The 281,948-nt window shown below is 43.9% G+C and overlaps 2 protein-coding genes across 6 annotated transcripts; one reads left to right on the top strand and one right to left on the bottom strand.

Annotated features, from left to right (window-relative positions):
- Positions 1-89,886: 89,886 nt before the first annotated feature.
- Positions 89,887-118,882, top strand: ENO4 (enolase 4). 2 transcript variants are annotated; one of them, XM_026494217.4, is made up of 14 exons: positions 89,887-92,452; positions 98,146-98,274; positions 99,035-99,225; positions 101,789-101,937; positions 103,802-103,971; positions 104,066-104,197; positions 105,756-105,809; positions 107,009-107,065; positions 109,273-109,440; positions 111,998-112,123; positions 113,408-113,603; positions 115,185-115,252; positions 115,781-115,898; positions 118,138-118,882. In XM_026494217.4, the coding sequence occupies exons 1-14, from the start codon at positions 92,288-92,290 to the stop codon at positions 118,290-118,292; spliced, it is 1,878 nt and encodes a 625-aa protein (XP_026350002.3). In that variant the 5' UTR covers positions 89,887-92,287; the 3' UTR covers positions 118,293-118,882. The 2 variants fall into 2 exon arrangements, with proteins under 2 accessions (XP_026350002.3, XP_057164243.1); XM_057308260.1 differs by having other exon boundaries at positions 92,024-94,748.
- A 2,566-nt stretch (positions 118,883-121,448) lies between these two features.
- Positions 121,449-217,594, bottom strand: SHTN1 (shootin 1). 4 transcript variants are annotated; one of them, XM_026494221.4, is made up of 17 exons: positions 217,304-217,594; positions 203,441-203,493; positions 192,920-192,980; positions 186,040-186,134; positions 180,595-180,763; positions 178,408-178,505; positions 176,020-176,101; positions 172,787-172,881; positions 167,623-167,769; positions 164,543-164,696; positions 162,330-162,429; positions 156,971-157,053; positions 150,647-150,756; positions 147,417-147,470; positions 141,813-141,933; positions 137,578-137,770; positions 121,449-123,227 (listed from the first exon to the last, which is right to left on the bottom strand). In XM_026494221.4, exons 1-17 carry the CDS (start codon positions 217,359-217,361, stop codon positions 123,005-123,007), a joined length of 1,896 nt encoding a protein of 631 aa, XP_026350006.1. In that variant the 5' UTR covers positions 217,362-217,594; the 3' UTR covers positions 121,449-123,004. The 4 variants fall into 4 exon arrangements, with proteins under 4 accessions (XP_026350006.1, XP_057164241.1, XP_044238117.1 ...); XM_057308258.1 differs by lacking the exons at positions 186,040-186,134; positions 217,304-217,594; XM_044382182.3 differs by lacking the exons at positions 192,920-192,980; positions 203,441-203,493; positions 217,304-217,594 and adding an exon at positions 190,318-192,619.
- Between the last annotated feature and the right edge of the window lie 64,354 nt (positions 217,595-281,948).

Below are 281,948 nucleotides of genomic sequence, written 5' to 3'. Positions count from 1 at the left end.
GCCACCCAGCCACACACCTGAGCAGCGGCTCTCACTCCATTCTCTGTGTGCGTCTGAGTTTGCTCAACCTCCAAGTCAAGTGTTGCCCAGCTGACCATGGACATTTCCACCCCATCCTCACTGCCACCATCCTCGTCCTCATCCCCATCATGTCTCACTGCCTACGTGTCTGCAGGGCCACCTCACCGTCTCGGGCTCCTGTCCTACCCCTCAGGTGCCCTGCCCACCCACCTCTCAGCTCCCTCTCCTCCCGCCCCTCATGACTTCTATCAATCTCTTGCACCCACCCCTGCCTCTCGGATGCTGGCATTTCAAACCCCTTAAAATGTGTTTGATGTTTGAACCACTTCACCCCTCATCCCGCCACCACCAGCAACGTGGAGAACTCAGCATGGAACTCCCAACTCCAGGGAGCCTTCCCTGCGCCCCCATCCTGTCCCGGGTGCCCCTCCTGCCGAGCTCCTAATGGCACCCTGTCCCTCTCCATCAGGCTCCTGACCTCCCGCACCAAGACATCAGTCTGGCAGCCTGTCAGAACCAGCAGGAACCCCTCAGACCCCACCCTCCCACCACCTATGGTGGAAAGGCCTGAGGGCCATCTGCCCTCTCAGCTGACACACAGCCACAGTGACAGGAGGCCACATGAGGATGATGGGGGATGACATGTGGGCCCCGTGCTGTGGGCAGAGAGCAGAAAACAGTCTCGATTTTCAGGGAGCATGAAAGGCAGTGCACCCTCTGCCTGGGGTTTGTCCTCAGGGCTTTAATCATCCCACTCATTAGAGGCCGCCCTGGTGAGCACACACTTGGCCAGCCAGGTGCTCACTACTGCTTGCGGCGGTCCTCCTGTTTTCCAGCAGAGCAGATGGAAGCACACAAAGGTGGGGGCACCTGCCCAGGCTTCCTCAGGCCACAAACAGCCTGGCCTGTCTCCTGTCGCTCGACAGGGGGAAGGGCTCCCCCTGTCCTCCCCCGATGCCTATGATCTCGTCACTCCTCTGCTACCAGGTCCTACGTGAGTTGGCCTCCTGATGCCTCTTGACTCTAGCTCCTTCCACTCTCCCATCCCTCACGCCAACACGCTCACGCCCCCCCTGTGAACATGCCCAATCTCGTCCCACCTCAGGGCCTCTGCTCCAGGGGGTGGCCCTGCTTGGGACACAGTCCCCAAGACACGCACATGGCTTGCATCCTCACTCACTTCGGGAAATGCCACCCTCCCAGATGGTTCACTAAGACTGCGGTCTCATGCCCACTGGGAAGAGAGCTCCATGAGAGTAGGATCTTGGACTATGCTGCTTACCTCTGTATCCCCAGGCGTAGAACAGTGCCCAGTACATGGCAGGCGCCCAATAAATGTTTCATGGTGGGTGGACTGGCTCCATCAGTGAAACAGGAGCACAACGGGCTTCATCCAGCTGGGAAGACCAAGCGCCACAGGGACTTCACACGGACCCCTGGGGGCTCTCACAGCCGTTGCAGAGCACGACCGTACTTGTGGGAGGTCACGCTGCAGCAAATCCCCTCCAGCCCCCCTCCAAACTCCTCCACACAGTGTTCCCTGTCGACTCCCTTCAGCAACCTCCATATGATCTCTTCTCCACCTTCTGGGCCAGAGCGGCCCAGGCTGTGGTCTGTGGGGGTGGGCCACGGGAATGTCCCCATCTCCACTCATACCACTTGCAGTCGGTCTCAGCTGGCCACTTGAGTCCCCAAAAGGGGCCCAGCCCAGAGCCAAGTCACCACCTTCTGGTAACCTCATGCCAGTCCCTCCAGCCATATGGGCCCATCCTCAGGTCCCCAAAGAACTGAGTAAATCTCTCTCCTCCTCCAGGTCTCAGCTCAGATGTCACTTCTTCCAGAAAACCACCTGGCCCTCCAAGACAGCATGAGGCCCCCACTCTGTCCTCTGTGCCTGACTCCCCATGCGCTCCTATCATAGCACTATCACAGCTCTGGGTCACTATTATTATTAACCCATTATATAGATGACAAAATCGAGGCCCAGAAAGGTGCAGCTGAGAAGCTGCAGAGCTGAGACTAGAACTCAGGTCTTTCCAACGTCAGGTGGCCCATCTCCCCCTCCAGCTGCCAGGGTCAGCCATGTCCACAACTGTAGCCCCCAGACTGTGGCATAGTACCTGGGACAGACAGTTAAATACTAAAAAGGGAAACAGCCCCTCAGCCTCAGGCCCTCGCCTGACTCATCCTCTCTGGGGTCCTCTTCTCCCTCCAGCCCACAGACACCTCCCTGCAACAGCCCCCCCTTATTCTTCATCCCCCACACAAAGGTACACCTCCCTCCCTTCCCAAAAGATCTAGCACTGAGGGTGCTGAGCCTGGGGGTGCAATGAGACAGGGACGGAGCAAGTAGAGTGAAGAGTGTGGGGTCACATGGAGTCAGCCAGACCAAGGTTCAAATCCGAGCTGAGTCATTCCCTGCCCCCACCCCTCTGGGTCTGTTTCTTCATCTGTAAAAGGGGTTGATAATCGTAGGCAGGATAATTATGGGAGATAATATATGTAAAACACTCGGCATAGGGCCAGGCTACATAGGTAAACAGATAAATAGGACTTATTATTTAACTTGCAAATTGGGACCACAAAATGCCTATTCCTTGTATATTATAAATTACAGAATGGATCTAGGCAAAAAATTGGGGGTGGTAAAAGACACATGGAAAATATGGGGGTGAGTGACTTTTTAAAAAATGTTTACCCAAAAAATTTCTTTTAATTCTGAGAAACACTGATTTTAATCCAAATCTGAGCATTTACGTAGAAAGCTTTCAGTAAAAGCTGCTTTGGACTTTATGCCACCAGAATTTTGTCTATAAACTGAATATCATAAAAGTGACTCCTTTATAACTGGACCAAGATTCAGATGAGCTAAGGCAACATGAAACTTAAGGGAGGGGCACCTGGGCGGTTCCGTCGGTTGAGCGACCGACTTTTGGTTTCGACTCAGGTCATGATCCTGGGATCGAGCCCCACGTTGGGCTCCATGCAGAGCGAGGAGTCGGCTTGAGGATTTCTCTCCCCCCTCTCTGCCCCTCTCCCCACACATGCGTGCACACTCATGCACACGTGAGTGCTGTCTCTCTCTCTCTCTCTCTCAAATAAATAAATCTTAAAAAAAAAAAAAACTTAAGGGAAAGCTCGAACAATAGGTCAAGATCCTTGACTTCTGACCTTTAGTACCTCTTAAAAATCCAAACTCAGAGCTGAATCGTGGCGTCCAGTTTATACATCCTCTTCCCTTGGATTTCCACCCCGTCTGGTGTGACTCAGCCTCTCCGTTAACATTCCAAAGCACACTTCACATATACAACAGGGTTGCCGCATGAGTCTTCCAGGAGAAACATTTGAGTTCCACAGAAGATTATTTCTCAAAATATCACCATCACTCAGGCCTGCGATGTAAACTTGAGAACTGTCTGCTCAGGTAAGGAAGGGTCATCCAAATATTTTCCGTAAGTATTTCAAACAGCAGAGCAAACGTCTGCGGCCACTCTCTCAGCAGTATTCTCAGCACTGCTCAAAGTCTGGCTCTGCAAGCTCCTGGTTCATAGACGGGATGTTCTGGAAGCCACGTATGAAGGAGGACATGCAAAGTGAGATGAGAGACGAGGCTGAGAGAGGGAAAACGGGAATGATCACATGGCCAGGAGAGCCGTCACAAGGGCTGCAACGAACTAGATTGTTAGAGCCAAAAGGTTTTGAGTTACAGAAAAAAAATTACTTGTTGCATTTCTGCAGCTCATAGCCCAGGGCCGGGCTCACAGCAGGTGCTCCAGATATGCTTGTGAAGAAATGAATGAGTGGTCATGTAAATAAATAATGGAGTGGCAACTGGAGCTCAGAGAAGTTAAATCTCGTGCTCAAAGTCACATGATTACCAACATCCTGATTCTCAGCTCCGTTGGGCCCTCAGTGTCCCCCCTCCAAAAGGCCCAGCAGGAGGCTAACTGCCATTGATTGCTGATGACTGCCGGAGACACCAGAGCCAGGAAGGCACTAAGGCCCTTTCTAGCTCTTCGGAAGGGAATGCGGTGATGCGCAGCAAGTCAGCCCCCTGCATAGAGTGTGGGCGGAGGCATCCATGCCATGATGCTGACCTCCAGGATCCCTCCTCTCCAACTTTCTGGAATTCTATACCAGGCAAAGAGAGCATTCTGCACTGTGCAAAGATAAATCTGAGCAGACCCAGCCACCTGCAGTCTCAAATGCCAGGAAAAGCCCTTGAAAAATCCAATCTCCCCTATCTCAGTGCTGCCTGGTCACCTGTCTGTCTGGATGGTTCTACCCTGTCCAGGTACCTAGAGCTGCCTCTCTGGATGGTTCTACCCCATCATGGGAACATCTGCACATCCCATGTAGATGTGAGAGGCTGCCGTGCCCTCCTGGCCTGCACAGTTGTGTGTCTTCTTCCTGGTGGCAGGTCTATGGTCACAGGATTTGTGTGGAGAAGAGAGGAAGGCAGCACTAAGCTAAGGGAAAGGAGATCTGTCTTAAGGTATCACCAGGTTCCTAAGCTCAGCCTCGTGAGAGCTTGTCTCTGGGCCTCACCCATAAAGTGAAGAGGGACCATTAAGTCTTGGCTAAGAGCCATAAAAAGATGTCCTGGAGCTCTGGAAGCCATAGACTAAGGAAGAACAATTGGATAAGGACCTTAATCATGAGATTCATTCACTCCTTCCACAGATGTGTATGAGGTTTTCCTATGTACCAGGCACTATGTTCTAAGTTTGGAGGAAGCCAAACAGCCAAAATTTGTACTCTTGGTCAGCAAGACTCTGCCTTTATTCTGGGGAAAGGGTGCCCCCCGCCGTATAGTTCCAGGCTCTCAACACCCTACAGCCCAGCTGAGGGCCCTTAGAACTGAGACTAAGAATCAAACTTAAAAGTCTCCATTGGTTAACAACTAAACAAAATGGTGGCTTTCCTATGGGTGCACTGGGCAGAAGAAGCCAGGCCATGTCAGGAAGTAGGCTGTGAATGGCGGGGCAAGGGTGGGCTCTAGCATCAGGCAGGGTGCCCTGGGCAAGTTAACCAATCTCCTCAGAACCCCTGCCTCTCCCTGTAGAGAGGACAGTGATGTTACCCTCCCCACAGCGTAGTACGATCTGTGGAGACAGTGCCACAGGGCTCAGAGCGACCCAGGCGGCAGCTGGGGCTGACACAAGCCCAGCCACTGCACCCAGGCCGGCCGGCCCACCTGTAACTCCCCCTAGTCCCGGCCTCAGAGGTCTGCCATCCTCACTCCTTTCCCACAAGATCCTAGATCCATTTGTTTGCGGTGGATTTCCATTCTGGACAGTGCTCCAGGCCGTCTGGGCACAAAGCAAAGTCATCTTGACCAAAGTGAGAGGATGGGGAAGTGGAGGGTCTTCAAGGACTTTGGGATTCCGGAAGAAGAAATAGCCTGTGGCTATAAAATATCTTCAAAATCCTGTCTTCTCCCCATCTCCCTTTGACTTTTACTTTGCTTTGCCCTTTTTCCTCATTAACAAATGTGTGATGAGCCTCACTTCTCTCCAGGGACACCACCATCACGCTAGCACAGACCATCCCCCTTCCTCTCTCATCAGCATCCCCAGGCCTCCAGCCGCTACTCTTGCGCCCCCTTCAGTTCAGCCTGAGAGATTCCCCAGGAAGTTGGTCAAGATCCACTTTTCCTCTGTTCATATTCCCTCCAAATATTTCCTACTGGAACTAAGATCAACCCAAACTTGTTTCCCAGGCCTATGAGGCCCTGCAGGATGTAGCCCCATTCACCCTGCTAGCTTCATCCCAGCCACACCTGTCTTTCATCCCCCTACTCCTGGGCCTCCATGAACCCATATGACACACTTAGAATTAGATCAAGGAGTCCCTTCCTCAAGACACTTTACTTCCAACCCCTGGGAAACCAGCATAATATCCTGATAAGTCAGGATAACACACTCATTTTATCTTCCAGAAAATGGAGGTTAAAAAACATGCAGGTCCACAATGTCTAAGATATCCCCCAGGATTGAACAGTTCACAACCTGACCAACTGTACCCAGTAACTTGACACTACTCTATCCTCTCTGATTCTTGAGTAGGTCCAGCACTTCCTGCCTCACCTTCTGCTGACTTCTGTCCCCACCTCTGCCCCTGCTTAATATCATCCAACTGACTCACCTTAAAGGTCTACACCCTGTAGAGGCCCTCTCTGGCCCCACGTGTTGTTCCATGTTGCATCATGCCACCCCATTTCTCCATGACACAAACATACTTTAAAGCCATTTATCTTATTTGTTTATTCTGAGCCTTTCCCACTAGGCTGTGCCCTCACTGTGGGTGGTAGCAATAATGAATATATTGTAAGTACTTGCTGTGTGTTGGACATTGCTCTGGGCGCTTTATTTCTATTGTCCCATTTGACCTTCACAGTAATGCAGAGGAAGGATCGCTGTCCCCATTTTACAGATAAGGAAACTGAGGCCCGCCATAACGACACAAGGAGTAAGTGGCAGGGTCAGAATTTGCACCTGGGCAGTGTGGTCTCAGGAGAATGTCCCGGTCTATCCTGCATGCCGTGGAGAGCTGTGCAGGACTACGTCCTGATGCCTAGCCCGGCACCCGGCATGTAGCAGGGCCTCAAGAAATGTGTCAAATGAATGAACAAATCATCCAACTGGAAGACAGAATTACAGTTTACAGAGCACCCTCACATCTCTTCTCTCACTTGACTCATAAAGTACTTGGAGGGAAGTGTCACTATTTCCGACTTTTTTAAGATGAGAACATTGAAGGCCCAGTGAGATCACAAGCAGCCTTGGCCTGAGGTCGTAATTCTAAGCAGCTGCTTTAAGCCATCCATTTCTTTCAAATCTACTATTTAATTTAAAATTTTTAAGTCCATTCTGCATTCTATCCCATGATATATCTGCATTTGTATTTTTTTCCACTACGTTCCCTATGCTGTACCTTTCACCCTCGTGCCTCACTCATTCCGTAACTAGAAGCCGGGACCTCCCGTCCGCCTCCCCTATTTTGTCCAACCCCTCATCCCTATATGTGTCTGTCTTCTAAGCAGAACTAACGTCTTAGATATCTAGTACTTGTGTTTAAAACACCCATCTCCTTGTGGCAAGTTTCAAGCATCCACAAAAGTAGAAAGGAATGATATAATGAATCCCCAGGTACCCAACATCCAAGTTACCAAATTTTAAAAATCCAACTCACTGAGTGACATGGGCTATCCCAGGAAGCCATCCCAGTAGCTGTCATTCACAGTTTATGCGTCAATATGCTTATTTGATTTCCATAGCCTTCCCCTTGAAGCACAAATATTGGCCTAGATTTTAGATGTGGACATTGAAGGTTAAGGTCAAGTCATTGCCAGAAGCCTTGGAGCTAGAAGGAGCAGAGCCAGGAGTCACTCAGAGCCGGGCACGATTCCCATGCGGAGGTGAAGAGCTGCTCTAAAGGAAGTGGGTCCACCCCCTCTCTCTTTTACAACCAAAGTTTGCATTAAAATCACACCATTTCCAAAAACACCCCACTCCAAATCAGCCAAGACAGCTGGTCATCCACTCAGCCTCTCCATCATTTTTTCTTATTCATTCTCCTGTTCCAGCAGACACCTGCAAGCCCCTCGCTGTGCTAGTGTGCTGAGATACAAAGTCTAGCCAGACGGGGACCCAGCCTTCAGGAGCTCCCGGCCTCAGTGGAAAGGAGAGAAGCAGATAGGCATAACCAAAATTTGAGGCAGACCTTGACCAGTAACTGGGCATGGAAAATTTATAAGGAAAAGGCTCTGGGCCTCACCTACCCTGTATCTCCTCCATCAGAAAGCAAGGCCCTGGAGGGCAGGGGAAGGGGAGTAAAAGGGTTAAGGGGCATGAGTTTGGGAGTTGGTTATCCCTGGGTTTGATTCCTAACTGCATCCCTTCTAGCTCGATAGCCTTGGGTAAGTCACCGACCTTCTCAGATTCACTTGTAAAAGAGGGTTGATAAAACCCCATATACCAGAGCCACTGGAGCATTATACAGATAATGTGCTTCACCCAGTTTCTTCAACAACGGAAACTTTCCATCAGTGTTGGTCAGTACGATCAGTTATTACTCATACCCCGTTCTCAGTAAGGAGTCTGGCTTGCTTGAATGAGGCATGAGCTTTAGAAGAGAGTACACATTTCCCAATAGACTCTTTTTCTTAATCAGCCTCTCCTCTGTAAATCTGGAAAATAAACAAGTTAAAAGTAAAACTTATCAGCCTTCCCTACTCAGCCAACCAAGGGACGTGGGCCACATGTGAGAAGGGCGATTTGGTGGTCAGGGGAGCGGGGACAAAGGCGCCCTGTTGTCTCCCAGCCCCGCGCTGGCACGCTGGAACACATTCCATGATCCTGCAGGACAAACCCACGTGCAGCACGGCTGGGGCAGCAGAACAAAAGCTCCAGACGTGAGGCTCATCCGGCCCCTCTCCAGGACCTCCTCCTAGGTTGCAAAGAACCGACAAGGCCCCGGGCCACCGGGCACGTGGTGTGCGCTTTGATAACAGTGACAATCGCCATGTCAGTAGTGGGACAAGCAGCCGACCTGGTCTCAGACCCCTATCTCCAAGACCAGGCTCTGCCAGGCTTTCGCTGTGTGGTCTCAGGCAGCTCACCAAGCCTCTCTGATGCCCAGTCTCCTACAATGCAAATCACACTTACTCCTCTTGCCTCACCCTGCCTGTCACAGACCCGGAGTGGAATCCCAGCTTTGCCACTTCTGAGTCTACGGTGTTAATTACCCTCAGCCTTGTTTTTCTCATCTGCTGAATGGGACTATCACCACACCCACCTCCCAGTGCCACCTGGAAGAGGAAATGAGGCAGTGTGTGGAGAATGCCTGGCGGAGACGCTGCCATGTAAGTGCTCAGTGACGGAGGACGGGTGTCCCCCCCGCCCAGCTACAAATGACAGCGACACCGACTTCAGTCACCAGCAGCAGCAGCCCCCTTCTGTGTTTGCTTATTTTATGCCAGACACTACACCAAGGATGGGGCTCCTCTACTTCATTTCCCCTTCCCAAGAGAGCGGCCCAATGTGCAGGCCAGGGGCAGCCAGCTCCGGCCACCAGCCAGCCTCTCCCTCCCCGGGGCTCTGTTGCATGCAGTCTGATCACCAGCGCTCCACCAGCGCTCCGCAGCCACGGAGCAGCCCCCAGCCGCCCCACCAAAGGCCTTCCCTTGCTGGCAGGGAGGCGGGAGGGGAGACGAGGAAGAAGCCTCCCCCCATGACAAGACTGCACCTGGACAGGCTGCACCCGGAAAATGGGAGGAACTACGTTCCCCTGAAACCTCTGGCTTGCTCTGAGGACGGGAGTACTAAGGTCCGGGTCAGGGTAAGAGGGTGTTATTCATTGTGCCCTCCCAAGAGGTGGTGACTGTCCTGATTTCCTATTTTTTCTAGTGTCCTGATAAAGTGCTAAGGTTGGAGCAAGGGAAGAATTTTTTTTTTAAATAATCAAAATATTGAACTTAATAAAGTTAAGTGTCTGGTTTTTGTTTTGTTTTGTTTTGTTTTGTTTTCAGAAACGAAGCAAATTGAGGATAAGACAGAAAATAGATAAGGGGCGCCTGGGTGGCTCCGTCGGTTAAGCATCTGCCTTTGGCTCAGGTCATGATCCTGGGGTCCTGGGATGGAGCCCTGCATGGGGCCCCCTGTTCAGCAGGGAGTCTGCTTCTCCCTCTCCCGCTGCCCCCCGCCCCGCTGTGCTGTCTCTCTCATAAATAAATAAATAAATAAATAAATAAATAAAACCTTTAAAAAAAAAAGGAAAATAGAAGAGGTAATAGGTTGTATTACATGTGATCTAACAGGCGTGGGTGTGGGTGTGGGTGTGTGTGAGCACACGTGTGTGTTTCTCAAAGTCCAGAGCTAAATACACAACTGTCACAAAGAGATATCTCCACAAAGAAAACAGTTAAACAAGCACATGAAAAATTATCATTCTCACCAGTAATTTATTTATGTGCGTGTATATAATTAAACACTGAGAAAACACGGCATCAATTATAAAACAATGAAACGATAGTATCTAATGATGATGAGATTGTGTTACAGCTTATCCTTTCACGCACATAGATAATGCTGTCATTAACTGAGTTTCACACTTCAGAAAAGCACATGTAACGTTAAAAGCACTTTGATCAATTAATCCTTCTCTTAGAAATCTATTCTGGGTCAAAAGAAAACAACTATATTTATGCATGTGCGTTTCAGTGTTATTTCATGCAAAGCATACAACTGAATAGAATTACAAATTTAAATGGGAAGGTGGTATAGCAACATGGGAAAATGTCAAAATATAATATTAAGTAAAAAAAAAAAAAGCAGAAAAAGTCCACAGACTACTGATTATAATCGCTAAAATTACACCTGCATGTGGATAGATACTGACATGCAGAAGAATTGAACGGTTGTGCTGAGACAGAGGGATAACGAGGGGGCCTTTGGTCCTTTCCAGATTCCCTTTAATGATTTATCATATTTTTCTTTCTCGCTCTTTCTCTAAACTCTGCCTGCAGACTGCGCCTTACTTCCCAGGAAGGGCGGGGAGCTGCACCCTGCCTCAGCCTCCACTCCCACTCTGGCCATTTGATTTGGTTTCTAAATTGTGTTGCTGTTTCTTGAAACTGCAGCTCTCAAAACAAACCAGGGGTGTGCGTGTGAGATCAGAAGGCAAACAAGCTCCAGCAAACACATTCAGCTCTGTGCGGGGGCCAAGGAATTTCACATTTGGACACGAAATGTCAGATCCCACAAAAGTCCTTCTCAGGTCCCACGAGTGAGCTCAGAATGTCTGCCCTTCCCCAAGCTTACTTGCCAGGGCACCCCTGGACACCAGCCAGTGCGGATGGGGCTTACCCTACCCCACCCCAAGGCTGCGGCCACCCTTCAGCACCGCCTGGGTCACGTGCCCCTTTGGGAATCCGGTAAGCACTCAGACTTTGCACGCCATTTTAAGGAATTCATAGATCTACGTGGTGAGAATTTGTTCATTCATTTACTCATGTGCACGAAGACAAGCACGCGTTAAGGGCCTATTATGTACCAGGCCAGGAGGGTAAATATAAGAATGGGAAAACATGGGGGTGCCTGGGTGGCTCAGTCGTTAAGCGTCTGCCTTCAGCTCAGGGCATGATCCCGGGGTCCTGGGATCGAGCCCCGCATCAGGCTCCTCCCCTGGGAGCCTGCTTCTTCCTCTCCCACTCCCCCTGCTTGTGTTCCCTCTTTCACTGGCTGTCTCTATCACTGTCAAATAAATAAATAAAATCTTTAAAAAAAAAAAAAAAGGATGGGAAAACATGGCTCCTACCCTGGAGGAGAAACAGCATGGTGTCTAGAGGTAGACGCGAAACAAGAAAATACACTTTCCAATACGCTGTGGCTGGGCTGGTCCAGGTGTAAGTTGTGCCACTATCGAAAGCGACTCTGTGCTGAGCACTTACTAGATGACAGGCCTACCTCATGGACCTCTCCACGGACTCTACAGTTCCTATGGATTCTTGTGTTATGTCTAATTCACTTCCTCTTAACAACCCTAGAAAAAGGTATGAGCCTTATCCTGCTTAAACATCAGGACTCTGAGGCACAAGAAAATTTCAATAACTTTTTCAAGGCTGGTCAGCAAGGAAGTTTGAGACCTGTGACCCCCACCAGAGTCAGGCTGGTAACCAGGCAGCCTCTGTCAAGGTGTGGCTTGCTTAGCCTGGGGCAGAAGGGGCTTCACAGCAAATGGGACAGGCCCACGGGACTCCTCAGACTCTCCCTGTGAATGGCGCCCATGGGATTCTGAATGATGCCTGGACTCCCAGAGCTGAGCTAATTGCAGGGGTCTCCCTGGGAAAAGCAGACCTCATGTGGGCTGGTGCTCCAGGTTCTGAGCGACAGGGTGGAGGGTCGGGCCCCAGACGGGGAACTGCTCCCTTTGAGCCTGCTGAGAGCACCTGTGTGGGCAACCAGGCTGTTCTCCCCGGACCACCTGACCTCCCTCTAAACACCCCTCCCCTTAAACAGCCAAAGACGCCAGGAAGGCTCTCCAGAGTTAGCTCACCCAGTCCACACACACCGGGTGGGGTTGGACAAATACAAAGTCCCATTCAGAGACAGGATGCGTTTTAGGCCGAAGCCAGGAAGGAAGCAAGGCAGGGCTCGATTTCTTGCTGCACGGCGGTGGGCGCTTCTTGTTACCTCAGTGTTTTCATCAGTAAAATGGGGATAATAACTACCTACCTTAGAGGAGTGTTATGAACGTTAAATGAGATAATACTTGCACACAGAACAAGTGACTGGCACATAGTAAGTGCCAATAAATGTCAGGTACTATTGATTATAGACTGAGTACTTACAGTAACATATGCACATATCACAATAAATGCAAATCACATCAATCTACTTCTCTGTTTCTCTATAATAGCGATACATGCATTTAAAAGACCAGAAGGAAAGACATTAACTCTGTAGTAGTGGTAATCCCTCTATAATAAGCTTATGAGTGATTTTTATTTTTTATTATACCACTCCAACACAGATTTTCGATAGATACTATATATTTTTTTATAATTAGAATAAAATCAATATATGAATCTTTAAAATTGAATCAACAGAAGTGGGATAGGTCAGAAACAGGAGTTTAAACAGAGGGGTCAGGCCAGAAAGGCACATCTTAATGTCAGGTGCCTGATCCCATTCAAGGAAGGGGGGTACCTTGATTTGTAGACTTTGGTCTCCTTGGAAACCTCTCAGTCATCCAAATCAGCACCCCAGGTCCCATCTTCTGAGAATGCTGCTAACTCTCCCCACCTGTGCCCCATACTTGGTTCCCTTCTCTGCACGTGTCCAGGCCTCCTCGAGGCCATGCCTCATGACTTCAGTTGCTAGTTATGGCCCACCAATGTGCCAGCCTCGGGGTTGGCTACTTTACTGGGTGGTCTCTTAGTTCAGGCCTACAGAGAGCAGGTGACTTGCCCAGGACCACCCAGCCAGGAGGAGGCCTGGCCGGAATTCAAACACACATCTTCTCACTTCAAGTTCACGGCTGATCTTACTAGACAGCTCATGACCCAGAGAAAACAGGGGTCACAGGAATATGCTCAGGGGCCAGGTTAGAATTTTCTGGTTAGAATTCTTGCCTGTGGATAATTTGGGTGTTAACTGTGTGTAATTATGTTTGTATGTACTTGTGTATGTGTGTGTGTGTGTGTGTGTGTGTGTGTTAGAGACAGAGAGAGAATGTATTTAGAAAATGTTTTTCAAAGACTCTAAGAATAAGTAGCAACACATGGAGCTTGCTCAGGTTTTTCAAAGTATCAGAAAAACTGAATTTAAAGTTAAAAAAAATTAAGAGAATGTATTTCAATGCACAGAAAATAGAAAAATCTAACCCCATGGAGTACTTCAGGATGGAAGCCCAGGCTGATGGGTCCTTGTTCCTGAAGTTCAAGGTCAGAGGAACTTTAGAGGTGATCCTGTTGAATCTTCTGTTCCCTGCAGAAAACCCATCTGCTGCACCCCAGACAGCCATCTCATTTGAATGCCTCCCGGGACGGGAGCTCACTACCTGAAGATCCCACAACCGCCCCCCCCCCCAACTCGGAGTGATGTCAGCAAGCTCTTCCTCTCATAGTTGAAACATCTTCCCCATTATGACACCTTTTGGTCTGAGTTCTAACCTCTGGAATAATAGGGAATAAGTCTGCCCTCCTATCCCAGAGTTTCTGTATCAGGACACCTCCAGCTGCAAACAACAAAAAACCTTGACTCAATAACAAGCAATTAGGAGGGGGCTCTGTCTCCACCTTTGCGGCCTGCCCAGTTACACTGCAGCTTGATGACCTCGGGGCAGGGGGCAGCAAGATGGCCACTGCAGTTCCATGTGTCCTGTTTAGCCACTGAGGGGCAGAGGGAAAAGACAGTAAGTCTTCCTGCGGGTCTTTCTTCTTTCCCATCCAGCCTCTGCTCACTTCTCATTGGACAGAACTGGGCCACACGGCCACTCGGAAGTCTGAACCGATCCTGCACAAGGATCTTCACTGGATTAAATGGAGTTGGGTTGACTCCTGAGCTGGGGACAGCCTCCTTCCATGAGTAGGAGCAAAATCAGGGCTCTTTCCAAAAGGGATAAGGTGGAAATCGATATTGGGTCAAAAGCAGTGGCTTCAACAGCACCCAGAGCTCAGTTTGCAGAGTAGCAGACGTGGCCCGAGGTGGATTCGGTGATTTGTGCCTGCCCAGGGTCCACTCCCCTTCTGCTGCGGCAGACCTCCTTCTGCTCCGAGGAATTACCTCTCCCTGGACCCTCCATTCAAGAGCCTATGCTTTCCAGGTCCTGCTTGATCACCTCCCTTGATTCTGCGAGCTGCCCTATATCCTTCTACTCCTTCCTGGTTTTTTTAAAATAGCTTCAATAGCCAGGCCCAGTCTCTGTTGCTTGCAGGCACAGTTCTAACCAGCCCCTAAGATTCAAAGGCACTGAGAGCTCCAGGGTCCACTCCCCTGGGCCGGCAGCAGCCCAGGATCGGACTCTGGAATTCAGAACCTAGAATCTGGAGAATCTGGATTAGAATCTAAGAATCTAAGCAATCCTCCGACTGGCTATGGGATTTTGTGCAAGTCACTCAACATCTCTGGTCCGTCAGACCCTGACATCTCTACGATCCTAGCAAGAATCGGCAAAGAAACAAACAACAATAAAAACCAGAACAACAACCAAACACACACACACACAAACCCCACACACGAATGGGCCCGTCCAACTCGAGAAATAATGCAGTCAGAAGTCCCAATAATCAGCCACAAATCACCATCTCTTTGCTCAGTTGATCACCAAATTTCACATCACACGACCTTTCCGCACCTCATTTTTCTCATTTGTAAAATGGGGATATAAATAGCATTGCATAGGGGACTGTGGATTATAATGTAGAATAATAATGGTAAAAATAGTTGCTACCCGGTTTAATGCCACCAAATGCAAGGAATCCGTATTCCCAATATCTGCTGAAAACATTTGCTTATTTATAGTAACTAAAAACAAAAAGAAAAAAGAAAAGTGTAAGCCTGTGTAGTCTTCCTCCCCTCTCCCTGCTTCTAAAAGGGTACTACTTGGGGCACCCGGGTGGCTCAGTCGGTTAAGCAACCAACTCTTGATTTCGCTCAGGTCATGCTCTCGTGGTGGTGGGATCAGATCCCAGGTCCGGCTCCACACTCAGTCCAGAGTCTGCCTGAGATTCTCTCCCCCTCTCCCTCCAGCTCTCTCTCTCTCTAATAAATAAATGAATAAATAAATAAATAAATAAATAAATAAATAAATAAATAATTTTTAAAAAATAAAAGGGTGCTTCTCTGTGCATCCTTGGCACTTGGGTTTCTATGATATTAATGGAGAGAAGATAAAACACATATGCACTCACAACTGGTAAGCCAGAAGCTAGCTGATGTACATGGGAAACTCTCACCAGAGTTTAAAAAAGAAGAGGAAAGGGGCGCCTGGGTAGCGCAGTCGTTAAGCATCTACCTTCGGCTCAGGGCGTGATCCCGGCGTTCCGGGATCGAGTCCCACATCGGGCTCCTCCACTGGGAGCCTGCTTCTTCCTCTCCCACTCCCCTGCTGTGTTCCCTCTCTCGCTGGCTATCTCTCTGTCACATAAATAAATAAAATTAAAAAAAAAAAAAAAGAAGAAGAGGAAAGGAAAAAAGGAAGACAGCTTTGACCTAAAAGTTGAAGGTGGAAGGGAAAAAAAGAACAGATGCGAAGAAGAAAGTTTGCAAATCTGGAAAGAGCGGAGAGATGTTGGGGGCGGCTGCCATGAATATGGGAAGATGAGAATGTGGGGAGGCAGGCAATGACAAGGGAAAAAAAAGGAGTTTTAAAGTTTTGCTGAATGTCATGAATGTCCCCGTTTGCATTTCCTAGGAGACAGCAGGAAAGTTTTAATTTGCTTTCAATTATTTGAGGATGTTGCACCGATGTTTCTCTGACCACCGTGGCAGCCCAGTTTTTTATGGTACATGCAAATATTCACTGAGCTCCTCGTGTGCACCAGGCACTGCGCTAGGCTCCGAATACACCTGGCCCTTGCCCCCACAGACTGTGCAGAAAGCACTTGGCCTGCCCCATCCCGGTGGTCGCCGGACCCCAAAGACGTCCACAAGCACTCCTCCCCAGCCCCTGGCACCGCCTCAGATGGGGCCCTGGCCATGTTGTTCCAGATGACTCTGTCAGGTGGTATCCTTGCCCCTAGTCCCAGCCCCCCACACCCAACCCAGTCTCTACACCGCTGCCAAAATGATTTTTCCAAAATGCAAATCATGATCGTGGCTCGCTCCCATTTGAAACCCCTCAACCTTGACTTCCTCCTCACCCTGTATTTCTTTATACTTTTTTTTAAAAGATTTTATTTATTTATTTGACAGAGATAGAGACAGCCAGCGAGAGAGGGAACACAAGCAGGGGGAGTGGGAGAGGAAGAAGCAGGCTCATAGCGGAGGAGCCCGATGCGGGGCTCGATCCCATAACGCCGGGATCACGCCCTGAGCCGAAGGCAGACACTAAACCACTGAGCCACCCAGGTGCCCCTCTTCATACTTTATTTTTAAGATTTTTTTTATTTATTTGAGAGAGATCAAGAGCGAGAGAAATCAGAGGGAGAAACAGACTCGCTGCTGAGCAGAGAGCCCGACGCTGGGCTCAGATCCAAGGACCCCAGGATCGTGACCTGAGCCGAAGGCCGACAGTTAACCGATTGAGCTACTCAGGTGCCACCCACCCCCACTCTTTATAGGATGAAGTCGTAAGGCCCAGCTCTCAGGAAAGACCCTTGCGATCTGGGTCTGGCCTAACCCCTGAGCCTCACATCTGCCCCACGCCCCCGCCCCCAGCCTCTGCATGTCACATTCCCACATTTTTACACTGCCAGGAAAACTCACCATGGCCCTCTTTTCCACTTTTCCTCTTTCACACTCAGCTGGACCTCCCTCCTCTTCCCTGGGAATCATTCACCTCGCCCCCATCTCACACAAAGCTAACCCCTCACTCCCTCGGACATTGCTCTCTTTATACTCAGCAGTGATTTATGTCCACCTGCTCCTGGTACCCAGCTGCCACCGCGCTGGGGACAATACTGCATATGGCCAGCTCTAGCACAGCTCCAGGCACAGGAGAGATGCACACAGGAGGTGCCTTGCTGGTGGTGACGGAGATGACGAAGGACAGAAAAATACGTCCTGCTGTTGGGAGGGGGTGGCACCTGGTAATTCAACTTGAACTTGGGCGCGGTGGAAACTTGCTGCTTTGAATGAATCTGTGTTTTCTATCTCCTGGCACACGTGGGCCAGGAGACGTCAGTGACTTTTTAGCTAATATCTTAAAATTAAAAAATTTCAAATGACACCCATGAAATATGATTGCTTTCAAACAACAACAGCAAAAGAACAATAAAGAGGAATATTGAACTTGGGGGGGTGGTGGACGCTGTGCCCAGAGATAACTACTGCAGGCATTCTGACAGTGAGTGGTCTCTGTGTCACTGTGATTCATTACATCTGTCTGTATCATGTCATACGATCCAGTCTCTCCAAGCCCACAGGGCCCCAGCTTCCAAGAAGCTGGGCAGAACTGGCCCCAGAAGGGTGGGGCCGGGGGACCCTCTATTTGAGGCTTTGGTCTGGTCAAAGACATAGCTGGCCCTGGTCCCAATTTGGGGCCATCTCCAGGCAGATACAAAAGGGCCATTTTTCTCTCCCTCGTGTACAAAGTGTGCTCCAGACTGGGAGTTTTTCTGGGTTATGAGATTCAATTCCGTGGAAAAAGATCATCTGAGGTTGCCCAAGAAAGTCATATTTAAAGATGGCATAGACTGAAGCTTTATTTTTGTCCAAAATAGTCATGAATTATGAAAGCCACTGGCTGGAACCCGGAGGAACAGCAGGCTTTTGTGGACAAAGAAAAAGCGTGGGTGAGATTACGACGCTGATGGGACTGCTGAAGAGACTGAAAGGACCATTGAGTTATGGGAGGGGCCCAGCAATGAGCCTCTCTTGCTTCCTTGCGTCCTCCACTGGGGTCTTGGCACAAGGAAATCTGTGACTGCAGGATACGAGGGAGTTAATGTTTGGATTTGCCCAATGCCAAGATTGAGTCTCACAGGACCCGCTAGAGGTCCTCTGTGATGGCTGCCGAACGGGTGGTGGGTTCCTTTATAACCCACTTTGGGGGAAAGTCCACCCACTGGTACCACCGTGTGGTAGCCATAGCTGTATATGACTTTACAATCAGACCCAGCAATTTTACATCTAGGAATCTACCTACAAATGGGAAGCAGCAATGCAAAAGGTGGGATTATTTGTAACTGCAAAATATTAGCAACAGCATGAATGGTCACTCATAAACTAGTTGGATATAAACTATAGTATATCCATTTGATGAAATTCTATGGAGCCACAGAAATGAATGAAGAAACTCCCTGTGAATTAACATGGAGCGATTTCCAGGATATATATTATTAAGGAAAACAAGCAAATTACAAAAGCCCATAAAATGTATTCTACATTTTCTGCAAAATAAGGGGAAATATACATATATACATATATATATATATATATATATATATATATATATATATATATACACGCTTAGCTTTGCAAAAGGAGGCACGGGAACAATAAATCAGAAGCTAATAAAAATGGGCAGGCGTGGTGAAGGGGATGGGGATAGCCGTTCTGTACATAATTTCAGTTTGGAGTGCTTCATATATCCAAAAATAAAGTTAAGTCCAAGGGATTTTTTAAAAGCGAACCCTAAATTTGACATAAAGAAAAGCAAATAAACCTTACCCTGCATCATATGAGTGGTAGGTACAAGGTAAGTTAACAAAGAAAATCACTAATTCAGGTAATTCGGGGCACAGTATTATGACCATATATCCTTATTTTTTTTAAGATTTATTTATTTATTTGAGAGAAAGCACACCCAGAGGGAGAGGGAGAAGCAGACTACCCACTGAGCAGGGAGCCCAATGTGGGACTCAATCCCAGGACTCTGGGATCATGACCTGAGCGGAAGGCAGACGCTTAACCGACTGAGCCACCCAGGTGCCCCATGACCATGTATCTTTAATATGACACTTCCTCACAGTAAAACGAACTGCAAAGGCCTCTTGAACTGAATTTTGTAGGTTTGTGGCTGGTAGAGGTCTATGTGGCATAATTCTGAAGATATGTTTTTTGTGTACTGAAGGGTAGAACAAATGAGCAAATATTTGATGTTGTAGACCATGGTTTGCTGTGGAGAGGCAGACACGAACACAGAACGGGCGGCGGAAAATTGTACGTTACTGGATTTGAATGAGACAGATCAGTGCATATCTTGGGTTTAAAAAACATGGAGTTCCTAGTTTACTTTACAGGAAAGGCCTAGAAGCAATGGCCCTCTGGTACCAATGAGCCGCCAAGAGCCCAGCTCTTGGTTTCTAAATACCATTCCCCACTGAAAGGAACCTGGGCTTCCAGTTTGCTTGGGACTGTCCTGGTTTAAAAATCTGAAAGTCTTGCATTCCAGGAACTCCTTCTGTACCGGGTAAGCCAGGCTGGTTGGTCACTCGCCTGGGAACAAAGAGGCTCCTGGCCAGGGGAGGGGCCAGAACATGCACGCAGGTTGACATCACCCCCTTCCAGAAAGTTCCACCAGGCACCGCTGCCCAGGCCCCAACATCTGACAGCCTGTGAGAAAGATGCTTTGTGCCTGCCCACACCTTCAGACAAGGATGCCCCCACCCCAAGGGCCCCTCGCCATGACCGTCTGGTCCTCTCTCAGAGGCATTCACGAGGAAGCACAAAGTTTCCCCAGTGATCTTAAATGCCTAAAAATGGCGTAACAAATGAACCCAGATGGTCATTTCCTCCCCGTGATTCAATCAGCCTGGCCTGACTCAGGGGAATCTCCTTGTTTTAATCATGTTTCTCTTCAAAATCACTCCCAGCAAGCTAGGAGCAAGGGATGCCATTCACGAATATTTGGTTCCAATTATCTCTCACCTCGTCCACCCTTGTCATTTAATAAACAATTCTGTTGAGCGGCTTCCTTTAGAGAATATGCCAGAGACTTAAGAAAAGGCTCACACTGGCGCATGAGGGCCCCCAGGGACACGCTGGCTTTGCAACTACAAGTCATCCCCAGAAAGCTCCAGCAGGCTAACAGCCACAACCCTGTCCCGGTGGGGAGTGGGGAACTGCAGTGTCCCCCCCCGGGGGGGGGGTGGAAGGAGGGGACACCGACCCCGAGGTCTGCCCTCTACTCATGACCCTGAGGTGGGCTAGAGTTGAGGAGAGGAGAGCCGAGGCCCCCACCTGGGTCTTAGCTGGTCCTGATTTGTCTGCTCTATCCTGTTTCCTTCTCTCCTTATCAACCTGGAGGCAACACTGGCCCAGAGACACAGGCTCTGGAAGGAGGCAGGAGAGAGACCAGCAGAGGACAGGGGCCTGGCACTGAGCGGCCCACACAGGCTGGAAGGGGCTGCCGGGAGACGGCAGATGCACTGTCTCCCCTCCTTCGGTCCAGACTTCATGTCTGGCCCCCACCCCCCTTTGTCTTCTTCCCCTGTCAGTGATGGCAGAGCGATGGTGGGGTCCCCCAAGACAGGGCAGACGGGAGGAGCTGCTGCTCCCCCAACACCCTTCACCCACTAGGGCTCCGGCTGAGCCTCAGGCTCAGGTCTGTTAAGGAAGGAAGGAGCCCTTGTCCCTCGGTGCTCGTCCCCACGGCTCCTCCACCCCTGCCCTGTGCAGCCTCTCAGCTCTGTGTTTTCCCAATTGCACTGCCTTCAAGAGGGAGTGACGACCTCTTCTCATCCCTTGCACCCCCAGTATCTCACATGCGGGGCTACAAAAGCAGCCCGTGGAAACAGGTCGGCTGTTCCTCCAAAAGTCAAACCTAGAATTATCCACTGAACCAGCAATCCCACTCCTCCACAGTAGATCCAGGGGAAGGAAAAATCTCTCTCACACAATAGCAGCACACGAGCGTTCACAGCAGCGCTGCTCACAACAGGCCAAAGGCGGAAACACCCCAAACCCCCTCAATGATGAGCGGATAAGTAAGATCTAGTTGATCCACATGGTGGAAAGTAATTCAGCGATGAAAAGGAATCAAGTTCTGACAGTGCTACAACATGGAGGAACCTTGCAAACACCATGCTAAGTAAGGGAAGCCAGACACCAAAGGACAATACTGTATGATCCCATTGATAGGAAATGTCCACAGCAGGCGAATCCCCAGAGACCGGAAGCAGCTCGGCACGTGCCCAGGCGCTGGGGGAGGGGACAGGACGGACTGCTAATGGGATGGGGTTTCTCTTTAGGGTGATGGAAATCTGAAATCAGTGGTCACGGTTGCACAACCATATACTAAATCCCCACTGAATTGCATATTTTATGTTGGTGAATTTTATGTTCTGTTAATTATATCTCAATTTAAAAAAAAAGTCTGCTAAGGTCACCCTGACTTTGACCCCAACACAGCTCCATATTCCGGGCAAGCTTGTTCTTTGTTGGGGAAGATTTTCAGGGCAGATTTGGGGGCAATGAGGGCCTGATATCCAGCACAGCACATATAAATCAGACGTTCAACATCTCTGTCCTTGGAAGTCCCCCAGCCCGGTCACCAGCAGGGTCTCCTCTCGCCACACCAGGCCTCCTCTTCCTCCAGCCACCAGCCTTCCTGCTGGATCCGAAGGCCTCCTCTTGGCAATCATAGAAGCCCCAGGTGTGGCCTTGGTGGTGGTCGCTTCTTAAAGAAGGCCTTTTCTTCCCTTCCTGCTACAGTGCTATCAGAAAGGAGGAGGCTTAGAGAAAGTCAAATCACCCACCTACCAAGGGGGCCAGTGGGTGGGGGCTCCAACATAGACAGAATGAGGCTGTTGGTAAGATCTGTCCCTCCCGATGCACTTGGCTCAGGGCGGCTGCACGATCAATCCCCCCATCGAAGTCCAGGACTGAGGAGCTCTTCATGGCTTTGAAACATGCTAATTAGGTTTAAGCAATCGAGGTCAATAAATTAGAGGAAAACAGCTATTGATTGTGTTATCAGCTCTCCTGGAGACGCACAAAGCGCCGGAGACAGTAGGGAGAAAAATGAACAAAACAGCTCAGAAGAGCATCTACTCTTCAGAGGTTCTGTTTCCTTCGTAAATGTTTCAATTTTTCTTTAAGGAGCATGATGCTGGGGAAAAACATCTTAATGAGTGCAGGCCTCAGCTCCTGGGCTCGGGATTCATTCTACCCCAAGTACCCTCCCGACAGCACCGCTCTCCAGAAGAAAGCTCCAGGGGCCGGGGGCTACAGAGGCCCGGAGTCATGCAGCCCATTCCCCAGCTCCGGAGAAGCTTGGAGCTCAGACCTCGGCTCGGATCTCCTGCGGGTCACATTCAGAGAGAGGTGACCAAGCAGGGAGGGTCTGCTGCTTTATTAAGCGTGGCCTCAGTGCGAGGCACTCAATACACTGGATCTCAGTCTGTCCTCAAAAGAGCCCGAGGAAAGACGTGTGGTGTAAGCCCATTTCGTGGATGAGGACACCAAGACTCAGAGAGGTCGGTGACTTGTCGTGGTCACACAGCTGCCAAAAACCAGAGCAAAGAACCGTGGCTCTCACATAATTATCAAGAGTTTCGCTTAGGTGGACCCCTGCGCGCCCCTCCTGGAGAAGTTCAAAGCCAGTCTGCAGATGAAAGGCTCCCTGCAGAACTGTCAAGAGAGGCAGAAGGGGCAGCCATGGGGAGGTCCCTGTCCTGTCCAGAAGCCACCCACCCTCGTGTGTCTGGAACAGCCAGGTCTCCTGGGGACAGTGCTTGGCGGGACCAATTAAATGCTTTCCTTGGGTCTGTGCATTTGTAAAGGATTCAGAATGGCTCAAAGTAAGTGGGATGGCTCAAAGCCAGGAGGCATATGGGTGTGTTGGGGGTGGGGGGACGCTAGGGGGAGGCTGAGAGCCTGACTGGAGCCACCTAGGAGAAAGCAGGTGGCAGAGAGACACCAGACCCCAACATAGCCCAACCCAGAAGCCACGGCTAAAATGTCAGAGGGTTCCATGTTCCTAAAGGCCCTCTGGCTGCCTGGTCTCCCGAGGCTCTCTGCTCTCTGCTCCTCCCTGCTCCCCAGGCTCCTCACCACCCCCACCCAGCAGCCCTCTGTCCTTGAGAACAAGGAGCACTTCTCAGGGCACCAAACTTCTCTGAATTTGCTTAAAACATAAAAGTTTCAACCACCTAAAAGCTTTCTCTAAAGATGTCTTTGGGTTGCTCACGAATCTCTCTGGGGCAGGAGGAGGGGGGAGATTTTTAAGTTTAAAGGGGAGAACTACCTCTCGTTGCCGTGGCCTCTGCGTGTGCTGGGACGGGGGGCAGCAGACAGCAGGCTCGGGCCTTCTCAGATGCATTCAAGGTGCCTCAGTGTGCAAACCCAGAGGCTGCAGCTCCTGGCAATGGGGGTGCAGGCAGAATGTATGGAGACGCAGACAGGGGCTGTCCGGGCTGGGGACCATTTAGACCTGCCCCATTTCTATGGTATAGGGCCACTGATGTTGCCCCCACAGAGAGCCTGCTTGCCCTGCTGACATACTCTCAATAGAATCACATTCACGGAGAGAATAGAACCAGGAGGCTCACTCAGAGCTCCTGTTCTCGGCTCCCATCAGCAGGAGGGAGGCCAAGCAGTGGGGAGGGGAGGACGGAAGCCTTGACAGCCATTTGGGACAAAGGCCAAAACGGAAACCCAGGGGTGAGCCCAGCAGTGATGTCAGTGTCAAGCCTGGTGGGAGCAAGCCTCCTCCAGGAGCTGAAATGGGAACTGAGAGAGGAAAAGGGTTTTAAGCTGTGCAAGAGTTCAGGGCAGCGCCCAGGTCTGAATCATTTCCTGGGCCTGGACAAAGGGGCCCCCGAGGATGTTTCTGGAATGAATAAATCCAAAGGGATGGGATTGTAATTGCACAATCCCATTAAGGGGAGTCCCAGGCTGCCTGCATGTTTTATGGGGCTCTCGGGAAGGAGCAGGAGAGGCAGGCCAGTGCTTTCTCCCTGCTGTGGCTGGAGATTTCTCTGCAGGTCAAGGGAACTTGCCACAAGGGCTCCAGGCTCCAGGTCAGGAGGGCTGCCTCTGGGAGGGGACGATGGGGAAGGGATGTGGCCCCTGAGGGGCCTGGGGACTGAAATCCAGAGGTGGGAGGTCTGGAGGGGGGTGACTGTCCCCTGGAGCTCGCTGACACCAGCTCTAGACAGACAGCTGTTCCCAGACACAGCCACACCTAACCACCCCCCGTAGCTCCTGTCTCCCACACGTGCCAGGCTAGCTAGGCTCCATGAACTTGGTGACGGGTCATGTGGGACAGGGTGGTGCCCAGATGGGGCCGGGATCTGGGCTTGGGCAAATGGGGAGCACAGGATGGAGTTGGGAAGGGGGACAGTGAGGACGATGGTGGTTCTACCTTGGGACAGGCTGGCTCGGGGTGTCTCTGAGATGTCCAAGGGCAGGTGTCCAGACAAGTGTCTCTGGGGACCATCGGCATGGGGTGGGGGGGCAGGGAGCGACTGAGCAGCCTGTGAGTGCGTGAGCTTGCCCTGGAGCGGGCGTACAGGAGGAGAGGGGAGGAGGGTCCAGGATGCTCCCAGGGCCATGACATTTAAGTGGTGGCAGAAGAAGGGGCCCTCAGAGTGCACCCCCCTTGCTCCGGGGCCAGGGAATAGGACCAGGGGACCCACAGGGCCATCGATGCTGGCAGAGTAGGCAGACCGGCATTGATGGAGAAGCACCTGCACGGTAGGCCCAGACCCGGTGCTTTGTCCACCAGCGGGCATGTTTGCGGGACACTTGTTTCCGCTCTTTTGCAGATGCTGGAACTGAGACACACAGAAGTTAAATGACAGCTAGAAGGCAGGCGAGCAGATGGGGCCTGCTACGGACTGAATGCTCTCGTCTCTGCGGAATCCTTCTGGAAGCCCTCATCCCCGCTGGGATAAGATGAGCTGGTGGCGCCTTTGGGAGGTGAGTAGGTCATGAGGGTGGGGCCCTCCTGTGGGACCAGGGCCCCTACAGAAAGAGACAGGAGGGAGCTTGCTTCCTCTGCCTGCTCCCTGTCCCCTCCACGTGACAACATAAGAAGAAGGAGGCCATCTGCAAGCCAGAAGGGCTTCTCACCCAAACCCCACTCTGCTGGCACCCTGATCTCAGACTTCCAGCCTCCAGGACACTGAGAAATAGATGTCTGCTGCTTAATCCCCCAGGCTGCGGTATCTGTGTTACAGCAGCCCCAGCTGACTGAAATGGGGCCAGAGGCCGTCGAGAGCCCTGGCTAGAGGAGGAGAGTGGGCCAACCCCCCAAATACTTGCAGCCCCAGAAGCTTCTGCCAGCTCCGTGAGGAGTGAGCCAGCCTCCGCTGGGCCTCCTTCCTTCTGCTCTTCTTCCTCAGCCAAGCAGCCAGAGGTCCCAGCAAGGCAACAGCAGGCCCACGTGGGCCCAGAGGTTTCCCTGTCTCCCCTCGAGAGGCCCCGGCTGAGGTCACTCAGGGGGGCAGAGCAGGGTTACAGAAGCAGGCCCCGCACGCCAACAGCAAGCCATGGTTTACCCTTCGAGACGGCAGCTCGGGCTGGGCCCCCAGGCAGCACCACCCCGCAGGCGGGCGAAGTGTGGGAGGCCTGGGTCAGAGTCCCCCTAGTCGGCGTGAGCAGAGGGTCTCGAAAGAGAGTGAAGGGTAGCATGACCAAGCTGCTGTTCCGCTTCCCTCTGTCACCTCTAAACCTCACCCTCACATGACGTCCCTGCCCCTACTTGTCATAAGGAAGTAAACAAACCAACCAACCACTTAACCACCTCCTCGTGCCCTGGCCAACCTGCTGAGGCCTCAGGACAGGTGTCTCCGCTGACCGTCGCCAATCACAGTCTGAGAAACTCTTCCTCACTGACCAGCTCCACTCAGCTAACAATTGTTAAGCTCTGGCTGGGCCCCAAAAGGGCAAAGCTGCAAGACAGGCCCCCCCAGAGAGTTCAAAGTACGTGGATGATGATGATGATGGTGACAATGACGGTGACGGTGGTCATTATCACGGTGAAGGAGCAGAGCACTAGGTGCTGGCAGGACCTAATGCAAATTCTGCCCCTGCCACCATTCGGCAGAGTGACATCACTTACCCTCTCCGACCTTCACCATCATTAGCTATGCCACGTGCGGGGAGGGGTCATATTCACCACAGAACATGCTCTGAGGATCCCAGAGGACACTGGCCCGAGATCTAGGTCAGTGGTTCTCAAAATGTGGTCCCCAGACCAGCCACACAAACATCATTTGGGAACATACTAGGAATGCAAATTCTCAGGCCCCACCACAGACCTATTGAACCAGAAACCCCGGGCGAGGCTCAGCAACTGTGCTCTCGCAGGCTCTTGCCGCAGCCTGACAGCCCCCGGACACAGGTCCGTCAATGGTACGTTTCGGTCTCTCTGAAGACTGGCCCTGCTAGGAATGACCTGCCCTCTGAAGCAGCGGCTGGGGGCCCAGCTCTCCCTCTTCGCAGGAGAGCAGGCGTGCTGAGGAGGTCTGTGTGCCCTTAGTCCGTGCCCCCAGAAAACCTGGGTCCACCATCTACTGAGCCCCCTCCTAGGTCTCTAGCCTCATCCATGCGGCCACCGGACTGATTCCACCCTGCAGCTCCTCCTCTCCGGCCCCCAGGCCCCTGCAGGCCCCACTTCCGCCTCCTGCTTCCCCTGGGGCTGGTGCTCTGTGTTGGGGTGCCCAAGACGCAGGTCCCACCGCTGCCCTGCCATTCCACCTCCTTCTGTCAGGGGTATCAGGTCACCATCGCCCCTCCACCAGCTTTCCACCACTGACCCCTCCAGACACGACCTCTGAAGCACCCCACTGCCTTGGGGAACCCCAGCATTCTTTTCTCCCTCCCTCCCATCCTACGGCCTGACTTCATTAGTGTCCTCTGGAAACCTGGCACAGGCCCCCCCAAGGGGCAGGGCCAGAAGCCCATACCAGGGACTGTTGTCATCTGTGGTGCCTTCATTGTGACCCTGAACGTGCGAGTCCTTCCTACCGGCTTCTCCAGAACCCTCACACCTGCAAAGGGGCATTATGACCCCATTTTACAGATAAGTGACTGAGGCTCAGGAAGGGAAGCAACGTGCGCAGGGGAGGCCTGGGGTTTGAGCTCCTCCTTGTCTGACTCTGAGAGGGAGTCTTAATGGCTGCAATCAGCCAATATATCTTCCAGAAATGGGATATCTAATATTGAGTCTGAAGTTGTTTTCTTGTCTGTTCTGTATTAGCTCATCCCTTCCTCCAAACCTTCAGGACAAGAGCGCTCCTCCCAGTAGCCTGGTGACACGCTTTCAGAGCGCCTAATGTGAGCCGACAGGAGAAGGATGTCCCCTCCCTCCTACCACCATTGTTCCAGGGATCCTCGGGGCTGTTGGGGTGACGCCTGACTTCCCTCAGTGTTTGGGACAGCGCTGGGCCATTTCATCTGTACGTTAAGGGAACAGCTGAGCCCAGAAGCCTGAGCACTTGGAGATGCCAGGGCTTCAGAAGAAACAGGGAGATTTCAAGATTCAGTGACCGAACGGCCTGGTCTGACCCTGCAGCCCGTGTGGCCTCTCTGTGGCATCTTGTGTCAGTAACTTCTCAGGGTGGCTGAACCCTCCCCTAGAGCACGAGGGCTCCTGTGGTCTCCTCGCAAGGCCCAGAACAAAGCCAGGTCCTGGGATACGCGCTCCTTTGTAATGACTCCACCCAGGACTAAACTGGGGCACGGATGCCATGAAGGAAGGAACGTGGTCCTAGGGTGGTGATGGGGACAGGCTTCGGGTGCACCTGCTGTCCTTTGGGTCCTCTATGGCCCCCAGGTAAGTGACCCATCCCGCTCATCTCTGCTCTGATGAAATGAGTGTCCCACCTGGCCTGGGAGTGCTTCCCTGCACCCTCTCAGCTAAGCCGGGACTGTGCCTTTGCTCCCGCTGCCCTGGTCTCTGTCCTCAGCCCACTCCACCCCCTGGTCTTTGCTTGTCCCCACCCTCCCACCCCCCTCGTCTCTCAGCACCTCTGTGCACCTTCACCTCTGGAAACACCAGGAACACCTGCGGCTTCTGTCGGAGACGCGGGGCTCCGTGCGTGCACACCTGGGAGTGCCACCTCGGGTCCATCTACTTGGACTCCTCCCTTCCCGGGACCACCCCCCGCCCCCAGCCTCTGGGTTTCTCTCAGAGGTTCCCCAGCTCTTGGCCACTTCCATCATCAGGCTGCTCTCTCATCACCTTCCAATCTCTCCCAGGCAGGGCGGAGTGCTTTCTCCTTCGCTTTCCTGTCTGCTGGCAACTTCGCTTATGCTGACTTCTATTTATGGCTTATAGTAAAGCTCTGTGATCAAAGTCGGTGGTACTGACGCTTCCTACTTAGAGGGAGGCTTCGGAATTTAGAAAGTCTTTTTTATCTTTTAACAAAGCCCAGCTTTGTAGACCATTGTTTTGCCAAGGAGGCAAAACAAAATAAGTTGAATTCGATTGTCATAGCTGAGCAACGAATTTATTATTCTAGCAGAAACCCACCCATTGTCTGAAGCACTCAAACCCATGGATTCAAGGGATGCCACAGAGCATCAGGATTGAAAGGCAATTAAAAATACATCAGTTTTATTTTTTAGAATGTTATCTCCATTGGATGCTAAAAACTACAAGCTGGTACAACATGGACTTAATGTAATCTTATTAGTTAGAATAATAAATGCTACTTAGGAATATATATATATATATATATATATATATATATTTTTTTTTTTTTTTTTTTTTTTAGAGAGACCTTTAAGAGTGTGATGTGAGTCTGGCGGGGGCGCAATGCCTCATATACATTGCTTAATGCCTGCAGTAGGAACCTGGACGGGGTTCAAGAATGGGAGATATGGACAACTTGGACTCAGTTCAAGTTTGCTTTTAATTTGATTTACTCCCGAAGCACCCAAGAAGCAACGGACAGGGTAAATCAGAGCCAAGAAAGCCTCTGGGCAGACCGTGGCTCAGTGTATCCCTCTGGGCTGCACTCAGACTCCCACGTGGCAGGAGACACCTGCCAGTCTGCAACAGCAGGGGCAGAGCCCCAGCCTCGCTCCCTGCCTCTCAGCCTCAGCCCCACCTGCTTGTTACACAGATGCTGGGTGGCCCTGGGAGCTCTCCCCACATCTGGGCCTGCATGCGCTCTCTTCCATTTATGCCCTCCCGGGAACATTCCACGGGCAGCTCAGGAGTGGCCTGCCATGCTGGCGAGTGGCCAAAAAAATCTAAATAGTAATAAGGGAGATCGTTGAAAAGAATGTATTTTAGAATAATTTTTGTCTTTCTTTTCTAAACCCTGCATTTTGCGAGCGGGCCTCCTCAGGTGGACAGAGCCTCAGTGCGGCCGCCTGCCCCTTCCTCCTGCTTCCTTCCCCATCGCATCCCTCCACCCTCACGCCCATTCCACTTGCAGCAGGAGGGTGCGCACTCAGAGGTGTGCTGGTAAAGGCCTGGCAACGGCTCTCTCATGGCTGACAAGTGCAGCGTCTGCAGATGCCCGCGGTGTAAACACTCCTACCGTGGCCGATGGTAGGCTACCAAGGCGATGTCACCGGCAGCGGAGCTGGGAAGAGACGTACCCTGTTAGGTCCCATTTCCAGCATATAGAAACAGTAAACATAAGTAACCTCCGGCACAGTGATAAGAGTAAAGCGATTAGAAAGGGCTAGTTTGTCATTGCCTTTGTTCTAAAGATAATTTAATTCATTGTGATATTCAATCTTTTCATTTTCGATAATGGCTGTGTCTAACAACTGGCTCACAGAATGCCAGAAAATTCCATGTTCAGCTCTCAGCACCTGCTACAGGCCAGCTCCAGCACATCCCCGGGCATGTCCTGCTGGGCCCCAGCAGGTTGCAAAGGGGAAGGGCATGCCCCGACACTAGACACAAGATGGTTGCTTGACATTTCCGAACAATATAGCCTTTAAATAGGCACCTGATTTTGCTGATTCATAGTTAGTTTTGTCTTCTACAAGCCCAAGCCCGCTTCATCTCATGCATGCCATTAATTCACCAGAGGACAACTGGGCATTGACTCGTCACAGTGAAACCTCAAGGTGGCGCTCTAACAGCAGGCCTTCAATGGTGCAGAGAAGGAGCTAGGTCTTCAAAGGAGGCCCAACGCCCTCAAGAAACCAGTCAAAAGGAGCTGCCCTCTGACTGAAGCTTTTTGTTGTCCTGTTCATCCACGGACAAGAGGATTCTCCCTTCTTGCCCATAATGCCCATAACCCAAGCCTGGCTCCATCGTCCACCTGCCCTTGGGTCACAAAGGCAGTTCCCCCCTTTCAAGTTAAACAACAAACTATACTTCTTAAAATTCTCAAACCAACAACCATCACTCCTGGTACCTGGTTTCAAAGCCATCCCAAGGCCTCATGCAGCTGTGGCTTCTCTTTGCAACATGGCAAACTATCAGGTCACAGGTGCACGTCTGGGGAGATTGCCCAGCTGCAGTTGTAAACTGCCCATGTGGAGGGCCCAGCGTGATTGAGATCTGAAGCCTATCTGGGCGCCCAAAGCAAGCGCAAGAACATGAGGGCCGAAGAGACAAACTCCCGCAGAAGAGCCCGGCAAGGCGGGGCCTCGGGGGCGTCTGGAGGAAGGGACGGAATCTCCTGCCCTGGCAGGGATGGGGAGGGTGGGCGCCTCCGGGCCACGGCCCCCTCCCTCGGAGAGGATGACATTCCTGCTCCAGGGACCTCAGGCGTAGGCATGTGGGCATGTGACTCTCTCTGCCCAGTGAGTTGTGAGAGGAAGTGATACTCAGGGCCAAGATGCCCATGTTCTTGCCTCCCTTGCCAGGAGACCGGGAAGGTTCCAGGCAGAGGCTGCGCTGTCAGCCTTGGTCCCCAAGTGAAGACAGTCTGGAGCAGAGCTGCACCCAGCCCATGACAGAATCAGAAAGTTGTGGGTTCCCAAAACTTTACTTCATCTGCCCTGATCGACACATGGGCAGATAGGAGTGTGAGCAAAGTTCCAGAAGCTGGAGAGTGCAGGGTACGTGTGGGGAGGAGCACAGAGCCCAGTGTGGATGGGGAAGAGGGTGGGGAGCACATGGCCAGGGAGGAGGTGAAAGCAAGGAGAGATGGGGCCGGGAAGGTGGGGCAGGGATGGATTCAGAAGGGCTCTGAGCATTGTGTTCTCCTAGCTCCCCTCCCCCATCTACACGCACCGGCTTAGGTGACTACAATGGCCGGAGGACACAGACGGTGCCAGCCCGTCTCTGGAGGAGCTCAGAGTCTACTGACAGGAGGCACGCCATTAACTAGAGAAGGCCAGCGCCCAGCACAAGCCGTTCTAGCACTAACTCATTCTCACCCAAAGGGTAGGGATCTGCGACATCTGCGTCATCTCCAGGGCCTGCCCAGCTCGGGGCACCTGGGAAGAGGAGGACTTCCCTGCACGTCTGCAAAGCACCATCACCTACTCCGTGTCCCCCAGCCTCCACACACAGCGCGTGCTGAGAACACAAGGCTTAGCGGCTTCCCTTGGGAAGAAGGATGCTGGCTCCAGGCGCCCATTCTCGATCTCCTGTGTCTCAGGGACCCTTTGGTCATCTGGGGAAACCTATGGATCCCTCCTCAGAATCATGGTTTTCTAATTCATTAAAATAAATCACACAGGATTACAAAAGACCCTAGTTATTCACCAGGATTATCAAAATCCTTCTAAAAACATGTGATAGAGTAACATATGTGCTCCTTTGTTAACACATAAAATATCAAAGATCGAGGAGAGATTTATAACTGCAATCTTGAAGTAGAGATTTTAAAATATCTACCAAAAAAGTGATGTGATGTGAGAGGTTCTGTGAGGTTTCTGAGGGACAAGCCGTAGGCACTGCCCCTCTGTTTGGTTTGCTGCCTACCTTCCTAATCAAAGGAAATGCCGAATTTCACCTAGCGGTTACTGAAAATAAGGAACATACATTTTTTCCCATCCCAAGTTCACTGACCCTTTGCCTCCTAGCCCCAGTAAGGACTCCTGCTCTGGGCTGCCCTATGTGACTCACCCTCTCGCTACCCGCTCAGTGCCTCAATGTCCCTATCAACTGTTACTAGGAACGCGGCTGTCAGCCCTGAGCGATTACGCATGCGCATGAGCAGATGCTCTTCCGGCTCTCTCAGGAGTTCCGCCTCCCCTGGGCAAAGATGCTCGTCACTATGAAATGCCTCAATAAAGGCTGACAGAGGTGGTGGCAGGAACCAGGGGGCTGTGGGTCCAAGGTGAGGGCAAGCGTACAGGCTTTCCTGCAGTCTGTGCCTTATTCTCAGAAAGTCCCTTTCTCTGCCCATCCGAGGTGATTGCGCAATTGTAGCTAAAAGGATCAAATTCAAAGCACTCAGCCTCTTTCTCTTCCACCCCCTCCAGTTTTAAATCAATCTCTCAGCTGTCAGCCACCCGGGGAGCCTCAGCGGCTGCACCAGGCTCTGCTTTCCCAGGAGCCTCTTGGCCACCTGACCCGGGGCTGCTCATGGGTCCTGAGGTCCTTGGGTCCAGTCATCAAATCTAAGCAAAACAGTAAGGATTTGGGGGCACCTGGGTGGTGCAGTCAGTTGAGCAACTGACTCTTGGTTTCAGCTCAGGTCATGATGTCTGGGGCAGGGGATCGAGCCCCGTGTGGGGCTCTGCGCTCAGTGCAGAGTCTGCTCGGGATTCTCTCCCCCTCTCCCTCTCTCTCCCTCTCTGACCCCTCCTCACTCACATTCACTCTTGCTCACTCTCAGATAAATAAACGACATCTTTAAAAAAACAGTAAGGATTTCTTAAAACAAGACTCAAAACATGCAAAGCATAAAAGAATGTGAATATCCTACTATGTTCAAATTAGAACACAACAGTCATCAAAAGACGTCGTAAAGAGGGAAGAGGAGAGCCTCAGATCAGGAGATGATGTTCATGACACCTGTAATGGACAAAGGCCTGACTGGTGTCCAGGATGAATAAAATGCCCACAAATCAATTTTAAAGAGAATTCATTAAAAAAAGAGAGAGAGAAAGACAGTGATAGGCATGTCACAGAAGAGGCCACACAAACAGCAGCGAGACGTCGGTAGACGCCCCAGCTCAGCTGTGACCAGGAAAATGCAAAGTGAGGCCATGAGAAGATGCCGCTGTAGGCTGGCAAACATTTAGAAATGTGAGGCCCCCAAGGGCTGCTGAAGACGAGGGTGAACGCTGCTGGGTGCCTTTACGCACAACCGGCAAAGAGGGTAGTGATTGGTTTGACCGCTTTGGGGCGAAATTCGGCAATCTCTAACAAGTTGGAGATCTGGGAAAGCAGAGAGCAGCACTGGTCACCATGGCTCAAACTCAGGAAAAAGAACAAGACATCCTTTGACTGGAGAATGGATACATGAATTGTGGTTTAGTCACGCAGTGGGTGTCATCTAGCTATGCAAAGGAAAGAACCACGGAAACGTAAAACCAAGCAAAGAAAAACCAAGCAAAACTCAACGTATTCAGGTAAGGCTCACATATATGCATATCATATCATCATGCATATCACGTAGTAAAAAAAAAAAAAAAACCAAGGGACTGAATCACACAGCATTCAGGCTGGGGGCTGCGTGGGGGCGGGAGGGGGAGGGTCACAGATGCTTGCATGAGGAGCATTGCGGCATCAATAAATGTGGCACCGTCCAATGTGCAGCTGACCGGCCTCCTGCTCCCATGGCCCCACCCCAACCCATCCTCTCCCACCAGCCAGCATGCACCTTGTGCAATATAAATTGGAGCTCATCATTCCCCGGATTAAAACCTCCAGTGGTGTCCACCATATAATCTTAAGGTGGAATAAAGCAAGGTATGGAATAAGGTACACCAGCATCTGTGGTTTTTAAAGTTACATGATATGCAGATATGTTTTTGCTTCTACAACCATAAGATCTCTCTGGGAAGACACATAAGGACCTGGTTACAGTGGTGGCCTCTTGGGGAAGCAGGTGGCTGAGTGGGGCGAAGACTGGCCATACACTCGCCAACCCCGCTTCCGCTTCCTGGGCACACAGGAAGTGCCCATTTCCCAGCTTCCCTGTGGTAACTCGAGGGCGTGGGACTAGCTCTGGCTAGAAGTAATGCCCATCTTTTCCAAGCCAGGCCCCTCTACAAGATCCTCTGCTCCCTCTCGCCCTCCCATAAAGCTGGAAGTGAAGCGCTCTGGGACAGTGGAACCACACAAGAAAAGGAGACGGATGGATCCCTGATCATTGCTCGGAGTGGGGCCCTGGGGAGAGAGGGCGGGGGGGGGGGGCGGGGGAACCCAGACTCTGTCATGAGCAAGACACACCTGCAGTACGTCATGTCACTGTGACTTGGGAGTGTTTCTTATGGCAGTTAATAGGAGCCACCTTGACTGGCAGGAGGGTGAGGGCTAAGTTCTTCACTGTCTACCCTTCTACGTGTTTTAAGTTTACTAATATTTGCAGCATTATATATTCAAAAATGCAGTTGAAAGAAAATAACCCTCCAGTGGCTGGCTCCCCAGCAGGCCCCAGGTCATCTTCTTGCTGGTCTTAAACACTCCTGGCTTATCCCCCAACTCAGGGCCCTGTCTCCTGTCCCCACAGCCTCTCGAGCATGTCACCTGCTCTTCACCTGGCTGGCTCTGTGTCAGCTCTGACTGGCTTCTACGGATGGTCACCCTATTTCCTTGCTCTGCAGATCATCATGGCCTGGTATCTCTCTTATTTATTGGTTTCTTGCCTTCTTCTTCCTACTAGAGTGTAGGCTTCATTACAGCAATAATGTCATCTGTCTTGTTCAGTCCTATATGCAGACAATCTAGAGAGGCGCCTAGACACTGTAGCTGCTTAAGAGCTTGTAAGGTGAATGAATGAGTGAATGAATGAATGAACGTCTAATGGATATGTTTGGGAAGTCAAGTTTGGCTTGTGGTTGGTACTCGGAGATTGTCTGCCCAGCACCCCCTTCGCAAGAATTGCCCCTACTCCTCCCTCCGCACCGTTACTCTTGGAGTTACCATGTCCTGGAAACAAGGCTGGTGCCTAACGTCCCTGCTGATTGGCTGAGGAGGGGGTCCTTGATCGAGCTGGGCCAAAGCGCTCCTTCCTGGAGATCTTGAGTTGAGATGAGATGAGCAGATATCAACACAGGCAGACTCTCTCTGGGTGGGACTAAACCTGTCATGCTAACATGGGGCAGTCCGTGGGGCCCCAAGATACTGAACACAAGCCTGCAAAGGGGAAGGGGAAGGAGCAGCTCCCAGGGAGGCCAGAGAGGGAGCCCAGGAGGTCCCTGTCCTGCTGGCCCTGGGCCCAGCCGCAGGGTCCCCCCCCCCGGCCCCCCGTGGATGTTGTAGACCCCCTGAGTCCTAATTACAAGGTCTCCTTTGCTCACACTGACTGGTGATGACTTCCTGCTACCCATAATCAGGAGCACTGGCGAGTACAAGGCCCCGGACGCTGAGTTCCAGAGGAGACATTTCCTGGCCTTAGGGAGAAGGGTCCTGAAAACCCTGACATGGGGTCTCTGGGTTGGCTCTGGGGCTTGATTTCCCTCAGTGAGCTAGGAGACTCACTATCCCTCGCATCCTACCTCCTATCACTGCAACGTCAATGCCTGGGGTAGGGGTCTGGGTGACTTCTGGAACAAGGGCAGTGACCAATGCCCTGTCAGGGTCCTGCTGGGGGAGGAACCAGGATGGCCCAGGCCGAGACCCGCCTGCAGAGGGGGCAGGCCCAGGTGCACGGAGCAGCCGTGGGTACTGGGGCATCCCCGTGGCCGAAGAAACAGCCCTGCCTCACTCTGCCCTCTGTTCCAGGATTGCTGCCCCTCCCCCCTCCCCCCACTGGCCTCCCTGTGCCTCCTCTCCTGCAATGCTTATATCAGCAGGTGCCCACCCCCACCATCACTCACTCCCCAGCCTAGGTGATGCATGGTGCTCTGCTGTCTGCCTACATCCTGCCCTCTCTCCCTCTCCTTCCCGCTACATACACACACACACACACACACACACAAGTCCACCTACCCACCGAGCGTTCTCAACCCCTCCCTCCATAGCCACAGTCCTAACCACCCTCCAGCCTAAGCCAGGCACATGTGACCCAACTTTCCCTTACCCCCTGAGCCCTGCTGCCCTAACACTCCAGAATCAGCTCTTTCTCTTTCCCATTTCCCTGCCTGGACCCCCACAGGGCAAATGGTCTAACAGCACATCCCTGCCCTGAAACCCATTGGCTCAGTCATGTGGCTTATCTCTCCTTCCTCACTTCTCCCCTAAAACCCAGGCCCCAAACTACTGGCAACTCCCCGAGGTGTCCACACCTTCCTGGCTGTTACCTCCTGGGCAGGTGACGAGCTCGCCCACTCCCTTGGCACCTCCCCACATGGTCATTGCCAGCTCGGCTCATCCCTCTCCCCAGGGAGACCCCGGCCACGCATCTCCTCAGTCTGTGCTCCAGCTGAATTCGATGTATCCTCCCCAGCAACGTGTCACCCCCACCCCCACGGCCCCTGCCACATGCCATCAGAGTCGTCTGCCACTTCATGCTATGAATCCCTGCAGAGGTTCCCGAAGCTCCCGCAGAGGCGGGCAGCAGGGAAGCCCCACCAGGCGCATCTGGATTATTCTGCAGGTTCACAGACGGGATTTTGGAGCAGAGGCTCCTAGCAGATCTCAGCAGGTGGGGCACAAGCGTTAGGTCTGGGTGGGGCTCCAGGGAGAGTACCCAAGGCCGGGGCCCAGTGGGGGAGGCTGGGAAGAACAATTTTCTGGGCCTGTCCTCAATCTGGGGCTCACGGTCCCAGGAGGCCGGAGGAGGCGCTCCAAAGGGTCTGCGATTGCTTAAATCGAGACCAATATGTGTGCACATTTTTCTGGATAGAGATCCAGTGATTTTATTGCAATCAAAAGATCGGTGATTCAAGAAAAGTCTAAATCACTGTTCTCAAAGAAAAATGTCCATCTTCCTTTACAATTAAAAAGAATGTACATTTAAATCAATGAGCTATTTTCCACATATTACAGTGGCTTTCATCCCCACCTGCCCATTAGAATCTGCTGGGGAAATTTTTTAAGTGCCAAGGCCAGTCCCCTTCCTCCTATAGCCCCCTGACACTACCCCCGCAACACGCACACACACAAAACCGTCACATTCTGATTTAATCGGTCTGGGATACAGCATATGGCCCAGGCATTGGCATTTGTAGAACGCTCCCCAGGTAATCCCGACCTCGGTCAGGACTGAGAACCAGTGACCTGTCAAACTGACAACGAGGACTCACGCTGGGATTGTATCCATGCACCGGTGGGACTGTCTACCGGTTCACCAATATGGCAACGAATACGAAAGCTTCACATACCTGGACCCTCGGACCAACCATTCCACTTCTGAGGATGTGGTCTAGGTAGATGGTACGCCTGTGCTTCAAGCTGTGCCTGTGGAGTAGTCACCGCCCTATGCTCCTGCGAGCAAGACACCGGAAGAGCTCAAAGGGCCCTCAGTCGGGATGCTTAAATCAGCCATGGTGCATCCACACAACAGAACAGTCCGAAGCCAGTCAAGAAAGTCCCTGGGCAGGTGCTCTCTGAACTGGTGTGGAATTCCCATGGCTAGTAAATGCAAACCAGGAGCCAAGTGGACGGTGTGGTTTTCTAACAAATCCCTGCACATCTGTATTTGCATATGCACCCAGAATCTCTGGGGGGAGACAGATGGCTAAAACCTCTTAGCCTTGATTGCCTGAGGGGAGAAAACTGGGAAGCGAGGACAGGAGGAGGGGAGACCTGCTTTTCATCAGCTTCTCCTTTTGTATTATTTGAATTTTTGTCATGAATAGGCATCGCTTCCTCAAAAAAAAATTTAAGGAGGTGCAAGAGAGGAGGAGGGAGGAGAAGACCAGGCAGCCACTTGGCACAGGACCTGGTCAGAACGTGGCTGGGTGGGTGGGACACTGCCAGAGTACCATATCAGCACCACAAGGTGGAAGTGGGGGTGGGGTAGGGGGGGTGGGGGGCGCCCTATATTCCATCCCCTGTGGCTCAGGTCAGCCCTGGAGGCAGAAGCCGGCTGGGCGGAGAATGGATGGGTAGGTGCAGTGACCTGCCTGAGGGTGGGTAGGAGGGCGGGGGGGGGGGGGGCGGCTTGAAGAGGGCGGGGCTGCATAGCGATCCATTCCTCCTGCCACCTCCACGCAAACCCATTGAAGGAAAAATATGTGTCACGGCTCAAACTGGAAGCCACAGGACCTACATCTCATCTCTACTCTGGCCGCGCAGAGATGACATCCCGCAAAATTCTAGACCCTGGGCGAGCAGCGGGAGGCGGCCATGCGCACAATGTCCTGCCAACACTGCCCTCTTGTGGTACAGTCCGTGAACTGCGCTCGGGTCCACAATCGCGCCAGGCTTGTGCGTTTTCAACTGGAGAAGGAAAAACGTGCAATTTAATTCTCAAGTGGAAAGAAGTACTCCATAAGAAAAGCACAGCTCCAAACGCAAAATATTTTAAGTGTAGCGCATGAACCAGCTCCCAATTAACTCTTCTTCTCCAAATATAAAATAGCTTGCTTTTCCCCAAAAATATACATTCAGCTTCCAAATAATAATCATGAAAAGCACTAAAGAGAAGAAACACCTACAATCACTAGGTTGTGATCAATAACTCCTGTTAGCATTTTAGCGAGCATCCCGCCAGATTCTATAAATATATGTGCACAGAGATATATATAAATTTACGTCAATGGGACCATGCAACACGTACTATTTTGCAGCCTGATGATTTTTCTCTCCATGTTACACTGAGGAAATCTGCATAATAAATACATGCTACATCATCATTTTAATGTTTTAAATTGTAAAAGGTATACTTGTGAAAATACACCTTTGAGTAACACAAATGGAACATATATATAGGAAAATATCCATTAATACCATACCAAGTCAATTATGGCATATCCATACTATGCAGCTATTAATCTAAGGTACTGATACGGCTAAATGTCAAAGATATATCACATAATGAAACAAATTACATTGCACAATATTTATAAAATTATCCTATTTTTGCTTTAAAAGAATCTGTATATATTTATACATGTAAAGAATATATATGGATATGCCTGTATTTGAGAAGAAAATGTTTCTTGAGGGACACCCAAGAAACCCTCTTGGGAAATATGATTGGGAAAACAAAAGAGATGTGAAATCGTTACCTTTCACTTTTTCTCTTCTGGATTGTAGGATTTGTAAAAATACTATCAGCTTGAAGATATGATTTCAAAGCCTGAATGCAACATGGCTTAATTAAATGCTCTCCCACTGGTGAGCACTCAGGTTGTTCACAGTTGCCCTACTAGGAACCACCTGCACATGAACTGTTTCTCGTGCATCTATCTGGTTATCTCTCTGGGTCACGTCCTGGCTGTGGAATTGCCAGGTTAGTTTCTAAGTGTGTGCGCTCCATGATACTGACTATTAACACATCACAGGGTGAATGTGATGGGACTGCTCTCCACCGACTGGGTTCTTGAAGTGCTAATGCCTGCTTCTAGGTGGCAGGGCAGGGCCTCTGTCATGCTCTGTATCTCGAGAGGCTCTATTTCACCAGACTACAGGTGAGGTTCACTGGATCTTTATACCCAGACGGCCCTCTTGATGTCTTGAATCCATTTGTCACTGCACCTCCATGCCTGTTGCCTTTGCTCCTCTCAGCCTATTCTCCCCACAGCAGCCAGGGTGAGCCTTTCCCCTCAGACCCTGCTCATACCCTGCCAGGGGCTTCACTGCACTCTGCAAATCAACCCAACGTCCTTACTATGACCCCTGCGGCCCTGCATGATATGACCCTCGTGACCTTCCCAACCTCATGTCTTCCTCCTCTTCCTGCCCTCACTCTGCTCAAGCCATACTGGCAAGCTTGCTGGTCCTGACATTCCAACCACATGCCAGCCCCAGGGCCTTTGCACATGCTGTCCCCTCTGCCTGGAATACTGATCCTCAAATAGCCACAAGCCTCTTTACCACCCTTCATGCCTGTCTCGGCTCAAATATTGCCTCCTCAGAGAAGCCCTCCCGACCACCCTGCCTTAAAAGGCACCTCTCCCTTTCCTGACACGGTCTCTTTAGCCAGTTTTCTTTTATTTCCCAGCCCCGAGGTTGTATTAGCTCTCTCCATGCTCATGTGCCTCTGGTGTTCCTCCCTAAGTTACAAGCGCCACGAGAGCAGGAGGCTTGCCTGTGCCACGTCCCCAGCACCCAGCACAGGGCTTCACGTGTGTAGCGTTCGATAAGGACGTGGTGTTTGGAAGAATAAGAAACTGGTAACACGGGGATGTCCAAAGCTTGAACAGCCTCAACATGCCATTTCTCTCAACTGCTCCAGAATGAAGTCGGGTGTGTTTAAATCATCTTTTTCCGTCTCTAAGGAGGGTTATCAGGAAAATCTGACAGAACCTTTTTAGCGCAACAATTTGGGAGAAAAATTGCAAATGGGTTATTATCCAGGGACAAAATACCTTTCCTCCAAACCAGAGCAGCACATCTACCCCACGTACTTGCTCCTTTAGAGAAAAACAGAAAGGTTAATATCGCCCCGTCAGAGGAAAGGAGCCAATTAGCACAACCGCGATTCAGGAGAAGAATAGAGGTTAATTGCTTGGAGTCCACATGTCTCAAATGCCTAATGCTATATCATTATTTTTTAGCTACATATTATTCATTTCATACACTTAAGTATTCCACCTTATTACTAATTAGTAATTCCTTATCCTTAAATTTTACCCAATTCAGGCTGTCATCATAGGGCCCTCCTCAGCCCCCGTTTTCCCCAAGATGTAACAAAATTGTGGAGAAAATGTTGGCACCTCCTATTCATCACCTCCCGCCCCAGCCCCCACCAGCGTTCCCTTGGCTCGCCTTCCCTTCCCTGGGCGCGCACCTCTTCTCATCCCTGCCTGCCCATCTCCTGTCTCAGCAAACAGGCTTCACTCCTACCCCAGTGCTCTGCCACATCTCCCACGTCCCAGGCACTGCTCTAAGCTGACTAGCTGGGCAAAAGATGCTAATTCTGCCCACTCAGGTGACCTGGTTCTTTCCAAAAGACCCACGACTTGGCACATTGGACATGTTGACTCAACAGATCAGTATTTCCTGGGAATGTAATAATGATAGCAACAACAATAATAATGATGGTTGTAAATACTTCTTGAATATTTTTCTGTCTCAGGCACCATGCTGATGGATTCTAGAGGCAGGATTTTAATCCACATGAAGCTATGTACATCCATGTCTATCAGGCATCTAAGCAAATGATTGGAGCCACCCAACTCAGCTCCAGTTCTGCCCCTCCTCAGTGTGGAACACCCACGGGGATGTCATTTTCTCTCTGTTTTTTCTTCTGTCACATGCATTGTTTGAATCTGCTGCTCTCCTGCTCACTGTCCTATCTCAAGAGGCTCCCAGGTGCCTGGAAAATCTTCAGAGCACCTCTCCCTTGGACTGGTCTCCTTGGGATTGAAACCATGCTCCTCCTATGTGCATGCCATAGGGACCCGGGGGAGAATAGGGCAGATGCAGAACAAGCCAGAATCCCAGCCCTAACTTGGACGTGCTGGATGGCAGAAAGTCTGCTCTAGGAAATGACACTTTTCAGGGTTGTTCCTGGAAGCAGAGCAATGTGATGTGGACACCTGTGTTTCTCTTCCTCTGCACGGGGTAAAGATGCCCCTGATCAAATGAGCTGAGGAGTAGTACTTCATTTTCTGGAATTGATGGTCATAGACTAGAAGTCATTATGCTTACTAAAAGACAAGCTTGGGGATGTGGGAAAGAAACAAATAATTACAAAGAAAAAACAAACAGATGTGAAAAAGAATCAAATAGCACTTCTAGAACTGAAAATTATAATAATTAAAGCTAATACCTCCTGGATAAGAGAATCAGTAATTAGACCAGAAGAAATTATCCATCCAGAATACAGGTCCTAGGAAATGATCTTTCAAAGGACAAGAACTGGAAAATATAAAAGGAAGTTAAGAGACCCAGAGCGTAGAATGAGAAGTTCTATAAAGAAAAGGGAAGCAATATAAGAAGAGACAAGGGCTGAGAACCTTCCAGAACTGATGAAAGCTACTAGCCCCTGGATTCAAAAAGCCCAGTAAATCCAAAGCAAGAACAATGAAGAGAAATCCATGCCCTGACACATCGTGGTGAAACTGCTAAATACCAAAGACAAAGGGAAGATGTTAAATGAAGTCAGAAAGAAAAGACAGAAGGCTTTCAACACAATAGACTGACAACTGACTTCTTATCAACAAGAATGGATATTAGAAGAATGGAATGATACGTTCAATGTGCTGAGAGAAAAATAACTACCCACCTAGAGTTCCGTGCCCACTGAAATTTTGTTTCAAGAACAAGGTGAAATATAGACATTTCCAAACCTGCAAAACAGAAACAAAAACAAAACAAAAAACCTAGAATTTGCCTCCAGGAAACTCAGTAAAGGAAACACTAAAGGATGAATTTCAGACAGTAGGAAAGTAATTCCAGTTTGAAGATCTAAGATGTAAGCAGAAATGAAACGTGCAGTAAATGAAACAAGCATTGCCTGTATTAAACTATGATAATGTCTTGTGGAGTTAAAAACAAATAGAATTAAAACACACCACAGGAACAGTATGCAAATCAGGAGAGGGGAGAATGAAATTAGTGTTCTGAGATCCCTGTATTATGTGGAGGGAAGGTAAAGGTATTTATTTATCTTCAGATTTTGATAAAATTAAGTGGTCACATTGTTAACTTCTAGGGTAACTGCTAAACTGATGGAAACGAAGTAGGCAACTTCCAGCCTAATGGAGGCAAAAATGACATAAGAAAAAAATAAATAAATCCAAAAGGTAACAAGAAAAAGAAAAAAAAATTGAAAGCATGAGATGAGATGGTAGGCACTAATTCTAATTTATCAGTGATGACAATAAATGTAAAGGGACTAAACGCTCCAGGTAAAAGATAAAGATTTTCGGATAAAATTTTTAAAAATCCAATTATTTGCTGTTTATAAAAATCACAACAAAAACTCCAGTCTATAAAAAGCTGGGAAGTAAAAGAGCAGGAAAAGAGATCCAAGGTGAGCAAACAGAACTTTAATAAAAGGGACTAAGTATTAGACCCCAAAGCATGTCTTAATAAACGTCAAAGGATTGAAAACATACAAGTCATGTTCTCTGATCATAATTTGTAAACTGGAAATCAATAATAAAAAGATAAGTATTTTTTAAATCCAGGTGTTTGGAATGAAAAAGCATACTTTTAAACTTTTTTTTTAAAGACTTATTTATTTATTTGAGAGAGAGAGAGAGAGCACAAGCAGGGGGAAAGGAAGAAGCAGACTCCCCGATGAGCTTCGAGCCCAATGCAGGGCTCAATCCCAGGACCTGGAGATCATGACCTGAGCCGAAGGCAGACGCTTAACCATCTGAGCCACCCAGGCGCCCATAGAAAAAGCATACTTTTCAATAACCCTTTGGTCAAAGAAGAACTGATAATCAGAATTTAGAAAATATTTAGAAGTGAACAATAAAGAAAATAGTCCAGTCAAAACGTATGGAACACAGCTAATGCAGTAGAGAGAAATGGAGAGCCTTAATTGTTTATATTTTTTTCAATAAAAAAGAAGAAAGGCTGAAGATTCATGAGCAAAGCATCTGTCTCAGAAAGTGGATAAAGAAAAGCAGTTAAACCCAAACATTCTTAAAGCAGGTCCCTATGGAGCACAGTTCACTCTCAAACGCAAAAATGCAAAATGGCCTTCTTCCACCCTGGAGGGACCCCTCCATTTCTAAGGTAGTATTTCCCCAAACGTGCCTGGCTGTCTGCTGGTGGCACAGAAGATGATTTTTGAAGATACCTGGGAAAATAGTTATTTCAATAGATTTTAAAAATCTCCTACTTAAGACAGGTAATGTAGTTTTCCATTTATAGTAGGAAAATCAGATTTCTTTTAAAAATGTATGTATTTAGTAAGAGGATGAAATTCCAAGGAAAATATTCTTACAATAATAATACAGTATTCTTTGCCCCCCCCAAAAAACCCACCTCATTCTTAAAATGGGAATAATGACAGCTCCTGCATTACCGCACTGTCATGAGGATTAAATGTTATACACAATATAAAATAATACTTCAGGAATTCACACAACACTTTTAAAGCTTCTGAATGGTCCTTTGTATTTAATAAGAACTCAATAAATGTTAGTTACCATGATAATACCTATTATTTATTACTTGAGTGGTTAAAATTTGAGAAACAGGGGCACCTGGGTGCCTTGGTCGGTTAAGCACCCGACTCTTCATCTCAGCTCAGGTCTTGATCTCCGGGTCATGAGTTCAAGGCCTGCATTGGAGCCTACTTAAAAAAAAACATTTTAAGAAACAGTAATCCAACTTAAATCTCCAAAAATAAACTTTAGATCAATGACAGGGCAAATGTACACGCAAAGAAGGCTGGTCTTTGCAGGGCTCCCTGCCCCCTTCTGTACCCCCTTCTCCCCCACAGAGCCTACTGCTCTGAGACCCTGGGCCCCCCGCTGGTCCGGCCCCAGGATTTGGGCCTGCTCCTGACTCAGCATCCCCATCAAAACCAAGTCGGCCCCAAATGATGACATTCGTACCACAGAGCCCCACATAGGGTTGATGGGACTTAGAATATTACTGCTTCCACAAAATCTTTGTTTCAAAAGGTGAAGGAAGAGAAACCTCATGGAGACAGGACAGAGATTTGGGGGTGAGCCACTCCTCCAGGGGACACCTTCAGCCCAGCCGAGCCTCTGCTTGGAGCAGAGAGCACAGTCCCAGAGCTGATTTATGACTTGACAGGAGTGTTATCTTTGGGTGTCTGAGGGCTTTTCACACCAGGAGAACTACTTCTCTTCTGTCCTTCTCAAATTCTGACTGTATCATACCCCTTCCCCTTCAAAGGTGAAGATTAGCAGAGCTGCTTGGGGGCTTGGCTTCTCCCCTGCAATGATTTTACTTTCCCTGATGGTTCTTGCTCCTTGGAGCCTATTCTTGAGATCCTGGAAACCTCACAGGACAGAAACCCACCCGGACGGCTGGTGGCTCTCATTTCCCACACACAGGAGCGGGCTGGTAGCACTAACTTTCTGTAGCCGCTAGGGGGAGCTCCAGCTTTCTCTTTGGAACCCCAGAGCTCAGCGGCTGGGTCGTCCTTGTGCTTTGAAAAGCTGTGGCCTATGGGACACTAAAAACACACAGGGGATACGTTTGTGTAAATCCCATCTGCTTCTCCTTCTTGGTTGGTGCACAGGACTGGCAGCGCCTTGCTGAGAACTGCTTCTTCATTTGGACCCCTGAGGCTGTGAGTCACAGGGCTCGATCCCTGGGGCGTTAGTCTGTGTGGGGTGGTAGAAGGATCCACGGGGCCAGGAGTCAGAGCTTGGGTTCGCCTTGGGGGGGGAAATCTGTCAGTTCCCTCTAAGGACTGGATGCTGGGAGACACTTCCCAGAGGCCCAGAGGGGACAGCTGGCTTTAGCCAGGAAGGAGCCCAGAGAGGACGACGCTCCCAGCAGAGGGCACAGTTTGGGCAAAAACACAAAGGTGGCAGCTTTGAGTAGTTTCGATGTTTCTGGAGGACGGGATGGCAGAGGTAGGGGCTGGGTCCTGCAGGGCCTTCTAAGCCAGGCTGAGGAGTCTGGCTCTCACACTGTGATGGTGGATATTCCTGGGCTTTCAGCAGGGAAATGACGTGAAAGGGCCGTTCTTCTGCAGGGTAGAGGGCAGAGGGCTGGGGCAGGGGCAGGGAGGCAAGGAATGAGGCAGGAAGCCCGGGCAGGAGGCCACTGCAGACCTCTGAAAGTTCAGCTAAGATCACACAGCAAGAGTGTGACCACCCTTCCCAGTTTTCCTGGGACTGAGGGGGTTCCCAGGACTCCTGACTTGCCATTTTAAAACCAGGGCAGTCCCAGGCACACAGAGATCGCTTGGCCACCCACACAGCCACTTGCCACTAACCAGCTGTGTCTCTCCCTTAAGCTCTCATATAAATTTTCTCACCTATAATCACAGTCCAGAGCAGTGACTCTTAAATAACTTTTACTAACACGGCACCATCTTTAAACAAAAGCTTACGCAGAACTTCAGTGTAGAAAACACAGAAAGGCAAGACCCTGGAGTGGGGGATGGGCATGGGGAGGTGGGTCGGGGACCGGGCCCTGACTCCCCTCTGCAGACCACAGCACCTGACAGCTACTGACCTCCACATCAGAGGGCCCTGCTCAGCTTTACAACTACGCTCATTTGTTGAACTGAAAGCCCAACAGGACTGAAATCAAGGTTTTGACTCCACTGCAGACGACACTGAAGGTTAAAATTTAAGCCCACTCCAGAATTGGCCAGCCTCTCTGAATCAGATTGAAATCCACATCATTTCCCTGGTTAGTGTCCTGCAATAAAAGCCAATCCACCTATGAACTGACCTTGACCCAAACGGTCATTTCCTTCTGCTTGAGCTCCTGACGCTATACAGCCCTGGCAGACCTGTCCACGGCCACTCTCTCCAGCCTGGGCCACTGGCACGGAACGGGGCAGACAGGGCCAGCGGGCGGGATGCCCACTCCCTGCTGGCACCGGCTGAGCCTCAGGCCACCGTTGGGGACCTGACTTCCCCTCCCACAGCCTGGGCAAGACCCGCACCTCTCACCCAAGCTCTGCCTTCTAACCCACACTCACCTGCCCCACCCCCACCCCAGCATGTCTAGGATGTTTTACTGTCTGGGGTTTGGAGGCATCTGCCACTCCTGGCTGTGGACTTGATTGGGTTTGCCCTGACCCCCAGCTCCAGGCCACTGGCCATCTCTGATCCTTGACTGGCTGTCATTCTTGCTCACGGAACCACAAGTGCAGATCTTAGCAAGGCTGTGACATCCTCTGGTTGCCTTCCAACCTGCTCTGGGTTATCCTCTGAAAACAGGGGCCTCTGTCCCTTCATCTACTAGACGGCATCTTTGGGACCCAGTTTGTGAACTGGACACTGCTTTTGGAAACAGCTTCCCACATAGGAGATAGTTTCCCATGTAGTGCTGGAGGACCTGAGCAAGCACACGTGTGCGCGCGCACACACACACACACACACACACACACACCACACACACACACCACACACACACACACACACCACACACACAACACACACCACACACACAACACACCACACACACACAACACACACACACACCACACACACCACACACACACAACACACACCACACACACACCACACACACCACACACACACACACCACACACAACACACACACACACCACACACACCACACACACAACACACACACAACACACACACAACACACACAACACACAACACACACACAACACACACACACACAACACATACACAACACACATGGTCTATCCTCTGTTCTTCAAGGACGAGAGGCAGCTTTGGAGGTCATATGAAGCCTCACAGCCTTCAGAAATCTCAGAATGTGCCCTCCTGCCCTCCAAAGGTGGCCCTTCTGAGCCCACACCAGAGCGATGATCACTTTGCTTGTCTGTCTGTCCTCTAGACTGCAAACCGCCCAAGGGCAAAGACTGATCTGTTCCCTCTGCCTCCAAGTGCGGGACAGGGAGGAAGCGCTCAGCATGGGTTTAATAAAGGACTCGTTTCTTTTCATTCAGAGAGATTTAAGGAAAACTTATGGGCTGGGTACTGTTCCAGGTGTCCGAATACAGCAGTGAACAGAATGGACAAAAATCTCTCCCTACGATGTTTTGTTGGGGGACCTGGCTGGCTCAGTCGGTGGAGTGTGCAACTCTTGAACTTGGGGTTGTGAGTTCAAGCCCCATGTTGGGTATAGAGGTTACTTAAAAATAAAAATTAAAAAAAAAATCTTTCCCTGAATAGCACATATATACCTTATGGCCACATGGATAAGTGGGTGGGTGAAGGTTTTTTGTTACTGTGGTTTTGTTTGGTTTGTTCCCCCACCCCCCAGGGTATCCATTAGGAAACCCGCTTCCTCCTACACTAATTCCATCTTTCCTTCCTAATACCCACAATGGAAGAGATGAAATAGAAACCCACTTCTCCTGGAAAATGAAAGCAGGGAAGCTGATACCCGTGGGCGGCCGGATTTGTGCTAATAGAACGTTCCAGGGAAAAGCTGTGGATGGTACTGGCTCCATACTCGCCGAGTTGGTTTTGAAGGGAACCAAAGCTCTGTGTGGAGGCTCCAGCCCTCCCATTTTCCCACCCCCGGCTCTGAGAGCTGACGACCCCCACCCCAGGCCTGCTCCATCAAGGGGCAGCTAGCAGAGACTGAAGAACAAGGCCACCATCACAAAAGGAGTAGACTGGGTGAGTTCTGCAATCCCGTCCAGCTCCTAAGCTCCTGCTGTGTCCCCCGAGCCGGGGTCCTGGCTCAGCAGGAAACCCTGGTGCGTAGTCCTGGGAGCGGAGACCAACTTTTAGTGGAGAGGGAGCTCCCAGCACTGCCTAGCTCTGCAACAACCCCTCCAGCACGTCTGGCTGCCCAGAGCATTGCTCACTCTGCCTTCTTCTCATGTGAATGCCAGCCAATACCAAGAAACTAAAAAATGGCTTGTGCCTCACCTCCAGGGTTGATTTCTTAGCTGGAAAGGACGAGGTAATTCACAGCGGTAATTTACACGGCACACGTACCTCGCCTCCTGGTCCGGGCCATCCCGGGCTAAGTGATGCCATCACCTCACAGGTCACACATCCGCACCATTACCTTCTCCATTCGAATAATAGCCCTCGTGAAGCCCCCGTATGAATGCACAAAGCAAGAGTGCCATCAAAACACGCAGCCTTGAAAAATTCTTGTTTCAACTGCGATGGTAGGGACAGCAGGGGGGCGGGACAGAGCAGAGACACTTCAAAAATCACATTTCCTTGCCCTGGGACACTGCCCACCTGCAATTTGCTCTCACTCTCTTTTTGTCCGTTTCAGAGAAATATGAATCACAGTTAAATTCTACCAAATAAACAAGTCATGTTTTAAAGTTCTGTAAAACCTACAATTTTAGAGAGGCCTGATGTGGCTGACACTAAATTGATTTCAACACATCCTATTTCCGGTCTAATGCTGGGTTCCTTTCATCAAGAACAAATGCACTCATAATGGCCTGATTCTAAGTGAATGGACTCGGTATAAACACATAGGAAGCACCGGCACTCACATTAATCTTCTTCCTTTTTTAAGTAAAATGAGACGGCGTGTTTTACTTCTCCGAGATTAATTTCCCCTAAAGTTTTCACACACACTCATCGGAGGCTTGCAAGTCTGAATAATCACGCTGCCGACTGAAAACCCACTCGGGGGTTTTCATGACAACAAGCAACAGAAAACTGATGCTTGCTGGGGTCAGGCGGCTGTCCGGGGGGTTAGAGCCCCGGTCTCAAGGGGGTGTTCAAGGGAAAGCCGGGGGGGGGGCGGGGAAGCAGATTCCTAGCATCTACCCGCTTCACACTGAAAATTGACAACCTGCTCACACTGGATCTATATTCCAACATTCCCACCGTCATAGTAACTCAGAAGGATGCAATGACCACAAAAATAAATTGCACAGAGGAAAACAGGTTATTTCTTATAAACAAAACTAGTATGTATGAAGTTTAAAAGTTCTGTGGCAAAACCAAACCTCCATGTGTGATGACATTTCATGGGACTATTTACTAAAAGGAAAAAGAAGTGTGCACGCAAACACACAGGTGAGATCCAAGTAGGACTTAGTTGTGCACCGGTGTCGATTTCCTGGCTCTGACAGCTATCCTGTGGTTACGGAAGAGGCTATCTTATCTTTGGAGGAAGCCGGGTAAAGAATACACTGGTTACACCAAGGTTGTGTAGGGCCAATGCTTGTACTACATCTGCAATTTCTGTGTGCATCTAAAATTATTCCAAAACGAAAAGTTAAGAGAAACATGAGGGCTGGGTAGAGTGGAAACAGGCATGTTCGCCACACTGGTGAGGCTATAAACTGGCACAGCCCTTCAGGAGAAAAACCTGGCAGTATCCATCATGATCTAAAGAACACTAACCCAGCAATCCCACTTCTAGGGATCCAGCTTACAAAACTACTTGCAGACATGCATCTAGAATGCTCTTTGCAGCATTTTTGTAATGGAAAAAAATGGAAACCGAGTAAATCCCTGTGAGTAGGGAAATAGTAAGTCAATGCGAATGCCTGTTCCACGGAATACTGTGCCGTCATAAAAAGAATAAGGCAGCTCAGCACAAAGAGGTCTGAGATGCGATGCTAACCACGAAGTGTGGCCACAAAATAATCTGGATGCTCACCTAAAATCTTATTTATCGGTACACACTTCATGTGGTTTTGTAAGTGCGGGAACTCTCTGCAACTATACCACCCCAAATGGTTCATGGTGATTGCTTTGGCGATGGGAAGTTCTTTAGTAGGCATGATAAAAGGTGAATACGTTCCAGTGAGGATGTGGTGCTTTTAGAGTTAGGACAAGAACAATAGGAACACAAAAGAAGGGGCACCTGGGTGGCTTAGTCGGTTGAGCATCAGACCCTTGATTTCAGCTCAGGTCATGATCTCAGGGTTATGAGGTCCAGCCCCATGTGGGGCTCCACACTCAGTATGGAGTCTGCTTGAGATTCTCTCCCTCTCCCTCCCCAAATGCCCCTCTTCCTGCCCGTGTGCTCCTGCATTCTCTCACTCTAAAATAAGTAAAATCTTAAAAAATAAAAGAAGGAATGGAGGGAGGGAGGGAGGGAGGGAGGGAGGGAGGGAGGGAGGGAGGAAGAAAGAAAGAAAGAAAGAAAGAAAGAAAGAAAGAAAGAAAGAAAGAAAGAAAGAAAGAGAAAGAAAATGGAGGCACAAGAGAACAAGGAAGGCCACTGGCAGAGTGTAAAGACCCAACTTGGGACCAGGACACACTGACTCATAAAGCCACAAGAAGGCGGCTTAGCCCACATGGCCATGGGCACTGGAGGCAGGCTTCCTTCATCATTAATCACTGGCTCCTCCCTGTGAGAGAATCAAACATCCCATCTGTAGCCACGGGCTACGCAGACCTTCCCCTGGAGAAGCATCCTTCCCTGTTCCACTGTTAGACTTGAACACACGACTTGCTTCAGCAAGGAAATGTGAGCTGATGACACGTGCAAAGTCTGAGCGGAAGTTTCAAAGCTGTCGTGTGGTTCCGCCAGCTCTGTTGCTCTTTTCCTTCTGTGTGTTCCTGACAGCGGCTGTCCCCTCGGGCTGGGTCCCAGAATGAACACACGGTGCAGAGCCACAGCCAACCGGCAACCACCACGTAACAGGAGGGAGAAACCATAGTGCAGCAAGCCGCTGAGATGTGGGGATGTTTGTTACGCAGCCTTACCCCATGAGAGCTAACGCATGAGCAAAGAGCACCCCCAAGAAGGTATTTATTGAGGGCACACTGTGTGAAGAACCTATACTCGAGTTAAGGGGCCACAGGGTGGGCACAGAGAACGTGAGATGCACGCACACTACAGGGGAGCAGAATATGCACCCCCAAATATGCCACTTTGCATGGGAATTATTTTGAGCTGGAGGCAAATGAGAATCACCAGGCACAGAACAACACCTTCTCGGAGTTTCCCTTTTCTGACTAAGTGCAGAGACTTCTGAAAAACAGGACTGCCATAAATCCCGCCATCAGTTTCCCCTTATATCTACCTTCCCACGGTTTGCTGCCCTTGGAAATCTAATAACCTTTTCCTTTGTCTTGTCACTTCTTTGCTAATTAATTACTCTTCGCTGAAATGCTATCTAAACCCAAGTCTCACCACCATAAACTGATTTTTTTTTTTCTCTTGTTACCTGTCTCTTGTTGGTCTAATTTAACAAAGCCCCAGTCTCAGAACCTAAAAGGGTAGAAGGAAGAAAAAAAATTTTTTCTTCCCCTACAATGTCATGTACTTGGGGAGATGACACTCACACACACAACCACACATATACACTTGCCTGGAGCTCACAGAGCAGTGCAACGTCCTGTGAAAAGCCTGGCACTGAGGACAGAGGAGGAAGGAGGAAGACAGCACAGGCCGAGCCTCACGTACGCCCTTCCATGTCTGTATCTAAGGCCCATAAGCACTAAACGAGCTGAATCAGGGCATTCTACTAAAATACAAAAACAATCACCACCAGTTTAATCACCCTTCCCTTTAAACCAAAGCTTCCAAGAAAATACCCACCACCTAGAGATCCCGAACTTTTTGTTACAAGGATATGTGCTCTCCATAGCGTGGAAGAGCCGTTCTCCGATGACACATTCTGTGTCTCTTGGAAATGATCGGAGCGTGAACTGTACTTCCAGAAGCCAGCTCTTTCTCTTTTGAACAAGGCCCACCTTTGTGCAAAATGCATTCTCTTAAAGGAGACAAAGGGATGTGAACCAGACGAGGGGTATAAATACCAAGTTCCCTTTGCCTCTTCGTTTGCTGGGTTACCATGGTTCATTCATAATCTATTTCACACAAATAGGCCACTTGTAATTTTCTCCTCTACATCTAGAAATTTCTGTTTAAAATCTTCCCCCCACTCCTTTTGGAAAATGACACAAGTGAGCCATTATAGGTCCCTTGGTAAAAAAATTCAAACCCGTAAGTACGTCGAGCAAAATGTGAAAGTCACCCTTTACCACGCTCCTCCACCCTCTCGCCAGCAACTCCCACCTGCTCTTGCCACTGCCTCATGGTCTGTCTGCCTCCACAGGGAGGGACAGATGCGTTCATATGGAGCCTTGTTTCCCTCCCTTCCTCCTTCCTCTCTTTCCCCTTCCCTCCAGCAATGGGAAGCATGCACTTTTCTTTTAGACCACTCCGTATTCTTATTTTCTCCTTCTAGTCATTTCTAGGATCCACTTCCTGAAATTTGGATTTATTTGCTTGTCTGTTGTTTTCGGCTACTGTGGACGCTAAACTCATGAAACACCCCATGTGTTGAGTTCTGCCGGCAATACCAAAGGTAAGGGGGACTGAGGTGGGTTTGCCAGGAAGTTATTCACGTTAGCCTTGGGCAAAGGCGGTACCAGATTTCTCCATCCTGTGATTTGAGGAGTTGGGTCTTGGGTGAGCAGAACAATGGGTATTCTGTAGGCCCTGTGTTTCCAGAAGGGGCTGGAAGGCCTTCATCCTGCACTGGATCAGCCCTCTCTGAGCCCCTGGGATTCCCAGCCGACTTCACCATGGTCTCACTACCCTCACACCCACCCCCACGCTTCCCAGTCCCCTCCCTACACCCCCAGGCCCACCCACCCCTGCCTGGACCCGGAGCAAGATCCCTCCGCTGAGGCATCAGGCGAATTTGTGGGAAAAAATGTGCCTGTGTGTTTCTATGCAACAAAATCAAGTGTATGTGTAGGTGTTCTGTGTTTTTACAAACTCTCCTCCTTGGTTGTTATAAGATTAAAACAATTTTCTCCCTCAGTAAATGCTTCCCTTCAAACCACTGGAAGCACATAATTCACCAGCCCATTTGCGGCTTCTATTTTCTTGGAGCTGAGAGGAAATCATGATTGTGGGGCCTGTTTCCTTCTAAGAGGCCAGGGTTGAGCAAGTGATGGACTAGAAGAAGTAATGTTTCGATGACATCTCTGATCAATGTTTCATTTATTTTGAAGTTCAAAAAAGATAGGTGAGCATCTTAAGTCCTTTGGGAAGGCAGGGATAGTGGCTTTTGAGGTAAATTACTCTTTTATCCTCAGTAAATTTAATAGGCACTTTCATTAAAACTACAGGAAATTTTAAGGTAGTTCTAGTCCTATTTTAAAACTAAAGCTGAGGATTTTTTTTTTTTTTTAAATGCCTGGATCATGTTTGCTGCTGAGAAATCTAAACATTTCAGAGATGTGGCACATTTTATTTTCCTTACCCATTTATGGGAAATTCACGTGCCCCAGCGGACACAGAAACATTACTTAAAATCACAACAGATTTCGAGGAAAAACATACACAAAAGGAGAAAATTAAAAAGCTTGCCTGGCTGATGCTGGGGGGGGGAGGCGGATACCAACTTGCATTTGTCCTTAAAAAAATAAATTCACCTGCCACTGATCAGCGATGCCAGTTTGCTACCGTGCTATTGAAAACGCATTCCTGCTGACTGTAAACTCTCCATTTACGGGACTGTTTACATAATTACACAGTGAAACATTGCAATCTTTTGGATTTAATACATGTTTTAACAAGCCCTTCAACTACAGTGTAGGCTTCTATAATCAAATCAAGTCTTTTCAATTAAAACACAATTAGGAAAGGTGTCATGGTGTCACTGTTACACTTGGCTGCATGAAAAGATTCAAGAACTGCTTGGCTGGAAACCTGAGCTAACCCAACATGCCTGAGCTTAAATGCCATGTCAGGCTACCAGGCAGGGCACCTGCGGGCCTTGCGTCCTGTGTGAGACACACAGACCATCCTCCTTGGCCATTGCTTTGGGAGGGACAGAAGGCTACAGATGGAAACCCCCAGGGGCCTGGAAAGGTTGAAGATGTCTGTGGCTCTGAGCTTGACCCCAGGTGCCAGCAAGCACGTCACAGACCAGCAGTGGTGGGCGCAAGGTTCCCCGGGAGGGATCCACGTCGCCCTGACATTAGTTCGCAGCATATGGGATTCTAGAGGTAGAAATCTTTCCGACATGGCTTAATCTCACCGCTTCATTTTACAGACACAGAACAGGGGCTCACAGAGAATACGTGATTTGACAAAGACCATACCGTTTAACCGACTCATTCTGTGAAATGAAGTACAATGCGCACCCCCTCTCCTGAGGGTCCCCGACCTGAAGATCATTATCTAGTTGGAGCAGACACGCAGAGGAGCGCTGGCTCACCGAGCTCAGGGAGGCCTTCAGGACGAACGGCTCGGTTCCTTCTCACAGCTCAGTAACGAAAGTCAGACGTGGAAGGCTGGAATAGTGGGCTGAACAGCAGACTCCAAAAAAGACATGTCCACATAAAACCCCTGAACCCCGTGACTGTTCTATTGGGGAGAAGGGTCTTTGTGGATGTAATTAAGGATCTCGAGCTAAGGTCATCCTGGATTATCTAGGTGGGTCCTAAATCGAGGGACAAGCGTCCTTACAAGAGGCACCTAGAGGAGACACACAGAGAAGATGCTGTGAAGGCGGACGTAGAGACCATGGTGACGCAGATGGGAGCCAAAGAACAGCTGGAGCCACGGGAAGCCAGGAGAGGCAAGCAAGCATTCTTCCCCGGAGGCCCCAGGGGCACGGCAGCCCTGCCTCTGCCTTGATTTTGACCTTCTGGCCGCAGAACTGTGAGAGAACAAATTTCTGGTGCCTCAGGCCCCCCAGGACATGGCAATTTGTTACAGCAGCCGCAGAAACCTAATACAGCTGGCAAAATACTGAGGAGGCTGTTACACTCTGAAGGCTCGTGTGCCCTGAAAATCCCCATGTTGAAGCCCTCGTCCCCAGTGTGAAGGTATGGGGAGGCAGGGCTTTGGGGGGGTTAGGCTTGGATGAGGCCAGGAGGGTGGAGCCCCCGTGGTGGCACTGGTGCTCTTCTAAGACGACGAAGATGCCAGAGCTCTCTCCACCATGTGAGGACGCATGAGGAGTCAGCCGTCGGTCACCCCCAAGAGGGCTCTCTCGCCAGAACCTGGCCAGACCGGCACCCTGATTTCTGACTTCCAGCCTCCAGTGCTGTGAGAAATAGGTTTCCGTTGTTGGTAAACCACTACTCAGCTTATGACAGTTAGGTATCGTCCAAGTGAAGCCAGAGGCTGACCAAACATACGACATCAAAGGGCTCCTTTGGCTCCTGGCTGCCTTAGCCAGTGCACGGACTGGAGGGAAGGAGGGAGGGGGACAAGAGAGGTGAGACAGGAATCTCTGGTTCCCTCCTGGGGTCACCGTGAGCGGGCTGTGCCTCTCAACCCCACGGTCACAGCTCCTCTCAGGGTGGCCCTCCCCACGGGACTGTCTGCTTCTAGGTCCACGTACTGGCTCCCTCCCCTCACCCCTACAGATGTTGGACCCTACCAGCCCTGCTGCCAGTAGCCTCAGTCCTACCTCAACTCTGCAAACAGTCCCTTTAGCAAAACATCTTCAAGCATAACATCTTCAAAACATAATCAAGCTGAGCTGGCCGTGCGTATGTTGCCAAGACCCTGGGTAACATGGTTTGAAGCAATGAGACTTCTAGGTCCTCGGACGGCACATTTTCTCCTAGTAGATCAGTGCCTTGTCGCCATCTCTCTACGACATAGGGGTGGGGCACGTGACCACGCCACTCGGCCCAAGAGGAAGGTGAGGCTCACAGAGGGAGCTGAACTTTCAACGGTTACAGGTTGGGAGCAGAGCAAGGATCACAATGCAGCCTGTCAGCCCCACTTCCAGCTCCTTCCTACACTAAGCTGTAGGTCTGGGCTGGCAGATCTCTGATCCTCAGGCTGCCAGTGCCTCCTCGGTCACAGCCATGGCCACCGCAGACACCACTAGTCAATCATGACACTCTTTCAGACTCACACCAGCCTTTGTCCTGGGATCTTTCCCAGCACAGCATTCTGGAAGGCCCTAAGACCTGTCAGAATTGGTGGGCAAGTGTGCCCTTCTGCTACAGCCAACAGGTATACCTCTGGCCTTAAGGAGCTGGGAAGGGGGGGGGGGGGCGGCCAGGAAATTAAAGAGGATTTTTAGGAAGGTTCGATGCAAGCTAGGCCATGTAACATGCCCCCCGCTCCGTTAATCACCCTTAGCCACCTTCTGTAAAAACTCACATAACCACAATCCTTTTGAAGTCTGATATATGTATTTTGGGATGTAACATGGTAGCAGGCTGAGTTCCACGCAGAGCATGGTCATGACCCCATGAGCACACAGGAAGCACTAGCGAGTTCTTCAGTCAAGAGACCCGTGGGACGTCAACACAGCATTGCCCTCAAACTACCTACTTCCAGAAGCTCTTTTTGCACCGTTCAGCTGACCAATGTCCAGCAGATACCCTGTTCCACAGACTCCATCCTGGTGTAGTTACGACAAGACCCACAATTATCCTGCCATCTTCCTTTATTTTAATCATGGTTTCCAAGTGCCTCCTTTGGAGGACAGATGGCCTTTCAAGTTCAGGTGGTCCTTGACTTTCACACGTTCGGGCAGCTCACTCTCCTGTGCAACACTCTTACAGATCCCCATCAACACCCTCCCCTGTCCTGCTCAGACTTCCCAGGAGCAACAAAGTTCTAGAAGCAGTGGCACCACCTTCCAGGCAACAGCTGAGTAGGGTTCCCCCGTCGGAGAGGTGAGGCAGGTCAAGAGGGACAGTTAATTTGGGGGAGAAGAAACCAACACACACCACTGCTGGGGCTACTCCTAATTGTAACTCTCTGCTAATGGGGTTCCATTTCCCACCTTTGCACAAGGGAGGCACCTCTCCCCCTCATTGTAACTCTCTGCTAATGGGGTTCCATTTCCCACCTTTGCACAAGGGAGGCACCTCTCCCCCTCATTGTAACTCTCTGCTAATGGGGTTCCATTTCCCACCTTTGCACAAGGGAGGCACCTCTCCCCCTCATTAAGGGAAAGCGCTGGTGTCAGATACCCCTGGATTCAAAGCAAAACCTGCCCCTTTCTGGCTTGAGTTTGGTCAACTTTCTAAATTTCCCTAAGGCTCAGTTTCCTCGTTTATAAAAGTTGAGACAAAATTATCCTTTGTGCTCTCAGGGTCGAGAGGAGGATCAAATGGAAGAGTCCAGTGAAGTAAAGAGCCGGCTGCCCGGCTCCCAGTAAGTGCCCACAACGACGGTGAGGAGGACGTTTCTAGCAGCACTCTTCAGCCACGCAGGGGCTGCCTGCAGAAGCAGCGTCTCACTTCTGGGGTTCGGGGAGTCCTGGTTCCCTTCCTTGCTGCACCCACACTCCGAACTGCTCTTGGCTCTCTGGTGCCCCTCCAGGCTGCCCCTGCCACTGCGTCTGCTCCAGAGGGGCCCTCCAGGCTAAAAGCGGCCCAGTAAAGAGTGGTGTAGACACTCTCCCAGACTGATGCTTCTCTTGGGCACAAACAGAACTGGGAGAACATGGAAAGGGGAGACCTTCAAAGGAGATGGCGGGCAGTCCCCTAAACGCATCACGGCAAGACCCTTAGAGTCTAACTGCAGAGGATCCCTGGGTAGGGAAGCAGCTGGTTGGTGGAAGGCTGTGTGGACGAGAGAAGGAAGCAACCCCAGACCCCTGAGTGTGAACTCTGAGCCACGCTTAACAAACCAACCCTCCTGCCGGGTAAAGGCAGATCTCCAGGCCCTGAGATGTGTCCAGGGTGTCACAAGGGGTTTTTTCTTTTGTTCTTTGCCCCCCTACTTTGGACTCTCGCTTCCCTGATTAATTGTGATTCTCTAGCTTTACCCTCCGGGGTGGGGATTAAATGCTGAGCTGGCAGGAAGCGCTCTTGAAACCCCGCAAGCACTGCATTTGCAGGCCTTGTTCCCAGGGGACCTGCTCGGCCCTTCGCCCAGGCCCCCCGCACTTCCATTCAACAGACCTTTTGCCATCACAGACATTATCAACCCCATCCGTAGGTGCTAATCCCTCCTGATTGGAAGAGGAGTTTGTCCCTTTCCTTGCTTTCTACCACCTCCCTCCCCTTTTATGCTTGAAGGTAAAGTTATGTTTCAAAATATCTCTTGCATCTAAATATACTGTTTTAGGGGCGCCTGGGTGACTCAGTTGTTTAAGCATCTGCCTTTGGCTCAGGCCATGATCTCAGGGTCCTGGGATCAAGCCCCACGTTGGGCTCCCTACCCAGCAGAGGTCTGTTTCTCCCTCTCTCTCTGTCCCTCCCCCACTGCTCGTGCTCACTCTCCACTCTCTCGGTCTTTAAATACACACACACACACACACACACACAGTATAAGCATAGCACTTTCATATTCATTTACTCAATTAGGAAAAATTGAAAATGAGTGCCTCAGGGGACCTGCAGATAGTCATATTCACTAGTTCCCAAAGTATAGTTCCATGGCCAGCAACATCAACACTACCTGGGAACTCATTAGAAATGCAAAATTTCTGGCCCCACGCCAGACCTATGGAGGCTCTGGGGGTGAGGCCAGCAATCTGTTTTCACAGGCCTTCCCAATGATTCTTATGCATGTTCAAGTTTGAGAACCACTGTACTAATCAAATTTCCTATACAGCTGTTCCCTATCTAACAGATCAGAAAAGTTAGACCTAGAGTAATTTGGTCAATGTCATTCACTTATTCATTCCACAAATACTCAACACTGTGCTAGGGAATTAGGGACATATTAACGGAAAAGACAAATGTGGCCCTGCCTCCATGGAACTTATTTCTACACAGAAAAAACAAAGACGAGAATCGCAGATTGAAGTTAGTGCCATGAGGAAAACAAACATGAAGACAGGACTGAAATGAACCGGGGCAGAGCTGCCTGGGATGAGGTGGTCAGGGAAGGCTTCCTGGAGGAGGTGACGTTCGAGTTGGATCTAAAGGATGAACAGGAGCTGGCCATGTGAACCAGAGAAGGCAGAGGCCACAGCTTATGCAAAAATGCTTTGGAGTGAGAAAGCACTTGTCCTCTTCCAGAAACAGAAACGCTGGTATGGCTACAGCTTGGTGAGTGAGGAGAGTGGCTGAAGCAGAGAGAGAGAATGAGAGACAGACAGAAAAGAGAGAGAGAAGACAGACAGGGAGGGAGGTTGAGGCGATGTGGGCCTCAGCAGGCCTACACCCTATACCCCTAAGACTCAGGCCAGGGCTCCTGGCCCTCAGGTCACCTCTGAAGGGTTCCTTCCACTACCTGCACTCCTGCTCCGCCTGCCAGAGGGGCCTCCTGCTGGAATCACCTCGCCCAGCCTCTGCTTGCATCCTCCCGTCCTAGGAAGCTCTCGCCCTCCCTCATACCTGAAGCAAGGTAGCTTCTCCAGCTCTGGAAGGTTCTAACGGGTCTTTCATTATACTGAGTCCGATCCTGAGTCCTCTTTCCTTCAGGTATTGAAAGAAGTGGTCAAGTGCCCTCCCCGGCCCTCACTGTCTCTCCGTCCAGACTGCACATCTTTGTATCCATTACGTGGCGGTGCGGCAGCTCGGGGATCAAACCGCCGGCATGAAGTCTGGCTCTGCCGCTGAAGCATGACCTCTGGGCCTCAGTTTCTTCCTATGCAAACTAGGCACAGCAGGAACAACCCCTACTGAGGAGGTGTGTTGTGATGTTTCAAAGGTGTAACGCCCATGGAAAATTCCATAGGCATTCCGTGAGGGCTAGCCACTGCTGGAGCTACTCGTGGGGCCTGCCTTCCATCCGCTGGACCACCCTGCTATCCCTCTCTAGATGGTACCATCCAGGAGTGGTCACTCTACGTGGCCAGGCCAGAATGCAGTGGGTCTGTTCCTCCCAATCCGGCATTTGCCTTCTGGAATAAAAACTGTCTGGTGGGAGCCAGAGCAGGCTTGTCACTATAAGAACAGGAAAAGTGGCCCTTTGCCCTGAGCTCCTGCACCTGTGACATAAGCACACTGCGTATATTTGCCCCCAGCCTGACGTTCACACTGTCAGGAAAATGGATGCATCTAGAAGGGAGCAGCTTCCACTTCTGTGTACAAGGGGGTGGCTCGCGGCAGACCATCTGCCACGGACAGCAGCACGAGAGACGAGGTCACAGATGAACCCACAGCATGAAGGCACGACGGAGGTGCAGAACCGGCCAGGGCTGGAGGGCAGCGGTTTATGCAGTCCACTTTGGAACCTAAGTACACGGATTCCTACCCAATTTGTTAATGAGCAGTTTTACCTCCTTTCAGACTTTGGACATCACTGTGAACCCGGCAGCCCATGACTTGGCCATCCTTTCCCAACCAGGGTTACCTGCAAATCTGGCCAGAGAGGTGCGTCTCCTCTGCTTCTGATACAAAATGCAAAAATAAAACAAACAAACAAAAGCCAGCAAACAATAACCCAAGGAAGGGGCTGGGAGATTAGCATCATTTTACACAAATGGAGCAGACTGGCCAAGGTAACACGGACAGGTGAGGACACTGCCATTGGCCCTGGGACTCACCCCAGGCGTCTGCCCACAGTGGCCAGCTGCAAATTCTCACTTTTCGGCATGTTCTTCCTGCTGCTTGTCGTCTCCTGTGGATGATGCTTAAACCACAAAGCTTTCATGCTGCAAGGCCTGCGTCCCTAGCAGCGCGTCTAGCAGACAAAATAGTTACCCCGAAGGATTCGTGTTTCCATTCTGGCTCTCTGCTCCCACGCCCCCATGATGAAGGAGTGGTGCCATTTATGTTAACGAACATTTATTGAGCACTTACTGTGTACCAGACACTGGGCTCTTTACACATATTAATCTCCTAAAGATCCCCTCTGGTGTATATTTAGTGTTTCTTCATTTTATGAAACAGGAAAACGGAGCTTAGAGAACAGGTCACTTGCAGAGTTGTGAGGGGCATATGAAAAACCTGACTGCCACCTGACGGCATGGCCCTCCTGCTTAACGCCGTTGGTTTCCCCGTCGGAAGCCGCGTGCAGCTCCAAGCATCTCCGCTTCCTGAAACACCTGTAGCATCTGGGCCCTGACAGAGGAACGAGTGACGGACTTCACAAATCCCCCACGTCAGTGGAAGAATGTTGGCCACATGCCAAGGCCAAAAGATGCTCCAAATGACAGTCTGATCCATGCACTCTAGACCTTTCTCAGGACCCAGCCCGGCTTCATAGCGCCCAAGCCATTTCACCGAAGGAGCCAGTGGACCCGGTGCTTTATGCTTCCGGCTCCTGACTTAGAAGCATGCGGCTGATGGGACACGAAGCGACTGGAGGAGGAAGAGGGGCCCTCTTGCTGGCCTGTGACAGCTCTGACATCTAATTCAAATGGCCTGTGTGGCCGTGGGCTCCAGGAAAATCTGCTGTTCACCGCAGTCATGTTTTTTAAATGGAGGTTTTCCTTCTTTTCAGGGTGACAGGAGTCTTTCTAAAGAGAAATGCCAAGTTTAAGGTCACCTTAAATCCTCAACAGTGTGTTTGGAACACGGCTTAAGAGATTCCCTTTGATGCTAAAAGTTATCAAATGCTTCCAACTACCCATTTGCTCAGCTATTTTACTGTGACTGAGTTTATTTTCCTAATGGGAAAGCAATCCTTGGGCTGTTTTAAAATAATTCCCAAATTGGTCAACGAGGGAGAAAAGCCCAGTCACCTGAAGAAAACAGAACTGAAATATTATTTCAGCCATTCAAGTGACGACACGGATGTTTCACATCCTTCCTCCCTTTCATCGACCGTACTGCTGAATGTTGAAAATGAGATCTCTCATTTGCCGGAATCATCTGGATTGCTAACCATATTGCTAAACCGTATTCTGGAGTCAGGCAAGATTTGATAATTATTAGAGGCTATTCCTTCCCCCATCCCCCATTCCCCATCCCAATTTTTTTTTTTTAATAACAAATGGAAAAACCCTACCGGTCATCTTTGTCTAGGGATCTGGAATTGGCATGTCCACTGCTGGTGGCTTTTGATTTTCCCCAGCTCTCTAGAAGGTTCTGAGATCTAATTTTTTCTATCAGAGGCTTCGTCTGTAGTGAATGAACCCCGACCACAAAGCCGGCTTGCTTAAAACAATGGAGTTACCGAGACAATAGGAAAGAAGGTGCTGGCTTCGTGGGCTCAGCACTAACCCCCCACGCAGCCATCTGTGGTGATCTTAGCTGAGCCACTCCGGATGCTGTCAAGTTCAGGGACAGGTCGCTCAGCTATTCACTCCTTCCACGGCTCCGGCAGAGGAAATCCAGTGCAGGCTAAGGCACCCTCTACCTATACATAATATTCTGTTTAAGGTTTCCCTGTGCTCCACCACTCCTCGCGATACGCCAGGCTGCTGACAGGATGAAGAGAAGGGAAGACTCAAGACCATTGTTTAAATATTTCAGGCTCGTTTTCCCTATGTCCCTCCCCGCTCCAAATACTTCTGCCCCAAAAATGTGGGTCATTCAAGATAATCTGCAGCATATGAAGAGGGTGTGAGATCATCTCACTGCTCTCCGAGAGGGAGTTGAAAGCAACAGCATGGATTTGGTGGCCTGGCTCAGACACCTGGCAGCACTCCCGGGTGTCACATAGCAGCCAATGAGGCACTGATTCCTGCAGACCCGACCTCCACAGTGACTCTCCAGCTTCCTCGTCCTCTGCAGTGACATCAGCCCCATCGGGTCTCCATGCTCACCGCCCCCACCCAACCCCCGACTTGTCCCTGCCACACACTGCCAATGGGTTTCTCCAAGTAGGAACAAACCCGATCACATCAGTCCTCTCCCTAAGAGCTTGGATGGTTCTCCCTAAGCCACAGAATAAAGTCTGAACTCCTTGCCCTGGCGTGAGAGCTCCATCCGTGGAGAACCCACGAGCCTTCCTGTCCCTCTTGGCTCCTTGAAGGTTCTGCCTCAGCCCAGCGAGCCCCACCCCTCAGGGGAAGCCCACGTCGCCCACGCATTTTCCCCATTCTGCTCAGCTGCTCCACGCCGAGCATAATCACAATGACATTGGGAAGAGGGACACAGGTGCATCTCCACACACTGCCCCCACGAAGGCCAGGGCCACAGCACATCCCCACAACACATGGACAGACTGGCCTGATGTCCCCAAGGGAAAATGTACCTGTCAGCAAGGAGAAGTGGTAGAACGAGGGACGTGGCAGGACGTGATCCACAAATCGTGGGTCCGTACATACAGTCAGTGAGTGTGAAGAGCAAAATTGGTCTCGATGAGGTAGAAATTTAAAACAAAGGAAAATAACAAATGCCTCATGGTGGACAGATATCCTCTCCATCACACCCCAGTGTGCCCCCGGGAGCAGCAGTCACACCTGCTGGCAGGCCCCCCTGGGGTGCACATTGCTGGGTCTGTTAACCCTGCACCACCCCTCACTGCCCGCTGGCCCTTGCTTCCTGTCTCTAGGCCTCCCCGGAGCTCACAGCTGCCTGGGTACTTTGGCTCCATTCTCTCTTGGAAAGAACAGAAAGGGCCCCCCTGACCTGGGGACCACTGACTTTTTCTCTTCCTCACAGACAGCCCCACCTGGGGCAGCCCAGGCCCTGTGTCCTAGGAGTCTATATTCCACCCACAGTGGTTATTTACTGATTCCAAACCTACATTTTCCCAGCTCCCAAAGTCTGCTTTTGCCGTCCTTTCTACCCTAAATACCCTTAAACCACTCTGCAACTCCCATGCCCCTCTTATCTACATGGCTCCACTTCTCAGATTTCCTGGATCTACCCACCCCCTACCCCAACAAACAGGAAAGAAGTGATCCCCATTATACGTTACCCAGGATGGGCAGGAACTGTCTGGAGAACAGTGACAATAGGGGGACGTCAATATATTAAATATTATATGTACTGGAAATGCACCTTAGGAGGAGATCTGTATGTAATCCTATGTATTTAGAAATAATTTATGTTTTTAATGGTAGAGATAGGTTGTAATGAATCAGCTGCATTAAAATTAGACAAATATATCTTAATCAGCAAAATACAGCAAAACCAAGGAAAAACAATGCATTTTCTGCATTTTGACAAACATCTTGGTCAGCAGGACACTGGCTGACACAGGAATATCAGAGGAAGAGACTCATTTTGCCATTTGAGGGACCATGATAGAGGTGGGAGGTGGAGTTGGGGATTAGTGCAGAGGACAGTCATTGTGGTCACCTGGGGGGGGGACTCAGGTCGCACCCAGCCTACGCGAGGACTGAGGAGTGGTGCCTGCCTGTTGTTTCTGCCCCTGGTGTGGCCACAAGGACTGCAAACACATGTCAGCCCTCAGTCCTCCTCAGACATGACCCATCCGCACTGCTCAACACAGCAGACCATGCCCTCTTTCTAGAAATACCTTCTTCATTTGACTTCAGGACACCTGGTTTCCCTCCTTCATCAATGGAGCAGCACCCCAGACTTCTTCACTGGCTCTCTCTCATCTCTGTGAGCTTTAAATGTGGGGGTGACCCAGGCTCGAGTCCACAGACAACTCTTTTCCATCAATGCTCTCTCCTCAGGGGATCTCGTGGTGCTGACTCCCACGCTGACATTTCCAGCCTGAGCTCAGCCACCTCCACCTGCAAGTCTCACAGGGAGCTCTAGTCAACAGGCCCCAAACCAAATGCCTCCCCTCCTCCTCCCAGAGCCTGCCCTTCGCCAGCCGTCAGCACCTCAGTAACTGGTGACTGCATCCTTCCATGTGCTTAGACCAAAAGTGCCAGCGTTGTTCTTGCCTTCCCTTTGCCACATCCCCCATCCAGTCTCCAGAAATGCTGGGGCCTTCCCTCCAGCCTCTGTCTGTGTCTCCCCACTGCCACCCCTGTTACCCCAAGCTGAACTGGCACTGACTCTGTATCTTGTAATAGTTCCTTAACAGGCCTCCCTGCCTCTCCTCTGCGCCCCCCCCCACCTCCAGTCCCCACCAAAGTGTACTCACAGCATGGCCTCTGGGACCCTTCAAACATGCCACTCCCTCACTCAAGCCCCTGGCTTCCCATCTCAGAGGAGAAGCTGGCCATCCTACAAGGCTCCAACTTGGCCTCATCCCCCAGCTATGTGGCCTCCTTGCCGGACCTCTAACACACAGGCAACTCCTACCTCAGGGCTTCTGCACCAGCCGTTCCTCTGCCCAGGATGCTCCTCCCTCAGATACCACATGGCTTGATCACACACACACACACACACATGCACGCACACGCGCGCGCACACACGCACACAACCCTCCAGGTAGCTGCTCAAATGTCACCTTCTCAGTGAGACCTCCCTGGACTTCTTACTTTAAATTCTAACCCCATGTCCACCCCATCCTTCCCTCTCCCCAATTCAGCTTTAGTCCTTCCCTTTATCATCTGACACAGTTCTTAAGATTTGTATATACCCACACACACGTACGAACACACTCTAGAGTGTAAGCTCCATAAGGACAAGAATTTTTATGTTTTATTCATGGCTGTCTCCTAATGTCCAGAACAGCACTTGTCACAGAATGGATGATACATGAACATTTGTTGACTGGTTTGTGGTTCCATATGGATTCACTTGAGTCACTTGACATCTCGACTGCATGGGAGGAAGCCCTGGGACCCAGGGGATGGGATGGCAAGTCCATCTACGCCAGTACCCACTGTGGGCATCACAGTGCTGGGCTCACCTGGAAACCTTTGCTGTGCCTCTCACATCTCAGGATCCTCAGAGCCTACCATGGGGCCTAAAGCAAGATGAGTTGACAGATGCTTGTTGAACTAATGAAATCCAGATAATTCAGGCCAAAAAGGAAACTGAATTAAATAAGATACTATGATACCACAGATGTGGTTCAAAAGACTCCTTTTCCTGCGCTGCTCACCCTCTGATGAGCAACCACATCACGTGTGTGTGGCAGTATTTCACTCTGGGCACAGTTAGCTGAACACCTGAATTTACCTGAGGACTTGGGAGTCTCTGAGTAGCTTCCCACATTCACACTGTTCCCGTCATTGTCCACATAGGAACCTTCTCCACAGTGAGTGGAGGGGGCACAGAATAGATCATCATAAGCCGTGGGTTCTGGACTTCCCTCCACATTTACCAGCCTTATGCATGACTTTAACCCCTGTGAACCTGTGTTTCATCTGAGGTTAATTCTCTTATCATAAGAGGATAACTGGCTAGTGAGTTTGGTGCACCAGATCCAGAAGTGACTTGTTAAAGGAGATTTATGGTTTACAAACATATAGAAAACAAGAATCACCAGGACCCACTACAGGTCAACAGAGAAAAAGCTCTATCAGATAAATCTTGTTTCTTTCTTTGACAGGATTACCAGACTGGTAGAGATGAAGTTGATCAAGGATTTAGGAATTCAGTAGGGCGTGTGATAAATTTGATGGGGTTACCATATGGATTGGATGCAAGGACTACTGAATTGGGTGGCTTAGGGACTGGCTGGATACTGTTATTGGGGGTCTGAAATTCAGTGATCTCAGAGAGAGGTTCTGAACTCAGACCTCAAGCCTCTGTCCTTGGCAAAGTCCTGCTGAACATTTTTATCATTGGCCTGAATGAAAACTTTAAAGAGGATATGTTCACTGCATTTGGGGATAGGCTGAAGGACAAATATATCATGGCCAGGGTCAGAATCAGTGTCCAAATCAATCTCACAGACTACACACAATGGGTTGAATCTAAAAATATGAAATGGAAAAGCCAGTGTGCTAGCTTTGTCTCCTTAGGGCTACCTGTCCAGGTGTAGAGGGAGGGAAATATGGCACAGCAGCAGAAGACTTGAACAAGTATGATGGGGTTCTGTTGACACGAGTCAAAGGTGTGATGCTGCTATGCAGACCACCCCCCCACCTTGGCCCCTCCCACAGAAAGCTAACTTTATCTTGGGTTATATTCATGGAATCAAATCCACAAGTGCAAGGTGCATCCCACTGTGCACATCCCAGTGGTTTTCAGGATGATATTTTAAAAGGGATGTGAAATGAACAACCCAAAAATGAAATTAAGAAGACAATTACATCTACAATACCATAAAAAACAACAAAATATTTAGGAATAAACTTAACAGAAGAAGTGTAAAACTTATACTCTGAAAACGAAAACACTGTTGAAAGAAATTAAAGAAGACCTAAGTAAATGGGAAGACATCCTACGTACATGGATCAGTAGACTTACTATTATTGGCATGGCAAAACTCCCCAAATTGATCTATAGTTTGAGCACAATCTATAAAAATCCCAACCGGCTTCTTTACAGAAATTGACATGCTGATCCTAAATCCATATGGAAATGCAAGGGATCCAGGATAGCCAAAACAATCTTGACAAATGAAAACGAGGTTGGAAGACTCATACTCTGTAATTTCAAAATTTGCTACAGAGCTTCAATAATTAAGACAGTGTGGTACTGGATAAGGACAGACAGATAGATCAATGGAACAGACTTGTAAGTACGGAAATACACCCTCACATTTATAATCAGTTGATTTTTGATAAGGATGCTAAGACGATTTGGTAGGAGAAAGGAATAGCATTTTTTAAAAATGGTGCTAGGACAACTGGATATCATACAAAACAGTGAGCTGACCTCTTCATCACACCATATTCAAAACTGAATTCAAAAGAGATGAAAGACCTAAATGTAAGAGCTAAAACTATGAGACTCTTGTCAAAGAAATAAAAGAAGAATAAAAATAGACATAAATCTCTCTGACCTTAGACTAAGCAATGGTTTCTTAGATATGACACCAAAAGGACAAACAAAAGAAGAAAAAAATAGATAAATTTGGCTCAATCAAAATTTAAAACTTCTGTGCTTCAAAGGACACTACAAAGAAGTGAAAAGGCAATATACAGAATGGGAGAAAAAGACTTGAAAATTATGTATCTGATGAGGGAGTATGTGTATCTAGAGTATGTATCTAGAATATATAAAGAACTCTTACAAGCAAATAATAAAAAGATACAACTCAAATTAAAAATGGGCGAAAGATCTGAATAGACACTTCTCCAAAGACGATACAGAAATGTCCAACAGGCCAACATCTACAGGCATCAGTGAGAAGCAAATTAAAACTCAATGATATATCACTTCACACCCACGAGGATGACGCTAATCAAAAAGACAGATAAATACCCTACGATCCAGCAATTGCATACTAGTTATTTACCCAAAGGATACAAAAGTACTAATTCAAAGGGGCACATGCACCCCAATGTTTATTACAGCATTACCTATAATAGCCAAATCATGGAAACAGCCCAAGGATCCACCAACTGATGAATGGATAAAGCAGGTGTGATATAAATAGTCAATGGAATATTACTTAGCCATAAAAAAGAGTGAAATCTTGCCATTGGCACTGACAGGGATGGAGCTAGAGAGTATTACGCTAAGTGACATAAGTCAGCCAGAGAAAGACAGATATCATATGATTTCACTCATATGTGGAATTTAAGAAACAAAACAAATGAGCAAAGGGGGAAAAAGAGAGAGAGACAAACCAAGAAACCGACTCTTATAGAGAACAAATTGGTGGTTACCAGAGGGGAGCTGGGTGGGTGGGGGATGAGTTAAGTAGGTGATGGGTTGGGGGCACCTGGGTGGCTCAGTTGGTTAAGCGTCTGACTCTTGATTTTGGCTCAGGTCATGATCTCAGGGTCGTGAGATCGAGCCCCGTGTCAGGCTCCCCACTGGGCATGGCCTGCTTAAGAGTCTCTCTCTCTCTCCCTCTGCCCCTCCCTGCCCTGCTCATGCTCTCTCTTGCTCTTTCTCTCTCATAAATAAATAAACAAACAAATAAATAGGTGACGGGGATTAAGGAAGGCACTTGTTGTGAGGAGCACTGGGTGTTGTATGGAAGTGCTGAACCATATATTTTATACCTGAAACTAATTTAGCACCGTATGGTAACTAACTGGAATTTGAGTAAAAACTTTTTTAAAAACCCACAGATAATAACAAGCGTTGGTGAGGATGTGGAGAAATCCGACCCCTCACACACTGCTGGTTAGAATGTAAAATGGTGCGGCCACTTTGGAAAACAGTCTGGAAGTTCCTCAAAAAGTGAGGCACAGAGTTACCACGTGACCCAGCAAGTCCGCTCCTAGGTACCTACTCAGGAGAAGTGAAAACACGCGTCCACGCAACTACGTGTACAGCATTATTCCTAAGAGCCGGTACACGGAAACAGCCGCAACGCCCATCCCCTGACTAATGAATACACAAAATGTGATATCTCCACACACTGGAATATTATTCGACAATGAAAAGAAGTGAAGTACTGATACAGGCTACAAGAAGGACCAACCGTAAAACCACGGCGCCAGAACAGAAGAAGCCGTCACAAGAGACCACGTGCCCTACGACAGCATTTACGTGAAATGCTGTAAGAGGCGACTCCCTAGTGAGGAAAAGCAATGAGTGGTTTCCGAGGGCTGGGGTTTTGGGGGGAAATGGAGAGTGAGTGTAATCAGTAAAACCTGTAATCAGTACAGGGTTTTCTTTTGGGGCGATGAAAGCATCCTAAAGTTGATTTGTGATGGCTGCACACCTCAGCGATACACTAAGAGTCACTGGATTATACACTTTCCATGAGTGAAATGCATGGTATGTGAATTATAGCTCAAAAACATCGTAAGAAGAGAGGGAGGGGCACCAATAAACTGGGTCTCAAAATGACAAAAAGCTATAAAATCACATCCTAGGAGGAAAAGCTAAAGAGACTGGAAATAAAACAGAAAAACTCTGGAGAAGAAGCCGTCTTCAAATATTTGAAAGGCTCGCACGTGGAAAGGGAATTAGATGACCATGTGGCCTTGAAGCAGACTCCGGTCCTCCGTCAGGAGGGCTCATCCCCTGCCCACACCGCATAACGCCCACACACCTTTCACAGCTCAGCTTAACTCTTTCCCCAGGGACGCTCTTTGGGACTCCTTCCCCCCATCTTTGCTGTGCACTCTCCTAGAATCAGAATGCGCCTATGTAACGACATATTTATTTCGTCATTGGGTTATAATCTGAGGACCTCGCTAAATGACTAGCTCCATGAAGGGATCCTGTTGGCTTCCATGCACTATTGTCTCCCTGGAACTTGCCAAGGTTCCTGGCATATCGGAGGTGGTTAATAAGTATTGGTTGGATGAAAAGATGAATAAATCCTGTTAGAAATTACAAACAGATAGTATAGGAAAGAACTTTCTGGAATCAGAGCTGCCAACAGGTGCTCTGAGTTGTGCTGAGTGCCCTTGCACCACCCTCCATTTGGAACTGTTCAAGCATATGGGAGCAAAGGTGTCACTGCTCCATGATACCTCTGTGTCATGATTAAAGTACCAAAGAGATGGTCAGATGGGATTTCTTTCCCTTCTGTTCTAAAATCTCATAAACAGTTCATATACTCCAGAAAAATTCTAAAAGGCAGGTAAGAAAAGTAAGTAAATCAAATCACCCATAATCTCCCTACCAAGTGATGGCCGCAGTTAACACAGTACAGTTGACCCTTGAACAACACAGTAGTTAGGGGTGCTGACCCCCTGCACAGTGGGAAATCCCCATACAACTTCTGACTCTCCCAAAACTTAACTACTAATAGCCTACTGCTGACCAGAAGCCTTAGCAATCATAGAAACAGTCAATTAACACGTTTTGTATGTTATAGGTATTATAGACTGTATTCTTACCGTAAAATAAGCTACAGAAAATGTCACTAAGCAAATCACAAGGGAAAATACACTTACAGTACTGTACTACATGTCTCAAAAATAAATCTGCACATAAGTAGACCTGCACAGTTCAAACCCAGGGGGTTCAAGGGTCCACTACTTGTAAATCCTACTGGACCGTGGCTGTGTAGCATTTCATTGTGTGGACAAATACGACTTTAATTAGTATGGGATTATATCAATCCTTGTACATTCCATAATGTTCAATCACAGCTCTTAGCTCATATGTATTGAATGTTTAATTAGTGCCAGGCACTGTGCTAAACATTTCATATGCGCTGGATTCTCCCAAAACCCAATGAGGTGGATACTATTATTCACATTTCATACTAGAGACGGGGAAACTGGGGCTTAGGGAGATCACCTAACTTTGTCACGATCATAGACTGGCGAGTGGCAGAGCCAAATTCAGACGCCAGTAATCTGACCTTAGACTCTAGAGAAGGTCCCACTGGCGTTTGCTGAATGAATCATGGAATGAATCCACAAGCAAATGAATGTGTGCTCAACTGCCCACACCAGGAAGAATTAAGCTTCTCTTGGTTCTCATCTTACAAACGCTCTAAATCTTGTACCCCATCTCTTCTTGGGTTACTCTAACTTAAGGCTAAACATGGGGTCCAACTCCCACCAGCTAGGGGAGCCTCCTTCTTGGATGAACCCCTCTCTCCATGGTCTCCGCGGCCCAGGCTTCAGTCACCTGCAGAACCCCTGCAGGCAGAGCCCCCGCTGGGCCACTGCCAGCCACCTGCCGCCCAGTACACACCGAAGCCGATGGGCGCCCGCGGCCGCTGGGACGCTGCCGTGTCCGCTCGTCCGCTTCGAAGCTGTGGTGCCACGTCCCCCTGGTACAGGCGCTGCCGGTGCTGGTGCCACCGCCACCGCCAGTGCTGGTGCCACCGCCACCGTGCAAGTGCCACCAACACTGCCAGCGCCGGGCTCACCGCCTCTGCTGCCGCTGCTGCCACATCACCGGAACTATGGGGGGGGGCAGGCATGGGGGCTGGGGCTTTCGGTCACCGTCGGTCCTCGGCAGATGAGGGACAGACTGAGCACCAAGACATCGGGAAGCCTTCAGAGTCACCCTCTCCTCCAAACGAAGCTTTGCGGGAACTGTCTCTCAGGGTCTCCTGGGAGAGGGCTTCTTCCCTCACGCCAACAGAGAGTTCGAGAAAACCCAACCCACCCTCCCCAGACACCTCTAAATACCAGGGGTGGGGAGCAGGGCAGCCCCAGCCGGGACCCGCCTCCCAACAGCCGCCCACCCCCCTGCTTGCGGCGACCACACACTTGGGTCCCACCACTGTGGTAGCTGACAGACGCGGGGTGGCCTCTCACCCAAAAGCCCGCAAGACCTCACGGTCCGCATGTGTGCACCCACCTTCGGCCTTGGCCCTATCTTCCCTTCAGTCCTGTTTCGCAAATATACCACCCTTATTATTTCATCACAGGTATGCCTCCAAGTCCCCGTGGGAATAAGGCAGGAAGTTAGAAAAGTAAGAGGGGGTCCCAGGAAGAGCGACAATGAGAACGGATACACGCACATTTGGAAAAAGGGAAGCCCGTTTCCAACGCTGGTGTGTTTCCTTGCGGATTTTTTTCCTGAAGAGCAGGAATTCTTCAAACGAGCAGAAATTCTTGGCCAAATGACTTGGGAGTTCCAGGTGAAAGGCAGGGCTCTCTCGGGAAGCCTTCTGAACAGGAATTTCAGAATTACCGACTGTTCACTCCCTGCTTTTTGTAGACGGACATTGAGAACACTGCTGGGCACGCTGATCCCCAGCGAGGTTGGCATTCAGGGGTCTCCACCCTTCCTGACCCTCCAGTCTTCAGCCCAGCACTCCTTCCTTAAAGAGTACCCAGACTCTCACACCCTGGGTCGGCCGTACCAGACAAATTCATGTTAAGGCTTTAATGCCCTCTCTCTAGCCTTCCCAGTCAGAAGAGTCACAGAACCCCAAAGGCAGGGCCACCCACCTAACTTACAGGACCCAGTACACAATGAAAATGCAGGAGCCCCCGTTTGAGTTATTAAGGATTTCACAATGGCAGCATCAGAGCATTAAAACAAGCACAGGGCCCAGGCAACTATAGGGGTCCCGTGCCCAAGATGGCCCTGACTGCCCAAAGGAACTTTATACCAAGGACACCCCCAGAGGCATAGTTTAGAAAAATCATTTTTACATATAACCGCAAAGCCCTATTTTTAAAGAGAAAACACTAAAAATTGGCAGTTATTTTTAAAAATTTTTAAAAACTTCAGACACACCATTGTTGCCCAAGTGCCGTTGATTCAGCTCTGCTATTTGCACTCCTTTGGTAAAAAAGCCGGAGAGACTGTCTTAACTTTCACCCTGTTTCCCTCCAAGGCTCTATACCCTGAAATCACTTTGCATATCAAGAGAGAAGCTTGGAGCGAGTAACTAGACCATCAGTGCCATAGCAAAGCCACAGCCAGAAAGGGTCAGATCCCCATGTACCTAAGGGGTTCTCAAAGGATGGACGAGATCTAGCAACGCCAAGAGGAAGGGTTCCAGAAAGGGAGCAAAGGAGCAGAGAAGAGAAGCAAAGGGCATGACTGGTCAGTGGCAAGAAGAGGGCCATAGGACAGCAGGGAGAGCTCACCCAGCACCACTGAACTACTTTAGAAAATCAGTAAGAACCTGACAGCTTGTAAAGTTTTAGAATCTGATTTTAAAACTGAGATTTCATGCTCATGCAGGGTAAAAATAAATGTGACGAATGGGCACCTGTCTATAAAGGACACACGACTTGTTTCCCTCTGTAAGCAAGCAATAGCATGAGTACAGCATCCATGAAAGAGTTTTTTTGCCCTTGAACTGGCTATTACTGAATCTTTAGCCAACTCTCCAGATCTCATGGGTGCTTCTTAGCTCTAACAGAGCTTTTTGGTTTTGTGCTAAGGCTCCTGTCCGTGCTGGGTCTTAGTCTTGCCCTTTGTATAACGCACAGCACCTTACAGGACAGAAGGAGACCCATGCTCACCGTCACTAATGAGCTCGGGGCTCAAGACAAGTGTTTGGACAAAGTAGGACTCCTCTCTATACCTGAGACGATGCATAGCGAAGAAAACCTCAAAAACGCCCTTCTATCCAGACATCTGCCTCCTCTGATAACCATCGGGCTTAAGTATAACAGGACACCCAGAGCAGAACGTGGAGAGCTTCAAGGTCTGGCTTTAGGAGTCTCTGCCAAGGTACACGCTGTCTCACCCACGCTACAAGGTAACTGGTTTAACACAGACTACAAACGCACCATCCAAAGTCAAAGAGATGGGAATGCATGTATATTCCTCCCAACTGAGACTGCTTCTCTTACCCCCTGCCTCTTACTCTATTTATTTATTTATTTATTTATTTATTTATTTATTTATTTATACACACACACACACACACATAGAGATACTTATATATATATATTTATATCTATGTTTATATCTATCTTTATGTATCTACACCTGCATAAACATACATGTATCTTATGTATATCACTATATGTGTATGTACCTATAGTGTGCATATATGTGTGTATACAAAAGACACATATAAAGAGAATAAGAAAGGCAGGGGGAGAGAATGTGTGTGTATACCCTCCCCCCTCCACACACACACACGTATGTAGTACAATTCAATTCCACTCAATTTCATTAAATTCAATCCACATTTAGAGTCTCTGCCATGTGCTGGCCCCACACGAGGCACTAGACACAGATTACAGAGAGTGTCAGCAGCCCCCACGAGCTCGCCATCTAGAGGGAGACACACTGAACCCAAACACCAGCATGGCAGCCACTTACAAGGAGAGGCAGCGTGGCTTGGTGGTTTAGATCGAGGGTGGTTACGACGTGTGCTTGAATCGCGCTGGCTGGGCTCGGGTCCCACTCCAGCACTTTCAAGCTGTGTGACCTTCAACTTGCAGCTTGAGCCACGGCCTCCTCATCAGTGCAATGAGCATCTGCAGCAGCACCTTCTCCACGGGGCGGTGAGGACTGAATGCTGTAACCGGTGAAAGCACGGATGCCGGCACATAGAAGGCATGCAGTAAAAGGGAGCTTTTATTATTACAATTATTCTTCTTATTGAGAAGACTGTGAGGCGGTGTGGGGGGAGGGTGCAAAAGAAAGAAAGGTCAGTCTAACTTGGGGGTGTCAGGAGAAGCTTTGGGGAGGAGGTGGTATAAGGAACAGGTGTTTGTCAGGAGAACAATAGAGAGGGGAGGCATTCCAAGGATAAAAAAAGAGCTTGTTCAAAGGCCCTGAGGCATGCAACATCCTGGCAGGTCCTGAGAACTACCAGCAGATCAGCACAGCAGATTTAAGAGTTCAAGGTCACAGAGAAGCCAGAATCAGATCTGAAAGGGCCACCGGAAAGCCTCAAACAAGGGAATGATGAAACCAGATTCGCTTTCAGAAGGGTTTAGGTAATATCCAACTGAACATAATTTCGCCACTGTGAGGACCAGTTATCACAAGCACCACCAGAATATATTAAGGCCACAAGACAGAAGACTTACTGGCATGTCTATGTTCTTTCCTCTATTCATAAGTCTTCAAAAGTTTTTGTTGCTTTGTTTCAGTTGTAGTAAATGCTGGCTTACTTTTCCATGCTGGTTTCATCGCTGCGAGAATGTTTTTCTTTATCACTAACATCTTACCGAATGATTTTTAAATATTCATCCTCCTAACCACAAGGAGGGTCTTCAGTGGCCACTTCTTAGCATTTGTTAAGAGCCAGACACTAACTCGTCTGCCCTCAAAGTCTGCAGACAGCCATCACGGGTGGCAGGTCGGGTCTGGGAGATGGAGGCAGATGTGGGAGGCAGAGCGACGAGGGGGGATCTGTACTGGAACTAGAAGCAAAATCACACCCTAGGATAAAAGCAAGATGAGTGAACCAGGAAGGTCACTGCAGGAGAAGAAAATGAACATGTGCCAAGCACCAGAGGGATGGACGAGAAAGCAAAGTGGACCTGTAAAGGGCATTCGATGACCAAGGAGGTCCCTGGAGGGTAAAACTGGAGACGGGCAACTGAACTGTCTGGATGTGTCTAGATTCATTTGCTCACATATCATTCATGAGGTTGGCCTATGAGTCGATTCTATTAATTCTCTTTGTTCACGTCTGTCCTGGGTCTGGAGAGAATAGCGTGCCGCTCCAGAGCCACGTGGTCTCCAACCAGGAAGGACTCAGGGCCACAGGGAGAGGATTCACTGCGAGCGGGCCCCTGATACGGACCAGGAATTGGCCTCAGCGGGCCTACAGAGGCTGTCTCCTTGAATCTTCCTTCCATGCTGTTGGGAAAATCAGCAGATGGGAACAGTCTCCTTTCTGGCCCCAATTTTCATTGCTCCGTACCTGAGATAACAGAGGCAGCAGGCGGGACAGAGAGCTGAAAACTGCCAGTTTCAGGTGCCTATCACTGTAGGCTCCCTCCTCCTCCCCAGAACTGACCTCTTTGGGTCTGGTCTTCAGATTTTCATAAAATGAACACAGCTTTTTTCTGATTCACTTTTTTCCCCTTGGATTTAACAAGCAGGGCCCCCAAATGCTCATGCATTAATCCTGCCATTCCCTGTCAGCCAGACCACTAACACGCGCGGTGCATGTGTGTTTGCGTGTGCTCCGGTGTGGGGATGCCCAATTCAGGACGAACGGGGAGTGCTGTCACCCCCACAGGACCCGCCAGTGTGTCAAAGCCGAATTCTGCACTCAAATGTCCTCTCAGTGCCACGGGAGTGCCTCTTGGTGCTGTGGCTGTCGCAGCCTGGGGCTCCCGAGCACTTAACAACTTAAGTTGTTTAAAAAAAAAAAAAAGGTAAAAAAAGCAAAATAAAAATGAAATAATCGTATCAACCTCTCATGTGGCACTCCAGCTTAGCGTGTATTTTGTGGTCAACTCAGAAGCTCAAAGAGCACTGCAGGAACAACTAAAGAAAGGGTGAAAAATAACAGGATCTCTATCAATTGCTCTTTGTTTCCCAGACAAAAATTTCTCTCTTGAAAAATCAAATCAGCAAGAACTCATTTGTTGAACATCTACTATGTGACAGGTACTCGACATCCAGTCGCACATGACAGGATTTCTGTTTCACTATTGTCTCCCCTTTAAAACATTCAAAGCATTGATCAGGATGTTTTAGCTGTTTTCTCTTCAGGCAGTTTTCTTATGGTGACTGTCTTTCGAAGCTTCATACTGACGGTTACACAGAGCTTTCTGGGTCTTTTTTGGTCTGTTTTGTTTTCTGCCTACTATTGTTCTTTTTACCTAAAACTTTCCTTTTCTCTTCCTACTTTCTGATTTTAGGGAGGGAAAAAAAAAATCTAGCATCTGGGGTCTGAGACCACTTGAAATGTCTGGGCCGGGGATTGCTAATGACCTCCCAGAGATAACCCAAACTGCTGATTTAGCAAAGCCCATTCTTGACCTTGACACAAGACAAGACAGGCAGAGGGAGAGGACTTGCCAGGCAGCAGTGAAAGAAGACGGATCATGGAAGCGCTCAGATCTCCCCAGGCCCCCTCCCCCATTCAGCAAACACCTGGCTGAGTTGGAAAACATGACCGGTCCAACCTTCCTATTGGCACCAATTGAAGCTGTCAGCTCTCGGCTTGTCACCAGTTGCACTGGGAGGCCCCGGGCAGCCACAAGAGCCCTAATTAGGCAGAAATGACACTTCTACAGCTGACCTGCCAGGACCTTTGGCAAACCATTTAACATCATTAGTTAACATTTTTAAAAAGTGTGAATGTAAATGAACAGCCAGTGGCTTTCAATGGAGTTTGTCGGTGGCATCCCCCCCTCCGCCCCCGCCCCCCAGCTCACTCTTTCTCTTTTTACATGAATAGTCCGCTTGTTTCCTCCCGAATTGGAGGGAGGCGCTGGGGAAGAAGGAAGAAGAGGACCAGTCCTCTGTGGGGAGAGACATGTTAAAGCATAAACAAGCTCGGAGGACCATCTCTTCCTGTCTCAGGATAGGCCTGGACACACACACAAGCCCCCAGAGCCAGGGGAGCAGGGCAGGGGGGGGACAGGAGTGCACCCAGCCAGGCCCCGCTCCAGGAGCTGTGCTTGTGAGTGTAGATGTTGGCTGTCGCCCATTCCAGGCTTCGAGTAGGTGGGAAACAATTTCACTTCCCGACTCAAGGGTGCTTCTGAAATACTCTTTCTCTCGTACCTCTTACCGCTCGTTAGCACTCTGGACAAGCAGATGTTCGGCAGTGAGGTAGCAAATATCTTGTGTGTGCTTCAGGCTAACCGTACCAGCTAGAAATGAACCTCGTCCCTCTCCAAAGGAATGAAATCTGGGGGGTATAACGACTTCCGACGCCAGTTTGGTACTTACACAAATTCATTCCTTTCCTACCTGAAGCTGGTATTTCCCACCTGGAATCACACTTCATTTTGCTCTTTGCTGCACACCCACAGAGTCCGTACATGCCAACACTCTCCATCTGTAGGAAGGGGGAAAAGAGTGTCACTGTGAAAATGTCACTTTGTCTGTCTGCTCCTGCACTGCTCTCAAAGCGTGTGTTCATGCTGGGTGGCAGCTAGAAGAGACGGCACAGGGTAGAAGGGAGGCAAAGGTAAAGGGGTAAAGGCCGGTAGCAGAGGGGCCAGGTTCCTGGAGGGCCTTTGCACTTACCACCCACTGGCTGTGTTGGCCCTGGGCAAGGTGCTTTGCCCTGAGTCTCAGATGTGTTCATCTGTACAACAGAGATCATGCCTACTACTCCCGGTGAGAAAAAGAATAGATGGACATATCATGAGAACCCGAAGGCCCCATGTAAAGGTAAGGATTTCCAGACCTTTTAGAGCTGCCAACATGGAGGCGCGACGCCATGTTCTCAGCTTAGTGAAACTCTGTCCTCTTGCTTCTCAAGGCAGGCTGGATAAAGCCACACCACCAGTGTGTACCACCAGTACATCCCAGGTCCCTCCCTGTCCCCTCTGCCCCACCTCCACTCCAGCTTATTCTCCAAAGGGCTGTAAGGACCACAAAGACAAGCGCATGGGTCCCAGACAAACTCCTAATACCCATGGTCCCATCAGCTCTTTAGCCTCTCTGCTGGATCCTAAGCAGTGCAAGAGGGGAAGCCCATTTGTCTATCTCTGGATTTCCAGAAGGCGCGAGGACGCCGTAGATGCCCCGTGAAGGTTCACTGCGTCAAAACGCAGTGCAACTTCCAGACCTGTGCGGAGGGTGGTCGGAACCTGTGCTGTCCGAAGGCAGCCCAGATCCCGAACTGGGAGAGCTTGACTTGTCCCTGAATTTAAAAAGGAGTCAAATCAAGCCGGTGGTGGCGTGGGGTGGCCAACGCCTGCTAGGTAGCCGTAAGAGAGAGAAGCAAAAGAAAACAATCTTAGTTTGGGGCAGAAAGAGGGAGAAAATACTGGAAAACGTCCTTAATAACAGTAAATGGGAAAGGGAGAGAAGAGGTCCTCGTGATGGAGTATTTAGTGCTTTTAAGCTAAATACCTCAGCATATTAAGCAAATAGAGAAAAGCCAGCTAGAAGATGTCAGCAAATTGAGCCGAACAGCGCTCAGAAAGCTCAGAAAGCCGATAGGAGGTGTCTGGGTTTGACCCCTTTTCCCATCACATGCCTGGTCCGCGCCCGCGTGTTTAGTGTTGCTTCTCCTCTCCAGCTGCGGGGCTTATTGAAAAGCTCTTGCTCCCTGCCTGGTTTTGGCACATTTTCTGCAGGTGCCTCCTACTGTGGCCACAATGGGCTGCGAGGGAGGTTTAGACCTGTCAACAGCTCCGGGGGCGGGGGCGGCGGTGGAGGGAGCGCAGCCATTGTCTTAAAGGGCCCGTGACATTGTGCGCGCCGCGGAGCCTGCCGCACCGGCACCTGCTAATGAGATGAATCTTTTCTCCCGCTCGCTCTTTCTCTCTTTAATGATTTAACTTGATCGCTTTGGCTCCTTTCTGGACAGCGAATTGCTCCGTTGATAATATAAAGTAATTGCCTGTAAAACATTGCTCCGCAACAACCACTCCCTTCCCTGGCTGAAAATGTCACAGCAATTGAAAAGCTCTTAGCCCAGTTCAAGAACGAGGTTGCTCGGGAGAAGGGTCTTTGCATATGTCTCCGAGGGCAGCAAGTTCTTGGTGTGTCTCGTTGATTTTTAAGACAGAGACATCTCCCTCCTGTAGCACAGTGGGAGTTTGGGTGCGACTGTGGACAACTAACCAGAGGAAAAACTCCCCTCAGCGCTAGAATTCGAGAGAGTTCGTTCAGGGAAAGGCATGCCTTTCTTCCTCACCATACCGTTCTTTTCTCAGAAGCCCCGAATTGATGGCTACATGGGTCAAGTGGGATTTAGGAGAGCGTCTTCGTTCTCATCATATAAAAATATCTTTGTCTAGGAGGGAGCGGGGGCCTTGGTTTTGCAAAGTGGAATCCATGCTCTAATTGTTTCAGATTTGCTGATTTTGTTCAGACCTGTCACTTGGCGGCAGCAGTGACACACTGTGGGAACGGGGACCACACACTTGCGTTTCATAAATACTTTATTAGTCACTGCCACGCCAACGTGGGGAGTAATTCACCTGGAGAAAAATCACTTTGTCGTAGGCATGAACCCGCCAGCAAGATAAACAGTGGTTAGTGACGGTTTCATTTTCCACTGACAGGTGAAAGCCTAAGTCTGTATCTGAATAAGAGAGAGAAACTTTTTTTTCAGTTTAATTGGTGAGAAGCACCGCTTGCTAAATGAGAGGCTGCCGCGTTACTAATTCGGGAACAAAGCCTCAGGTGAATCACCTTCCAACCGGATGAGCCATGAATATTTTTTGTCGCTGATGAAGTAAGGGCAGTAGACATGCTTATTACGGCACTTTATAAAAAGGCCAAAACAGCTGCCTGATTACTTGACAAACTAGAGAGAATGCAGCTACCAAAAGGCCATTTAAAATTCTAAATCTGAAGAAAGCCACAGAACTTTTTACAGCTAACCCTCTGAGAGGCCCCAGTACAAGTCCCACAATTGTGAACACGTGCGGCACTTTTTTCTCAGAATTTAGGGATTTTGGACTTCAGATTTTTAAATCTTGTAATATCGTCAGAATATGCCTGATATTCAGTCACAGCAATTATACATATTATACCAAAATAACTACACACCATGAAAGGTATTTTTCCTTTCCCATAATGAAGAGAATTTTAAAAAATCTTTAATTTAAACCCATTAAATAAATTGATTCCTGAAGAGAAGAACTATGTTGACAGCTTTTCGCCAGCAACTAGAGGTTTTTCTATTCGCTTGTGTGTGTGTGTGTGTGTGTGTGTGTGTGTAAAATGAGGGCATGGAACGAAATGACCCAGAAGTTCTGCCTGGCCTATGATTTTCTTATCTATAAAGACGATTCCTATCATGGAAACAAGCAGTAAACATGACCACACAGTTATTTCTAACAGCTCTGTCTACCAGACAGGTGCTCAAGACAGAGTAAGAAATGGGTTACGTCCCTGCCGCCACAGCCACAGCGAGGAGAGCCTGGACTGCTCGGGAGAGGATCCCAAACCCCCTTCCCAAAGATGGCCCAGGAAGCAGGAATGTGGGGAAGGGGGCCCCCTCGGCGGGGGGCAGGGGAGGGTGGCGGCCTGCTGCTGGCGCTCAGGCTCCTGTCCTCCGCATGAACTCCCAGAGCCAGACGGGGTGGATGGTGTGAACACCGCGTCACCACATTTCTGGAGGGGGGAAACAGAACGTGTGAAGAGGACAAAAACAAGTCGAACAAGCACACAGTCAGTGGAACGAACGAACGTCAAAGCTGACAGCAGCCCCAGGACTGGTTTCACTTTTGCGTCCTCTTTTTCATGTATCTGCACACGATGTAAGAGGTCTGAATAATTCCAAAGTTCAAAGACAACAAAATGGGGATTCACGTCTCATTGCCCACGTGGATCCTTGCAGCGCATCGGAAACCACCTGACTGCACAAGGTAGAAATGAACCTTGGGTTACGTGCGTTTGAACTTCGCACCAAATAGGGTTTGTCAAGATGTTGGGCATGTTTAAAAAGAAAAGAATGTATTTTAAAATGCTGCATCATTCCTGCGTCTGGGTGAAATGTTCACACCAGCGATGAGAGTTATACCCCAGGGTATAACTGTTATATGTGTTATATATATGTGACTGTTCTGTAGGGTAAAAGCTAACATTCTTCATAATCAGATCTGTACGTTTACTTATGTTGTGAGAGCCACAGACATTTCAGCCTGAGCCCCTTTATTTATTTAGTGTTTGCATTTGCTACTGCCAGGTATCCCCTGAAAGCCAACACACAGAAATGTTAAGATCCTTTATACTCAAATAAAAAGTTCACATCAAGCAGACTGAATAGTACCTATTGAAATGTTTGTATTCCAGATACAAGGTGCACTTACTTTCCAGTTAGAAAATGGAACACGGAACCACTGGCTAAGGGAAGAAAGCGATTTTGCTATGTCCTCCCTTGGTGAAACGTAGGGCTCATTCTAAATCAACACCGTACCTGCAGGGTTCGTGAGGATGTCAGACAACACGGAACTATGTAAGCACAGACTTCAAACCCCCCCCCTTCCCCCGAGGAGTTCGGTTCTACTTTGTTTCTTACAATTTCCTTAGAATTACATGCTGCCAAGTTTCCTTTTCTCCCAAAAGTCAGTAAGCACTAAGTAGCCAAAGAAACGTTACCAAACTGTTTCTCTCCAGTTTGTGCGATCAGGATCACAGCCCCTTTCCTCTGATCCAAGCCTTCCAGAGTTCAGCTTATTTTAAAACATCCAATTGAGACAGGTGCACTTGAGTAACCGACACAAGTATGACCGACCCAAAGGACTAGCTGTAGACACCAGCCATTAAGAACCTGACATTTTTACCTACGTATCTTGTGAAAAAAATAGATGCGATAGGCTGGCACGAGGTATATATCCTGGAGTCTAAATTTGGAGAGCGAGGGGTGTTGCTCATAAACACAGTAAGCCCAGGGGCTGATCCTCACGCGGCCGCTGAGCCTGCACCCCAGAAGGTACAGGGGCATGTGCGTGACATTGACCCACCAGCGAGGGTCAAATGCTGTGCCAAGTAACACTGCATTTGTTTCTTAGCATTAGGGCTTGGAAAGAGTGTGAAGAGTTCAAGGCATGCCCCTAGTAAGTTAGAGTCAAACCCAGACAACACACACAAGGGAAGGTAAAAATGGTTATTTTTAGTAAAAAACAAAACAACAACAACAGAAACAACACATGGTGATTCCTTCAGTTCTCACAGAACAAATAATACTTGGATATAAAGTCTATTGCAAATACAAATGAAAAGATCTTTAAATCTTCAATGCCTCATTTTGATTGCATTTCCTGCTTTTGCAGATTTAGGATTGTCTCAAGAAAAGACAACTATTTTCCAACAATAGATTTATAAGAAATGTACAAAAATTATTTACTGAACAGATGTTTTTCTTGCAACAGTTCTTGACGAATTCAAAATGCCTGGACTTTCAGGAAAGTAATAAATAATGAGACATAGGACGACAAACATTCTAAAGCTTATAAACTGATACCCACACGCCTCAGTTATTTCAAATATCATACTTTAAAATAAGAGTTGTTTTTGTTCTTACTCTACAAAACAGTCTTTGATTCTTGCTCTATAAAATACAGTCTTTGAAACTGTATTCTCAAAATCAGCACATAAGCCTTACTTTCCCTTTGCACACTGTCAGCTTGGCTCTTGAGGAAAAAGAAGGCATTTAATGATTAGACAGCCAAAGTTTAGGTCAGATCCACAAGTTAATAAAAATTCCAACAAGTGTTGGCATGGAGTAATTTTACGGCCAAAAGAAATTTCTTACTAGTTCTCTCAAACAGGAACTCTACTTTTAATCCTGTAGAAGTAGAAAAATTCTTTAGAACGCACAGATACTTCACATTAACTGAGACACTCTTTGCTATGAAATTCTCTGTCTCGTGAGTTCGTTACCCGGTCTTCTCTACTTTCAAATTCCCATCAAGGTTCTAAGGCTAGAGTGCAAATATTTGGCCATGAACTTTGGGAACGAGGGTTACCTAGAACGGCTCAGGGATATTTTAAATCACCTGTTGTTCATAAATCAACTCAAATTTTTACAACAGTCTAACAGTAGCTGTTGGGCAAAGACAGCTCCTTCTGGGAGTTTGGCCAGTTCCGACCCACAAGGGCGGTGGCAGAGAATGGATCCTTGGTGACCCACGTTGCTTCCTTTGGCTGTATCTCTATGCACACCAAAGAAGAAGAGACCAGGGCAGGCACCCAGATACTTCTTTTCCAACCTCACTTTGCCTCAATTTTTTATTTCAAGTGAAAGTGCCCTTACACAAAATCATCCTAATACCCATCACTCCTTATTCCTGTCTGAGCAGGACTGTGTGAGATTTTCTCGTACTTTCCTTTTCCTCCCTACCTCCAAACTGTAGCATTTAAAGATGGTTATGCTGACTGCAGCCCAAACAGAAGACAGTCATCATTAAAAACATATTAAAATTATTTCCTTTCATCCTATCTCTCTCCTTAAATATTAATGGAAACATTATTTTTTTGAGAAACTAATTCTGATCATTACTGCTTTTATTTCTATAATATCCACCTAAGGTTTTGAATGCACAATCACAAAATATAAGTGGTATTTAATTAAAAACAGGATCTACTGTCCCTTGTTAACATACAATTCCATGTACTTTTTAATTACACAGATATTTAATCCAACACATTAGATTGGCATTAGAGATTCATTCACAAATGTCACCTTAAATAATTCTGGAAGTATATAGGGCTCCAATGATAATTATATATGATTGTCATATATAAAAGTTATACAATTAAATCAAATCAATAAAGTTTGCCTAAAATGATTTTGCTAAAAATTCCTGGGAATTTACTCCCCAAAATTATACCCCCAAAAGAAATAATTCTCATCTGCATCTATGACTAAATTTTTTTTTTAATTCAAGAAGCAAAAATTCTCAAACATCTTAAACAGGACCCCAAAAAAAGGGCAAATCAAGGAAGAAAAAGAAAACAAGTATGACTCTACATTTTGCCAACAACAAATGTCAAAAGTCAAGTCCTAAATTTTTTACAACTGAATTTTCTAAATTCCCCAAATAATGTTTGACAGTTTAACATTACCATAAGATTCATGACCAGGCCCGCAGAAATCATCAGTTATAAAGGCATACAGTGTTTTGATTTTGCTAATAAGAAATAGATAATTCCTCTTAAGCAGATTAACTTAAAGTACATTTTCAGGGAGGCTAAAATCCCCTTCAATCAAGATCTTAAGTTTAATTACAAAAGTCAATTTATGGGCTCTCATTCAAGTGCAACAACAAAATAGGTGGCCACAGGGGCTAGGAAACTAACCAAACCAACGGCTGCAGCAGTTACAGAGAAAACATTTTCAGCCACAACTTGACAAAACATCTAACTGGTCCTCTTAACTGGGAATTCTCCTCTCTTTCTTCTTTGCTGCCCCCTATGTCGGAAAGACGTTTAACATTTTCTTCATTCGCAATGAATGCAATTACTTTATTTACTTTGCTGCTTTTATATTAAGAAGTACAAACTAGAAAACCTGGCCTCTGTAGGATATTTTATATGTATTCATTTTGCTTTATTAGCCCCATAATTAGGTCACAGAAATACTCTTTAAGTTGTATCTACTTCTACAAAGTTAGAAAAGTATCTATTTAAATATGGCAAAATAGCTTGCTTTAAAGAATTTCTTTTGCCTGATATTTCCTCCTTTCTTTTCACTGTCTAAACTCACTGGATAATTGTCCTACTTCCTGTTTTCATTCTGCATATATAGAAATTGTGTGTCTGTGTCCTGAAAAATACTAATTAAACTGCCAGCAATAGCATCTCCAACAGTATCTTTTGGTCTTCAGTGTCAAAGCCCTCTGAACAAATGACCGGAAGGCTAGATCTAAGACGGCCTTTGACAGGATGCCAGCTTTGAACACTCATATTACGACCACGGCTTCAGCTTTCTGCTTTATTTGGGAAATGAGAGCTATAACACATCAACTCTATAATTTTGAGCAAATGGTAAAGGTTAAAACAAAAGTGATAGATTACTAGGAGGTCTGATTATCTCAAAAGGTCACTAATATTGTTTTAAAAGGAAGGGCGTTCCCCTTATCATTTAATTTAATTCCACCTGAATTCCTGTACAAAGCTAAATAAATGTTTTCAGACCAACACAGCAAAACTCTAAAAATGTTATTTTCCTTCTCCTTAACTTCTTTGGTAATAACGACATCCTTTACTATATGTTGGGATAGTGGGAAGAAGTTTCCATGGATTTTCAAATTTTATCTCATAGCAATCCCATGAAATTGAAAATATTAGGTGATGAGCAAATGGGCTCAGAGAGGTCAAGCAATGTGTACAAGGTCATACAGCTGGGAACTGGAAGAACCAGGGCTTGAAACCAAGTGGTCTGGTTCCAAGCCCAACACTTCTAGGCCTTCTTGGCCATACGCACTATCACGTCATTCCTGGGTGAAGCCTTACCCATTCTCTTTCTGACATGATTCATGAAGAAATCTCTTACAGCAGAGATTCTCAATCTTGGCTGCACATTAATATTACATATTAAAAAAAAATACCTCTGTGTGGGCCCCACCCCTGGAGAGTCCAATTTAATAGGTCTGTGGTAGGGCCCAGGTATCAGCATTTTTTAATACTACAGCAGTGATAGATAACCCTCCTCTTCATGGTGCTTAAATTCTAACAGGGCTTCGATTCTACCAGAACCTAGTAGAATCCCCAAGAGATTCTGATGTTCAGCCCAGACTGAGAACCAGTGATCCAGAGATCAACACAATTTACCCAGGCTCCTTTCTCCGAGCCCTCCACGTGAGCAACTCATTTGGCTTCTTCCAGAAAGGATGGCCAAGACCCTACCAGTTGCTCACATGAGACAGTGGGATCTGACTACAAGACTTCTAGATCTGAGAGGCAGAGCAGCACAATGGTGGGGGAAACGCATAGGGCACTGGAGTCCACTGGGCCTGGGTTCAAATTCCCTCTCCACCATTTGCTAACTGTGTTGCCTCGGGCCAAACGCTTACCTTTTGTGGTTGTTTTGCAGATTCGACAGGATGGTCTAAGGAAAACCCCAGGCAGATAAAAAGTTCTCCATCAATGGTAGTTGCTGCCCTGGTTTTTGTTGTTATTTCTAGCACAGGGGTAATGACTACTGCTGGGAGACATTGGTAATGAAAAAAAAATCAAATTACAAAAAACGTTTTATTATTAGTCAAATCATTCCTACTCTTATTACTTAGCATTTAATTTACAGCTCTTTATATTGTAATTAGCTTGGCAATCCTATTTCTCATTCATGACAACTGGGTGAGGAGGGGTAACATTATCAATCCCATTTTCTAGATGGGGAAAAGGCAACATTCCCATCTATTCTGTCTCCAGTTTCTATGATTCTATGATTAAAGGCACCTGCAATCAAGTTCATTAGTTCCCTATGAAAAATGATATTCAACACAGATGGCAAATGCAGGCGAGAATTAACAAGCACTTGATAGCAACCCCAAAATAACATCTAAACAATCACTTCTGAACATTAAAGTCATGGTAAACAGGTTCCAATTTATATAAGGGTGTTGGAAAGGATTAAGGGAAAATGAACAAATATATTTTTCTTTATCCTCATTCATTTAGGAAATGCCTGACATGGTTTAGAAATCCTTTTTGAAATGCAGACTGAAGAATGATTAATTTCCTCCACGAAGGGTCCTCATTTAGCAGATAGGGCTGGTCTAATACATCCTGATGTTTTATCTTGAATCAGAGCTACAAAACAGTAGAGGTCTAGGATGGGGAGACCTGGCTCCATGGTTCTCAGTCGAGCTCCCTGAAAAGCCTGCACACTGTGGACAAGGGGCTCACCATTCCAAACGTCCACCAAACACACACCCGACACTGGAGAGCAGTTTGCCTATAAACGTATTCTTTGTTGTATGTATGGAGTTTACATGAATGAGATACAATTGCTCCAGACATACTACTGAATTCATACTCACTGCAGATAACCACTATTATATGGTGGGGGGGGGGGTCCCTCAATTTTTTGTTGTTAAAAAGGAGTCTTCATATTCAAAAAGCTTAGGAAACTACTGCTCTAGTCCAGCCACTCATTTCTTTGATGAGGTCTAGATCTGGTGGATAACTGGGACTCCAATCTGTCGTCTAATTCTCAAATGACCCTTGTCCCACACCGTACATCCCTTCCACTGTGGGCACCCCATCCAAGGGAAGTCAACAGTCATGGCTGTGTCCTCTATCTAAAGGAGGAGAGTACAGAATGCCTGGGTGGCTCAGTCAGTTAAAGGAGGAGAGTACAGTCCTTCCATCCCTCCCTGGATATCTTCCAGAACCTTCCTTTTCTCCTGAGCCTTTCCTTTGCCTTTCCTTCCCTTCTTTTCCTTCCCCTCAACTCCCCTGTTTATACCTTTAGGGTTAGCAGCATTCAAACCCTTTCAAGCACTGATGTTCTGTGAGTGCCCCTGGACATTCAGTCTCAGTATGAAATGGAAATAGTCACCAAGATACTAAAACACGGAATGTGAGAAGTATGTATACAGTTGGCATGCACGTGAATATATTTTACAGCTAAAACCCCAGTGCTTCTAATATCTACAGAAAATAAGAAAATTGAAATATTCATGAATAGTCATTTTATTTCATCTGGATCTGTCAACACTAATAGGATGTTAATAAACCCCTAGCATACCAACTTTTCAAAATGCTTTCACATCTCTTAATGCAGTTTATTGTCCTGATGGCTCACGGGGATGTAAGTGCTAGGATTGAGGGCCACGAGAACTAAGTGCCATGAAGAGAAGAAATGTTACCTATTTTATTCACTGCTGTTCTGTTTTCCCAGTGCCCAGAACAGCTTCTGGCACATGGTAGACATTCAATAAATATTTGTTATTGAGTGAATGACAGAAGTAAACAGGGAGGGTGGTTTTAACTATTTATTTAGCCTACATATAGTTTTATTTTTAAGAAGATGGGATGATTCTATGAGGGAACAACTGTGTACCTAATGATCTCTTTTCAGTCTTTAATTCTCCTTTAACTTCGGTCTTTAATGTGATTTAATATTCTTCCTTCAAATATTTTAATGTAATTGTTCAAAGTTAAACAAGTAGTACATTCATTTTAGGAAAATCAGAATACTACTAATATAGAAAAAGAAAATTAAAATTCCCAATGATCTCATTACCTAAGGACAACACAATGAATATGCTCAAGTATATTCTTTCCGATTTTATTCTATGCATATGTACACACGCATATCTGACACACAAAACTCTCTGCCTTAGACTTCAGGACTTGGACTGTTTTCTTTTTTCCCCAAACCCTTTTTTGCTTATTGCCTATGATAGCACCTTACCCTCCTCCTATGTCCTAAATATATTCCTTCCTCAATATTTAGGTCCTTGCTTCAAGAGGATTTTTTTTCCCTTTTCCCTCCAGAGGATTCATCTATTCTTATTTCCACTTTAAGTTCCACGTGGATGGGTGATCACTGTATCATCAGTCCTCCCTTTTCTCTGAGATACCAGTGCTCCACATATTCCACACATCTAAAACCAAATGCATCATGTTCCTTCCATCAAAACCACATCACTCACTCATCTATCCCATTTCTATCAACCGTGAAAGAACGCTACAGGCCATCCTCAATGGCATCATCCTTGCTCCCTCAACCCCACATCCAATCACTCACAGTGATTTCCATCCTTCTTCCTAATTAACTCTGTCCTCCATCTCTTGCCATTGCTACCAGCGTGGTTCAGGCCCTTACATCAACCTGATTTTCTACCTGTGTCTCCTGCTTTCTGCACAACTAAACACCCACCAAGCCGCCACTGCTGCCAGGTAACTTCCTAAAACACCACTTCCATCTTGCCCAACCTACTTTTCCATCCTGACGTCTCATTATTACTGAAAACAAATCCTTTGCTCCAGTGAGCCTGGTGTATTCATTATTCACTCAACTCCAAATCATTTCCAGTTAAGTATTTATTCAGCATTCATTATGTGTAAAATCCATCCATTCCTTCAACATATATTTACTGAGCAATGATTCTGTAAGGTAATATATTGGGGACACAATGGTGAACAAGACAGACCAAGTCTCTGTCCTCATGGAACCTAGAGGCCAGTGGGTTATAGATGGGAGACTCCCAGACGTAGTGGCCCCTGCCCAGGGCACTTGCAACCTTCCATTCAAGTGTCAAATGAGTCAAGACATCCCTGAAGGCTGAGCTTTGTGGCCCAGGCTGCAAGCGGGGAAGGAGTTCTGAAGAATGGGCTCAGTGAGGACAGTTGGTGTGGAACACGGCTTCTCTGCAGATGTGGGACTCAGCCCTGCATTGAAGGATGGACGTCCCAGAGAAGGGGGTGCCTTCCATCCACGGCGATAGGAGGAAAGGCACACACGTGGAATGGACACAGCACCAGCACCAGCACTGGCTTATTCTGTATAAAGGTTCATTCAACACCCGGCAGAGCACATGCTCTGTCCCTGAGGGCATGGACCCTGAGGGGTATGTGAAGGGGACTCAGACTGCGCTCCTACCACCGAGGAATTTCCAGCCAGCAAGACCCATGATGATCTGTCACATCCCAGAAAGTGACATGTTCCATCAGAGATGAGGACACAACACTGAGGGAGTTCAGAAGGAGGTACATGTCTGGGTTCCTATAACAGTATTTATTGAATCACATATTGTTACACATCTGCATGCATCTATTGAAAATAACTATCCTGTTGAGTGTTTTCTCATTCACTTTCTCATTTTATCCTAAGTGACTTGTGAAGCAGGCAGAGTAGATTGGATTGCTTTCCAGATGAGCAAAATACAGCACAGATGTCTTAAGTGATCTGTTTAAGCCAGGAACACAAACAGGCAAGAGTAGAACACTGTCCATCCCGGCCCATTCCTGCAGAAGTATCTAGAGCAGAGGGCACAAGAAGCGCTGTAATTGCGCATGCCACCTGGCAGGGGTAATGAAGCCAAGTAGGCAGCTGGATTTAAAAGGGCAGGACTGAGGCAGCCTCTTAAGGTACAAGAGAAGGGATATGACCCAATGAAGTCTTACATTCCCGCTTTTCCTTCTCAGGTCTTGCCTGTATCATTCGCCACCCTAGGCCTGTCCAAGCCATAACCATTCGGCTTTCACCCCGAATTTTTTTGGGCCACACTGGTTTTTCCCTCCCACTGATCTCCCGCGATGGGGGTGGGGGTCGCGTAGACGGTTCTCTCCTGCACACCACAGCGTGCCCAGCCAGCACACTGATAGGCTCAGGGCCAAGGGCTAAAGAGGGGCGAATGAATGAATTCCTGGTACCTCCACGGTCCAGTGAGGGTACACAGTCCCCAAGAGTGGGCCGGCACTGGACGCCCTAGCCACCCGGAGGAGCTCACCGACCGCGAGCAACGAGGGGTTGGGGGGGGAGGGGCAAGATGGCCCGGGGCGTGGGGACCACTACGCGCCACGGGAGGCTCCGGTCCCTCCCCGGAGGTTGGAGCTAACGCTCCCACGCTTCCGCAGAAAGCATTTCCTGAGAGCGTGAACTCTATCCCCATGAGGGAAATTGTCCGGGAAAGTGGTGGAAATGACGCTGGCAGGGCCAAAGTGTCAGGAGTAAGGGAGCCCAAGCCCCCGGCCCAACCCCTCAGCGAGAGGAGAGAAGAGGGCGGAGGAGCCCTGCGCAGCTCCAGCCACGGCTAGAACCCAAGCTGGAAACCTCGCGAGATCTGGGTGTCGGGATCTCGTTGTGTTGCCTAGTGACCGGCAGGACGCTCGCAGGCCCCCAAGCTAACCCCAGCTGTAGCCTTAAATCTCCTACCATGGGAGAAGGCGGCGGCGGCCGTAGCTGTGGGACCACTAGGGAGCTGCAGAGGCTGAAGCAGCAGGCGATGGAGTACTACCGGGAGAACGACGTCCCGCGCAGGCTGGAAGAGCTGCTCAACTCCACCTTCTACCTCCAGCCTGCCGACGTCTACGGGCACCTGGTAGGGACCTGGGACAAACACCCTCTTCCCTCCAGCCCCTCTCCCCCCGCCCCACGCTGCGGCAACGCCATGCGCCTGCGCCGCAGAGTCGCGCACGCGCGCCGCCGCCGCGGGCTCGGGATCCGTGGTATTGCGGGGAGGCGACCCCGAAGGAAGAACCGGTGCGGAAATCTGCTGGAGGAATCTCGAGAGAGAAAGCGGTGGACAGGAAGCGGCTAAAGGAAAGCAGGGTCTAGGCGCGTTCGTGGCCAAGGCGACAGCTCGGGGCCGGGCAGGCTTCCTCGCTACCTCTGAGCCTGTCCGCCCGGTTGCTGGTTCTTTTTAAATACAGACCTGAATAGCCCGTAGCTCAGCTTACCAACCTGCAGCAGTGGCCTCCGTTTGACCACGGATGAGCGTCCTGGCATTGGCCTCAGCTTGGCCTCAGCCTACCCTAGGGGCCTCATGCCCATTCCGCTCTCATTGCTTCCAAGTCTCACTTTCAAGCCTATGCTCTCCTTGCAATGTGCACCCTTCTCTTCCTGGATGCCCGTCCCCACCCGGCCAGCTGCTACCCAAACTCCAAATTCACATCAGTCTTGCCCATTTCGCCTGAACTGATTGTCCCCCAGTGTTCTTAAATCATTTCCTGCACGTAATGAGACCCTCCCGAGGCTTGTGAGCTTCGTGGAGAGCAGGGGCCTTTTCCTACCACCTGCCTAGCTCCTGTGCTCAGCACGAGGTCAGGAACATACCTTAGCTTTAAGCAATGAGCAGTTGAAACAAACAAGCGTGCTCTCATTTCCAGATCCGTTAAGTACTAGCCGACACCTTCCTTCTGAAAGGCGGTGTGGTTGGGACAGCAGAGTATATAAACGCAGTGAAGAAGCATGTGTGTTTACCAGGTTCAAAACCAAGCCTTGTTGCGATAGTTGATTAGGACGATGTTGCATGAGTGTTTATTTTCCTCAGTCATGGCCTAGAAGTGAAAGTTGTATGTTGGGGGCGGGGGGTAGAGAGGGATGTGCTGAGTTCCCAGTGCTATGTGATTTACGTTATTTCACTTAATCTTTAGGACCCCTGGGAGGTAAAAATTATGATTTCCGTTTTACAAATAAGGAAACTGTGGCCCAGGGAAATTAGATGATTTTCCCAAGGGACACAGTGGATAACAGTGACAGATTGAACCAGGTCTGTGTCCCTCGTACCTAGCAGATTGCGTGGGATATTGTGGCCACTCAAGCACTTATTTGTGGAAGAAATGAACGAATGTGACTCTGAATTCCATTCTCTTTCCACTGTCTCTTGCTAGAGGAATTCTTGGAAGTTAACTAGTCTAACTTCTTCGTTTCGCAAAGACACCAAGACCTTGTCTCACAGCTACCTAGTGCAAAAGTTAAGACTAGAAACTTGGACTCTGGTTCCTCAGTGTAATGTTCTTCCCAGTCTGCTAGGCAGCCAGGACTTTGGTTTGTACAGCTCTGTGGGAGCTTATACCTTGGTTAGGGACAAAAACCACCGTTACATAAAGTAACTGGAATAACAGGGAAGGTGATACAGGATTCTGTGTTAGACGGAGGGACAGATCACTGTATGCCTATCAAAGGAATTCAGGGATAAGGAAGATTGTAGGTGGTAGCATCTAAGAGTTTTGGCTTGGACTTTGAAGGATGTTCAGGAATTGGACTGGCAAAAAGACAATGTCCTTTTCATTGTCACTGGCTGAGTTTTGGCTGTGTTTTCATTTAGTTTCTCCCTCTCTCGAATCCAACCCAAATCGTGCTGCCAGGGCAGCGTTCCTAGTCCTAAATCTGACCGTCATTCTTTTGCTCAGAAACCACCTGTGGCTCCTTATTATTCCCTAAAGCGTGAAGTTCCTCACTTCCCTCCCCTTGGCTTATCGTATTTCCTCTACCCAAAGTATCTGCCCTTGAATTCTCCCCCTTGTCTGCGCAGTGAAATACTACATTTTCTCCAATGTTCAGCTCAAATGCCATTTCTTCGCTGCTTCTGTTGCATGCTAGAGGAACTGAAGTAACGAGAAAGATCCTTGGGGGCAATAGCAATACGATTTAGTCCCACATCATAGAACTTATGGTTGAAAGAGTTTGAGATTGGGAGTCAGGCAGATCTGATTCGATTCTTAACCCTGCCACTTAGTAGCTGTAACGGACTCTGACATCGATGTTCCCCCAATGAACCATACCACCAGTGTGACTGGTCTTATGTAAATCTCTCCTACACTGACTTGGGACTTGACCTCATGACTTACTTTGATCAAGAGCACCTCGCCAAGCATGATGCAGACAAAGGCATGGTAAGTGCTCCCATATTGAGGTTTGTACTATTGGAATGTTCCCTCTTGGGAACCAGTCATCATGTTGCCAGGAAGTCCAATTACCCTACTGGAGAGAGAGATCAAGGTAGGGAGGCTCTGGCAGATATAACACCTCCAGGAAATCCTGTGAGAAAGACATGCCTGGCGGAGACAGTAAGACATATGAGTTAAGTCATCCTGGATGCCCTGGACCCAGTCAAGTCTCCAGATCACAGAGTATGACTCGGGAGACCCCAGGCAAGACCAGGGAAAAGAATTACCCAGTGGAGCCCAGGCCAGATTGTAGAATCATGAGTGAATAAATGGCTTCAGCCACTAATTTTTGGCGTAGTCTGTTACTAAGCAGTGAATAATTAAAACATTGGTTATTTTACCCTGTACAATTTTTCCGGAACTAAGTTTGCTCGTCTGTGGAATGGAGATGATACAATTTACCTTACAGGGTTGTTTTGAGAATTTTATGACGTAATGTATACAAAGTTCCCAGGGATGTGTCTGACACATTATTTTATACAAGATTTAATTTACGGAATCTCAAATATGCCAGGCACTGTACTGTGTGATACAGTGACAAGCAAGACACTCCTTCAAGGCACACATTAAACACTTAAAAAAATGTTAGTTCCTTTCTCTTCCTAACATAATATTGTACATTGTGGATACTCGTTGCTAGTTATTTCAAATTCACTATAATACACGACATATAAGCTAAATAATATTTTTCGCTCCTGATTCCATCTAAATTCTTTGAGGCACTTACTCTGTAACATACAAACCATCATCCTTAAAATATATGGATAGCTTGGGGCGCCTCGGTGGCTCCGGGGTTGAGCCTCTGACTCTTGATTTCAGCTAGGGTCATGATCTCAGGGTGCTGGGATAGAGCCCAGTCTGGGGGCTCTGTGCTCAGCGGGATGTCTGCTTCCCCTCTCCCTCTGCCCCTCCCCCTACCCCCCCCACACTCTCTCTAAAATAAATAAATAAAATCTTAAATCTATCTATCTATCTAGATATATAGAGAGATAAGATAGATATATAGATCTAGATATATATAGATCTAGATAGATAGATAGATAGATAGATAGATAGATAGATAGATAGATAGATGATAGAGATGGATGGCTTGAAAATTGACTTTCGCTTCAGTTGTGCTGGGGCACTACCTGTGAGCAGATGGTAGTAGATGACCTGTTATGTAGGTTGAGGTCACTGGATTTTGAACGCAAAGATGAGAAGCCTGGTCTGCAATGAATGCAGATAAAGAGCCCAATACCATCTGGCGATGAGGTCGAGGAGGGTGTGCCTTCACCTTCCCTTCCTCCTCCTCGCCCCACTCCTGCTCCTCTGTGTAGAAACGCCATCTTGAATCTTTTTACTCAGGCTTTTTGAGTGGGCTTTCAGCTTCAGCTTCATTCTTTTCCCTCTCTTTCTTGGATTACTTCCAAATGGCTTCTGCTTTTCCACATCAATGAAACTGCTATTACCAAGGTCCGACAACCCTCTTTGAACACGTTCTGTGCGTGAACTGCTGCCAAGTGAAATACAGCCTCGCAGAAGCCTTCACCATTAAAATATCAGATGCCTTCTGGGGAGGAATAAAAACTGGCCCCCAGAAGGTTTCCAAAGTTTGCATCCCAGGCTTCTAGACACTAGCTGACTTCCGCGTCTTGGACAGCAGGATGGGTTAGGGCCTGCTTCAAAGTGACATGGGGTCTCTAAGAAACGTATGTGAAAACATTCCCAAGCGTGTCATGTTCGATGCATGGTTTGCTTCCAAATAGGAGTCTCTTCGGAGAAACTAAGTAATAATTTTCAAACAGCTATGCTTCTCCATTGGGTAGCTGGAATCATTAAGTCAAAGGTCTTTGTTTCAAAGTAAATTAATACGGCTAAGACTCCAGTCCTGAGTTATTTTTGTTTGTTTGTTTGTTTCTCCCTTAAATTCGTATGTACTACAAATTTCACTCTGAGGCACCGTCACCAAAACAGAAATGGGAGACAACTTGGCAGATGGAAGATTATCTGCTTCTGGAGTAGCCGAAGATAGTGTGGGCCTCAGAGTCCTGACTTATAAAAATGGGGAGCATAACCACATTCCTCGTGCTTATTTTTCTTCCGAAAATGCTATGAATTTGAAAGTAGACTTCATGTCCTTCTCCCTTTCTCCCATCGATTGATAGCCATTAACATGGATTCTGCAGTCAGCCTGCCGAGAGGAGAATCCCGCTCAGCCAGTTATTTTGCAATCTTGGGCAAAATATTTCATCTCTCTATACTGTTTCCTCATTTGTAGAGTGGAGATTTTAAAAATGCTACTGATCCCCTAGGGTTGTTATTAGGAATAAATAATGTGGGTAATGCACTTAAAACAGTGACCAATATAATGATATATTCTTTTAAAAAAACTATACATATTTAATTTATAAAAATAAAAAATAGAAATAAAAAAATTTATTAAAAATTATTTAAAATGTATTAAAACTTTAATAAATAAAATATATAAATAAAATAAATAATACATTATAAATGATATATAATATATAAATGAAATATATTAAAAATAAATAAAAATTAAAAATTTATTAAAATTATAATTAAATAAATTAATTTATAAAAATAAAAAAAACGTTTTATATTTTGTTAGATACTATTCTGTAAAATGGAGAAGTTTATTTGACTTCTAAAATTATTTCGAGGGTTTGTGTCATTTAAAACTAAGTAAATCTGGGGCTCCTGGGTGGCACAGCAGTTAAGCGTCTGCCTTCGGCTCAGGGCGTGATCCTGGCGTTGCAGGATCAAGCCCCACATCAGGCTCTTCCGCTATGAGCCTGCTTATTCCTCTCCCACTCCCCCTGCTTGTGTTCCCTCTCTTGCTGGCTGTCTCTATCTCTGTCGAATAAATAAATAAAATCTTTAAAAAAATAAATAAATAAAAATAAGTAAATATATAAGAATAAAAGACTTTTGTTTTCCTTTTTTAAAACTTCGTTCAAATATTGTTTCATTTTGCTTGTAAATAAACTCATGTTTGATAATATTAAAAAGAAAGAGACGCATGTGAGTTTCTGCTGAGAATTCAAAAGACGACAGACTGTTTCATATCCTGGAGACCCCGCATCAGGTTTATCCAAATCTCAGCATGTGGGGGGGGGCAGTTCCCACAGAGTTGCTACCCTACCCCCCACCTTCCCCCCACCCTCCCCCCGCCCCCTCCCCCCACACCACTCCCCCTGCCTCCTCCTCCCCCCCTACTCTCCCCCCCTCCTTGAAGAGGACGGGGTGGGGGGGTTAGTAAAAAACTAAAGTAAATGTGAATGACCTTTTAAAGATAAATTAGTCATGGTATTGTAACTTTTGTTTTCTTTGTGTGTTGAAGGCAAACTGCTTTTCTAAACTTGCAAAGCCTCCCACCATATGCAAAGTAGTGGGGAAAAATGTATTGGATGGACTGGGGCTTCCAACCCTGCAAGTGGAAATATTCTGCACCATTCAAAATTTTCCCAAGGTATGAAACAGCTTAAATGTGTTCTTCACTGTGTCCTGGCTCCATTGCATTTATTAGCATCTATTGTCTAAATTGTAGAGAGTGAATGTTTTGAAATTCAGCCTTTGGAAATACGCACGTACACACGAGTTGTAACAGGTGGTCATGTACATAAAGCATGAACCCTACAAGCAAGCGTTGTGGCTTTATTACGTTTAAGTGCAGTATTGGTACAGACATGACAAGCTCGCCTGAAGATGATCCAAGATAGAGAAATGGGGCAAAAATAGTTTTAAAACTCTGACCTAATTAATGTGATGAGTTCTATAAATCCATAGGTATGTTCATAGATTCATGTTTATATATAGATTTACATAGATTTGATCTATGTAAAGGAAAAATTCATTTTCATAGTTGTAATAATTCACTTTAATTGCTACATATTTGTTAGAAATAGTTTTGCTACCGTCTCTGGGAGGCAAATAATTATGATTAAATCTGTATTCTTTTAGCTATTTATTGGAGCGGTAGTGATAAAAATGAAGTAATGTAAGATTTTTATAAGTGTATTTTAACAAGGTAATAATTTTAAATGTTCCCTGAAGCTGGGTTCCATACAGTTTCAACAGTTATAAAAATATCTCAAAGAAAATTATATATTCTCATTTTCCCTTTGAAATTGGTGATAAAATATCGTGCACATTAAAAGCTGGATACATTCGGTTTCTTCCTTTCTGTAAGAAGGAGGGGAAAATGGAGAACACGTTTATATTCTTTCCAGAACATATGTTCGGTGGTGATCCCGACGCACTTTGAAGTCCAGGAGAGCGCCTCGCCCGAGCTGGCGGCCGCCGAGCAAGCGGAGAGGGGCGACGCGGTCAGCACCGCCGTGCGCTGGGTCAACGACAGCATCACCGAGGAGCTGCGGGGCGTGGCGCCCTCCGACCAGGCCGCGGTGGACCGGGCGCTCAGGTAGGTCCGCCACGCGCAGATGAACGTGTCCAGCACAAACAGTACCTCTTTTCTTTTTATTTCACCTGCCAGGAAAACAGATCTGTCCTGTCCAGAAGGTACCGCCAGGACGCTGAGTAAGGAGCCTATGCGACAACAGCGAAATGCTCTCTTCTGAAAACCTTGTTTTTAAAATTTTCCTGTGCGAGGGGACCTTAGGCCTCTCCGCCTCTTTTCCGTGCGTAGGATTCGGTAAAAGCTTCAGTAGAAAGTTTCTCAGGAAAAGCATGACGTTAGGAATCCTGATGTTGCCCTTTCTGCCCCCTCAGCTCCTATGCCGCGTTTTCGGGCTTCCTACTCTTTCACGGAGTCCCAGTGGGTGATGCTTATGGTCAGTCCTCCGCCCACGCACAGGCCTTCCGTGCTAGAAAGTGACTCTCACACGTGGAAACCAAGGACGTGATTGCTGGGGCTGTGTCGGGTGTCGCGCAAGCCCGACGCCGCAGGCCTCTTGGCCAGACAAAGGTCAGCTGGGCTCTGTCTCTGAGCTCCGTCACCTGCTTCATTAGACAGAACCCCATATTTTAGTTTGCTTCAGAGTCGGGTCGTAACCTTTATCAAAACATTTCTTCATATTGTTTTTGGTTTTCTGTTTTGTTTTGTTTTTCCTTCTCATCTGCTGCGGTCATATTCCTGATTTTATTTCCTAAGGTCGTTTCTCGCAGACCTTCTGTTCTATTACATTCCTTTCCTCCTGGAATTTTTCTTCCTTAAACCTGCCGTCTGGACTGGTTTCTCTCTAGCCTACGATAGAGGTGTTTAATTGTCTTCCTACTTCCTCAGTCCCTCAATCTTCCTCTTTCTTGACTTGCTGGATTCCATTCTTTAATTTTTAAAATTTTTTTTCTTTAAATTCCACTTAGTTAACATATATGTATTATTAGTTTCAGGGATAGAATTTAGTGATTCATCAGGTGCACATAACACCCAGTGCTCATCACATCATGTGCCCTCCTTAATGCCCATCACCCAGTTACCCCATCCCCCAACCCACCTGCCCTCCAGCAACCCTCAGTTTGTTCTCTAGAGTCAAGAGTCTCTTATGGTTTGCCTCCCTATTTTCATCTTATTTTATTTTTCCTTCCCTCCCCCTATGTTTATCTGTTTTGTTTCTAAAATTCCATGTGAGTGAAATCATATGGTGTTTGTCTTTCTCTGGCTCACTTATTTCACTTAGCATAATGCCCTCTAGTTCCATCCATGTTGTAGAAAATGGCAAGATTTCATTCTTTTTGATGGCCGAGTAATATTCCATTGTATATATATACCATATTTTCTTCATGCATTCATCTGTCGATGCACTACTGGGCTCTTTCCAGGGTACAGGTACCCTTCAAATCACTATGCTTGTATCCTTTGGGTAAATACCTGGTAGTGCAATTGCTGGGTCGTAGGGCAGCTCTATTTTTAACTTTTTGAGGAACCTCCACACTGTTTTCCAGAGTGGCTGCACCAATTTGCAATCCCACCAACAGTGTTTAAGAGGGTTCCCCTTTCTCATCCTCGCCAGCATCTCGTTTCCTGAGTTGTTTGCTTTAGCCATTCTGACTGGTGTGAGGTGGTATCTCATTGTGGTTTTGATTTGTATTTCCCTGATGCCAAGTGATGTTGAGCATTTTTTCATGTGTCTGCTGGCCATTTGTTTGTCTTCTTTGGAGAAATGTCTGTTCATGTCTTCTGCCTGTTTCTTGATTGGATTATTTGTGCTTTGGGTGTTGTTTGAGAAGTTCTTTATAGATTTTGGATACTAGCCCTTTATCTGATAAGTCATTTGCAAATATCTTCTTCCGTTCTGTAGGTTGCCTTTTAGTTTTGTTGACTGTTTCCTTTGCTGTGCAAAAGCTTTTTATCTTGATGAAGTCCCAGTAGTTCATTTTTGCCTTTGTTTCCCCTGCCTTTGGGGACGTGTCTAGCAAGGAGTTGCTGTGGCCAAGGTCAGAGTTGCTGCCTGTGTTCTCCTCTAGGATTTGGATGGATTCCTGGACTCCTGTCTCACATGTACGTCTTTCATCCAGTTTGAGTTTATTTTTGTGTGTACCTTTTGGGACTTCTCAAAGTTGTTGTTTTTTGTTTTTTTTAACTATTCATTTTAAGGCTTCCTCCCCACCAAAAAAAGAAAAAAAGAAAATTAATTCCTGCCCATTATACTATATATTTCACTGTTCTTGACCCATTTTTCTTTTGATGGTCATTTATTCAAAAAGAAAATCCAGCAGCCCTTAATCAAATTGTATATTCAAATTTTATTTTAAATATATAAACAAATAGGCTCAAATAATTAAAGTAAAAACCAAGCACCTAAAATCTTTACACATGTATTTCCAGGCCAAAATTAATTTCAGCTCTTGAACACGGTTTTGTAACAGCATCATTATTTTGGGGCCTTAGAATGTGAAGCTGATTTGTTTTTAAGTAGCTAAAAAAGCAGAATTAATTGTTGAAACATCTTGAAGGAGGTCAGCACTGAAACTGACCAAAATTATGAGTGATAGTCACTGTAAAGCCATATCTTCTTGCCGTGAAGGACATTCTTTGAAAATAAAGTACAAGAAGACAAAGAGAGGAGAGAACTGGAAAAGAGCCTGCAAGACCCGGCAGTGACCGTCGCTTCACCTCTCCCGCCACCACCACCTCCTCCTCCACCCCCAGCCAAAAAAAAAGGACAAAAGCAAGGTCAGTGGCTCGTCTGCAGAACCTTTGATAACTAGCGTGTGAGGAAGAAAGGCTGAAGCTCGGACTTTCTTTCCAGTTAGTCTTTTTGCCGCAGACCTAAGTTAGGCTCCCTCCAGGTACCACCCACACTCCTGGCTGCTTCCTTGCTTGACGCTGCCATGTTGGGCAGGCAGGGGTTTTCCCCATCTCACCCTCCCTGCTGTTTGTGAGGAAAAACTATTTCTTACCCAGAGGTGAACACTTACCAAGCAACGTGCACTGAACAGTGGCAATGCTGGGGACAGGGAAAAGGAAAGTGGCATGGGGGACCTTAACTGCCCCCCAACATATCCATTAGCTCCTCAAAAGCCACTGCATATTTTAAAGATTAGCGATATCCTTTGATATGAATAACCGGCATTTTCTCAGTCCTGTTAATAACATATTAATAAAAGTTTTCTTGGGGTGCCTGGGTGGCTCAGTCAGTTAAGCATCTATCTTCAGCTCAGGTCATGATCTCAGGGTCCTGGGATCAAGCCCCACATCCAACTCCTGCTTCTCCCTCTGCCCCTCCCCCCTGCTCATGCACTCTCTCTCTGTCTCTCACTCACTTCCTCTCTCTCAAATAAATAAAATCTTCAAAAAAAAAAGTTTTCTTTGGAAAACTTTGCTATTTTAAAGCAAATAATCAGTTATCATAGCCCGTTGTTCCATGCTTTCCAACATACTGTGAACTTCAGCTCCTCCAGTACGTTAATTCTGCAGTTGCTGCTGCTAGTATTGTAAATACAGTTTTATGTCTTTCCAGCATGCCCCTGAGGGCATGAATCATGTCTCATTCAATTTAGTACCACCAGTGCCTAGCATGATGCCAAGCACAAAGGAAACACCCAACAAATGTGGGTTCCCTTGAAAAAGAAAGGACCCAGAACCAGGAGGGGATCAAAGAGACCATGGAGACATGGTTTCTTATTTCCTAGATTCAGATGCTGAGGCCCAGAGAGCGAAGGAGAGTCTCCTGAGGCAAAAGAGTCATGTAAGACCAATCTCTCTGGATGGTGGGATGGCCACTGCTGAATTATCGGTGGAGATCCACAGAGGGCGCTCATTTGGTGGTCGTTGTTGACTGACAGAACTTGGAGCATATGAGAAGGGACGAAGTAGGAGGGGATAGTAATTTGCTAAACCTTTACTATGTGTTATGGGGTTACGAGCCTTCTTCCACGCATCTTACCTACCTGACCCGGGCCAGCAGCTGGGGGCAGGGCAGGAAGGTCACTAGCCATTTACAGTGGGCGGTGTGGCACCTGAGTGGGCTGGTGGCTGGGAACCAATGACAGTGAAAGAAGGGTGAGGCTGAGGGTGGACGGCTGGATCTGGAAGCCATTTCTAATACAACGAGGCATCTGTTTGGGGCTGGCCAGCAAGGTAACTAGTTAGATACACACGCACGAAAAGACGTGTTCAACAGATGGCTGGATACCCAGGAGCTATGGTGGGTGTAGAATTCAAAGACTGTCCAGATCTTTATTCACTTTCTGTTGGATATTGGGCAAGTCTTTTGACCTCTCTAAGCCCTAGTTTACTTCTATGTGAATGTGGGATAACGGTAACCGCCCTATACAATTGTCTAAGGAGTTAATATTGAATGTCTGGAAATTTCTTAGAGTGGCCAAATCCATGGCTACGGATGATTCGAACATTCGGGAGTCATAAGTGAAGTCACACAGAAACTTCTTGGGGGTTGAGGTGGAGAGCATATTCTCCCCAGCCTCAGTTTCCCCCCTTTCTTTATGCTGGGCCTTCACATCTGTAAGCAAAAACATAGTTTTATCAGAGTTAAACGTTCTCAAAAGGAATCTCTTATCCCTGTTTTTCCCTCCAGGGAGGAATGATACTTTTACAGAGAAAGCCATTGTGCCTCCAGAGCCTGTTGAACCTGTGCTGAACGGCAGCATGGCCATAGGGGCCGTGTCCCTCGCTGTGGCCAAAAGCAGCGCCGTCCTGGGCAGTAGCCCCCTCTACTTAAACATTTCGTTACTGAAGCACCATCAGGTCAGAATCCGTTGTGTGCCATGACGAGGATCCGTGAGTGTCTCAATCCCAATGAACCGTGTCTCTTGTTTCTCCCTGCTTTTCCCTCCTCCAGGAACAGCCCACAAAGCTAACCATACCTTTGCCAATGGTGTCTCTGATCAGCTGTGGGAAGTCATCGCCTGGGAAGCTGAATTTAATGAAAGAAGTGATGTGTATACCCCACCCTGGATTAACAGCTAAACAGGTACCTTCTATTATCACACACTACTTTTCCTTTTCTTTTTGGGGGGTAAGACTTTATTTATTTAGAGAGAGAGTATGAGCAAGGGGAGGGGGAGAGGGAGAGACTCTCAAGCAGCCTCCCAGCTGAGCATGGAGCCTGATGCGGGGCTCGACCCCAGGACCCTGAGGTCATGACCTGACCCACAACCAAGAGTCGGACACTCAACTGACTGAGCCACCCAGGTGCCCCTCACACTCTTTTTTCTAAAAAAAAAAAAACAAACATACTCCATCATCCACGAGTCTTAATGTAGGTCCCCAAGGCTTATGACACCAAGGGAGGGAGAATTAAATATAAAATGAAAAAAAAATATTTTAGGAAATCAGAGAAGTGGGAAAAAAGCAAGACCTCAAGCACAAGGGTACATTTAAGCCACCTTCGATCTCTAGTTCCCTTCAGCACTGACTCATGCCAGTGACTCACCAAGGAGCCCTGGGCGAGCAACTTGGCAGCCTTGATAGTGCTGGAAGGTTGTTACCTGGGGGAATCGCGGCATCTTTACTTACTGGCCGAGGCACTGTGGCGGCAGCAAGAGGAAGCTGAATCTTTCCTAGCGGCCAATTCTGTTCAGTAAGGGCTCTAGGGCCCACCAGACTGCCTGACACGAAAGAGAGGTTCAGTGCATGTTTCTAGAAGGAAGGACTCCTAAGGTGCATCTTTATACTTAATGGTGTGCTGGTGTCTATATTGTTCTTCACTGGCCTGAATGAGCCCATATGGCTCTTTAAATCTTCATGAAATATTCTACCAATTAGGCATTAGGAAGAACTTACGCTCATGTTCTATAGCAGATGTTTTCAGAAAAAAGTACAGGAAGTTCCATGCCCCGTCGTAATACATTGAGTGATGTTTGTTATCTAAGCTGGTGAAAATTGTTATAAATCTCAAGGTAATTTCTTCATCATAAAGCATTCTTTTCTAAAGAGAATAGCCATTCCCTCACGATGTACCGATCGTGGAACACTAGGAATTCATAGCTGGCTCACCATCCGTCAGATCAGGTTCAGACCCTCGCACCAGGATCTTTCCTGCAGGTAGGACCTGTCGTGCTATTTGGAGACCAGAATAGTTGGCATGCCATCCTTTGTCTTTGCATGAAGATCCCACAATCATTATAACAGACTTCTCTCTTTTCTAAGTGGCAGCGGCTTTATACCAATTCAGATACTATCATGCAGAATCCCTTGGTGACCTATGACATGTCTTGCAAAAGGGTTGGTCAAGAGACTATGAAAGAGAATGAATCTGCCTTGATTCAACCAACGGAGCCAGTCAGTTCTGAACGGTGAAGAAAGGATACTGAGAAGAGCCTCATTCATATCCAACCAAATAAAAATTGAGGGCTGAGGACTAACATTTAATCCTCTGATTTTGTAGACCACATCTAGTCTACTAACCAGGATACCTTATCGGGGACCCAACAAATATTCAGTTAGAAATAGCCAATGTGAGCTGCAAGTTTTTATATTTAAAGTTTCTAGACTACAGTTGTGGAAGATCACGGTTATTATACTTACAGGGCGTGGAGATGCTTCTGGAAATTCAGAAACATATTAACAAAACAATTGAAACGGTATGTAAAGAGAATCTGTGGTATCTAAGTGCTGATACCGATATCTGCCAGTATACAAATTATACTTCATTATGAAATTGACTCGCTATTGTTATTGATATGTAAAATGTGTTCATTTAGCTTAGGTGTTTCATACAAGCCAAGCACACACATTCCCTCATTGGCCATGGATCCAGTTTCTAATGGCACTTAATCTTATCAGCTGGCTCTATGCTGAGATCATCCCTTAGGATTTGCAAAGAAAGGATGTGGCGCCTAGGATGTGCGAGGCAGTTTAGCGTAATAGTTAAGGTACAGACTCTGGTGTCTGCTTAGAATCCCGACGTTGGCAAACAGGAGCCTTTGGCCAGGCAGCCCTCAAGGGGGGAGCCACAGAGGCAGGACGATGACAGGCAGCTGGCTGTATGCAGGAGTCCCTGGTTGTGCCTGTGTTTGTCTCGTTCACCACTGTGCGTCTCCTGCCTCGCACATCGATTTGCTTCCCGAGCGTGGTATTCTTACCAGGGGAGAGAAAGTTCAGCTGACTACAGTGCAAAGAAGCAGAATAACCGTATTTGCATGTACTCGAGTGTGAGCCCTGCTGATTCTTGACAAACATGCCCCAGTTTACAGAGCCAGGAAATGCTGGGTATTAAAATGCTTCCTTTAAAGGCTGAATCCTTGCTGTCAACATCCCACATTGTGGCCATTAAAAATGACCAATCATTTTTGGAAAGTATCTCTGCTTTTCATCTCAAAAGATATTACACATACCAGACTCATCAGATTGAATGACCTTCGGCTGTTTCCAAAAGTCAAATCCATCCTGCAGAGAAAGTGGTTGTACCTTAACAGCGTTCGGAACAATATTCAAAACAATGTGAAAGCAGACGGCACAGTGGGCAAGGACGGCCGTCGTAGGCGTGAACGATACTTTGTTTACAGGAGTAGAAATGCATTTATATGAACGAGACAGAATAGAAGGTTGAACTAAAGGGAACACGTACCTGAGTTTGAGAAACAGCTCAGAGTTCTTCAAGATCCGGAGGGGCTGGTTTGATCCCCACGTGTGTGTGGCCCGGGGGAGGGGGGAGCGGGATTCACAGTGTGACTGGTCAGGCCCCAGAGCAGTGGACAGGCCCCAGGACCTGAAGCTGTCCTCGCTGCCACAGGCATGTCTGAAAATGGCAAGTGATTCCTCTCTCTCTTCTGTCCCTCAGCCCCCTCCTCCAAAAACAGAGACCAAAAAAGGGCATAATGGAAGCAAAAGAGGTCAGGTAAGTTTATGTATTTCTTGGCGACACTTCAATATGACACAGTTCACTGATACACACCCTGCCCGTTCCAACCCCAGTCACAGTGCTCCGGGCCCAGGGCTAACGCACACGGCAGCTACACAGCGATACTCCTGCGGGAGCGCTGAGCCCGACCACCCCGGAGCTGGAACGTCATTCCGCCCCACCTCTCTGGCCACAGGCTGCCGGGCCAGCGGTTGTCTCTCCAGCGGACATCTCGGCGTGAAGAAGCATCTATGAATCCAATATAGCCGATTATAGTTGAAACTTGATAGGTGAAGCGTTGGGGAAGGTGAATCTCGGATAACCAGCTGAAAGGCATATAGAATGTTGTCGATTTTAATCCTACCCCTACCAAGTAAGAGAGAAACAAAAGGCCCCAAATGATGGCCATTTCTTTCTCCGGGTCCTGGAAAGGCACCAACGCACAGTTTCAGGTGAACCATTGAGGGAGCTCAGATTTTGTCGGTAGCCTCTTTTTTTTTTTTTTTTTAAGATTTTATTTTATTTATTTGATAGAGACAGCCAGCGAGAGAGGGAACACAAGCAGGGGGAGTGGGAGAGGAAGAAGCAGGCTCCTAGTGGAGGAGCCTGATGTGGGGCTCGATCCCAGAACGCTGGGATCACACCCTGCGCTGAAGGCAGACGCTTAACGACTGCACCACCGAGGCGCCCCTGTCGGTAGCCTCAAACACGTCTTGTCCAAATTGGCCGGGGCGGCTGCAAAAAGCCCCAGGCAGCCATCTCCACCTGATCAGGCAACGGCTTTGGTGCCCGTGGGTGTTCTGGCCGATCCCCTCTTAGATGCCTGAACTTTCAATAATACAGTTGGAGGACCCAGGAAGATTCCTGGAGACGATGCACGTGGTGATGGGGCTAGTCAAGATGAAAAGTTAAATTCCTCCTCCGCACTGGGAGAGAGAAGAGAAGTGTGTGAGAAAATACCCCAGAAAGTTAAGTGCCTGATCGTCGTATCTGTTGGGACGAGCACACCACTCTAACGTTAGACCCCGCAAGAGAGCCAGGGCATGATGACCAAGAAACCAAGGGTCAGCACGGTCCGCCTCATTCCAGAAGGTTGTACTGTGTGTTCTGAGAAACTGAGACCGAGATCGGCCCCTTCCCGGGATCAGCTTTCCCACTTTTTTTTTTTCCTGTTAGAAACAGGTTAAATGGTAGATTCTACAGAGGCAGCCTTACCAGTTACTTACCCCTCTGTAAAATGGGATAATACTAGTACCTGCTTCAGCGGGCTGATGTAAGGAGGAAATGTATTTATGGAAACATTTAGAACAGTAGCTGGCATTTAATAAGCTCTAAATAAGCGATGCTTTTCTAGTCTAGAAACCTCTAACAAAACGCCTCAGTTGATACCCAGCAATTTCCCCACCTGTTCCTTTGTCAAAAAAAGGTTCCTGTCCCTGACATTAAGAATGTCAGACGGTTCGTATAATTAACTAGTACGATCAGCAGAGAAATGGAATATTTCTACTAGGTTCGTGTTTGCCCTCGAGTTTGGCGTGCACGCACGCGCACACCCTTCAGAATCACCGATACCGCTTCAAATGTGCTATAATTCATAGTGGCAACTTGTGAGGAGGGCACGTCAGGGCTGACCTCACGTCAGAAACACATGGCTGCCTTTCCCGGGGCTGCTTGGGGTCCCAAACCTTCTTCCGCTGAAATCCATCCACAGTGCTGCATTGTTTTAGCAGAAATCTATCCTTTTTCAAATAAAACCTTTCCTGAAGAAGGGTTCCATGTTCACACTTATATTCTTCAAAAGGAAAATGGTACACGGGAAAGAGCAGGTTTGGAAGTGGACGGAGGAGGACAGAGGTGGGGACAGGCCAGACAGCCGTTTACAAGGACAGCCTGGAGATTCGCCTGTGTACAATGGGAGAGCTGATCACGGGGTTATACAGGCACACCAAAGAGAGAAAAGTGTGTTCCCAGGTCAAGCCTGAAACCTTGGGTGTAAGAAAATTACTGCAGACACTTCGGTCAATCCTATGCCCAAAGGTCATGCAGAAATGGGTGACACCTGGGCATAAGGTTAATGCGGACTTCGAGGACCACGGGTTTGGAGAGCTGTGTCTGGTTATCCGTGGTGCCTCGGTTATAACCGGGAAGCTCCAAGAACCTTACTGCTCTGTATTTATATGCGTCATTTGCTTTCGGTCTTACAGCAGCCCGTCACTGGCAAGATGTCCCATCTCGGCTGTCTGACCGTTAATTACGACGCCATAGAGCAGCCGCTGCTCCTCATACAAGGCATCTGTGCGAACCTGGGTCTGGACGTGGGGACCAACCTGCATCTAGCCATCAACTGTGCTGCACATGAGCTCATGGACTACGTAAGTTTCTGCTCCGGACACTTGCTTTTTTGTTGGGTCCCATTATTTTTAAATGAGAAATCGAAAGAAGCACGTATCTGAATACTTTTCAAACAGATCCTATTGCTTTTGTTAATATCGTGTGCAAGTTCCAAATATAAATGGAGAAAGCCACGTTAGCTAATGACCAGAGAATAACATAACCATATAATTTTTAAAAATTAATGGAAAAATGTCAAAATAATTACATATAGGAATTCTGTACAAAGATTACTAAAATGGGTTGCTTACATCGCAATTACGAGAGCTATTTAAAAATAACAAACTGGTATGTTCTGTGGAGTTCACTCATTTGGTAGGTAGATGCCGGATTCGTCAAGCATGGAAAATGGATCTGTTGTAATTATAACTTGGTAAGCCCTTCTGGCCAAGTAAGTGGTTCTGAGTTTCTTCTGTGACTCCCTTTTTTTTTTTTTTTTAAGATTTTATTTATTTGACAGAGAGAGACAGCCAGCAAGAGAGGGAACACAAGCAGGGGGAGTGGGAGAGGAAGAAGCAGGCTCCCAGTGGACGAGCCTGATGTGGGGCTCGATCCCAGAACGCCGGGATCACGCCATGAGCCGAAGGCAGACGCTTAAGGACTGAGCCACCCAGGCGCCCCAGACTGTGACTCACTTTTTAAATATAAAAATATTTCCAAGTTGTCCACATTTATGGAGAATATATTTTTATCCAATGAGGCCCATCCACAGGGTTATCCTCAGTTAGGAGGACAGAGCTTTAGGGATGAAACCTCACCGGGAGACCACACCACGTGGGGGCAATTATTTAAAAAAGAATGGAAAACGGGTTCCTTTGTTAAAGCTGCAGTCCTCAGTCCTCAGGGTAGCAGAGCAGCAGTTAACCTTTCAACTTGGGAAGCTGACATGTTAGGAAAACTGATACAATTTATCTGTCTTCTACACATAACTTCCCTTTTCCCAATACACAAGCCCGGAGTCCGTGTTGTATACAGTGCCCAGTGTGCTGACATACGTTTGTGGTGACTTGGTAATTAATGTCAAATTCAGGGGACGCGGCCCAAGAGAATTCCGCTTTAATTTGCAATTCTTTTAACTCCAAAGGAAAACTTGAACAGCATCTAAGAACCCTAAGTTTCAGCTGACTTCTAAGTCCTTTTAACTTTCCTTAAAGATACTCAGCGCACGAAGGCATGTTTAATGTAATTTCCCATTCTCCACATAATGATTGGTTCCTAGACATACTATTACGAAAAATAATTGCATGTTTTCATCAGCAATGTATACCGAGAACTATGAATATACGGACTGCTGGTGCTAGCTGGAATGGGGGTTTTTGCTTATATTCAGTGAAATGTATTAGCTTGATATCAGCTAATTCTTACAATGTTAATTCAAAGTCATTAGCATTTCTTTACTGACAAGATAGGACTTTTAAGGTTTTGCAGTAAAGAAACTAAAAGTTCTGGCTGCTTTTTAATCTGAAAAAAAGTATAAAATCCTTTCACAGTTATGGACTTTGGAACGTGCTCAACTCCAGTGGAATCCAGTCCATGGGCGGCCACAGCAGGAGGGCGTTAGCGAACCAGTCGTCCGGTTCCCTCCTGCCTCCTTCCCGGTACCTGAATAGCCCAGGGGCCGTCCCAGAACACAGACTTGGAAATCCGTGCTAGGTTTTACAGAGAGACGACTCTAGATCCTTTCGCCCTGTTTACTCCCATTCTTGATGACTCAGGGGCTTTCCAGACTTCAGATGAACGGCGTTGAACTAGATAGAACTCCTTCAGGACCATATGGTCGGTAGTAGAGCTCGCTGCCCGAGAAGGAGATGCCTTCACAGAGTCACCGGACATTTCACAGTGGCTGTTGTCCAAAGCCTCGCCCTGCTTTCAAATTTTAGGACATTCACGGCACGGCAGAGCCGCTGTTTGTTTGCTGTGAGTGGAAAGACGGGGGTTCTGCTGAGTGCGAGGCTGTGCACTGCTGTCCTGTTTTATAAACTCACAGCCTCGCCCGTGGGCCCACGCAGCTGGGTAGCTAGCAGCGCGTCACCAGCCTCAGTAAGAAGTGATTCCCGGGGCGCCTGGGTGGCTCAGTCGTCAGGCGTCTGCCTTCGGCTCAGGGTGTGATCCCAGGGCCCTGGGATTGAGCCCCACATCAGGCTCCTCTGCTGGGAGCCTGCTTCTTCCTCTCCCACTCCCCCTGCCTGTGTTGCCTCTCTCGCTGGCTGTCTCTCTCTGTCAAATAAATAAATAAAATCTTAAAAACAAAAAAAAGTGATTCCCCTCCTACTGGGTACCTGGTCTTTGGTGCCAAAGGCTTCATCTGAAGGCCATGGGGAGAGCTCCATGGGGCATGAAGAGGAATGGTGACTTGATTTCCCCAGGCTAATATGTCACAGATATTTAAAGTACGCAGATTTCTCACAGCGATATGGCCCGAAAAGAACGTTTACGATCTTTCATAGGCAGTGAATAAACGCGAATGGGAATCCCACCTTTCGCCTTTGAGGAATTCCTCATTTATCTCTATTGTGTTACTGTCCTTGCACTTGCCAGAGTAGAGGGAAGTATGAGGTGATGCTGGGAACACACAGAAACGCAGCCGAGCTGGTCGACCTGTACGTGGATCTGGTCAACAGGTTCCCTTCGATTATCGCCTTGATCGATCCTTTCAGGAAGGAGGTAACGGGATCCACCTTGCATTTTATAACAACACAGCGAAATCTCGTGCCTCCGGCCTGGTGGCTCAAATGCTGCGCTTTGGCTGGGCCGGGCTGCTGTGCGTCCGTGCGGGTGAGAGGAGGCGCGCACGGAGCCAACGCGGAGCCCGAGCACAACGGCCTGGGAGCGGGCCTGGGTGCGGAACGGACCAGCTTTTCCCGAGCACTGGGGGGGGGGGGGGGATACCCGTGTTTCCACAAGCGACCCAGTCACGGCCCGCGAGCCCCCGTCCCATAGCCGAGCTAAGGGCTCCCAGACCCAGGACCCCGGCTGGGCCCATGTGCGTGACCTGCAGCCACTTGCCGCACACGCAGGAAAGTCACAAAGGCTTCAGATTGCGAGGTTTTTCCCCCTACTCAAGCTGTGGCATCCCAGGAGGGTTCGTGTCCCGCAGGAAGCCACCGCCCTCCCTCACGCTCTGAAACTCCAAAACTTAAATTCTTGATGGTATGAATTGGGGAAAACCGTTAGATACACTGAACAGATCCCTCTCTGAGATCAGGCACGGATTTCAATGTGGGGCACGAGAAGAGGCCTGCCTCGCGCTCGGGGTCCCAGGGCCTCGCTCAGCCACCAGTCCTGTCACCGCCTGTGCCACAGCCCAGCGCTCACGGAGCCACGACCGAGCGCTTCATCCCGTGGCCCCGGCTTCCCGGGCTTGTCCTGGGGCTCTGGCCTCGGCTGGTTTTTCTGTGGCAAGATGGCCCGGGTTTGGGCTGTTCTGGTGAGACAGGTCGGAATCTGGGACCGTGGCTCGGGAGACTTTGTGGATCATCAGTTAGAAATAGTTAGTATTTCATTTCATGTGATGGTCTCACCAGTAAAAGCAAGGGTGTGGAGAAGGAGAGCCTAAAGCCCTCGCAGGCTCCGTTCCTTCCGCTGTCTGTTCGTCAGAAATCACAGTGGAATCTTCTGGCCGGCCGGTCGTTAGCAGCGTTATACAATACAGTCGGTAGGGACGGCTTGGATTCAAAGGACTCCAGAATCAATGTGGAGCATTTAATGTGCTAAACATTTTATCCACCAGATCTTTAAGCTCAAATTCAATCACTTGAAGTTTCTGTTCCACGAAGCTGGTGAATTTGTGTGGCTGTGGTTCAGGCATCATTCAGCCGCAGAAACAACAGAAAACTGTTTTGTGGGTCTCAGAAAGGTGTTTAACTCAGCTTAGGGGCTGTAGGATTCCTATTGTTTTGTGATCATGCTTAATACATTATAATGACCGATTCTTAAATATTCACCCAGGACTCCGAACAGTGGGACAGCATCTGTAAGGCTCTTGGTTCCAGGTGTCACATCATTGCAGGAGCTGCGTCCAAAAGCATTTCCAAACTTCTAGAGGGTGGCGACATCAGCACCCCCAAATCCAGCGGGCTGATCATCAAACACACCAACCAAACCACGATGTCTGACCTGGTGGAAATAACCAATCTTCTCGACAGTGAGTCACAGTATAGGTCTGCAAGACTCGCAAGGAACTTAACTTGGTTACACAAGGGGCCAAAAAGATGCATTTTGTCAGTTAATAAAAAGCAGGGCGTGAGTCTTGGAAGGAAAACAAATTTCCAACCGTCTGTGAGAGCTCTGGTGCTGGGAGACGGTTTGCAGCTAGCTTACCGATCGACTTCCCAGTGCTCCCCCAACAGTCCCAGTCCAAGACGCCCCCCCCTTAGGGAGGGGTGCCACACAGGTGTGGCTGAGGACAGTGCCCTGTCAGCTTCACACCACCGGACAGTGATCCCACTCGCCCCCACTGATGTTTTAAAAATTCCTCACAAGTTTCAAACTCTTCACGACCGTGAGGTCCGTGAACACGCTTTGCCCTGTACCATTTACTTGGCTAACTAGTCCTGATCCTTCACATCTTTCCTTAAAGGAAACCTTTTCAAGTATATGCGACTTTCCCGGCTTCCTCCACCCCCGCTGCTTGCTCTCAACTTCCCTCATAGTTTTCTATACTTTCTCTTTGTAGTATTGGCCACAATTACGTGTACGATTATTTAATGTCCAGTATCCCCCCCCCACTAGACTTTAAAGTCCCATGAGTTCACAGGAGTCTTGTTCAGTGCCTGAAACAGGAGCGGGTCCCAGGAACTAGGCAGAACCCTTGTCTAAGATCTGGAGCAAGACTCAGAGCCAGACGGGCAGCCAGCGGCCTGGGCTCGTGCCGGAGAATGGCATGGAGTTCCCATAGTCCCTTGTCCTGTAGATGGCTCAGGCTAGGGCCCAGGCAGGGCTGCCCGGTAGGTGGCAGATGGGAGGCCCCAGTCATGGCCTTTCCTCCAGGGCCCAGCAGCCATGCTGTCATTCGCTTTGCTACTATAGCTCCTGCCTTGAAGACACCAAACACCGTCTCAGGAGGAAGCCCCCTGGCTTGCAGTGTTCGTCGACCTGGCAGATTTCAAGGGGTTCTGAGATCCTCAAACTTAGATTAAGTACCATCAACACTGCTCTTCTAATAAGTTAACATTCAGACAGATTCCTTTGAATAAAATTCTACACGATGAATTGTGAAATCCAATAAGGCCTATCAGCTCCCTAGACGATGCCCTTGCACTTACTGTAGATTTTGTCTCAAAGAGGCACGCTTTTCCACACTGAACATGGACAAAGCGGAATCGTGTCTTACAGCTGTGGTCTTGGAAAACAAGTCAGCCTAATTCGAGCATTTTTTCCCCTTTAGTGGTCACAAAGGTCTAGCTTACAATTTATGGCATCTTAAATTTGATGAAAGGTGGCATTCATGTAATATTCAGCACCCAAGCTGCTGGAAAAAGAGAAACAGATAAAACCGGGGTAATGGAAATACAAATGTTTAGGTCAGAATTCTCTGGCGGTCAGATCGTTGACTGTTCACAGGGAAGTTTTAAATCTCGGCAAATTTTAAATTTTCATTCGAGGCTCATACATACCACACACATATATACACATACATACGTATGTCTGTCTGTGTGTGTGCGCGCGCCCTTATGCTCATTGTTTCTATGCCATCTAAACCTGAAAAAAATTCCTCTGCTCACAGGTAAGAAGCACATCACCGTCTTCGGAAGTACAGAAGGCGAGTCGTCTGATGACAGCCTGGTCGATTTGGTAAGTACTGAAAGCCGGTCAATTGCACAATTGCCAAAACACTGCTTTTATCACGAATTGGTATTTCAGAGAAATGCAATCTTTGGCGGAGAAAGTCATGTAACCTTTTATGAAATAGACTTGCTTCCTCCCAGACAGCTACCTTTTGCAAAGAGCTAATCTTTGAACTTTTAAAAAGAAGAAAAATTGAAGTCCTGGGAAAATGATGAGCGCACTTAAATGGCTGGGGTGTGCACCTGCAATCTTACCGCCTAAAATGAAGCGAGAAAGGCCAGAATGTTCTTAGATAAAATCAGCACGCTCACATGACTAGTAAAGCATCTGGCGTGCAGTCACGCTGTTTACCTTTTGCCGCTCTGTTTGTAAGCAGGTCACTTACCGACGTAAACATAAAATACAAAGTTACGAGAGAAAAACCCACACAGCACAGCGTCAGGGCCCTTTCTCCCTAAAGAATTGTTTGTATTTTAGCAAAACGTGACTTCTCGTTTAAAATCAATTTCATCCCCCCACCCCCACCCCCCAAAGGCCGTCGGACTCGGCGTCCGGTTTATCAAGCTGGGAGGTCTGTCTCGCGGCGAGCGGGTGATTAAGTACAACCGCCTTCTTACGATAGAGGAAGAACTTGTCCGGAACGGAACACTGGGTACGTGCTGCTTTCTGCTCTGTTTTCACTTAGCCATGAATAAGAGAACAAAGATTGCAAGGAGGGGAGCAGGAGGCCCTCGGCAGGAGGGCAGGGGACTCCAAAGTCTGTAAGCGCGTGCTGACAAAACTAGGGTGCCATTGGCCACAATGCGCATTGTGTTCTTAATGGATCATCTGTTTACCTGGATGTTTCAAACTCTCGCCCTTCTTCTCGATGAATAAGCTGCGTGGTGCTTTTCAATAGGATTAATTGATTGGCATCTCCAAGCCTACCTTTTTGTGATGGTCCAAATCCTAGCTAAGGTCTCTCTGCACAGCCCCTGAAAAGTTAAAGGCAGATGTTTTCCTGACGATTCTCGGAAACAACTCCTTTTACTCAAGACAAGTAGGCAGCACGTTAAGTTGCATGTCATATGTTGGAAAGGCTGTGCCCTCGAGAGAAACGAGCCAGTCGTTTAGGAAGTCAAACCTCTGCAGATTTGCGTGCATAGAAGGCACCGCGTACTGGCTAACTGGAGAGAAACACCCCGAAGACGCATTTTTACCTTCATGTTACTGTGATGGCCAAAAGCAGGTGCAGAGCCCACAGAGATATTTAAAGAGACCAAGTTATTGTCTTTGTAATTCTGAAAATATTTTGCATTTTAGGATAGAATAAATGAATCACTGTGCTGGGGGGAAAAAGTATGTATTTATTTAAGTAGTATTGACAAAATATGAAATTTTCTTGGATGCTATACATGGAATCTATTAAATGATACATGTATTAGGGCCTGTACTGTAGAGTAGACCAGTTACTGTATATGACAGCAAGGACGCGGTCCTATGCTGCGCCTCAGTACAAGCATTGAAAAAATAAAGGAGCCAACAGAAATTGTAATTAGGAATTTGTCATGCTTAACATATGTAATGACCTTGAAACACACACTAAGCTTCATAGAAAATAAAAATACAATGGGGAGACTGTTTCTAAGTAAAGGCAATCAGAAGTTAGTATGTGACACAGGGCTTGTTCTTTCAAATAGGTAAAATCATATTATTCCTACATATGACCTAGTTATTTATTTATTTAATGTCATCCTGACTTGTGGAAGCCTTAAGTTCCTAAATGGCCCATCACATTTCCAGTCAGACTTCACCACAAGAGAAACAGCTGCTTCCGGGCATCAGAAAGGATAGTGAGCAGAGGCCCAGTCCCTCCCTCAGGGCCAGGGCCAAGCCCTGGGCGTTCTAGACCAGATTAACAGATTACAGGCATGCCTCATGTTATTGCACTTTGCTTTACGCACTTCTCAGAGACTGCATTTTTTACAGACAGGTCTGTGGCAACCCTGCATCGAGCAAGTCACAGGGCGCCATTTTCCCAACAGCATTTGCTCACTCCACGTCTCTTCTTGTTTTAGTCATTCTTGCAAAATTGCAAACTTTTTCATTTGTTATGATGATCGGTGATCAGTGATTGATTTGCTGAGAGCTCAGATGATGGTTAGCATTTTTGAGCAGTAAAGTATTTTTATTTAAGGTAGGCACATTGGTTTTTTAGATTTAACACTATTTATTGCACACTTCACAGACTACTGCATAGTGTGAACATTACCTTTATATGCATTGGGAAACCAAAAAACCCACATGACTTGCTTTATTGCGGTGGTCCACAGCCTCTGAGGTGTGCCTGTAATGAGAATTTCTCTGTCATTGGTCTGTGGTCAATACACCTTATTGACAGTGCTCGATAAATGGGAAGGGGACCAAGAACCAGAAAGACAGATCTCCCGACTGAGCGAAGGAGGAAATCCTGTAAAAGCTCAGCTATTAGCTGAGCACCGTCAGCGCCACTGCCCACGTGGACCCGACTGGAACAAAGTGAGCGGTCGTCCGCGCGGGACCGCTTAGCTGGCGATGGTTTGTACTCACGTGGAGGACTGGCCTCTCCTCTAGTTCATTCTCTTCCTCTGTTCCTCTTCCGCTAAGCCTCTGCCCAACGGCCACTGCACACCAAATGTTCCAGAAGGACACCGTGCACACTGAGCAAAACAAGTGTATTGCACAGTTAACGTCTGTCTGAGCAAAGTCAGGCCCAGTTCTGAATGGTTCCAGGACCTTTTCTAATGGCGAGGGGACCGAGGGGACCCCTCTGGGCAGTTCTGAAGATGGGTCTCCTTTACCTCATGGAACAAAGAACATCAAACTGGGCACCACTGGATGCGACACTAAACTTTATTGTTGTTATTGAATAGGTTTCAACGAAGAACACACATTTTTCCCCTTGAACGACGAAGCTGAAGAGGGGACCAAGGCACCCGAGACTGCGGCCACCATGGCTGGTGAGCTACCCGAGCTCCCGGAGCCCATCTTCCCCACAGAAGGGATGGGGGCATTGGCCAAGGCATGAGCGTCTTCCGGATGGGGCTGTGGACACCCTGGCTTTCGGCTGCGCCGCTAGCATGAGACCTGCAGAGCCCAAGTGTGTCTTCACGTTGGCTTTGCTCTCAAACATCCCTACCCAGCGAGCCCTTTTTATTCTTGTGATTTCACTGTTTGGTGACACCAATGCGTAGTCTTTCTGCCCGAAATCACACCTGTAAGCTGTGTCTTCCAGACACCCCGTTTCCATGGGGATTTCATTTGTGTACCAGCTCTCCTGTCCACGCGGGGGGCCACGACCTAGTAAAAGAGTCCAGTCCCTGTGCTGCTGAGCACACACTCGGTACAGCTGATGTGTCAGCGTCATAAAGCACAGGCTCATTTTTGTCGCCAGCCTCGTGCAGGAAGAAGTATGAAAGCTTCACCGTTTCCGTAATAGCCAAACAGCTTCTTACTTCCTTACCCTTAATGCCTCTTCCCGGATTCCCTCCTCTTCCTAAATGTTCATCTTTATTATATTACTTATATGCTTGCGGACCTCCTAAGATCCTTTTTGGGAAAAAGAATCCGTATACATGACTAAACCCATCAGTAAATAAATACATATTATTAAGGTAATTAACTGCTCAATTATTTATGCAACAGTATCTAATAGGGGACTAAAAATGATCTATCATACAGGCCTCTCTTGTAACCCAGAATCAGGGTTATAGCAGAAAAGTGCCAGAAATAAATTTATTTAAACACATACCTATAGACATAATGTCCTACTGCTTTATATAATTTAGATTCTCTGTTAAAAGTGAGCATTTGCTTTCCTCCAAAATTATAAAAATTGTTCTATACTGACCTGTGGAAGAGTTGGCTATGTTTAGATTTCTGATATATTCTGTAAGTTTTTACTAAGCACACTGAGAACTTTTCCTTTTGAAGTGTATCCATAGGGAAACTTAATGGCCTCATGGTACAGGTAGGGCCTTACGCTCAAAGCAATGATTTAAAATTGGCTCAGTGGCACATTCTCTCAGAGCCCGGAGCTGGAGGACTGGTTGGGAGCTAAGTTGGGAGAACCATGTCTCAGTTTGTGGCTGTGACTGCCCGTCCTGGTGCTTAGCAACACAGAATGGGGTACGAAAACTGGAAGGAGAATACGTTTTACTCATGTTTGCTTTTTTTTTAAGAGAGAGAAAGAGAGAGAGAGTGGGGGGAGGGGAAGGAGAGGGAGAGACAGAATCTCAAGCAGGCTCCACGCATAGCGAGGAGTCCAACATGGGGCTCGATCTCACAACCCTGAGATCATGACCTGAGCCAAAATCAAGAGTTGGATGCTTACCTGACTAAGCCACCCAGGTGCCCCTGGAAAATTCATTTTAAAGGCAGGCGGGATATGACTGGGTGTTCACGTAACCTTTGCACATGCCCCTCCCCCCCCCCCCCCCCACGGAATATGGGAGACCATCAGAGAGTCTGCCCTGGAACTAGAACACAAATTATAATTAAATGAATGGAACCAGAGCAAAAATATACAAACTAAGTCAATAACAAAATTAACCAAAGAGGCCATTTATTACCTCAACCAGGTCAGAGCTTTCATTTCCACCTTTTCCTCACTCGAGGACTGGGGTCACCAATGGAGAGGTAACATTCTAACTTCTGGAAGTGATGAACAGTTTCTACTTCTATCTTCTCTCTCCCTCTCCATACATGTTAATATGTCATTGGAATAAACCATGTAATATACACTATATAGAAGTTATCTATAAAAGAAGTAAAAGAGACGAGTCATAGCCCATGTAAATCAATGACGGTGGGACTGGGGAAAGTTAGTGCCAGGAAGAAACTTCCAGACCAATCCAATCTGTTAAATAAAGGCTGCTTGATGATCCTTCTAGGTCAGTGATGATGATGGATAGCAGTCCCCTCTCCACAACTTACTGCCAGAGAAGCTGACGTCATTCCATGATGAAACAATTCAACACACACAGAAAAATCATCCAGGGTTCCGTAATATGACTAGCATTTATCTAACCTACAACCTAACGATGGTCTGGAAAGATCACGAATGATCATTTGTACCTATACTGTTCCAATTCCAACACATCGCTTGTTAACAAAGAAGACAGGGAAAGAGGAGTTGCGGTGAGGGTTGTTCTGCCACAACACCTGTCCTTTTCACTCTGGCCAAACCAGGCTGGGTGGGTCCAGCCCCGCTGACTCCTGCTGAGCATTATTTCCACAGGACCAACAGCTGTTGAAACTACGGCGGGGGGGGGGGGATGCGGTGGAGGAGTTTGGGACTAGCCCAGGTACAAAAGGGTGTTCTAATTTTAATTAAGTTCTTATCCTTTTGGAAAAGAAGGGAGACATCTTTAATAGCAAGAGCACAAAGTACGTCTATCCCTTTGCTTCACTCTGGCAATAAGAACGCAACAATATTAGTTCCAAACTCTGCAGCAGACGAGACAGAATTCCTATTCCAAAACAAAAGACTAAATGAAATTTTTAGAGCAAACAAAAATATAAAGATGGCAGTCCCTTCCAACTTTCTAAAATAGTATATAAGTAGGTCATTTATCATTTCTTTATGCAAATAGCTAAGAAGGTGCCCCGAAGATACGAGCCCTAGTGTTCCCGTGTCTTCCCGTCCTGGACTGTTCGCTGACAATGGCACCCCAGCAGGGGCAAAGCCCCGTCAACACCGATGTGAAAAGGAACACGGTAGGTAGAACAAGGGGAGCAAAATCCCGTGTCAAATACCTTTCTGTCGAACTATTGTTCGGGGCTTTGTGCTCGCCACGAAGTAGGAAAGCAACTTGGAAAAGACAAGAACATTTTCAAAGACCAGGTACTAACTGTCGCCTGGCCCAGCGAACACACCTCACCGAGTGGCTACCTCCTCACCCTGGAAACGACGGGGTTTCCTAAGCGCATCGCCCTGGTGACGTGTGGGATGAGATACGGAATGACGAGTCCGCGTGTCTCTATATCCCTAAGTGTACGGGAAACACGCAGCCAGCAGAGCCAGGAAGGACAGCGTGAGGAGACACGGGGTAAAATTCCTCAGAATAACCCACCGTGCAGATTACTCACAACGACTAAAGTTATCGACTCTTGGGCAATCTTCTTACGAAAGCATGACCGGTTTGGGGAACTCAGGCAAAACTCTCAATAACCACAGTGGACCTTTCGTGGGAAACTGTCGGTGCTTTTTAATAAGTGTGGTGAGGAGAGTTCAAATCACAGCATCACAGGACTTTTGAAGAGTTAATGCAGTCTGCGGTTAGTTATCATATAGCGGTCTTATTCAATTAGGAAAATTACAGTTGGAAAACATTACATTTTAATTCCCCATGAGTAAACCGAGAAGTAACTGTAAAATCATCACCGGAAGAACGTGGAAACAGTCAAGCATAACAAACGTACAGAAGGATAATTATCTCCAAATTTAGGAAGTACATTGATTTACCTGCCTACCCGCCTCTTCGAGCCTACGCTTAGCACACGTGCAAAAATAAAACACAACTACTGCTATTATTACTATCATTTTCTTTTGCCCTTAGGTGAGAAACACCTGACGGCTACATGCTGAGCCACGCTAACAAAACTAAACCTTTCACTTTCTTTAATAGTAAAATTACCGTTGCTGAATCATTGTCATAAAAAATGCATTCAAGTACATTACCACTTATTTTAAATAAACACCAATTTGGAAACAATCAACTTGGAAAAAGCTGTATAAGTTTTTTTTTTTTTAATCCCTGATTACATTTCTATTTATTCACTGTGGTAGACTGAAACATTGTATTTGTAGAGACTAACTACCACTTAATTTCTTTAAAACACACACACACACACACACACACACACAACAAACCTGTGTAATGCAGAACAGCAGTGAAGCAAGACAATTGTGTGCTTGTCACTTCTCGTCACTGTACAGAAGAATCGTGCTAAGCCACGGTACTGGTGCCACTCGGTACGGGAGAACACACAACGAGCTCCGAGCACAGAGCACACGGTTTCCTAAGGTGATACTCTATGAAATCCAAGGCTGGGACGTTCCCTCCATTCTGCATTCAGGCCACCAGGCCAGTCCCACCGGAGTCCTTGGGAGTCTCTGGACCCAGTCAATGGTGCATATTCCCCGGCCCACAGATGACGATGCGTGCAATTAGCCTGGACTCCGGGAGTGCCGGTTGGATGCCTGCAGCGCCCGAATTTGCAGCTCCTCTCAGTATATCCTAGAGAGTAATCTGTGCGCCATTGCCTCGCAATTTCCACGCTGCTGCAGTTTCTCTCTCCAAAAACGATCAGACCTAAAACAGAAGCCGCTTTGGCAGGGAGGGGGTTTTAAATCACCTTAAGTTGGTCAGTTCTGTTTATCCACTTATCTACAGGGCTGCAAACTTTCAGCATTACATTTGATGAGTGGTATGCACGTTACCTAAAAAGACAGACATCCGAATTTTCTGTAACCTTCTAAAAGAAGTCACGCTTAATACAGTAATTCGAGAAAACATCTTATCCCTAGGAAGAAAAACAAAAGCTACACAGGATGTGTATTTCGCTGAACTTACTTATGTTTATAGGTAAATTACTCTCAAAAGTGACACCAGAAAAGAACCTGCATTCTGAGTACAGTGACAAGAACAGAACGTCTACGCGCGTGCCCAGCCACCAGAACTGGTCGCGTACTCGTCGGAAAGGGCTCGGACACCTGTCAGCCTTCCGGTGTACCGATCAGCAGTGGGAGCTGTCTGCGTCGCTCATCTTTTCATTGCCGTCGTCTTTGTGTTCTGGTTTAATTTCATCTTTGTCACCCTTGGGTTGAGTTGACTCTTGTTCAGTGACTTGGTCTTTGGTTTGGGGTTCGTGTGTGGAAACAGGGTCTAAAACTACAACGGGTCCGGCTTGTTGCTCACGGCCAAAGCTCTCGCTCCCGCATCCAGCGTTACTGAGAGGCCTGGAGGAAGAACAGTTACACAAAACAATAAAAAGCAGAGAGAGAAAATATTTGGCTTTCATATTCCTGGATTCAGACCAATAAAAAAAAAAAAACCCAAATGCTCTAAGTCTAATTAACATGCACAAAGTGGTCTTTGAGGTGCCAGCCATTAAAAGAAAAAGGAGCTATTAGATGACATTAGGAGCACGAGCCCAGAAGAAAGGCGGCGGAAAAAGTCAGAGCAATTAACTACGGAAGTGTTAAAAAGCCAAAGGCACCTACCTGCTTAATTACACTCTTCTCCAGCAGCGCGAAGCTCCCGGGCCGCGCGGGCCTCCCCACCGCCTGCCGCCCAGACTCCCGTCCCACCGTCGCTTAGCCAGAAGGAGCCATCTCACCCCCACCTCCACCCCTTCGTGTCCCTGGGGACACCTGGTGGCCGACTAGCTCTGAGGAGGCCGCACCGCTGGGGGAAGTGAGCCACCCGCGTCCCGGATGGACAGCTGAGCGTCTCACCCGCTCCTGCCATTCCTGACATTCGGGACATCTGGTCAGACCCGGGGAGGAGGAGGGAGGAGCGAGGGCAGATGGAAGAATCCAGAGAATAAGCTAAAACGCTAAGTGACCATAAACTTTTTCTAAAAAGGAGAATCGTTTCTTGAGAAATTTCTTAAGGAATTTCAGGAGCAGTTTCTTTCTCCACAGACACCTCCTCTCTTCCCTTCTGTTCTGATGCGAGAAGCTACTGCCTCTCGAGGTACGTCAGTGACCTGTTTCCTTGTAAAACACAGAGGTGTCCATGTGTTCTCTTGCCACGTGTCAGGAAATTCTGTTGGCACCTACTCCTCTCAGGCTTCATGGTCACAGGCCACCTGAAGGTACTGGGCTGCTGACCTGGGGCCTGAAGGTTGAGGGGTGTGCAGGAGGCAGGCCAGGGGCTCTTCAGATGCATCTGCTCGTCTTGGCAGATGCTAAGATGTTAAGCACGAACCAGCATACCCCTGTCCCACCTCTGGACATCAGGACGTGTCCTGGCGAGCCCACAGCTCGACCCACCCCTTGCAGGAGTTGACACTACTGTTCCCTGAGCCCCAGAGCAGTCCAGAACCGCCAGTCAGACACTCCCTTGTCACCTGCTCCTTCTCCCTTGTTGGACTCACCACAGTCATGGAGTACCATGTAATTAGCTGTTCAACGTCTGTCTCTTCAAATAAAACGTGAGCATCCACGAAACAGGGACCGTTCAGCTTTGTTCACACTTCCACCCCGGCACCTCGCACGGGTCCACTTGTGGCGTAAATGAGTGAATACTAATGAAGTGTGAGAGGCTCAGAAACCCAGGCTTTGGTGTGAATAGGTCTGGAGGTCTCTCTTTTACAACAAAAACAGAACAAATAACACTCAACTACTACGAAAAAGCAGCCTGCATGACCCAGCCACAGGTACCAAAACCTCAAACCCCACGACCAGGGTCTTCTCACTTTCTGACCAGCACTCTGAAATCTGTCCAAAAGCGTGGAGACCACTCGCTCTGGCTGCCCGGTTATCCTGTCACTTGTTGGTGATGAGCAGGTCACGAATGCACAGCTGTCTTCTGTGGCAGTGGTGAGAGCACCGGGATGGCCGGGAGCCTGAGAGGGAGGCAGACTGGGCAGCACCCCTGTCACTAGAAAACACCAGGACACTTTCCATCAACCTTGACCAAAGACCCACTTCTCAAGCCGTCTGTTGCCATGCTTTGGGAATCAACAGGGGAGGCGGTTTCCCCGAGGTACCTGGCTTGACCTTCCCGGACCCGGGCAACACCTGGAAGACAGGGTCCACTAGGGCAGAGAAGCAGAACCACGGTGAGAGAGACACGGGCTCTACGATCAGAATTAGACATCAGGCAAGGGAGGGAGCCAGTCAGGGAGTCTAGGGAGATCAGAATTAGACATCAGGCAAGGGAGGGAGCCAGTCAAGGAGTCTAGGGAAGTCGGAGGCTGGGCCTAAAGTCCGCAGTTCTGGCAAGAACAGGAAGATGGGCGAAGAGCAGCAAGGGATTGAAGACAAACCAGAAGTGCATCTGTCCTTCCCAGTCTCCAGCCCCCATGACGCAGACAACCCGCAGGACCACTGGAGACTTCCACAGGGAACTGCACATGTGCCTGGTCAAAAATTTGGAAAAGCTGGAGGAGGAGTTGGGGGGAGCCGAGAAAACTGTGGGCCAGCTACCAACTAGGTGACCCCTTCCACGAACCTTGGCAGCGCCTGCCCTGCATGGACCTTCTGAGCCTTTAGAACAAAACAGAAATGACTACAATGTCACTTTGACCTTCTAAATCTCATGCAAAGTTCTCTTGTGGCCAACCCTAACCTGGAAACAAAGGGCAAGGGAATTGTAGGAAATGAAGCGCCAGCCTAGTGAGGTGGTTCTAGTCAGAGCCACGACCGTCTGTGGGTCGGTCACCAGTCCGGCTCCACCATCTTGCGGCGGGCGGAGTCCATCGCGAACTAAGCCCATCAGTCTGCTCTAAGCGTGCAAAGGAAGCTTCACCTCATTCTCGGCGAGCAACTTCTATCAACCCATACCGGCTTCCATCCCTTCTGCAGAGCTGCCACGGCTGTTTTCATGCCCATGTGTGTCTGCAAGGGGAGATGAACACTTCCTAAAAAAGCTTTCTGCCTCAGCTGGTGTGAAAACTTCCAGAAGATGCTCTCAGGGCACAGATACAAAAAAACAACTGGATGTCGACTGAACTGAAAACTCAGAAACCTTGTGTGGTCAGGATGAAATTGGCCTGGAATTGTCTCCGTCCAAAGAACTGTTCTTTACTGAAGTAAGTTTCTCAACTGCAGATTAATCTATTATTAAGTCACCCGTAGGCTAAAATTTGAAAACCCCCTTGCTGATTATTGCTGAACTTGGCACCGTGGGCAATTTCTCTGAATCTCTGTGTTGAGAGTCAGACTAACCGATTTCTCCAGGACAACGACCACTGACTCGGAATCCCAATGTGTTAAGGCTAAAAGGGGCTATGGCAATCATCGAATCCAACTGGTTCTTTAACAGATGAGAAAAACGAGGTTTGGAGGGGAGAACCCGGCCCAGAGCATGTAGCCCGTCAGCGGCAGAGTCAGAACAAGAATTAGGAGCCGTCTCCGTCTTCCTGCCTTTCCCATGAGGCTTACCCAAGGTGGCTTCTTCTAGAAACAGGATTATGATGCCACAGGGTAATTTTGGCATGTTTACCGATTTATAGATTTCTGAATCCGTTTTTAGATGCACCTTTCAGAGTCTGTCCCTTCAAGCTATTCCTTGCGTTTTTCCCTCTGTGACTGGTAACTCCTCTGGATTTGACACATTAGGCCTATTCCTGGTACCCGTGGGGAGCTGCCCAGGGCTCCTTCTGGAACGAGGGACCGTCCTCTGCAGCCTTGTTCCCGCTCCATCCCCATCTCACGGGAAGAGCCAGAGAGTACCATCAGAGACGGTGCAAAGAACCCCGGCTCTTGCTCTAGGCAGCCATAGTGGCAGATTCTAGCAGGTTAAAGCTTCTCCCCTAACGTCAAGTCCCAGGTGCTCAAATGCAACAATCCAATAGGAATTGCAGCAGACTATCATTCTGTTCAATTTTCCTGCTTTAATTTTTCATCTAAGCGCAGTGACCACAAATAAGGAATATTTAGTACTCATGAGAAGTATGGCAGATCTCCTGTATGCTCCAAAATCTCCCAAGTGAAACTTCGATTTGATAGGTGTTATATAAAGTAAGACTAAACTCATGTGATATTCAGGTTGAAAGGCATTTACGGACACGAACTAGTCCCACCTTTCCATTTGTCAGATGAAGACACCCAAGAATTGGGAGTTAAATGATCTGCCCAAGGGCACACACCTTGTTAAGGGCAGACACAGGACTCAAACCTTAGAATCTGGATTTCCTGTTTTTTTTTTTTTTTCTTACAACATACTGGTAGTCATTTATGATCCATTCAAAATATTTTCATGGATCATTTGTCTAAAATGATATCCTGAGCAAACCATCTAGGTTTGCTCAAGAGCTGTTTCAAGACAAAAAGAAAACCCCAAAAGCAAAATAAAAGCTCAGAGACAATACAGCGAGGGGTGCCACTTTAGGAAGCTGACCCATGGGTGCCCTTCCAGAAAGCAGCGACCCTTCCCCGGCTGCTAGGGAGCCAGAGTGTGGGGCTGGGGCAGGTGGGGCTGCTTGCTAGTCGGAGGAAGGGCCTGACTCCAGAGCACAGGGGTGCCGGAAGCTCCCGAACACTTGTAAACAGCACCACCAAAGCTGAACTTTCAGAAAGGGACTCCGTGATTTCTCAGACTGTGTTACAAGAGACGAACGAGCAGCATTCTAATTTTTAAAAAAGCACATCATTGTTTGCATTCAATGAAACTCCTTTCAAAATCAACTTTCCACATTCCAATTATATTCAACAACATTCTAGCTAACATTTCGGCTGCAATTCAAATTAACTAATGCCCAAAAGAGCCCTAATAGACGTGGTTCTGAGCTCAATTGAATACAATCAAAGCTCATGAAATGAAGGGGGAATTGCTTATTTCATGCAAATTCTGCATATCACTCAAGCTTAATTTTACTGATAATATAAAGGTGGGACATTTTGAACATTACAGTGAATGAAACTTTTAAGCGGTGAGCGTTATTTTATAAAATGCTACCTCTGAAAAGCTGATTGCCAAACAGTATAAAAATGGTTTGAGGCATAAATGCCAAGTTCATTTCTACTTCACTTCTGAGGTAACTATCTTTCAAATCGCAACAGCTGGACTATTTAACACAATCTGGTGAATCGAAGTATAGTTCTTCTCTGGTCTCGCAGCGGGGCGCCTGCATTAGTCTGTGGCAGCCGTCCAACCAGTGACGCGCCGCCGGACGGTCTGAACTCTGGTTCATTTACAATAAAAATGAATAAGGCTGCAATCATATTTACCACCTCCAAGGACAGAAAACGGAAAGATTTAAATGTGTCTTTATAAAGTAGTTTCCTGGGAAAACTCCAAAGAGGAAGTCAGTTTTTATATTTTCCCTGGTGTAAAAATAAGAAGTCTTACTTTGTTTTTGAAGCCCTTTATACAGTCGGGAGAGCAGGGGACGGGAGTGGCTCTATAGCGGACGTAGTGTTTACTGTTTCCCTCAGACACCATCTTTTTCAGGAGATTTTAATACACTTGTCCAAAATTTCCCAGAAGAGTTTCCAATATAAGGTGACACTGTCTGTATGATTTCCAATTCTAATACTTTCAAATATAATGAAGGTAGAACAAAGCTACATTCTTTTGGCTTTGTGTACTTTTCAAAACTCTGTTTTAGGTCAAAGAATAGTTTTTCGATTTGGGTCAGCATCTAGCTGATGAAAAAATAGATATAATTTTAAATTAGGGGGGAAAAAAAAGCCCACCATTGTTAAACAACAGAATAGCACCGTGGTTTGAAAATCTGACATCAGCTATCAGAGGCTGCTTTGCCCTAAAGATTAACAAGAATTCCTTCTTAACAGAAGTAACAATGGCTGGGCAAAGACGTCTGTGTCCACACGGAGCCGTGTTTTCTTTAGTGGAGTTACTGGAACACAGGGATCTCGGACCGGTTCCAGCCCAGACTGTGGTGCGCACCCTGAAGACTTGTCCCACTTCCTTTGATCCTAACGTGAGCTGGACCGTGGACATTCACAGATCCCAAAATACCCTGGCCCCACGGAGGCTCAGGAACCCAGGGCCGTTCTCACCAGCAAAATTAACACCGATAAAGCGGGAACTAAGATTGGTTTCAGCTCAGGAAAAGATTCTGAAATGTGTGTGATACTTTTGGGGGCTAGTTTTTAAGCTTTCTGTAATTTTCCACAACTTTTAAGTCACCATGAAAAATCCATCCAGATCCCAGCTATTAAAAAGTGAATGTTATTTAAAAGAAGTATTATAAGAGACACAGTCTTCTACAAAATTTACCATACACATCACTGGCTCCTCAAAAGAGCTGCCTGCATAAAATGTTGCATTTTTATTTTTAGGCTTTCAGAACAATATTTATAATTTTTAAAATACTTTTCTTTAAATTTACTTTGTTATATATTTTAAAGTCTCTTTTAAGATGGGAAGTCACAGAGAATTCAGTGTGCCACTTTTCATACAGAGGACAAAGTATATTTCAAATGAAATGTGTTTTTGGGTTCCAGAAGTGAAGTCAATTTATTCTTAGATCTGAAATTGCATTTAAGTTTTAGTCGGTGACTTCCGTTTGAATAAATTGAAAACCTCCCCTCGGCACCACCATACACAACTAAAAGGAAACACAAACACTGCAGAGACTACTGAGAGATGCTTCAAAAAAGATTGCAAAGCACCAAGGCAATTTGGGTCTCTCTGCAGAAATGATATCTTTTATGCTAAGGCTCTTAAAATCATAGGTGTTTGCAACTGGAGGCAAATGTTAGGAGGCAATTAATTCTTGGAGAGAATCGAGGATGACTCGGGAGCATTTTTCACAGTCGTTTTGCGATTTACTCAACAGAATGTCATACAGCCTCAACAATTAACCTGGAAGGTGTCCGCACAGCAACTCAGAACACTTGTCAGACAAAGCGGACGGGCGGACCTCTCGGCTGGTCCACAGGATAACTCCCGGGGCGGGGTGGGGGGGAGGAAAAAAAAAAAAACGAAGTGAGGGGATCTCAACTTCCAGAACATCCAGTTGTTCTGCTAATTTTGTTGTTAAGACTTAATTATCCATGTACAGGCACACAAGGAGAACCTTTGTGGCAGGGCTTTGCCGGGCCGAGCTGCTTCCTGGGGTGTGAGTACACAATTCGACAGCACTAAGATTACGGCGAGGGCACAGCAAATCCTTTAATTGTATAAGAGCATCAGATTAAGTAGTAACTTCCATGTGGTTCATTCTGCTGGCCAGTAGTCTCTTCTCAGAAGCAAATGTTTACCAAGGACAGGGAAGGGGCCCTCCATTCTCCCCTCCACGCCGTGTGCACACACACAGACGCACGTACACCCGCACGCACGCACACACACACACAAAGGAAGAGAAAGGAGGAGAGGGGGAGATGAGGCCACGGTGTGAGACGAAAGAACAGGAAGAAAACCCACCCCTTCCACCACGGGGACTAAAAGAACTCTATTTTCCATGTGAACAAAATGTTGACCCCGACCTCTCTCAAGGAATAGGTGTATGACCAACCAAATTCATTTCCAGCTGAGATCAATGTTTGAGAGCAGAATTTCATGCCAAGTTTCCCTAAAAGTGAGTTAAGAATTTTAATTTCTATTTGGTAACCTATTTCAAAGGCTCAGGTTCTCCAGCTCCAATCCAAAAAAGCAGCACTTTTCATTTTCATTTTTCTCCATTAATTTTATACTGGAAATAATCACACAAAACTGAAGAGACCAGTTAGAGGTCAAACGATGATAAAATCAATCTTACTTTTAATTCAAAACCCGAAAGGCAATTAGGTTTTTTTCTTTCATAGAAATGTTTTACTGATCACAGTACCCGAGAGACATCTAAAATTTATCTTTTATCAACTACCCTTTGCTATTCAGTTAATGGCTCAAACAAGATGAACTCTTACAAAAATAGATCTGTGTGGGGACAAAAGACACATGTATTTAGAGACACCACAGATCTAGAAATTAAATGCAAATTATAATAAAAATGGTTTCACTGGAAATGGACATTTTTCTACTGAAATTGAACTCCGGTCATTTATATCTGGGCTTTGGTTTTTTAAATTCTTGTAGGGCACCGTGTGGCCTGTTTTGACCTCCCGGACAAAATAAGGCAAGCTAGCTGCCTGTCTCGTGGCTAAAAAAGTACAAGAGGTTGATAAAGCTTAGAGTTTTGGGGGAGAACTGGGGTTGAAAACCATGATGAGTGAGAGAAGCGTTCCCTGGAAGAGTCGCTGGCGACTGTGGCTTTAACGTATCTCTGAGAATGAGGGCCAAGAGATGAAGACCCAGCTATGAAACCGCCGTGAAATACACCAATGACCACGGAACCTGAGTCCACTTTCAAATGGGTTCTCTGCCCCCTCTGAGGCAAGGTGTTGCAGAAGTAGCTAGACGAAATGAACAATCATCTTGGGGGCTGCCTGCCTTGTTTAGCTGTGACTGTCAGGACATTCACCCTCCTGGCAGTGTCACTAGGAGAAGTAAGCATGGATGAATGAAGCTCAATATGGACAAGCAGAACCACCTGACTGTACAGTACGCTCTTCAGAGACAGAAGCCAAGAGGGCAAGAGCACTGGACCTCACCTTGGGCCTCTGACTGTGATGCCTGACTCTTTGAAGATCTGCTCACCTCCTTCTCCGTATGGAAGGCCCACCTGTCCTGCCTCTCTTTACAACAGAGATGTCCTAAACACATGACGACCAATGGACACGTAAGCACAAACTCAAAGGAGCTAACGGGGAACTGACCGAAGATGGAGGGGCCTCAAAAAGGTACAGCATGAAGTTGATACAAAAAAATTTATTTTGGGCTATAAAATGTATGTTTTTGAAACAACCGGATTCACAGTGATTCACCTCTATATTACTGTATTATATTATGATTTTGAAAAAAGCGCCTTTTGAACCCAATGATTAGTAAGACATTTTCAAGATTTTTGACTCCCAGGGAATAAATTAGTCTTCAAAATGTTTGAAAATGTCGAAAAAAATTAAAAATGTGTAAATGAAACTTATGCCACAGACTCTTAGGCTGGTTTTGTGATATGGTAATTTGCAAAATTTGTGAGGCTTGCCTCTTTTACTGGACATTTGACACATAAAAACATGAAAATGATTTCTTTTCGACTACTCTTTAAGTCTTTGTGCTAATTCAGATTAGCTCCCCTTTTCAGAATTGTTTTACTGGCTAGCACTTTCTTCCCTTGGCAAGAGATACTGTAATGGGTGAGGTCAGCCTCAGGAACGGGACGGGCAAGGGAATGAACTACCTAGGAGTGCAGAGGGTCAGAGGAGCGAGATGTGAGTATCACTGGGGGCATGGAGGGATTTAACTGCAGCATCCTTGCTTCTAATAGAAGACAATCTTTCAGTCATTTTCTTCCCTCCATTCCTAAGCTCTCGATATGATCAATGCAGTCTGCTGTAGTTCAGAAGCACGGGCTCTGGAGGTAGAATGAAATAGGCTCAAATGAAATCGGACCCGACTCTTGATGAGGAACAGAATTTTGGGCTAACTGTTTACCTCACCGAGCCTCAGTTTACGCATCTGTAAAATGGAGCTATGTCCAATCTGTACATTTAGAAGAATTAAAATAACACATGAATGTATAGGGCTTAATAAATGTTAGTGAAATAGAGTAACAGCAGCAAAACATCGTGGAAGAGAATTTCAAAGCCTGGAATTCCCCAAGTGGTGGCATTACCCGTCGTCTCATCTACAACCAACATATATACCCTGCCTGGAGCAATGAAAGTACTTCTCCTCTTGGACAGATATTGTTATAGTAGGAATAGACATTAACATCTATGTTGTAAAGAATAAAAAAATGTTAACTAAAAAAAAAAGAGAAAACACATATACAATGGAATGTTGTAGGCTTTTCCCCCCAAGATGTTTTCCAATTTCCTCCACATGTATCAATCGAGAACATCAGACTCCTGCATTCTACTGATAACAGAGCTAACATGTTTCAGGGACTTCACACCAGCTTAGAAAGTAAAACAACTTCACTCGTATCTACGTATACTGTGTCGCATTAAAACATCTACATCTGCAATTGTGGCAAACTGGTGGCTATTTCTAAAAACTGAATTCACTGGTAATATAGTTTAAAAATTATTTTACATTCTTGGGTTTGTATGTGTGTTACCATCAATCTATATTAAGAGACACATTGCAGACAGAAAATATGTGCTTTCCTCTATTTGAGCAACTGTGAAGATCTTTACCCAGCAAGCACATTTGTGAGGAATTACTGAGGTTGTAGAGTGCTCGGGGACTCTCCGGAGTGCCTCATCTACTTGCCCCGATTTTAGGTAAGAAAAAAACACAACAGAAAGAAAACAGGACAGGCTGCATGACCTTTCCAAGGACACCTGGCTCCGTCAATAACGCAGGTATCCGGTGTCTAAGCTCTGAAGTCATCTCTGGTCCCGGATGAGGCAGCCCTGGCCTCGCATTACCATTTTAATGTCAGATGGGAAAGGAATTTACTGAAATACTTTTCATATGTTCTCTAACTCACGATGACTCTACAAGGCAGGTGTTATCACCCTTATTTTACACATAAAGAAACAGAATCCTGGGCTCAATAACTTGCCTAAGGTCATAAAGGCCACAAATGGCAAACCCAAGATCAGGACTCTTGTTTACTCAAGTGTAGGGCGAGCTCCAGTTCCAGCAACATCCTGGTGCTGCTGGCTGCCCTGTGCACACACAGAAAGGCAAAGGCTGAGAACAGCGATCCCTCCTGTTTCCCTGCTACACCCCTCCCTGGTCTACAAGCTATTATAGGTGAAAATACGAATCATCCCTGTCTTTCTGTGCAACACTCAGCCTGTTTCCAGGTACTACAGCTGCCTGAAAGTAATAAAATAACCATCTTTAAAAAAAATCTATAATTTGGAATTTTCTCCATTTTACATCGACCATCCCACCCATGGATTAACTTGGACCAGTGAGTCTTATATATTTTAACAAGGTCAGATTTTTACTCTCAATCAATAGGAAAGAACATGAAAACAAAAATCAGGTTTGTTGGTTGGTTGGTTAGGTATGTATACATGTATTCTTTCTTTATTTATTTTGCTCTTCACCCTTCATAGCATGAAGGGAGATTATTATTATCATTCCTGTCTGAATTATAACTAATCAGAATTAATGAAATTCAAGTTCACTATTAAATTTAAGATATTATTACTAGATAATATATACTTATTAGAAATAATTAACAGGACACAAATATTTCTAAAGCTATTATTAAAATGGAAATAATTAGGCTTCTCCAAGTCTTGATTATCTTTTCCTTTCTTTTTCTTCTTTTTTCTTAAAAAAAATAAAATAAAACCCTTGCTTTGCTCAGGCTGGTGACAAGAATGTTAATTTTAATTAATCCTTACAATTAGTATTAAAGATATCTCTTGCCATCTCATGAGTCCCTAGGAAAGAAATCCATGTATTTCCGGCTCTTCAATTTACCAGACTGGAGTTACTCGATTATTTGGAATACATATATATGCTGATTTTAGGAATTTATTAAAAGGAAAAAAACTTTCCAGGAATAGCTTGGTGTTACAATTTTCTCATTAAGTGAAGATCTTATGCAGAAAACACCTTTGTTTCTACTCTTTAAAAACCCTTCTTAGTAGGTTTTCCAATCTTTCCTGTCTGAGGCCATACAAGAGAGCATAGCTGAATCTTTCCTTTAAAATTGGGCATGCTATTGTCTCTGATAACTTTATCTTGTGCAGGTCCAAAGATGCAGAAGTTATACAAAATTGAGCTGACTGGAAATGACCCCTGAGCATTAAAACAAAAAATACTACAAAACCAAAGAAGCCAACCATGGAACGCACAAATATCTCCAATATTTAGCCTGTGCATATGTGGGACTGTTGAATAACAGGGGAAATGTTGGCTAACTGGGTATTCTAATTAATTGACATTCTGCTGTTTTACTGATACTAAAAATGTATACATTCATTCATTTATTCAACAAGTATTTACAGACTTTTCAGGATTTTCCCAGGTGCTTGAGATACACCAGTGAGCAGACAAAAAAAAAAAAAAAAAAACCCTCCTACCCTCATGGAACTTACATTCTAGCTGGGGAAGAGCGAAGGAGGGTGAGGGGAATCAGAACTTAAAGGAAGAGGAATTACAATTTTAAATGGGGTGGTCAGGGTGGGCCTTATTGAAGAGACATTTGGGCAAAGAAATGATGGAGATGAGACAAATCAGGTGGCCACCAGGGAAGGACATAGGAGGCAGAAGGGACAGCAAAAGGAAAGGGTGAGGATGGAGTGAAACCTGGCCAGAGGGGCCACAGTAGGAAGAGGGAGGGTGAGTCAGGGTGGCAGGGACTGGGGTGTGCATGTGTGTGTGTGTGTGTGTGTGTGTGTGTGTGTATGTGTATGTGAGACAGAGAGAGAGAGAGACAGAGAACGAACATATGTACTTGAGGGTACTATGACTGTTACCCTCCCTTGACCTTGATTCCCCATCCGGGGCCGAAACACGGTGCTGGTGCGGCCACCGATCAAAACAAAGATGCGATTATTAGAGTAGAATCGGTTTTAAAAAGCAAAGGTAACATTTCGCTTTTCAATCGCTGATCTCATTTCCAAGTGCTTTGACCATCCGGGTGTCTGAGATCAGACAGTGTAGTAGCCTCCATCTTCCGGCTGGTGTAACAGGGTGAACGTCTTAGAGCCAGCCAGAAGTGCCTCCAAAATAACCCTTCTCATTCCTGGCGGCCAGACCAGCGTTCAGGGAGCCCTGATCCATCACATGAGTTTTCACTCAAAGCGTACATGCAACGACGTTAAGTTAAACTTCTTTTACTCATTAAAAATCTAGGTTTAATCATAAATGAGCTAAGTGTGTTGTGCCTGTCTGGGAAGTGAATAATTACCAGGTACACACAAAATACTGGGACGCATTGGGATAGTCTAATTATGCTTAAGAAACGGATTTTTCAGAAAGGCGCTCTTCTTTGCTAAACCACTGTCAATATGGAAACACATGGCCTTAGTTATTTCAGCTAAAGAATGTCAAGAACTGAATAATCAAGCACTGGGTTACTAAGTTTAAAAGTTAATACAGCGGGACAGAGTATTTGTATTAGTGCTTTAAGTAGCTAAATTAAATTGAAATGTGTCTCTTAAGCAGTCATTGAACACGCAAGATGAGAAATAAATTGAGCTTCACTTAGGCCTTTATGGCATCTAACAACCGTGTCTGTCAACACACGGATCCTTTTCACTGTCAATTCAACACACATTTTGCAGACCTTGGGCCTCCAATTATTTCATTTCCTTTCTTGGAAATGTAATTTCCACTTACTTTTGGAGAATAAAAGACAGACAAAAGGAGGAAGGAGTTGCAGTATTTTCTGATTAAGATTATCTGTATAAAATGGTAAAGGGAAAAAAAAATCTATACACACACACTGAAGCATTTCTCAGCAACTAACCTGTCTCAGCCAAATTGCTTTTGTGTCTAGATATTGGTTCAGATGGAGCCAGACTGTTGCTGTCAAATTAGGTGTTAAACAAATTTAATAGGAAAGATGAAGAATGAATATAGATCATCTTTCTGTTAGAATTGTTCAAATGACTCCAGTCAAAAGAAAGGAAACACATGACCGCAGGAGAAAGTGTGCTTTTAATTAAACACAATGAAATGAGATAAAACTGTAAATTAGCAAAGAAGGCCATTCATTCCAAAAGACGGGGAAAAAAGTTAATAGGGCCAGGGAGAGAAATGCAAGAGCGGAAGAAAATACCAGTTGGCAAAAATAGATCCAAATTGAATTGCAACTTTGTTTGTCCAGGCTTCACCTTTTACACTACGACAGGTAGAGCTACAAAAAAAAGGGGGGTTCTTTCTCTCCTGAGAGAACAGGAAGTCAGAGGTTTCAATTAACCATGATTACAATATTCGGCTGATCTGATTTGTCTCACCTCTTCCTTTTCTTCAAGCGGCAAACCGGCTGACATCCTGGCAAGAGAACTTCAGCAAAACTAGACTAATTTCAAAAAGAGCTTGTCTCTGTTATGAAACAAATTGACCCTCCACCAGATCTCTCTGAAACACACTCAACAGCAAGATTAACTCTTGGACAAAGTGCCACTTTCCCAAAGCAAGTCTGCGGAGAGAACTCTTTACACCCTATCTCTTCACTCTTGAGAGAGCGAGCAGTATTACGGCACATCTTTCACTGAGAACCAGAAAACAAGGTTCTAAAAATGTCCCCTTCAAAGTACGTTGGAAGATCTAGCATCTTCTGGAAGATCTAACATCTTCCTTGACTGCTCATAAATCATTAAGAGGGATGATCCAAGCATTTAATCTTGAAAGAATGAGTAAGTGTCTTGTGATGCTGAATAATTATCACCCAGGTGAATTATCTGTGCAGAAGAAGCTGATTACCAAACCCATTTAGGGGAAGGAATTCTCTTTACCCGTATCTGCTTTGGATCAGAATAAGACCTCTAACCTAGGAGCCTAGAATCACAAGTTGGCTCATGAAACAAAGGAAGAAGAGTGGTTATTGGCTGACCCGATCGCAATCTCTCTCGAGAGGAGCAAAGCAAAGCAACACACAGTTTAGTCATCACAGGTTCTTCTCCACACTTAGTAAAGAGCATCATTACTTACTGAAATGTAACCTTGGAACGTGTGCATCCTTCCAATTTACACGACCCTTCACCTGGCTCAGATGTTGGGGGGGACGGGCTGTTGAATTCTGCCTCCAGAGTTTTCTTGTTCAAGGCTGTTTTTGTTACACTGGATACAGAACCCAACACTGGCATGGATTTGGACTCTGAGGTGGCTAATATCCCGGTTGGACCTTAAAACCAAACACATACCTCAAGTTTAATAATTCTGTGCAATGCTTATTAAAATGGTACTGAAAAACAGATTAGCTGAAAATCCCTCAGGAAGTGAGAAAGCCAAGTTTTGTTAAAATTTTGAGAGCATGCTGGAAAATGTTCCTGTTAGAAATATGCTCTGTTTGGATGGTACTACTGCTTTTCAGTGCACCAGGACCACGCTGAGAAATTATGTACAGACCTTTAAGAAAGCACAAAACCCCAGGCCATGGTTCCCTCACTGACCAGAGTCCTTATTAATACCAGAATTGTGCAAACTCTTTTCTTCTCAGAGTATGGCTTTCTGACAGCCCTACTTGAACCATTTGGCCTCTCAAGAGTTAATTCTTCCCAAAATTCAGCTCTGCGTTTTTAAATAGCAAATGGAACAATGTCAAAAGGCTCTTTTTAAAAAGGCTCATGAAGGCTTCTTAAGCATTAAACAGCTTTTATGAACATTTTCATTTTAATGTGATTGAGAAGTAAGTGGATTTATTTCCTGTTAAAATACAGACACAGGATTCTAAAAATTAAGTGGCAAAGAGTTTGGCTGTTTACCTTTTGGACCTTTCTGCTCTTTGGGATTGGACTAAATGACGTAATAGGGCTTGTTACGGAAATTACTGGCATACCGACCCAAAACTCCCAGGCCCTGAAGCAAAGTTCTCTCGTTACTTGTTTTCTATCTTAAGTTAGAAAGACACTACCCTAGCCAGCTTTTTTCCAAAGCAAGATTCCAATATGTCTTCCTTGAAACCTCAGAAGAAATCTTCGTAAAACAGAGATTTATGTAGTAAGTCATAAATGTACGGATAAAATTAGAACGTCTAAAAATCAAGCTGGAGGACAACCTTGAAAGGTGCCACTGAAAAGAGGACAAAACTCGGGAGTCCCTTATTCCTTCAGAAATGTCAGATCATCTTCTAAAATGCAAAGTTCTAGTGGGCACAGTCCAAAATGCGAGCTGATCCCTGATCATTCATGTTAAGCTCTGGTATGTTCATCTCACATCTGCATGTGTCTGAGGTAGTTCTCATGTGCAAACCCTCCCGAAAGAGGGGCTGGGAAATTGTTCTGCCACTCTGTGGTCGCACCTCCCATGGCCTTACTTCCTGGGGGAGACAAAGACACACACCCCCCCCCCGGCTCCGGTGGGAAGCCTCAGCTCCCAAAACGTCAGAGTTGCCTTCCTCCTTCATTTCATCTCTACCAGCTGGGGACGGGAGCCTGTGACGTCACTGAATATCCTGATGCAAAGACCTTCCCCTCCCACCTGGGACAAGCCACCTGGTGTGGGGGACGTGGGAGTAAAGAGAGAAGAGCAGGGAGATCAAGATCCTGAAAATATAAATATGAAGTTGAGTTCGAGATTTGCTTCTGAGCCGCTCTATCCTGCCCTTGGGTAGTTGCTGACGACAATGCTCGACAGCTTTAAGCAACCCGTCCTTGTAGGAAGGCAGACCTGCTGCTTCTGTAAACGAGGCCAGCTACAAAGGACCGTGAGTGGGTGAGCTGAGCTGGAGCTTTGGTTTTTCTCACATACGAAAAGAAATAAAAATACATAATGTTTAAGATTATTATTATTATTATTGCATCCTGTTTAAGCTGTGCAATGTTTCCCAAGAGGTTCTTGTTGCTCTTTGAAATGTAGGCATGGTAGGCCACGAGCCGAAAGTGTCAGCTAGGTCTGATAAGAGAAACTCTCAGAGAAAGGTGCTTCACTGGCCCCCAAGGGAGATACCAACTACCCTGGGATCTGACGTCTGCAAAATTAAGGCTGCCCCCTGCCTCTCTTATCACGCTTCCTTTCTCCACTCCGTGACCTCACATTAGCTTCCCCTTAAGCCTTTGTATGCAGAAGGAAAAAAAATCTCAAGAGATTCAAGTGTACCTGAAGCCATAAACCTATTAATCTCTGTAATTTGCTCCCACCACGCAGCACGGAGCTGTGCTAACTTTAGCTTCTTACTCCTTTCCCCCACTCCCTACTCCCGAACCCTTCCTGAATTTTCACTTTGTCATTTCATGACCCTTATAAAAAGATTTATTTCGTAAATACCTCTTCTAGTTCGATGCCAGAAAAACACTGGTTCCATCTTAAAAAAAAAAAAAAAAAAGGTATAATTTCTTTTTCTAGATGATAGAATTTGTAAGTTTGTTTCCTCCCCTCACCACCCCCACTTTTTTTTTTTTTTTTTTTTTTTTTTTTTTTTGCTTTGTCTACTAGGGAGCTCAGAAGAAAATTTCTACTCAGTTACAAGTCACTCTCCCCAGTATGGTTCCTCTCCACTCTGCCACAGTTCTTGTTTCTCTATCCAAATACTGATGATTCTATTGACTATATCCCTTATTGTAACACCCCTCAAATGATACATTGAATATATATATGTATATATATAGGATATAATCAATAAAATGAAAGATTCTCAACCACGCCTGTACAATGTGTTCCTACCTTTCTTTCTCCATTCTTTGAAATATTCAAATTCCCATGTTAACTAAAATGTAAACGTTTCCTTGTTTCTCCCATTGAAAACTTACTCTGAAACAGTGCTGTACATCTGGCCGAGTTCAGGAGCGAAGTAAGAATGCTTCCACAGGAACAAAATACAAAATGTAAATGACAGAGAACAAAAATGGGACCCACCGAGTCCTAAACAGTAATGATGGCTACATGAATATTTCAAGGATGAAATGTCAGAAGAAGTGACTGTCACAACATGAACAATGATTCCTTGTGGAGGCTGGTAAATGCTTATTAAGCAATTCTAAGAAAAAAAAATCTCTTACAGCACCGCTTAATTTTCCTGGGAGGTGGTTATTTTTGGGGGGAAGGGATTCTTCTAGGATATTAACAGCAGAATTTCCAGACCAAACTAAAACCTGAATGGCTGATTTTTTTTTTAAGAAGAAAATTAAGTTTCAACTTTTTATAATAAAGGTTTGGCACTGCTGTTATGCTGCTTCCAGTACAAAGAACCAATTTACTAAAGTGTTGGAGTAAAATCCCTACATGGAAAGTAGAGCTTGATTAACAAAAACCCAAATCCCTCCTATTCTAGCAACTTAAACTTGGTAAACATGACTCAGTGCAAATTTAAACTGTTACAGTGGACCAACTGGAGTTGACTGAACTGAATCTAAAAGATTCAGCCCATTAGCAAGGGTTGCTGGTTAATTTCACTTTGGAGTAGTTTTTCAAAGCCAGCCTCCTGGCCACAAGGGGAAAAGCTCATATAGGTTTCTGCTAATTCCCATGACCAAGCTGATGGGAAAAAAACAAAAAACAAAACGGAAGACAAACGAAGTTAGTTTTGAGGTCTCCTACATGCAAGTCATGACACAAATGCAGACTCTGAGCTCCAGAATTGCTCATATGGTCGTTTCTAGCTGGGGACAGAGCTGGAATTTCTCACTCGCCTGGTTCACAGGCAGAGACAATGAATGGGGTGCATGTGAAGGATAAAGATGTTGCCTCTGCCTTTGTGACCTGTGTGCGATTCCTGCCCTGACTTCTGATCCCTGCGCACTGACTTGGTGCCACGCACACTACCAAGCGCCCTCCATACGCTGACTCCTCGATCCTTAGAATAATCCGACGAGGCAGTGCTTTTATCACCCTCATTTCATAGATAAACTGAGGCACAGAAGGTTGAGCAATTTAAGGGCAAGAGGCTCGTGAATGGCAGAGCAAGGATTCGAACTCGCGCGGTCTGGGTCCAGAGCCTGTATTCATTGCTACACTACTGTCAGAGCCCATCTTGAGTATCTGTACACGGGGGCGTCCTGCCTTAAGCAAGCCCAATCTCTCCAAATAAATAAACAAACATACCAATCAACAAAAATACGTAAGTTCTTATGAGGTATCTACCACAAGTACTTTTGCCAATCCAGTACTTCTCACTCACATTAAAAAAAAAAATTAGTAATTATAAAAGATCATTTCGTGTTAAAAAGGGACTCAAAGGCAGATGTTTCAGAGAGGAAGAGTAGAACTGCAGAGAATTCAAACCGGCTTACTACTGCTATCTGCTTCTGCTGTCACCTTTCTGCGACGCAAAATCCTTTCTAACTCAGTTTCACTGTTTTCAGTGTCAAGGGATTTTAAGCTTCTTGAACTAGTGGATTTGTTAAGTGTCCCCTAAAGTGAAAACAAAACAAAAACAAAAACAAAAAGGTTAATGTCTTAATACAATATACAAAAGAATATAAAAACCAAACCAGCAAAACATTACCAGAATTTGAATGGAATTAGGAGACAGAATGAATTTGCGGTGTATCTGCCTATGTATTATTTTTAAATGTGTGTCTCTTCAACAACACACAGTGTTGGATCCTTTAAGAAGATGCTACTGAGGGTGTAAGATGTTAGCTTTCACATCCAAAGAACAGTACAAGAACCCCTCTCGATGAGCTAAGTGTGAAACGCAGGGGTGGGAAGGTACCTGCACGTCGACGGTGAAGACGCGGGTATGTGTTCATCAATCGTGGGGAGAAGAGAAGCATTTAGTGAACTCACCTTCGAAGGTTTTCTTGACACAGCAGCCACGAGCTACTGAACCCAAATCCTTGTGGCATGGAAAAAGTGTGGCTGAGTCTTCAGAATGACCCTAGCTCCACACCTGGAGGCAATGGTGTCGTGGCTGACAGGAGGCACAGGGGGCTCTCCTGCGGCCTGGCCAAAGAAGGGCTGCCCTGAGCACACCTTGACTTCATTGTGAAGGAGGAAGGGTTACAATGACACAGGGAAGCAAGGAAGGGCCCAGCATCGTAATTCCATATGCCTAACAGAGGAGGCAATGAATATATTATCCAGGGCCCAGAAGATACTGAAGGAAACAAGAGACAGGTACACAGCTGTGCACCTGCTGAACTTGGTACTGACTTTCAAGACGACAGAGAAAGATGCAGGCAGTGGTTCCCTGCCCTGGCTCCTCTGGGAAGCCTGCTATGGAGGGAGAACTATGGCTTTCTATCTCCCAGGACCAGTGAACTGTCTGTACAGATGCTAGGTGACACACTTCACATCCTGTATGTAAGGATTCAGCACTGCACCATTACCAGGGGTCCATTTTTGTCCCTAAAAAATGCCCACTATCGGGCACCTGGGTGGCTCAGTTGGTTAAGCAACTGCCTTGGGCTCAGGTCATGATCCTGGAGTCCCAGGATCAAGTCCCACACTGGGCTCCTTGCTCAGCAGGGAGTCTGCTTCTCCCTCTGACCCTCCACCCTCTCATGTTCTCTCTCTCTCTCAAATAAATAAATACAATCTTTAAAAAAAAAAAAAAGGAAAGAAAGAAAGAAAAGAAATGCCCACTATTTCTTTGAAATGGCCTTCCTTAGCTGGGCACGTGCTTGGGGGGTGGAGGGAAGCCACGAGATCCACAATCTTTGGATCGCAGCAAATCAGAAACTCAAGTCTGGTATAACTTGCCAGACTTCATGCCAGAGTCAGAGGCAGTTTCTGTCCCCCCAGGCTAACAACCAGGCCAGCCTTTGTCACCTCAGCTCACTATGGGTTTGCCTGAATCCTGCTCCTGCCCCCTGCCCACTTCCTGAAGGACTCTAAGAATTCTACTGGTTAAAAATGGTAACTCATGTTTCTTCTTTAGCCTATAAAACAAAACAAAACAAAAAAAGTAGCTTGTAATATTAGGTAGTTACAAATCTCACACGATATAGGTTATTATGTTTTGTTTAGAAAGGTTTCTTCTCTAACTGGGTAAAGGCTTTAAGAAACAGCCTGTGGGGATGGGGTGCGGAGGGGACTGACTAACAAGATTAGGAGATTTTATTCTTTTGCTATCAGCTTCCCAGCTAAGACTAATGTAATGTGTAGAATAGGTGGGTAAGGCTCAGACCTTAATCGAGCATATGACACTCCACCCTCCAAGTATTTCTTTCTGCTTTTCATTTACTGCAAAACTTTAAAAAATATATTCAAAGGAAAATCACATTACATGTAACATATATAAAATAATAGCTTATTTTATAACTTAGAAAATTGGATGATGTGGTTTATTTATTTGACAGTTAATGCAGATCTGTACCTACTCACCAAGGACTTAAACAGTAAAACAGGATCAAGACTGATAAGGTAAAGAAAACAGAACTAAAGCCGATTAAGATAAATTTGAAAAAAATGTACTAGAGAAACTATTCCCAAATCATGCGTTTACAATTTTTAAAAACTTACCAGCTGCATCACTTGTAAACAGATATTTGGAAAATATAAGGCCATTGCTATTAAAATAACTCATGAAACTATTACACTGTTTGGATGTCAAGAACATTCTGTGATTTTCCCAACGGCTGGAGTTAATTCAAGAAAGAGATCCGTGTCTGTGTACACACACATACACATATACCTTGCAAGGGTATCTTTTAAGGAAGAATTTCTCTCTCACAATAATCTCGAATTTTCATTTGAATAACAGCCTTAAGTCCCCCAAATTTTGGTGGTGCTGAGCCACCCTCTCATCACACCTGATACTGAAGGTTCCATTTTCCAAGTTCTAATCTTTGTATCTCAACTCTTTTCTCCATCCACTAACTGATGTGACTGATTCAGGTAATATATAAGTAAACTTTAAATATGCAGACACTTATGGAGAAAAGAAAGATTTCTAAATGACTCTCAGTTGAAATGATCAAGGAGCTCAGCTGATGAAGTACTAAGACTGTCTAAATTGTCTATTTATGTATTAGTCATAAAGTCTGAGAATCAGAAATTCACTTAGAAGGAATGCGGTACGCAGAATTCCTTCACTTTGCAGAGAAGAGGAATCAAACTCAGTGAGCCTTGGGGTTTGGGCCGGGCCCCACAGTGAGTCAGTGATAGGGCCGCACTTGAATGCAGCTGATTCCCAAACCAGGGTTCAATCTTAGTCCCCAGGTTGGTTAAATGTTCGTAACACTGACTAATCTAATCATCGGGTGGCAAAACCAACTATTCCATGATTCCCTCTGAAAAACTGAAGACGTTCAGGAAAAACCTAAAAGAGAATTTCCTAGAAGTTGTTTTTCTTTGATTTAGAGGCAACTGAACTTTAAAGAGACTTTTAGATTAATTTGTACAGATTTATTCTTCAGAAATCGCTCTCCCCACTTAGAGTGACTTTTACATGACTGGGGTGATTACAGAGGTTTCTTAAACCTCCAAAAAAACCTTGTGTGACTATAAAAAAATAAACTAGAGGTTTTTCTTTTTCTTAAATCTATCAATCATACAGCTTCTAAAAATTCAGTGTACACAGGCTTGGAAAAGTAAGTTCTGTTGATACCGAGACTACAGCAATTGGCTTGGGAAGTGTCCACATCCAAACAGAGTGAGATTTTCCAAATCCCAAACCAGAGATGTGTTTCTACTTGCATGCTAACTTTCAGCAAAAGGCCCAATCTCTAAGTGCCCACGTCCCTACGACTCAGGTAACACTTGATTTCAGCAAAAACACAAGTTTCTGCTGGTTTTCCTGGTTTCTGCTCTATGGCTGAACTGAACATGCGGTTTCTCGGTTTTCTGGCCTCTCCCAGCAGGTGCTGGCCTTCCACCACACTGCACCACCGGCAGGCTTTCCACGCTCGTGTTCTTTGCTAACGGCCTGTGTGCCCGCAAGAAGCACCACTAAGGCCCCAACGAATAGGGGCTTCCTTTCTCTCTCTCTCACAAGAAGTTGTATGGATTCTTGGCCCCAAGTGACTGGGGGTTCCAAATGATCCATCATCCCTCTAAGGGAACTTCTACGGGGGTACTGGAGAGTTGCCATTTGGCAAGGAACAGGAGGGGAGAGCACTGTGAGTTCCACTTTTTAAAAACACTTAATGCAAAGAAATAACAACATTGCCAGAATAATAGCTATTAAGGATAACTTAATGCCAGATAAGGCACAGAAATCTAGGGATAAATCCAGAGCAAGGAGGATGGGGGCAATCTGCAGAAAAGAAAGAGGTTTTGACAATTTTTTTAAATTTGTAAATTATTTCCCAAAAATCTATGCTGCCAATTTCTCTCCTTGAAGTGGCACAAAACTATACTGCATATGACTGGATAGTAAACGTGATCTTTAAGGAGGACGCTGTAATTCAGTAAACTTGGTACCATCCAGCGTTATCAGGGAGTGGGCTATCTTGGCTAATCAAATATCATCTCTATCTTAGACAGATGTCCGATGGTTCAAATAAACCTAATTTTTAAATAGTCAACCTCAGCGTACTATTTCACTAACGATCAGAACCCTACTCTGGGGCATCTTCATGAACAGGAATTAGCATCCTAGTGCACAGACAACGAAAGAGCCCAGCATAGGGAGTTCTCAATGGATAACAAGGTTTTCTCTTCAAAGAATCCATTAGATAATAACCACATACTTTTTCAATGGTCGCCATCCTTTATCCGGTAGGTGGACCACCACTGTGAGCCGGGCTACACCTCTCTTTAGGACTCACTCCACTCACCTAAACCTAAAGCAAACTAATTAAGCCATTCTGAGTTCAGTCTGCTGTTTCATGCTTGATGAAAATAATTTTGTTTACCACAGTTACGTGGATGTCTACATGCAATGCATAATTAGCACCATGACAACAAACATGGGACCATTAGTTCTGTACCTCCACCCCCACGTTTGTTGACTTCCTGTGCATGATAACTGGTATTGAGACTGTGACAGGATCTGAGAACACAGCTCTGAGTACCTGAAACGTTTTCTAAGTGAGGCGTTTGTCTGACGGCAACCGTCGGACAGGCCAGTACTCACTTATTCTGTTGGCAAAAGCTCACGGTTTGGAAGGAAAAAAAAATAGCTGCAGACGGGCATTAGGCCTATTCTCCAATGGGTAGGAGTTACTTTTAAAAAATGAAATTAGGACTGGGGCGCCTGGATGGCGCGGTCGGTTGAGCATCCGACTCTTAGTTTTGGCTCGGGTCGTGATCTCAGGGTCGTGAGATGGAGCCCCACGTTGGGCTCCATGCTCAGCAGGGAGCCTGCTTGACATTCTCCCTCTCCCTCTGCTCCTCCCCCTCCCCGTGCTTGCTCTCTCTCTCTCTCTCAAATAAATACTCTTAAAAAAGAAAAGAAGAGAAAAGAAAATCAGTAACATAAAGACAGGGACTTTTGTCTTATTTTCCAATTTATCATCAAATAATTTTTTAAACCGTGAGGAAAAGCAGACTGTGACCCTGATCCCTGATACTAATATATCTGGGCAGGAGCTCAGATTGACATTTTGGCACCAACAGTTCCACTTTCGCACCCCCAAATCAAGCACTACTCCGTGTAAGAGACTCTACTGTGTTTCCATTACGACCAAGCACGCCCTGAGCCTCAGATCTGGTCACTTGGTCTTGAAGCTGTCAGGCAAGGACTGGAGGCAAGAACAGGAAATGATTTTGGTGAAAGTGTAACCATTCTTCTAGAATAGAAAGAGCAGAGTACTGATGCATAACACATATTAACGTGCCCAATGGAGGAGTCCACAGCACAATCACGAGAACTACCCTAAGAACTGAGGATGATCGTGAATGAAAATAAAACATATCAAAACCAATCATTCATAAAAGTAGGTTAAAAAAATATTCTCCTTCCAGTTTCCCATAAACTAAATAATAAAACCGAGATCCACTCTTACCAGTATGCCTTTGAGCTCATTCACGGCACTCTCAGAGCCTTTTGAAGATTCTGGCTACAATTTTAAAAAGAAAACACAATTACTGATTCAGTTTAAAAATACTAAACAGATTTTTACATGGCAACGTATTGACAGTTTCTATTAACTACTTTTTTAGAAAATTAGGTCTATGTCTTACAGTTAGGAAAAAAGATGAGACAGGTTAGTGCTCCCAAGGGGTGGCGAAACAGAAAATTAGGGGAGGTAGTCGAAGCAAGAGGTCTCAAGCTCCCATCTTCTAAATGCCATTTTGTTACTCTTGTTATCATCGTACAGAGAAAAGATTTGGTAAACACCAGATTTCAAACATTCAATTTCCGATTATTCAGAACATTGTACAGTAAGCGGCTCTCCACTCGTGTTGCTGGACGGGCGCTCACGAGCGAGGGGCGGGAGGGCGGGCAGCAGAGCAGGTGGCAAGCGGCAGGGCAGAAACCTCTCTCAGCTCGGGTAGCCCCAGGCGGAGGCCGGCTGACAGGGGACGGGAGCGTTGGGTTTCAGGAATCTCACAACAGCACTGAGTCAGAAGCAGGGATCCGCAAAAACCCTGGCTCTACAGGAGAACGTTAGCATCGCTGGCCACCAGAGCAGTAAGAGAGGCCTCAGAGGACACACAGTCCAATCCCTCCGTCTCACTATTGAGGAAAGGTGCACCTTGAGAAAGGTGGTATTTGAGTCCTGATTACAAGTCCAATTGGAATCTGGCTTCTGGCTACGCCATGAACAAAATATCTTGAAGTTCTGGGGAATATTCGACTACCCCGCAATACTGAAGAGTCTCTGTGGATCCCTCAACTTAGTGGAGGGAAAAGTTAGCACGAGGTGCTCAAAGAAAGACCTCTTAACTCCCCGTGCCACCTCCTTTCACAAAGGACAGAGATGAGGAGACAATCTGCAGGGAACTCCCTGGCTTCTCATTCCTGGAAAAGAGGCAGAGCTAATTTCTCTCCCATCGAGAGGTGGGAAGTGATTAATAATGACCTATAACCCTTTCCTTTCAAAAGCTAATAGAAGAGTGAGATCCCATTCCAATTTTTTTAAATGGACAGTGAGAGAAAGAGGGAGAGACAGAGCAAGAGGGAGAGAGGCACAGAGAGAGATGGGGAGACGGGAGAGGGAGGGAAAGGGAGAGAGGTTTGCTGCTCATGTACAAACTGGATGAAGACATTCCACTTCCATAGTCTACGCCTTCTGGGAAATACATGTGCCATCAGCGCCAGTCACGGGAGCCAGCCCAAAGCTCTTAGACACTGATTATAACCACAATGGTGGAATTTAGAAAATATGCGGTTAAATGAGTGTCCTCAAGGCAGGCCGGACTTCTGCAGGTACTCTGTTCGGGGGACAAGCTGTGACATTTGAGCAAGCGCCCTGGCACAGGCCACTCAATGCCGCCATGCCACCCACCGCCTCCGACTGCAGGACCTCCTGCAGCCTGGCCCGCGCTCTCAGAGCCCGTGACCTTGGCCAGGAAGCACTGCTGTCCTGGGCGGGGAGTCTGTAGCACATGCAGTGACCACCTGTCTCAAAGGCTACTGACCAGGTCATTCAGCACTACATCTACGCAGTTGAACGATTACCCGCGAAACACCCAGTCGTCCACTGCTCCTTGTTCACTTGTGCTCCAGCTCTGAACGGACATTAAAGAATGTGTAACTGTTGGAAGAGTCATGGCAAGAAGGAAGAAGGGCAAAGTGATCCTCTGAAAAGCAAAGTACATACAGAACTGATTGCTCAGGATTTAACAAGTTTTCAACACTTTTCTCTCTCAACTAATTTTGCTTCTTCGTGACATTGCATTTTTCTCGTCTGTTTGGTTTGGTTGATTCGTTCTGAAATGGTTGTGACATGGAAGTCTTACAAATGTGTTTGTTTTAAAGATTCCATTGAGATTCCCCCATTTTCAAGTGTTCTCACACTTTCTTCCATTTGAGACTGACGACAACCCTGTGAATCGGAGAGGGCCGGTGCTCTGCCCATTCTGGGGAGAGAAGAGCCTGGGACACAGGATGGGGGGCAGGGATGGTGTCTGTCCCCAGTTCCAGCAGCAGTGAGCTTCACACGCCAGACACCAGCACGCAACACGCGGGCCAGATCGTGGACACTGTTTCTCCCCTGGAAAACCGCTCTCAGAGCACTCGCGCAGACCAGTCCTCCACGTGGCTGCGAAAGCTTCCATTTCACTGCATGTCAATCTACTCTTGCAGTTGGGTATTCTTTCCCTCTTTCCAAACCCCTTTCACAGACAGCCCCTGACCACGACAACTCCTGCCCTGCCCGGCTACCTCGTCTACCAGTGACCAAGTGACAAAGTCCAGGAGAATTTGTACCAAATAGTCATGATACTTGAGGCCACCAAAGGAGCAGAAGGAGGAGCACCCGTGAGAGTAAGAAAGAACATTAAAGTTTGGTTTAGAAGAAGAAGAAGAAAGAGGACCCATCTGTTGATGCTTTATTACATGGAGAAAACAAACAAAATGTTTTTCAAGACAAATACAGAAAACCTCACTGTTGGTCTATCTCAATGGGACGCACCTATGAGAGAAGGGAAAGGTACTGAACGAGGTAGGCTCTAGGCACTTGGTTAGATCTCGGCGCTCGCTGTGGTTGAGTTCGGAAGGCAGCTGATGACATATATACACAAAACGTTCTCCTTGAAGTGGCTGGGTTTGTAAATTAATGAGATCATACAAATCTCACTATTTTTCAAAAGTTGTCTTAAGTCTGTCCTGACACCATCATGCGATACCACCTGCCCACACGGCCCCCCTCCCCCACAAAGGGAAACAGAAGCCGCAGGAAGGGCAAGGATTTCTGTCTCTTCTGTTTACTGCTTTACCCCCAGGGCCTAAAACAGCACCGGGCACATAGGAGATACTCAGTCGTACTTGCTGAATTACACAAAAGGAATTAAAGAAAAGAAAGGGTACGATCATTATTTGTTCGGTGTAGCAGTTCGTATCAAGCAGAGGCCAGTGCCTGCAACAACAGGACCTTCTATAGGGATTTAGGCCAACTGCAGCTCAAACGGAGTCCTGAAATATGTGTGTGTAAGAGCAAAGGCTTTTATGACACATTAGCCTTATCCTAAGATTTCACAGTCAGCCCTGATGTCGCTTTCATCAAATTTCAAACTTTTACACTTGAAAAAGGAAGCATCACAGGAGGGGGAACATTTAGTCATTCCATACCTTTGCCTTCGGTCTAGCTGTCTGATTAACGGGTCTAAGATGAACTCCCTTTTTAATTCTATCCATCATCTCTTCAACTGCTTGCCTCTTCAGATCTGTGACTTCTTCAGCTATCAAAGAACACACACAGAAATCATCTTATGTTACAAGAAAACAGCTACTTTCTATTCTGATGCACTTTGTAATTAAGCATAGCCGCTTTTCAGACAGAATCACAAGACATCACAAAACAATTTACTGAGGTTAACAAGCTACCAGGTAGCCAGACTTTTTTTTTATTAAAAGAAACTTTTAATAAAAGACCTGTTTAAAAAAAAATTAGGTTATAGGGGTGCCTGGGTGGCTCAGTCAGTAAAGTGTCCTACTCTTGATCTCAGCTCAGGTCTTGATCTCAGGGTCCTGAGTTCAAACTCCGTGTTGGGCTACATTTAAATGAAATGAAATGAAATGAAATGAAATGAAATGAAATGAAATGAAGTAAAATAAAATAAAATAAAATAAAATAAAATAAAATAAAATAAAATAAAATAAAATAAAAATTAGAGCTATAAAATTCAAGGTCTAGTTTGTAGCCTGGAAATCAATATTGACTCATCTCTGTTAAACAATTAAAGTGGATTTGGTTCCATTTGTCAGCATAATGATAGACCTGAACTTCTCCAGCTTTCTACCTAAACTTTGGGGTTCATCTTTGCCTCAGAGATGTTTTAAAAGGTATAATAACATCCTATGTCAAAGAAATCAGCCCAAAGAAGGAATACTATCAAAAAGCCCATTTGAAAATAAAAGATAAAAGAGATCTGTTAACTTGTTGGAAGAAATCCACAGTCAGAAGATGAACAGCAGATAAGTGAAATCTATTTTTAAATTGCCATCCTTTGTTTAGGAATCACAATGGAAGGAAACATTTAAGCAAACCTTTTTCAAGTCTTTTTAAATTGTCAATGTTAAAAGAAAACATACACCTAGAAATGATTGCAATTAAGTAATTAAATTTGATAAAATTTTCAACTGTCTATTGTTTAACCTTTGCACTATTTTGCTGCAAAAACAATAAAGCTGTTGAAACATTCATCAATTAGATGAAGGTGGCTGAGGTGGGCTTAAAGCTATTGATCGGAATAATGAAATTTGTCTGTTGCACAATAGCTTGACCAAAAGCACTCAGTCGTTTCTGGAAATTTATCACCATTAATGCCATTCTAGATCCCGTGTTTACATCTGTTTCATTCACTGCAACCAATATATTTAAGTTCAAATATCTCATGAAGACCTTCCTCTTAGGCTGTTTAGCGCACCCTACAATGTGGGGCATACAGCAGGCACTCAGCAAGTATCCACCTGCTGACTGGCTTTTGGCTTTATATGGCTGTTAATATTCTTGCTATTTGAGCAGAAATAGCTAAAGCCCAAAAGGACAGCTTCTGAATGGAGGCGATCACAACAATGTCCCCAGGCCAATGGACGGGAGTGCCGGGCTTTGCACTAATGAGGCCTACATCGTGGCTTCTTTTTCTGCCACGTGGACTTCACGCTAACACTGAGTAGCTATTCCTCTTATGTTATGCCTAGGAGAGCAACTAGAAGAATCGAGAAGGGCTCCACTGTTCTCCCCTCGGCAGCGCCACAGTGACAGATGAGAACTATGCCCATCCTACAGCCCAAGTCTTCCGACAGAGCCCTAACTTCAGATACGGTCCTGTCATCTTCACGGGCCACTGAAATGCAGGCAATGAGAAGTTCTCAATACCCAAAGGCATTTTTCAGATCCAGATGGCAAGAAGGCATCTTTTGCTAGGCAACGTGGGAAACATGGCACCAAAGTCAGAACTCACCCACCGGGAACTGTGGGTTGATCAACTCTGTGCCCTTCAGTAGCATTTTCTCGGGCAGCTTCTGCAGATGGCTCCCGAACATCAACAAGGGGACAGACAAGAAAATTACTACGGAGAGAAATTCATTCATTCGTTCATTCACTCCCTCACTCATTCAATATCTGAATACCCATTATGCACTACGTGGTGCTTGTGCTGACCCTATTCAAAGTCAGAGGAGATAAACCCAGATCTGCCATTCAAGCACCTGGTAAGGGTATGGAATTTATTCCTGAGAATTTTTTTTTTTAATCCTAAAAAAAAAAAACGTGATTTTTCAGAAAGCCTGCCATTTTGAGTGAGACTTGAGAAGAGCTGCATGGCAACAGGAACACGGCCGACAAACAGATTAGTGCTCTGTAAGGAAGGAATGAAACCCAATTAAATGCACCATACAAAAACTAATTAAGGCAGACAGATGGAGAATTATGGTCGACACCATTCAAATCTGCTGCAGCATCTAACATAACAGGAATTTAAAGTAGTTTCTTATTTTTGCTTGCCAGAATCATAGTGATAATTCAGAGAAGTGCTACTATCTGTATTGTGTACAGATTATAAACCAGGCTTTAATTTCTTAGTCTTTTTCAAATGTAAAGGCTTAATTGGTCTTAAGGAAAAGAAATCACTCTTATCAGTTCCCTAGGCGGGCACAATACAAGGGCAACGCTAGGTTAGCTAGCTACACAAGCTTTCTCTCTCACCGACCCTGTTTTTGAACTAGCAAAAAGCAATCTATACGAACTTTTAAACTATTAAGCAGTTCTAATAAATCTGCAAGAATCACCTACAGAGAGCTCATGGCATGTTTTGTAATTCCAACTGCGATCACGCAGTTGGTAATTGTCTCACAAAAGCATGTAATCAGAAGGACAATGGAAATATGCAGGATACTGGAGATTAAAGAAAAGGGACAAATGAGGACAACAGGTCTAATGTCACTGAACTGCCACAGGAAAATCAAATCAAATGTTCTTTGAGTTAGTGCTTCAAGGTCAGTCGTGGATCAGAACGCTACATGTAATTAATTGAGGCTTAAATTTTAAGACCCACTTGAAAAATAAGTTCGTTCCTCAAAGAAAAGACCCACAGACAAAACATCACCTTGTTGCTCAATAAAACCTTTTGTTATTACCTAGGAGAAATGAAAGTGAATTTCTAAATTCCACAGGATTACTTTTCTCTTTCACTAACATTTTTAAAAAGGCCTTTAAAAAGAATCTTAGGCCACCATGATGTACAAAATTTCTCAAGAACACATCATGGTTGAATAAGTTTGAATTTGACCTAAGGTCATAAAGTTAAGGATATTTCCTTAACTACAATGATCACATGAGCCTGCCAAATGAGGACTTCGGCCCCTCAAAGGATGGCTGGAACCCTTTTTTTTTTTTTTAAGCTAACATTTTTAGTATTTTCTACATGCTGGGGGGTACTCTGAACACGTTACATGTTAGGAGACTCATTAACTCTCACAACCACCCTATGAAATAAGGATTATGACTATCCCCACTTAGCAGGTTAGCAAACTGAGGTAAGAAAATGTCAACATATGAATGACCTAAATACTGGATAAACAGCAAGCATACACCTAAAATCTCAGAACTTGTCCAATAAATGCATGTTTATCAAAATTAGAGCCACTAATTCAAAGTTTGTTATTTCTTATATTTAGACCTTAAAACTACTTCTAAAATATTCCACAGACCTTCCCCGACAATTAAGCTTTCCAAGAGCCATACCCTAACAATAAGAGTTTCTTCATTCATCAGCTCTGAGAAGCATATACCAGCTGGCTAATGAAAGCCATCATAAGACGCTAACGAACGATAACACTGTGATAGCGAGACTGGCCCCTACTTACAATGTGGACTAAGTGTCACAGATGACCCCACTGTTTGATGCTCTGCATTCGTTCATCATGCAGTAAATCATTGCTGATTTATTCATTCAACAACTATTTTTAGTGCGAACTGTTAGTAAGACACTATAAATAACGACCCTGCAAGACAGCGAGGCTGCAACCATGTGTGTCCATAGTCTGTATCATTTAAGGCGGCTTAGTTTTATGGTGGCTTCAGTTTAAAATCTCATGAGTGGCTTCTGTATCCGTAACTCTACTCAGATATCCTGGGTAACAGCCCAATAGCTCTAGAATGAGGGACAGAACACTGCCCCATTCCATGCATTGTAAATGAAACATCACTTTCATACAGAAAACTATATGGTTTCTAACACTGTGGTTCATAAGCTTAGAAATACTTTTTTTTTAAAACTTCAGGGTGCTATGGAAGTTGACAAGCTAATCGTGTCATTTACTTAGAAGGGGAAATCATTTCATTCTGACTGCCCTCCTGGTCCTCTAAGTCTTACCAATCGTCCCCAAACAAGACTGAAACACACAAAATTTTAATTAGAGTGTCAGGAAGGTTTATAGACAGTAACACAGGAGCAGGGCTACCCTGCGAATAACCAAAGACAAGACTTCTGAATCCCGCAATGCCTTGCGGCAAGCAGAATGTTCCTTTCAGTAGTACTATGAGAGGAATAGGTTCCAAAGGGTTGTAGGAGGCAGACACCACAAGTCCATTTATACAGAGGAAATCAACTAGCTTTCACCTGTAATGGTGCTCCGAGTTTCCGGCTAAGAAAGACGGGGCTAGGTCTAAACTTGGATTCCCTGAAGGCGCATACAAGCTGCGGGAGACTTGCAGGCAGGAGTAAGGCCCTCAAAGAGTCTGCAGTCGGCTCCGGGGGAGAGATGTGGAAATAACCCCTAACACCACAACAGAGGCTGGGGGCGGGGGAACATCATACAATCTGAAGCAAAATGCTAAGCAACACACAGCAATGAGCCAATACTAAGGAGCTAAGACTCATAAGCAAGAGGAAGTCGAGGCAAAGCCGGGAGCCTACATAGGAGACGTGGAATTAGGGCACCCTGCCCGAGAAAGCTCTGACGAGAGGAAAGACAGCAGAGCAACTCTGGAATGACGACACACACAGCAATGCAGAGGGGGCTTCGAGGTCATGGTCCAGCCATAAGGTAGAGCCGACGTAGAGAAATGAGGCTCAAGTAACAGCAGAGAAGCACCGCTGAGCAGCCTACAGGGTGCGGACTCTATTCTGACGCACTGAGAACACAGCAGTGTCACAGGACGTGGGACAACGATCTGAGAACGGCACCCTGCCTATGGTAGAAAAGTGGCTGGACCGGATCAATGAACCTGAGGGCAGGAAAAGGGGGCCAAGAAGTCTGCCCCAGACGGGGCTTAAACCAGGCAAATTCGCCATGCTTTGTAACTAACAGGTGCCGGGCAAACATGCAGAGGTGAATGTGGGTTCTACTGGTCTCTGTCGCTCTCGCTGTGGTTGCGGCACCAAAGGGCCCACAGCTCTGTGAGCTGCCCCGCTCCTGGCCACCAGTGCCTCTGCTCAATGGAAAAGCCTTCTCCTTCCACTCCCATCTCTACACGTTATCCTCACCTTCTCCCTCTCCAGCCAGTCACACTCCTATGAACTGCACCACACGGAGCTGCTCCTGGATTTACCCACTTCTTTCTGTCTCCACCCTCGTCTGAGAAACGTGCATCTGAATGACGGACAGCCTTCCCCATCCCCTCGCGTTCCTCTGCAGTCTGCTCCCTGTCCTCTCGCAGCAAACAGTATAATTTCTTTAAGAAGACAAATCTCACCTTGGCACACCCCTACTTAAAACTTCTCCTGCCCTTAGGATACATTTCAAAATCTCGACCACAGCCTCCAGAATTAGCTCAAACTTCCCCTCTTGCACCCCATGTCCCAGTAAATATCAACCTTCGTTCAGTTTCTTAATATGCCAAGCTCCTTCCCCACCTTGGACCTTTGATTCGGTTGCCCCTCTATGGAAACTACCTTTATCTTAAATACCCCCATCCTGACTTCCTAAATCCAAACTACTCGGCTTAAGCATCGCTTCCTGATACTGGCAGTCCCCCTCCATCCTATCCATCCTCTCTAAGAAACGTGTGCTCTTCCTGCAGGTAACCGTCCTTGTTTACTTCCGGTCTCCCCCACGCAATGTCACTTCTGCGTCTTCAGTCTCCAGCACACGGCATGAGACCAGTACTAGCAGGTGCTTGCTCAAGTCTCAGTTCACTTGCTGTCAACTCTAAAAGGTCTTTGCCCAAACCCCCCACCTAGAATCACTCCCTCCCTTTCCTTTATACCTTCTCCTGGAGAGAACCTCATCCTGTAAAGAAGACACATCCCGGCAGACCGCACATTACCGGCGACCTGCCGTAGACAAGGAGGCACGTGAAGACAGGGACCGCTATCGCGTTCCTTCTTCTCAGCTGTTAGGTTCGCATTTCTCCCCGTCTGTTCACAGTCAAAGAACTCAAAAACTATGTGTGTTGTTGAAAAACGGGGCTGAAACCACTGAAAGTAAACCAAAGCCGGTGAGAATTACTTGTTTCTGGTTGAGCTGCCTTTTCTTTCTTAGCACCACTGCCGCTGGGATGGGATCGCTTCCGGATCATAGACATGAGGGATCTTTGGGAGAAAGAAAAAGAATGACAGCAGATTACTGGATGCCTGACAATTCAAGAAATAAAACGTATTGAGTCAAAATAATAAGTAAAAATCCACTTCTTCTCTAGGTGCATAAATGGATAGCTAGAACTTAGGAGTCTACTTTCCACTTTTAATAAATTACTGAACGTTTCAGCACTTTAAGGAAGAGAAAGATGTCTCATCCCTTCCTGCGTGAAACCAAACTCATTACTCTAAGAAGGGAGCCACTATGATTACCAATACTGTGCAAAGTAAAACAGAAAAAAAAGTCAATATCCATACCTACAATTCAGAAACAACTATCTATGTAATACGTTTGAGGGAGAGGGAAGAATCGAAGTATTTGGGGATATTTTCAGTAAATATTTATCTGAGAAGTATGGGCATAAAAACATCTGAATCTGATTGACACAGAGCCGATACCTAAGGGATAAAGTACACTTAGACCACAGTCTCTCTGGTTTGTGTTTATAAAATCTGTATAAAATCCAAATCATGATAAATCTGACCACATTAAAATCTTAAGACCTCCATATATTAAAAGACACCATAAAGAATAAAAAGAAGGATGCTTGGCTGTCTCAGTCAGAAGAGCATGTGACTCTTGATCTTGGAGTCGTGAGTTTGAGCCCCACGTTGGGGGTAGAGATTATTTAACTTAAAAAAAAAAACAAACTTAAAAAAAAACTTAGAAAAAGAATAAAAAGAAACTCAAAGATCAATAACGAAAAGCATACAACCCAACAGAAAAATGGACAAAAGCCTTGAAACTCCCTAAAAGAGATGTCCAAATCTCCAAAACACACACCAAAAAGTGGGCTTGACCTCATTAGCTACTTGGAAAACACAGATGAAACCCACACTGAGATATTACTACACAGTCATCAAATGAGCAAGAAATTTCAAGTCTGATAATATCAAGTGTCGGTAGGTCTGCGGAATACCAGGAATTCTCAAACTGAAGACGGTGTATGAATTGCTGGAGGCACTGGGGAAAACCTGTTCGGCATTCCAGTGGAGCTGAAGACACACACAGCCTAGGAGCCAGGGATTCCACTGCTGTGTATCTTGCAGAAATGCAAGCATTTGTGCACCAGGATTCATTTACCAGATTGTTCGTGTAGAATTTCCATAACTTCCCTGAACTGGTAATAACTCAAATGTATAAGGGCCATACGGATAAACACATTTTCAGACATTTATAAAATGGATTGCGTATCCATGAATGGGATGGACTTCAGCTACACAACATAACATGGATGAATCTTACAAAATCACATAAGAGTAAAAAGAACAAGACCCAAATGAACACAGTAAAATTCCAATTATATAGTTAGGGAAAAAACCACATAGCTTTATTTATAGGAGTTTAAGGATATATACGTAGGCAAAAATTTTTTCTTTAAAAAAAGGATAAGAGGACAAGATCCTAGGCTACCAGTATTTTTCTGTTTCTTGATTTGGATGGGGAACCCATGATGTGCACTTTATATTACTTTTAAACTGGATGGAAGTTGGTGTACGTTCCTACAGATATATTATCAGTCCTCCCTCGAAAGTTTACAAAAAACCACAATGAACCGAGAGTTCCTCAATTCTTTCAACTACATTATAAATGTTCTTAGTGTGGTAAACCAGATTTGGGGAAACACGGTCTTGAGGACGCCAAGCAGGGAAGGCATAATGCTGCCTCTAGAAAAGGGGGCGCCAGGATGCACACGGCAACCCCCGGCTGAGGACACAACAACTCCATGTTTCTTAATCACCATAATTTTTAGATTTTTTTTTATTTCTTACTTCTGCCTTGAGATCTATTATTAATCTCCTCTCTAACTGCCTTTTCTTAAAATTCCCAAACACACTGAACAATCTCTCACCAAGCAAGGGAACAACAAAGCACTATGCTCTACCCTGTGAAGTTTCTAGAACTTACCAACAAGCACATTTTATTCCAGATGTTGGGAAAAATGAAATCATGCAAACTTTACTTGCGCATGTTCCCCATTGTGTCATTGAAGGCAGGACTAGTCAACGTCTACAAGCTGACATTCCGCGGTAGCGTGGGGCCTGGAGAGGGTTCTCCCCAGGCGGGGGCCTCATCTTATCCTCTCCCAACACTCTGCAGTGAACCCACCCCTGGTTCTGAAATTTTCAAGATTACAAAGCAGGAAGATACTTGTACTGCTCGGAATATTTGTATATATTTACATAAATGAAGGCAAAATCGATGTTCATCACCGTAAACCACCTAAATAGATGAGAGAAACTGCTAACTTTCACTGTTCGGAATTGAGGTATAAGCTGGAGACTCCTATGGTTCCGGGGGGAAAATCATCTGTAGTATTTTAAAAAGAGCCCTCTGTCAAGATGGGGCTTGGATTACGGATAAAGCGGGTCTCACAAGACAGTTTAGATCAGGATGAGACATCTGAGACCAATAATCCAACCTCTGGCTAAAACTGCCCCAGTTCACAGCCAGTTCAATCGAATGGATAAAAGTTTCAAGCAAGAGCCCCCAAAGATGGAACAGTTCGGTGGAAAAAATTCACCTTGAAATTCTTCAATAAGTGCTTCTCATGCCCACTGTGATGGTTAATGTTATGAGTCAGCCTGACTGGGTCATACTCAGGTATGTGGTCCAACATTATCCTGGGTGTTTCTGTGAGGGTCTGGGTAAGATTAACATTTAAATTGGTAGCCTGAGTAAAGCAGACTACTCCCTAATGTGGGTGGGCCTCACACAATCAGTGAAAGGCCTGAATAAAACAAAAGGATGACCCTTCCCCCAAATAAAACAGAATTCCTCCTGCCTGACTACCTTGAAATGAGGACATCTGCTTTTCCCTGCTTCCAGACTTGAATCGCTGCCTCTTCTGGGTCTGAGACTACACCACAGGCTCTTCTTGGGCTCCAGCTTTTCGTCTCACCCTGTGACTTGCCAGAGTCCATAATCATGGGAACGAATTCTTTAGAATAAACCTTGTATGTGAATGGACATGATGTATACACATGTATGTATGCGTGTACACACACACCCCTACTGGTTCTGTTTCTCTGGAGAACACTGACTAACACACCAATACACCCTACCTCTCTCCGCTGAGCCACACCTGCCCAGGACCCCTCCTGTGTTCACTACTGCTGATACAACATGACCGAGGTCTGACTTCTTGCTCACTTTCCTCTCTCCCACCCGTCCCCTGAGTCAAATGAGCAGGCCCTAGTATTTTTTCTTTTTTCCACTTTCATTTCTATCCATGATCTATGTCAGGGTAAAACAAACGCAGCTCAGGAACAAAGTCAGAAAAACCTTGATTAGTGGATTCAAACTCAATACATATGCAAATATATTTCTTTGACAAGAAAGTACACCTTACCAAAAAAAGTCTTTCTGCTGAGAAATTACATCTTATACTACATAAATTCATCTTAAAATAAAAATCGTTCATGTTATTCAATGAAAATTTTCTTTAAAGGGCCTAATAAAAGAGTTCATGCTTTAGACATACATAGTCTGAATCCTACATTCATTTCTCAGTAAAACTGTAAAGTGCTCTTTGGGAAAATATTCTACTTAGGTTATACTTAACTTTTAATTCCAAGGGCTTCGAGATTTGTGAGACTGAAAATTAAAGGCCAACAGCGAGACTATAATCGTGTTTTTAATGGTTCTCCTTCCTCATACACAGAAGTGACCTTTCTTATCAGCTCAAAATTCTACACCTTAGAGAAAGATCAAAGTGATGAATTTCCTATTTTAAATGTCAAATTCAGAATATCTCCAACAGATTTTAGGTACCCAGGACAGAAAGAATTTAAAATACCTGAAATTCTTTCAATGGACTCTTGGATTGATCACATGTAAAAATTATTTTGCCTTGACTACTTCAATGGCTCAAAGGAGATTATGTTATCCTCTCCTAAGAAAAACTAATGAGAATCTTTTTAAAAGGCAAAGCCCCATTTTCATCGTTGTGTGGGTGGAACATGCTACACATTCTATTCACACAGATCAGCGAAGGTGCAAAGTAGGAATAAATGGCCTCTCTGTGTGAAAGGATTAAACACATCACATGAGTTAATGAAAGGTAAAATATTCTAGCAAAATTTTAAGTTCCATTTGTTCGAGAATAAATTATACAGAAGCAGTTAACATCATGACATGAGGAGATAAGCTGTCACCATTGGCAAGCCAGTCGTGTCTTACGTAACTCTGGATGGTGGAAGAATGAAGAACCACAAAGGAGGCAAAACTTGCCTCTAGGTTTCCTGGGGTGGATTGTGCCTAATTCCGGCACTCAATACCACCAAGTCACCTCAGGCTTCAGAAAAAGTGAATTCTTGTCTGCATAGATGATTCCCCATCACAAGAATGTAAACATAATTTCTTCTTCTTATGGAAGGTTCTTCTCTTGGCATTATTAAAGGTTTAAATATGAGGTTAGGGATAAAACATAATTAGCACTCTGAGTTTAATTACTGGTGTGTGACAATTAGTACTGATAAGTTTTTGTTTCGTTTAGTACTTTTATTTTTAAAGTAAATGAACAAACCAGAGCGTTTTAAATTCAAATCAGGGCAAGAAAAGATTAAAAAAAAAATCATTCTGGAAAAGCTCGAAATTCCTTGGTCTTCCAGTGAAAGGAAATCCTAACGTCATGCGCTGAAATCGTAACACTAAAGTATCCAACTTCTTAACCCCATGTCCGGCTCTTGGGTTTGGAACAACCACATAGAATCCAGACATCTACAGCAGAGGAACGTGGCAGGCCGCAAGAATGTTTCTGCCAGGTGTCTCTTAGGGCCCTTTCTATATATGTTACAAGGGCCTTTAGGAAATTTTCTGAGAGGGGAGCCTGGGTGGCTCAGTCGGTTGAGCAGCTGCCTTGAGCTCAGGTCATGATCCCAGGGTCCTGGGATTGGGACCCACATGGGACTCCCTGCTCAACAGGCAACCTGTTTCTCCCTCTCCTCCCTGCTTGTGCTCTCTCTCGCTATCTTCAAATAAATAAATAAACAAACAAACAAATAAATAAAATCTTAAAAAAATAAAAATAGAAGAAAAAAAAAAGAACGTTTTCTGAGAGAAATACCAGCTGGTATGTTTCAGAGTTTTTACCACCCACCCCTCCAAGGACGCAACCTAAGTCAGTAGTTTTGGGTTCTGTTTTTAAGGAAGGGATCCCAGTAGCACCCACTTCAGGTTCTCTGACGAGGGACGACACAAGGCAGGGGCGACACAAGGCAGCGCTTACCGGATGGGGTTGGGGGGCGGAGGGGGAAGCGGCGGCGGAGGCGGGGGCGGCGGAGGTACGGAATTCTCAGACTGGTTCACGCGTTTCTGGAGTTCGTCAACTGCATGGAGAACAAGCGTTCAGAAAGGAGCTGAAACAAGCCACTTAGCACCTTTTACACACATAAAGGAAAAAAAAAAAAAACCGTAACCTCTCTCAAAATCAAGTTCTGGGTATTAAGACAAAGTTAGACAGCTCGGTAGGAAACCGCAGAACGTCTTAACCTTCGCATCATCCGGGCTGCGACCACTAATGCAAGAGGGGCCCGCCGTGGGTTACAAGAAAACGTTACTGCCTTGGGGCTGTATGTGCAGCTATGGAAAAGAAAAATAATTCAGGACAACGGCTGGACGGGTGGGAAGTAAGGACTGAGTAGGTTGAAGAAATATTTGTTAACAATGGCATATATTACTACTCAGAACACTAAGAAATTGTGAATACTTGACTTTTAAAGGGTATAGACCAGGAATTAATTTTAAAGATGACATTTAGTAATGAATTTTAATAACATACTTCCCTCCTCCATCTAATTTCCTTCAAAAATTGCAAATCCTGGAGTTCTGGGTTTTAACCAGACTCAGACTCTCAAATGTCTGTAACTTCAGAAACTTTTTGCTCTTCCGAAGGAGGATTCTGGAAATAGAATTTATCCACTCGATTCATCCATGTCCTTCACGAAGCAGGTATTTTGGCACCAACAATGTGAAAGGGTCTATGCTTGGTGCTGTTCAAGACAGTTTCTGAGTTCAAGGAGCTGGATTTCAATGTATATTGCAGATGCGAATACTTTGAATACGGGCTCCAATAGGCTCTAAGCACTGAACGCTGTTTGCACTCAGGAATGGCTCCCTGTCCCCAGCCATTCCTCTCTCCATGAATGACTGCACCCCCCAATGATCTGCCTGTGTATTTCTATTCTCAACACTTAAATAAGCAGTGTGGGCTATGCTCTCTGATGGCCAAGAGTCCTCTAGTTATTCACATGCATGTGTCTGTCTCTCCAAAGAGAGTTTGAGTTCCTCAAGGACAAAAGGCATGGTTTCTTTTCTTCTAGATTTCTTATACTACCCTAGGGTATGGCTGGCTACACACACAGCAGATACCAAATAAAACATACTCAAAACAGAATCTCAGGTTCTCTTTAGTGTCTGCCCCCTCCATAAATAAAAAAGATGGCTTTGGCCACAGGCTGTCTGGATATTCACTTAAAAAGAATGGCACACTTTTTAATTTTAGATCAATTTTTTAAAAAGTAAATTGCAATTCATTTTCATTGTGGGTTAGAAAGCACTGAATGTTTTTTAAAGGGAAAAAAGCCTACTTGATTCTTCTATATGGATTTCAAAATTCTAGTATAAAATTAACCAAAAATATGTCAAGTGAACATTGAAGCTGTTATAAAAGGGAACAACCTGCCTCCTTAAATCACCTACCTTCCAACAGAAACTTATTACTTATCCCTGTGTAATAATCCAATTCACACATTCCTGTCAAGCCTTCTGGAACTGAATGAATAAATCCTTTAACTATCCCCTGGTGTTTTAAAAGTTTTTCCACTGATACACATATTGTTGCCCATTTTATTGTTAGGTGTGACATTGAAAGTATTAGTTCACGGGTGTAATTAGACCACAGATAAGGGTTGTATGAACCTTAAAAGTTTAATTCTTTTTAAAAATGCACCCTAAGGGTCACCTGGGTGGCTCAGCCGGGTAAGCGTTGGCCTCTTGATTTCTTTGCACTCAGGTCATGATCTCAGTGTCATGAGATGGAGCCTGCTTCGGATTCTCTCTCTCCCTCTGCCCCTCCCCCCCAACCCCGCTCGCTCTCATGCTCTCTCTCTCTAAAAAAAGGAAAGAGAAAAAAAAATTCCCTAAAATGAACAAAATAAGTATTCAAGAATATTCCTATCTCTCCTATTTGAAGCCCTGAGAAATGCTAAAATGGTGGTCTTCTCAGATTAGAAGTATCTTTGTCTCTTCCTTCTGTATGGGAAGCTCACAAGTGCTCTGAATCCACAAAGAAGTCAAAGTGCTTATGAATCCCTGGAGCACGGTGGCCATTCTACCGAATCGATCTTGGTATTTCTGTATAGCATTCAGCAAGTGTCCTGGACTCGCTACAGGCCAGGTTAACAGACTCCTCAGACACAGTAGCCCACCGGACACTTTTACCGGAATGCTTTAAATCTCTGGCTTTCTCCTCCGAATTCTGGTATTTCAATTCCAATTCTCTTTTATCCTCTTCCAGAAGCCCCAACTGCTGTTTGAGGCTGCGAATCTCTCTGTGGAGCGCTGCATTTTCTAGCTGCTCTTCTAAGTCTTTCACCTGTAAATCAGAAAGACTTTCATAGCTTTTCCTTCGTCAAGGAAAAATAAAGGGGGGAAAATCAGTTTCCCTTTACTTTGCACTTCATAGCAAAGAGATACCAATCCGTCTTAAAAACCACACAAATTCTGGAGCATAGGTGATACTTAAAATACCAGCTATTTAAGTCAATATAAATTTATTGGAGACTAACGTCTCAGATAATTAGGCGCTGAAACATGGGTCAAAAGGGTAAAATAAAATCTAAGAAATTCATTTAAAACAGATTATTAGCTTCATACTTGTTTTCAAGAAAAAATTCAGGTAGCATGAAAAAGAACCCTTGGAGGGGGGACAATTTGGTAACAAGTGAAAGAAAGAAAGAAAGAAAGAAAGAAAGAAAGAAAGAAAGAAAGAGAGAGAGAGAGAGAGAAAGAAAGAAAGAGAAGAGAAGAGAAAAGAAAGAAGGGAAAAGAAAGAAGGGAAAAGAAAGAAGGGAAAGAAAGAAAGAAAGAAAGAAAGAAAGAAAGAAAGAAAGAAAGAAAGAAAGAAAAGAAAAGAAAAGAAAAGAAAAAGAAAGGAAAGAAGGAAGGAAGGGAGGGAGGGAGGAGGAAAGACTGCTTGATTCAGCAATACTACTTTTAGAACTTGCTTTAAGGAAATAGTAAGGGGTGCCTGGGTGGCTCAGTTGCTTAAGCATCCGATGACTCCTGATTTCAGCACAGGTCATATTCTCAGGGTCATGAGATCAAGCCCCGCACCCTCTCTCTCTCCCCCCCACCCTGCTCAAACACTTTCTCTCTCAAAAAACGAAAGAAGAAAGAAAGAAAGAAAGAAAGAAAGAAAGAAAGAAAGAAAGAAAGAAAGAAAGAAAGAAAGAAATAGCAAGACAAGTATTCACATGTATTCACTACAGTGCTCTTCATAACAGGAAAGAACTGAAAATAACTTAAATATCCAACGATATTATGTATTTAATAAATCATGCTGTGCTCACTAACTGAAATACTACACAACCATTTAAAATCACATAGTTGGGATGCCTGGGTGGTGTAGTCGGTTGAGCGTTTGACTCTTGGTTTCAGCTCATTTCGTGATCTCAGGTCATGAGACTGAACCCCGCACAGGGCTTTGTGCTCAGCATGGTGTTTGCTTGAGATTCTCTCTCCCTCTGCCTCTCCACCCATGCTCTCTCTCTAAAATAAATAAATAAATCTTTTAAAAGAATTAAAATCACAAAGCTCACTACACGCTGACATGGGACAATATGTTACCAACTGAAAACAAATCAGGTTGTAGAACAGTATGCATGGTAAGATCCCATTTAAACTACATTCATAGAACTATCCATTTGTGTAAAGTCTGGATAGGTACCAAGAGGCAGAATTCTTGGGTAATCTTAATTTCTTCCTTAACTTGTACTGTATTTTAAACATTTTTTTATTAGTAGCAGCATATGTTGCTTTTATCACCATGGAAACAGCACAGTGTTTAAAAGACAGCTGGAGAATCTGCAGGGGAACTTACAGACAGGTAAGAACTATTAAGGACCACACGCATGGAAGATTACACAGAACAACTGCATAGTACAGCAGAACAGTCTCAGAATGACTGATCGTAGCAATTCATGACTTTCGGCGAATCTTCGGTATCAGCTTCTCTCTCCTCCTACCCAACAAAGTACATATTCAACGACTGAGTCCCACACCTCAGTGCCATTCAGTAGGTTCTAGGCCTGTGTTATTTACTAAACGGGTTAACTACAACTAATAAGACTTTTCAGAACTGAAAAATTCTAGCACGAGCTAAAAAAAAAAATATTCCTTTATTCTCTCTTTATTTGAAATGGTAATTCTTGCATGTGGGGAAAGAAAGAAAGAAAGAAAGAAAGAAAGAAAGAAAGAAAGAAAGAAAGAAAGAAAGAAAGAAAGAAAGAAAGAAAGAGAAAGAAAGAAAGAAAGAAGGGAGGGAAGAAAAGAAAAGAAAGGAAAGGAAAGAAAGGAGGGGAGGAGGGGAGGAGAAATTAATTCTCTCCTCCCTAGTCTAGTCCCTGGTCCTCTTTCCAGGGCAACCACTGCTACCATCTACTCATCAGGAGGTTTTGCACATACACCAACATTTCTTATTGAGGGGAAAAAAAAAATCAGCCCTGCCTCAGGACCAACTTTGTAAAAACTTCAGACACTTCCAAGGACTCAATGTCAATATTATTGCTTAAAGAGACTTTGACAGGTGATAATAAATAGCAGCTAGCAGCCTTTTCTTCACAAATGCGGTACACCATAAGTAGTATAAATATTGATGTAATTTTTCTTACGTGGTTTCTTTAACCTCAAAGCCTTTGTCCCACCTCTTTGCCTCCCCCCCACTCCCGCCTCCTCTCTCTCTCACCTACCGCGATGACTCTCTTTTCTGCCTGGCGCACAAAGGTGGCTGTGTCAGTTGGAATAGCTCCACTCAAACAAAATAAAATAACCACTTAGGAAGTCTTAAACACATACATTTGTGCAAGTTTACAAAATCAGAAATTTTCTCTGGGCAAACAATGACTACTAGCATGGACTTTTCCTCCCTCTTTGAATAAAACTTGTGCCTTCCGGTAAGTTCTCTGAGACTAACGTACTCTCCCAGGGTACGCGGCCTCCAAAAACACAATCAACTCGCAGGTGTCCCAACTGCGTGCACTCTGCAAGCTCTTTCTGAGTTCTCTCTCTTTCCCTTCACTTCCTCAGACCTCTGGACAGGGGGAAGATTGTTATGAAGTCTATCGGAGTGCGCTATAAATTCTACTTGGCCACTAAATTGAGTTCATTTGTAGTTACTTTTTGCTAAAAAGTAAAAAGACGGGAAAGACTTAACGAAGGTCACCAAGGGAGCTGTAAGTGACCGGACTGAACCCTCTCATGTCTGTGGGTGTGTATTCAGACGCCAGAAGAAAATCTGTTACCTTTTTTTGATGCTGAATTCTCTCTTCTTCAAGTTGCTGGATGAGCTTTGCGTTTTCTTCTAAAGCTTTCAGAAGCTGCTGGTCAGGAGCAGAGCTCTGCAGCAGAAGGTGGCTCTGTCTCTTTAGCTTGTTCTGTTCGATGAACATCTGCAGGAGTTAATTACAAAGATGTACGTCACGGATCCACGTCACGGATTTCCTCCACTGAAAGTGGAGCAACAGAAAAGTACATGGAGTTTTTACTGAAAAGTTAAGGGCAATTTCTGAATTGTACAGTATTACAGTTTTACAAGTAATGACTGCTAGGACTTCGTCCATAACTTTCATGCAACCTTCAAGGACCTTCACCCTTGCCCCAACGAGGTATATATGCAATGATTGAGTCCTATACCTCAGCTTTTAATGTTTTATTATTGCTTTAAAATACATGAATAGTAATAGTACTGGCTAATATTGATCAAGAACTTATACCAGGTACTCTACTAAATATTTATATGTATTATTTTAATCCTTACATCAATCCTATGAATTAAATACTTCTGCTTTGAATAGGTAGAATTGACTAACACCATGTGATAGATACGGTGATGGTTTTACATATATCATATCGTCTAATCCCTAGAATAACACTGCCAGGTAGATACTACTATTATCCCATTTTTACTAATAAGGTAAGTGAGGTTTCAAAGCAGGTAAGCAACTTTCCCAAGAACACATGGAAGGGGCAAAACCAGGATTTAAACCAAGATCTGTCTGATTGAGAAGCCCAAGCTCTTAAACACCTGGCTAATCTCCTTCTTCTGGTATTTACTAAACCTAGTGTTTTGTTTTATACCAAATAGCTTTTCCCCAGTGATGAAAGTAGTTAACAGTCAGGAGGGTAAAGAAGAGGTGGGAAAAGGTAAATCAATATTTATTGGCCACTTTATTAAGCAACTTACATATATTATTCGTTTAGCTTTACAAGTTCACGTTTTTTAATACAACATTATTTTCTGTTAACCTGTTACTTCTTTTCCTTTATACCCTACACAAGTTAGCCAGTGGGTGATGCTACACATGAAAGGTTTTATAAACTCTGACATTAGGCCCACTTTATATTAGAGCTTCACAGTTTCAGATTCTTAACAGCATTTGTAAGGAACATTAACATTCTTCTTCCACCTGACAGCTCACTTCTGCGTGAGAATGAAAGGTGCCGAGAAGGCGCGAGGGGATGCATGTGCGTGCACAGGTGCTGAGCTCGAGGCCAGTGAGGCCACAAGCACCAACATGCTGGGGAAGAGTCCCCCACATCTCACCCACATCTCACCCACATCTCACCCATATCACATCTAGTCTCTGACATCTGAAACCAATGGCATAACTGAAACGAGCTATTTCGAGTTCCTATTATTATTACGGTCATTTTTTAAATGCCTTTTTCCCCTCTCACAACTTAATTCGGCTGGGGTCCCTTGCCGGTGGTCTTAGCAAATACCTCAGGAAGCCAACAAGAAGGCCTGCAAAGAGCAGCCGGACTCCCCTGGCTTCCCAGAGTCCTGTGGCTTTCCAACCAGCGAGGCCTTTCCCCAAGAGTGCTCGGAGGCCAGGAGCAGGCAGCGAGGCAGCCGACGGTGTGGCGACCAGGACAGACGGTGAGCTCAGCTGTCAAACAGCGCTGGGCTCAGGCCACCGTCAATCAGGGCGAGGCTGTGTCCCTCACTGCACTGCCTTTCCAGGCTTCGGTTCGCTCTTGGGGAAAAAGCGACAGTTCTCCTTCTCTACAAAGCACTCGGGAAAACCTGTTCAACTTAGAGAATTATCAATTATCTCAACTTGGTTATTTTAGAAAGGAAAGAGTGAAGATTATGTCTTGGGGATGTTAATAATGTGCATTTCTTTTGCAGAACCTGTAACAATTCCTAAATAATAATAGTATAAGATTAAAAGAACATATAGGAAAGAAACTCCTCTAGATAACCATGGTAACTTGAAAAACTTACTCACTAGACTACCTTTTCTAGACCTTAAGACACTAACATTAAATATTCCGTATAACACCTTCTGAAGATGTGCTTAAAGAAAAGTTAGTGAACAAACACTAACATATTTGGCTTTGAACCAAGAAAAGAACCTGACAGCTAGAGTTAGGGAGTAGTCGCTTATCACACAAATGACATCACAGGCGTCAGAATTTCCAAGACTATCATAAATCTTTTCAAAGAATGAAAAAGAGAAGAAAAGCTTATGTCATTTCTATAGAATTCATTCTTTCCGAAAGAATATTAAAATGTTATCTGTGTTGTCTGGGAAGAAAATAGTACTCATTACAAAACAGTCTCACGGCGTATCCAGACTGCACCCTGAATGAGGTATCCATGCCTTCGAACAAAGAAAACTACACTGACCAGCAAAATAAAATATAATTGAAAAGTACAGTTAAATCTGTCATTGAAAATTGAAGTTACATTGAAAAACTACAAAAACTTAACATAGGAAGACAACTGGCTGCTGCCTCCTAACTGAGGGGGAGGGGTACAGTTTTTGTTTTGTTTTTCATGTTGCCTTTTTTTTTCACCCATTTTTTCCCATCCCCTCACTGTCCCCTCCCCTCTGGCAACCGCCAGTTTGTTCTCTGTATTGACGGGTCTGTTTCTGCTTTTTTATTTGTTTGGTTTGCTTTGTTTTTTAGATTCCACAGAGAGGCAAAATCATACGGTATCTGTCTTTCTCTGACTTATTTCACCTAACCTGATACCCTCTAGGTCTACCCCTGCTGTCGCAAATGGCAAGATCTCATTCTTCTTTATGGCTGAGTAATAGTCCTGTTGGGGGGGTGGGTGTGCACGCACAAATCTTTGTTTTTTAAATGAACAAGTGGAAGAAGGAATGTGGGAGAAACTTCCCACATTTTCCTTTACACATTTAAGAACTGTTTGTATGTTTTACAAGGTCTATACATTCCTTTTGTAATAAAAATATAAAGTAAATTAACTTTACTGAGATCTAAGGCTCCAGACTACAAGCTCGAAAGGGGCAGGGATCATAGTTGCATTCCTCACCATTAAATTCCCACCATCAGCACCGTGTCTGGCTTATGAAGATGTTTGCTGAACACAAGAAAAACCAAAATGCAGAAGACTGGCACTTCTCTTGTTGAAACCAAGACCTATACCTTTTAGCAGTAGTTATCTGTTGAAAAGCTGAAAGTCGGGGCACCTGGGTGGCTCGGTCGTTTAAGCGTCTGACGCTTCTTGGTTTCCACTCAGGTCAGGATCTCATGGGTGCTGAGATGGAAACACAACCCCCTCCCCACTCAGCAGGAGTTTCCCTGTGCCCCTCACCCCACTCGCGCATGCTCTCTCTCTCTCAATAAATAAATAAATCTTTTTAAAAAAGAAAAGGCAGCTAAGAATCTGGAAACCATGCAAAGGGGAAGGTATATGGGTTCCAATCTAACTCTATTCTAAAGAACAGTTTCTGGGGTGTCTGGCTGGCTGAGTCGGTAGAACGTGCAACTGTCGATCTTGGGGTTGTAGGTTCAAGCCCCACACTGAGTGTAGAGATTACCTTAGAAAAACCAAAATCTTTAAATCTTTTCTTCTCAGTATTGTGTAGACGGAATCTAGATGCTGTAAAAGCACCAGGCACCCTCGCAAACCCTGACGCTTCCCGTAAGAGGAGTGCGAGCAGCTACCCTTGCTTTCCCTCCCCACGCCTCCGTCTGCTCGTGCGGGGGGGGGGGGGGGGGGGGTCACGTGTGGGCATCACCGTCTCCACTGGTCGCTACCAGGTGAAGGGCAGAGTACATCACTCATTTTCAGATTCTTAGCAGAATCCTGCTTCTTCCGTCTATCTTCTCTGCTACCGCACGGCCTCAAGTTTTCCTCGAGCTGCTTTGTATTCTAACGTCTTTCCACGAACAACAGGTGCAAAACTGAAAATGTCTCTCAAAATAAGCCCCCGGCATTCGGGTCAAAACAAGCCCACCTTTGCAGTCTTACAGCGGAGGCGCCTTCACGTTATCCCCAGTCTCCCTCCCCCTGACTGTTTATACGGCTGCAGCTTTTCCAAAGGGCTCTGACACACTCCAATATTTTTTCTCCCTTCCAAGTAATAAGAGAACAATTTTTACTCACCTTTCATTAAACTCTCTGAATAAAATGATTCAGAATATTTCAAATCACAGCTTCTCGGACGAAACCTTTCACAGAGTTCACTGCCAGCACAGCTACACTCGCGCGCAGAAAGACTCTGGCACAAAACCGTCATCTGATTTTCAAATGTCATTCCCATAACCCTATGCTTTGTCTTCCTTCAGCACCTTGGATACTTGAATGTTTTCCATTTCCTTAGCTACCTTCCTTCACCACCTACAATGTGCACGCAGATTCAAAATACTGAGACACGACGGAAATCTCGGGCAGACGAGCGCCCGATCACGAGCTGTTACAGTTCGGCCAACTGGGGCCTCATCTTCTCCCTGTAAACCAGCCCCAGGGCCATAGACCACCTCCCGACAACATGTCAACAAAGGGAAGCCGGAACATGAGAAGCTCAAAGCTTATGTCTGACATGAGAGGAAAACCATGACTCTGGTGAAAGGCTACAATGATGGATGTACAACATGGCAACGGCCCACAGCAAGTCCAAGAATCGACTCACATCGTAAGACCACCATCTAGCAGGTGAAGAGAAATATTAACACCATGATACTATTACTTGAGATGGTATTTGGAGATGTCACCTAGATTTCTAAGGCTACTGAAACAGAGATCCTGTCCTCAAGCTGGACTTTCCACCACCAGTGACAGGTATCCCTAAATATAATTTCTTTCCCCTATAACAGCATTTTATAGTACACAAAATCCTTTTGAGGAATTTCCATTTGATTTCAAAATCCACTTGGTTGGGTTGGTAGCATCACCCATGTTACAGATGGTGAAAGTGAAGCCCCAAGGAGACTAGGGCTGCTCTCAGGTCATACGAGTGACTGACACGGCGAAAATGTGAACCCAGATCTTCTAACACCAGGTTCAGTGAACTTGACATTATTCCAGAGCTGGCCTCCCTTAATTCTAAGTGGTAAGTTCTTATTCAACTTCAAAACATATTTTGACACGTCATCTGCAAAGTTCTTTAAGAAATACAAATTTAAAACTAGGTCTCTGTGGATACTTACCTCTTGTGCAAACGACTCCGCCTTCTTTCGAAGGTCCTTCTCCAGTTCCAAGTTTACCTGCATTTCCTCATACTCTTCTACCGCTAGCATGGACACTTAGGAAGACAAGAAAAGGAATGGACAATGTGCCACAGAGACGGTCAGGAATATGGATGAAAAACAGTGTTGAAAAGATTCTTTATACCAGCATACAAGCGCTCTCAGCCATTGCTGGTTGGAATATAAATGGATCAAACGTTTTTGGAGGGCACCTTGGCAATATGAATCAAAAATCTAAAACCATTCATACCCTCTCACTCGAAAATTCCACTTTCAGGAATGTACTGATTCCCCCAAGAGAATAAATCATGAACACATCCAGCAATAAAGCTCCGAGAATGCTCTCAGCATCGCTTCTGAAAACAGTGAAATGATCCAGATGGTCTCACATGGCAGACCCAGGAAACTACGTTATATACAAGAAACACGATTCTGCCATCGAAATGACACCGTAGAAGCATATTTATGGAACCGAAAGATATTCATGATATATTTTTTTTAAATGACTTCCTTTCTGTTTTTTACAAGCTACATATAAAACACATCGACAAGGCATTTCACAGAAGAGGAAACATGTGAAAGGCCAGTGAACGTGCAGAAAGATACTCATTTTCATTAGTAATCAGAGAAATGGAAAGTCAAAACACAGGCACCTTTTTAGACTCACGAAAGAGGGAACTGGCAAAAATCAAGACGTAGAGTTACACGAAGCTGGAGACAATACAGAAAAACGGGAACAAACACACTGCTAACAGGAGTGGAAATCTATTTAAAGAATAATCCGGCATTATGTACTTACGTTGAAGATAAACTCTTACATTTGGCACGTTTGTTATCTTAGGGCATGTGTACCAGGAGACGTGTATAAGAATTTTCATAACTGCATGACTTGGAATAGCAAAATCTTGGACAAAACTCAAAACAGCCACTGACAGGATACTGGGTCAATGAACTCTGGGACAGATATTGAATGACATACGATCCAGCGGTGAAAGTCAACATACCAGAGCAAAGCCCTTCCACAGGGAGAGACCTCACAAACACAAAAAACTGCACGGGGACATATGCAAGGTGACAGCATTACTGTAAGTTTCAAAAACATGCAAAATTAAACAACATGCTGTTCAGAGGTTCATACACACTTGGTAGGACTATAAATAAAAGCCACGATAAAAATCCAAGGGAGGGAGTTCAAGTGGAGATTGATGTTCAGGGGCTTGGAAAGTATCAATGGGTAAAGAGGTATTTCTTTTGCTGATATTTTTTCAGCTTCCATAAATGTTATAAACACATTTAACAAACAATTTAATGTATATACATGGTTTTCTTAAGGTTGGAAGAATATACACGATGTTAATAGTGCTTATCTTTGGACCGTTAACGATTACGATTTTTTTTCCTTTTCCTATTTGAATCTACGTTTTCCACCAAAAAAAGTATATTACCTGAATAAAAAGAAATATATATATATACATATATATGTTATTTTTAGGCATCCTCCATGTTTACAAAAAGAAACAGTCTTACATCCATTGAGGCCCAGAGTCAGAGCTCTGAATGAAAGAATCAGCGTAGGACAAAAATCTTTAAATAAGGGAAGGTCCTGTCAAATAGCAGCAACACAAAATCTTTGCTACTTTTTGACATTCTGTGGCCTGTTTTGTTAGCTAATGATACAGACAGGACCGAGGGAGTGACGACGCCGTTAGAAACCAGGCACAGCACAGGTAGGTATCACACTGGTCTCTCCGTCTGCCTTCACAGAGGCACTTTCAATCCTGAGCTGAGTCATATCAATAAAATCTTTAAAAAGGCCTCTTAATGGCTGCTTTCACACAATGTTCCGCCAGGACACTTCAGTCCTAACTGACTAAGGACTGGTTTGCTGTGTAATGACATAGAATTTCAGACTCCGTACTCTGTAAATCTACTGCTTTCTCAGAGGAAAGACGAACAGTCTTACTCCAGTAAAGCAACAGAAGTGGTGGTTTGCGACGTGAATTATACGTCCGTGAGGGCCAAATGACTTTCAAACCTATTTAAAAGAGAAATTTCACGAAGAAAACAAAGACGACTATGACTATCTGAAAGCCCTGGGCAACATAACTGGCGCTCTTTTCTAAGTCCAGAGCACCGTAATAAAAAGTGAGTTTTCACATGTCCTGGCCCTTTTAACTTGGATTCTGAAAGAAATCAGGTTGGTCCTCATCATGCACTCATTTATATAGTCTCTCTCTCTTCCTAGAGAGAGGGCTCGCTAAAGGCAAGATCCACGTGACTCATCTTTGCAGAACCCTCTGTTTCTAGCACAGTACATCAAGACCGTTTCTATCTTCTTAAATGTGGAACAAGCTGAGAAGTGTCACCATCTACCGTATCTCCCATGCTGAACTACGAGGTCTTTATTCAAAAATCTCAATTCATCACCCCGAGATGGAGAACTACCACCAATGACAACAGGGAAGGCTCAAAGATTTCCTGTACTCTGGCATCACTCCCTCGTCCTGAACCAGGGGACACAAAAACACAGCCCCCATGGGACCTGAGGCTGGGTTTTACAACAAGGTTTCCGTTTTCTCTAAGAGGTAGCCTTTGGAGAAATTTCCTTCTCACCGTGAGACCAGGTCTGCTTTTCATGATCAAGAGGATCATTTTCATGAGATTCATATAAATGATCATGAATCGGTCTCATCATGCTGGCTGCTAGACAGCTCAGAGCCAGACATGACTGACACGGGCAGGAACGCACGAGACCGCACAGCGAGCACGTGACCTTGTATCGCAATATTTAATTTTACTTTTGCTTTGCCCAATTTTCTATATTTTCTTCATTTAAAATTCTTTCATATCATGTCACATGTATCTGTGTAGATATTCTCTCTCCTCTGGATTGAAAATAACCTACCAAATAAATAAATACTGAGGGGAGAGCGAATACAGCCATGGTCCCAGGATACACTGAGACAAAACAGTGTTTTGGTTTGAAGTGGGTCGTAAATTCCTCAAGTGACAGCATGTTTAGAAGTCCCAATAAAATAACCGGAAAGGGAGAGACTTGTGGCTAGAAATCAGGAAAACCAAGATAGGATATTCTTGCTACAAGCCTTTTTAGGCACAGGTACAAAACAACACAAAATGGATGCAAACCAAATACATTACATCTGTATCTGAGAAAAAACACTGGAAACACCTACCTCTGTTGCATTTTTCTAAGACTCTTCTCTGTTCAAGAACTTCTGAACTTAAAGCATCTTTTTCTTGTTTAACTTTATTTACCTAAAAATGTGAGATGGTGAGGGAAGAAAACACCCAACATTGTAAAACATGACATAAGGGGACGTCCAATACACAAACTGCTATTCAACATCCAACATGAAGTTATAACTTAAAGCAGTAACTGGCTTTACTGTCTTGAGCTTTTATTAAAGTTGTTCTTAAGGCCTCACAGGTAGCTATTTAAGTTAGGATACACCTTTGGTAGAGAACTTATTTACAAATTCCAAATGGCATTGGTCCTTACCCATGTAAATGACTGATATTTTCAAGGCAAAAATCCAACTAGAAAGCACCCAGAAAATATACAAATCATGTAGTCAGAGAGCCAATACTCAACTTTGATCTTCACTTCAAACTGTGATGACACTTAAGGAAAACATACCTGAATTTTTTACACAAAAAATACTTTACACTTTGATGACTTCTGGCTTAAATAAAACACACATGAAAGTCTTCCCAAAAATCTTACATTTCTGAGATAATTTTGACATCAATCAATTAGAAGAGAATATCACGGGACCATTAAAAAAAAGAATGCAAAGTTACATGTATCAACGTGGGTAAGTCTTAAATGCACTACACTGAATTTTAAAAAGTAGGTATGAGGGTGCCTGGCTGGCTCAGTCAGTGAAGCATGTGACTCTTGATCTCAGGGTTGTGAGTTAAAGCCCCATGTTGGGCGTGGAGCCTATTTAAAATAAAAATTAAAAAATAAAAATAAAAAGCAGGTACATTAACATCATTTAAAAACACTCAAAATACCAAGTACTGTTACAAAAAACATAAATACATGCGTTGGAATGACAAAAGCCTAATTCAGAATGATAGTTGTGTAGGGAAATAGGGCAGGGAGTGAGGGAAATGCAGTTAGGGAGAGAGACACTGGGGTTTTCAAGACTATGTATTAAGCTAGGTAGTAGACATATGGGTGTTCCTTATTTTGTTTTTTATACTTTTCACATGTCTGAAATAGTCATAATAAAAGTAACTTCTGAAAGGGCTTCTAATAACACTTCTAAGTGGGAGGGGAACAGGATCCTCAGTAAATAATCATAATTGAGGAAGAAAGTGCATCAAAACGTGTTTGTCTCTCTCCGACGGTTACCGTCAAGAAGCAAACTAAGATAATGGTCCTGGAAAAGGACTCTGAATCCAACGGCATGCCAGAGAGCCTGTGAACTGGATACTTTTAGTATAAGCTCTGTTCTTGGTTTGGGTTTGAATTAGTAAATGGTAGACACTCTCCAACAGGAATGCCACTTCCAAAATATCATCATCCTTCTTCCCATTCATCAGCATGTCCTGCCCGGTAAATAAATGCGACCAAGGCTGAAATTGGTGGACACTGTCCCCCAACCTTTCTCGCATCCGGGCCCTTACGAAAACCCTAAGATAGGTAAGCAAACTGAGGTAGTTGGATAAGGCTGCCCGCTGGAGGGATCAGCAACCTCGAAGCCTCCGCATTGCTCGTAAGCCACCCGCGGGATGGGTTTGGAAGCTTGGGCTATAGGATCTAGGAACCACGGACACAAATTAAACCACGACGGCAAAGGCAGTTCCTCTGTGCATCATGCACAGAAAGGCAATTACGTGCTCCTGTTCTTAAAGACCATTCAAAAGAGGGGCGTCTGGGTGGCTCAGTCGTTAAGCGTCTGCCTTCAGCTCAGGGCGTGATCCCAGAGTCCTGGGATCGAGCCCCATATCAGGCTCCCCCAATGGGAGCCTGCTTCTTCCTCTCCCACTCCCCCCGCCTGTGTTCCCTCTCTCGCTGGCTGTCTCTGTTAAATAAATAAATAAATAAATAAATAAATAAATAAATAAATAAATCTTTAAAAAAAATTATTAAAAAAAGACCATTCAAAAGGAAAAAGAAAAAGATTCTCAAAACGCCCACTTGAACCCATTCTGCCATCTATCACCTACGCTTATCTTGGAGATACGTGAGAAGACAGTCCTTCCCGACAGAGCCAAACCATCCGACGGAGAAGCCAAATACTTCTTCACCAGCAGCAATAAAGTAGACGACGTAAACTGCAGATCTCATTCTTACAAATGTGCCTCCCATAGTGAAATATGGGGGACAATGGGGACACTTCATTGCTATTCTGGTGCTTTATTTACCGAACTGGGTAGTGAGTATACGACTGTTCATGATCTTATGTGAAACAGAGGGCAGAAGAGAAGATCAAATTGATACATGGTTCTCACGCCTGAGATTAACTTCCAACAGCAAGTTTTTAACTCAGCCAGTCTCCAAACACTCTGAAAACACCAAAAGTCTTGCCTTTCAGGCCTAAGATACATACTTCTTCCATTACTTCTACAAGTTTGCTCTTGAGATTTTCCAATTCAATTGCTAATATCTTCTTCTCCTCCTGAACAGATACAATTTGATCTCGAAGTTCTGCATTTTTAAAGAAAAAATAAGGGGAGGGAAACAATATAAATAAACTTTTTTTTTAATTCAAGTTTAACAGTGAACTTATAGTACATCATTAGTTTCAGATAAATAAATACATTCAAATTCAAATTCAAATAAATAAATCTAATCAAAAGAACTGAAAATGCCAGTCCATGTGTAGCTTATGGTCAGGTTATTTAACGATTAAAAGGAAAATAAAGAAGCAGAGAACGATGGAAATCTCACTTCTGTGCCCCCGTATATAGCCACAGCAATCTCACTGTTATTAAATGTACCAGATTATGTTTTCTTTGCATTCTGCCAAACCCATATTTTAGAAAACTATCTGGCATTTTAGAAGTAAATTTTTTTAAGATTTCAGCAAAACAAATTAAGGCATTGAACTAATTTCCTTTTTATTTTAAAATGGCCATGGGCTCTTATCACAATAAAATATAACAAACAGTGGGGCAGTTGATAATTTGCAGGTTTTGATTTGCAGAAAAAAATCCTGACCGGCTGCCAATGTATAGCCCTCAAACATTATTTGAACGGACTCAAAATATAACCTATTTGAAAAAGGGTTAATTCTAGTAATTTTCTCTGCAGAGTTGTTGGTGTTTTGTTTCTTAATTTATTTCATATTTCTTATTATTGGAATTTAATGAAAACTGTATTACAAAAATGAAAATACTAGCAAACGTTAAGTGCAAAAGCTTCTGGTGGTAGATGAAAGTTACTTCCACCACTCAAAAGGTAAAAAAAATATACACAGAGGGGCGACTGGGAGGCTCAGTCAATGGAGCTTCCGACTCTTGATTTTGGCTCAGGTCACGATCTCAGGGTCCTGGGATCGTACCCAAGTCAGGCTCCACACTCAGCTGGGAGTCTGCTTGAATTCTCTCTCTCCCTCTCCCTCTCCCTCCACCCTTCCCCCTGCTCACTCTCTCTCCATCTCTCTCTCAAATACATAAATCTTTTGAAAACTATATACCCACAGATTAGCACAGAGTCCTTAAATTGATACCCAAGGCCTCCAGTTTTGCTACTCAGGTTTTAACTACTTTTAATTTCTTACCCTCTAAGGACAATAAAAACCCTTCTCTGGAGTTATTTATAAATTGAATCAAGCTTTCACAGGAACCCAGCCTGAAAGAGTTCTCAGACACTTATTTCAAAAACTCTTTCTCCCGGGCTGTCTAACCCTGAAGGAGGAATGAGAGACTATATGATCCGAGACCTAAGAGGAGGGGAGAATCATGAACAAAAGAAAATCCTGTAAACTCCTCCCTCCCCACCTATACAAACAGTATTTTGTCTTAGATTAAGGGGGTGGAGAGTCAGGTAATGATGGCTTTCTTTATACTTCCTTCTCTCTCCTTCCAACTGCCATTTTATCCAACCCAACAGGCCAGCTAGTGTTGCATTTGGCATGTGCCTAATGCTAAAGTGCCCTAAAAGTTATTGGGCCCTAGACGGCTTTCCTCCACCTTTAACATAAACAATGTGTACATATAGTCACATGTATATACAATCACAAATAAAACTGAAGTGTATTTAACAGAGGAACCGTGTGATATTCCGCTTCCAGCAGACCTATGCAGTGAGTGGTCTAACAGCGTTGATATCAGTTGAACGCCGCACATTGCTAACAGCTCAGTGCCTGGATCACACGAGAAGTCCTTTGAGGGCAGAGATTAAGCAGTCTGGGGAGGAATCTTCCCCAAAGATTCCAAAAAAGAACCAGACAAACCAGAGGCGTTGGCTAGATACATTTTCATCCATTCTTTCTTTCGCTTAACAAAAATATCTCAATGCATAGTCCATATTTTTAAGACTTTTCACACACTGGTTGTTTCCATCAAGACCATTCTTTCAAAAGGGCCTAATCCCAAAAGAGAAAGTAATACATAACACACCAATGTTACGTCCTATCGTGATTCTCAACCGGGCTACTCCCTGGAACACTTAAATCCGAAATTTTTCGAAGCAGGTCCCAAGTTCTAAAGTTCTCCGATCATGATTCCAATGGGCAACCAGGGCTGAGAAACATTACCCAAAATACACGCAGTGATGAAGCCAAGAGTCCCACCTTTGATCTGCTTCTGACACAGCACGGAGACACAGGTCTCTGCGGTGCCTTCTGGGTCTGTGCCGGCATCTTCCTCATCGATGTTGATCTCCTCAGTGATCACATCTGGTCCCAGCTTGGCCATGTACAACATGCTGATTCTTTTCAATGTTTTATTTTCTTTATTTAGCTAAGGCAAAATATAAAAACAGTTATTTTAACAGCAGTCAAATGAGTGTCTTGGATTTTTAAACAATAGACAGATTAAGTGTATTTCTGTCTTACACAGTCATCAACACCCACAGCATGAACTAACAATTAGAAGATTCATGAAGTAAGGTTTTATTTACACTTTTTAGTATTAAACTTATTAAAGTAAGACCTGATGCCTGGATTACAGCCAGCAGCATGGGAAAATACTTGTTACAACTGATAACAAAAAAAGGAATTAAGATAAGACACCAGTATAGATTAAATCAAATTTCAACTTATTCTATCCTTAACAGTCTTAATTAAGGCACTTTATTTCAAGAAAATGTTTTCTTTGCTGCTGTGCACACCCTTTAAATGCTTGTTAGCCCAGCTCTCCCTCTTCTTTGAACGCCTGCTACTCTTCTTCATTGTTCCACGGGATTCCTGTGGGAACAACCCTGTTTCCCCAGAGCACACCCTAGCCCTTTGGCTGCAGCAATCAGTCCAGGGATCAGGCACATGAGCACATGAGCACATGAGCCCAAGCTTGGTCAGTCAAATCCCTTCTCTAGAAACCTGGAGGCTGGAACAGAGAGATGAGTTGCCATCCATGTGTCTAGATGTACAGAAGCTATGGGCAACCACAATCCACTACTGAATTGAGGAATAGAGGAAGGTAGTCTGTAGCAAAGCCAAAAATAGAGCCAATGTATAGAGACAGGCAGAGAAAAATAATGGAGATGGGTTTCCCACAGGACTCTGGTATATTCTCCAAATGCTCCCAGCTCATGGATTCCATGGGATTCTCCAATATCCCTCACTAACAAATTCCTACTTCTTTTTCTTTTGACAGTAGAAGAAAGTACAAGATGTTTCTGTTCCATGAAAAGAGTTCTAGCTCACAGAAAAGAAAAGAAATCCTAATTCATTAATGTACTGGTTATTCCCTTTGCAGAAATGATTGGGCTTTAGCTTCAGTCACTCAGCTATCATTGCCTTCTTTGGTTCACGTGTAGGTGCAAATCAATATTAGTACAAAGCACACACAAAGACTAAACTTGGTCCAAAGCCCACAGAGGGAAAGTCGGGTTTCCTTATGTTTTCTCAAGACTAAAGAATAAAAGGTCTCCTCTGAACACATGCACATATAGAAATGCAACCTCTTTTCTTTCACTAAAGGCCAAGGGCCAGCAAGACAAGTTCTGAATTAAATAACTGACACTGGACATAAGTAGAAACAGAAACCTAATTCCCTGGCAAGCTAACTACCTTCTCTACTATAAACCTTACATCAGAATAAGACACGCTGGTGCTTGTCCAGCTTGGGCCCTTGGTGTGTGATCATAATTAGGACCCCCTTTAGGGTTTCCCTCAGGGAAAAGCCCACACCGTTTCAAACGGGGAACTGATTCTCACCCCAGTCACACTGAATCTAACTATATCTCAAGTAGCCTGTCCGGAGCACAAGAGCTTCCCTGACCTTTCTGGGGAATCAGGAAGAATCTGTTAGAAATGGCTATGAACCCTTCCACAGACACCCCCTGGGAAGCCTCGTGAGCTCGACTCAGGGAATCCAACACAACCCCTTCCTTCCCGGTCCCCAGCCCACAGCTCCAGCTTCAAGCCGCCCACAGCTCCAGCTTCAAGCCCCCCACAGCACTCTAGAGGGTCAGGAGTAAGATATGAGCCCCTGACCTCCACGCCCCTCTCCCTCAAGACGAAACGTCAGGTAAAGCCTGTTGTGGGCTCTTGGCACTGTGGACGCTACGGGGGCACTAGGGGCTCAAGGATCCTGGCCGATACTCAGACGATGCCATCTTTTCTGAGCGGCAGGAGAAAATCACAATTGAAGGACAAAGTGAAAACACTCAAGCCTTCATTTGTAATTCTGCCTCCCAATACTTAAACAAATGGTTTCCAGCTCTGCACATTAGAATCTCTAGAGAGCTTTTAAAAAATCCCAGTGCACAGGCTCTCACCAGACCCAACTCTCTGGCCCTGGAACCCAGCAGAGTACGCGCTCCGAGCTCCCAGGTGATTCTAATGCACATCAAGACGCAGAAGCTTTGATACAGAGCAGGCAGTGCTTCAGTATCCGAGTCTATGAAATCCGAGCTAAGAGTCCTGCTCTGGAGTGGAATGTCTCTGCCTCTGAATAACCTCATCTTTCAGAGCGGTAGTCCCCTCATCAGCAACTAACGATAAAAACAGCCTCTGCCCCGTAACATGAGGATTGAATGAGATACTACATAGAAAGTGCTTAATACAGTGACAGATACGCAGGAAAAATTCAGCGTCCACTTCTAATAGTAACGAAAGAGGGTTCAGGTTGTGCGTCTGATTTTTCTTCAGGAATACTTTATCAGCTAGTTTTCTTCAACCAAGATATACAACCATGCAACTTCTTCTTCCTCCAGGATGCTCACAGAAGCACAAAAACACTAATTTTTGCCATCTGGTGCTTAATAGGCTTGTTCCTGGGCCACTGTCACAATAATACTTATAACTTGTTCATTCACAGTTCTACCCTCGAGAGCGTTTAAGGCCTCTTTCTATCAAGCCAGGCACCAAAATCCGCCAGCACTATCTGGCTGAAGTACCACTACTCTATTTAACAAAGTTACTAACTCAAGAAAAAAGCCACACACAGGGTGCCTGGTTGACTCCGTCGGTAGAGCATGCGACTCATGATCTCAGGGTCACGAGGTCAAGCCCCACGTTGGGTGTGGAGCCTACGCTTAAAAAAACAACAACAACAACAAAAAAAACAGAAGTTTCTCTGAAACATCATCCTCACATTTTGAAGGAAGAAACATGAGATTTATATACATAAAGATCTCATGACCATACTAACTGGATATTTTTGAAAACTCTGAATTCACAAATTTTGGTTAAGCAATTTTATTGAAGTTATTATCCATCATGCTATGTATGTTAATAGCATGCTAATTGTTTTTTGGAACTGTTCTAAGTCACAAAACAAAAGTAAATCTTTTATAACCTTGTAGTAACAGAACCTTCTACTACATTCAAATTTAAATAGTTTTTATATTGGGTGCAGCTTAATGAATATTTAAAGATACAAAATAAGCAAGTTAAACAGATTTGGACCATATGGTTTAAATAATTGGTCTACATTTATCAGTTTAACCTACACATTTTAGCAAAGTATCCACCCCTGCTTTTAAGAAAATTATGCAAATTGCATCTTAAGAATTAAACATTCCATTTGTCATTAATTTGAGAGCAAAGATTTAGAAAAAATAAGAATAAATTTACAGAAACTTTGCTGCTTTAAGAATGGACTCCACTTTCAAAAATGACAATTGGGATACCTAAAGCAGCATGTGCTATTTATGGGTCATGCATATAATGAAGCTTCCAAACTCTGCATTCGAAGCTGTAGTATCTTCCAGATCCAATGAGCACATCTATAGGCTTTCTGACCTGTTTTTATTCCAAGTCCCACGAGGTCACATTGTGTCCTCAAAAACAACCACATGGCCATTTTCATAAAGACTTCACGAATAGAGGACAAACCGTGCAAGTGAAGGATCCTATTGTCAAGACTCAATTATAAAACTGACCTTTGAGATTAGTAACACAGTGGTTCATAACCAGGTCCCCTGGAAGCTTTCTCAGCTCCCACCTGGCCTGGGCCACACTCCCAGCATCAGTGGGTCTAGGATATTCTTAGGAAATCAATGCTGGTCCACCCTGACATTTAGGACAAGGCAACTGCAGCTCAGAGAGATGCATTCTCTTGCTCAAAGTCACCTGTAAGTTAAAAAAAGGAAGGGGGGGATCAAATCTTTTTTTAAAGGGCTCTAGTATGGAGCCATGAGTGGAGTGCATCATGAAAAAAGGAAAAGTCTGCCCCATTCTCCCTGCTGTCCTAACTCTAGTCCATCCTGTCATCTGAGATGAGACTACAACAGTCCAGAGATCAGAACTAATAACTTGCCCAAAGTCACATATGCCCAAAAATGACATCACTGGGAATAAAACGTGTATATACTGTCTCCCAAACTGTTGCTTTCCACGGACTCTGCCAGTCCTGTGAGGTAGTCCGGGTTCTCATTTTGCATGTACTACTGGCAACAGGGATACTTATCGCTAGCAAGAGAAAACATAAGTGCTGTCCTTAGCCACTGCAAGATTCAGAGCAGCTAGTATGCTCCAAAGACATTTTTTCTACCTGTTGCAAAAGAAAGAATAAAGGATATGAAAAGAGAATGTACCCAGTTTTGTGGACCAGTGAACACTTAGTGAAGGGTAGCACAGAAGAAATGATGGGAAAGCACCCACACGATCACTGTTTTTAAAGCAATGGCTTGTATTGCTGTGTATTCTTCAAATGAATAACAGAAGAGGAGCTGCTTGCACACGTGTATATTCTTAGGTTCTGACTGCATTATCTTATGAATTCTAATGTAGTGTCATTACACAAACAATTAAGCAAATACCTCTAGCAAGCACACTGCTAATGCATACAAATTAAACAGAGAGATACATAGACAGATAGGCTGATTGATTTGCAGACTTTCAGTCCCATCCAAAGACATACTTTGGAGGGAGGTGATGGGGAAGAGAGAAAGACACACAACCAGCATTACTAATGATATTTGGTTAAAAATTGCTGTAATCCATTTTCTGATGAAGTGGTTCAGATGCATTTTACCCAACCCAAAATACGTAAGACAGAGATAAAAACATTCTTTAATAATAATGTACTTCTGATGAGACAGAATATAGAAAATTACACTCTTGGTAAATTCATCAGCGAGAAGCAATCAGTGGAACACTGGAGGTCACCTTTAGCATGCCCTCACTCTGCTTTCACAAATAATCACCTGAAATGTACGGCTGGAGGCTGACTTTTTCATCTAAATCAAACGTGAAACACTCATTGCCCCTTTATGTCACACCAGGTTCGTTTTAAACTCGGTGAACGGGTTCACCCAATGCACAGACATTTAGAAAGTCCAGCTGAAGGAACAACTCTGGGGCCATTTTTTCAGAGGCAAAAAGCACCAATGCTGAAATACACACATACAAATGCCCCTTTTACAATGGAAAGAACAGAGGCATTAAGATATTTACACACTCCTATCCCAGGACTCTGAGAATTTACAACACTTTAGGACACTTTCCCTCCTCATCAGAGCAGAGACAATGGATTAGAAAAGCAAGAGTGGACAGGAGGCCACTCTTCAGAAAAGCAAGTTGAAATTAAAAAGCGCAGGTAGAATCCCCTTATTTGAAGAGTCTCACCTTTGTTGCCAGAGCCTCGGCACTCTCTCGACAAGTCTTCTCTATTTCAAGATGGTTCTGCATAAAATTGACTTCCTCTATAACCATGTGAGAAACTAGGAAGGAGGGGAAAAAAGTCTCAGCATTCAGAGATTAGTCAGCGATTCCAGAAGCCCACACATTGTGTCCCATGACTCAGAATACTTCAGTTCTTTAGCTCGCCAGACCTTCAGCTAGCACGGAGGGAGAAAAAAACAGTCTTGAAGATGCTGCCCTGGTTCAGTCTTAGCTAATATTTGGACGTGGAGGGGAAAAAAGAACCCAATGAAGAGCCTTCGCTGCTAGTGCACACATTTTTAAGAAAGCTAGTCAGGCTGTTCGAAGTGTCTTTTTTCTATGTAGCTGTACATGGAGCCATAGACACGTCCACTGACTCAAGATGATCTCTCCTAAATAAAAAGTGGCAAACGCGATTTCCTTTTCTTAGCGGGACAGAACGCATGGATCTAAGAAGGAAAATTAGCTAGAGAGAAATTTTTAAAATTAAATCTTAACTTGATCTCCTTAACCGGAATAACAACGTGGCAGTGTAGCTGAGGTCAGCATGCAACAGCTTTCTTCGTGAGTGACAACGTAGTTACTGTGATTTAATAAACCCCGGGGCAGAAAAGCATAGCAACGACAGTTATGTTCTCTATGACGATGAAGGCAGACGCTTCTTGCATCACAGACTGTCAGGAAGATTGGACGAAAAATACAATTTTACTGGACATTTTACCAATGCTTGAAAAACAGTAATTTTCAGGTTCTTTTAGTAGCTGGTTTATACAAATTGAGATTCAAAGGTACAAAGTAATTTAGAACCTGAATTATACTTCGAAGATCAAGTGAGAGAAAACTGCCAATTCCTTTCATCCACATTTCTAGTTAAAAGAAAATGCTCAGAATCTTAAAACTTCACTGTAGACGTGTATACTTATTGACATTTGTTTGGCTTCAAAAAGAAAAATGAAGTACACCCAAATGTGAAACCCAACAAAGTTAGGCAAAAAGCACTGGGCTCACATAACACAAAGAGAGATTACTTTTGCTTCATTTAAGCTTAATTAACCTGCAATTATGATTAAACTCAGGGGAAAAAAATTTCTCTCCAAATTAAATACAAAAATGTATTACTTCCTAAGTCTGTCCAAAGTTCTTATTATGTTAATATTCAAATTCATAAAGCAGCACTAAATGGCCAGAAACATCTCTAACCTTGACATTTTTTCAGGGGTAATAATAATCTGCAGCAAATGCAGGCCAACCAAAAACCACTTAACTAATTAGTAGTTGCAGTCACCGAGAAAAACATGAATCAACACTGTTATTACAAGTGGCACATTTGAGTGGCATCTAATTATGACTTGATGAGCACGATACTTGCATTATCAACATTACTACTGCATCCCATCAGGGCCTAAAAGCTGCTGATGGCATTGACTTCGAGAAACTCCCACTCAATGGTACAGCAGCACCCAACAATCGGCTTGGCAGGGGCCCCCCTCACTAAATGACACGTTAAGCGTAATTACTGGTAGACATTGTAAATAAACAGGATTGGAAGTGAAAATTGTACCAAGTGCATAAGACACAATCTGACACATTGGAAGTGGCAGCCTTAATTGAGAGTTTCTTTGACTGCTCAAGATCATTTCAACTGCATTTCTCAGAGGACAGTGATTATAACTGTGGAGACAGACGGCATAATGGTATCAGCACTGCTGACAGAGCAGTGAATTAAATTGTATCTGCTGTTGTGTGAAAGCCTTGATGAGAGGTACAGATGCCTTAGTGGTCTTATCATTATAACACAATGGTCATGTTGTCATCAACCTTTCTGGCTCCAATTGAAAAGAAATGATTGTGTGTTGAGGCTCTGCCCCCCCCCTTTCCACACCACCCCCCTCTCCTCTTCTATCTCTTGTTCTGAATAGAACCAATTTTCAGAGAGCTATGAAATCACGCAATAGGTCCTAAAATGCAGCTGCTTGGCATACAAACGGGTCCCCATTAAACTGGAATCACACACAATATGTGTTTATGCCAAAAGAACAAATAGAAGCTGAACACAGGCCAAGTTTATTCACACACACAAAGCCCATGTAGCTCTTCATCAATATAATTGCCTTTTATATTGTAGTTTAAATAATAGGCTCTATTATTTCCTTAAAATCCTAATATTCTTGGCATTTTATCACTATGTTTACAAGGTAGGTTCTTCAAAAATGTGAAGGAAAGAGAAAAGAAACCTATACAATTTTTACAACATCAAATATTACTTTGAATTTTTAGCCTTAACTACTTGACTTCTTCTGCCACAATCTGGTATTTCCACCATCATAACAAAAACATAAACACTCTGCATGTTTCATAGGAATTTGACTTTTTATTCAATAACATTCTTGCTCATGGAAGATTAAGGAAAAATCATTCCACATAGCAAGGTTTAGGCCCAGCAAAAAGAAACACATGCACACAAACACACACACACACACTTATTTTCTGAACATTTTGTAAAAAGCTGCCCTGTAATTTAACTTGATAAAACTTACATAGGCAGCACTAGCCCACATTTTTCTCCAATTCTCATGCAGCAGGCCCCATCAGATACATTTTTTTTTATCTCTTCCTCCAAGACGTAACAGTAGAAATCAAAAGTTGCACGTTGATTTCTAGTTTAAAAAATTATCCCAATGCTAAACAGGGAGCAAAGAAACCTACCTATCGACTTTCTAGATTTAAAAGAACATGTTTCATGGGGCGCCTGGGTGGCACAGCGGTTAAGCGTCTGCCTTCGGCTCAGGGCGTGATCCCCGCGTTATGGGATCGAGCCCCACATCAGGCTCCTCCGCTATGAGCCTGCTTTTTCCTCTCCCACTCCCCCTGCTTGTGTTCCCTCTCTCGCTAGCTGTCTCTCTGTCAAATAAATAAATAAAATCTTTAAAAAAAAAAATAAATAAATAAATAAATAAAAGAACATGTTTCAGAGGGCATTTATAGCTTTAAAAGGCACGACCCCATTTCTAAAACCACAAGTCAGGTTACATGACACAAAAAATCTATTATATAATATATAATTTTATTTGCATCTTTCAAAGGATAAAAGGTTTTTTTAGAAAAAAACCTTTAATTTGTTCATTTAGTGATTGGCCCTATGGTGCTGAATTCAGGCTTATCTCGTCATATCCACAGACCATGAATGACCACTACACCTAAAATATCTGTAATTTGGATGACATGGAGGTTTAAAAAAGAAGAAAGATGAATCCTAGTCTTTCAAAAACGCATACTGAAATATTCATATTTATTTATGATGAAATTATCATTAAATGACATGATGACTGGAATTCATTTCCAAATAATCTGAGGTCGGTGAGAACGGATGTGTGAACAGAGGTGAAAGTGGACTGGCCACGAGCTAGTAACTGTTGAAGCTGTATGATGGATACATGGTGGTTCACTGCGTTATTTTCTCAATTTTGTATAAGCTTGATATTTTCCATACTAACAGTTGCTTTTAATGACTCTGACAACTCAGAAGTATGACCTAAAAGCACATCAGTGATTGCTTCCACCAGTCTAGTTGAATCAGCAAAGTTTGTTTTTCCTCTTCACGACCCCAAACACTCTTTCATACTTACCATCATACAATGGAGGGCAACTGGGTTTTTCTCTTTTTTTACTTTTTTGTTGTTGTTGTTTTTTATTAACTGCAAGTATTACAGCAGAGATTTTGCTTTACTCAATCTGACTCTCATGCACCTGGCAAACTGCTAGGTATAAAGTAGGTAGTCACGTCTGTGCTTGAATGACTGGAAAAATCTATCAGGCCTACAATCATCTGTGAACAGCCCTTTACAAGAATGCTCTTTCTAGAACAGAACTGCTTAGGACACAACCACCATCCCCCACTATTGGGCCAAATGTGTGTCCAGCGTCTGCTAAACCCTTTCCATGTGTTCTGTGGTGAATCCTTACAACACTCTTAACAGGTAGGTGTCATCACAGCAATTTTCCATTTGAGAACATCGAAGTCCAAAAAGGTCAAGTAACATATATCCCAAAATACAGCTCTAATTGGTAAAGCCCAGCCAAACCAATTTCTAGGTGATATCAATTTTCTAGGTTTCTGTCTAACTTGTATTCGACTGCGACACCACCCATGGGACTGCCCTGAGCAAAAACTCCTCTCCATCCAGCCAACTCTCAGCAACGCCCAGAGGCAGGACGTCTCTGAAACACACGTGGTGGACATACCGTATGTTCTCCTGCAACGTCAGATCACGTGAAAGGTTTTCACATAGTGTGAACACAGTGATGAGCTGGCAGGTGTGCAGGAAAACAGGTGTGTCCTAGCCCACAGCAAAGGCTCTCACGTTCTGGCTGAAGGAGGTCAAAGGCCTTTAGTTACTTCTTCTATCTCTCACACGAATCTGTCTTCCTAGGGAACGTGGCTTTGTTCCGTAGTGGCGCTCTTTGTGCAGGAAGACAGAAGAAAGGCTCAGGAAGAGCTGGCAGAGGGCGGAGAATGGCAGGGAAATATGGACGAAACCAGATAAGAAGAGCACGGTCAGCTAGGTGAGTAGAGCCCTCCGGCCTAACGGAGCTCTTCCTGAGCCTCATTCCGCGGCTCTTCCCTCACTCTGAGATCTGGGCTTGGTAGGTCAACATGACAGGCGACAGATTTCGACTTAGCAACCCGAAGATACCTTCCCCCAGGGCTGTTCAAGTGTCAAGACCAGGGTCTGAAAACCACCTCGTGAACGGACTCGTGGACTCTCCACGCCGAAGGGCACTCAAGCTCTGGATGGGACAGTAAATGAGATGGTGGTAGCAGCAGCTAACGTTTATTGAGCACTTAAGCTATAATGCCAGGCACTGTGGTCAGCACTTTTTACATGAATTATCTCATTTATTCCTTGAACAGCCTATGAGGCAGGGTCATTTATCCCAATTTTACTAATGCAGAAATTGCTCAGGACTACGTGGACTCACATTAAATGGTGCTTTTTACCAGGGGTAACCACGGCATTCCCTTCCAAATCTGAAATTCTGCTCTCTCTGTTCAAAAGCCGCCAACCATTTACCCCAGACACAATGTTTTAACAAAATATTTCAGGTTTTCATTGTCCCCATTTTCGGTTCTTTTGAGATGGAGTCAAGAGTTGGCATTCTGTTCTCCGGCCATCCAAACTTTAAATTAAATAAGCAAACTTAGAAAGTCAAAAATTCAATGCATACAGCAATAAAGTTCGTTGTACTAACCTTTCAAATCGATTCTTTCCGGCTCTGAATTGCTCGTAAGGAAAAATGTGAATTTTTAAAACTATCAAAGATATTTAGAGGAAGAGACGAAGAGACAAAGAGAAAAAGGAAATGGGAGAGGAAAGTAGTTTACATGTTGCTCTAAAGGTAGGTTGATTTGGGGGGAAGCTCTTTCCATTTCTGCCTAACGCAAGCGGCAAAAGGCCTACGACCTGCCCAACAAAAGCGTCTTATGTCAAATCCAACCATAAGAATGTGAACTGTCCCTACTACACGCAGCATGCCAATCCACTATCAATAATTAATTTGATAACATGAATTGGTAACAATGTCAATGGTATAACTCTTTCAGTGTGACTCGGTGTCAGCAAAAGTGTAAGAACATCCCATTAATCCTGCCTTAGTGAACAAGAAAGTCCTACACAATTGCAATTCATACATTCACAAATAAGAGATATTTCTGTCATAGCATACTGGCCTCCAAAGAAAAGTAACATCAACAATATTCCCCTGAGATTTTGTTACAGCCAGACACTTGAAATAAACTGGCTATTCAAATGAACTATAACGTTAGCTCCGTTTTCATGGCTGTTTAGCCTTCAACAAGAATAAAATGTTTTGCTGTATAGTTACCAAGTCAACACTTAAGATATAATCAAACAGCCTAATACAGCATCTGCAGAAAGATGGAGAAAGACCCTGCTTCCAAGGGGGAGGGCCACCTTTTCCTGCGAAGGCCTGGTCCTTTTCCCATGACCTATTTCCTTCTGATCCTTCTGGGTGTGATCAGATACATTCTATCTTAGGGGATAAGGTAATGACAGATTTGCATGACATAAAACATACCAAAATTTAGAAGATTATTACAGCTTTTGTGGGAATACAACGTTCCTTGGTGAGAGGGCCATTTCAAACATTCAGACTCTTAAAAATGTGTAAGTTCTGTGACCTAGAATTCCTTTTCTATGAATTAATGTAAGAAACATATCAGACCACTGTAAATATGTATAAGAATACTTGACATGGCATTACTTATAATAGCTAAAACTCAGAAATAATCCATCTATCACTGAAAGAATGTTTAAATAAATTAGGGTACTATCGTGTATATCGTGAATACTAAAACGAATATACATCTCTACTGACATGCAAAGATGACCATAAGGTACCACTTACTGAAAAAAGCAGGCTGCAAAACTCAATGCAAAGCACGACTTTATTTTTTGTAGACCTATAAACTGCCCACAGATAAAAGACCAAAGAAAGACTATAAAATACTAACATTGCCTTTTCTCAAAGAGTCAAGATAACAAGTAATTTTTGTTCTCCTTTAACTGTTCTGCATAGTAAAATTTTTTATAACAAGTGGAAACTGTCTTTTATAATAACATACTCATGAAACAATAATGCTCATTCCATTTGTTTGAAAATCACAGTAATGCCAGGACATTTTTTTTTGGGCAAATGGGAACACAATCCTTGCTTTCTTGGATGCCCAATGCAGCAGCAACTAAACATAGGGGACGTGTCTACCCACATAATTCCCAAACACAGTTATGTGTGTTATAATCATTCCAATGAAATGCTTACATACTTTTCTGAAATTCCTCCAGTTTTTTAACAGCTTCATCTCGTTCTTGCCTAATTTTGTCACACTGGAAGGAGAAAACACAGAAATGTTAAATTTGTATCACAAGTTTGGGAAGGCAAGAAAGAGCAAACGTATTAACAGTAACAATTTTATGAAAAGAAAACAAAAGTTAAAAACCTTTGAAAAGCATTAATGATCACATGGTACTTATACTACTCAGCCAGCATGGTCTTTTTTTTTTTTTAGATTTTATTCATTTATTCGACAGAGAGAGAGAGCACAAGCAGGGAGAGCGGCAGGCAGAGGAAGAGGGAGAAGCAGGCTCCCCACCAAGCAGAGAGCCTGACATGGGGCTCAATCCCAGAACCTCAGGATCATGACCTGAGCCGAAGGCAGACACTTAACCAACTGAGCCACCCAGGCACCCCCTCAGCATGGTCTTTGTACCATCTGTATCTGGCCACTTGTCTTAGACCTTCTAAGATAATGAGTCATCTTACTGCTCATTATCTCCTCAGGAACAGACCAATTTAACACCCTTGAGTTCAAATTACTCATTCTTTAAGTGAATATATGTGCCTCTTTTAAAGTAGGTATTTTGCTAATACAGTGAACACCCCATGCATCTGCAGGTCAGATTCCCTGAAACTGGGTAGCGACGAACTCTCCAGAACTATCCAGAACACTGGTGCACAGCCGGAAGTGACCCCTACTTGAAGACAAACTGCAGCCGTGCACCCCTTGAAATCATCAGTTAAGGAAAAAATATCCTCATATCCTTAGAATTCCAAATAGAAGGTACCAAATTAAAATGAGAAAGATAAAATATTCCACAATAAGCGTATATCATTTACAGAAACTAATTTTTAGTTTTAAAAGGTGGGAGGACTCACTGAAAACACTAGGAGGTGGTTAAGACCATAAAGGCAAAAATAACTATTAAGGCATGAGGACCTTTCAGGGTATCAGATATAGAAACAAGTATCCATTATTTTAATTGGCCCTCAACGTATGAATGAATTTTATAAACACCTCATGTTCATTATGAGGACTGACTCAACTTACTGTGAATTTCACAAAACAGGTTAAGTATAACACATTTTAGAAAGATTTTTATCAAAAATGTCTAAAACTTGAAAAGGTGATTTTTCACTATTAAGAGCAATAATTAAAATCTGAATTTTCTGGGAATACTATAATACTGCACCAAGAAGGTCATGTGAATAAAACACAACTTTATTTTAAGATTTTATTTATTTGAGAGAGAGAGTGAGAAAGCGAGAAAACACTAGCAGGGGAGAGGGGCAGAGGGGAGAAGCAGGCTCCCTGAAGGGCAAAGAGCCCGATGCGGGACTCGATCCCAGGACCCTGGGATCATGACCTGAGCCAAAGGCAGCTGCTTAACCAACTGAGCCACCCAGACACCCCAGTAAAGCACAACTTTAAATTATATTTTAATCCTACTGTGCCAGATAAATATATTGGGATTTCATGCCTTTGGATATTTTTTATTTCATATTTCAATGGCTAAAAAATTACGATGCCACTGATAATGTGGAAAACCCAAATCATGACCGTGAGACAGTCTCATCTAATAGACTGGCACAAACTGAAAAAACTTGCTTCGGGAGTGGAAACTCACGTATGGCTCCTGGGAATGTCAACAGATGTAACTAGGTTGGAAATAAACTATCAAATTGAAAATGCAAGTAACCCATGACCTATGACTCAGCAATTCCACTTCTTTTTTTTTTTTTTTTTTTTTTAGTTTTATTTTTAAGCAATCTCTGTCCCCAGGGTGGGGCTCAAACTCACCATCCCCCGAGATCAAGGGTCACATGCTCTTCTGTGAACCAGCCGGGCACCCCTGCAATTCCACCTCTAGATTCTATTACTGGAATCTCTGGTAATGTGTATGAGATGATCTGTACGTACATGTTCAGCATTTATAATAACAATAAATCGTGGTATATTCATATAACACACTAGAGAACAGTGAATGAATGAACGTAAGCTCTATGTGTCAACGTATACCTCAAAAGCCGTAACGGTGAATAAAGGAGTTGGAGAATCCATGTCAATATTTACCTTAAGCAAATAAAATCACTTTATAGACTTAGATTGTAAATGTATATTTCATGATACATATGGCATATATAAAAATATAAAAAGACAAAATAGAAGGATACATACAAAAATTATCATGGTAATCTCTTAAAATATAGGGAAGGGGAAAGGGGCCCAGGGCTGGGTGACACAGAGGATCTTCAATTTTATCTGTAGCATTTTTTTAAGTTAAAAAAAATAAGTTAATTCTTTTTTTAAAAGATTTTATTTATTTATTTGAGAGAGAGGGAGGGAGGGAGGGAGCACACAAGAGCAAGGGGAGGGGCAAATGGAGGGGGGAGAGAGAGAATCTCAAGCAGACTCCCTGCTGAGCACAGAGCCCAACAGGGGCTTGATCTCACAATCCTGACATCACGACCTGAGCCAAAACCAAGAGTCAGATGCTTAACTGACGAAGCTATGCAGGCTTCGCTAATTCTGTGCTTTTCTGTGCTTTTAAAATATTTTTTTAATTAAAAAAAATTAAGTCAACAGTTCGGTCTTCCCCCTTTAATGTCTCAAGAACTGAAACTTGAAAAAGCCTATCTCCATTCATTTGGGTAAACCCATTCCGCCAAGAGTACAAGTAACAAGCGCTAATGTTGAATTGTTCACCAAATCCTCCCTGAGGTCCTGCACAGGAGGGGTCAGGCTGGACCATTTCCTTAAGGAGAACACATGTTCTTTTATTAAGGTTTTCTTGAGGAATCTCTCCTCTGTAAAAAAGTGATGCTGTCTAATATAGTTTCTAGTTCCAACTTAACAGATAAACTGCATTTATTGATTTTTGGTGTTTAAAATTCTAAACACTAGAGTTCTGGATTCTCGAGTAAGCTTTCTGAGATCCTTCCCCCCACCAGATGGTATAACACTTAATTTTCTGAGAGCACTGGCCAGCTGTTTCAGGAATGTTCTTCTTGTTTTCTAGAATGTGGTTTGTTTATGTGGTACTTCCCCAACACCCTGCCAGCCTGCACACCCACCTCCAACAATGCACAGTGTAGTCTAAAGCACAAAAAACCCAATTTCTGACTAGACTCACACTCCTGAGTTATGATTGCCAAATGAGATATATCTGGTGTTTTAATTTCAAATTAACTTCACGTTTCTTCATCTGGCATTTCTGAAGGTATAAGACACCCTGTGAAAAACTGTCTCCCTACGATCTGGTGCTTGGGAGCGTTGCCCCTGACTTAATACCACTTGGATTCTTCTATATGCCTCTCAAAGCTCCACCTGAAGGAACCAGAGGTTAATTTAATTCTTACTTAAATCAAAAGCCAGAGTTTTCACTGCCACTTTGCATGACAAGAGCATTAAACAGGATGGCACTCTACCTACTCAGACTTGAAAAAGCCCACCGACTCACATCACACAGGAACCACCCATGCAGCTCCCCCTTACTGGTCGTGAACAACACACGGAAATTTTAGGGAGGCTTATACCAGGTTCCAAGAAGGAAAGCTTTATCCCCGAGCTCTCTGCTCCTAAGGCCCAGGTAGACGGGCTCTAGTTGATAACAGGTCTCAACGTCGCAGTCCTATTCCCTCATGCCAGTAGCCAGTCTCCAACATCCAGCCGTATGTTTTTACAGGAACCCTACAGACATCACCAGAGAATTCAGAAGCTGTCACCCAACCCCAGCTGTATTCTATCAGGGGTCTTCATGTTGCTTTGCTTTCTATTTTCTGCAACCACATTATGATAAAACTGGCAGCCACAGAATTTACCATCTGCTATGGATACTGAAAGGGGTGTGTGTTGGGGGGAGGGGGGGATCTATGCATACGGCAAATGCAGCTGACTTACTCCCAACCAGAGCTGAACAAAATATGAGGGACGTACCCATTCACTAAGCAGAAACCCAGACATCCGCTTATTTCATCATTTTAGGTGAACCCAGCAAAGTATCTTGCAACCTTTCTCTCATTCTACCAACAGAGGGAAGTCAGCAAGGATGCTGGGCCTCTACGGGAGAATGTTACGTCTCTGTGCCCTGCAGAAGCCCCTCACCCACCCCACCCCCTTCCTCTACCCTGCCCACGCAGCTGCGGCATTTGTAGAAACTGCTTCTTTTTGTGAGAGAATTGCTCATGAAGACTCTGCAATAGCAACAGATGTGAGGGCCCACATCACTGAATTAGGATGCCCAGCGGCTCTCTGGAGAGCCTGTGGCAGGGTGAGGTCTCTTCTAGAGTCTACGGTGGCTCTTTATGGAGCGGTAGATGGACCAGACTTTGGCCTTGCCGGTTTCGAGTATTAGAGGCCCTGGTCTTAACATGAGAAGCCCTGGCCATGTACCATATTTGTTCTTTGAGCCTCACCCAGGCAGATACCTGGCTTCCGAAACCCAACTAGCATTTCAAAGCACTGGCAGGGTGAGATTTGCAGAGGAGTCTCCGGTGCGAGCTGGCAATGCTTCCCTCCCCCACCACGGGCAGCTCCCTTCCTTCTCCCTCACACATCAACTACTGTTCATATAAAAATGTCTGCTTCACGGGCTCAGCAGACAGACAGAGAGGTTGCAGATACTAAGACTTCTTTATATGCCGCTGGGTGTATAGTTTATGCAAGGAAATCCCCAATATGCTGAATTGTGTCTGGCCTCCACTAACATGAACATTCACTTGACCTCTGTGGAGCACGAACGCAGCGGAGGGCTGCCAGCCTATACGAAGGACAGTATGGCCCAAGAAGTGCACACATGCATCGCACACACACACCATCAACAAAGTAGACACTGTACACGAGGCAAGGACCTTTTTGAGTGAATCTACCATAATCACCGAACGCCTCGATTTCCTTCCTCTGAGCCCTGAACAACCTATTAATACAGCGCCCACACATGCCAGGCACTGTGTTAAGCACTGGGCGGGGGGGCAGTCCAGGGGGTACCTTACAGACAGTGTGCTCTCATTAACACTTACAATCCACCAAGAAGGATCAACGACGAAGCAAGCAATTTGTAAGAACACTTTCCCTAAGGGGGGAAATGCGGCACTACAGGGACAGTCGCAGAGGCTCTAACACCAGGGCTGAAGAGGGCTCAGCCCGTCCCCGTTTCTACTTCTTCTTTTTTTTTTTTTTAATAATGATTTTTTATTATATTATGTTAGTCACCATACAGTACATCCCCGGTTTTCGATGTAAGGATCGATGATTCATTAGTTGTGTATAACACCCAGTGCACCATGCAATATGTGCCCTCCTTACTACCCATCACCGGTCTATCCCATTCCCCCACCCCCTCCCCTCTGTAGCCCTCAGTTTGTTTCTCATAGTCCATAGTCTCTCATGTTTCATTCCCCCTTCTGATTACCCCCCCTTTCTTTATCCCTTTCTTCCCCTACTGATCATTCTAGTTCTTATGTTCCATAGATGAGAGAAATCATATGATAGTTGTCTTTCTCTGCTTGACTTATTTCACTAAGCATTATCTCCTCCAGTGCCGCCGTTTCTACTTCTTTTTCTTGAAGTTCGCTCCCTTTGTGTCCAGTTACAACATTTAAAAATGTAAACATGCACAGCATCAGAACTGTGCATAGTTACCTATTTTAGGATCTTTGGTGATGCATTTAGAGGACCATCAACATCATTTTTCATAATACTGGACAATCCTAGTGTTCCACCTTTGGAAGTTCGGCTAGAACTTAACTGTGCCTGTCCTTAAAGAACACAATAAAAGAAATCATTCCCACTTAGATGGAATTCCTTTCACTCTCTTTCTCTTTTGGTGGTGTTCTTTCTTCCAATTCAAAGTTCTTTCCCTCCAATTTTCAGGAGCTGCCCCCTGAAGCCGTCTTGCAGCATTCTCCAAATTCTAGGTATTGTGTGTTAGATGGAAACACATGTCATCAGAACAGAGATCCTTGCTCTTTGTTTCTGGATAGATTGCTGTTAATAAGAGACTCATTTTCACTTTCAAACTGCTAAGTAATTACTTTTTCTCTGGCACAACCACTTGCCACTCTGTTCTAAAGAAACTGCATGTATGTGGATGTATTATGCATGAACAGTTAGCATAATGGATGCATATCTTGCTCTTTAAAGTGGCTTCTTTACTGATTTTTTTTTTTAAATAAAATACTTTGGGACCTTCACCTCTGAAATTGACACAAGAGAAAGAAATTCTAACAATAGACAACGGGAGCCAAGATGCAAACAGTATCATATATCTTGCTTCTTGAAACATAAGTCTTGGAAAGTGTCTGCCTCATTCCCTTTCATTCATTGTTCCTGGCAAGCTGACAGACCCGCCTGATGCAGTTACAGCAGCTCATCCAAACGACTTCTAATCAGCCACTTAAACATGTATTCATTTCAAAACTCAATCTCAAGACATAACATTAAATATAAATACTTACTGTTTAAAGGCAGATATTCTTCTATTATACACATTTCCTTCTCTTTACGCACACTCCACACACACCCCCGCCACCCTGAGAAATGTGAAAGCTATTCCATTAAAAGCTCAGTGAGGCCCTGCCCCCCCCCCCATATAGGAAAAAGCCCCAAACAATTATGACAAAGATCCTGAATGAGTCATAAGGAGAATGCCCTTCGATTGTAGGAGCAGGACTAACATCTGAATATGGGGACTGCTTCACGAGCAAACAATTACATTTTATTTGGTTGATTCCAAAACATATAGTCTTCTATTTTTCCATACCTCAAAAAACAGATGTGGACATCTTGTTGACTTCAATGTGATAGGCTTTCTTAACTTTTTAACATACTGCTGATAATGTCATTTAGAAACTAGGCAAAAAAATAATAGAAAGTAGAACCCTTTCCATAATCTCCACTTATCCTGAATTAAAAAAAAAAAAACCTGAACTTTTTACATTATAATCCAACTCCATATGACTTACTTGTACCCTATATACTATTTTGATAATAATTTTGGTTGATAAAAGGTGATAAGTACATAAGAAATACAAAGATGTTTTATTATAAAGAAGTAAACAATTAATTCTGCTTAAGAAAAAGTTGGAGAAGACTTTAAAGAAAAAAAATAAGGGACATGTAATCCAAGCATTAAGAGCTAATAAGAGTTTGTCACATAGTCTGGGGCAGAATCCTTATCTTTTTGTCCGTTTCCATCCCACCCTCAAACTCCAGACATTCACTTACAACAGTATAATTTATCATTTGTCCACGTGCCTGTGTCCCTCATTAGAGTGGTTTTACTCAAGAGTGGGACTTTCATATATTTTTCTTTATACTCCAGAACTCAGAAGGCATTCAACAGTCTTCCCTTCAAAAAAGCTTTCCTTATAAACTCAAACAGATTTTGATTCCATCCTCAAAGATTATGAGAAAAGCCACAAAATGATCCACATTACATCTTTCTTAAATAGGGCTAACTGCAAAGGAAAAGATCATTGACACACTGGCCCACCCTTCCAAGTCTACTCTTCCCCTTGGCATACCTCTGTCACAATCTGCACCCACACGCACTCACACACGTGATGTTTCTGACGTCAGACTGATTTGATATTTAACTTTCGGTTTTTAAGCACAAACCTACAGATGGTCAAGACAAGCGATCCAGAAAAGAACTGAGTCTGATAATTTGCTATGGAAAATTCATGAGCTAACAACAAGGAACAAAGAATAACACTAAGATGTTGGTGGAAAAGGTCAATCAGCTCCCATGAGTTTACCTCCTTCAAAAAGAACATTTGTGGTCAGAAGACCCGCATATGAAGCTCAACTCCGTGAAGCCCTGAGGTTCTGTTCTCTGTGCACTGGAGCTGACACGGGGCTGTTCGGAGCATCAGAAACATCAGGAACGTTAAGTGAGTGTGTGTGACCCACAATAGCTTCCTAATAATAAACACAGCCCCTTAAGCATCAACTCATGTCCTACCACTTGTCTCCACAGAGGAGATTCCAGAAATCCAAAGAAATCAAGCCCATTGCCCCTCCTCATTGATCAGGTTCATCATCTAGCAACAAAGAGAGACGTCATGTGGATGCGAAGAAGGGAGAGATAACTTGTAAGGCATTCATTCCGGTCCCTTCCACTCGTGCAAAACTCCCCCCCAGATCAGATTAACTACGGCAAAAGGACTTTCCCTTTAGAGTCCTATCCTTGACTAATTTTAAACTCTGGTTTGGGGCTACAGGGGAAGGATGGCCACGTGTATTTGTGGGTATGGACAGGGCAAAGCTCACTCGGCCAGGCGCAAGAAAGTGCTTTGCCAGAGAAAATGGTGCTCTCCGTTTACCACCTCCAGAACTAAAGCTGCTTTTCCTCATTCTATGCTGTATAAAAGGCTTTTATTATATGCTTCCAACCTTTGTAATACAGTCCCCCCTTTTTTTGGGAAAAAAATCTGCAAGAATAAGCCTGTTAGTCCTTTAACAGAAGATAAACAGAATGCAGTGAACTTAAAACCACTCTATTTTGTTTTATCCAACCATAGCATTCCATTCTGCATTCATTTCTTTTCTTTCCATTCTGTTAATAGTTATTTTTAAAGAATTAGCACAGAGGAAGGTCAGTAATGCACACAGATGTTACAAAAGTATAAGGCCATACTCCATGTAGAGAAACATGCAAACAGTTAATGGGCAAAAGTAATTCATAGTCTTCCTTTTTACCAAATGCATTTTACCTATAATTCCACTTGTGTAACAGATGGCTCACTTAAAAACCTCACTGCAGAAAGTGGCTCTCGGTTAAATAACCATCAACACCACCAGCAATGGATGTTTCTAGAACGTCACTATTGTTAGGGCAATGTGAGGTCTATATGTAAGCAGGGATTAGAGGAGGAGAAGAAAGAAAACAAAAAATTTACTCTTCTGCCTCTCATGTCATTCATCTTCTTCTCTATCCTTCCTTCTCCATCACATGAAGACACCTGTTTGCTTTCTCCCCTCCTATCTTCTAGTCAAACAGTTCTCCTGAATTAACCCTTCCAACTCGTCTTGCTCTTCCCCTCCTAGGCCAGGACACCTACAGAAGAGACTCAACTGGTAACTTCTTGGCTCTTCCCCCTACAGCTGGAAGATGGTTGTGCATCTGGGCAAAGACGCTCAAGCTACCTGCCCGAGCATCCCCCACGGGTTCCACTCTGAAATCACGGGGCATCAGGGAACCAGGAGTTAAGCACAAACCCCCCACCTGCTGGCATCCTCAGCACATCTGTGCTTTTGGGTAGTTATTGTGCTAGAATTGGGAATCTTGTCAAACTATTTTTCTGGGAATTTCTTACCACATTAGAGATGCATGCAGCAACCACTTTCTATCACAGAGATCTTCATCACCCCCACCTACCTACCATTCCCTAAATCACCTGATGGAAAGAAAAGAAGAAACTTAAGATTTCACAGACCATCAAAGACTTATGTGCAAATGTGCAAAGGAGCCTTAAAACTGGGTGAAAAATAATGGTCTCAAAATCCATTTTCATACGAACTAGAGTTCATACCCTTAATATCACCAACCGTGTTACAGCTATTGTATGTAGCCAATTAATATGAGTGAAAAACTTAAATATGATTCTTAACCCGCTAAATAACCTCAAATATGCCAAAGGTTTTACAAATATTCGGCTTACTGTCCATTTTCATTATAGATCCTACTCTCAAATTTTAAAGACAAGGTCTCATAATTTACAGCCATGATAACCGTCTGCTTCCATAACTACAAAGGACCTACAATGGACAGCTCTGCTCTCACTCTCCTACTTTTCAATTCAATTCAGCACTCCTCTTTTTTTAACTTAGACCTACCTGCTGTCCCCTCACTGACCTTACAGGAGGAAAAAAAAAGATACGTAAACAAACATTCACAAATCTTAGATGGACATGTACAGAGACAAAAAGGTAAGTAGTTTATAAAGGTACGTAAAATTCAATGATTTCAGCTTAAAAATAAAACTTCCAGGGCCCCTGAAAACATTCTCTAGGCGTTACTATCTTTGTAGTGGGTGATTTTCAACTTCCAGTATATTTTTCATATACTTAGAGGACACGAGCCTAAAAAAAAGTTTATGAAAGAAGATGGGCTAAACACCAATGTCTAACGCCAAAGAGTTCTCTCCAGAATGTACTCTGTCTAAGCCCCAAAGATACATGTCTTCCCTTCAATTCCATCACTAGAATCCCAAATCTGGTTGTTAGGGGAAAAGTACAATTCTTGGGGGCTTGAGTTGCTTGGCCTGGTGCCTTGCTGCACATTTAGCTGTGTAGTTAATCTCCCAGAGCAGCGCCCACTGTGGCATGCCTGCTATTCTTTACCATCTGGAGCCTGGAGTTGATATTAGCTTGAACCACACATGCAGGAGAAAAGAAAAAAGAAAAAAACTCTCATTCGCATTTAACTGAAATTGGTTGCAGAACAATGCACCATGCCGTCCAGGCTTTCACGCATGTAAGAAAGGAAAGAAAGGGTAAAGTACAAACCTTCTCCTTTGTTTTCTGGTTCTCTGCTCTGAGGTCTTCATATTCGCCTACGGCTAAAAGGAAAAAAAAAAAAAAGAAAAAAGAAAAAGAAAACCAATGTTATAACACCATCAAAAGTTTACTGCAGGAAAACCCCGGATCCAACTCACCTCTAGTGTCTCTTTACCAGGTTGGAGGTGGGGTAAAGAGGCCACAGAAGAAGGGCGTCTGCTTTTAAGAGTAAGAAAGAAAAAGAGACCACAGCAGTTGTGAGTGCACCAAGCCAAATTTCAGATCTCCTTAGGTCAGAGAAAGACCTCAAAGCCATAAGCGACCTATGACAAATCACTTCTCTCTGGTGCTCAGCACTCAGTCCTTTGACAGGAGACAGGTGGGTGCTCCCTGAAGTCCCTTCTAGCCCTGTTAGTCTGTGGTGCTGTAATCAGAGGTTTATTTTTAAAATCAGCCTCCAGAAAATAAAGACAGCTTACACATTCAGTTCAGTGTCACACATCTGCTTTATCCAGGGAGCAAAGGTTTATAACATACGCATTCAGCTAAGAACAACTATTTTCAGGCACTGCAAGATCATGCATCAGAAGCCATGACCAGATCCCAGCCAGATTCACTTCACTAAGTTAGAAAAATACGTGAACCATTTAGAAATATTTCCAACTATGTGAAAAAACAGCAGCTTATTATTTAAAAACCTCATTGCCAGACAAATAAAGTAGCCTGAACACCCACATTCATCTTTTATCCAAAGCACCATTCTTAGACAACCTCACGATTGAGAATATGATGTTTACAGCATAGGATGGAAAGAAAGAGCATGACCCAGCATTAGGATGGACAGAATGTGCAAGGTGGGCCTCCCCCCAGACCAGCCCCTTGACTGGCACCACAGAGCCAGGCCATTATCAGATTGGATGTTTATACTTGTACTTTCCAAAAAAAATGTAATTGGGATTTATCTACAAAAAGCTCAGTTAAAAAAAAAAAAAAAGACAAATAGGGTCTCCTATTTCCATGAATAACCAGATGATAGGAAAAAAAGAATCTGAAACCAGTGGCTTCAAGAACATTCCAGATAATCTGGTCATTCATTCTAGAAGTGTAGGATTCTAACCACTGGAACAGAGAAAAACCCCCAAATAAACAATTCACATGGTGAAGTATATCCTTTGTGTCCTCCAACAGTGATCTGAAGGATTCAGAATAGCTATAGTGATCGTAAGACCACACCCTTAAAATCCAACCAAATGAACAAATATTTGTGGGATTACACCACCAATGCCCTTAAGTTTTATTGGCACTCCATGACCATCTAAATTAGAGTTAATGGACAATTTTATTGAAGCCACACCCAAAAAGAATCCTTGAAAATTAGCCCATAAAATAGCTGAATGTATACATGTAAAGATAAAGCCTTTTTAAAAATAATTACATTTTCAACAGAAAATGCTTGAGTGACCACAGACTGAAGTCCTGTGCAACCAGCTCCTCATCAGCCTCCACCACACAAAGCCCAACGGGTATAAACTAAATTGTCCTTGGTTATGAAAAATCAATAAAATGACCCCCACCCTTTTTAACAGAAAGAAACAAAACTAAGAGATTCTAAAAATATATACCTATGCACTGCGTAGTCTGTGGTCATGGTCCCAAGTCTTATTACTATATCTAATATTCTTTCAAAAAATAAATAAATATTTTATTGAGAGACTTTAGTTTACTTGACATTTAAAAGTATCTGCAGATGAAGTTGAAAAATCAAGACTGATTTACCACTCTATTCTTGATGACCTACTTTATAGACGTACAAACAATAAAGGCTTATAAAACCATGATCTCATATTGACATTAAGAAAATGTTTTTCTATTTAAAACATTAGATAACAGCTTTGAAGCTTTTTAAAAATACCGATACCATTCTTCCATTATATTGCCAATAGAATCCAGATGAAACACTGCAGACTCCCAACTATAGGGTCTTCATGAAAAGCATTAATTAAGAGCCCTTCACCTATCATGCCTTAATGGAAACCACAGACAATGTGCTTTCTTGTGACTACGTGCAACTTAAAAAAATAAAGCCAGGTAAAGGGAATGGAGAGGAAAAGTTTGGGGAAAGTATGGGAGGAATTCCCAGTGGGAAGGGAACACCTGGGGAATAAGGCATAAATGAAAGAAAAACACTTATTTATATTTTTATTTACGTTAGAAAACTAAGCTCACTGTCCTAAACAAGATTTACACATACATACACACACACACACACACACACACACACACACACACACACACCCATAGTGAATATACATGTAACCCCATCCTCAGCGAAACTGGCAAAACCTGAAGTGACTATAGTATCCAACTACTTCATTTTTGGCCATGCTAAAGGGTCATGGAGAAAGCCTTCTCTTTGTTTCAGAACTGGCTCAGAGTTTGGAAAATTTTTAAGTGAGTCACACAACTCAGGTGCTTGGATGATACAGATCCTCCAAATCTTGAAGTAACCAATGAAAAGTAAAGATGAACTGGACCAACACTCTGCCGTACGAAAGATATTCACGGCTTGGGAAGACTTCATCTCCTGGGTTCACAGGTACAGTTTATTTCAATGTACTGTAAGGTCACATCGCACAGCAATTTAAAAGTGCAGCCGAGGGACTTTGGTCTAGTTGGTTAACCTCTCTAAATCTCCAATTCCTTCTCTGGAAAATAAGAATGAAAATTATATGTCTTTCTCATGGTGTGGTGATTAAGAGTGAGCTACCATGTAAGGTGTAAGAGTGCCTGGGTACATTACGTGTTCAATACATGTTAGCCACGCTCGTTGTTACTGACACAGCAAAATACATCAGATCTTGTGTGCGTGATAAGAGATCAGGCTGCTCCCTAATGCCCTCAGTCTCAGGCTGACTTCGGTCGCACAGGGCCTGAAAGCTGACAGAGCAGAAAATCTCTGAAACCCTACTGCTGCTACCCTGCACCAAATAAAAGGAGCAGAAAGGGGGATAATAATCAGGTGTAGTGTGTTGTAGTAGAAAAGAAAAGAGAAAAGAAAAGAAAAGAAAAGAAAAGAAAAGAAAAGAAAAGAAAAGAAAAGGCAAAGAAGTGGAAGCATATCCAGGAGCTGTACTTCTCAATCCTGGCTGCACACCAGAATCACCTGGGGAGCTTGTAAATCATACAGATGTCTGGCCCCCTTCCCGCCCACCCCACCCCAAGATTCTAATTTAACTAGTCTAGGGTGGACCTTGGGCACCATATTTGTTTGAGAAGTGAACACCCCAGGTGATTCTAACGTGCGGCCGGGGAGGGGAATCGCTCCATAAGAGTACAGAATGGAAGAAAAAGGGAGACGTGGAGAAAACAAGGAGAATATCAGGCAAGGCACGTGTTTCAAGAATCATGCTGGTTTTCCATTTTCCAACTCCCTAATGCCAAGAAAGGGAGCTTTCTTTCCAAGCTGCAAATCATGACCTAGCCAGCCCAGAAATCAGATGAGTAGACTTAGTCGCTTCAGAAGCCTGACACTTAAAGTTCATCAACGCAGGCAAGAACACCTCTGGCTGGGGTGAGTCATGATCACGGTTTGCCCAGGACTTTCCCAGTTTTAGACTGAAGACGAGCCCAGTGTCCCTGGACACGTCTCAGTCCCAGGCAGGCTAATGACCCTATCTCAACTATAAGCACCGGATCGGTACTTCCCAACCAATACCTTCTAGACCTGCACTGTTGAATATGGAGCCACTAGCTACATGTGGCTACTTACATGTAAATTAATAAAAATTAAAGAAAACTTAAAATTCCGTTCTTTGGTTGCACTGGCCGTATTTCAAATGCTCCACAGCTACCTGTGGCTGGGGGCTCCCACAGCGGACAGCGGACACAGGACATTTCCACCACAGCAGGAAATTCTGCTAGACAGTACTGTTCTGGACATCCCTATCCGGACAGCCTATAAGCACCTCAAACTCAACATGTTAGAAGGTGAACTCATCAAACTCCCTTTCACCCAAACCTCCTCCTTCCCACACGCATGATGTCCTGCTGGAGTCATCACTGACCTGGTCCTCAGCTAGTACCTCAGGGTCATCCTTGATTCCTCTCTTTCTCCCACCTTCTAACGAATTATCAAACTCCTCCCACCTCTTAAAACGTCTCCCCAGTCTGCCCTTCCTCTACAGTATGTCTGCCCTAATTCTAATCCTCAATAACAGTAAAGTCCTCTCATGGAGTAGCCTCTAGCCTCCCTCTATCCCAAGTTCATTCTTCACAAAGTAGATGGTTAGCATAGTAACGAGGCAAGCTGGTTACCTCATTCTTGCATTTAAAAGACCACAGAGATGTTACTTCACAACCTGAGACACCAATCCCCACTCCTTCCTGCCACTCAGCCTTAGAGAACACCACTCAGTCCATCATACCTCTAAGACCTTTCACACCCAGGTGCCTTTATAAACAGTTTTCCCTTCACCTGCAAGGTCTTCCCCTCCCCATGTTCCCTACCTCCTTCTTGACAAAGCAATTCAACTGTCATTTCCTGTAAGAAACCCTCCCACATACCTAAGGCAAAAATCAACTTTTATATTTCTAATATGCTACTAGAGGACCCTGTTCCTATATCTCTACTAGAGCATCTGCACGTAACATTATAAATTATCTGAGCATAGTCTGTTTTGTCTTCTCTCCCATTTGACTCATTGCTATAGACCTTATACCCAGCAGAATACGAAGCAGAGTCGGACCTACATTGACTGAATGGCTGGTTCATATAAATCTGTGATTTGGAGAAATTAAGCCAAATACGAACATCCCCATTTTAAAAATGAAGATACAAATAAATAGAGAGAAGTCACGTCCACAGTAAGAAATATTGGAGGCAGGACCGGTCTACTGATTTCCAAAGTCATTCGTGTAAAAAAAAAAAATTACTGGGCATTACCGTGTGCAATGCACTAAAACACTGGACCGGAAATAATCCTCCAGGGTGAGGACTATGTCTTTACGCACGCAGATACCAACATCTAGCACAATGCCTGACGTATAGCAGGCACCGGATAAATGTGTGTTAAATTAAAGAGGAAGAATGGATCTAGGTCTTCACGTGAACAAATCGTGAAAGAGCACATACTCTCCTCCCCATATTAAAAGGGTCTCTTACATCACGTGTCACAACAAGATACTTAATAAAAGTGAAGCTTTAAATAGCCATCAAATATAACCAGAAAAACCCTGCCTCATAAGATCTTCTCGTGCAGATTCGCATCCATTAAGTCTGCATCTTTGAGACTCATGTAGCCTTGAAACACCTCTTACTAATGGGGAACGAGGACATGAGTCATACGAGATAATGTTCAATTAGGACATTATTCCCTTCTGCACATATGCCAATGGGTCCTCTTTTAGAGCCAGAGCAGAAAGAGAAGTCATTTATACCTCCCTTGTTAATTAAAGCATTAGAAAAGCCAGAAAAAAAACACTACTGGAAAACCTGATCAAAAAACAAAGATGACAGATTTCACATCTGAAAAGAAATGATGGCAAACCTGAAATGTATGCATTACTTGGTAGAACACACAGTTCACTGCTAATAAATTAATGATGCTTAAGAAGTACTCCCTGCAAACTGGAGTAATGACTTCAAATTAACCCACAGAAAGGAAGGAAACTGAGTATGTTTAAAATGCATGTATAAGCCTGGTTTCCAGGCTGGCACGGAGCTTTTCTGTCACCACTCCTGTCCTCACAACAACAGAAAAGCGGAACAAACTGAAAATCAATGACTCTTCTTAGATCCACCAGAGAACTGAGGTCACAGGGCAAAGCGCCATTCCAAAACTTGGAGAGATAAGCGAGATACAGACAATCACGAGTTCCTGGTGCTGAAGCCAACGTGCAGAACCAGCTCGACAACCAGTAGCAAGAGAGGGAAACCTAAACTGTCACTGGCGAACTGCCGAAGGCTCAGTTCTAACAAGTTTGAGAGTTAAAAACTCCAGTGGGTGGGCCCGTCTTAGGAAGGTCCCAACCTCTTGCGAGTTTTATCTCCAGAAGTGCTATCACAGCCTCAGAGGAAATATCAGAGGAAATTTCCCTACTGCTTCAGGCAGGGGAAGGGGGAAAGGAGCCATGTTGAAATATGCCCAGAGCCTCTGTTCTTCGTAGCAAGGCCTGCCCTCGGGAGAAATTATTTCACTAGAGCCTCACACACTTGGTGGAAGGTCATAGCCAACTGCAGGCCCCTGTAGCCTTCCTGTCTCACCTAAGGAGGGAAAACCAAAACTGAGAAGCACAGGTAGAAGTCGCAGCCCAGGGGCACAGGCTCACCAAGAGATGGAGACCATATCACAGGACCACTGGAGGCTTCCCCTCCTCCATACCTTACCCTCACGGATGTTTACAGCAGCGTTATTCACAACTGCCAAAACTTGGAAGTAACCATCATGTTCATCAACAGGTGAATGGATAAACGAAATGTGATACATCCATATAATTGAGTATTATTCAGTGATATGAAGAAATAAATGTGCTATCAAGCCACAAAAAGACATGGGGGACCCGTACATGCACATTGCTAAGTGAAAGAAGTCAATATAAAAAGACTACGGAGTGATTCCAACTCTATGACATCGTGAGAAAAGCAAAACTAGAGAGCCAGTAAAAAGATCAGTGATGCTGCCAGGAGTTCAGATGTAAGGAGGAAGCGATGAACAAGTAAAGCAGAGGGAATATTTGGAGCAGTGAAATTATTCTGTATGGTAATGTAATGGTGGGTACGTGTCATACAATTGTCGAAACCCATAGAATGTATATAACACAAAGAATGAACCCAAATGTAAAGTATGGCCTTTAATAATAATGTGTCAGTATGGTCCATCAATTCTAAGAAATGTACCATACTAACTCAAAAATGATAATAACAGAGAAAACAGGGAGTGGGGGAAGGTGAGGGGCTATGTAGAAATTCTCTGGACTTTCTGCTCAGTTTTTCTGTAAACCTAAAACTGCTCCCCAAAAGTCTTATTTAAAACAAACAAACACACACACACACACACACACACACACACACACACACGTAACAGAATCATAGTCTGATCTGTGCCACAGAGGATTTGAGATAGAATCATGTAACTAAAAGGATCCAAATATATTACTGCTCAGTGTACCATACAAAATATTTCAGAACTCATGTTTAATATTTAATTTTTACCAGCATGGTAGACAGACAACAACAAAAGCCATGTTCCTTCTATGTTTTAAAGCAAAGCCTGGTTGTGTAAGAGAATAAAATGTACAGCTCGACAAAGTTTAAAATATACCCACTTTTTGGATCCACTTTTGAGAATTTTTCCTACAGCTGCACTTACAGATAAACGTGTACAAGGATGTAAGCCACATCTTTATTTTAACAAACTTTAATTTTATAAACTTTAGATTTATAGCAAAATTGCAAAGATAATATGGACAGTTCCCATAAGCTGTACACCCAGTTTCTCCTACCATTAACATCTTATATTAGTATGGTTCATTTATTACAGTCGATGGACCAGTACTGACACAGTATTATGAACTAAGATCCACACTTTATTCAAATTTCCTTAGTTTTTCCCTAATGTTCCGTTTTCCTTCCAAGATTCCATTCAGGTACCACGTTACATTTAGTTGTCAGGTCTCCTTAGACACCCCCTGGCTGTGACAGTTTCTCACTAAATAGGCATACACATATCTATAAGTATTTCTATATGTAATCATCTGTATCTAGATAAAGCAAAAGATGGATTCATACTGATGTCTCCACTCGCCCAAAGCATTATTTTTAATAGCAAAGACACAGAAACACAGAGGTGTCCATCCAGAGCACATTAACTACATTGGAGGAAATCTGTAGAGTGGAACACTATCCTATCAACTTTTTTGAAGATTTTATTTATTTATTTGCAAGACAGAGAGAAGGAGAGTGAGCATGAGCAGGGGGAGGGGCAGAGGAACAAGCAGACTCCTGCTAAGCGGGATATGGGGCTCCATCTCAGGACCTGAGATCATGACCTTAACCCAAGACAGATACTTAACTGACTGAGCCACCCAGGCGCCCGTAACCAGTCAATTTTTAAAGATTTAATTCTACATGTACTGATACAAATTCTATAATATATATTCAGTGATAACTACATATGTACACACAAGTGCACAATTTCTGAAAGGAAACAACAAAAAGTCAACAGTATAACTCTGAGCAATGTAAAGGGGGTTAGAGCATGCAGTATCAGTGGGTTGACACTGCCTCAAAGAGAAATACAATCTCAGGGATTAAAATTGTTTGCAACCTCCAAAGGATCACAGTACATAAAAAGATACACAGTATATCAGTGTTATTAAAATTTCATGCGGAAGCCTGCTTCTCCCTCTCCCTCTGCCACTCCCCCGGCTTGTGCTTGCTCTCTGTCAAATAAATTTTTAAAAATCTTTTAAAAAAATTTCATGGGAAGTAGGAACAATTAGGGGGAAAAAATGTCTAAAAGGACTCCCTAAGAGAGTATAATGAAATAAAGATTAAGAAACAATGAAATAGAGGAAACAGTTCATTGTACTTTTCACTTCCTATGCCTATTTGTTTTCCTATGAACATACATTTATTCTTTAATTTTTAAAAAAGTAATATTTATCTGGCCAATGGAAGTGTCAAATGAATCAGGAAATTCTGACTATAAGATGTAGTTCATCAGCCCATGCTGAGGGTCCATCTCATGGAGGGTTGCCCAGTTGGTGTCCCTTGGGCAGGAGCTCACAAACTTCAGGAGGAAATTGCATTTTTAATCACTATGTTGGTTTACAACAAACACCAAGTGTACCACAGAGCCTAAAATACTTACTATCTGGCCATTTACAGAAAAAGTCTACTGACCTCTCGTCTACAGTATATTCGCTTAAGAACTTTTTTTGGCGTATTCATACCGTGGAATACTATTCAGCAATGCAAATAAATGAACTACAGCCACACACACCACTGCTGATAAATCTCACACACAATGAGTGAAAGAAGACAGAAGCAAACACGGCATCCCATATGATTCCATTTACATAACTTTCAGAAACTGGCAAAACTTAACCTTCGGTGACACAAAGATCATTGAGGAAAGGCAGGTGATCATGACCAGAGGGGTCGTGAAGGGGTTTCTGGAGATGCTCTGATGTAAGAGTTGTTAGAAACACTGTTTCCAACAATTCCTTGAGATGTTCATTCATAGTTCATGCACCTTTCTCAACCTACATTGCACTTTGTTGTAAAAGCAAAACATTTCAAATATCAATTTTACAAAAAAATACCCAGCCGAAGAAAAATAAATTTACCAGGCTTCTTTTCATAAATAATAGGTGAGAAAGTGCATGCGTACCCCAGTTATTCAGAGATTGATGGCCCCCAAACCACACTTGGAAAAACAATGATGTAAAGCCAAGTTTGCGCTTGACACCATGGCAACCATTTAATCCCAAACTGCTTTCTACTGACTGACTTTGTATGTACCCAAGACCCACAATGCTTCAGCTTTTCCTGACTGATATAGTCGCGGTGGCAGGCCATCGTTCGCCTTTTTTTTTTTTTAAGATTTATTTATTTATTTATTTATTTGACAGAGAGAGAGAGAGAGAGAGAGAGAGACAGCCAGCGAGAGAGGGAACACAAGCAGAGGGAGTGGGAGAGGAAGAAGCAGGCTCCCAGTGGAGAAGCCTGATGTGGGGCTCGATCCCAGAACACAGGGATTACGCCCTGAGACGAAGGCAGACGCTTAACCACTGAGCCACCCAGGCGCCCCTGTTCGGCCCTTTTTGTCAAAATAATGCTCTAGCTACTTTCTGGCCTAGCAGTCAAGAGGCCAGGGGGACCTCTTTAATTACTACCTCTGCTCTAAGAATAAGCCTGCCTAAATTTCCATCCGAACCTTAAGCACTGGCTCTGTAGTCTTGGGGGAAAATGATAACTAACTCTAAAGATAAGAGGAGGTTGCCTTGCTTCAGAACCCACTGCCTTACCGTAGGATAGGATTTTCAGTGCGGCTGCTGTAGCTTTGGTCTTACATAATAGTCTCCTCAGTGTTGGGTGGCAATCGCGGCCCTCAAAACTTCCTCACCACGTTTCAAATGACACGGCATTACTACGCTGACCAGTTTAGTGGACAGCTGTTGTTTGTGTCTGCCCAGCCTGCATCCCCCCTCTTCTGGTAGTGGCACGCCATGCTTTTTTTGGACAACTACTCCAATCCATGGGTCTTGCAGGGGCTGCCCACCAAGGTGCCCGGCCCTGCCTGTTCCAAAGGACTTAAACCCATGACCCAAACTAGGCCACCTAGACACTCTTCCCGGAATTTACTGCCTACCACCATCTCTAGACTAGGAACTCCTGACCAGCAGGGACAAGGTTTTATTCATCGCTCTATGTCTGATGCCTAGCACAGTGCCTGGCTATGAATATTCAATGCATGTGCAATGAATACATTACAAAGAAAATCATGTACCTTAAACAAATGCTGAGCTAAGTCGATCATTTCCCAGCAGCATTCTGGAGGGGGAGCAAATTGTATGATGTTTTGTAAGGGAAATGTCCACTTCAGTAGCTAGGAAATATGCATCGGAAATAGTACCCCAAGTTGCCATTTGTCAGTGCATTAAAGATGTCAATCAGTCCAATAAAATAAAGCTCCAAAAAGGACAAAAAGAGAATTACCTCATTACCTCAACATCTGCTTGAACATAAGCAATCACACACTGGCTAATTTTTTTAAAGGGACATAATATAACTTTCTAGAAAGACATAATATAGCTAATTATACCATTCACGAGAAGGGAACATACAATGTTTTGAAGTAATTCAGAAGTGGGTGTGATTTAGAAGACATAGAGCTTCGGGAATGGTAAGTATAAATTAGAGACTGTTCATATTATGACAGACTCCGTCATTACATTTCACAACTTTTGTCAAAAGCGACCTTATTCACCACACCACCGAAGGCTTCACATTAGGGAAGGCTGCTGTCAGCTCTGCCATTCAGAGTAGATAGGAATCTTCTTTCTGAACACCCTCCTGGGGAATGGGTTCCAACTTTTGACTTAAAATTCACTAAGGAAGAAACGAGATGAGGAAAACCTACGTGGCCAATAAACACATAGAAAGATTTCAAACCTCACTGAGAACCAGGTAATACAATTTTTCTAAAGGTAGTATTTTTGTTCATTGGATTGGCAAAAATTAAGAAATTTGTCAGACTGCCAAAATTAGTAAAGACTGCTGTTGGTCAATGTTGACAAGTGTGGGGGGAAATGGGCACTGCTGGGGGGAACGTGACCTGGTACAGCCATTGGGGGGGCACTTTGGCGATGCCTGGCAAAACTTTATGTCTACTTGCCCTCTGATCCAACAATTCCCTTTTTAAGAATCTATCCTAAAACGTGTAATTGTACACATTCGTGTGACTATTTATGACTGTCTACTAGACAATAAACTTCAGGGGAGCAAAGACTGTCTGGTTCACTATCTCCACCCCCAGTGCTTACCATATGGGGCTCATACATGGTAGAAATCCGGTTAAGTATTCATTAAAGGAATAAATGAATATGTTTAGTCAGTGTTGCAAGAGGAAAAACAGTGTTCAGCAATACTGGTTCTTGTCCACATTTAACAGGAGTGGTGGAATTATTCATAATGCTAACAGGTAGTAAAGAAAAAATAGTCTATTTTCAAAAATAAATCATACACACCATCAGCTTACAAAATTAATTATCATATTGGCAAGAGCCCAAACACCTAGTTGCCTATCTTTCCACCTCAAATCGCTAGCTTCTGGGTTAGTTTCATGGGTCAAACAGCAACCAAATGCTCTTGAAATAAGTCAATTGTTATCACGGTCTATGATCCAATGACAAATAAATGCCCTGGTTTTGAGATGGGCTGAAAAAAATCCCAACACTTGTATGAGACTCAATACTAAAAAGGTGCACCTTTTAAGAAACACAAATTTCAAAGTCTGACTGTTTTATTGCCTTGGATATGCCCGTAATCGAGGAAATACAACCTCCAAAAATACCAATACCATGGCTTTGTTTTCCAATGTAATACAAGAAGGAACCAAAAGCTTAAGAATTCTTTTTTCTCAGTTCCCAAACTCAACAGAGACAGAGAATGTGTCCCAAAATCAAATATAAACAACTTGTGGATTATCTGCATTGTTAATCTACTCTTGACATCATTATATTCAGAATAAAGAGAAGTGAAGTTTTTAATTGTATCATGATTTGAAAACTGACTATCCATCAAAAGCTCTGGTATCCACTGACAGGTATCACCAATGATGAAAGCTCCAACTGTCTAGGATGCGAAGTAAGAATCTTCATGTTATTGGGAAAAGAGTGCTATTAGAAATAAAATACTGACAGAATCCAGCCCCTCACTAAACCACTGGAGAAATGCCAGATAAGGACAGTTTGCCCACCCACTAGATTCACTGATGTTTGTACCTTAATGACTTTATGACCTAACGCTAGTCTAGGATGGGAGTTGAAGAGTACGGGAAGGCAGAAGCCATTAACATTTATCCAACACTTTCTAAATACCGCTAATAAATGTGCTCTGTCTACGTCAGTGAGGTCATGACTTCCCCCACGATAACAGCACTGGTAAACAATCATGCTGAGATTTGTTTCCAGGAGTGTCAACTCCAGAGAAGTCCACACACTGGTGCAGATGGTATGTTTGTGGTGTCCAGGAGCAACAGGTCATAGTACCCGACAGGACCTAATAAAATCATCTGGTGTAACCCATGTCTTCCGTCAGGTAAGGCATGCTAACCACAAGACCCATGGAAGGGAAGAGACTCTTCAAAGTTCACAGAGTTGGTAAGCTGGGTCAACATAAGTGAAAGGGCGAGAGAACAGCAAGATTAGCCACAGAGCAGGACCTCTTCCACTCCGTGGCCATGTTACCACGTGACTCAGAAAGGCATGTCCCTACACATGTTTACTTCCTAAATCTGTGCAGTTCCTCTCTCTCTTGACCCATATTCTCAGGCCACCCTGGGCCAGGGTAATAACAGTAATTTTAAATGGAAAGAGTGTCGAACTCACACTTGATCGCTAACTTGGCTTTGTTGAGAAGTGCAGTAAGAGATGACAATGATTGATTAGAACAGTTCAGGAGCAGGTAAACCAGTTACTCGGCAGCGTGGAAATGCAAAGACACGGCCTGGCTCTCCTGCAGGCCAGAGCCAGATCTTCCTTCAGGAAGCCCAACACCGGCAGGGTGTGGGCTCACTAACTAACACACTTAAAAATGGTAAGTGGTAAAACACATCATGGCCTGGAAGCGTGGCTGGGGAAGGAAAGAGGAACTAGACCGAAGCCGACTGAAAAGCAGGGAAGGCTGAGAAGCTGCGCGGCAGGCCTCCCCGCGCCACGGTGCAAGGGTGGGGTCCCGGCTGGGGGAGCAGGGCCAGCGGAGCTGCCGGAACCGCCCGCTCCCGACGCATCTGGCCCCACCCGCTTCTCCCATCTGTGAGGGGGTGCCCTGGGTCCTCGGCCGCCCCCAAATCCCGATCCCTTCCCCCAACCCGGATGACCAGCTCAAGCAACCTGCGGGGAGCGCTTCCCGCACTGCCCCACGCCCCCCGCACCCGCACTTTACCCGCAGCCCTGGCTCTCCGAGGCCCGCGGGGCGCGGAGGACGCTCCCGCCTGGGGGAATGGGCTGCGGGGTGAGCGCGGCGACCGCGACAGCCACCACCACCCCCCCCACCCCCCGCTCGCCGCAGCCCAAACCCAGCGCCCGAGAGGCGTCCCCGCCCACGGGCCGCGGCGGCCCGCACCTGGCGGCCGCGCGCCCGCCTACCTTGCTCCTTCAGACTGGTGATGAGCTGCAGCTGCTTCTCCTCGTCCGAGCTGTTCATTTTGGCAGGTGGGGCCGGGAATAAAGGAAAGGAGGGAGAGGCGAGGGGTGCAGCGGGGGGAGGGGGAGGAAAAGCAAGATGCCGGTGGCGTGTGGCGGCACTACCCGGAAGTTGGGTCTGCTCCCGCTCCTCCTCCTCCTGGCGCCGAGCGCGCGAGTGAGATCATCCCCACGCACCTACTCTGCCGCCGCCGCGGCTGCACCTGCGGGCGGCGCGGCGGCCGGGGGCGGGCCGGGCGGGCAGCCTGGGGCAGGAGGTGGGGCGGCGGGAGGAGCCGCGGCGGCCCGGGGCCGCAGCCGGTGCCCCGCCTGCAGCGGCTCTTGCGCCTCGCCTTCCCCCGCCGAGGCCGGCGCCGCGGGGTACGCAAGGCGGCCCGGGGCGTGGGACCCGCGGGTGTACGCCCCGGCTAGCTCCTGCACCCCACCCCACCCCCTGGACACCCCGACACGCGATCGTGGGGCGGATGCCGGCCTTGGGGCTGCGGCGTCCCTGGCGACCGCACTTGGTGCGCTACCGCGGCCCGCCCCTCCCAAGCCACCAAGGGAGAGCGGGGCGTGGTGGGCAGTAAACACCGAGGCTTTAACCCAGTTATCACCCAGTGGACCCCGGGGGGGGGCGGTGTGGGAAATCAGGTGCCCGCAGGGGCAAGCTCAGTGTACACGTTTTGCACTTTGGAAAGCAGGCAGGGACTGAAACAGGCCGGCCGGGTAAGTTAACGCCTCCTGAGCAGAGGAGGGCGTGGTAGTCAGTTGACAGTGCCCGGGGCCCTGGCGGCGCGGGCTTTGGAAGGTGGGCAGAACGTGGGCCCTGCAGCACGTGGATCGCCGGGCCTCGCGGAGCGTCTGCTCTGCGGTGTCAGGACCTTGACCTTGGGGAGGCTGCCACCGCAGGCCGAATGCCCGAGGCCACACAGCTGCCTGGCAGCAGAGCTGGCAGAATGAAAGCCCACCATTTATCCCACTTCACTGCCCACTGTGCTGTTTAAACCCGGCTCTGGGTGAGACCCTGACTAGAAGAGGGGTGGCAGGCCTGTCAGATTTCAAAATGGCTCTCCCCAAGCCCCAGTTGCTGGGTAGTCTTTGGTCAAGTCTCCTGACCCCTTCGAACTTCATCTAAAGAATGGGAGTAATACCATACCTACTCTCCAGGAAGATACAGAGCACCAAATCTAGAATTTGACATACTACAGGTGTTCTTTTTCTTTTTTAAAATTAAGGTGACAGGTCAGGAAAAAGGGGTTGTGGATGCTAATTTTAGGCTAAAACAGGCACAGTTCTTTTACACTGATCATTAAGCATCCAAAATAAATCCAAAATGAATTAGACTCACTGCACATCTTGGTTTTTCTCATTAACAAGCCCCTACTGTGGTTACAACACCAGCACAGTGCTTCTGCTCAGTAGTCACTTGCAAATGTCCAACTCCATTTGACATAGTGGGTCTCTGTGAACGGTGGCGGAGGGCACTGGAATACAGGTAAATGCTGTAACTGGTATCTGTCTGATACTCCTACTAAATTCAAAATCAAAACAAACTTTGAAAAAATAATAGCTCTGCTTTCTTCTAAAACGGTGATATAACATTTTAGGATGGGTAATTTAGTGGCAGGATGATCTGAAAAGGCAACACAGTATTTTTAAATGAGTGAATTAGAATTTTGAGAATTCAAAACTAATTTTGATATGGGGTCTTATTATCCAGTCCTTTCCCTCGTTTTTCATGAACTAGTTTAAGATGGAGATCAACTGTCATGGAGACCCACAGGAGATTAACCAAAAGGCCTTTGCCCTGAGATTACCTGTGGTTATGTGTTAATCCTCAGAGTTGAAAGAAGTGCCAGGAAACGTGAGACAATTCAGATTCAACTATGAAAAAATATGAATGATATGTGCTGCTGCCAGGGATTTTGTATAAAGAAAAATCATTTCTTTCCAGAAAAAAAATCAAAGAGATTTGGGCAACAAATCACGGCCACCTGGCTTTCTTGTAAGGCAGCCAGGAAACCTGTCAAGCCTGACCAGTCACCACCACAGCCAGGCAGTGCCCAAAGGCCTCCTCCAAAACTAACTGATCAGAAATATTTTCTCAGGGGCGCCTGGGTGGCACAGTCGTTAAGCATCTGCCTTCAGCTCAGGGCGTGATCCCGGAAATCTGGGATCAAGCCCCACATCAGGCTTCTCTGCTAGGAGCCTGCTTCTTTTCTTCCTCTCCCACTCCCCCTGCTTGTGTTCCCACTCTCGCTGGCTGGCTCTCTCTCTGTGTTAAATAAATAAATAAATAAATAAATAAATAAATAAATAAATAAATAAATAAAATATTTTTTAAAAAAATTAATAAAAAAAAGAAATATTTTCTCATACTCAACCAAGTATTAGCACAGTGCCTATTAAATATCTGAGTCTGTTCACCAAGTTCCATTATTTTAAGAGCTGATTTAATCGTCTACTCCAATTATACAGTAATTAGGTATCGCTTTTGGAATTTAAGAATTGAGTTAATTAATTATCAAATCTATAATCAAATTGAGTGCTTTGGTCCCACACTGAATCTGAAACCCCTTGAAATCAATCCTGTTTACCTTCCTTGAACTTAAAATAGCCTCCTGAAATACAATATGGTATTATCTTCAGGGCATGGAATGAATTATTAGGATGGCTATTAGAGTCAATTATTGGGATTCAGATCTCCCATTACACTATGGTTTATTTATATGATATGAATATTGATGGAAAGGATAGAAGTGATATAATTAGTTTTTGTTCTGTTTAATAATGCACATAGGGATTTCTGTTGCAGGCATCCCAATGGAATTATTAACCTCCATATAACATATAATTAATAAAGGTATTTTTAAAATGTGTATCTATATATCTACAGATATATATAGATATATTATGGACAGAGAAAGGGAGAGGACAGACTTTTAAAACATGAATTGGAAGGATATGTACCAAACTCAGGATAATGGCCCAAGCAGTGAAGGGTGGAGTGGGAGAGAGCAGTGGTCAAAAGGATTTTCTCTTTAATGCTTATTTTCATTTTCAGGAAATTAAAGTAAATTCACATTATTTATATAATCTTTTGAAGTATATAGACAAATAAGATCAAAATAGAACATGAAAAAAGGTTCATTTTCTTTGATCTACTAACTCTATTTTAGGGTATTATCTTCAAAGTCTTTATATGTAAAGCTATTTGTTATAATATTAATTATGATATAAAACTGATAACATTGAATATTTAATGATAAAAAGAAATAAAGTATCTCTACATGCTACAACATGGATAAACATTGAAAACATTATGCTAAGTGAAAAAAGCCAGTAAGAAAACACCAGATACTATATGATTCCATTTATACACAATGTCCAGAAGAGGCAAAAACCATAGAGAGAGAAAGCTGAACAATGATTATTGAAGACTGGGCGGCACTGGGGAAAATGGGAAGTGGCTGCTTAAAAGGTATGGAGTTTCTTGTTGGGGTGATGACATTTTACTAAAATTAATTGTGATGTTTGCACAACTCTATGAATATATTAAAAACCGTTAGAATTATATACTTCAAGCGTACACTTCACATGGGAGAATTTTATGATATGTGAATTACATCTCAAAAGCTGTTATAAAAACGGATTTTCAGAGGAAAAAATGTTTTATTTCAATACGCAACTTACATATAACTCTACTAGTTTCTTATACAAGTATTTTTCATTTTTCACATCTCACTATATATACTAGTTTGTTCCAAGTTTTACTAAACATTATTTCATGTATACTTTATCTTGTACCAACATAATGTACATATTTATTCAATGCCATTCCATTATGTCAATGAACAATTAACCATTCTCAGATTCTTAGATATTTGAGGTGTTACTAATTTTTGTCTCTTTATAAATAGTGCAGCAGGAACACAAAGGCTATGCCAAGGCATATCATAGTCAAACTATTAAAAAGTAAACATGACACTCAAATCCCAAAAGCAGCCAAAGAAAAGTAAATATTACATTCAGGAGAACAACAATAAGAGTGATGACAGTCTTCTTATTATTTAATGTTATAATCATTAAAGGATTACAATAATATGCAACACTCGACAATGTAAAATTCACAATATCCATCATCTAAAAATTACAGTAAGCAAAGAAGTGAGAAAATATGATCCATAACAAGAAGCCAGTGAACAGAAACAGTCTCGTGTCTCATAGATGAGAGAGATGATGAAATTAGCAGACAAGGACCTTATAAGCAATATTGCAATCTTATAAATATGTTTAAGATATATCAAAGGTATAAAGGGAAACATAAACAGGATGAGGAGGAAACCAAGAATTATAAAAAAAATATTCTAACTATAAGAGATTAATATCAGAAAGGAAAAAAATCCCTATGCACATCAGGTAGGATTTACTGCAAATTAGATAATACAGAAGATCAATGATCTTGAGACAGAACAATAGTAACAATCCAAAATAAAACATGCAGAACAAATTAAACAAACAGCACAGGTCTGAAATATAACATTAGGCAGTTGAGCACACACAAAACTGATGACCCACAGGGAGATGAAAGAACAGTATATAAAAAATGTGGGTTTTGTTTCCTTTTAAAGATTCTATTTATTTATTTGAGAGAGAAAGGGAGAGAGACAGAGAGAGAGAGAAAGGGCACGAGTGGGGGGAGGGGCAGAGGGAGAAACACCCCCCCCAGCTGAGTAGGAAGCTGACACAGGACTCGATCTTAGGAACCTGAGATCACAACCTGAGCCAAAGGCAGACATTGAACCAACTGAGCCACCCAGGCGCCCCTGAAAAAATGTTTTTTTTTTTAAATATTTTATTTATTTATTCTACAGAGATAGAGACAGCCAACGAGAGAGGGAACACAAGCAGGGGGAGTGGGAGAGGAAGAAGCAGGCTCATAGCGGAGGAGCCTAATGTGGGGCTCGATCCCATAACGCTGGGATCACGCCCTGAGCCAAAGGCAGACGCTTAACCGCCCACCCAGGCGCCCCTGAAAAAATGTTTTTAAGTGACAAAATATGGCTACAAAGATCCCAAATTTGCTGAAAGATGAATTTACAGGTTCAAGTTCAGCAATTAATTCCATACAGGAATCCTCAATATGATTAAAAACAAAGTTCTCATCAGAAATTGTGGAAACCCAGAGTGCCTCCGTGGTGCAGTCGGTTGAGCATCTGACTCTTGGTTTGGGCTCAGGTTCTAATCTCAGGGTCATGAGATGGAGCCCTACATCAGGGTCTGCACTCAGTGTGGAGTCCGCTTGAGATTTTCTCTCCCTCTCCCTCTGCCCCTCCCACTCATGTGCGTGCTGTGCTCTCTCTCTCTCTCAAATAAATAAAATCTAAAAGAAAAGAAAAGAAACTGTGGAAACCTAAGACAGTGGGATGGCATATTTAAAGCCCTAAAACTAATAAACCTGTCAATCAAGAATTCTATATCCAGCAAAACTGTCCTTTAAAAAAATGAGAGAGAAATTAACAGAATTAACAAAAGTTAAAGGAAGTCATTAGCACTAGACCTGTCCTACAAGGAATGCTAAAGGGAGTCCTTCAGATTTAAATGAAAAAGCATTAAAGTAATGAATCATGGGATTAAGTAATGAATCTTGGAACTTTACATCAAAAACCAGGGATGTACTGTATGGTGACTAACATAATATAATCAAAAAATATTATTATTTAAAAAAAAGAAAAGGCATTAGACGGTAACTCATGCTATATGAAGAAATAAACATCTCTGGTAAAGGTAAATATATGAGCAAATATAAAAGCCAGTATTATTGTAATCTTGGTTGTAACTTTGCTTTTTATTTCCTACATTATTTAAAAGACATGCATTAAAAATAATTATAAATCTGTGTTATCAGACACATATTGTATAAAAATGTAATTTCTTTTAAAAAAAAAAGATTTTATTTATTTATTTATCTATTTATTTATTTATTTATTTGACAGAGAGAGGGGGGAGAGAGAGAGAGAACAAGCAGGGGGAATGGAAAGCAGAGGGAGAGGGAGAAGCAGGCTCCTGCTGAGCAGGAAGCCTGATGGGGGGCTGGATCCTGGGACCCTGGGATCATGACCTGAGCTGAAGGCAGACACTTAACTGACTGAGCCACCCAGCTGCCCCTAAAGATGTAATTTCTGACAATAACATAACAGGGACAGAGTTATATAGGAAAAGAGTTTTGAAAGTTATTGAAGTTAAGATTGCATTAATTCAAATTAGAATATTATAAATTTAGGATGTGAAATGTAATCCCCATAGTAACCACAAAGAAAAATATCAATAGAATATATACAATAGGAAATCAAAATGGTTAACTACACACACACAAAACCCCTAAACACAAAATAAGACAATAATGTAGGAAATGAGGGTCAAAAAGATAGAGGGCATATAAATAACAAGTAGCAAAATGACAGAAGTCATTTCTTATCAGTAATTACTTCAAATGTAAATGTATAACCTTCAAATCAAAAGACAGAGATTGACAGAATACAAATACCAAAACAAAACAAAACAAAAAGCCAACTCTATGCTGTCTACAAGAGACTCACTTTAGATCCACAGACACACATAGGTTAAAAGTAAAATGGTAGGGAAAATATTTTTTATAATAATTTTTTATTATGTTATGTTAGTCACCGTACAGTACAATGGTGGGGAAAATATATTCCGTGCAAATAGTAACAAAAAGAGATCTGGGGTGGTTATACTAATATCAGACAACACAGACTTTAAGTTAAGAACTGTTACAAGAGACAAAAGAGAACATTTTATACTCACAAAGGGTCAATTCATCAAGAATATGTAACAATTATAAACACATATGCAGCAAACAACAGGCTCCCAAAATATATGAAGCAAACAACTACAGAATTAAAGGGAGAAATAGTTCAACTATAATAGTTGGAGACTACAATACCTCATTATCAATAGTGAATGTAAAATCCAGATAGAAGACTAATAAGATTAATAAAAGAAGATTAACACTACAAACCAAATAGATATAACAGACATATATAGAACACTCCAGCCAACAAAGCACAATTCACATTCTTCTCAAGTACATGTAGCACATTTTCCTGGATAGATATTATGATAAGCCAAAAATTTAGTCTCAATAAATTTTAAAAGATTGGAATCATAAAAATCATACAAAGTATCTCCTTCAACCACAATGAAATGATATTAGAAATCAATAATGGAAGGAAATCAGGAAAATTCACATAGATATTAAACAACACCCTCTTTAATAACCAAAGGTTCAAAGAAGAAATCACAAGGGAAATCAGAAAGTACCTAGAGAGGATTAAAAACAAAAATACAACATACTAAAACTTATGAGATCCATTGAAAGCAGGGCTCAGAGAGAAGTTTATAGCTGTAAATGGCTAACACTGCACCTTGAGAAAATAGAAAAAGAAGAGAAAAAAAAAAGCCCTAGGTTAGCAGAAGAAAGGAAATAATGAAGGTTAGAGATAAATAAAATAATAAACAAGAGAAAAACAAGAGGAGAATCAATAAAATCAAAAGTTATTTCTTTGAAAATATCAACAAAATTGATAAACCTTTGGCTAGAGAAACAAAAAGAGAGAGCCGATGCAAATAACGAAAATCAAAAATGAAAATGGAGACATTACTAAAAATAATACAAAAATAAAAAGGATTATGAGAAAATAATATGAACAATTGTACACCAACAAATTAGACAACATAGATGAAATGGACAAATTCCTAGAAACACACAAATTACCTAAACTGACTCAAGAAGAAACAGAAAACTCAACAGACTCATAACAAATAGATTGTATCAGTAATTAAAAATGTTACAACAAAGAGAATTCCAGGACCAGATGCTTTCAGTGATGAATTCTACCAAACATTTAAAGAACAATTAACACCAATCTTTCTCAAACTCTTTCAAAAAATAGGAAAAGAGGGAACACTTCCTAACTCATTCTATGGGACTAGCATTACTTGATATCAAAGCCAGATAAAGACATCACAAGAAAAGAAAATTATATACTAATAACCCTTATGAATACAGATACAAAAATCCACAACAAAATACTAGCAGAGCTAATCCAACAGCACACTACAACATTACCAAGTGATTCAATATAAGAAAATATCAATGTCATACATCATATTAATAGAACAGTAAAAACAACAACAAAAAACAACCACAAGAAAGCTAATAGAATTAATAAATGAATTCAGCAGAGTTGCAAAGTACAATATCAATGTGCAAGAATCAATTGTGTTTCTGTATGCCAGCAATGAACCTGAAAAGAAAATTAAGAAAACAATTCCATTTATAATAGCTTCTTAAAAATTAAATACTTAGTAATAACTAACCAAAGAAGTGAAAGATTTGTATGCTGAAAACTACAAACACTGCTAAAAGAAAATAAAGAAGACCTAAATAATGGAAAGATATCCCATGTTTATGGATGGAAGACTTAACATTGTTAAGACATCAATAATTCCCAAAGCAATCTACAGATACAGTGCAATTCCAGCATCCTTTTTTGTAGCAATGGACGAGCTGATCCTCAAATTCATACATACATGAATAGCAAGGAGCCCCGAACAGCTAAAAAAATCTTAAAAAATAAAAATAAAATTGGAACCTTCCCCCTTCAAAATTTATTACAAAACTATAGTAAATAAAATAGTATGGAACTAGAATAAGACAAACATATGAACCAATGGGATAGAAAGAGAGCCCCAAATAAATCCTCACGTATTTGGTCAACTGATTTCAACAAGCTTGTCAAGACCACTCATTGGGGAAAGGACAGTCTTTTCAACAGATGGTGCTAGGGAAACTGGATATCCACATGCAAAAGAATGATGTTAGACCCTTATTTTACAACATATAAAAATGAACTCGAAATGGATCAAATCCAAAGTATAAGAGCTAAATAAGTGTAACTGTATTGCTAATACATAATATTATCTCACTAACAGGAATGGAGGGGAAAAGAGCTGACCTAAGTACTTCGGGTAACAGTATTTTGACTGGCTACTATATGGCTAAAAATAAAATGAACTAGACACAAACACTACCCTAGTTGACAAATGTGCACCCCACTGGGGTATAGATTAGCAATTCTGAAATTCCTCAATACATATACTTGGGCTGAATAAATAAATAAATCGTAGATAACAGGAGGTAGGTTTGTCACTGTCAGAGAAAGAATTTATAGTCAATTCTGCTACACAACCTATGTGTTCTTAAAAATCATCATGCTGCACAAAACAGCACAATAAAAACCACATATCTTCTGGGAAAAAATGAGATTGGGCACAACATTCAAAAACTGTCAGTGACACATTGTAAAAAAGAGAGGAATTAACAAAAATGGAATCATCGTTTTTATACACGTTAAACGATTAGGATACTGATTGATATGACATCATAAGGGCTGCAGTTTGAGTTATTGTGAGAAAAGAAAGGTTATCTGAAATCCCCTTTTAATGGAAAAGTTTAGGGGCACCTGGATGGCTCAGTTAGTTGAACACCTGACTCCTGATTTCGGCTCAGGTTGTGGTCTCAGGGTCATGAGACCGCACCCCACATCAGGCTCCACACTCGGTGGGGTGTCTGCTTAGGATTCTCTCTCTCCCACTCCCTCTGCCTCTCCCTCCTCTCTCTCTCTCTCACTCTCAAATAGACGAATACATCTTATTTTTTAAAAATCTGTTTAAATGGACAAGTTTAAAACCATATATGGATGGGTATGGGTCACTGTCCCTGATTTGGTGGGTGGCCCTGAACATTAGAGTTCTTTCACAGACTTGAATCCTGGGCATGTTTTTCTTTTTTTCTTTTTTTTTTTCCAAGTTTTTTTTAAATTCTAGTTTGTTAACATACAGTGTAATACTAGTTTCAGGTACAGAATTTAGTGATTCATCACTTACATAAAAACACCCAGTGCTCTTCATAACAAGTGCCTTCCTTAATGCCCATTGGGCATGTTTTTCTGATACTGAGAGGTAGATCTTTTAAGGAAAGCATTTTTAATAGATACCTGTTTTGTCACAATTAGAATTTTTGATCCTATTAATACATAGCATTCTTCTTCAATTAACTCCGATATCACTGTTAGAAATTCTTTTGCTTTCTCACCCGTACTTGTCTTTCTCAACTGGACTCTTTGTAGATACCTGTTGGCTTTGAAAATTGTAATGATGTTTAAAAGCATGAAAGCCGCTACTACCAGCACTAAAAGGAACTACTTTTACAGGATTTGGTAATTTCCACTTAAGAGCTTTGTAAATAGTGCTTTCTAACTCTGATTATGGAAATAGATGATCCTGAATTTTTCTGTTTGGTCTTCAATTCATATACCCAACCATCTTTCCATTTCTTTTAACTCTTTAGTCTTAGTTCCTATTGACTTCACAGTACTTAAAATTGTTCCATCAGAGAAGTTTCTTTTAACAACATTGTCTGAGATAATCCTCAACGTGGATTCCTTTATGCCTGTTGCTTGAGAGACATCACATATTCTCTTGTTTCTTTCAAAATACTTCATTATTTCTGGCTTCTCCTCAATACTTAAAGCTTTTCTTTTCTATTCATTGCTTGGTACTTTTGAACCAGAACACTTAGTTGTGTTTGTGAAATGAATGAATGAATGAATGAATGAATGAATCACAAATGCGAAAGAATAGCAAAACAAAACTTTGTGGATGATACATGCAGTGAGTTAAAGTAGCTGTAGATATCTGAGGTGTATGTATGTTTGTGTTTTATGTACTCCAACATGGCTTGATTCAGCTGGCTGCAGTTTTCTCTGTTCATCTAGTATTCCTCGGGGATAAAATCATTCAAAAGAAAATGTGAAATGTACATCATGCTCAAATTATTCCTGAATATATCAATTGCACTTGAATAAATCATGTTCAAAAAACAAGCATTATATCAGAATTGACTATACCAATAAGCAAGAAAGGAAGGTTAGAGTGAACCTGTTGAGGCTGGAATACAGAGATAAGGTATATAGGTATATAGATACATTCATACCTATAAGTTATACCTATAAAGGAGTTAATCTACATAATTTATTTCCTACCTTTGTCCACTGAGAATGCCTAGAAACCATGACATCCCAGTTATCAATGAGAGCCAACATCCAGATCTTAGTTTCTAAATACCATTCTCTAAGGAAAGGAATTGGGGTTCCTTAGGGAAATGGCTGATTATAAGACTGAAGCAGAGAGAATGCAAGATGAGCCTCAGGCATCTTGCAGAGTGCCAGGAGAGGGAAAGAAGAGAAGGAGTGTGTCAAAAGGACTCAGGAGTCAGCCCGGAAGAGCATTCAATGGATACAGCTGAAACAATTTGAGTAATAAGACAGATAATAATAACATGGGATTCTAACACAAAGATTAAATAAATATCCATGAGTCCATACTGACATAAATAAATGATTAACCAAATACATTAATGGGGAATAAGGAAAAAAGACTTCCTTTTAGAATTTGAATTAATACATGTAAATATCCCCCCTCCAGGAGGTGGAATTTAATTCCCCTTCAGTGTGCACTGGACTTAAGTGAGTTTCATCAAAGGACAGAGGATGGAAAAGAAAAAAAACAGTAACTACAGAGGAAAGACCTAGTAGATAGCACTTTAACCAAGTGATCAAGGCTGATCAAGGTTAACATCAATAGTGGTAATCATGCTGATATCTTATGTCCAATGATAGGATACTGTGAGAAAGCCACTTCATATCTGTGGTATTCTTCATGAAACCCATAATTCCAGTCTAATCATGAGAGAACATGAGACAAACACAAATCTAGGGTCATTTTATTCATTCATTCATTCATTCATTCATACAACATACCTGCCCAGCACTCCACAGCTATTGAAGTCACGAAAACCATGGAAAGACAGTCACAGATCAGAGAGGATTAGGCCATAAAGTAATGCAGTATCCTGGATTGGATCCTGGTGCAGGAAAAAAAGCACCAGTGGAAAAGCTGGTAAAATCCAAATAAAGTCTATAGTTCGGTTAAGGATATTGTGTCAGTGTTAATCTGTTAGTTTTGACAAATATACTGTGGTTATGTACTCAGCAGCCTATGAATATATAGGAAGGATATATAAGAACTCTCAGGATAATCTGTACTATCTTTACAACTTTTCTCTAAATCTACAATTATTCCAGAATAAGAAGTTAAAAATCAGTTGGCATTTAAAAAATAAAATCCTGCACGGTCATCTCAAATAGATTTAGAAAAATAGCATTCAAAACTATTCAGTGCTAATTCATGATGAAATCTCGGCAACCAGAAATAGAAGAGAACTTCCTCAATCTGAGAAAGGGTCTAGAAATCCTGTATCTAACAATGACGAAAGCAAAATATTTTCACCCCTTAAAATCACATGTCTGCTCTCACCACTTTTATCAAACATCATACTGGGCATCCTAGCTAGTGCAGTAAGGAAAAACTAAGTAAGTAAAATGCATACAGTCTAGAAAAAAAAAATAGAAGCTGAACTGTCTTTATTCACAAATGACATGATTATATACACAGAAAAACTGAAGGAATTTTCATAAAAGCTACTAAAACTAATAAATGAGCTTACTGAAGTTATAAGATATGGAGCAATATATAAAATCAATCACATGTCTATGTAATAGCAATTAACAACCAGGACCTGAAAGTTTAAAATGATTTCATTTACAATAACATTCAAAATAATAAATAATTGAGTAATAGCTTTAACCACCCCTCTAAAAAAATGTTTAAGACCTATACACTGAAAAAATTTTTAAATGCTGAAAAATCAAAGACATAAATAAATAGACATACCAGGCTTAGGAATTTTAAGATTTAATATGACTAAAATGTCAAATTTATCTATAGGCTTAATGTAATTTAAATAAAAATTCCAGCAGGTTTTTTTGTTAGAAAATGAAAATTGATTCTAAAATATATGGCAAAGCAAAGGTCCTAGAATGACCAAAGAAATCTGAAACACAACAGAAAATCAATAAGGAAACATTGGACTTGAACTATGCTTTAGACCAAATGGACCTAAGAGACAATGTACAGAACATTCCATTCAGGAGCAGCAGAATACACACTGTTCTCAGAATATGCACATGGAATATTCTCCAGGATAGATCATAGGTTAGCCACAAAACAAGTCTTAACAAATTTAAGATTGTAGTCATACCAAGTATCTTTTCCAACCACAATGGTAGCCATTTTGGAATATGCCCAGAGAATTCTATTGTCCTTAATTAGGCCTGTCTTCAAGAGAAACTATTTTACTAAAGCCTAACCTAATGAGAATTTACCAGAGCCTAACTAACCAGGAGAATGGAAATACTCAACTGTAGTCTTCTCCAATCTCCCACATAGAAGAGGAAAAAATACCCAACACGAGCCACTTTCTAGCCTTCATTGTGAAGTAAAGGAAATACCCAACCCCAGTTCCCTACAGCTTCCCCATCTCTCCAGAAAAGCTAAATGAAACGTAATTTTTAAGATCACAGCCCAGGAGTACAGGCTCACTATAAGACTGAGATCTAATTATAGGACTAAGGAATATTTCCTCTCCCCTTTAGCATTTACCACCACATTCATAGGATTTCTATAAAAACAGGGAATTATAATGGAAAGAACTTATCATCTCAGATTTTAAGAAGTCTTTAGGGAAAGCCAAAGACACGGAAGAGATAAAAACAAAAACACCAGGGGCGCCTGGGTGGCTCAGTCGTTAAGCTTCTACCTTCGGCTCAGGGCATGATCCCAGAGTCCTGGGATCGAGCCCCACATCAGGCTCCTCTGCTGAGAGCCTGCTTCTTCCTCTCCCACTCCCCCTGCCTGTGTTCCCTCTCTCGCTGGTTGTCTCTCTGTCAAATAAATAAAATCTTAAAAAAAAAAAAAAAAAAAACGAAAAAAAAAACAGAGGAAAATTTAGTCTCTGACACTGACACCTACACCTACACCTACAGCAAAGAGTAAACACAGCCTAACTCCTAGCCAGATAAACAAAACCTCACAGTAAAGGCCTATTGACCTCAGTTCTTTTTACCCTGCGTTCTTGTCTAGGTTTAAACAAAAAATTACAAAGCAAATTAAAGGACAAAAAGCATAGCTTAAAGAGACAGAGTAAGCATCAGAAGCAGACTCAAATATGGCAGAATGTTGGATATTTCAAACTGGAAATTTAAAATAACTATGGTTAGTATGCTAAGGGATCTACTGAAGAGTGGACAACAAGTAAGAACAGATGGGCAATGCAGCAGAGATAGAAACTGCAGAAGGAATCAAAAAGAAATTCTAGAAATAAAAAATATTGTAACATAAATAAAAAATGCCTTTGATGGGCTCATGAACAAACTAGGTATGACAGGATAAAGAATCAATGACCTTGAAGAGATTATCAATAGAAATTTCCCAAACTGAAAAGCAAAGGGGAAAGTATGAGAGAAAAAAAAAGGAACACTATATCCAAAAAATATGGGACAATTACAAAAGATGTAATATACATGTAATTAAAATACCAAAAGAGGGGCGCCTGGGTAGCGCAGTCATTAAAAGCGTCTGGCTCAGGGCGTGATCCCGGCGTTCCAGGATCGAGTCCCACATCGGGCTCCTCTGCTGGGAGCCTGCTTCTTCCTCTCCCACTCCCCTGCTGTGTTCCCTCTCTCGCTGGCTGTCTCTCTGTCACATAAATAAATTAAAAAATCTTAAAAAAAATAAATAAAATAAAATAAAATACCAAAAGAGAAAAAAACAATATAAAAATGTCTGAAGTAACCATGACTGAGAATTTTCCAAAATTAATGACAGACATCCAATTGTAGATAAGGATCCTGACAAACTACCAAGCAGAATAAAGACCAAAAAGTCTATAATTAGGAATATCATATCAAAAATGTCAAGAAAAGAATGGCCAATAAGCACATGAAAAGGCGCACAAAATCATTAGTCGCTAGGTAAATGCAAATCAAAACCACAATGAGACACCACTTCACACCCTCTGAGATGGCCATATTCATAAGACAAACAATAACAAGTGTTGGGGAAAATGTGGAGAAATGGGAACCCTCATACATTGCCAGTGGGAATGTAAGATAGTGCAGTCATTTCGGAAAACAACTTGGCAGCTCCTCAAAAAGCGAAACAGAGAGTTACCACGTAACCAAGAATTTCACCCCTACATATATGCCCAAGATAATTGATAACATTTTTCTAGATATGTTTCCTCAGACAAGGGAAGCAAAAGCAAAAGCAAACTGTTGGTACCACACCAAAATAAAAATATTCTGTACAGTGAAGAAAACCATCAATGAAACAAAAAGGCAACCTACTGGATGGGAGAAGATATTTGCAAATGATATATCCAATAGGCGGTTAACACCCAAACTATATAAAGAACTTATACAACTCAACACCCCAAAAATATTCCCATTAAAAATGGGCCGAGAACCTGAATAGACATTTTTCCAAAGAAGACATATGGATGCTCAACATCATTAATCATCAGGAAAATGCAAATTGAAGCCATAATGAGATATACGTTACACATGTCAGAATGGCTAAAATAAAAAACAAAACAGGTAAGTGTTAGAGAGGATGTGCACTCTTGGTGGAAAATAGGTAAGTGTTGGAGAGGATGTGCACTCTTGGTGGAAATGCAAATTGGTGCAGCCACTGTAGAAGACAGTATGGAGGTTCCCCAAAAATTTAAAAGTAAAATTACTATATAATCCAGTAATTTCACTGCTATTTACCCAAAGAAAAAGAAAACACCAATTCTTCAAAAAGATTCATGCACCCCTATGTCTACTGCAGCTTTTACAATAGCTAAGATATGGAAGCATCCCAAGTGTCCATCCATAGATGAATGCATAAAGAAGATGTGATGTATATATTTACACACACACACATACACACACACACACACACACACTGGAATATTACTTAGCCATAAAAAAGGAATAAAATCTTGCCATTTGCAACAGCATGTGTGAAAATGACAGGTATAATGCTAAGTAAAATAAGTCAATCAGAGAAAGACAAATACCATATGCTTTCACTCATATGTAGAATTTAATAAACAAAATAAACAAAAAGAGACCAAAAAACAGACTCAAATACAGAGAACAAACTGATGGTTGCCAGAGGGGAGGTGGGTGGGAGGATGGATGAAACAGATAAAGGGGATGAAGAATACACGTATCTTAACGGGCACAGAAATGTATAAAATTGTTGAATCATTATATTGTACACCTGAAACTAGTATAACACTGTGTGTTAATTATACTTTCATAAAAATAATTAAATAGTTACATAAAAATTAAAAATAATAAAATAAAGTTTTATAAACTATGTATAGATGTTGTCTAGACTTATGGTGATCATTTTGTAACATATGCAAATATCAAATCATTATGTTGTATACCTGAAACTAATTAATGTTATATGTGTGTGTATGTGTGTGTGTGTATATACATATACATATATATAGTGCGTGTGTGTATAAATATATAATGTGTGTGTATATATAAATACATATATATGTCAAGTATATCTGAATAAAAATAATCTAGGGCAGGGGCACCTGGGTGGCTCAGTCAGTTGAGTGTCGGACTCTTGATTTCCGCTCGGGTCATGATCTCAGGGTTGTGGGATTGAGCCCCACGTCTGCTTGTCCCTCTCCCTCTGCTCCTCCCCCTGCTCACTCTCACTCTCTCTCTCTCAAATAAATTAATTAATTATTTATTTTTTTAAAAAAATCTAGGGCAGTGAGTAATACTGTATGATACTATAATGATGGACACATGTCATTATAACAGTTGTCCAACCAAACCCATATAACGCACAACACCAGGAGTGAACCGTTACATAAACTATGGACTTGGGGTGATCATGATGTGTCAATGTACATTTATCAGTTGTAAGAAATATACCGCTCTGGTAAAAGATGTTGACAATGGGGGTGCCTGAGTGGCGCAGTCGTTAAGCGTCTGCCTTCGGCTCAGGGTGTGATCCCAGCGTTCTGGGATCAAGCCCCACATCAGGCTTCTCCGCTGGGAGCCTGCTTCTTCCTCTCCCACTCCCCCTGCTTGTGTTCCCTCTCTCGCTGGCTGTCTCTATCTCTGTAGAATAAATAAATAAAATCTTTAAAAAAAAAAGTCTTTAAATATGAAAAAGATTTTTTCAAGTATAACGTACATCATTCAACACTGAGAAGTTGTTAGGCACCTACTATGTACCAGACACTATTAGACTTCGGTGGTAAGAGAGATGAATACAATTTGACCTTTGCTCTCAAACAAACCAATCCGTTAAGGAATGAACGCAAACACATCAAACAACAGTTGCAGCACAGCGTGGTGGAGATGTGATGGTATTAATGCTCGGATACAGTAGGGAATGAGATAAAGGAGGCAACATTGATCCTCTTTGGTAGAATTAGGGTGTGATTCCTTGTGGATTAGAATTTCAAGGCAGATCGTGAATGAATAGTACTTTGAATAGTATGAATGTACTTTGCAGGTGATGTGCAGAGAAAGAAAAACTCCAGACACTGAAAAAATAAAAATAAGCAAACATGTGAAGGTCTATTTGCCTATGAAAAAAACTAGGAAATGTCAGCTCAATGATATAGCCTAGACCAACTCTCTGAAACAGAACTGAGTTGCGTCCACGAATTAGATGTCATGAGCGTGAACTAGCTAGTGGAGATCAGGTTTCTATGATGGAACTGTGAAGGGGGCATGGTCCAGTGAGAGAGAGGGGAGCCATGCAATCACCACACGTACAAACAAACTCTAATAGTAAACACCGTAAATAAGGGCATGGCAGTAACTCTTGCAGTATATAATTAACATTATGAATAAGACTAAGTGGATCTATGTGCCGAGGTAATGTAAATATCCCCATCAACTCAATCAGACCCAAATAATGACTCTAGAATAACTTATCTGGGTAAATAAAAGCTCTTATTGTTTTCATATTCTGACAACTAACTAATCAACACTCATTCATAAAGAGCACGTAACTATGATTAAATACAAATTCCAGACAGGAAAGATTCATTTTACAACTTTCCCGGTTGATTAGCCACATCAGCACAATCTTGTTACCTACCCCCTTCTCTGAGGCAGACTTCATCAATCTGGAAAATGAAGGCAGACCACTGATTGGAGGGCAAACCTGAAAAGGATTAAACACTTAGCATGGCATTCTAAAACACTGTAATTACAGTGCAATTAACCATACTGCATATTAAACGTGCAACTCTGAAATGTGTTCAGACTCCCCAATTATAACTAGTTATTCTTCAAAGAATTTTGCCGCCCACATTGAATTTTCTCTAGTGCTTCTTTGTTATAATTCAGGTGTGACAGTCGCTAATATATCTAAAAGGACAGTTAATAAAAAGTAGGTATTCTTTACTGTAAACCCAACACATGCATGCCAGGTAATACCCAACCATTACCACTAATAATCATGTTTCAGACAGGCAGATCGATTATACAATTGGACTCTGCCCTCTTTAAAACATATTTAGTGGTCAGCTGAAGAGGCAGTGAAATTGAGGCAAGAGTAAAAGCCTAAGTAGGAGTCTAGAAACCCGCATATGTTTTTTTATTTTCCCAACTGAGTGAGTCACTTAACCTCTCTAAATTTCAATTTCCTCATCTGTCAGTTGGGGTTTAAATCTGCCCAGGATTTTGGTGAAGATTAAAAGGCTCAACTGACAGGTGAACACTTAAAAAGTTGATCATTTCACCCAAATTTTAAGTTGCTACTCTATTATGAACTCAGATTGTGTTCCAAAAGAATGGTCAATAGAAAGGGACAGATAGAGATGTCTGCAGTTATAATGCAGCCAGGCATGATATTAAAAATATTTAACCACAGCCCTAATTAATTGGAATAAAGTCAGCTTTAAGCAATTGGTATAACCTGTAGAGTTACAGACCAGCTTTAGATTATCCTAGATTAGAGACAAGCCGAGAATCTTGAAAATAGGGTAGAAAAGGATACAAAGATACCCATTCAAAGGGATACATGCACCCTGATGTTACAGCAGCATTATCAACAATAGTCAATTTATGGAAAGAGCCCAAATGTCCATCAACTGATGAATGGATAAAGAAGATGTGGGAGAGGTGTGTGTGTGTGTGTGTATTACCTGTAGATCCTCATACACACACACACACACACACACACACACACACACACACACAGAGGAATATTATTCAGCCATGAAAAAGAATGAAATCTTGCCATTTGCAATGATGTAGATGGAGCCAGACTACTATGATAAGCAAAATAAATCAGTCAGAAAAAGACAAATACCATATCATTTCACTCATGTGTAAAACCTAAGAAACAAAACAAATGAACATGGGGGTAATAAAAAGAGATGAAAATAGGGTAAAAAATGACAGAATTTGTTGGCAGGGGTAGGGGGAACTAATAGCATTTTAACCTGCCTTTGTGTTAGTGGCAGTAGAATTTCTACAATATAGGAGATAGTCGCCACCCTTGAAATTATTTGTTTTATTATTTGTCTTCTCTGACAGAGAGTAATGAGAAGAGGGAATATGTCTGTCTTAATCATCTCTATATTCCTAATGAGCACAAAATCTGCTATAAAAATTCAGTAAATGGGGTGCCTGGGTGGCTCAGTCATTAAGCATCTGCCTTCAGCTCAGGGCGTGATCCCAGGGTCCTGGGACTGAGCCCCATGTCGGGTTTCCTGCTCAGCAGGGGGTCTGCTTCTTCCTCTCCCACTCCCCCTGCTTGTGTTTCCTCTCTTGCTGGCTGTCTCTCTCTCTGTCAAATAAATAAATAACATCTTTTTAAAAATTTCAGTAAATGTTGGATGAAGAAATGAGCAAATGAATGAACAACAACAAAAAAGGAATGAACAGATATTTCTGCTCTATTCTTCAATGGCCAGACAGGTCCAGAATACTGTGTTCTAGGTGCCATGATTTAAGAGAGCTAGGGATAAATGAGAGGGTCTACAGTTAAGGAAACGAGGGGCCATTAGTGTAGATACTAAAGATTTTGTGATATAATATATCTGAAAATGTTTTCAGTATAAAAATATAACATATCAAAATATATGGGACACAGCAAAAGTAGTACTGAAACTGCTACATGCTTACATTAGGAAAAAGGTCTCAAATCAATAATCTAAGTAACTACCTCAAGAAACTATAAAAAGAAGAGCAAGATAAATCCAAAGCAAGCTGAAGGAAGGAAATAATTACATTAGGAGCAGAAATAAATGAAATTGAAAACAGGAAAACAATAGAGAATATCAACAAAACAAAAAGCTGCTTCATTAAAAAAGCAAACCAGTAAGATTGATAAACTTCTAATATGACTGAGAAAGATAGAAGACATAAATTACCATTATTAGGAATGAAACAGAGGATGTCACTACAGCCATTAAAAATATAATATGGGATTAAACAGCCAATAAGTTAAAGAAGAAATCACAAAATTGGAAATATTTTGAGATGAATAGAAATGAAAATACAATATAATACAATGTATGAGATGTAGCAAAAGCAGTGCTCAGAGTGAAATTTAGAACTATCAATGCCTACATCAGAAAAAGATCTCAAAACAGAATCTTAATATACATCTTAATAAACTGAAAAGAAGAGTAAATGGAACCCTGGAACCAGCAACCAAAGGAAATAGTAAAGATTATAGCAGACATAAAACAGATAATTAGAAAAACAATAGAAACAATAAAACCAAAAGTTAATTTTTTTTTAAAAAAAATCAAAAAATTGACCAACTTTAGCTAGAACAACAAGAAAAGAAGAAGATTCCATGACTAAAATCAGAAATTAAAGTGGAGACAGTATTACTGAACTTACTGAAATAAAAAGGATTATACAATGAACTACTGTATGCCAAAAAATTAGGCAACCAGGATAAAATGGACAAATTCTTACAAACACAAGCTACCAAAACTAACTTAAAATGGAATAGAAAATCTTAATAAACCTCTAACAAGTAAAGAGATCAAATCAGTAATAAAAAATCATCCAACAAATAAATGCCAAGGAGTAGATAACTTCACTGGTATATTCTACCAAACTTTTAAAGATGAATTAACACTAATTTTTCTCACACTCTTAAAAGAAATAGAAGAATAATGACCACCTCCTGACTCATTCCATGAGGCCAGTGTTAACTTGATACCAAGCCCTACAAAGCCATCACAGGAAAACTATAGACCAATATCCTTTATGAATATAGAAGCAAAAATTCTCAACAAAATGCTAGGATACAAAATTCAGCAGCATATTAAAGGGATGATGCCTCATGATGTAACAAGATTTATCCCCACAACGCAAGAGTGGTTCAATATGAAAATCTATTAACGTAAGACATCATATTAATAGACTGAAGGGGGAAAAAACAACTTAATCATCTTAATAAAAACAGAAAAACACCTGACAAAATCCAACATCCTTTCATCATAAAAACATTCAATACACCAGAGACAGAAGAAAACCCTCCTCAATGGGTTAGAGAGCATTTATGGGGGGAAAAAATGACAACAAACATCATACTCAATAGCAAAACACTGAAAGCTTTCCCTTAAGAACATAACAAAGATGCTAATTCTCACTACTTACATTCAGTGTTGCACTGGAAGTCCTAGCCAAAGTAATTAGGCAAGAAAAATAAATAAAAGACATCAGATTAGAAGGGAAGAAATAAAATTATTTACTCCCGGATCACATTATCATAAATATAGAAAACCCTTAGGGATCCACAAAAACCTATCAGAGCTAATAAACAAATTCAGCAAAACTGTATGATACAAAATCAGTTCTGTTGTATTTCTATACACTAGCAATAAACAATTGAAAAAGAAATACAGAAAACAATTCCTTTTATAATAGCATCAGAAATAATAAAATATTTAGGTATAAATTTAACCCAAGGAGACATAAAACTTGTACACTAAAAATGACAAAACATTGCTGAAAGAATTTAAAGACCTAAATAAATAAAAAATTCCCATGATCATGGATTAGAAGATTTAATATTATTAGAATGGTAATGTTTCCCAAATATATCTACATATTCTATGCAACCCCTATCAAAATCTCAATGACTTTTTTTTTTTTGCAGAAACAGATAAACCTATCCTAAAATTCATATGAAATTGCAAGGGATCCTGAATATCCAAAACAATCTTGAAAAAGAAAAATTAGAAAACTAACACTTCCCAATTTCCTAACTTTCATAAAACTAAAGTAATACAGTAATTAGTAATCAGTATGGTACTGGCATAAGGATAAACATACAGATCAATAAAATAGAAATAAGAGCTGAGAAATTAAACCATTCATCTATAGTCAACTAATTTTCAAAAGGGGCCAAGACCATTCAAAGAGGAAAGAAAAGTCTCTTCAACAAATGGTGCTGGGAAAACTGGATATCCACATGCAAAAGAATGAAGTTGGACCCTTACCTCATACTATATGCAAAAAAATAACTCAAAATGGATCAAATACCTAAGTGTAAGAGCTAAAACTCTTAGAAGAAAGCATTGGAAATGATTTCTTAGATATCATGTCAGAAGTATACACAACAAGAGAAAAAATAGATAAACTGAACTTCATCAACATTAAAATCTTTTGTGCTTTAAAGGACACTGTCAAGAGAGTGAAAAGACAACTCACAAAAGAGAGAAATTTTTTTTATAAATCATATATCTGATAAGGGCTTAGTACCCAGACTATATAAAACTTTTACAACTAAACAACAAAAAGACAACCCAATTTAAAAATGGGCAAAAATTGAATAGATATTTCTCCAAAGAAGATATAAACAAATGGTCAATAAGCATATTAAAGGATGCTCAACATCATTAGTCATCAGGAAAATTCAAATTCAAAGTACAATGAGATACCACTTCATACCCACTAGGATTTTTTTTAATGGAAAATAACACTTGTTGGCAAAGATGTGGAAAAACTGGAATCCCCTTATATTGCTGGTTAGAATACAAAATGATGCAGATGCTAAGGAATATGGTTTGGCAGTCCCTCCAAAACTTAAAAGTAGTATTACCAAAAGAACCAGCAATTCCACTTCCAAGTATATACATAAGAAAAATGAAAACAGCTGTTCAAGCAAAAACTTGAATAGAAGTCTTTGAATACAAGTATAAGAATATTCATAGCAGTAATATTCACAATAGTCAAAAGGTGCAAATAACCCAAATTTCCACCAACAGATGAATGGATAATTACAATGTGGTGTATCCATGCAATGGAATATTATTCAGCCATAAAAAGGAATGGAGTATAATACTTGCTACAACATGGATGAAACTTGGAAACATTATACTGAGTGAATGAAGCCTGACATGGTCCATTTATATAAGACACACAGAATAGAGAAAATCATAGAGACAGAAAGCAGATTAGTGGTTTCCAGGGTCTAAGGGGAAGAGGGAGATAGGGACCTGCATAATGGGTATGGGTTTCATTTTGATGTGATGAAAATGTTCTGGAACTAGATACTAGTGATGAATGTACAACATTGTGAATGTACTAAGGGCCACTAAATTGTATTCTTCAAAATAGTTAAAATGGGGGCTCCTGGGTGGCTCAGTCAGTTAAAGCAGTTGCCTTCAGCTTGGGTCATGATCTTGGGGTCCTGGGATCGAGCCTTGCGTCAGGCTCTCTGCTCAGGAGGGACTCTGCTTCTCCCTCTGCCCCTCCCCTGCCATGTTCGTGCTCTCTCTCTCTCTCTCTTTTTCTCTCCCTCTCTCTCTCTCTCAAATAAATAAATAAAAATCTTTAAAATAAATAAATAAAATGGTTAAAATGGTAAATTTTATGTTGTGTATATTTTACCATAATAATAACAATACTAATAATACAATAAAAGAATACTGTGAACAACTTTATGTTCATAAATTTGACAACTTAGAAGAAATAGATCAAATCCTCAAATACCACAAGCTACCAAAATTCAATTGTGATGAAACAGACAATGTAAGTAAGTCCCATAACCGTCAAAGAAATTGAACTTGTAGTTGAAAAGTTTCTGAAAAAGTAATCATCATGCTCAGATAGTTTCACTGGATAATCCTACCAAACATAAAGGAAAATTAGCACAAAGAAACACTTCCCAACTCATTTTATGAGGCTAGTATTACCCTGATACCAAAATCAAAGACAATGCACACAGGGTGGGTAATAAGTACCCTGTCTCCAAACACTGGGGAACAGTGTTCTGATCACACTGATTGCTGCTTCTGATTATGGAGGTACAGACGCAGAGATGAATAGCCATTGTTGCAAGTCCCTTCCTCCTCTGGCTAATGTGACTTCCAGGGGATTTAAAGGTTTGGCACCTTTCCTCCTCCCCCTCCCCATTTTTCTCTTTTTCCATTTTGGAAGCCAGATATTTAAGGACCAAGACATTCAAAAGCAACTACATATACAGGGGAATTTAGAAAGTAACCACATATGCCCAGAAAACAGCACAGGCACAGGCTTAGAAAAGACCTAAAAGACTTTAATTTTACACCTCAGGCTGATCTCCAGCAAAGCCCACAACAATCAGAAAACAAACACACAAAAAAAACCACAGCAGCAAACCCAGGGGAAGAAGAATATGATTTCCAGATTATTCACTTAATAATCATTAGCCTCAAATATCTAGTAATCATCAAAAAACCACAAGGCATAAAAAGAAACAGGGTAGTATGACCCATTCAAATGAAAAAAATCAACAGAAATCATCCCTAAGAAATACCAGATGGTGGACTTACTAGACAAAGATCTCAGGGTGCCTGAGTGGCTCAGTCAGTTAAGCATCTGACTCTTGATTTCAGCCCAGGTCATGATCTCAGAGTCATGAGATCAAGCCCCTCATCAGGCTCTGCACTGAGCTCAGAATCTGCTTGAGGTTTTCTCTCTCCCCTGTCCCTCTGCCCCTCCCCCCACTCACACCAAATAAATAAATAAAAACTTTTTTAAAAAATAAAAAATAAATAAAACTATCTTAAAGATGCTCAAAGAACTAAAGGAAAACATGGGTAAAGTCAAGAAAATGATGTAGAAACAAAACAGAAATATCAATAAAGAGATAGAAAACATACAAAGAAACCAAAAAGAAGTTGTGGAGCCATTCTGTTTTCTACATGACTTAAAAGACTAATACATTTAAAAAATGTATATTAATCTAAAAGGTAGTATTATTGTAACTTTGGTTTGTAACTCCACATTCTGTTTTCTTCATGATTTAAGAGCCTAATACATTAAAAAAACATTATTTTATGTTTTGGGGCATACGATGTATAAAGATGTAATTTTGTGATATCAAAAACTGAAAGAAGATGGGGATGAGCTACATAGGAGCAGAATTTTTGTATGTTAGTGAAGTTAAGCTGGTATCAATTCAAATGGATAATTTTAGGATGTTAAATGTAATTCTCATGGTAACTACACAAAGACTGTAGCTATAGAGTGTATATAAAAGAAAATGAAAAGAGAATTTAAAACACTTCACTATTAAAAAATCAACTAAACACAAAAGAAGACACTAACACAGGAAATGAGAGACAAAAAAGCTATAAAGATTATGGAGACTAATCAACAAAGTAAGAGAAGTAAGTCCTTCCTTAATAGTAGTTACTTTAAATATAAATGGATTAAACTGTCCAGTCAAAAGTCTATGCAGTAACAATGAACAATCCAAAAAAGAAAATTAAGAAAACAATTCCACTTACAATAGTATCAAAAAGGATAAAATATTTCAGAATGAACTTAACCAAGGAGGTAAAAGACTTGTACAATAAAAACTACAAAACACTGCTGAAAGAAATTAATAAGGCATAAATAAATGGAAAGATATTCCAAGTTCATGGATTGGAAGACTTAATATTGTTAAGATTTCATTACTACTCAAAGCAACAGAGATTTAATGTAATCTCTATGGAAGTCCCCCCTTTTCTTACAGAAATTAAAAAATCCACCATAAAATTTATACAGTATCTCAAGGAACCATGAATAGCCAATACAACTGTGAAAAAAAGAATAAAACTGGAAGACTCACACTTCACAATTTCAAAACTGACCACAAAGCTACAGTAATCAGAACAATATGGTACTGGTATAAAGACAGACATACAGACCAATGGAATATACTAGAGAACCCCAAAATAAACTCTTGCATATGTGGAAAAATTATTTTTGACTTTGGAGCCAAGACCATTCAATGGAAAAAGGACAGTCTTTTCAACAAATGGTGCTAGAAAAACAGGATCTCTACTTGCAAAAGAACAAAGTTGGACCCTTATCTAACATAATATACAAAAATCAACTCAAAATGGATGAAAGACCTAATGTAAGATGTGCAACTATAAAACTCTTAGAAGAAAACATAGGGCACAAGCTTCATGTCATTGGATTTGGCAATGATTTCTTGCATATGACACCAAAGGAACAGGCAACAAAAGTAAAAATAGACAAATTAGAATTATGAAAATTAGACACTTTTGTGCATCAAAAGACATAATAAAGTGAAATGGCTACCCAAGGATGGGAGAAAATATGTGTAAATCATATGTTCTAATAAGGGATTAATATCTAGATTATACAGAGAACTTCTAAAAATCAAAGACAACAGCAACAAAAAACAATTTTAAAAATGGGCAAAGGATTTGAATAGACATTTCTCCAAAGAGGATATGCAAATGGATGATAAGCACGTAAAAAGATGCCCAACATCACTATTAGGGAAATGCAAATCAAAACCACAATAAAATATCACCTTACACCCATTGGGATGGCTACTTAAAAAAAAAAAAGTGTTGGTGAAGAGGTGGATATTGGAACCTTGTGAACTGTTACTGATAATGTAAAATGGTGTAGCTGCTGTGGAAAACAGAATGATGGCCCCTCAAAAAAATCAAAATGAGAATTAGTATATTATCCAGCAATTCCACTTATGAGTATGCCCAAAAGTAGCATCTTTCTGAGATCTTTGTACACCTATGTTCTTAGCAGCATTATTTACAATAGCTAAAACGTGGAAGCAAACCCAGTGTCCACCAACGGATGAATGGATTAACAAAATGTGGTCTTCGTATACAATGGAATATTATTCAGCCTTAAAAAGGAAGAAAATTCTGACAATGCTACAATATAGAAGAACCTTGGGGACATCATGCTAACTGAAATAAGCCAGTCACAAAAAGACAAATTCTGTATGATCACCTATATGAGGTACCTGGGTAATCATATTCATAGAGACAGAAAGTGGAATGGTGCTTGCCAGGGGCTAGAGGAGAAAGGAATGAGGAGTTCCTGTTTCACGGGTATAGGGTTTCAGTTTTATAAGATAAAAAGTTCTGGGGATGGATAGTGCTTATGGTTGCAGAACAATATGAATGTATTTAATACCACTGAACTGCACACATAAAAACTGTTAAGATGGTAAATTTTATGTGTATTTTTACAGAACTAAAAAATATCCACTGCCTCCCCAAATAAAAACAATAATGACAATGCTAACTGTTGGCAAAGATGCCAAGAAACCAGATCACTCATACATGGCTGGTGGAAATGTACAATGGAACAGTGACTCTGGACAACAGTTTGGCCATTTCTTAGAACACTTAACATGTAACTATCATACAACCAGCAGTTACACTTGTAGGTATTTTTATCCCAGAGACATGAAAACTTATGTTCACACAAACACCTGCACACAAATGTTCACAGCAGCCACATTCATAATAGCTACAAACTGGAAACAACCCACATGTCCTTCCACAAGTGAGTGATGAAGTACACTGTGGTACAACCATGCCGTGGGATACTGCTCAGCAATGAACACAAACCCTTGATACACACGACTTCGATGAATCTGCAGGGAACTGTGCTATGTGAACAAAGCCAATCCTAAAGGGTTACATATGTCTGATTCCATGTATGTAGCACCCTTGAAATGACAAAGTTATAGAAATGGAGAGTAGAACAATGGTTGCCAGGGGTTGGCGGTTGGTGGAAGAGGAATATGGCTACACCAGGCAGCAGAAGAGGTCCTTGTGGTGTTGGCGCTATCCTACATCTTGACTTTAGGGATGACTATGCGGATATTACACTATCGTTTTGCTAGAGAGTACCACTGAGGGAAACCAGATAAAGGATGCAGGGGATCTCTCAAAGTTATTTTTTTGCAACTGCATGTCAATCTACATTTATCCCAAAATAAAAAGTGTAGTTAAAAATGTATAGTTATTTTATTTTAATATTCATATTAACATGTAGTGGTTTTGTATTGTTATTTTTAGTGAAGTGAAATAAATATATTTTTTTAAAGATTTTATTTGAGAGAGAGAGCACAGAAGTGGGGGGAGGGGCAGAGGGACAAGCAGACTCCCCACTGAGCTCAGAGCCCAAAGCAGGTCTGGACCCCAGGACCCCGAAACCATAACCTGAGCTAAAGTCAGACACTTAACCGACTGAGCCACCCATGCACCCCAGTGAAATAAATATTTTATTTAAAAAAAAATTTTAAGTAGGGTCCACACGTGGGGCTTGAACTCAGAACCCTGAGATCAAGACCCGAGGTGAGAACATGAGTCAGATGCTTAACCAACTGAGCCACCCAGGAGCCTCTAAAATAAATCTTTTAAATTTCAGTTTTAATTTCTGATAGAGTAAACATTAACAACACACTTAGAGAAAAGCTTGGGTTCCTCAATAATCTTTAAAATGGGGTCCTTGGACTGAACCGTATGAGAACTGCTCCTCTGCCCCATGGCCAATATATTTAGAGTTATTTCTCCATTCATAGCAAGGCATGAATCACTGCATTTAACTTGGAACCAAGGTGACTTCAAAGAGTCAAGAAACCGAGAGCAAGCAATGTGCAAAGTCTTTTCAACTTTATCAAGGGAGCAGTTGCCTACAGTAAGTCAACCAAGGCACCATGCCCGAAGTGTGTACGATACACAGGAATCTCACCTTGAGTAGACAACAAGGAATACAAAAGGTCATAAATTTCAACCAGGATACACTTTTCATGATGACAATACTGTCTTGAAGTTTACTTCTTAGCCTAACAGGTCTTTCAGTAGTAATTCATGGTAGGGAAAGCTCATAGTATTTTCAGCAGTCTCTAGTATGAGAAGTAAGAAGAAAGGAACCCTAGGAATGGTAGCAACTCTAACAAAAACCCAGTGTGGTGCATGCAGTGCCTAGAACAGAACATCTCTGCGAGACGATTCTGTTAGAGACCTTGGCTTCTAATTTCAAAAAAAGGAGAAAAGAATAACTAACGCTGAACTATCATAGGAATCTGATTTGGAAGAAATGAAAACACATTTTTATGCAAAATTGTCAAGGCCTACTGCCATTGTTCATATTATGTTAATACACTATTACCATGCATATTCAAAATGAAATTTACTGTTCTTATGGCCCCGGAGACTTTGGTATATATCTAGGTAACTCTCGCCTTTTCAATAGGTTTTGTACCGAAAGGGCAAGTCACTCTACTTAAGCTTCTGAGAAAGCTAACAATCCGTAGTAACGAATCAGCCTACTTCTACAAAACGTTCCATGCTCTATTTTAAAGCAGCACTCTTGGGGCACCTGTGTAACTTAGTCAGAAGAGTGTGTGATCTTGATCCTGTGGTCGTGAGTTCAAGCCCCACATTAGGAATAGAGATTACCTAAATAAAATTTTTAAAAAATAAAAGTTAAATTAGGGGCGCCTGGGTAGTGCAGTCTTTAAGCGTCTGCCTTCGGCTCAGGGCGTGATCCCAGCATTCCGGGATCGAGTCCCACATCAGGCTCCTCCGCTGGGAGCCTGCTTCTTCCTCTCCCACTCCCCTGCTGTGTTCCCTCTCTCCCTGGCTGTCTCTCTGTCACATAAATAAATTTTAAAAAATCTTTAAAAAAAAAAAAGTTAAATTAAAAAAATAATAAAATAGCACTTTTTTACTAACGTCTGCATGGCATTTCTCTGAATTGAACTGTCGGTAAAGTATAATGGTATTTCATGGGTTTGGTTTTTTTTCAGGGCTTTTTTTTTTAAGATTGTTTATCTTGAGAGAGAGAGAGAAAATCCTCAAGCAGACTCCCCGCTGAGCATGGAGCCCATCAGGGGGGCTTGTTCCCAGAGCCCTGAAATCATGACCTGAGCCGAAATCAAGAGTCGAATGCTTAACCAACTGAGCCACCCAGGCGCCCCCCCCCTTTCTTTTTCAGGTTTAAATGATCACCAAACACTATTAGCTTTTGCATTGCTCCTAACCGCAAAAAAGGGTCAGATAGGTACTAATGACAAATTTCAGCTCGCCCTCCAAAAGAATTCTTTTCCCTCTCAGTCACTGTGGCCCCATCAAATTATCCACATAACGTCTCTCACTGGCCTCTTAACTAAACTTTGTGTTCTCAACAAAATCAGCTGATTAAAAATAAATCCACTTCTTGACTATCTCCTGTTGAATACCTGCTGGGTTATAGCACATCATAGCATCTCATTTAATGCTCGGAACAAACCTGTAGAGTGCGGGGGGAAATAAATCTGACGACATTTCTGCTATGAATAAAACTATATGATTTACCGGTAAAAACGAGAACGTTTATGCTATAGTAAAAACAAAACAAACCCCACAACTTTCTCGACCACACATTTTAAGTATCATTAGTAAAAAAACTCAACACACTGAAGATCTTGAGTGCTGTGTTCCCTGCTCAACTAATCCAGAATGCCCATTGAGGATCTTCTCACAAGTGTGAAGAAATTGAACATGAGAGAAATAACCTCCATCTGGAGGACCCTATTGAACAGCTCATCCCAAATTCTAGGCTGGACACTCTGCTGTAATGGTCAGAGCCTGACTTTGGGTCAGAAAGCCCTCCTTCAACTGTCAGCACTGTTCTTTACTAGCTTACCTCCCTCGGTCACAATCACCTTCCTGTAAAGTGGAGCTCATCATGTTTGTTGGAAGGATGAAATGAGACACTGTAAGACGCTATAACCAAGCAGGTGTTCAACAAATGCTATCTATCTTTATCATATCCTCTTGTATAACTCATAGGTATCTGTGAGAAAGAGAATATAAGATCAACAGGCTTTAAGTTAAGTAACTGAGGAATTCACTAGATAGAATTACCCACAGAGGAAGACGACTTTGTGAACACCAGGGGGGAAGTTATCACTAATGCGATATCAATTCTTCTGCAATTCAGGGATTCTTACCCCACTTCTCATTTAAAACTTTTACTGACTCGCACTCTATCGTTGTCTCTAGCCCACCATTGTCTATTCTGTTCAACATCCACCCTTTCTACTCTGTTCTGTAATGTTGTGGCTAAGAGTCTATATACTATATTCTTCTATTAGCTTCTCCTGCTAAGAGATATTGGCAGGAGAGCAGAAGTCAGAGGAGAGAGAAACGTGCTGTCTGTCTGTCTGTCTGTCTCTCATTCTCCCACTCTCTCTCTCTTGCTGTTAATCTCTCCCTGCTTCTGACACCAATTCTAGAAGTGGCTCCTTTGGCAATCCTAGCTCCTACACCAAGGCCCCTTCTCCATCTTATTCTGTGGTCCCACCACCTGCCACCAGGTCCTTCTGGGCACTCCTGGGTTCTACTAACACCAGCAGTCCTATGGGGTGGAAACTGCTAACTCCAGTACCAGTATCAGGTTATCTCAATGGATACCCATTGCTTTCTCAGCCGTCCAGTATGTGCGTAACCAATTTCCTGTATTAAACTCCTTCTGTTGAAATACACAGAGAGTGACCTGTAAAAGTCCCAACCCCTGCATGATCTGATCCCTACCTACCTTCCAAGCCTCATCCAGTGACCCTAGTTCCCTGACTCTCCCAGGTGCTTTTTTTTTAAGATTTTATTTATTTATTTGACAGAGAGAAACAACAAGAGAGGGAACACAAGCAAGGGGAGCGTGAGAGGGAGAAGCAGGCTTCCCTCAGAGCAGGGAGCCCGATGCGGGACTCAATCCCAAGACCCTGGGATCATGACCTGAGCTGAAGGCAGACGCTTAACGGCTGAGCCACCCAGGCGCCCCTCCCAGGTGTTTTTACTTCCTCAAATACGCCAATCTCCATCTTGCCTCATTATCTTCATACCTGGTTCCTTCTACATGAAATTTTCTTCCTTACACCATTCACCCAGGCAATTTTTATTCACCCTTTAGGTGTCAGCTTCAATGTCACTTTCTCAGAGAGAAACAGCTGCACTGTTATTGACTACGACCCTTCCCAGACCATGGCCTAGCTGCTGAGCACCCCCTCAGGCCTCTTCTGGGAAGAGCCAGAAACGGGGCCCAGGCCCAGAGGGACTGCTGGGCCAGGAAGCCTGTAACAGCCACCGGGGCAGCCCTGGGCTTAGTCCCCAAATCAGGCCTTTCACAACAGAAAAGATCTTGACAACAGGGCTCTTCTCCAGGTTCCTCTCTCCCAGAGTCCTTATAACAAAATCACGGGCTTATCTTTTATTGTCCTGTTTCCTTCTAAGATCCAGTCAGAAGAGCAGGAATCTAACGATTATTGCCCCAACTGCTTCACTTCACTTAGAGGAAAAAATTTAATAACTCAAAACACACTTCTGGCCAAGTTTCACTGAGTGTAACAGAGTTATTTCTGATTCATTACATGTTTTCAACCACAACATGTAAGGTCTGGTAGAATCTATAAAACATCTACTAGAAAAAAAATGAGTGAGTTTAGCAAGGGTCCAAGACACAAGGTCGATATACAAAAATCAACCATCTCTATAGACTAGTAACAAATCATCAGAAGTTGAATTTTTTTTGAGAGAGAGAGTGTGTGTGTGTGTGTGTGTGTGTGTGTGGGAGAGTGAGCAGGGGGGAGGGGTAGAGAGAGAGAGAGAGAATCCCAAGCAGATTCTATGCTGAGTGCAGAGCCCGACACAAGGCTCGATCCCATGACCCTAAGATCATGACCTGAGCTGAAATCAAGAGTTGGATGCTTAACTGACTGGGCCACCCAGGCGCCCCAAACTAAATCAATTTTCAAAATTATGTTCACCTAGGGTTTTTTTTTTTTCCTTACTTTTTAAAATGTTGCTGGTAGAAAATTCTAAATTATATGTGTTGCTCACATGGGCGGGTCTCACTGTGTTTCTGTTGCACAGCACTCCGCTAAAGGCTCAGAAGCCTAGAAGTCACAGATGGGAGGTGCTACCAGAATTCAGAAAGGAATGACCAACAGCATGTGATCTTCAGAAGATTGTGAGCTCCTTCAAGTAAGAAATGTTAGGTCTCTGTCAAAGAGTTCCATATCTTCTTCTCATCCTTTGGTTGCTGGTATTCCCCTGGGCGCTGTCCTAAGCAATCTCTTAGATCCACCCTAGACCCCAGAGCTTTTTGTTAACATCACAGACACTTCAATCTCAAATATCTCAAATTAACTCACTCCTGCTCCCAGACCCACTTCAGTGAACACTGGCATCAAGGAGCCACGAAACCAGAAGGTCTCCGATGGCAGAGCTTCTGCCCAGTCACTAGAAATGCACTTTCACATCCCACCGCCTTTCCAACCAAGCCTCTCTTCCCCCCTCCCCCGCAACTTGTTGCCCAAAGTCCCACATAACTGCCAGTGATCCAAACCAAACCTTACTGGTTGCTCTTTGGGCTAAATCAGTTAGCCTTATAATGAACCTCTGAAACAGGTATTCTGAAGCTGAATTATACAAACTCTTGTCTCCCTCTTTTGTTAAAAGGTCTCTTTCAGAAGGGGCCCTGCTTACTTTTCTTACTCATGTACCCGTCTCCTAGAGCCGCAGAGCTGGTTCTCTGCTAACGCTAGCACATGCTTAGCACCTCACTTAGGCAAGGTGGTCTGATGGAGAGTGTCCATCACACAGCTCCCCGCATACCTGTTAGAAAAGGAAACTTAGCGATAGCACAGAAAAAGGCTACACACAAGATTAGTTGTCCAATGACAAGACTTATAGAGGGTTTGTTTACTTTTGAAAAACGTACCCCTTGGGAACTAAGCTCATCATTTCCCCCTTCTCTCTCCTACACGTGTATCACCTCAACTGCTATCGCAGTCATTCATTTTTCCATTAATTCAACAAGTATCTGTAGAATACCTCCAAGACAGCCATGAAGGGGACAGATGAAGTCCCTCGTCTCTCTTGCAGGGAGAGGGGGGAGAGACAAAAGAACATTAAAGAAACAGCAGCAAGAACTGTGGCGAGAATCAAAAGTAGCACATGTGATGCTAAGCAGGTGACTGCATTAGACGGTGACTTTAGGAAGAACCCTTCTGAGGGGGTGATGTCTACACTGAAGTCTAAATGATAAGGAACGACATGGGTGAAGATCGAGGGAAAGTATTTCAAGTCAAGTGAGTCGTTAGTACAAAGGCCCTAAGAGCAATAAGCTTACAGTATTACCCCACACTCCCTTGTTTCCATGTTTCAATTGTTTTCTGAAAATTCAACTGAATTTTCCAAGGCCTGGGTGTTCCAGCAATACCCATCACACACATTACCTACAACAGCAAGAAACAGCGGTACAGGGGAAAGAAGTTGGGACTTAGAAGAATCACGACTTCATCCTTTCACCTACTGTTTATTGAGCATTTGCCTAATAGCTGACACTATTCTCACTCAGACAACAACCACAAATAAGACAGAGGACATCAAATAAGCAGTTACAAATCCATGCAATTAATGTCAGCAGGAGCTGAAACCAAGTACCTCCAGGTACCTCGGCACCCAGAGCACATGCACCTGACTCAGGTCTGGGGAGTGAGGGAAGACTTCCTGAAGCGTTCATTGTTCCACAAAGATGTAATGACAAGTAGGATGGAAATCAAGGAGGGAAGGGGGAAGGGGTGGGGAGAGGAAACAAAAGAGCATTCTGGGCAGAAGGAACATCACCGGCATGGGCCCAAGGTGAGAAAGGGCAGAGAACAACGGAGGAACGCATGGCTAGAGTACACAGCATCAGGAGAGAAAGAGGAGAATGGGGCTGGGGAGGGTAGTAAGCACTGGGTTTTGAAGGCCTTATTAGATGTTAAAATTTATCCTGAAAACAATGGGGGGCTATGGAAGAGCTTTAAGGAGGGAGTGATATGACAAGGTTTACACTTTAGAAACACCTCTGGCTTTTGGAAAGGCTATTATCCTCCAGGACTAGAAATAGGGGACCATCCAGGATTTGTAGCAATCCAAGGGGAAAATGATGACCTGAGGTAAGATAATAGCAGGGAGGATGGAAAGATGGACTGAAAAGATAGACAGGAGATAGAATTAATAGTATTTGGTAACATAGTACACATGAGAAGTGAGTAGAGATGGGGAGATCAGAGAAGAACTTCGGGTTTCTGGCATGAACAATCAGGTGGACTAGTAGTGCCATTTCCCAAGAGAAGAAGTACAAAACGAAAATAAACTTTTAGGAACAAAGGAAGTTAAATTAGAATGAAGAGTCTAAAGTACCAGGGAGCCCAGGTAGCTTAGCAGGTCGAGCATCTGACTCTTGATCTCAGGTTTCCATCTCAGGGTCACGAGTTTAAGGCCCAAGCTGGGTTCCACATATGGAGCCTACTTTAAAAAAAGAGAGAAAGAGAGAGAGTCTGAAGTACCTTTGAGGACTGCAAATGAAGCTACCAGATGTCAGCTGGACTCGGGTTTGGAGCCCGAGAGAAAGGCTTGGCCCAACAAAACTAGAAACAGAGATCCATTTAAGAGACATCAACTCATTTGAATGTGGATTCAAAGCAACCGTAAAAAGGTATCGTTGAGACAAACATAGAGATTTAGGAAGGGTTAGATGACATGAAGCAATTACATATTAATTCTGCTTGGGTATAAAAATGGCATGGTGGCTATAATTTTCAAAAGCCCAGAGGTATATTGACATATTTACAAGTGAAATGATAAGATGCACAAAATGTTGGTGGTGTTGCAGCTGAGTGATGGGGTCCACGGGCATTAAACTATGATCTCTACTTTTGTTCGTGTTTCCAAACATCTGTAATATCTTTTCTATGAAGTCATCTACCTCTAGAGGCAACAGTGAGACATGGACAGAATTGCTCTAGGATGAGAAGAAATGGGAAGAAAGAGGGAAGTGAGGTCAGGGGAGGCCAGCATTCTGAGGAAACTCATTATTTAAGGAAAAACTGAGGAAGAGGAGTCACTGCAGAAACTTGAAGACACTTCTGGAGAGGAGGAGAAAACCAATGAGGGCCTGTGGAGAAGCCGAGGGGAGAGCCCCAGGAAGGCAGGAGTTGCCAGCAGTGTCCACAGTACCAAGAGCTAAAGTAGAAACTCTGAACAGGACTCACGGAGTGTAGCAACCAGGAGGTACTGCGACTCTTCTGAAGTCAGTCAGCACAGCGGTGAACACCAACCCTGGATTTCCGAGGGCTGAAGAATGAATGCAATGTGAGAAGATGGGAAATGGGGGTACAGCCCACTCTCAAATGGTTGAGCCCTGAAGGGCAAGAGAAAAGTGTTGTAGCTAAAACCCTCTGGGACTGGGGTGCCTGGGTGACTCAGTCAGTTAAGCATCTGCCTTCTGCTCAGGTCATGATCCCAGGGTCCTGGGATGGAGTCCAGCGTCGGGTTCCCTGCTCAGCTAGGAGTCTGCTTCTCCCTCTCCCTCTACCCCTTCCGCCTGCTCATTCCCTCCCTCTCTCCCTCTCTCTCTCAAATAAATAAAAAAATCTTAAAAAAAAAAAAAAAACCTCTGGGACTGACAAAGGGCTTTTGGTTAAGATGGGAAAGACTAGAACCTGGTTCAAGGAAGGAAGGGGTGGCCTCAGTCACTCACTAATCCGGAACGTGGGCAGGTCGCATTTATAAAATGGGATAATAATTAGGACAAGCCTTCAGAATTCAAACAAAATTGCCTATGTGAAGGCCTTCGGTAAAGTATCACGTGTTATGTACATTACTGTTATTAACTAGGTAAATGATTACTCTGACATTTATAAAATCCAAGCAGCCTTCCCCTTATGCTTGTTTCGTCTCCATAACCAGAGAACCTTCTATCTTCACTGGCAGAAAGGAAAAGAGAGAGATCAGACCAAAATCGCTAGTGAGGAAAATCAGAACATACACGTGCCATTTTTCTGCTGGGCACGGAGGAGGGCGGTGGTTTATTCTGCAAAGCAAACGAATCAGCAACCATTTTTTATTCATGGTAAACAGGAAAAATATTTAAAGCCTAGCAATATGTAGCCAACAGATTGTACATATTACAAAGGCAAATGTAATAATAAAGGAAGTAGAGTTCTATAAAAATTAAATCATGAAAATGGTATTCCAGAAAGCCATTAGTGAGAAACTATGATGCTAGGAACAGTAGCACTTTCAATGTAAGCAAAGACCTTTGCTTTTAAAATCCTTAATGAGGATAAGTCCAAAAAACAGTACTAAAAGCTATAGGAAAGTCTTGAAAATCAAACTGTCAAAAAAAAAAAAAAAAAACCCACCCACAAATCCAGGCTGCATCAATGTCCATAATGGACCCTGCAGTCAATACCACGCATGTTCATTAAATGGCTGCAAACCACCGCTAAGTGGATACATACAGTCCATTTTGCATGTTTATTCTGGTGTGCAGGGTTTTTTTTTTTTTTCTTGTTTAAATGAAAAGCCTATTGCTAGCACTAAAGAAGTTCAAAATTCTAGATTCTGGCTTAAAACTACAGCCAGTGGAGAGTTCCCCTGGAGTTCCCAACTGTCTCTTGCCCCAGGCTTTTCTCCCCCCCCACCCCCAAAGCCTTTTTCCTCTTGCTCTCCAGTCTCACCTCCCCCACCTCCTGGACCCCCAGCACAGTGACTGCCAAGAATGTAAGTTCAGTTATTTAATTTTTCATCATCAGTTTTAGTTCCCTGAAAGGCATTTGTATTTTCAAAGCCAGGTCGTGGTAAAAAGGAAGTCTCCACGTTCTGGTAAGCAAATGAGACACTAATTCTCTTTTGGGGAAGGAACCCGAGGCTCGCGTCTTTGAAATCACATCCCACTGGCTGCAGCACCCCTTCGTGGATGCAAGAGATCGATCAGTCTGGAAATAAAACTTCCCCTCTTCACTCTCAGCTCACTATTCCAGATTTACTGAAATTGAGCATCAGATCTCTCGCTCTCTCTCTTTTTTTTTTTTTCCTTTTCCTAAAAGCAGGCTTCAGTGGAGATAAAGTGAGGGAGAATGCCATTCAGGGAGCAGTAAGCCCAGGCGGGAAGAGTGTGTAATATTCACCAGCCCATAGGCAAAGGGCCCCAAAGCAGCTCCACAGATCTAGGTTTAATAAGGATACAAAATAGACTCAGGGATGTCTTATTCAAAAAAAAAAAAAAATGTTTGTAGAAATCACAATTGAAATCTAATTTTGCTTTACTTTTTAAAACATTTTATTTTTACTTTTCTACCTTCTTTAACAATAAAACAGCAATTATCTTACTAGGAATATAACAAGATTTAATAAAATGGCATTTTATAAGACAAGCAAAATGAATGTTTGAATTATCTTTTGAAAGTAATTTGCTATGTTCTCCTGCTGTCAATTATCATGAAGTTTGTTCATACTTGACACTTTGCATGGGTGAAGTACTTTATTAATCGGATTTGTAAGTGTATGCTCAGTACCTCCTGTATAACTATACTGTCAAAACAAGCTGAACGCCGGAGATACTCTCTGTTTCGTGGCCCTATAAATGGTAATTAGGTGGTGAAGGGAATGAAATCTACTGCCTGCCAGGAACTATGCTAGGGCCTCTAACAGCATTACTCAATAATCCGTCTCAGTGGCTACTATTATTCTCTTCATCCAGATGAGGAAACTAGAGCAAAGTGAAATTTAGAAATTGAACCAAGATCACACAGCTGATGAGTGACAGAGGTGAGAATGACCCCTGCTCCGTCTGTCACTGACGTCCATGATCCTTTCACATTTGTTGATGAATCAGAGAAATAATTTAAATCATGAGGTTGCTGGCCGTTGATCAGCCATGAGAGCTGGGCTTCTGGGGCCTCAAATAATATTAACAGGCAGCCCGCTTACTTTGCTTGTAATGAGGGTCCTCTGCACTGCCTGGAAACTACTGGAGCTGTCTTGAAACCTAGAATCCTGTTGTAAATCCTACCATTATATATGTCACTGCAAATGTATTTGAGCTAACAAGGAGCATCTAACAGTACATAAATTCACATCCCCTATGGTATTTCTTGTAAAATAATTTATTCGCTTAAATAAGATGCAGCCCCTTTCTGAAACTGTCATTCTGTGAAATCAACATCTAAGACCTTTTTCCTGATAGGAAGTTTGTTATTCATACTTAACTGTGAATATCAAGCCAGTATTTCTTACTTTCAGCCAGCAATGACTACAACAAATGAAGCTTTTGTTAAAATATATAAATGAGTTCACCTAGCAACAGAACCAAGACAGGACCCCAGTTAATGAGCTAATAGTTCAAGCAATCATTCATCTAGTCATTCATTCAAAAATAACTAATCAAACAGCTGTAATTTACTAGAGCCTGTGCTAAGCCAACAAAAGAAGCAATAATAATAGCTAATATTTATTGAGCACTTTACAGTATGCCAAGCATTTTCTAAAGGCTTTACATAGGGGCGCCTGGGTGGCTCAGTTGGTTAAGCATCCAACTCTCGATTTCGGCTCAGGTCATGATCTTGGGGTTGTAAGATCGAGTCCTGCGTTGGGCTCCACGCTCAGCGGGGAGTCGGCTTGAGATGTTCTCTCTCCCTTTCCCTCAGCCCCTCCCCCTGCTTACACTCTTGATAGATAAATAAATAAATAAATAATATTTATTAAAAAAAGAATGAAATTCCTTAAGGCAAAAAGAATAAAATAAATAAAATAATAAAGGCTTTACATGTAATATCTCCTGTAATCCTCCTAACAACCTATGAGGTACTGGCCTATCTCTAGCATTTGCCAGGTTAGAAGCAAGAATAAAACAGAGGACTCTGACCTACCTCCCTTCTTTTCCCCCCTGCAACAAATCTTGCACCACAGAAGGAGCCTTGGGTCAATGGATATGGACATCTCAGACAAAAAATCCCCGCTGTGTCCACCTTCCTATGCTGCAAATAGTAGATCTTCAGTTACCATGAGGTTTCTGGGTGTGCACACTGGGGACACCATCTACCTTTGAAAGAATGGACCTGGGGCCAAAGCCCAGCTGGCTCTGGAAGCATGCTTAGAGCTATTTGGGTAGGGAGTCCTAGGATCGCAGGTATCACAAGTATGGTCTAAAAGAAGCAGGTACAGGCATGTTCCTTTGGCCCTAGGGACTGCTTGCCTGCAGAGTGGGATATAGCCAGAGCGGTTTAGAGCAGCGTCCTCTAAGTGCCAGGCCCAGGCAGGAGCCCCAGTTGCCCGGGATGGAAGGGCAGTATCAGGGAGGAAGGTACTGTTACTATCCCTAATTGGAAGATGAAAAAACTAAGATGAGAAGGTAAATAACTTGTCTTAGGTCACATAGCTAATAAGCCGCAGAACCAGGGTTTGGATGTAGGCAGTCTCTGGAGTCAGATTGCACGGGTTCAAGTCCCTAGCTCTACCCATCAGACTGTGTGGCCTTTCCATGGGTTCATGAAGGAAACAGTTTTCTGTCATGATAGAGCTTATTATGCAAACAATAAACAAGGTTAAAAAACCAAGTAACTATATAAGTACATACTTTATAATATAAAAATCATATAAATTTTAAGTGCTATAAGCAAAGAGTAGTGATAGAAAATGTACCCAGTGGGGCCAGGGGCAGGGAAGCTCATTTGGATAGGGGTCCTTATAGAAGGTCTCTCTAAAGAGCTTGCACTAAGGTGACCGCTAAAAGGTAAGGAAGTCAGTGGCCATTCAAAGTCAAAGGGAAGGACAGTACACTTAGAGGGTCTGGAATATAATATCTCCACTCTGCCCCGGCCAGATTGGGACCCCTAACCAAGTTTATTCAAAACTTCTATTTTTCCAACCCATATTCATTCACTCCCTCATTCACTAAACCATTCATTCATTTATTCATTCCAAACATTTCTAAAAGCCTATTTTAAGTTCTGTGATAAAAATAGGAGACATCAGGACAAATCCTGACATTTGGAAGTTTATAATCAGCCAAGTAGGGAAGCACAGATGCCCAAATAATTACAAAAAATGGTGAACGCCGGGGTGCCTGGGTGGCTCAGTCAGTTCAGCATCTGACTCTTGGTTTTGACTCAGGTCGTGATCTCAGGGTCGTGAGTTGAAGCCCCAAGTCGGGCTCCGCGCTGAGCAGGGACTCCACTTGAAGATTCTCTGTCCCTCTCCTCTCTCTGCCCCTCCGCCTGCTTGTGTGCTATCTCTCAAATAAATAAAATCTTTTTTAAAACATGGTGAATGTTTATTAACTGTTTACTAGGCAATAAGCACTGTACTAAATCCCTTACTTACATGCATTATTTCATTTAATTTTCACAAAAACCCTATGAAACACGAAGTGTTACTGCGTCTGTTATCAAGATGAAAAGCTGAGCAGCGAGATTAACCAGCAGCGGTTGCACAGCTGGGAAGTGGCTGAGCCATTTAGCTACCACATTAAAGTGGATTTCTAATATTCACACAAATTAGAGGGGAGAAGAGAGTTTGCAGATAAGGAGAAGAAAAGTCACCCCACTTGTGCATTTCATTGATTACCCTTACATCTAGAACCCACTAACACCAAGAGAAGGGTGAGTCTGAGGTCTCCGTAGTCCTGCCACTCCACGGGACTTGCTTTATATGTTAGCTCCCGTCCTCAGGGGCCTGATGGAGGTCTCTGGAGGTCACTGGCTGGAAGAAAACTGAGTAAATCCTCTCAGGCCCAATGGCCATCCCCTAACCCTGTCTCTTGCAGGTGAGCACCTAGAGACCCATTCTGCCCCAGGCAGTTTACGGTGTGACTTCTGTACCTGGTCACGGCCCTTGGAATAGTCATCAACGGCGGTGCCCTGTAGGCACTGTCCCCTCTCCAGAGCTTCCTACAAATACAACTCCAGCTGCCCACAGCCCCAGATCCCTCCAGTCACTGCAGACTATATCTGAATTTTTGGAGTTGGCTTGGGGGGGGGGGGGGCGCACGTCGTGGGGGAGGGGTGGTGGTATATTTTTAAAAGATAGTCATGGCACTTTGGAAATATCAGTTTAAAGCATACGGTTTCCCCCCTTTTAGCTAACTTCAGCTAATTCTCATTTTTCTAACTGTACATCTACATATTTTCATTAGAAAGCTAATGACCTCAAACCACTCTCAGCAAATACTGAACGATCCTATTTTGCAATCCCTAATAGCCTATGTGCTGACACAGTGCCCTAAGTTAGTAAAGTACATGTCAAAGCATATAATCAAACTCTGTGGCTGGGTGCACATTCTGGAAACTTGTTTCATTTTTAATAACAAATCATAGGCGGGAGTGTCTCTAGTACTTCTCATCCCCCAGCCCCCCCTCCAATCTTGGGAGAGCTCTTCAATAAACCTATCCCAGCAGAGGTCCTTAACTTGTAGTTCATGAATGCTGTGAAATTGCAGGCAAAATCGTGAGGGTGTCTGTACATCTTTCTGGGGAAAGGATCCATAACTTTCGCCAGATTCTCAAAGAACCTACAACTCCCCGAAGGCTGAGAATCTTTGCATCTCAGTGATAACACCACAAATCTTAGTTCCTCCCTTGCACAACTTTGAGATGTGAAAATTTATTTCTGTATTGTTCTGGGGAACTGTAAGGATTTCAATTTTAGTAATTTATGCCATTTCTATTGGGGATAATTCAAAGAATAGGGAACTGACACCAGAAACAGGAAGAGCTACAATCGGCAGGGCAGGAGTGGGAGTGTTTGTGACATCCTGGGAGAGACAAAGAAGTCCAGGGAAAACAAACCTGCTTTTGCAGTGCCCTCCCGTGTCTGCAGGGAGCATGGGCAGACAGCACGGCTGCAGCCTGGAGCCATCCTGGCCAAAGCTAAACCTCTCAAAGGGAGGAATTAAGAAATACAGAAGTCCTCCATGGGTTCAGCTCCTCAACACCTCCAGGGAGTTTGGGGTTGAAAAAAATTAAGAGCTTATTAAAAAAAAAAAAAAAAGACCCATTTGTAATTTCTAGAACACAATCAATGATGTAGACACAATGAACTGAACTGTATACATCTTAAATTAGTAGAAATGAGAACTGCTCTGTAATTTTCCACTTAACTTTTCTCTGATTGGTAGAAGTGTTCTAGGATCTCCTTTCCTCAGAGGTTGGACACAATATTCGGAAATCTGCTTTGCTTCTTCGTAGATACCCTGTATCCTGAGAGTCACTATTTCTCAAGCCACCTAGAGGCTTCCTCGGTTTCAGATTCAATGGGCCAGAGCTGTCCTGCTCCTGCCCGGAGTTCCAGCTCCTGGGTCCTGAGTGATCCCAGTATAAATCATGGAATAACTTGTCCATTTGAGCAGGTCGCATAAATCACAGGTCCTTGATTTGTTCAATTATTTACCAAATAAATTCTGGGCCTCTTCTTCATGCCAGGCCTTCTGCTCGGTATTGAAGAGGTGGCCGTGACCGAGACAAACATGGCCTGGGGCCTCATGGAATTTCCAATCTAGTGGGGGACACAAACTAATAATTAGAGGCAATTACCACACACTGTGATGGTCATTGTGACAGGAGTCACATCAAAAGGAGACCTAAACTGGACTTGGTGGGGGATGGTCAGGGAAGACAGAAGGCAGTAATGGCTCAACTAGGACCTGAAGGAAGAGTGAAAATTAATTAGAAAAGAAGAGAATGGGTCAAAGGGAGGGCTGAACACACATACGACAAAACAACAATAATAATAAGTCTAGCACTACAAGAACAATCGAGTAGCTGGAGATAAGGTGGACAGGGGGGCCAGACCATTAAGCCTCTGTAAGCCATGTTAAAAAGACTTATTTATCCCTGAGAGCAATTGAGAGACTTTGAAGGATTGGAGGATTTTAATCAAGAGACTGACAGGATGATTTGTATTTTAGAAAGATAACTTTGGATATTACATGAAAACAGACTGAATGGGCCAAGATGAAAGAAGAGAAACCAGTTCCAAGGGGAGATGATGACTGTCCAATTTAGCAAAGTGACAACGGGGGGAGAAAGAAGGGAAATGATTGCAATATACTTATGTCCTGAGAGCTTTCTGCTAGAGGGCTGGTGTAAGGCCCTGGGTTTTCTTTGCTTCAACTTTCTCTGTTTTACCAGGAGTTCACTGGAAAGACTTCCACACTTTCTCCATCATTTGCTTCTCTCTCTGTCCCATTCCCAAACCCACTGTCTGAGAATACTAACACAAGTTGCAATATACCGGGACAGAAATCCTCGAGCTTGCCCAAAAATAATGTGCAGAAATAAATAGATGTGTATCATATTTTCATAGAAGGTGACAAATTACTAAGAGATTTCATCTTTCAAGCATCCAAAGTAACTCAGAATCTCTATCTCTGACTTAAAGTTGGGGTTCCTACAAAAAAGTCAGCATTAATTATGATTCATAAGACCTGAAGAACATTTCGCTTTTGCAAAGAGAGTAGGGGAAACGAGTGCCTCCTGCTAACTTGTCCAAGGTCATATGGAGGCCTGAGTTTGCATGTTACCTGCTTTAAAGTGAAATTGACTTACAAGTTTCTGGAAAAAGGACTGGCAAATGGAAGGTAACTGCACAGTATCCATTACTACTCACTTAAGACGTATAAAATTCCATTGGTGGTGTGTCTAGCGCGCTGACTACAGCGCGTGTATTTTAGTGGAAGAAAGTTCTAGGTGCTTTCATTGGTATATTCATACCTCAGTACCTCTCCTTTTACTTTTTTCATATTAGATTTTAAGTTCCTACAGCACAAAAGCCCTCACAACTGAAGAAGGAATGTGCAGTTACAAAGATAAAAATGCCTCACCCCTAGGAATAGCTTTCCTGGATTGGCAAAGTCAGTCATGAGTTTCATAAAGATTTCCCCAAGCAGAAAGTAAGGTAGTATGTCAGCTTTCCCAATACCTGATCAGAAAGAGATGTTGAAGGAATTTAGATTCTAAAGAGTTTGCATTTTGACAGAAGACAATGGAACTAAGATGGAAAGACTCAGAAGGACATGTAATCTTTGACTTTGTCAGTGATATGTGTGCGGAGAACAAGTCTATCTGGGTACTTCAGGAAAATGGGCTTTTTACTGGCAAGTTTGCCTTCAGGAGAAAGAATAACTAGATATTTGGAACAATCAGGTACTATGGAGCAATCATGGAAATCTTTAAAATTATGATCTAGATAGACAAAACTCCACTTTGGAGGAATTATCAGGTGTATCCACTTTGATCACCATCTCCACATGCCCCAAAGGAGAAATGAACAAATTACAAAAGAAATAAGGTCCAAATCCTTTTCTCCCTAAACTTAAAGTACTTAAAACAAACAAACAAACAAACAAAAAAAAAAAAAAAAAACACCTGAACTAAAATACTGCTGATACTATAGGAATTTACTTTTAACTAAATAAGTTAATGTTGTATAGAATTTGTATATGGAAGAAGTACAGTTTATAATATAAACCAAAAGGCAGAATTTTAAGAGTAAATTTCTAAATATAAAATGGAGCTTTAAAAGATATGGGTCAGCAGGGGCACCTGAGTGGCTCAGTCGGTTAAGCGCCCAACTCTTGATTTTGGCTCAGATCGTGATCTCAGAGTTGTGAGATAGAGCCCCGAGTTGGACTCAGCACTGAGCATGGAGTCTGCTTAAGATTCATCCCTCTCCCTCTCCCTCCGCCCCTCTGACCCCACTCTAAAGAAAAAAAAAGATATGGGTCAGCAATTTTATCATCAATTTTATTTTTCTTTTAGAGTTCTACTTGCAAAAGCAGAAAGGAATTTATAATCACATCTTCCTTACATGACTTCAGTTGGGTCACCACTAGGAGGGAACAAAGCCGGAAGGAAGAGAAGAAAGATACTAAGTACCTACTATGTCCCATGAATGAAATGCATTATTTCCTTTAAACTCTCAGAAAGACCTATGTGATAGGCAAGTATAGATCCATTTTACAGATGAGGAAACAAGCTCCAAAGGCTATGTAATTTACCAAAGTGAAATAGCTAATAACTGGCACAGCAAAGACTTGAACTTATTTCAGTATGCCTCCAAAGTCTGTGTTCTTAACCACTAGTCTATACTTTGACATCCTAACTAAAGCAGCATGTCTCTAGGGAAAACTGACAAGCAAGATAAAAGGACAGGCATCAGGTCCCTCATTAACCAAGTTGGGAGCCATCTGTTGACCTTTGTTTAGACTCTAAGAAGTCTCGCAGCCCTTTAGCATCAGGTCAAAATTCATGTAACACTATTTCTAAAGATAAGACACTGATAAACACAGTCCTGAAATGCTTCAAGAGATACATATTCTAAGACCCTTCTGGAAAACTCACAAGACACATTAGTATATTAAAAGACACCAGAAAGTCCACATTAAGGAAACCTGTTGTATATGTGTCCCAGCAGGAAATAGATGTCATGCCTAAAAAGAGTAACTGAATGAAGTTTAATGAAAGACTGCTTACAAAGTTTAGGCAGGGTTTAGGAAACCAATATGGGACAAGGAATCATCATGGGACTTGCAACAGTGGGAAGCCATTACAACCTATGGGTCTGAAAGGGCAAAAGTTAGAAACAAGGACCAAAGGACTGAGATTTCAGAGAGGAGAGAACTGTGGAGAAGTCAACAAATGTTCGGCAGACTTTCCCCCATGAGGTATTTGCTGTACCTGGGCACATAGAAAGAAGCTGTAAGTCCACAGGGCAGGAGACTTTGCCTGGGCAGAGAGCAACTGCTGAAGGACTCGGATTCTCCACCGAAACAACGGAAGCCAGAAGACTATGGAATAACGATTTTCAAGTGCTGAAAGAAAGTGTCATCCTAGAATTCTAGACCCAGCAAAAAATAATCCTCAAAACCAAAGTTAAAATACAGATATTTTCAGAAAAAATATTCGGAGAAGCAGTCTGCCATGGGTCCTGAATATCTCATCACATCCTTGCTGTGTGTGCCAAACTATAAAATCTAACCATCATCTGGTCCTGGGTTATTTTTGGAGCTAGTCACCTAGGCAATTAGTTAAGTAGATCACATGACCACAACATGACTACCATGCAACGGATCACTTCCTGGGAGAGGGGGACTGGCTGGCTTATTGCTTACTACAAAAGATGCTGAGCCTCTGGCCTTTGGTTCTTCCACTGCATAACCCACTGCATGTGTAACCACCATCTGGATCCACTGAGTTGCCTCAGATGACTTGGGGGAAGGGAAACCAGAGCTGCCAGCTTATCGTCCTGCCCTTTGCTCTGCTATGAGTACTAAATTGTCTTTCTTGAGTCCACTGGAACTTGTCACCTATTTTTGGCACTAGAGGGTTAAGACAAGTTTGAGGTTCTTCCTTGACAAAACGGGAGCAGCTAACAAGGTGTCAATATAGACAATGACTTTGGGGCAGAGAAAAAGCAAGAGTCCTATAGTCTTGATTCAGGGATATGAGGAAACATTCGGGAAACCAGAAGGAAATATTCTCACACAGGTCGTGGGTAAAGGGAGGGGGGTGCCTGGCTGACTCAGGATGGAAGAACATGCGACTCTTGATCTCAGGGTTGCAAGTTCGAGCCCCGCACTGGGTGTAGAGATTACTTAAAATCTTAAAAACAATAGTGGTGAGTTAAGGGAGGAATAAGGGGTGCCTCAACTGTAAATATGTATCAATTAACTCAATAGAAGAGGCTGAGCAGTGGAAAATACAATTGAAACAAGTGCCCGGGGGTGCCTGGCTGGCTCAGTCGGAAGAGTGTGCAACTCTTGATCTCAGGGTCATGAGTTTGAGCTCCATGGTGGGTATAGAGACTAGAAAAATAAACTTTAAAAACAAACAAACCAACAAAACAAGCTTCCCAAATGATGCCACGGCTGTTGTTGCTCTCCTACAGGACAGGATACCAGAAGCATATCCAGGGCACCCCTCAGAGAGGAAAGCACACTCATACCCTGTTTTACTAACCATATAAAAACATGCTTGGAGTTAACATATCCCTGTCCAGAGTATAGAAATGCAGAACTATAGTGAGAAGGAGAAGAGGGAAATCTGGGGCCGCTCTGATCAGCACACTAGAGAGCTGTTAAAGATTGCCTGATGCATCTGTGTGACAAGGGAGTGAGAGGGTACAAAGCAGCAACTGGGTTGTCTCACATGTGATCTTATGCAGCCCATTCAGCTGGGAAAGAATCACGCTCCACAATATTTGCTGCTTTGTATTCCTTTGTCAATGACTACATTAACAGCCAACCCAGAGAGACTTCCCATGGAAGAAGCTATTCCAAGCCTGAAAACTGTAGCTGCTCCAGAATGGATGGACAGAATGGCTCAATGACAGACTCCCTATCCAGAGAATGACTGAGAAGTTTCTGGACCTGGCCCCCACGGTGGAAGATTTTGCTAACTTCATTGTTGGTATCCTATGCAAGAGGCTATGGTGATTTGGGGCTGAAAGATGCCCAGGATAAAGACAGATAGCCCCCAACCCAGTTGGAGTCCCTTCAGTCTGAGACAAAACCAAGAACAGGAATAACAAACCTTCTTCCAAGGGACCTACCTGTGTACAGAGCTGATAAAACAAGAGTTCCCACCGAAGGGACTAATGGGGTAAACACTGAAGAAATTCAAACCAGGTATCAAGCCATGGGAGGCCCAAACTGTCAGCTGTCTTGGTGGAAAGGGGCCACTATAATACCAGTTTCTTCCATGGAGCTCCACCCCTCTCTACTACTACAACTAAGGAACTAGGTGGCTACTCCTTAAACATCCGAGCCTGACCCTGTATCCTTATGTCCTGATTTAATAGCCTCTAATGATCAGGGGCGATTCTGGGTGAGGTCAAGATCTTTCCATCCCAGGGAGAAATGAAAGTCTTAGGCTCCACTGACAGAACAATGGGATGCGGGGAGAGACTATAAAGTTTATGATTATATCATCTGACTCTCTCGAAGGGTGAGGTTCATGCACTCCAGTGGCCAGACAGGAAAACAGTAAGTTGGCGGGGAAATGACCATCCAGGGGAGGCTGTTCAGATGACTGTTGTTGCTCCCCCTGCTGAATGTACAATTGGTGCTGACATTTTACACGGTTGCACTGTGAAATCTCATCAAGTACAAGGGCATTTTCTCAATCAGGAAGAGCCACTTGAGGGTGACAGTGGGACCAATGCAGACCCAACAACCAGGCTTCCAGTTCCCTCCCACGCTATGTTAAAAAAAGAGACAGAGAGACTTTAAGGAAAGGAAAAAGAAAGCACAGGCCTGATGAAGGATGTCAAGCCAACAAGGGTATTGAAAGATGCAGGATCTCAAGACACCAGCCCTGTGTGCCAGTGAAAAGTCTAACAGGAGATAAAGGCCTACAGTGGATTACTGCCAACTGAATTCACTTCAATACCTATGGGTATCCATAAGAATCCACATCCAGACAAAACTAAATAAAACAATGCGGTCAATCAGGCCAATACAGCCCAAGTGGCCAGCATCATCCTTGCATTCGTCATGAGGCTGGGCACAGCAGCCTTACCAACATAACCCAATGGCCTCAATATACAAGCTTGCATTTATAAGACAAAGAAACCTAAATGGCCTACAAAGATGGTGGCATCTGTTAGTAGCTGACTTGCCTTTCTAAAGGTGAGTACCTGCCCATTCCTGGCACATAGACTGTATCAGGCCTCAATCCCGCAGCCATCACTGGTGTCTAACAGCCTTTGACATGTACACTGGCTATGGAAATCCATACCTGTGAGAGTAGCAGATTCTGGCTATACTATGATAACACCTGAGACCAAGATTTGCTATGATATGGGGAATAGGGGACCACGTCGATGTCCCAACGTTTGCTGTGCTTTGAGTAAAAAACTGCCACGCTGTGATCCATTAAGTCTTGTCTAGTATTGATATCTATAGAGTTTTGCTTGCTTGCCACGTAGAAGGCAGAAGTTCTTCACTGACATAAAAGTTAATAGAGTTGTTCCCAGTACGTGTGCACACACACCTCCGGTAGGAGTTCAACAGGCACAAGGAAAATGACCGCAGCTGGAAGCACAGAAATACACGCAGAAATAACAAGAACCAAGATTAAAAACATGTAGCTATATATAAATGAATATTTCTTTAATAGATACAGGTCTGTTCAATATTTCTCCTTGTGTGACTTTTGATGGATTGTAGCTTTCAAGGAATTGGTCCATTTCATCTAAGTTATCAAATTGGTGGGCACAGAATTGTTCATAATATTTCTTAAGGACCCTTTCTTTGAAGTATAATACATACATTACATTAGTTTCTGATGTACAACATAATGATTCAAGATTAGTATACACTGTGAAATGATCACAAAGTCTACTTCTCATCTATCACCATACAAAGTGAACAAAAATTTTTTTTCTCATGGTAAGAACTTTTAAGATTTGCTCTCTTGGCAAATTAAAAAAAAATGCACTAATTAAGTATCCTCTTAATGTCCATGGGATCAGTAGTGAGAGCCCCTCTTTCATTGCAGGTATGGTGATTTGTATCTGGTTGGTTAATCTGGATAGAGATATACCAGTTTTAATGATAACAATCTTTCTTAAAAAAAAACAGCGCTTGGTTTCATTTATTTTTTTCCTAATTTTTTATTATTATATTCAGTTAGCCAACACATAGTTCATCAATTTTTGTCTTGATTTTCTGTTTTTAATTTCACTGATTTCTGCTCTAATTTTTATTATTTCTGCTTGCGTTGGATTTAATTTACTATTCTTTTTCTGGTTTCCCTAAGTAAAAGATGACATTACTGGGCTTAGGCCTTTCTTCGTTTTTTTTTTTATTTTATTTTATTTATTTATTTGAGAGAGAGAGAAAGAGAGAAGGAAAGGAAGCACAAGCAGGGGGAAAGGTAGAGGCAGAAGGAGAAGCAGACTCCCCACTGAGCAGGGAACTGATGCAAGGCTCAATCCCAGGACACTGGGATCATGACCTGAGTCGAAGGCAGATGCTTAATCACTGAGCCACCCAGGTGCCCCTCTTCTTTTCTAATATATGCATTCACTACTATAAATTCCCCTTAAGGTGCTGCTTCCACTGTATCCCACAAATGTTGATAAATTATATTTTCATTTTCACTTAGTTAAAAATATTTTTAAATTTTGTTTAAGATTTCTTCTTTGACTCAAGAGTTATTTAGGACTGTGTTGTGTAATCACCAAATATTTCAAGGGTATTCATTATATTGTTAACTTAGTTTTGTTTACTTAAGGTCTAAATACAAAATTTTAGGAAAACATTTTATTTGATAAAGAAAAAAGCATGTTTTAATGCTTCCCAGTATAATTAACATTTATTTCTCTTTAACAATTATGAAAAAAATTACTTAAAAAGAATGAAAATTTCCTTTGTCAGAGCAAAATGGCAGCATTAATTCACATCTGATTAAAGTTTAGCAATGTTCCAATATGAGGCACTGACGAAATCTTAATATTGATAGAGTTGTTTTGCATAAAAGTTATTTTTCAAATTACACTTTCCAACTTCTCTATTTCCTTTTAAAGACATTTTCAGTGGACCAGAAGGTTAGAAATAAGAACGAAAATATCAATATGTCCATTAGAGGAAGAAACTCAAATTATAGCTTGAAGGAAAGAAAGAGCTGAGTCATTCCCAGGAGAATGATGAACTGGAAGCTTTCAGAGATGCAATTTCCTCCCCCCTAATTTGTCAATTTCATGGTCATCCATTAAGAAGTCAAAATGTCTGTGCTCAGCAAGTCCTCTAATACAGGTGTGCAGATGGCAGCACCTGTCATGTGGAGGTTGTTTGCTTTGCAAGAGTTTTGTCCTTGGCATTGCTGCTTGTGCCTCCAGAAAGACTCTTTGATCAAATTCATGCAGGTGCTGTCTTGCCTTAAGTTTGTCACTAAAACACAGATGCCTAAGGTGTATTTTTAGGCATATTTCCTAGACCACACACACATCAAGGACATTGTTTAGGGGCACTTTCAGTGAGACACACAAAAGTAGCTCCCAATACACTGTAAACACTTCACATGTAAGTACCATGTCCTATGTCTCTCTGTATTCTGATAGCCTGACACGTTATTGATGAACCCTGGTGGTAAAGGTTAAATGAAGTCCTATCTCTGGCACAAAAATAGAGCTCCACAGACGCATCAACCCAGATAAGCCCAGTGCCTGATGTAGGAGTAGGTGAGTTGAAGACCTGAGTTCTGGTCCTGCCTCTGACTTACCACGTGACCTTAAGCAAGTCACCCAATCTCTCTAGGTCTCAGTTGCATCATCTTTTTAATGAGATGGTTGGGCCTAATCTTCATCTTAGTGTCCCTGTACCTCCTCTTTCAGCCCTATGATTCTAGGATCCAATGAGCTGAAACGTACTGATTACCTTAGTTCCCATTAACCAATTGATCTACAAATATGAAAAAGTACCTTAGTAGGTACTGCGTTAGGGACGGTGAGATAACACTAAAGATTGGACATACTCCTGCATTCAAAGAGTTCAGAGTCCCAAAATTTATAGGGAAATACAAAGGATCTAAAATAGCCAATACGGTTTTGAAAAATAACAAAGTGGGAAGACTTACGCTACCTGACTTCAGGACTTAGTACAAAGCTATAGCTATGGAACCAGCATGGTTCCAGACATCTATAGACTAATGGAATGGCAGGGAGTCCAGAAAAAGACCATATATTTGTCAACTGATTTTCAACAAGGATTTTCAAGAAAGAATTACCAAAGAAGATAATTCTATGGATAAAAGACAGTCTTTCAAGAAATGCTGCTGGAACAACTGGCTAATCATAATCATTGAGGAGCATCTCGATCCTATCCTCCTACCAGTTAACAAAATTCATTCAAAATGGATAACAGACCTAAATTTAAGAGCTAAACTTATAAAACTTCTAAAAGAAAACAACACAAAATCTTTTTGATCTTAAGATGGGCAAAAATCTTAGAACACCAAAGGCACAAACTAAAAAGGAAAAAAATGATAAACTGGACTTCATCAAAATTAAATGTGGTTCTGCGATGCCTGGCCGGCTCAGTTGGAAGAGCATGCGACTCTTTATCTTAGGATCATGAGTTCGAGCCCCACGTTGGGAGTAGAGATTACTTTAAAAATAAATATTAAAAAATTAAAAATGGTTCTTCAAATGATACTACTAAGAAAATGAGAATGATTCTCGCAAGATGGAGAATTAGGAAGCACCATGAATCTGTCTCCACCTCTAGACAATAATCACTGATGGAATCTGTCTGATATAACTGTTTTGGAATTCTGGAGTCTATTGAAGACTTGCAAATTTCAACAAAAGGATTGGTGGTAAATTTCAGTCAATTTCAGCTCTTAGCACAATATCCCAGCCCCATGGAAGGATCCCTGCTCCAGGAGCAGATTGCACACAGCCTGACCCTCAGCACCTAAACAATGACCATGTTGGATTTATTCTTGCAATGCAGGGATGGTTCAACACACAACAATCAATCAATGTAATACAACACATTAAAAGAATGAAGGGAAAAAAAATATGATCATACCAATTGATGTAGAAAAAGCATTTGACAAAATTCAATACACTTTCATGATAAAAACAATTTAAAAACTAGGAATAGAAGGAAATTACCTCAACATAATAAAAGCCATATATGAAATATTCACAGCAAACATTATACTCAGTGGTAAAAGACAGATAGATAGCTTTTCCTCTAAGATCAGGAATAAGGCAAGGATGCCCGCGTTCACCACTTCTAGTCAACACAGTACTGGAACTTCTAACCATAGCAATTAGGCAAGAAAAAGAAATAAAAGACATTCAAATAAGAAAGGAAGTAAAATTATCACTGTTTGCCAACGATATGATCTTATATGTAAAAACCCTACAGATTTCACAAAAAGAAGTTGAGAATAAATGAATTCAGCAAAGTAGCAAAATACAAAGTCAACACACAAGCATCAATTGTCTTTCTAAGTACAAACAATGAACAATCTGAAAAGGAAATTATAAAAACAATTCCATTTATAGTATCAAAAGAATAAAATACTTAAAAATTAATTTAAGCAAGGAGGTTACAATGAAGATAAAACATTGCTGAAAGAAATTAAATAAGACATACGTAAATGGAAATACATCCCATTTTCATGACTGCAAGATTTAATATTATTAAAACAGCAATATTACCCAAAGCAATCTACACGATTCAGTGCAATTCCATCAAAATCCCAATGACTTTTTTGCAAAATAGAAAGATCCGTCATAAAATTCATATGGAATCTCAAGTGACCCAAATAGCCACAACAATCTTGAACAAGAACAATAAAACTAGAGAATTCATACTTCCTGATCTCAAAATTTACTTCAAACTACAGTGATCAAGATAGTATGGTACTGGCATAAAGACAGACACCAGACCAATGGAATAGAATAGAAAGCCCAGATATAAATTTTTGCATATATTGTCAAATGATTTTTGACAAGGGTGCCAAAACCATTCAATGGGAAAGGACAATCTTTCTAACAAATGATCCTGGGAAAACTGGATATCCACATGCAAAAAGAGTGAAACTGAACTCTTACCTAATATCATATACAAAAATTAACTCAAAATGGATCCAGGACCTAAATGTAAGACTTCAAATTATAAAACTCTTAGAAGAAAACATATAACAAAAGCTTCATTTAAAAAAAAAAAAAAAGCTTTATGACACTGGATTTGGTAATGATTTTTTGGCTATGATACCAAAGGCACAGGTAACAAAAGAAAAAAAGACAAGTTGGACTTCATGAAAATTTTTAAATTTTGTGCCTCAAAAGACAGCATCAACAGTATAAAAACCCACAGCATGGAAGAAAATATGTATGAATCATGCATTTGATAAGGAATTCACATCCAGAGTATATAGAGAATACCTAAAACTCAACAACAACAGCAAAAAGAAAACAAGCAACCCAATTCAAAGATAGCTAAGGGACTTGAATAAACATTTCTCCAAAGAAGATATACAAATGGCCAGTTAAGTACATGAAAAGATGCTCCACATCACTAATCATTGGGTTGATACAAATCAAAACTACAATGAGATACCACCTCACACTCATTAGGAAACTTACTACCAAAAAACCCAGAAAACAACAAGTGCTGACAAAGATGTGAAGAAATTGGAAGCTTTGTGCTCTGCTCATGGGAATGTAAATGGGACATTTACAAATTTCCATTACAAATGGAAATAGTATGGTAGTTCCTCAAAAAGTTAAAAGTAGAACTACCATATGATTCAGCAATTCCAATTCTGGGTGAATACCCCAAAGAATCAAAAGCAGGGTCTCGAAGAGATATCTGTACACCCATGTTCACAGTAGTGGTATTCACAATAATCAAAAGGTGGAAGTAACCCAAATGTCTATCGAAAGATGAATGGATAAACAAAATGTGGTGTACACACACACACACACACACACTCTGTGACCCCAGAGCACACACACACACACACACACACACACACACACACACACACAGAGGAATGTTATTCAGTCTTAAAAAAGAAGGAAATTCTGACACCCACTCCAACACGGATGAACCCTGACGACATCATGCTAAGTGAAATATACCAGTCACGAAAGGACAAATACTGTATGATTCCACTTACGTGCAGCACCTGGAGTAGTCAAATTCATTGAGATGGAAAGGAGAATGGTAGTTGCCGGTGGCTGAAGGGAGGAGAGAATAAGAAGTCGCTTAATGTACATGGAGTTTCAGTTTTGCAAGATGAAAAAGTTCTGGAGATTGCTGTACAACCATATGAACATACTTAACACTGCTGAATTGTACACTTAAAAACAGTTAAGACGGGGGGGGGCACCCAGGTGGCTCGGTCAGTGGAGCATGCAAGTCTTGAGCTCAGGGTTGTGGGCTTGAGCCCTACGTTGGGTTTAGAGATTACTTAAAAATAATAAAATCTTAAAAAAAAATAGTTAAGATGGTAAATGTTACGTTTTGTGTATTTTACTTCAATAAAAAATAAAAAGCAAAATGATCACCATTGGGTGGGCTCAAATAGGAGTGAAGAATTGAGAGAGGGATAAGAGCTCTTTCACATGGGTGTGCAAGTTGTCTTGCACAAGGGCTCCTAGCCATGGGTTTGAAATCCAGCCCACAGTGTTCTCCAAGCCAAGCAACCTAATCTGTAAAGAAGGAAGGTTAAAAGGTAGGGGGGAAGAGAAGGGGAAGGGAGGAAGGTAGGGAGACATTAAGGCAGTAGGAAGGGGGCGGAAGGGAGGAAGAGAGAAAGAGGAGCCAGGAGGGCATGGGGGGAGGGGAGGAAGGCTCTGCCCAGTGGGGTGAGTTTGTTCTCAGGGCTTCTGCTTTACAAGTTTTTGACTTTGTGAGAGAATAGCGCGGGGTGGCTTGGAATCACTATTTAGAATCTGTGTTTCCCTTTCCAACTATAGCGTCTGCGGTAGCACTGCATTCTCCTCTAGAAGATAGAATTGAAAAAACTGAATCACCTTTTTAATTTCTCTCACTGACCTCTATTTCCAAATAGCAAATGACATCATGCTGGAAAATTCCACCATTTCTCTCGGTTAAATCCTGCCTTCCTCTGAATGGAAATTCTCTGGGACTAGTTACCATGTCAATGTTAACATTTATTGAGCCCTTTCCTCGTTTCAAGGACTGTTCCAAGCACTTTATATGTGTTCTATCACTTAATCCTGAAGTATCTCAGATGAGGTAAATACTCTTATTATGCAAACCTTTAATTTTATAGATGACAAATCTGAGACACAGGTTAAATAATAATATAAGGTCACACAGGTGGTAAGGAAAGGTCTGGAAATCCAGGTTTGACTTTTTCTCAAATAATAGACAAGATCCTTCCCTACAGATAACCCTTCCCATCAGAACAAAAGTTAAACAAATTAAGTAAGAGCTGGCATTCTTTAGACCACAACACCTTCCAAAGGAAGCTGGAAGCTACTACGGCAGATGGTAGACGGAGGCGAGTAAAACAAAGGGAAGGCTAAACAGGGCCAGCTCACGTCCGAGCAGCCTCTCTTCAGGGAAGTCCACCCCGAGGACTTTGTGATCCTAATAACAATGAATTTCTTGCAGTTTCTGGGATATACCATGTTTTCTTCCCTGTGCATTTACTCAGACTGTCCCTTCCCCTGGGAAAACACAGTCTCTTGCCCCACTTTACCTGAACAACTGCCTCATCCATCAAGACTAAAGTCAGGGGCGCCTGGGTGGCACAGCGGTTAAGCGTCTGCCTTAGGCTCAGGGCGTGATCCCGGCATTATGGGATCGAGCCCCACATCAGGCTCTTCTGCTATGAGCCTGCTTCTTCCTCTCCCACTCCCCCTGCTTGTGTTCCCTCTCTCGCTGGCTGTCTCTATCTCTGTCAAATAAATAAAATAAAATCTTAAAAAAAAAAAAAAAAGACTAAAGTCAGCTACCAGCCTCTCCAGGAAACCTTCCCTAAGCCTCCTTCTTCCCACCCTGCCAGAATGAGTCTAGTACATTTAACCACAGTCCATGGAAATTATTTGTTCTCTGTGTCTGCTTCCTCCAGTTAGGGAAGACTGTGTGTTATTAATGACTACCATTTTTTGAGTGATGACTGCTTCACATACATTATTTCATTTAGTCCTCAAAACAATCCTGTGACATTGATATTCTCAACCCCCTTTTTCTGCAAAGGAGGAAAAGGTCTTAGAGCCGGTGTCTTCTGTAGGCTATTCAGGGACACATGAAAGATTTAAGCTGGATGTGACCCCAGAGCCCGCACTTGCCATCACTACAGCACACCGAACTTCCCATATTCAGATCTGCGTCCTGCACGGGCAACACAGTAGCTTGCAAATGACTGCTTAGGAAGTATTTGCTGAACTGGTTTGAAGCCGTTGGCTTACAGGATACACAAATAAACCAATACGCACAAATGAAGGGGTGGCATTTAAAAACGGTAAACCCTTTGGGGGCAAATTAAACCCATAAAAACAAAGGGGAAGAAGAGGGTATTTTCCAGGTCCACCTGGCTGCACCCAGTGCAGAAGGATCCACCCACCGTGAGGCAACAGTCCCCACGTAGTGTAGGTCACTGACAGAAAAGCCGCCCGCAAACAGCTTGTATTCTAGAATAAATCAAGATGAGCCAAAAGCATTTTAAGGAGAAGCCTGGATTTATTTCACACTGTCTTGCTGTCTTTAGAGAAGAGAATTTTTTAAAAAGTTGGTGGGAGGGGCACCTAAGGGAGGGACAGAAGCTAAAGGGTTTAAAAGAAAGGGAGATGGCTCGTGTGTAATACCTTCTTTGCCTCATAGATACGAAAGGCCTGGGTGAAGAATGGTTTCACCGGAGTCCCCGAAGAATCTGGCAGAGCCGAAATTCCTCAACGACGCTGAGAGCCTCACAATGAACACAATAGCAGCGTGTGCTGATAAAGTGTTTACTGTAGTTCCGGACTCTGTGCAATGTGCATTAAATGAGATAATGTGCATTCAGTGAGATAAAATGCGTTAAAAAACAAACGGCACTGAGCCCTCCGTCAGTGTCGGTCGTAGGCACTGCATCTCTTATTACGAACATGACCATCATCAGCTCACTTACCCCACCCCCACAGCCCCATACTGTTACCAGCCGCAGGTGACCTACAGGGAACCACGCACGGGCAGGTTAGGTAACAAGCTCCAGTATACGCAACTAGAACACGGAGGGCGCCCAGCCCAAGGCGGACAAAGCCTGGAGCACAGAAGGTGCTACTGTCAGAATAAAGCGGCCACCACTGACAGTACCGCTACTCCAGGAGATCCCGTGCACTCTACAGTCATCTGTAAGTCTCTCACCAACCCTGCAAGGCATTATTACCTCTTCCAAATATGAAGAAGTTGAAGTGCAGAAAGGTCATGTCCAAAGTCTCACAGCTAGTACAGAAGAGGCCAGATTTAAACCCAGATATACCTGACTCCCAAAGGCTACGCTCTTTTCGGGGACAGTAGGCTCTGGGGACGTAAGTTGTACTGTAACACATTCCCTCTGAGACCACCGTGGACCGGGTATTGGGCCCCCACATACTGGGCATCCCCTGTGTGGATTGTTGTGAGGAAGGCATACAGGAAGCCGGGTACTCATCGAAAGAATTCTCTACGCATGACTCCAGGTTCAAAAACTAATGCTTCCAGGGGCGCCTGGGTGGCACAGCAGCTAAGTGTCTGCCTTCGGCTCAGGGCGTGATCCCGGCGTTATGGGATCGAGCCCCACGTCAGGCTCCTTCGCTGTGAGCCTGCTTCTTCCTCTCCCACTCCCCCTGCTTGTGTTCCCTCTCTCGCTAGCTGTCTCTCTCTCTGTCAAATAAATAAATAAAATCTTTAAAAAAAAAAAAAAAAAAACAACTAATGCTTCCCATCAAGGGTAGTTGTGTACTCAAGTAACAAACCTGGATAATGAAAGGTTCAAAGGAAAACATAGGGCTTTTCTGGAAAAATGATTTTGGAGAGGCTCATTTCTCAAAGAGATTATTTTGGGGAACCAAGTTTGATACACTTTAACTCCATGTGGACCTTGAGACACCTGGGCTTCCCTGAGCTCAAAAGCTTCACAGACATTACATAAATGAGCGACACAAGAGTCGCTCTGTTCCACGGCCACGACTCCGAGGCATTACATTGCTCAGATGAAAAAAAAAAAAATGGACTGCCTAGAAAATATCAAAAGGAGCAGAAACTACAGAACTTGCCTTAACTTATTTTGGTGTCCCGGATGTTGCTACACAGTGCTAACTATATGATAATATTTGCTGATTGCAATGACAAGAAATACACTTGGGTTTGGACGGATGTATCATCAGCACTGTGGGAGACTACAGGTCTTACCTTGAAAAAAAAAAAAGTTTAATTTCAGTTCAATCTGTCCGTTCTTCCCAGGGTTTCACCCTCCCCAGGTATCCCTCCTCCAGAAAAAAAAAATCTTTAAAACCATTTCGTCAATAAAAATAGGTTTGGAGCTTCACAGGGGTAACCTTGTCATTTTGTGCTTCTTGACTATTACCGTGTGTTTCTTTAGAGCCCCTGGGTCAGTGGTCTACTTTGCAGAGCTCTGCCAACACCCCGAAAGTATTTGTCTGAATTATTGCTTCATGCACTCATAAGAAGCTTCCCAGACGGCAATCAAACTTTCATAATCACTTCCCTGGTTTGAACTCAAAAAGAGATGTAAATATATATTATCATTCAAGGAGTTGTGCTTTGAATTACAGAAAAATGCTATTAATGCTGATAAAGATTATTCCAGAGGTAATAAAGATTAAAGCTGTCAAAATTAATTAAGCACATACTCATTAAATTCAAGGTAGCTTCTGTGTCTTTATTGCACAAATACAATTAACACTTAATCTGAATCTCGATAAGTTACATAATCATGTGACTCAAAATAAAGGGAGGATACAACCTTGGCCTTCTCCGTTTTACATGGGAAAACATTAATGACGCTGACATCGGAGACAATTAGACAGTGTCAGTCAATTGTTTTTAGCCAGCTTTCTCTCACATCTGTGGTGTCTACAAGCAAGAAGGCTCATTGTTTCCACAGGCCTCCTTCGGGCCGTGGCTTTTTGTGTAAACCGTCAATCTTTTGGCGAATATCAAAGCCGTGAGGAAATTAGAACAGACCAGCTCCGCTGCCCCACACTAAAGCTTAGCAGGGTGCACCCACTATGCCACTAATTAGGCAGTGACCAACAAATAACCTGTCAATGTCCGCTAGCCATTTCCCACACACCTGCATTTCATACCCTAATAAGCATACAGCAAGAGAGAAAAAGGGATAACTGCTGAAGTGTGAAATATGAACAAAATATAACAATGTTTCCATCCCCACCTATACTTCTGGCAATTACCATTTAACATTAGGGGGACTCAACATGTCTGAAGACTCACAATACAGTATCTGAAACTAAAACCCAGGGGGGGAAGCCACACATTGAGACTGTATTAAGGTTTGCTTCGAAAATATCACACTAAGAAGAATCTAGAGTTATGCATAAAACCCAGGAAACTGAAAATGACCATAATTTAGATTAGGGGCCAGGAGGCTGACTTTTTAAAAAACGTTTTCCATTCAAGCCATTGAAAGGGAAACGCATACTATTCTCTTCATCGTTGGCTTCCGTGAAACAAAAATATATCGCGAGGCAGGGAAAAAGAGTATCAGGTCGTCACGTTGCCTCCTATATATACTTTGCGCCCGGATTTGGTAAATTTGTGATCACCATCATTCTTTCGACCTACCACACGTTAATTAATTTCTTCCTCGGGTTTCTATTTTTCCCCCATGGGCTCCTACTGTAAATTCTGAATGCAGCATTTTATTTTCTCGTATTTTCACTCACTGAGAAAGCTGCACGTACCTTGCAGATAAGGAAACTGGAAAGGCGCAATATTAAATGGATTGAAAACACTCCTGCTTTGCCCCTGAGCTTCAGAACGTAGCTGAAAACTGTCATCATCCAAGTGTCGAAACAGGCTCCATGGCACCTTTAACCACATTCTTCTTAACAGATTCCGACTGGATCTCTATTTAAGACTCTTCCCAATGACCTGGGTCACACGATCTCTTTAACTCTAATCTTACGGATTCAAAAATAGGTACCACCTCAAAAAAAAAAAACGTTTTTAAGGTAAAAAACAAGAAGTGTAAGAATCTGATTATTGTGATTAAAATGAAAACAAAAATTACTAGGCCCCTCTCAAATTGAAGGGTTAAGAAAAACAAACAAACAAAAACAAACAAACAAACTTTGTACAATGCCTCTCTCCACTTTATTTTGCCCTAAGCAAAGATTTTGTGGCACAGGTATCCATACGATGGATTTCTTATGAAAAGGCTACTGGCTTTTAAGACCATATATCCTTTGGAGCAGCTCCTTTTTGTGCCGAGGGATCCAGCTGAACTTTTTTTAAACTGAGAACAAGAGAGATGTAAGGACAAAACTGCTATGTGAAGAAACATCGCTTCATCTCAATACGTGCCAAGAACAGGCTATATTGAGAGAGCATCCTTGATAGAATCACATACAATATAGACCAACATTCAAACGGTATTTGTTAGATACTTCTGAACACTACTTTTCTTTTCATTAGACTTTATCCAAAAACAGCATTTTCAATGATAAATAAAAACTTTCTCCACCTCTTCCTCCTTGAACTCAAGTACAGAAGGCCCCTATTTAAAATGCAGCTCCGGAGCGGCCACCAGGCTGCCTGTCCAGCTGCCAGTAGCTTTTGTGTACAAAGATGTTAATTGGTCCTAATCCCCTTCTAGAAGCTGTTTTGGTAGCCTGACCTGGCACCCTGAAGAAGGACACCTTGGTGTGAAAAACTAAAGGGTCCATTGAGGAGGGAGTGAAAGGCAGCCAAGCATTCCAACACATTTTAATTTCAGGAATTAAAAAAGGGGAACATCATCATGGAGATCCTAGAGAAATCTTACAAAGCTTTAATAACAGTGAAGTAAGTCCTACAAACACCCAAGCTACACATACACACACACACACGCACGCACACACACATACACGCACACAAGAGAGAAGGAAGCCCTAGAGTCTCTGGAGGCAAAGTGAAATTCAGATTCTCAGATTCTCCATTTGATTACTTCAGCTCTGATTCTCCATTTGATTACTGGTTCTCTGAAACTCAAAGACTGCATTTGACTAGTTGAGATTTTTTTTTTCCATCCGCATTCACCAAACTGATAAGTTTACGAAAATCAAATCGCTACTCTGTTCAATCCCCCCAGAGATTCGGCTAGACTCTGTGGTCTTATTTGGTTGAAGGGTAGTATCTATCTCGTTGACTAGATTTAAATTTGTATGACAACTCACAGTTTCTGGAAGAAAAGGTAAAGAGAAAAAAGAGAACTAATTCTTATGGAAAACTTCTAATTCACTCTACTACATGTCAAATAATCTCTTCTTAACACACTGTACAATACCATCTGTACTATGTACCAATTTAGAGAACACACATTTACAGCCTGGGTGGCAAATTACGCTAATGGCATGCATGATCTACAACTGTGGGGTTCTGAATTTTTTGACAGAGTTCACAGATCAACTTCATGGGTCGAAGGAGTTTGCCTTTCGTCTGATACAAGCAGAAAGATATGAAGGTTATGGATTACTAAAATAGCACCAAATGCCAAATTTTCAGCCACGACCTCGCTTATATTTTAATCTCCCACACTGATTTTTGAAGGTTGGGTTTTTCTCCGTTAGCACATCAGACACAGATAAGGGCAAGAGAGCGAGGGCTGCCTGCAGTGAGGACGTTTGCAAGGTGCATCATGTAAAATGGGGTAGAATAGCCTCAAAGCAACTGAGAAGGCACAGAAAGGGAACGGCAAGTTTTTCTGGCAGTGGCAGATCATTCCGAGAGCAGAAGAAGGCATGCTGGTGTGCTTATGAAGGTCTGAAATTTCAGATGATCTAGCCTATGGAGTAAGAGATTCCAATCATCAAAATGAAGTTTACATAATATAATCAGATTCTAAAAACAATCCTCAAAGTAACAGCAGCCCTATTTTGGTCATAAGCATCTTTCTCACAAACCACTTAACTCCTCCCACTACATCTTCTTTAAATGTTTTCCAACTGTAATAACCACTGACCATGCCAAACTCCACTCTGACTATGCGTATCGCACAAGACCATGATGTGGCCTGTACAAGTCACTCTCCCAAATGATTCCTTTGTCACTTGGCAAATAAGGAGAAAGAATGCAGGACTTAAAAAGTTACTCACTTTCAAACTCAGTATCCACGTTCCCTGAATCTCCCCCAAATGTTGCTGGTGGAGAAAATTAATGCTTCATCACACAAGCCAACTTCTTAGAGACAGACCAGCCCTCAAGGTGATATAATGAATGGCTGCCTCCTTGATTTTTAAAAGTCTTAAAAATCAAAAAGACCTTACCAGTACCTAATACAGAGAAAAGCCAAATAATATAAATACAAAGTGCAATGTCCCTTCCAATATAAAATGTCATTTAAAAATTATTTCATGGAGGCCTACCATCTGCCAAGATCACTTCATTTGTTTCTGGCCTCAAGATATTTAGGCCCGAACTTAAATAACTCAGCCAAGTTCAGAGTCATTAAATAGTAGAGTTTAAATCTGAGTCATGTCTGATTCCAATGCTCACTTTCTTTTTACCACACCATGATGCCTCCCCCAGATTATTTTAAAATCTTCCTGTTTAACCAGGTAAAAGCGAAGTATGAAGATGCTGGTCTTTTCAAATGTTTGGCACAACCATAACCGTAGGGTAGGTACTCCATAAATAACTGCTGAATTAACCTCTATCGACCATTTCCTTTCTCTTATATTTGGAAGCCTGAGTTAGAGGCCTGAATCTTTCCCATGCTG

This window comes from Ursus arctos, unplaced genomic scaffold, assembly GCF_023065955.2.
Source record: "Ursus arctos isolate Adak ecotype North America unplaced genomic scaffold, UrsArc2.0 scaffold_7, whole genome shotgun sequence".
Lineage (NCBI taxonomy): Eukaryota > Metazoa > Chordata > Mammalia > Carnivora > Ursidae > Ursus > Ursus arctos.
Note: the sequence above shows the minus strand (reverse complement) of the source record. Positions and strands in the feature narration are given on the sequence as shown.

What these genes read in the sequence shown, in the direction of transcription:
- ENO4 (XM_026494217.4), top strand. Translation starts at nt 92,288, where the DNA reads ATGGGAGAAGGCGGCGGCGGCCGTAGCTGTGGGACCACTAGGGAGCTG. An exon ending in CACATGAGCTCATGGACTAC is followed by an intron (nt 109,441 to 111,997) that starts GTAAGTTTCTGC and finishes TGCACTTGCCAG; the next exon opens with AGTAGAGGGAAGTATGAGGT. An exon ending in ATGACAGCCTGGTCGATTTG is followed by an intron (nt 115,253 to 115,780) that starts GTAAGTACTGAA and finishes CACCCCCCAAAG; the next exon opens with GCCGTCGGACTCGGCGTCCG.
- SHTN1 (XM_026494221.4), bottom strand. Translation starts at nt 217,361, where the DNA reads ATGAACAGCTCGGACGAGGAGAAGCAGCTGCAGCTCATCACCAGTCTG. An exon ending in GAATTCAGCATCAAAAAAAG is followed by an intron (nt 164,697 to 167,622) that starts GTAACAGATTTT and finishes TCTGATTTACAG; the next exon opens with GTGAAAGACTTAGAAGAGCA. An exon ending in CAGCTAGACCGAAGGCAAAG is followed by an intron (nt 147,471 to 150,646) that starts GTATGGAATGAC and finishes TTAAAATTGTAG; the next exon opens with CCAGAATCTTCAAAAGGCTC.